The sequence below is a fragment of the Danio aesculapii genome, chromosome 3 (genome assembly GCF_903798145.1).
Source record: "Danio aesculapii chromosome 3, fDanAes4.1, whole genome shotgun sequence".
Taxonomy (NCBI): domain Eukaryota; kingdom Metazoa; phylum Chordata; class Actinopteri; order Cypriniformes; family Danionidae; genus Danio; species Danio aesculapii.
Genome location: NC_079437.1, coordinates 39,737,358 through 39,981,150, shown reverse-complemented (window position 1 = coordinate 39,981,150; position 243,793 = coordinate 39,737,358). Strand labels below are relative to the sequence as shown.

The 243,793-nt window shown below is 36.2% G+C and overlaps 11 protein-coding genes and 1 long non-coding RNA gene across 17 annotated transcripts in view; 4 read left to right on the top strand and 8 right to left on the bottom strand.

Moving 5' to 3' along the window:
- The first annotated feature begins 2,186 nt into the window (after nt 1-2,186).
- Nucleotides 2,187-9,344, top strand: arpc1a (actin related protein 2/3 complex, subunit 1A). The gene is made up of 10 exons (XM_056453967.1): nt 2,187-2,353; nt 4,066-4,155; nt 4,233-4,337; nt 4,969-5,191; nt 5,274-5,381; nt 5,462-5,674; nt 5,786-5,861; nt 6,839-7,032; nt 8,752-8,842; nt 8,939-9,344. Exons 2-10 carry the CDS (start codon nt 4,092-4,094, stop codon nt 8,975-8,977), a joined length of 1,113 nt encoding a protein of 370 aa, XP_056309942.1. The 5' UTR covers nt 2,187-2,353; nt 4,066-4,091; the 3' UTR covers nt 8,978-9,344.
- A 3,435-nt stretch (nt 9,345-12,779) lies between these two features.
- Nucleotides 12,780-24,439, top strand: arpc1b (actin related protein 2/3 complex, subunit 1B). The gene is made up of 10 exons (XM_056453966.1): nt 12,780-12,867; nt 13,380-13,454; nt 16,613-16,717; nt 16,810-17,032; nt 21,229-21,336; nt 21,418-21,624; nt 21,698-21,773; nt 21,853-22,049; nt 23,932-24,022; nt 24,113-24,439. Exons 2-10 carry the CDS (start codon nt 13,391-13,393, stop codon nt 24,149-24,151), a joined length of 1,110 nt encoding a protein of 369 aa, XP_056309941.1. The 5' UTR covers nt 12,780-12,867; nt 13,380-13,390; the 3' UTR covers nt 24,152-24,439.
- Nucleotides 24,440-24,579: 140 nt separating this feature from the next.
- On the bottom strand, nt 24,580-38,276 carry wipi2 (WD repeat domain, phosphoinositide interacting 2). Of its 2 annotated transcripts, none has more exons than XM_056453964.1 (12): nt 38,040-38,276; nt 36,919-37,001; nt 33,944-34,113; nt 33,760-33,856; nt 30,515-30,612; nt 30,325-30,417; nt 29,175-29,245; nt 28,948-29,061; nt 28,659-28,823; nt 28,437-28,544; nt 27,108-27,205; nt 24,580-26,168 (listed from the first exon to the last, which is right to left on the bottom strand). In XM_056453964.1, exons 1-12 carry the CDS (start codon nt 38,111-38,113, stop codon nt 26,056-26,058), a joined length of 1,284 nt encoding a protein of 427 aa, XP_056309939.1. In that variant the 5' UTR covers nt 38,114-38,276; the 3' UTR covers nt 24,580-26,055. The 2 variants fall into 2 exon arrangements, with proteins under 2 accessions (XP_056309939.1, XP_056309940.1); XM_056453965.1 differs by having other exon boundaries at nt 28,954-29,061; nt 38,040-38,274.
- A 5,397-nt stretch (nt 38,277-43,673) lies between these two features.
- mmd2a (monocyte to macrophage differentiation-associated 2a) lies at nt 43,674-73,790 on the top strand. Its single transcript, XM_056453963.1, has 7 exons — nt 43,674-44,027; nt 53,605-53,686; nt 58,406-58,566; nt 65,751-65,825; nt 65,918-66,019; nt 69,027-69,096; nt 71,360-73,790. The coding sequence occupies exons 1-7, from the start codon at nt 43,990-43,992 to the stop codon at nt 71,561-71,563; spliced, it is 732 nt and encodes a 243-aa protein (XP_056309938.1). The 5' UTR covers nt 43,674-43,989; the 3' UTR covers nt 71,564-73,790.
- A 2,979-nt stretch (nt 73,791-76,769) lies between these two features.
- ap5z1 (adaptor related protein complex 5 subunit zeta 1) lies at nt 76,770-95,786 on the bottom strand. Of its 2 annotated transcripts, XM_056453961.1 has the most exons (18): nt 95,673-95,786; nt 95,428-95,565; nt 92,789-92,975; nt 92,574-92,718; nt 90,434-90,546; nt 90,163-90,331; nt 88,118-88,159; nt 86,610-86,750; nt 86,492-86,529; nt 84,677-84,839; nt 84,427-84,605; nt 82,156-82,298; nt 81,923-82,075; nt 81,208-81,319; nt 81,007-81,104; nt 79,456-79,588; nt 79,173-79,387; nt 76,770-77,180 (listed from the first exon to the last, which is right to left on the bottom strand). In XM_056453961.1, exons 1-18 carry the CDS (start codon nt 95,711-95,713, stop codon nt 76,910-76,912), a joined length of 2,481 nt encoding a protein of 826 aa, XP_056309936.1. In that variant the 5' UTR covers nt 95,714-95,786; the 3' UTR covers nt 76,770-76,909. The 2 variants fall into 2 exon arrangements, with proteins under 2 accessions (XP_056309936.1, XP_056309937.1); XM_056453962.1 differs by lacking the exon at nt 88,118-88,159.
- Nucleotides 95,787-97,680: 1,894 nt separating this feature from the next.
- foxk1 (forkhead box K1) lies at nt 97,681-127,235 on the bottom strand. The gene is made up of 9 exons (XM_056453960.1): nt 126,731-127,235; nt 122,097-122,294; nt 112,879-113,035; nt 112,649-112,795; nt 110,237-110,430; nt 108,403-108,569; nt 107,700-107,954; nt 104,228-104,422; nt 97,681-100,621 (listed from the first exon to the last, which is right to left on the bottom strand). Exons 1-9 carry the CDS (start codon nt 127,135-127,137, stop codon nt 100,422-100,424), a joined length of 1,920 nt encoding a protein of 639 aa, XP_056309935.1. The 5' UTR covers nt 127,138-127,235; the 3' UTR covers nt 97,681-100,421.
- Nucleotides 127,236-131,311: 4,076 nt separating this feature from the next.
- Nucleotides 131,312-140,372, bottom strand: LOC130219367 (cytochrome P450 3A40). The gene is made up of 13 exons (XM_056451764.1): nt 140,243-140,372; nt 138,286-138,379; nt 138,161-138,213; nt 135,992-136,091; nt 135,764-135,883; nt 135,593-135,678; nt 135,258-135,406; nt 135,050-135,174; nt 134,881-134,971; nt 134,623-134,783; nt 132,333-132,559; nt 131,796-131,958; nt 131,312-131,715 (listed from the first exon to the last, which is right to left on the bottom strand). The coding sequence occupies exons 1-13, from the start codon at nt 140,308-140,310 to the stop codon at nt 131,629-131,631; spliced, it is 1,524 nt and encodes a 507-aa protein (XP_056307739.1). The 5' UTR covers nt 140,311-140,372; the 3' UTR covers nt 131,312-131,628.
- A 1,977-nt stretch (nt 140,373-142,349) lies between these two features.
- LOC130221455 (cytochrome P450 3A40-like) lies at nt 142,350-148,771 on the bottom strand. Of its 2 annotated transcripts, XM_056453956.1 has the most exons (14): nt 148,636-148,771; nt 148,007-148,111; nt 147,671-147,764; nt 147,492-147,544; nt 147,068-147,167; nt 146,820-146,939; nt 145,851-145,936; nt 145,491-145,639; nt 145,273-145,394; nt 144,924-145,011; nt 144,676-144,836; nt 144,304-144,530; nt 144,019-144,181; nt 142,350-143,928 (listed from the first exon to the last, which is right to left on the bottom strand). In XM_056453956.1, the coding sequence occupies exons 2-14, from the start codon at nt 148,072-148,074 to the stop codon at nt 143,848-143,850; spliced, it is 1,512 nt and encodes a 503-aa protein (XP_056309931.1). In that variant the 5' UTR covers nt 148,075-148,111; nt 148,636-148,771; the 3' UTR covers nt 142,350-143,847. The 2 variants fall into 2 exon arrangements, with proteins under 2 accessions (XP_056309931.1, XP_056309930.1); XM_056453955.1 differs by lacking the exon at nt 148,636-148,771 and having other exon boundaries at nt 148,007-148,559.
- Nucleotides 148,772-150,364: 1,593 nt separating this feature from the next.
- On the bottom strand, nt 150,365-159,761 carry LOC130221456 (cytochrome P450 3A56-like). Of its 2 annotated transcripts, XM_056453958.1 has the most exons (13): nt 159,470-159,761; nt 159,157-159,250; nt 158,994-159,046; nt 158,761-158,860; nt 158,312-158,431; nt 157,078-157,163; nt 156,698-156,846; nt 156,481-156,602; nt 155,849-155,936; nt 155,592-155,752; nt 152,190-152,416; nt 151,852-152,014; nt 150,365-151,768 (listed from the first exon to the last, which is right to left on the bottom strand). In XM_056453958.1, exons 1-13 carry the CDS (start codon nt 159,535-159,537, stop codon nt 151,688-151,690), a joined length of 1,512 nt encoding a protein of 503 aa, XP_056309933.1. In that variant the 5' UTR covers nt 159,538-159,761; the 3' UTR covers nt 150,365-151,687. The 2 variants fall into 2 exon arrangements, with proteins under 2 accessions (XP_056309933.1, XP_056309934.1); XM_056453959.1 differs by lacking the exon at nt 159,470-159,761 and having other exon boundaries at nt 158,994-159,078; nt 159,157-159,214.
- On the top strand, nt 158,061-160,422 carry LOC130221457 (uncharacterized). Its single transcript, XR_008836280.1, has 3 exons — nt 158,061-158,252; nt 159,575-159,644; nt 160,296-160,422. It is a non-coding gene; the product is annotated as an uncharacterized LOC130221457 (long non-coding RNA).
- LOC130221454 (cytochrome P450 3A40) lies at nt 160,215-168,380 on the bottom strand. The gene is made up of 13 exons (XM_056453954.1): nt 168,210-168,380; nt 167,975-168,068; nt 167,822-167,874; nt 167,388-167,487; nt 167,167-167,286; nt 166,758-166,843; nt 166,525-166,673; nt 164,718-164,839; nt 164,521-164,608; nt 164,246-164,406; nt 162,175-162,401; nt 161,933-162,095; nt 160,215-161,824 (listed from the first exon to the last, which is right to left on the bottom strand). The coding sequence occupies exons 1-13, from the start codon at nt 168,275-168,277 to the stop codon at nt 161,738-161,740; spliced, it is 1,518 nt and encodes a 505-aa protein (XP_056309929.1). The 5' UTR covers nt 168,278-168,380; the 3' UTR covers nt 160,215-161,737.
- Nucleotides 168,381-170,862: 2,482 nt separating this feature from the next.
- sdk1a (sidekick cell adhesion molecule 1a) overlaps nt 170,863-243,793 on the bottom strand; it is a 637,737-nt gene continuing 564,806 nt past the window's right edge. Inside the window, exons 28-45 of one of the 2 annotated variants that reach the window (XM_056453953.1) lie at nt 236,530-236,628; nt 225,479-225,673; nt 221,426-221,627; nt 217,177-217,280; nt 215,057-215,127; nt 214,265-214,397; nt 210,550-210,606; nt 209,370-209,471; nt 193,640-193,755; nt 190,726-190,912; nt 188,876-189,013; nt 185,592-185,753; nt 185,277-185,402; nt 182,361-182,525; nt 176,411-176,548; nt 176,132-176,252; nt 174,081-174,210; nt 170,863-172,346 (exon numbers count right to left, since the gene is read on the bottom strand). In XM_056453953.1, the coding sequence (XP_056309928.1) occupies nt 172,074-172,346; nt 174,081-174,210; nt 176,132-176,252; nt 176,411-176,548; nt 182,361-182,525; nt 185,277-185,402; nt 185,592-185,753; nt 188,876-189,013; nt 190,726-190,912; nt 193,640-193,755; nt 209,370-209,471; nt 210,550-210,606; nt 214,265-214,397; nt 215,057-215,127; nt 217,177-217,280; nt 221,426-221,627; nt 225,479-225,673; nt 236,530-236,628 (2,519 nt within the window). In that variant the 3' untranslated portion in view covers nt 170,863-172,073. The remainder of the gene's footprint in view (nt 172,347-174,080; nt 174,211-176,131; nt 176,253-176,410; nt 176,549-182,360; nt 182,526-185,276; nt 185,403-185,591; nt 185,754-188,875; nt 189,014-190,725; nt 190,913-193,639; nt 193,756-209,369; nt 209,472-210,549; nt 210,607-214,264; nt 214,398-215,056; nt 215,128-217,176; nt 217,281-221,425; nt 221,628-225,478; nt 225,674-236,529; nt 236,629-243,793) is intronic. The other variant, XM_056453952.1, reaches the window with a different exon arrangement.

Here is a 243,793-nt window from a genome sequence, read left to right as displayed (position 1 = left end):
CTTACATTTCATAAAATATGCTTGACAACATGAAGTTACTCTGTATCATTTCCCATTATCTAATTTCCTGTTCATATGCTAAAAATATAGCTGTCCATTTACTTGATATATGTCACAATAATAAATAACTATGCTGCTACCTTAAAACAACTCATTTTGTCTTTCACAAACAATAAATAATATTTGACAACATTAGATTTTGGTGACGTGGTGGCACAGTGGGTAGCACGATCACCTCACAGCAAAAAGGGCACTGGTTCGAGCCTCGGCTGGGTCAGTTGGCATTTCTGTGTTCAGTTTGCATGTTCTCCCCCGGTTCGCGTGGGTTTCCTCCAGGTGCTCCGGTTTCCCCCACAAGTCCAAAGACATGCGCTATAGGTGAATCAGGTATGCTAAAAATCTACCGTAGGGTATGTGTGTGAATGAGTGTATATGGATGTTTCCCAGTGATGGGTTGCAGCTGGAAGGGCATCCGCTGTGTAAAACATATGCTGGATAAGTTGGCGGTTCATTCCGCTGTGGCGAATCTAAATTAATAAAGGGACTAAGCCGAAAAGAAAATGAATGAATGAACATTAGATTTTTGTTTGCATTGGCTTGCTTGCATTCTCTTCAAAGAGCATGCAATGTCTGTGAATTGGTGCATTTCTTTAGTGAAATGTGTATTTATGAGTGCTCTGTTTCATGAATACATTTGGTAATCATTTAATTTTATCCAAAGCAACATAAAGGGATACAATTTCAGTCACCAAAACTTTAACGGTTTAAAAGGTTTCTGATGTTCTAATGACTTCTTGAATAAATTAATATGCACGCAATAACGTATAAACACTGAAGTTGCATGAATGCTGCATTCATCCAAAAAAGAAAATAATTAGGAAAAATTAAATTATATATATATATATATATATATATATATATATATATATATATATATATATATATATATATATATATATATATATATATATATATATATATATATTATTGCAGTATAAACATAAATTATTGCTGGTGATTTTTTTTTCACACTGATGTTTTTTGTTTCATAAGCTTTATATATCACCAGGAACCACTGGTATTATTTTAGTTTTACCTGTATATGATTCTACTCCAAAAAAAAATTCTGCATTATTTACTCATCCTCCACTTGATCTAAACCTGTTTTTGTAACTGTTAACCACAAAAGAAAATATAATAAACAATGTTGAGGAAAACACAGACAAGGACCCTTTTCACAACACTGTTAAGACGCATTTAACGGTCATCAGCATCTTAAATCCTTTAAAGTTTTTAATATTTATATTTTTTAATGTATACATATTAATATGTATTTATGTATGCATTAGATCATCTTTGCATCAAATTACAAAAAACAAATTACCGTTTGTACGAGGCATTTCAAATGCAGAGTCATCTATGGCCAGAGTAAATTTGATGTTATTCTCTTGTCTGATTGCCGTTATCAGTCTCACATTATTTTTTCCATATTGTGAAAATCTTGATAACACAATTGTTGAGTGTTTCTTTTGTTATGTCAGCAAGTAGGGTTAAAAAAATATTTGTTGTACTCTGCACTCATAGAAATAAAGGTACAAGAGCTGTCACTGGGGCAGTACCTTTTCAAAAAGTACATATTTGTACCTGAAGGGTCCATAATGGTACCACAAAGGTACTTTTTAGGTACATTTGGGTTACCAATGTGAACTCTTTGGGTACAAATATGTACTTTTTGAAAAGGTACTGCCCCAGTGACAGCTCTTGTACCTTTATTTCTGAGAGTGTGTGTACTAATTGTACCCAACAACGACGACTACTATGTCAATGGCTGCTTTCCATCCACACTCTTCATTTATTGTGTTCAACAGAAGAAAAAAAGAAAATTGGAACCACTTAAGTGAGTAAATAATGAGGAAATTGTCATGTCTGGGTGAACTATCCCTTTAATGAATCACCAAAAGTTACCTTCATTTGCCAGAGAGTGTGTAAATTACCAACAAATGTTCATTTTTCAAGCTGTCCAGAAAAAAGTTCTAAAATTATTTTACATCAAGAGCTGCACTCTCCAGTGTGACCTGTGGAGCCCGTCCTGCTCACACACTCCCATCTCTTACCATTGTCTCCTGAATGACTTCAACACGGACACGCCCACTGCTCTGCCGTGCGTACGCATGCGCGCTGAGCCGTGTGCCATTTCCTGGATTCCTTGACAGGCCGAAATCAGGGAGCAAGAGAGCAGTCGGAGTGAATTCGTGTCGACTGTCCAGAGTCCGCGAATTCAAGTCCGTCCAGCGTACAACCGCTAGCGAACATCTTTACGAAGATTTGACCGAGAAGCGGAGCATCTGTTCAGGTAAACGAGGCCCGTGTCATGCCTTTTTCCGTCAGCAGGGAGCGGACTCAACCGGCATCTTGAGAAAGGCCTTCCTGATCCTCAAATTTAACAGACCACGAACATTTGCGTAACTTCAGTCGCGCTATAATAGCGTTTGCGATTATATAACGTTATACAGACTTTTAACTTTATATCCGGAGTCTTTTTTCCTGCTTTCTGTGTGATCGTTCTGGAATTGATGTGTTTTTCGCGTTAGCTTTCGGCTAATAGCAGGCAGACAGCTCGCGAACAGAAGCCCTCGGCATCAGATATTGATCTTCTGCTTCACCCACGCCCTGAAAATCGGAAACTGACAGCCGTCATCCTGTTTTGCTGGTTGAACAGGCCTCATTTTGGCTTTAGTGTGTAAATACAAACGAAAAACTGTGCAGGTGTAGTTGAGGACATGGACAGACGGACGTGATTTAGCCTCGGGCTGTCAGTTTATCTGTGCTGGTTTGCGTAGTTTTCAACAAATTTAAAGCCATTTACTATTAATTACAGAGCGCATGCTTGGAGAAAGAAGTAATAAGGAGGGAATTAAAGTTGAGAGACGTAAGTTTGATCAAAATGTTAAGTTCTCCTCGTTAATCATTTCTTTTCTGCCAAATTAAAAGCAAAAACATAAATCTTGGCGTGTCACCAAAGTAGGATCGCGTTAAAAACAGGACTGGATCAGCTTGTGTCAGTAGATCTTTCCCGCCTATTGTTCATATTCGAGCCACTCCAACTCCATTCCAGGTTTTGCATTTGCTTATTTAGAAATATTAATAGTCATGGTATTATTATTTTTTTGTGAACAATTGTTTTTATTATTTCACTTTTTGTTTAATATAGAAAGAATACAGCATATGACTATCGTAAAACAACCCCTCATCCCCACCCAGGTAGTCTTGTTCTATAATAACAGAAGTTAAAAGATTGCTGTAAAAAAAATGAAAATAAAAAACAAGAATAATGTTAAAGCAAATAAAGAGTAGAAGTTAAGAACAAATAAAAAACTATTACATAATGAGATACATAAAGTACATACAAACCGAAAAGCTGCACATTAGCAGTACTTAACAATTTTTGACTGAGCTCCATGTATGTGTGCTGTTGAATGTTTCATACAAATAATGTCCAGCAAAGATAGACGCCATTGATATCTACTCACTCTATGAGCAGGGATTCAGCGGCAGACTAATATTTTCTTAGCAGCTGTGAAGGCAGCTAAGATTAAGTTCTTTTGTTGCATTAAGAGTGACATGTTGGAAAAATCATAGTGGAGTCAGTTCTACATCTTTTCCTAACAAAAATGAAGTATCAATCATTTGCCAGCTGAGACCAAATAGAATTTGAAGGCCAAAAAGAAGTGCAGGACATTCCCGATAATAATGAAAATAAGTGCCAACTGCCCTCTGTAAACATCAGTTACAATCTGTAGAAGGTGGTAAATGCATATAAAATCGTTTTAAGGGAGATAAATAGTGTATGCAATAGTTTCCAATGTATCATGTGATGATTTTGTTTTTTGTTTTTTGTGGAGGATGTAATGGTGTCCCAAATTTGGTCAGAAAATAAAGATTGTATATGTCCACTGATATACTTAGACCAAGCAGTAGTAATGAAGTCATGGTATTATTTAATTAATATTATTATTATATGATTACTGGCATAGCGATCAACCATGAGTTTTGCTGCTTTTTCAGGCTGAGGTGCAAATTCTTTGAAGATAATGTCACTTCACCAGTTTTTGTTGGAACCCATCACCTGCCACGCATGGAACCGGGACAGGACCCGTAAGAAAGCCTCTCATTTCTTTTATGCTTTTATAATTTTTTTAACTGTCTAATCTCATGTTGTGCTTTATTGACAGAAATTGCTATCAGCCCAAACAACCACGAAGTCCATATATACAAGAAAAGTGGAAATCAGTGGGTGAAAGTTCATGAATTAAAAGAACACAATGGGCACATCACAGGTACAAATCTCTGCAGATCTGACTGAAGAAGAATATCATGCTTGCTATGTTACTAGCAAATGTTATGTTGAAATGACCAGCTAATAGTGTTGTCACGTTACTGGAATTCAGTACCAATCGATACAGAAATTTTAATAACATCCATTTCCTGCTTACAATGCAGCGCTGTTGAGCACGTTCTTAAACATCAATGATTTGCAATTGTGTTCATGTGCTCAACAGAAATGACTGATTGGCTGTGAAGCTCATCAGTTCACCAAACTCACCTCTGTTTACTGAGTGTAACCACAGATACAGGGACATTGGAGCATTTTAAAGCCACGGTTCATCAGCGGATTGCTCGTATGTGTGCTTGTAGACAAACCAGCTGATCGAGGTGGCCAGTGTCCCTGTATCTGTGGTTACACTCAGTAAACAGCGGTGAGTTTGATGAACTGATGACTTTCACAGCCAATCACAGTCATTTCTGTTGAGCACATGAACACAATGGCAAGTCAGCAGTGTTTCAGAACGAGTTCAACAGTGCTTAAATGTTAGCGGGAAATGGACGTTTTTAAAATTTCTGTATCGATTGGTACCGAATTCCAGTATCGTGACACTACCGGCTAGCAATTTTTGTGTTTATTTCTAGGCATTGACTGGGCTCCTAAAAGCGATCGTATTGTGACCTGTGGAGCTGACCGAAATGCTTATGTATGGAGTCAAAAGGACGGCGTGTGGAAACCCACCCTTGTTATTCTCAGGATCAACCGTGCTGCCACGTTTGTGAAATGGTCTCCTCTGGAGAACAAATTTGCAGTGGGGAGTGGAGCCCGACTCATATCCGTTTGCTACTTTGAGTCTGAAAATGATTGGTTGGTCACAGTTAAAATCTTGGGCCGCTGCACTTTTTAAAAATGTAATCCTTCAGGTCTTAATTATTATTTTTTATTTTAGGTGGGTTAGTAAACACATCAAAAAGCCCATCCGTTCAACTGTCCTCAGTTTAGACTGGCATCCAAATAATGTGCTTCTGGCAGCTGGGTCATGTGACTTCAAATGCAGGTGAACTTTGCATACACTCGATGTCTTTAATTAATGAAATGTTATGATAAGTGCTCTGAATCATATACGTTTGTTTTTAGGGTGTTCTCTGCATACATCAAGGAGGTGGATGAGAAACCAGCTCCAACCCCGTGGGGGTCCAAGATGCCTTTTGGGCAGGTGATGGCAGAGTTTGGTGGGGCGGGAAGTGGAGGTTGGGTTCACAGCGTCTGTTTCTCTGCCAGTGGAAACAGATTGGCTTGGGTCAGCCATGACAGCACTGTCACTGTAGTGGACCTCACAATAAGCTCAACGTGAGTATCCCAGATAGTTGGTGTGTTAAAAAAATGCTAAAACCATTTTGTATTTGCTAGTGGAGATATTTTGTAACAGATCATGATAAATTGCATGCATCTCTTTTGCAGGCCAAGTCAGCTGAAAACCGAATTCCTTGCCCTTCTGAGTGTGACTTTTGTTTCTGAGAACAACATAGTGGCAGCAGTAAGAACCTTTACATTTCTAGTTCAGTTCGCTTCTCTTGGGGAGTTTGATCTGGAGTAAATATAATAATATATACACATTTAGTCTAGGTCATTTCAATCTGAACCCAAGTATACAAAGTAAAAACAAGTGCTCATGGTATGTGCATATTATGTTGTTTTAATTATTGGAGAGTTATGAAGAGTTGTTATGAATGCAATATTTGATACATAAACAGAGAATCACTGCATAGGAACAGATTTCTGGGGTGTATATTGAGGAAAAAAACGGACTGATCAGGCATGCTAGAGCATTTAGTTTTTTTAGGGCTGCATCTTGGGACATCATGTCCCGTTTTTGGTTTGTGTAGATGTCTTTGGTTATTTCAGTTTGGAATCATTTGGAAGCAGGCCAAAACCCACCATTCCAGCAGCCGTCATTTATTTATTCATTCATTTGTTTGGTGCAGTGTTCACACCTATTCGAATGAACTGCATAAACACAGCATTCATGCTTTCTAAGGCTGTTTACACAGAAAAATGCTGTTTTATATGAAAGTGCTCCTCATCCAGACTGGCATTTTTACTTGCGTTAAACAATCTCTGTCCACACTATACAGCCTAAATCGTACGATATCTGACTATTCACCCTCACTGGGCATGCACATATTTTGCTGGCATGCATACTGCTTGTGTAATGGCCATGTGAGACTGACTTGATGAATCGGAGAACGATACATAACAGTCCAGAAGATCAGTCAGAAATGGAACATTTCCAAACTAAAAAGGGTCTTCAGTGTTGTCAAAATGCTCTATTTCTGAAGGTCGAAGACGTTGAAGTAGTGTGGAAACTAAGGCAAAACCGTAACAAAACATTGATCCTAAAGCTAAAACGCACTAGTGAAAATTGCACCTAAATCTAACTGAACCAGCTAAATGTGAATTGAATAACCTAACCTTGCCATGGACTTAATCTTGACTTCTTATTTCCCCCATCAGGGTCACGACTGCTGCCCTATGCTGTTCAGTTTTGATGATGGTGGAACCTTGACCTTTACATCCAAGTTGGACATTCCAAAGCAGAGCATCCAGCGCAACATTTCTGCCATGGAGCGCTTCCGCAACATGGACAAGAGGGCCACCACTGAGGACCGCAATAGCACCCTAGAAACCCTGCATCAGAACAGCATCACGTAGGCCAAAATCCTAGCAACTTTATATACACATATACTAGGCATGGTATAAGATTCTGACATTATGATAACCTTGGATAAAAATATCACGGTTTCACGATATTGTGCTCACTGCTCTAAAATATATTCCTTTTAAATGTCTGGGTAAAAACCTAAAACTTTTCCCCTTTAAACACAATACACATTTTATTTTGAGAAACATTTTGGAGCAGTAAACATGTCAGGCTAATCAATTCAAAAGAATCTCTGACTTCTGCTGTCTTCATTAGTTTTAAAAACAGATTTCTTCACAATTAAAACGGTATCTTTGGATATCTCTTCTGCTGGAGATACTGTTGTCATAAAAAACATTAAAAAATCTTATAGTATACCTTGGGAACGGTATAGCAGAAAATCTTGGCAGTTTTAAAAATCTTTTAAAACCTTTTTCAAATCGCAGTAAACCTTGAAAACGGTCACCGTCCGATGCCTTATGTACACACACATTAGCGTACAAATGTTTGGGCCATGACAGTAATAAACAATTGTTTTTAAATAAATTAATATGGAAACCTTTTATGAAGCTGTTGAAATACTTCACATAATGAAAGTTTTATTCCGTAGGATGACAACGATAGAGTTCTATGAAAAGGCAATAAAATAAAATAACATAACAGAGCTCACAAGGTTAAGTGCGGTTTATTCATAAACTAATTTCGAGAGGATCACGTGCTTATGATCAACACGGCTGGCTCCTCATTACCTCCGTAATCTGACCCATTAGATGATTACGGATGCATTATAAATAACCAGTTTTTCACTCCAGTTATCTTCGTCTTGAAGCTCCCCCCTTCCACCCCTACTTTTTTCCCCTTTTTCCGATAGGGCGACACGGTGGCCCAGTGGCTAGCACTGTTGCCTCACAGCAAGAACACCGCCGGTCCAACCTCCTATCGGGCTGGTTGGTGTTTCTGTGCGGAGTTTACATGTTCTCCCCGTGTTCGCGTGGGTTTCCCCCGGGTCCCCCGGTTTCCTCCCACCGTCCAAAAACATAAAACCATAGTCAATCGACTAAACAAATTATCACCGAAAACAACCCTAGTTTACACTTCTCATGCGGCGACAAGCAGGGTCGCCCTTCTATCAGGAGGGAGCCCCGGGCTCGAGGATATTACGAGCTCAGGGCTCTCTCCCGGGACAGCATGCCAAATACGCCTTATTGATTATCAGCTAAGTGTGAACTCTTGAAAATACAGCCAATTATAAACCATTTTGCTTATAAGAGCACAAAAAGTAGCCTGTGATAAATGTTATGAATGCTAACTTAGCTTATATTACATATAATATATTACAGTTATCATTTGGAGCATGAACAGTTCCTAAAAGTAATTTTTTAAAACCTCAAACTTATGAACTACAAATTACGGTAACACTTTATTTCGATGGTCCATTTGAGTATTAGTAGACTGTCTGCTTAATAACTGTTGATACTGCTGCTAAACAGACAGTTAACTGACTATAAGAAACTTAGCAAGTACATGTCAACTTACACTAACCATAACCCCAACCTAACAGTCTACTTGTAATCTAATAGGAATTAGTTGGCATGTAGATGTAATGTAATTTAAACTCAACAAACGGACCATCAAAATAAAGTGTGACCAAAATGACTTTTAAATAGTTTATTATTATAATATTTTTGTAATGTGCACAGTATTAAAATCCACATTTTTTTTGCAGCCAAGTGTCTATATATGAAGGAGACAAAAGAGATTGTCGCAAATTCTGCACTACAGGAATTGACGGAGCAATGACCATATGGGATTTCAAGGTTTGTATCGGTTATTTTGAAATGACCCCAAACATGCTTCCTTTTTTATTCCTTGAGTCAACTAAATCAATCATATTTACTTTAATCTTCCCACAGACCTTAGAGTCTTCAATCCAGGGCCTGCGGATCATGTAAAACTGACACTAGCATGACAGCACAAGCAATGCAGCTTGAAGACTAACAAGGAGTTTTCCGATAACACTTCTGAAAGTTTTTAAATAAAAAAAAGCACTGAGCTGTGGTGTGAACTGTTGTGTGACACTTTTAAAAAAAAATGGAAAAACACTAATGGAAAAAGGGGGTTAGGATCTTTGTTTTCTTTTTGTTGTTGTTTTTTTTATTTTTTAAGGAAAAAAATAAATCTATGCCAAAGCTGGCACCCCAGCAGTGTGTGATGGTTGATTAAGATGTTTCAGCTCTCCAGGGAAACCGGAGAGAAGTTAAATTAAAAGGAGAATTTTATGTAAATGGTCTGCTAGAAATAAATGACATATACACACCATTTGGAAATGTCGTCTCGTTTTCTTGTCCGATTCAGTGCCTTCATGATTTGTGATAGTTTATTTATAAACTAATTTCGAGAGGATCACGTGCTTATGATTGACCACGGCTGATCCCGCATTAGCCAATATATAATTCACCAATCAGATGATTTCTCAGTCACCGTAAAAAACAAAAGTTCCATACCACAGTCATCTTTGTTTTGAAGAGTCCCCCCTTCCACCCCTACTCCTCCTACTCTCCTAGATGGGTGAGCATGGTGGCCCAGTGGTTAGGACTGTTGCCTCACAGCAAGAATGTCACTGGTCAAGTCCTTACCAAGCAAGTTGACGTTTCTGTGTGGGATTTACATGTTCTCCCTGTGCTCGCATGGGTTTCCTGCCACCAAAGACATGCGACCTAAGTTAATTGACTAATCTAAATTGGCACCATAGATGTGCTCCTAGTCAGCAGTTATCTCTCCATAGCAATTTCTAATTGGTCATTAGCTATAAACAGCAGGGGAGTTTTCGAGATCTACCTGATCTCAAACTCTCCACTCACCCTGCAAACGGGAGGGAGCCCCATGCTTGAGTATCTTATGAGCTCAGAGCTTTCTCCCGGGACAGTATGCCAAACAAACTTTATTATCGATCATCAGCTAAGTGTGAAACTGACTTTAAACCATGCTAACCATGTTTGCACCCTTAGGCCTGGTTTCACAGACAGAGTTTACATTTAGCCTGAATTAGGCTATAGATTATTGAACACATTTAAGTAATCCCATAGAAAAAACAAAACAATGATAGTGTTGAACTAGCCAGGGGGGTTCGGGTGGTTCAAACGACCCACTCTCCACTAATAAAAGGTCCAGTATTTTCCCAAACATGAGCTTTTGTCTTATTTTGACTGCTATGCCATCATAAATTGTGAAAATAAACCATCAAAGAAGGCTTCTGATGAATCCAAACAATCGTTTTTTATGAGTCCAACATCCAGATGTGCAAGAAACCATACAATATGATGAAAGTGAAGTCTCTTATTCTGAATCATGAACCTTATTTTTGAAAGAAAAAAAAAAATCAATAAAAAGATTTGAAGCACCAAAAGCGGCATGTTAAAGTTAATTTTAATAAGAATTAGGCTTCTTTTTTTTGTTATCCATGAACTTTCAAAAATTTAAGCTCTGGATTATTAATATTATTATGTTTTAAGTTTTTATTACTCAGAAGGCCAAATTCTGACTGAGGAAAGTTGAATGTGCTGGCCAGGGGTGCGTGTCCCAAACAACGACATAACTCATGGCTGAACTGTCATAGTACGATGCATCGTTTGGGAAAAGAACAATGCAGTGAAAAGTGTATCCCAAAAACGTTAGTCTGAACCCCGTTAGTTATAATGTAAAACGCCTATAATAATGCTCTAAACGGGGTGGAGTAACAACTTCTCTAGAGAAGAACCCCATCATTTCTTTGTACAAATTATATTGTTTTACATGCAAATGCATTTTTTTTTTATCCTTTATTAGTTTTGTTTAAAAAAAAAACATGCACTCGTTTCCATATTAATTGAAATCTATGTAAATGGCACATATAGGGCCTATGTTTCCTTTTCAGATATTATTGAGAACATTACACATTCTATTTTAAAACATAAAATCACTTACAAAAGCTAACACATATTCTAATCTCATATATAAATCATATAAATAATGAGGCTATTTATTAAGAAATGAAATTTAATATTTATTATTTATTAGGAAAGGAAGAAAATCCTACTTTAATAATAATATTAATAATGATGATGACGATTGTATTATTATGATGATGATCATTATTAAGTAGGATGTTGTTTATTATTTTTTACTTTTACAATTTGACACATGAAAATCATTGCAGAAATGTTCTAACCAACAGGCTCATGTCATATACAGTACGTACTTAATAAATAACCTACTATAAGCATTAACTCAAGGTTTTTTTTCTTCACTTTCGCCATTTAGTGAAGTTTTTTTCCCTCTCCGCTGTCATCACTAGCTTGCATGGTTCGGGATCTATAGAGCTGCGCATCGTTGGATTTGCTCTTCAGTGTTTGGACTCTCAGTAGTGATTATTAAACCACACTGAACTGAGCTAAACTGAACTTAAACACTACAAACTGAACTACACTGTTCCTATTTACTATGTCCTTTTATGTGAAGCTGCTTTGACACAATCTACATTGTATAAGCGCTATACAAATAAAGGTGAATTGAATTGAATTGAATTAACGTATGCTATGTTTTTTGTTTTCAAAAGCTTTGAAGATGTAATATAAATTCCGCTTTTAAATAATAGGTCACCTATAGCTTTCGTCATGAGCCACGGATCAATGTTTTCAAAGTGCACTACGAAGGCACTGCAACTGTAAACATGAAGATCGCTAAAACTGAACTGTAAAAATACTTTGAAAGCAAATTACCCTGAAGAGTGATGACTTTAATGTTGTTTTTAATCATTCCAAGTTTAAATGTTATAATGGGGGGGGGGGGGGGGGGGATAACTGGGAATAGAACACAGCCAGGAACTATGTTTCTAACTACAGCTCTAGAGGTGTAGTTGCAAGTGCACAAGTTTGTGACGCAGTTTGCAAATCTTTGTTGGAATGATGGATTTGGGAAATACCAAATAAACGAACTATGTTTGTAACAACGGAACTTGTGACCTTAGTTGACTACTGATGGTTTTCGGAAACGCACCCCAGTTTGTTATTTGTTATTTATAATAATTGTTGTTTATCAAAAACGTTATTTTTGTTATTTATAATAAATGAAAACAGGCTACAGTTTTTAATTTAATTTTATTTAAAACTAACTCATTTTTTTCTAACAATACTGTATATGATGTAAAAAAAAATTGTATTTAAAAATAAGTATTTTTTTTTCATATTTCTTCATTCTATATATTTAGCAAATGTTTTTGGTACCTCAAAAAGTGTGGTTATATAAGCTAATCAAGCTAAAAATAGTGCTTAGAATGTCACAAAAATACAGTATTTAAATCTCATTATTAAATAGAACCAAGAGAGGAAAAAGAACCAGGCTGGCTACGGGCCTGTCTTTCAGTTGAGACATCTCAAATTTACATTTTAGTCTAGATCTAAGCCTTGCCTGTGAGACTGGGGACTAATGTTTAATTTTTCTTTTACACTGCACTCTTCCTTTTAAAGGGGTTCTGCTTTTGTTAGTGCCCATAAATCATCAGTGCACATACATGGCTTAAAAAGAGAACACGTTATACATGCAAACCCAAAGAGAATGTGAAGGGGAGTTGAGCTGAAAACCCTCCTCGCCTAGCAGACAGCCGCCCACACAAGGAAGTGGTTATATGTTTCTAACAGGGAAGGGGAAGTAGTGCATATTTGGAGAGAAAAACGACTAAGGAAATAGTTGAGTTCATTCAGAGCAAAGCTCTGTGTTGACTGCTCAGAGTCCACGAACCCAGGCTTCTGTCGCAGGCTTTGTCAGCCCCCCCCTCTAACATCTCTGTGTTTTTACGGTTTCCTGGGTAAGTAGAATAACATATGGTTTTGCTTATCTGAATGTAGAAGATCTGGAGCAATCTCTAGTTTTGCAATGCTGGTGACTAACGTGCACTAACATGCAGAATGACACCTAGGAAGAAACGTGTTTCAGTGTTTTTGACATCTGACATTAGTAGCTCATCGCTGCAAACTTCCTGAGCAAAGAGGACCGTTAGTTGTTTTAAATGATGCAAACTGTGATTAGACAGGAGAGGTGTTTTATGTGTTTTTCTTTCTTGACGACTGAGCATCTGGCCTTGTGACATTCCTTTCTGCTCTGGTTTTAATTTAGCTCAAACACTAAGGAACCAAAGAAGCGTTTGCAGTTACTGAGGCAAAAACATCAAGTTTGACCTACAGCATCAACATGAATAACATGAGTTTTTAGGAAGTTCTACAGTTCTCCATTTTAGAGACACGTCTCTACGGAAGTAAATGAGTAGTACTTTGGTATGAATATTTACCGTATAATCTCAAAATGCCTATTCGTTTTCAGGAAAAGCGACCATGGCTTATCACAGTTTTCTTCTCGAACCCATCAGCTGCCATGCCTGGAACAAAGACCGAACCCGTAAGTTCTCATACTCGCAGCATCTCTACTCTCTGAAGCAGTTTCCTGTCTCTACAGCTAAAGATATGCATCAGCATCTGAACTCTGGGAGCATCATTGCTGAAAATATAAATGATTCCAATGTCTCCAAAGCCCATTTCATCATGAGTCGAATACTTTCGAGGATTTTCAGAATGCGAACTATGAGATTTACTCACAAAGAATGTCTGGTTAAGCCAATTTCTTGCTTTTTTTTTTTTTTTTGTAAACTTTGAATGTTTACCTGAACCTCCGTTGGGTCCTTGGGTGCCCAACAGGCTAATAGTTTGTTAAGTCTAAAAAGCTGAACATCCTTCCAGATACGTATTAGTATATACACGGAAATACACACAGCTTGCACATTTTTTGCGTAATTTATGGTGCCGGATTGAACCTAGTCAGCAGTTAAATGTGTTTTCTCTTGGAAAATCCAAAGCAAGAACAAACAATCTGCTGTTAAAAGAGCAAACGTATAAAAGTTGTGTCTTTTCACTGCTGCCGCCCTGCTTTTCTTTCCATGCTGATGATGAGAGAAGCAGTAATGACTAATTCCCCCCAGACTTCCTGTTTTACCATGAATGGTGCTTTGTTGCTGATGTCGTACGTCTTCAGCAGACCGCAGAGCAACAGCAGGGAAATGAGACGGCTGAGAAACACTTGAAGTTTTAACGTACTGTTGCTGTTAAAACATGAGCATTTTTAGCTCACCTATGAGAAAGGTGCAAGCTCAACTGCTGAAGTAGATAATGTTTCAGAATCCAGCCTGTTCAAATACCCACAATTGCAGTCTTTGCACATGACAACTTGTCTACTAGCTTGTTGCATTTCCGGTGTTTGAACCAAGTGTACAAGTTGGCTTTAAAGCTTCACCCAAAAGTGAAAATCTACTATTTTCTCATTCTTTTAAACATATTTGAGTGTCTTTTTAATGCTGAACACAAAAGAAGATATCTTGAAGAATGCTGGTAGCTGGCACTTATTGATTTCCATAGTATACGATTGACGTCGATAGGTGCCAGCAACCAGCATTCTTCAAGATATCTTCTTTTATCTTTAACAAAATAAAGAAACTCATAATGGTTTAAAACCACAAAAGTGAGAATGAATGAGGTCATTTTCCTTTTTGGGTTAACTATCCCTTTAAGACTGTAAAAGTGTCAAAAATTCAACGCTATTTAATTAAGTTGTTACTTAATTAACCTGTGCACCCATCAAGCACCTTACATCAAATTACAGATGCATTATTTATTTTATATAAGTACATGTCATTTTATCCTTGATGTCCTGAGATGGAATACTGCTCTGAAATAAGGATAGGTTGAATTTAGTTTGTCTCGAATCCACTGAGCATTACTTTTTTCTTTTCTCGAGTTTTTTGTTCGGTCTTACCAGCTTAAATGGTTAATCTCCTAAATAAATTCTCAATTTGCAAAGACAATGCGTGATTTTAAGCATTATATTAGTGTGCTGCTGTTTTTGTTCTTTCGTTTTCTGACTAAACGGGGTGAACATACCCTAAATCAGCCATTACACTAAGCAAAGCACACAAAAAATGCTGTCGAATAGAGAATTGAATGTTAGTCAGCGTGCTAATCCTACAAAAAAGAATTTATCCCCTGACATGTAGAGGTTCCTCAGAAAAATCTTTGGGAAAAAAGAGGCTCTCACGCACCTTTCCCAATGATTTTCCAGAAGTGATGTCAGCAATTTAATGCATGATGTCATTTTATTTGCCAATTTTTATTTAATGGACCAGTAGTCACAATACAGGTGGACAATAATTTTAGAGACAAATTAAAAACATTTCAGTGCCTGACAATCAGTTTGTCGTGGTCCTAACCTTCGACCACCACCTATTCCACAATGCACTGACCTAGTCCTTCGGGCTAAGTCCAGCTGGGTTCCGTGGGAAAAAACCCAGTCACCTCGCATACGAGCCACAACCCCAGGCCTGACTCCAGGGTGGGGCATAAGGGGTTTTTGAACCGCACTTAGTCTGACTTGTCACCTAAGACCTTTTTTGCATTGGGAAACCCTACCAGGGGCATTATCCCCTGACAACATAACTCCTAGGATCACTTAGGCACTCAAACCCCTCCACCACGGTGGTGGTTCATGGAGGAGTGAGGAAAGGATGGAACATGAGATTAACAGGCGGATTGGTGCAGTGGCCGCAGTAATGCAGTCGATGTACCGGCCCGTTGTGGCTCTTAATTTACTAGTCAATCTATGTTCCTACTCTCACATGACCAAAAGGACAAGATACAAGCGGCCGAAATGAGTTTCCTTCGCAGGGTGAACCCTTATAGACAGGGTGAGGAGCTCTGTAACCCAGAAGGAGCTTGGAATAGAGCATTAAGAGAAGTCCGCGGAGGTGGGTCAGGCATCTGTTTTGGATGCCTTCTGGACGCCTACCTAGGGAGGTGTTCCAGGCATATCCCATCGGGAGGAGGCCTCGGGGAAGACCCAGGACACACTGGAGAGACTATGTCTCTTGGCTGGCCTGGGAACGCCTCGGGATCTCCCCGGAGGAGCTGGAGGAAGTGTCTGGGACAGGGAAGTCTGGGATTCTCTCCTAAGACTGCTGCCCCGCGACCTGGCCCCGGAAAAGGGGATGAAAATGAATTAATTAAAACATCCTTTATGTTTTTACAATTATATACTTTTAATCACTCGTATTATATCCATCATAAATAGTGCAAACATGGATCTGGAATGTGATATTTGGGATTTTTCAGGATATTTGGGATCTTTATTTCCTTTAAAATAAGTAAAAAAATAAAGAAATATAAAGTTTAAAAGTCAATGATATCATGGATGGATGGATGGATATACAGATAGATGGATGGATGGATGGATGGATGGATGGATGGATGGATGGATGTATGGATAGATATACAGATAGATATACAGATAAATAGATGGATGGATGGAGACAGACAGACAGACAGACACAGACAGACAGATGGATAGATAGACAGACAGACAGACAGACAGACAATAGATTGCATTAATAAAAACTGAATAAACAAGTAGCAGCTAATAAAATATTTAGACTATTATCCAATCCGTCAAGTCAAGGTATTTCTGTCATAGTCTTCTGTTGAATATTTTATCCACTGGATTCCTGTCTCCTTCAGAAATCGCACTGTGTCCTAATAACCATGAAGTGCACATCTACAATAAGGCAGGAAACAACTGGAACAAAATACATGTGCTGAAGGAGCACAATGGCCAGGTTACTGGTAAGTTTAGAAGGTTTATCTGACCTACAGTTTGAGATCTTTATTGTGACCAAATCCAAACTAATTCAAATGGTTTTCTCATCATCACCAAGGCATTGACTGGGCCCCAGATAGCAATCGTATCGTCACCTGCGGCACCGACCGTAACGCATACGTCTGGACCCTAAAGGGAGACGTATGGAAGCCCACACTGGTCATTCTCAGGATCAACCGTGCTGCACGCTGTGTGAAATGGTCTCCGAAGGAAAACAAGTTTGCTGTGGGAAGCGGCTCACGTCTGATCTCTGTGTGCTATTTTGAGCAGGATAATGACTGGTGAGTATCAGGCAGGAGAAATGGATATTGAGCCCCTTCTGACAGAAAAGAATTGACTGATGGTGGTTAATCTACTTATGTCACGAGGCAGATGGCAGATTTCACTCTTTTATTTTTAAATGGTTTTTAAAAGGGTTTAAACCACTGCTTGGTTTAAAGCAGTGCTGGGAATGAAGTGCCTAAAAATGGACAATGGAGGATGCTAGCACTTTCAAAGTTGATTTTTCATTCACTGATGCTTCTATGTATGACAAATCTGGCTGTTAAATATATCACTCTATATATCGACGATATATGACACTATTCAGAATGATAAATTAAAAATGAAAGATATATTACTTGCATGCTTTCAGTATTGCTGAAAGGCAAATTTTGTACAATCCTTAAATTTAAAGTTATTATTAATGTACATTTTATACACCGCATAGCCAGTCAATTTGGAGCTGTTAACATTGTTGAAATAATAGACAAATAAAGACACATTGGGCCTTATGATTAGTGGCATTCTTAGTTGGTTTAATTCATGATTGTTTAACTCACTATTTATTTATTTATTTGTAAGATTTTTGGCCTTTTTTTTTAGATAGGACAGTGATGAGACAGGAAGTGGAGTGGGAGAGAGAGAGGGGCGGACGGTTGGGAAATGTCCTCAAGCAGGCATACGAACTTAGGATGCCCTGACGTGCTCCTGAACCATATGTCAGCACGCTAACCACTAGGCTGTTTCGCTGACAACTCACTATTTTTTAATTACTGAATGAATCAGTGTTCTGGAAAGAATCAGTTGAATAAAACATTTCATGTGTTCTGTAGTGTGACGGACGTTAACAACCGAGTTGAGGATCCAAATGCAGGGTTTATTAGGAGAATGGGCAGGACAAGATGTATAAAGGAAATCCAGAGGTGTGGTCAGTAAACAGGCAGATGGTCAAAAGGCAGGCAGCAGACAGGAATAAACAATACAACAAAGCAAGGATCTAACACGGCAAGGAAAACGTAATGTTCACAAACAGATAAACAAGACTCAGCCCTGATGTGTGTGTGTGTGTGCTGTATAAATAGTCCTTGTGGTCAGCCTGTAACAAGCCTCCAGCTGTGTGTGTGTGTAATCAATGGACACTGGAACAGGTGTGTGTGAGCGGTGCATGACTGGATGTGTAGTCCAAATAATGGCTTTGAATGAACAAATTTATTGTTCTATAGCAATCACTTTACCAGTGATCTGCAAGGATTAGACCACTGGCCACTTGTTTAGTTTCTAAATAATTTTTTTTTTCTCTGAGAATCAGTAATGGCACTCCTAAATAAATCTTTATTTTTGAATTAATGAGTTGAATAATTTATTTGGTAACTTTAAAGTAATGGTCTAATAAATAATGTCCATGTTAGTAATGCATTTACTAAAAGTTTGTACATTATTATCCATAGTTTAACATTTACTAATGCGTTATTAAAATCATGTTGTGTTGTTAACATTAGTTAATGGGCCGTGAGTTAACAAGAAACATTGTTATTTCCATTAATTAATGTTAACAAAGATAATGTGTACTGTAATAAATGGATCACTATTTTAAAGTGTTACCAATGATTCTTTGAATCACCCACTTGTTTTAGTCAAGAACTAATCTGTCTTTAGTCAAGAAATAAAAACTATAGCAGACAAAAAATAATGTAATTCAAAAATAAATACTCCCAAATTCACAGACGGGACCATTGAAAGACTAGGCAAAAGAACCCAGACAAACTGTTATTTCTGACAAAACTCTTAAGCGTGTCAACAAAACTATGACACAAGACCATGGGACAGGATTTGTAAATGCCAGTAAAGCAACATAACTGATGTGTACTGGGAATATTGTATGTTGTCCAGTTTACATTTATTCTACATGCAGTCATACTACAGTATACACTGAAAAAAAGTGTTGCATGCACTGAAAAAAGTGTTGCATGCAAAACTGTTGCAAACAATTTATTTGTGTTGAATTTAAACAAACAAATTAAATTGAGCAATGTTCAACTTAATTTGTTTGTTTAAATTCAGCCCAAATAAATTGTTTGCAAACACTTAACGTAAAAAAAATGAGTAATTCCAAGGAATCATCTTTGAGTAATTTTTTTCAGTGTGCAAAACTGTTGCAAACTATTTTTTTGTGTTCAATTTAAACAAACAAATTAAATTGAGCAATGCTCAACTTAATTTGTTTGTTTAAATTCAGGCCAAATTAATTGTTTGCAACCACTTAACGTAAAAAAAATTAGTAAATTCATGGAATCATCTTTGAATAAATTTTTTCAGTGTAGAACAAGCTTTTTAGAGCTGCCAAAATACCTACTCAAATGCTTTTTCAGACACAGTTAGTCACTGAATAAACCAGCACTTTGAACAAACCAGTTTAGTCAGGCTGCAGCTTAATGCTGCAACATCATAAAGCTCTGCTAAGGCAGATTTTGAATTTACATATAAGTGTGTTTTCTTTGGTTTCCATTAATGTGAAACGTTGTGAAACATTTCATTTCATTTATGAAATGAATTTCATAAACCTTATTTTTTTTGTTGGCCAAATTTCATATTCATAAAAGCAAGTTTTGTAAGTGTAAACCTTTTGTTCTTAGTTTAAAATTGAATTGAAGATGTAATTTGAGTCTATTGAGGGATCAACAAACTTAAAAGCAATATGAACAAGGATTTTGATAAAGGACATGGCACTTGTCTTGGACTAAATGACTGAAAACCCCTGGTTTGTTGTTTGATTGATGACATTTGTTGTTAATATTTTTCAAGCATTCAATAAAAATAAATAAATAAATAAATCATAAAGCTCTGTTGACGTCCATTTCAATTTGAAGGATATATGCTAGGAAGGCAGGCATCGCTTCATATTAGCAGCATACTAGCAGGACATCACAGTGTTAGCGATGAGGGAAATACACAGATATATATTACAGCACATTAAATACAGCTAGTGTTAACACTACTGTTTTATTTGAAGGTTTCTGTGTCTTGTTTCTGTGTCTATATTCAACAGGAATTTTATGTTGTATGTAAATATAAAGTTACTGAGAAATAACAAATGAATCAGTTGTTTTTACTGGATATTTTGGATTAAGTATGGGCCGGTATAAGATTGTTACATCATGATAACCTTGGATAAAGATATCCCAGTTTCACGGTATTGTGATCATTGCTCTAAAGTTCTTTTTAAATGTTTGAGTAAAAAACAAGAACATTTTCTCCTTTGAACTCAATAGATCTTATTTTGAGAAACATTTAAAATATTTTGAAATGGTAGCTTTTGAGGTAGAGGCTCCTTTTCAGCTAGAAATACTGTTGCCCAAAAAATCGAGATTAAATAGTTGTAAAAAAAACACGTAAATTAAAAAAAAATTACATATACCGTAGGAACGGTATAACATAAAGTTTTGCTGGTTTTTCACGAGTTCACACTCACAAATATTTGACAATAGAATATGTGTATTTGGTGTGCTGTCCGGGGAGAGGGCTCTGAGCTCGGAAAGACTCCCTAACTCGTTTTATTCCCCTTATCAGGATAGAGAGAGATAGGGTCAGAGCGCAGTGTGTAGCCCGGCTCCAGAACGCTCCTCCCTCAGATTTAAGTAGGTATCGGGCTTAATAGTGTGGAGTTGGGGTGGTAGAGGGATGCTGAAGTCAAGAGAAGATAGAGGTATGACGTGTTTGACTATTTATAGGTGTTTGGTCTCGAGCTTAGTGGATAATAATATGATTGTCTGTTAAGAAATATGTGACGAAATTTGTTTATAAAACATGGCTAAAACCTTGACTTTTCCAAACCGCGGTAAACCTTGAAAAAGGTTATCGTCCCATGCCTATTCTGGAGTACATTTACACAACAATGTACTGTAAATTATAATTCCAATGTTTAAAAGAATCCCTGTTTACAAGAGTCGGGATTTAAAAATGTTGTGTTGTGCACGCCAGACCAGTATGAGAAGATGTAACTTTGGCAAAGAGAGACTATGCTTCAGTGAACATATTGTCCTGTTGTCCTCCATTGTTGTTTTGCTAGTCACTCACTATAAACTGAACATGTCATGCACTTGCACATTGTTACTATTTTCGCAAAACAAAGACATTTTAACAGCATCAGTCCCACAAAATGGTGTTGTCATGTAAACGAATGGCTAAAATGCATAGTTTTATTTTTTCTTTATCCTAGGTGGGTGTGCAAGCATATTAAGAAGCCCATCCGCTCCACCATCCTTTGTTTGGACTGGCACCCCAATAATGTCCTGTTGGCAGCTGGATCATGCGACTTTAAATGCAGGTTAGGTCGAATCAGATTTTTATGTTTATTTTAGGATTATGGCCATCATATGAACTCCCTATTTGTAAAATCTGCCACCAGGATCTTTTCTGCCTACATAAAGGAAGTGGAGGAGAAGCCTGCTCCAACAGCATGGGGCTCTAAAATGCCCTTCGGGGAGGTCATGTTTGAATCAACAGGTACTTCAGGATGGGTGCACGGGGTCTGTTTCTCGGACAGTGGGAATCGTGTGGCGTGGGCCAGTCATGACAGCACTGTGGCAGTGGCCGAAGGAGGAAAAACTGCAGTGTGAGTATTGCTCAAATCAAATCACTGACCATTAAAAATCATAATTACTCAATTATTCTTTTCATCTCACCAGCTGTGCCAGTCTGACTTCAGAAACCTTGCCTCTGCTGTGCGTGACTTTCATCACTGAGAACAGCCTAGTGGCGGCTGTGAGTATTATAAAAAATGCCAGACCTTGATGCCACGGCGATCTGTAAAGCTTGTCTCCTGATTGTCATATCTTTTCAGGGCCATGACTGCTACCCTGTGTTGTTTGTCTACGATTCCAACAAAGCAGCCTTGTCTTTCGGAGGCAAACTTGACGTGCCCAAACAAAGTGCTCAGAAGGGAATGACAGCCAGAGAGCGCTTCCAGAACCTGGATAAGAAAGCCACCACCGAAAGCAAAGAAGCAGTGCTGGAGTCTCTGCACAAGAACAGCATTAGGTACACAAAGCTGTTCTCACTGTTAATTCATTCACTTTCCTTCGGCTTAGTCCCTTTATTCATCAGGGGTCGCACAATGAATGAATCTCCAACTTGTCAAGCATATGTGTAACACAGTTGATGCCCTTCCAGCTGCAACCCAATACTGGGAAACATCCATACACACTCAATCACACACATACACTACGGCCAATTTAATTTATTCACTTCACTTATTGCACATGGCTTTGGACTGTGGGGGAAACTAGAGCACCCGGAGGAAACCCACGCAAACATGGGGAGAACATGCAAACTACACACAGAAATGCCAACTGATCCAGCGACTTTCTTATTGTGAGGAGACACTGCTAACCACTCAGCCCCTCTGTTGCCTCACTGTTAGTAGTCCAGCCTTAAAGGAACACATGTTTTACAAGTCTCCTACAGTTAAACAGTTGAGTTTTACCATTTTTGCTCCTGGGTCTGGCAGGAGCAATTTTAGCTCAGCTTAGCATAAATCATTGAATCGGATTAGACCATTAGCATCTTGCTCAAAAAAAAAAAAAAGTTTCAATAATTTTAACAGATTCTAATTGTAGGTCTTGGTAGTTGGGACTATTTTAGGTGCTATAATATCATTGTGCTATTGGAATGTCTTTGGAAAAGTTGAGATGAAACGTTATCTCTAAGGAAACTACAAAATCACAAATTTCTCAAAAAAAAAAAGACTAATGTGAATGTTATTGATGTGTAATACAGCATTTTTTGTCATTTTGACAGATCCGTGTGAACAGTGCTGTTTGGACAATATTGTCTTTTGAACGTGAAACCAGAATATTTTTTTCTTTGTGCATTGTTGTCATGTTATCATAACCTTACATTTATTCATCACATTAATCTTAAATGACAGGCGTCAAGGTGGCTCAGTAGTTAGCACTGTCGCCTCACAGCAAGGTCACTGGTTCGAGTCCCGACTGAGTCAGTTGCCATTTCTGTGAGGAGCTTGAATGCTCTCCCAGTGTTGGTTTCTTCCAGGTGCTCCGGTTTCTCCTACAATCCAAAGACATGTGCTATAGGTGAATTGAATTAACTAAATTGGCCATAGTGTGTATGTGGATGTTTTCCAGTACTGGGTTGCAGCTGGAAGGGCATCCACTGTTTAAAATATATGCTGGATAAGTTGGCAGTTCATTCCTCTGTGGCAACCCCTTAAGCTGAAGGAAAATGAATGAATTAATTTTAAATGATCAAAATTAAATCACCACAGTTGTCAAGATATTACACATAGGCTATAAACATACATCAATTTCTTGACTTCAATGCCATCATCTTTATGTAAAAAAAAAATATATATATATATATATATATATATATATATATATATATATATATATATATATATATATATATATATATATATATATATATATATATATATATATTTAAAAATGTAAAAGTCAGTTTGAGTGTAAAATCAGATAGTTTGATTTGAAAGTCAGTGGTGAGTAGAGGATTTTACCTGCTAGATGTCGACTTTAACGTTCCTGGCGATCTCTGTGGTCCCAACCACAACCTGTTAGCAGGCCTACTGTTAACTTTAGCACCTTCTGGTGGACAGATAATAGCTTTTTAAAAAAAATCTGTAGTGGTGTTACTAATGAAAAAAAGATAATATCTTAAGCTTGTGTTAGACATTATTCCAGCAATTAAACTAAAACCAATCAAATACACTGATTAAGGACGATGGAAGTGCTACAATGCTAACTCTTTTCCGAGTCAACAAAAAAAGTCATCAACCTTGAAGGACTCAGTTTGCGCGTAATTCTGGTTGATGCCACTAGTAGCGCTGAAATACTTCGTATTTACTAATAAGATAAAATGCATTCTTCCTTTCTTCACTTAGCCAAATCTCACTTCTTGATGGGGGAAAAGCTAAGTGCTCCAAATTCTGCACCACTGGTATGGATGGAGGCATGACTATTTGGGATGTAAAGGTAATAGCCGTCAAACTCTTGTGCTTTCCATAATAATGAATTTATTGGTGTACAAATATGATTTTATTTCTTCTGCAATGTTTGTTTCAGACCCTTGAATCTGCAATGAAAGACCTCAAGATTGTCTAGACGCTCAACAGACTCCAGAACATGTCTGCTGTCAGATTGCTAGCTTTAAAAATCTTATTTTTGCTGTTGTCTATGTATTTTTTCCAAGATTAAGTTTTGATTAACAGTTTTAGTGGATTAAGGAGTTTATATATTCATACAATTTAGCATATTGGTTCTGGATGAACCAAAAGGGAATTTTGTCTGAATCTAAATGCTGGTCATAGATTGCTTTTCTTTAATTTGGAGATTTTTGCAAGTTGCTCGCATTGAATTCTAATAAAATGCAATAAAATAATTATAATTACATGCTGAATGTTTTCCTACATCATTACTGCAATTCAGATAATTATTACTAATATTTATGTGATGCATATGGACATAAATAGAAGTACGCCGCTATCTGAAATGAATGAAAAGGAGAAATAAAAACTATTAAGACTCTGAAACACTTTCAACAGGGGATTTATTTCATCTTTATATGGAACAATTTACATTTTATACAAAAATCATTAGAAAACAGATTAAAGTGGCCATGGGGGATTTGAGCTCATTGGCTGATGAGGATGTAAGTCAATCGTTGATAGGCAACATCAAAACATGCTAAAGAAAGAAAAAAAATCATGCATAAAAATGTTCTCGAGATCCTTTTGAGCTCCCAGAATTGAGGCAGCGTCTCCAAACGCCTGTAATTGGACACACCGACTAATATTTGGTTATCACATTCATAAACCCTGGTCCTCTTTATTTATTTTTCAAAAGAACCCTGGAAATCACATTATACTTCTGACCTGTTCTGGTTCAACTGCCTGACCATGTGACCTGTTTGTTCAAACTGCAGTCCACAGGGATGTCTGTGAGAACACATCCCCTGTTTGTAAGCTAAATGTTGCGACCGTTTCCTTAAAAACCTGATGGATTCAGTGAGATATATGATGCTTTTCCTCTTAGCAAACAATAAGGAACCTACCGAACGTAAGACACTGTCATGTCATGAGAAATCATCACCTGCTGGTATTTAGAATAAATCTTGACCTTCCCTCCTTCATTATTTACCACATGGCAACAAAATGGCGTCTGACAGCCTCTCGAAGCCACGTTCTTCAAATCAAAACATTAAACACCTTCATCAGTCATGTCTACAATGGTGTTAGGTACTTAAAATAATAAAAGCTCTTCGATGAACAGGCCTGAGAAAGATGTTGGGGGTAATTTAAAGTCAAAAAGAAACCATTGCTGAATTGGTTAACCATAGAATGAATTAAAAGAGAGCATCATAGAGCATGTGCGCTTATAGATGAAGTAATCTGAGAGAAAACAACCCTCTTAGCCTGTTTAAAAACCCCAGGATGTTATTTTAACACGCCATTTACATCATTACAGGACAAACATCACATCTTGCCACAGATGTTGATGATTGGTAAGGGACACTGTGTGGTAAGGTGACATAGCAGGCGGTGCAAGCCAGTTTTGCTTTCAATCATATTTGAAAAAAGACAAAGCTCAAGAGGAGAATTGGCCAGCAAACACATCAGAATAATCCACATGAAAGCAAAGGTTTTCTAGGATTTCTAATCTTGGCACATGTACATGCAAAGCTAAGAGACGTGACACCTGCAGCTCAGATTTCATAGTTTGGTCTGATTAAGGACTGGGAATTTAAAAGAAATTAAACAGAAAAAAAAGAAAGAAAGGGAATTGAAAGAATTCAGCAGGGTTTTAGAAAGCCACAAAGGTTGCAGGGGGGAGAGGAGGAAAACATCTACACGCAACAATTGACAGAATAAGGCTACAGCTAGGCTTGCTTTAAAATGATCTCTCTTTTAATCCCTTTCTCTATCAGGTCAGACATGTCCATAGCAGCACCAGAGGAGGAAAACCCCCTCTGCAATGTCACTCAGTCGGCTCCATCTTCTGGCAGCGGCTCAGTCTGTTTCCAGGATTAATGGAGGCTGCTCGTTCTCTTCATCCAGGTGGAGGGTGTTCATGTCGTCCTCCACTCCAGCTCCCCCTACTGCCCCCTGATCCTCACTGTAACCTGAGATCACAACATTTCAAAATTATTACTCTTTTTTTTTTCACTCCAGTTTAGTTTTAAGAGTTCACAATTAGCTAATGCTTGATACTGATTGCAAGTTTGGCTTGCTGTCCCAGGAGAGCTTGGAGATCCTTGTGCCCGGGGCTCCCTCTTGGTTATTTAGCCTAAGCGCTATTGTCCACCCTCCTTTCTCTCCCTCCGAGCCTGAACATGCTTCGATGATGCGACCATTCAGTTTAACAGGAAGAGAAGTGCTCTCGCTCAGCGCAGTGGACATTGCTTTAGTTGCATTGTTTTGTATTATTTTTAGTCGTCTGTGACGCAGTGACACGCAGTCAAATGTTTTGCTGAACAGACCCAGCACTTTTGACGCTCATAAATGTTCATAAAGCCATCGTGCTGCTGGTTTTAGGAGGTTTGCTGAAGATACAGCTGATGTTTAGCGCAGGCTTTGTGTCTTCAATAAACTATGACAGTTCACGTTCACTGAAAATTAAGAATGATTAATTAATCCATATGAAACAGTCCCTTAAAAGTGATGTTGCGTCTTCAGTTTCGGGTTCAGGAGCTCTTTGCACTCACTACACGCGTACCACGCCAAAGCCCAACCCAACCCAACCACACCTCTTCCAACCGGGCCAGGTTTGACCAACTGAACTGCACCTGGGCCCGATTTGGAGCACTCACACTTGGCCTGGGCACAGTTCAGATAGCATAGTGTGAGTGCACGCTTAGTATAGAAGGGAGTCCGAGATCAGGTTGGTCTTGCAAGCTCCCCTGGTCTAGAATGGAAAGAAGGGGGAGATGGGGGGAATCTTCAAATACAAAGATATGGGAGGTACTGTTGATGTGAGGCCAGCCGTGGTCAATCATAGCTCATTATCCTTTCTAAACTAGTTTGCAAAACTTCACTTAAAAACAAACATTTTTTTCTCTTACCTTTGGCAACAGCAGCACTGTAGGTCTGGGCCACAAGCGGCCGATCGTGAGCTGTCTGTTCAAGAATCTCATTCGCCGGCTCTGCACTTCCATCCAACCTGAAGGAGGATACACGTTAACATGAGTAAATCACCTATGATGTCAATCAGTGCCAATCCAAAGCCAAACTAAGGCTTATTTTCCTATGATTTTAGCCCAATTATTAAATTAAATATACAGGTAATATAATAATCTATATATGCAAATTATATAATAGAATAATTTAATTGAGAGACTGATGGTAGGTAAAATATATTTGTATTTTTAGAAATACATTTGTACACTCACCGGCCACTTTATTAGGTACACCTGTCCAACTGCTTGTTAACGCAAATTTCTAATCAGCCAATCACATGGCAGCATTTCAGAAGTATTTCAGAAACTGCTGATCTATTGGGATTTTCACACACGACCATCTCTAGGGTTTACAGAGAATGGTCCGAAAAAGAGTACATATCTAGTGAGCAGCAGTTCTGTGGGCGCAAACGCCTTGCTGATGCTATAGGTCAGAGGAGAATGGCCAGACAGGTTTGAGCTGATAGAAAGGCAACAGTAGCTCAAATAACCACTCGCTACAACCGAGGTATGCATCAAACCTTGAGGCAGATGGCCTACAGCAGCAGAAGACCATACACTCTGTGCCACTTCTGTCAGCTAAGAACAGGAAACTGAGGCTACGGTTCACACAGGCTCACCAAACCTGGACAACAAAAGATTGTAAAAACGTTGCCTGGTCTGATGAGTGTCGATTCTGCTGCGACATTCGTATGGTGGGGTCAGTATTTGGTGTCAACAACATGAAAGCATGGATCCATCCTGCCTTCTATCAATAGTTCAGGCTGGTGGTGGTGGCGTAATGGTGTGGGGGATATTTTCTTGGCACACTTTGGGCCCATTAGTACCAATTGAGCATCATGTCAATGCCAATGCAATCTCTGAGGAATCTATGCTACGAAGGATTAAGGCACTTTTGAAGGCAAAAGGGGGTCCAACCCGGTACTAGTAAAGTGTCCCTAATAAAGTGGCCGGTGAGTGTAATTTTTTGTTTAATCTGCAATCTATCAATCAATTCAAAATAAACCAACTTAATTATGTAATACAAAAGTGTAAATGTTCATAAAATAAAAACATGTTAAAAATGTTTCCAGGCATAATTGTAAGTACATAATATGTGCATGAGGAACTAGACTGTAAAATAAATTTTTCCTAGTTCCTGTAAAACGAACAAACCAAAAAACAGGTACTTTCGCAAATAGTTATAGGAACTATGAAAACTGCACTGTATCTTACTTATGCTGTTTCATTAGTGTGCATTCTCCTCCCTCCTGAGGGTCCAGATTGTACAGGTACAGATAGCCATCTGCAGCCGCCACCAGCAGCCGTGGAATCTTCTGAATTCTGGATACCGATCACAAGCAAGATAATCAGACACACATCTACCCTGATGGCAACTACAGTCTGAATGTTGATTATATAAACCAGCGGTGTGCTGTTTCAAAAAGGTTCTCTCACATGGCCAGAGCGCAGATGTTCTTGTGTCCTGAAAAGGGAAGTCTGACTGTAGCAAACGCCCGTCCTTGAGTGAACATCTCTGTTACGTGTGCAGGCAGATATGTTGTGGAGGCCATCAACACTTTCCCAAAGTATCCTGTCCAAGTAGTGGGCTCCTCCTGAGGCCTACGGTGGAAAAGGTTGAAAAGGACAGTATTGTAATCAATTAGTAATCAGTTAATAAAAAGGAAAATCCTTAAAAATGTTGTGTTTGTAATTTGAGAAAGAGTTATTCAGTGGGCAACATTACACTGACTTCTCTCTCTGGGTCTCCAGCTTAAAAATATGAACCGTCTCTGTGTTGCTTGAGGCAGACAGATAGAGTCCCTCCATACTAAAGGCCAGGGAACAGATGCTCACACATCTGTTAAAGCAATAATTAAAGAAAGTGCATTGTTTTCATTGGGTATGCTTATAAATCTTGACTATTTAAATCAATTCAAAACAGACAGAATCGACAGAAATGAAGTGATCTACCTCTTTACCCCTCTCCTGAACTCAAAGAGCTTTTGGCCTTCTGGAATCGAGAACACACGGATTACGGTGCCCTGAATAATAGCAAAGAAAAAGGTGAAATTACACGTCAAAGAAGCTTAAAAAAACGTACTAAATCATAGATTAAGAGTTTAATATTTTATTTTAAATGGACTTTATGCAAACAATACTTAATTTGATACTCTTCAAGAATTAAATAACTTTACTCCGGATGCATTAAAAGGATGAAAAGCAACCGTTAAGTGTTTTATGTTACAAAAGTATTTGAGAGCTGTTCTTTTGTACTTCACATTCATAAAGGTATTCAGAAAAATAATTATCATGATTTACAAATATATGAAGTAGCACAGCTGTTGTTAGCATTCAGGAAATATATCTAGACCACCAAATCCTATCATAATGATGTCATGAGGATTTTGTTATAAGTGATTTTGATATAGATTTAAAAAAATGATACATTTTTAATCAAATAAATGCAACCTTAGTGAAAATAAGAGAATTATTTGTGAATACGGCCCTAAAACTTTTGAACACATAACTTATATATTTATGTTGCATTTCGTAACTGTACATTTTAATGCAAAAAGTAAAACTCTAGTCAAAACAGTTTCAGAAAATATACATTACAAAATTTAAAAAAAAAAAAAAAAAAAAAAAAAAAAAAAAATCACCAGTATTCACCTTATTCTCCGCGTACGAGTGGGCGCAGCCATTTGAATCATTTTGGCTCAAGACTTACGGTCTCATTCACTTCCATTCATTTTTAGACGTTAAAAACAGCTCGGTTTGCTGCTTGGTGTTGCAAACTGATATTTTCTTATTATATTATTCTACTTTGTCTGTATTGTCATGCAAACACTTGTTTGTGCAGTAAGTAGTTTGACCGTTTTCTGCTGTTTATTATTTCTAGTCATTTCTCCCATAGGCAGCTGAATCGGAAGTTCTAAAACAATCGCAAAAACGAGCGCAATTTCGCATTGAAGAATAAGGTCAATAAAGTAATACACTGCAATATTTTTATACATTTAACATTTTTTCATCTGAGACTGACTGCAAAACATACAGTTTACAATCTGAAATTGAATCACTAAACTGGTTAGATTAAACCACACACAAAGACAGCTTCTCAAACCTTTTCAGAAGCCGTGGCCAATTTAGTGCCACTTGCATCAAATGCCAGTGCTGCTAGTGGGCTGTCATGGGCAGGTATCATATTAGCTGCCCTCTGCAGAGAGGAAATAATCATTACACATTGACCAACACTGTTTAACAATTTACAAAAACCATAATTACGGCGAAGGTTTCAACTAAACACTACTTACCAGGTTGACTGTGTCAAAAACTTGTACTTCTCCAATCGTTGCACTTCCCGGATAGGCCAGGTAGCAGTTGTCATTACTGATTGAGAGGGCACATAGTCCTGTAAATGTTTAGCGGCATATTAATAAACAAACACACAACATCTGATTACTAGGAGTTATGACATAGGGCTGTGAGTATGTGGTCACATTTTGAAAACTTTTTTCTGACTAAATTTAGTTAGAGGTCAAACTGGTGTGATGACATTCTGTGTGTATAAGATATATCGCTGAAAACACTAAAAGTGTAACAAGACTAGTTGTTTTAACAGACTAGTTCTTCATATCATCACTAAACAGAGTTGTTATTCTCCACAACACTAACATGGGAAACAACTGGCAGAAAAGCCATATATTCGTATTGAATTTTATGCAGGCCTGCTCGATTAATCGTTTTTACATTGAAAATGCTGCAATTATTTCAATGTGCATTAAAATATGGCAACAAGTATATAGAGTCTGACATTTCCTAAGTACATTATCCTGAACAATGTGAAAAATAGAACACAATCTAAATGCAAAGTTTTTTTTATCTTTTTATATAGATATGATTTTAAAAATAAATTAATTTAAAATACTGTAGTTATTTTCTTAATTTGTCAGGACAACTTTATCCGAAAACATAGCAACAATGTTTAGGAGGTTTTAAATAAACCGTATACTAGTGTGGTGTACTTTGTGATTATGCTTGGCCACCACATTAAACCTTTTACCACATTAGCCCTTTTATAAAATGGTAGTAAATCACATTTTAAGCCGCATAATGCAATTTTGATCAGATAAATCTCAATTAGATTTTTTTTCTCCAAACCGTGCAGCCCTAAATGCTTTTATTTTTATTGTAATAAATATGAGTGACTGTAACGGAAATATAATTACCGAACATTTAAAGTAATATTAGTCGTCCATTTTCATTTATATGAAATGTCTTTAGGTTTTTGCTTTTCATAAAAAATGTCTTTTACTATGGTCGTGAGGTTGTTAGAATTGTACATGATGATGAATGTACAATAGTTTTTAGCTGGCACTTGTTTTGTTTATGAAAATACATTTATATTTAAACCCCAACTTACGCTCCTGCTACTCTCTCAGATGTGCACTGCTTAAGAGCTGTTTACACCTGGTCGCATTTTTTATGGCATTTTTTTTCATCAGATAGTGATCCAATTGTGAATAGAGCAGTTGTAAATGTCCTCTGAAATGCAGACAAATACAAATCCAATCGCCTCCAAATTTATGTTTAATGCAACATCAGCAGCAACATTCATGGCAACACTTGTGCTAAATATTCAACATTTAATTTACAATCATAAGTGTTTCTTGATCGTTCAATGTACAAACAAATATACAAATAACAAAACACTGATAAAAAGTCATACAAGCGATTTCAGGAAAGTATTTCCTGATAAAAAAAAACGTTTTTAATACCATATATAATATAAACAGTCTATTAAAATGTTTCATCGTCAAAATATTCCTATACAAGTCACAAAAAGTTTTTCTTCCCTTTTCAATAATATGCGTGTGCAAGTCTTGAGCCCAATCGCTTCAGAAGGTGCTTTAAGAAGCATTCCAGATGAAACTGAACACAGGTCTAACATCTGGATGTTCAAACCAAAGTGTTTAATTTATTAAATGTAAAAAAATAAACCCGTGAGAGCATTTTATGGGCTGTATTGGTCAGATATAACAGCAGCAATGCAATGCCACAGACAGTTTGAGTAATTACATTTTTTAGTTTCATGCTTTTCGGACTGTTTATGAACAGTTAAACAATAACATTTTTTAAAAATACAATTTATATAAAATGGAAGCTTTGACAAATGCAGCACACACCTGTACCTTCTATTACTAATATAATACTTCAAGCATTTTTATTAACTCGATTCATTTAAAAAAAATTGAAAGTGGAATGTATTTTCAGCTTCTTTTTTTAAATGTTACAATGTGATTATTTTAATACATCGATTTTCATACATTAACATTCATTCAGATTCATTTAGTGATTTCAAATTTATTCATGCAAATAATTAGATGGATGAATGATTTAGACTTTTATAAAGATTTTTAATTTATAAACTAGTTTATAAAACTAGATTATTAATAATATATTTATACATAAATTGTTATTCATTCAATTAAACAATATTAAAGTTGCGATTCAGTAACTAATTATTAACCCTCTACTGCAAGGTGTTGCCATATGGCAACATTATAATTATGAAAAAACGAAAACATCAATAAAAACAAAGGATCATCTCATGTCAGATCCACAAAAAAATCTGAGAAATCACCCCCAGTACATTACGATGACATTACACAGTTCTAAATTAGAAACTTCTAAGTTTCTAGTTTCTAAGATACACTATTGGACGTTGTTGCCATATGGCAACATTTCATAAAGTAGCTTGAAATAAAATTTCACCAATAATTTTTACAGCACCTCAAGTTAAACCATTCTAAGAAAATGAAAAAAAAAACAGTCAAATGATTTAGTTCTAGATTTATCACAATAAACCTAGTAGAGGGTTAAATATAAACTAGTGAAAGTGTTTTATGAGCTGTATTAGTCAAACATAAGAGCACCAATGCAGCATGAATGCATTGCCACAGACTGTTTGAGTTGTCCATTTAGTTTTATACACTCAAAAATTTTTTTTTTCACTTGTTCAAACTACTTATTTCAAATGAGCTGAAACAACACAATCCTTGAGATTTCATTGGGACAACTTAATTTTTTATGTTTAATCCACATAAGTTAACTTAATCGATTTGTGTTGGGATAACATGAATCAATTGTGTGGAATCCTGCATTTTTTACACTGTACATTTTTATTTGTTTCATTCTACTTTTATGAGTGTTTATTGACCATTAAATGATAAAAAATATGTATTAAATCAATATCAAATTGCAGCTTTGACAATGCATCACACACCTGTGCCTAATATTACTTTTAATATTACTTGCGCAGCACTTCCAAACCCATTGCTGGTGCCACCATCTGTAGAATTTAGTTGCACCAAAAGCCCTACAACAACAAGGTCAATGCTTACGGGTCCCCACATAATTTCCAAACCTATTTTTTCAGTTCTCCAAATATAAATAGAGCACAGTGTTCTGAAAGAAGAAGCTGATGTACTATACTTCCTCAAGAAAAATCTGGAAGAAAAACAACATTAATGTACTTATTGCAAGCAGCAGTACCCACCGGAAGGATTGGGAGGGGTCTCTCGAATGGTGTGTAGTACTTTCATATCCCTAATGTTGTGGATATAGAGTGACTCCTCTAAACACACGATCAATCGCTGTGGAAATAAAGCACATTCTCAGACAGTTCGATCACACTCGATAAAATAAACTCATACAGTAAATGTTGCCAGACGAAGACTCACCTGTCTGTTTAGTTTCACAGCCAGTATAGTGTTCGAGTAGCTGTAGTTGCATATCTCCGTCCCTTTCTTGAAATGACAGACCTTCAGTTTCCTAGGAGCCTTAAGGCTGACAATAGCGACGAGACTGCTGGAGAACAATCTCTCCACGATGCACACATCTTCTGTGTCAGCTGTCAGTTAAAATAAGTGACAGTACATAAAACATGCCTTGTGTATTAGAAACAATCCACATTTTGTTTTGTGATTTCAAGTATTTTATTAACTGGAATGTGTTTAAGCTTCTTTTTTTTTTAAAGTGTGATATTTTAATATATTGATTTTCATACATTAACATTCATCAGAGATTTCAATATTCTTCATTAAAACAATTGGATGGATGATTTAGACTTTTCAGACTAGATTTTAAAACTAGACTATTAATAATATATTTCCATATTAATTGTTCTGAATTTTCATTTAATTAACCAAGAATAAGTTTGAGATTCGTTATCAATTCAACAACCATTATAAATATCAATAGAGATTCTAATTCATTAAATATACAGGTATGTGTGAAGGGAAAGTCCATTTATTTTAATAATTTGTTTCAAAAAGTGAAACTTGTGTTATATTAGTTCACTACACACAAAGTGAAATATTTCAAACCTTTATTTGTTTCAATTTGAAAGATTATGGATTAACGATTAAAAACCCCCAAATCCAGCATTTCACAAAATTAGAATATTTCATGCGAGCAATAAAAAATGGATCTTAAACGCATGTTGGCCTTCTGAATAGTGTGTTAATGTGCTTTATTATGTCCTCAGTACTTTGTTGGGCCTCCTTTAGCACTAATTACAGCATCAAGGCGGTGTAGCATAGAGGCGATCAGCCTTTGAGACAGTTCAATTGTAATGGTAGCCCAAGTTGTTTTGATATCAACCTTCAGCTTGTCTGTATTTCAGGGTCTCTGTTCCTCAAACTTTCTCTTGGCAATAGCTCATACATTTTCAATGGGGTTTGAGTTTCCAGGCCAATTAAGAACAGGGATACCATGGTCCTTAAACTAGGTAATGATAGATTTGGCACTGTCAAATCCTGCTGAAAATGAAAATCATCATCTCCAAGAAGCTAGTTGGCAGCAGGAAGTGCTCTAAAACGTCCTGGTATAGGAGTTGCGTTGACTGTGGACTTGATAAAAGACAATGGACCCACACCAGCATATGACATGGCTCCCCAAACCATCACTGACTGTGGAAATTTCACACTGCACTTTAAGCAGCTTGACTTTTGTGTCTCTGCTTTTTCTCAAGACTCTGGGATCATTCATTCATTCATTTTCTTTTCAGCTTAGTCCCTCTATTAATCTGGGGTTGCCACATGGAACAAACTGCCAACTTATCCAGCATGTGTTTTACGCAGCGGATGCCCTTTCAGCTGCAACCCATTATTGGAAAACATCCATACACACTCATTCACACACATGCACTACGGACAATTTAGCTTACCCAATTCACCTACAAGTACTTTTTCTCATTAGCCCAGCACATATGCTTCTAGCGTTGTTTTTTGTTCAGGAATGGCTTGACGCATGGAATACAGCTGTAGCCATTTTCATGCAGATGTCTGTATGTGGTGGTTCTTGATGCTCTGACACAAGCCTCAGTTACCCTTGCTTGACAATCCTCTCAAGGCTATTGTCATACTTGTGCACCTTTTCCAGCCACATTTTTCCCTTCTTAACACTCTATTAGTATACTTGGATACTGCACTCTGTGAGCATCCAGTTTCCTTTGCAATTGCCTTTTGAGACTTTTCCTCCTTATGGAGGGTTTCAATGATGGTCTTCTGCACAACCGTCAAGTCAGCAGTCTTCCCTTTGATTCTGAAGCCTACTAAGCCAGACTGAGTCGATTTTAAGGCTTCGCATTAATTTGCGGACAAGATTGAGACACAGGGAGTCTACAATGTTGAACTTTGTCATGATATTCTAATTTTGTGAAATACTGGATTTGGGATTTTTTTAATCTTTAATTCATAATCATTCAAATCAAAACAAGGCTTGAAATATTTAAACTTTGTGTGTTGTGAACTAATATAACACACAAGTTTCACTTTTTAAAACAAATTATTAAAATAAATGGTCTTTGCTTCAATATTCAAATTTTTTGTAACATACCTGTATATATTCATATTAGACTGATTTATTTTAATAATAGTAGTCTATATAACTACTTTTAACTAATTTATGGCCCATTTGAAGGGTGGATGATGCCGCCTGGATGACTACTAGACTACAAAGCAAAAATCTCTATATATATTAGAATTTATTCTGCTTTTGGTGTGTTTAAAAGAAGCACAAAATTTGCATACAGGATATATGACTGAAAGCTTACTGCTTTTATATTACATACTGTAACTATTAAACATGCATCATTGCACTACACAATTAATATGCTCCCTGAGAATAAAAGTTATCAGATGGCTTTTAGGGACACTATTTGCCCCATCAGCACTGAAACCAGAACTGGCTGGGCAATATGGCAAAAATGCATTAATATCTCGATAAATATTTTCCATATTGAATGATAATTATATATATATATATATATATATATATATATATATATATATATATATATATATATATACACATATTGTTGCACATTTCTGCAGTGCGATTGGCACTTAGATCAACGTATGCTAAAAAAAGTCCAGAGCTTATTATTGTTATTGACATAAATTTCAATCCCGAATCGATATAATATAATTTATCGGCCCAGCCCTAACCAGAACTTAAGTTTTAATCATTTTCAAGGCCTTTTCAAGTTGTTTCCACACACCCCTGATTATCTTTGACCTCCAGAAAGACATTATCAACTTTATGAATCAACTTATATCAGGAAAGTAACATATGCTCATCCCATATCTAGTCTAGCTGCTTAACCAAGTCAGACTTAACCAGGCTAACCTTAAATAACACAGAAATAACTTACTACATTCATAGATCTGTTCCAATTTGTCCACCGATGACAAGGAGAAAAACTTGTACCCTGACTTGGTACCAACAGCTAGGGATCTGGAAAGCAAAAAGGTAACAATAAATAACAATAAATAAAACACAGCAGGTGATTAGAAAGACTAATCCACTTTTTTCCGCTCTACTGCCTTGCCTAACGACTAGTTGGTGACTTGAAGGTGAAATGTGGTATTTTGCAATCCTCAAGAGGTGTAATGTGACATGCTTGAACTCGAAAAGACAGAAGACTATAAGCTATTTTAAAGCGGTTTACTCTATTTTGTACAGTGCTGAAATGTTTCAGCAATTATAAAATAGTGGAAGTGTTGTCAATGAGGTGAGGCTGTGGTTACAATGGCACTACTAATAATTAACGGTGGAGTCCAGACAAAAAGCTTCTGCTAACATGACAGCTGGTTCGATGGTTACTTGGTTTAGAAAGTTAACCAAAATGTTTTTAAAAACATAAAATGACATCGAAACTACATTTCAGATAGCTGAATTAAATAAGACAGCGAAAACACACAATGCTGAGTTTGAAGGTGTACTGTACTGTTGCTAATATTTGAGGTATTTCGCTCGCCCTATTTCGTTAACCCCAAAAACACTTGGTAAATTACTTATTTAACCACACATTTCGTCACATGGTGTATTTATTATTGCACACAGTTAGGCTGACAAAACATTTTACAAATACGAAAATGCCATTTTCACGTTAGCATGTGCGCTAGTGCTACAACGTCTCGTGCGTGAATTTGCCTAACGTTAAAGAGGAAGAAAGGGACGGCGGATTTTATTAAAACAAAGCTGCGTGGACACATCATATGAAAATGTTTTAAAAGAGACCAGTTCACTTTAAACACCGGGAAGAAGATCTCAATGGTGGGTGTTTTAGCTGGTTAGCACGCTTTATCGCTCTATTTGCACTGCACTCGAGTGATGATGAGGCACGACACAACTAAAACTCTCCGTTACGCAGAACGAAGCTTCGCGCGACTGCGGTGCAGATTACTCGTTGTTTGCACTGACAGCGTTGTGTTGCTGTCGTGTAGATGGTCTGTTAGGCCAACAGCACCAGGAGTGTGATTGTTTTCTTACGTGTTGTCCTGATTAAAGTTGGCGAAGAGCAGCTGGCTGCAGCCGGCCTCTCCGCTCTGACTGGCCAGGTTCATGGGCTCGACACCATTTACAGATTAAGCCGAAGTGAAAAGGGGCTCAGATGTGGACTAGATCAGTGAAATCTGGGGTCGTCTCGCACTGCCATAAGTTCCACCCTTGTTCCAATGAATGTTGTTGTTTTTCTCCAGCCACTGTTGCACCTTTTCGTGCGCCTGCGCAGTGGCCGCTGCACGCAGCAGAGCCGTTCAAATTAAAGGGAAAGGCGCTCCACTGCTCACTCGAGTGCAGAATATGATCCTCAACTGCACTGCAATGTTACTCGTAATGAATTTACAGAAAAGTGCAGAAGATTTAATAACTGTATACTCGTCAGTACAGACTGCTGAAAGAAACCATGTAAAATGACAGTTTACCTGACTTTAGAATTTTCTTTTCGGCTTAGTCCCTTTATTAATCTGGGGTTGCCACAGTGGAATGAATCGCCAACTTATCCAGAATGTGGTTTACGCAGCAGATGCCCTTCCAGCCGCAACCCAACACTGGGAAACACCCATACATTCTTGCATTCACACACATACACAACAGCCAATTTAGCTTACCCAATTCACCAACAACACATGTCATTGGACTGTGGGGAAAAGCGGAGCACCCGGAGGAAACCCACGCCAACACGGGGAGAACATGCAAACTCCACACAGAAATGCCAACTGACCCAGCCGGGACTCAAACCAGCAATCTTTTTGCTGTGAGGCAATCATGCTACCCACTGCGCCACCGTGACGCCTGTACTTTTTATTGAATAACTCATTTTAATTGAATAGAACTTTTACAAAACGTTTATTTACATGTGCAAATATAGAAAAATATACTTTTAGTCCAGTGTTTCTCAACCACGTTCCCGAAGGCTCACTAACACCGCATGCTTTGGGTGTCTCCTTTCTCTGTCACACCCATTACAGCTCTTTCAGTTTCTGCTAATGAGCTGATGATCTTAATCAGGTGTGTGTTTGGACATGGACATGGTAAATGTGCAGAGATGGTGTTCCTCCAGGAACGTGGTTGAGAAACACTGTTTTAGTCCACCATTTATTTAGTTCTCAAAAGTTGCTTAAAGGGACAGTTCATCAAAGATGAAATTTTGATAAAACGTATTCACCCTCAAGTGGTTTCAAATCTCTAAACGTTTCCTTCTTCTGTTGAACACAAGAGAAGATATTTTAAACAATTTTGGAAACTGGAAGCCATTGACATCCATAGTAGGTGAAAAAACAGCCCATCAGTCATTTATTCATTTTTCTTCGGCTTAGTCCCTTTATTCATCAGGAGTCACCACAGCAAAATGAACCGACAACTTATCCAGCATGTATTTGACACAGTGCCCTTCCAGCTGCAACCAAATACTGGGAAACATCCATACACACTTATTAACACACATACACTATGGCCAATTTAGTTTATCCAATTCACCTATAGCGCATGTCTTTGGACTGACTTGATTTGACCTACTGTATAGTGTTTAAAGTTTAAATTGAAAAATAGCCTATAAAAGCATAATTAAGTAGCCTGACATGAACTGGCAGAAAACCTCTTATTGAATTTTTTAGTGTGCTGTTAAATAACAAAGTAGCCTTTTTTTAGTACTTTTGATCCACTTTTATGGAGTTAAAAGAACTACATAACATTTTAAAGTGCAAGATTTGAGTGTAGAGACTAAACTACAGAGACAATGTGGAGACTAAATCTAAACTAAGGCAGGATGAAACCAAGACTAGAACAGAACTCTTTCAAATAATCTAAATGAGACACATTTACTGACTAAAAATGTCTTGACAAAATATTTTTTTATGTCATTTACACAACAATTGCATAAAAATAGACCTACATATTAATAATAATAATTATTATTATTATTTTAATAATAATAATAATAATATTTAAATATGATGTAAAAAAATAAATATCAATAGTTGGTGAAAATATTTTCTATTCAACAAAACTGTTCAAAGGGCAACACAGTGGCTCAGTGGTTAGCACTGTCATCTCATAGCAAGAAGGTTGCTGGTTCGACTCCTGTGTGGAGTTTGCATGTTCTCCCTGTGTTGCTCTGGTTTCCCCCACAGTCCAAAGACATGCAGTATAGGTAAATTGAATAAGCTAAATTGGCTGTAGCTGGAAGGGCATTCGCTATGTAAAACATATGCTGGACAAGTTGGCGGTTCAATTAGCTGTGGCAATGCCTGATTAATAAAGGGACTAAGCCGAAAAGAAATTGAGTGTAAACAGATAAAGAAATCTACATCAGACTTGCACCCACTATTTAGTGAAATTCAAGACTTCCACTTAGTCTAAGACTATGGCAACAGTAATGTGCTTAATATTAAGACAAGACCAAGACCTTGATATTACAACATGATTAAATAGTAAATTAAATTTCATTATATGTTAAATTAAGGAAAACACAAGTGTGAAGTGTATATCACTGGGTGATTACTTCAGTGTATTTACATAAACAAATACAAAATGTCCCAGATATATTGAACTGGCAGAGTAGTAGTTACTTGTAGGACATGTAAATTTTTAAATTAAACTCGTATTACTGTTACACTGTTTAAACTTATTACTGTTACACTTCAAGAGTCCTTCAAATTATTTATTTATAAAATAAAGCATGGACCCTTAAGTCCCAGATAACTACACTGAACTAAACTGAACTTAATCTCTAAAAACTGGACTGACAGTTTACATTTGTCTAGAACTTTTATGTGAAGCTGCTTTGACACAATCCTCAGTGTAAAAGCACTAGATAAATAAAGATGAATTGAACTGAATACTGAAGTATAATATCCTCCTGAGACCTTCGACCATCGACTTGTGTCCTCTGTAGTGGAACCTTTTGTTTTATGAATTTTCTTAGAATTTTTTGAGCAACTCTGTCAATGCCTGTTGTACTGTGCAGAGGACATCCTAGGCTTTCTAGTGATATGTCATTTGGTTGGCTGGCACGCTAAGAACCACTTATTACACTGCATCCAAAATGGTCAGCATACAAATGAGCACATTTTATGGGAAGGAGAGAGGTATGTAAAGTTTTGCTTTTTAAATGTTTTTTTTTACTATTATTATTACATATATATTTGTTTATTAAAGTGTCAGGAACAATACACTTAGCTTTTAAAGTTGTGTTTCAAAATATTGTCCTTTAAATGTCAACTATGGACACCAGGACCATCTTAATGTAATTAACGACTGCATGTTGAGGCAGAACTTAAGCAAAGAGGATTCTTTATAAGATAATTGAGGGAGACTGACTTAGAGCTGTCAGATGAGGAGAGGGATGAAGATGAATTTGAATGTAACATAAAAGAAGTTGTTGAAGAAGAGGAAGAAATTGCAGGAGACTCAGATGAGCAGACTGAGACAAACACAGAGACAGAAAGGGAAGAAAGACGCTGCACTCTGTGGAGAAGTGGCATGTATGAAAGAATTCTGATTTATTTAGCAGGATAATTAAATTTTAGCATGTAGCCTCTGTTATAATTGAGTCCATGCACACACACACACACACACACACACACACACACACACACACACACACACACACACACACACACACACACACACGCACACACACACACACACACACACACACACACACACACACACATTATTTACTAGATCATATGATAAATCATTGATACAGCTTATTAATGAGACTTAAAGATTAACCACATGGGATCAAATGCAATATGTACATGCAAAATGACAAAAAATGCATACTTGTACTTCAGTTTTCAGTAAGTCTCATAACACAAAGATCTAATATATTTCTTTGGAGTTTTATTATAATTCCTATTCCCTCTTTACAGCCTTATCCTGTACAGTTTTGTTGTCTGAGTTTGGCGGTCCTTTCGAACTAAAATGGTCCTGTGGTCCACTACAGTGGACATGCTGTAAAATTGAAAATAAAAACAAAACGTTAAAACTCAAATTTGTAGATTTTTTTAAACCCCAAAGGATATAGGAAATCACAAAAAAAAAAAAAAAAAAAAAAAAAAAACTTAGTTTTTTCTAGAATATGAATACTACATATTATATACTTGAACTTTTCTTAATACTTTAGTCTGATTTTGTCTAAAAGAATGCTGTTAAATCTTCAATGCTTTATTATTCGCATAAATGTAAAAAAATAGATCATATTATTCAAAAGATATGATTTTTATAAATTTCTATCATAATCATTTTGCATTGCATTACATTGTGTTTTATCCCCCAACAAGAACTGCTGTGCTTTGCTTATAAAACTTAAAATTTCCTCTTACTAAAACAAATATACACTGTGGCCATTTAATTTAAGTACTTACAAACCATAAAACACACATATAAACTTGTTTCTTTGTTAAATTTTCTTTGGTTTCTTTCTAAAAACCGTCCAAAAAAATTGACTTGTAGTTGATTCAGCCTATTATAAAATTCGTTTTATGTTATTATTATTATTATTATTATTATTCAAATTACAAATCATCTAAGGCAGTGGTTCCCAAACTGGGGGTCGGAACAATGACAGTGGTCCCTTGGTGATTTCCAAAAGTCAAATAAATTTTACTAAACTATTAGAATGACCATATTTTACCCATAACCCGCAGGAGATGAAAAAAATAGTAGTTAATATAGCTAAAATATGCAAATGAAAAGCCATCAGCCTTTCAATCATTTTTTTCATAGGATTGGTGTGTATAGGTTATATAAACAACACAGCAATAGTGTCAGATGCAGCAGATTGATTTTATAACACCAGGTTAAACTTTCTGACACCTTTATGGCAATAAAATACATTCAAAATAAATACAGGCCATAACTGAACATTGAGAATGATCTCTGAGCGGTGGGCTCCAAAATTAAAGCAAGAATAGACTTGTGCTGAAAACGTTGTGCCCACCAGTCTCTTTAGCGGAGGTTAATGTTAAATTGAACAAATTAATAAATGACTATAAATATTTTATGTTTGTTACACTGTTGCCGTTTTTTGTGTTATCAATATGCTCGTGTTAATATAGGCCTGTTGTGTGCGCAACGTTTGTATATTTATAACCACCTCCAAGAAATGTCGCGATCGCGAGTCACTGGTTTTGTTATTTTGGGGGTCACGGGATGAAAATTTGGGAACCCCTGATCTAAGGTGGCTTTTGGTATGAAACGCAGGTGTTTTGTTTAACCAGCAGAGGGCTTCGTGCGCTTATGTGAATATTCTAGTCAAATATTCTCTACAAATCACTCGTCGACAGATAATCTCCTCAGGTCACTTCAGAAATGCTTTAACAATCATATACCTGAAAAGTGCCATTTTTAATGCCTGACCACCAGTCTAGTTCTATAATACACAAATTGTTACAGCTGCACAAAATGTAATTTTACGCGTCCGAGATTCCTTTAACGCGACAACCTGAGATTAAAACTGTTTAACAAATGTCTTGTTTTTATTTTGTAACAGTTTTTTTAACAAAACAGCGTGAATCCAGCATCTGGAGTAAACGGTTACGGAGGTCACTTTGTTTACGCGTCTCTGAAGCAAATATCCGCTACACGGCAAGCGATGGAAAAACACGATGTGGTTCATTCGCCGAGAGCCTTTTTGAAGTTTACTTGGAAGGAAGCAAAGGGGCGGGGAGGGGATTCAGCAAACAGCGGCATTCCTGACAGTGAGAGAGAGAAAGGGGTCGCGAGACACTTTTATTTCTCCTAAAAAAACACTGCCACTGTCTTTCAGTTGCTCTCACGTGCGCTTAAAGACCAGCGCAAGTCTTCACGTGCTTTGCTTCCTTCCAAGTTTCGGACACGGTGAAACATCCGGAGTTTTGCTCTCCGCTACAGCCGGGAGAAACTCAGACTGTCTGCTGGGAGTCATTTCCGTTGCGAACATGTAGCTACAAATATGTACAGTATGGATTTCAGGAGGACGAAGCTGGGCAGGTATATTTAATCTCTAAGCATAACGATATACAATTGTATTGTTGTTATGAATGTGAAATTGGTTGAGTTTTACACTTTTTTATTAAACAACATGTTGTTATTTATGCTTTATACCGAGTTAATAATAGACTAATAACACTGAAATGAAAAAAATGAGGGCTGCCAATAAGAAAAATAACTGCTAAACAAACATGATCCAGAGCAAAAAGCAGTAGTGTAAATATGTTTGAAGAAGCCATTGTGTCTATTCATGTGGAAAAAATCTTGAGGTTGTGTCAACTTCAACTTTCCTTTCATTTCTGCAACTGCATCAACTTGCTTTTGGTGAGGATTTCCTGCAAATCGTCTTTTTCTCTTACACGCAAGACAAAAACAGTAGAATTGCAATTAGCTATTAGTTTTAAACAACAGCCTGCATTTAACATTGACTTTATGCTGTGGTAAACCATTAATTTTGCCATGTATGATGCCTTTACGTGCAGTAAAAGTTTTTACAGCAGTTTCACAGAACTATTTTGGGTTCTCAGAAGGACCTTCCAGCAAACTGAGTTTTAAAGACCAAAAGAACATTTTAATTATACAGTTGAAGTCAGAATTATTCGCCACCCTGAAGTATTAGCCCTCTTGTTTATTTTTTCCCCAATTTCTGTTTAACAGAGAATATATTTTCAACACATTTCTAAACATAATAGTTTAATAACTCATTTCTAATAACTGACTTATTTTATCTTTGCCATGATTACAGTAAATATTATTTGACTAGATATTCTTCAAGACACTTCTATACAACTTAAAGTGACATTTAAAGGCTTAACAAGGTTAATAAGTTTAACTAGGCAGGTTAGAGTAATTAGGCAAGTTATTGTATACTGATGGTTTGTTCTGTTGACTATCGAAAAAATATATAGCCTAAAGGGGCTAATAATTTAAAATGACCTTAAAATGTTTTTTTTTTTTTTTAATTAAAAACTGCTTTTATTTTAGCCGAAATAAAACAAATAAGACTTTCTCCAGTGAAAATTTCCTTGGCTTCTTAAACATCATTTGGGAAATATATAAAAAAAAACATCCAAAGGGGGCAAATAATTCTGACTTCAACTTTATATATTTAAAAATTCCACTATAAATAAGATTGTGTGTAAAATAGCTGTTCAGTGGATGTTAGCGTTTCTTTATCAGGTTCATCAATGCCAATTTAGTATGCCTATCTTACTTTTAATCCTTCAGTAGAAAGTCATAGTAAAATGATCAATCTACAGGTCTAAGAAATGATCTTGTGAATGACATTCATCATTTCATTTACCCATAAATAGGGCCAGACAGAATCTGCGGACATTTTTTGCTATTTATGCTGAGAATTTTGTAAAAAATCTGCGGATTAACTAAAAACGTAATATATGAAATAAAAATTATAGCTTTTTAATTTTTGTTTAATGTCTACAATGCAAATTTATTTAGATCCATCTAGAACAAAGCAAGTCTCTCATATAATATATCTACTAAAAATATTACCTACAAGCTGTATCGTAAATACAACAAATGAACACTTTTATATTAGTCAATAACATTCATTCATTCATTTTCTTTTCGGCATAGTCCCTTTGTCAATAATATTACTGAAATTAATTTAAAAACGGAATAAATATAAATGTACACACATTTACACACAAGTAAATAAAAGACTTAATGATGGGCTACAAATCTGCGGACATCTGCAGATTTCTGCATGTGCACATTCCGTGTGGGCCTACCCATAAATTATCAGACCACACAATTTAATCGTAATAGTTTTTCAGATAAACAATACAATTAATATTAAAGTTTGTTACATCGTTTTTCAGTAGGACATTTTAAATGTATTAATAGTTTTGTGAGATGACAGATTTAGTCAGTGTCATGTCACATATCTGGCAAACATAAGCAGGCTTTGTGTTTGCCTTTTGAGATCTTTGCCCCCAGAGGATGTTGACTAGTTGGGATTATGTGGAATTGCTCTTTTTTGCTCCCTGTTTCATCCTTGACCCATATAGGTTGGTTCATTGAAGTAAAATATATATTTTTAATTGAATAAAAAATCTGTTATTATTTTATAATAGGATCATCTAACAGCCTAATTTAAATTCTGCCACCACACGACTCTTACTTTGCATAATGGAACATACAGACATATTAACCAAAGCCTAAAATGACATAATTCAAATTAGACTGGTGCAATTAAAGGAGGGGTGCCCAAACTTTTTCTTATGAAGGGCCAAAATACAAACTTTATTGGGGGCCGTGGGCCGAAGGTAAATATATCAAGCTGTGTTACAAAGTTTCCATGATTAATTTCCTTGTTTATTTAAAAGTAAATAGAAAACAGTACTTTAAGCATATAAACTGATTCATTATATATATTTATTTACATTTTATAATGAACCTATTATAATGAAAACATAAAAATTCCATTTATAACATTATGGAGTTTAATACCGACTAGTCAAGCTGCACCTGACTTCATTTACAACATTTAATTAAAACGTTTAATTCAAGTTTTTTTTTTGTAGCTTAAAAATAAAACTAACAAATGAAAAGTTACATTAGTTAGAAATGACAATGTGTATTAAAACCATTAACCTTAATCCTCTCAAAAGTTTTCCCTCTCTTCTCAGATGGGATGACGAGCCAAATCAAAGGTTACAATAGGCCAAATATGGCCCGCAGGCCCTAGTCTGGGCATCTCTGATTTAAAGGGATAGTTCACCTGTATCAAAAATTAAAATTCCGCCTTTTTTCCAGTGAACATACAATATGATAGTTTGAAGAATGTTGGAAACTGGTGACCATGGATTTCCATAGTTTTTTTCCAGCTATGGATGTCAATACCATTTCCAGCATTCTTCAAAATATCTTCTTTGGTGTCTTTGGTGTATGTGATGTTATTAAGCAATGTTAAGCAAACAGTTTTATTAACAGTATTATTCATGTAATGGTTTTATTAAATGAATTCATTTTGCATTAAATAATAAATGCATTTTGCATCGCTCAACCACTATAAATAAACAGTGATCAAAAGAAAAAAGCAAAATATGAGTTCATGTAAATCTAAATATTTGGGTGAACTATCTCTTTAAATTTAAACTTGGTAAAGGTTTCTACATTCATTTTCTTTTCGTCTTAGTCCCTTTAATAATCTGGGGTCGCCACAGTGGAATAAATCAACTTCTCCAGCATATGTATCGCAGCGGATGCCCTTCCAGCTGCAACCCATCACTGGGAAAAATCCATACACTCTCATTCACACACATACACTAAAGACAATTTAGCTTACTCAATTCACCTATACCACATGTCTTTAGACTGTGGGATAAACCAGAGCAAATTTGATAAATGTAATCACTATAACTGTATCTAAATAGAGGTTTTCTTCTGAACTGTAGAGAACTCTCATGTAAGTCATAAATCACCAATGAGCACCTGATCACTGTCATTTTATCTCCATAATGATCTCACAACGGTCCGGCACAGAGTGCTCTTTCAATCTCCTTTCATAAAGCGAAGTACAATGATTTGCACTGTGTTATCCTCATCCCTTGTGACGATTTGTTTGGGATCCAGACAAGAGACTCGCATTGTGGCCATCTGAGTGCATATTTGGTTTTTGAATGAGATATTTTGGCCTCTGTCATGTGCAATTAGCAGTAAATCACTCAGTTAATTGCATGTGCTCAAAAAAGAAGCTGGAGAAGGGATAATAGACAAGGTCTGGGTGAGCCGAAAGTTCCTGAGACTTTTATTTTAGTTTGTTGATGTACTTCCAGCTTAAACAGAATATCGTTTACTCATAGCAAACTAACGGTAAGAGGTGCATGGTTAAGAATTTTGTGGCTGAGGCCATCAAACCGACGTCAATAGGGAAGTACCACCACTACAAACATGGAAGCAGGTGGTCAGACTTTGATTGAAGACAAAAACCCTTTAAGTAATTTCACTCGGCAGCCGTCTTTGAAATGCTTCTCGAGCAGTATGCTTGGACATTCTGTCTGAATGGGGAAACATCAAATTCTCCAAAACTGTTTGCCAAGCTTATAATTACATTATATATTTGGAATCACCAATAAAATTAAACAACATCTGCCTCATAAGTTTCGTTTCTAATTGTCCGAATCAAACAAAATCAGCATTTTTTTCAGGTTGCCCAAACTAATGCGCATGCGGACTCAAAAGGAACGAAATCATGACACCAACCTCATTTATGGCCTTTCTACATATTATCATCCTCTGGATAAAGATCTTCTGAACGCGCTGCTCTTCTGAAGTAATCAACAACTTGGTCTTGAGGGCAAATCTCCTCCAGTAACGACAGTGACTTTTTGTTTACAAGTTTGTGGGCGTTTGAGTAGTTGCTGTAATGTGATGTACGTTTGACAGGATGAACTGTACCTCGTGTTCGTTTTGTATGGATTACAAAACTAAACAGTGTAGTTGGTTCATTTAAAAGCAGATTTGACCACCAAACTGTCATAAAAGCATACGTCTGGTCCGAGCTTCTTCCCCGGAGAAACGTCAGTTGATATAGCGATCGATGATTGACTCCTGTACTAGTAGGCAGAGCTTCATCCACCAAATTGACCGTTACACTTTTGTATTCTGTAGTTTTTGTTGAAGACTATCAAAGCTAACTTTTTTTCAGTGGATTACTTTGCACTGATTAATTGTTCCCCTAAAGAATAGCAATGTGCGCTAGCAAAATAAACATTATAAATTTTAACTTAAACCTCAAACATAGGAGCATTTTTGAAATTATGACCTTTGGATACAATAAATTCAACATTAAGTAACTTTAAATGATTCAGAAGAGCAATATGGACGAACATTATGCAACAAAATGCACTTACTATGTGGTTAGGAAAAATCAGAACTTGAGGTCAGCCTTTGAAATGTTGGAATGCAATGTTTGATGTCATAACTGGTAGGCCCACATTATGCATGAGTAGACATCTTGGCTAAATGGTTGTTGGCTTAAACCCAAGACTAGCACTGTGTATCATATTGCTGTGCAGGCTTTGTCTCACAGTACTTCATCCTCACAGTGTGACATTATCATATACTGATCCCAACACTGATCTACTTTTTACATTCCTACTAATCAAAATCACAGAAGTCTCAAGGATTTTACATAATGCATATTATTCAAAGCACTATCGCCTCTCTGTATGCACCAGAGACTATCTTAACTTACATTCTTGACATTCTTCATGCAATTCTTAGTGGGCTTCATGCAGGTGAGTGGGTTTGACAAACCACCTGTAGAAGACACACTCTTTTCCTTTTTATATCTACAGTACGTTAACCGGAAGCTGCAACAGCCTTTTTTTTTCGTGTTGTGACGCAGTTCCTAAAGAAACGATATATTAAATGAGACAACAGTGGGCGTGGCTTGTTTTTTTCTACTGCGAGCTGAATGAATGTAGTAAAGTAGGCATTTCATTCAGAAAGATTGGGAAAAAGGGTTTGGGACCTAACAACCTAACAGACACCTCATGCTCGCCATATCTGTTTATTGTCAAAACTGACTGGAGCGGTGTGGTTAAATACGTTAGCCATGCCCAATTCCTAAGATATACATAATCTGACAGTTAAACTGCTAAAAGCAGGAAGTGCATTTTCAGATTTCAATTAAGGAAGGGCAAACCACCTTTTTTCTTAATAACATGCACAGATAAATTGTTCACCAGAAAACTGGCAAAGTGAGCTAACAAAATCAATATGGTTAGTTCTGATTTCATCAGGACTTTAAGCACCCCATACTTTTAGGAAAACAGTGTGCTTTATACACCATATGCTTTAAGAAAAAAAAAACATATGCTTAACACAAAAAAAATATAAATTACCTTAGTCATAGGTTTTATTGCTGCTATCTGATGATTTGAAGTGATTCTTTTATGTCGTTTTGGATAAATAAATGTAAATTGCGAAAGTTAATTGAATGATAAATCAATCTTTTAATTTTCAGCTTTACATCTCAGATTTTTGTCACATTTATTTTTTCATTGAAACCCCCAGGTTATTACATAACGTACCCCAGGGTTAACAATTCATGCTGGGCATTCATGCGCTTTTGTTTCACAATGTCCTCACTGCTCCATCCTCAAATCCATTACAATTGGCACATGTTGAGTTCACATGGATTCAACTCCATTCCGTGTTTTCACTACTCACACTTGTTGCACTTCATCAACTCAGCAAGGTAAACTAAACCAACTGGTATTTAATTGAATGTTCATCATTTGTTCACCCGGTTGCTTCAAAGGCATCATGTAGTCTTTGTTGCAGCATTGAATAACAGTTGCACTGTTTGCACTATATACTTCTATTTAATGCAGTATAGCGCAAATACAAATGACTAGAGTTCAGTTTTCAGCTCAAAGTCTAGTGAAGTTTTTCTGGAGTTGGGACCCAACCACAATTTATTTTCTTTCCAACACCCATCAAAGTCTTACAAATCTAGATTTTTCAAATGTTTTGAATGAAGCGTTTAAATGAATAACTCAGTGAATCACTTTTTTAACAGGAACCAGCCATCAACTACTGTTTTTTTTTTCATATTTATTCATGATAAATTTTTAGGATGAGACGTCAAACCGAGGACCTGATTCTCTGTGGTCATAAACAATCCCATGTCACTTCTCTTAAAGAGTTGGGGTGTAACCCCAGTGTCATGGCCAAAATCTTTCCATTCGCTCTTACCAATCATGGCCTCACAATCCTCCCCATCCACTAAATTGGCTGTATCACTGTCTCTCCAATCCACCAGTAGCTGGTGTGTGGTGAGCACACTAGCGCCATTGTCCAGTGGCTGCCATCGGATCATCCAAGTGGATGCTGCACACTGGTGGTGGTGTGGTGAGACCCCCCCCCCCCCACCACCATGACTGTGAAACGCTTTGGGTGTATGTCCATACATGATAAATGCACATTACATACATTACAAGAGCACCAATAACACACTCAGCAAAACATGAATCATTGTTATTGAAAAGGAAACCCCTAAAATATTGCGATATCATTTTTCCTGTCAACATCGCCCACTACTATTATTTAAGCATTTCTCTCTTATTTAAAAATACGTTTGTGTCCAATAGTGACAAAATGACATTGTAACAGCTTCCAAGTTTAGCTCCAGATGCCATAATATAAAAGCAATTCCTTTAATAAAACCCAAGCAGAGACACACCAGGTGCTGAACCCTGGAGCGATGCCAAACACTCATGTAATGAACTCATCCATGACAATGAACAGGACATCAGAGTAAATATTTTCCTTGAATATACAAAAAACAAACAGCCAGACAGTGATCTGAAAAGTGACACTAAATATACCCAATAACTGTGATGCTTGGAGGCAAATTGTAGTGCATTCATACATTATAAATTAACTATATGACTGTGAATGCAATGTCCAAATTCACACTTGTTTTTTTAATATAAAAGCATGCCAGTTGCTTAATATAACTTCAAATATAAAATCAAAAAATATAAAAAATTAACAAAAGCATGTTTCATAAAAGCCAGTGTTCGCGTGTTTGCTCCAGTTTCCCCCTCAGTCCAAACCCAGGTAGCAAAGAATTCTGCCCAGATTTGGCATAAAGCTGGCACAGCAGGCATTCTTCCGCATACAGCATGTGGAACAAACATGACCTGGGTTTGATAGAAGTGACACCATCTTTAAGGTGGCACACATGATTTGGGCCAGATTTAAGATGTAATATTTGGCCCAGATGCTAAAAATTGATATGTGGGCCACGTAAGTTTGGCCTGTCTTGACCCACATTTAAAATACATAAAAATAATTTTGAGTAAAGAAAAAAACCTACCAATCAACTCGCTTTGAGAAAAAGCATGCTCATTGTGTGCTTAAAGTGCAATGCTTCATGGGTTTATAAATTTCATTGCAATCGTGACACACCAACCTATCTGGCCCAGTTCAGGCCCAGTTATGAGTTATTAACTTGGCAGAGATTTGCTCCATATATGGTCCATGTTTGACCCTCGTCTGGAAGCCAGACTTGGTCTAGTCATGTACCGTAATTCACTGCGGCATGTGGGCCAAGCAAAACCTGATTGTGTGGGCCAGAGATGGGCCAGAGAAATTTTGCAATGTGGGAAGACATGCGGTATAGGTAAATTGAATAAAACTAAATTGGCCGTAGTGTATGTATGTGAATGAGAGTGTATGGGTGTTTCCCAATGATGGGCTGCGGCTGGAAGGGCATCCACTGCGTAAAACATATGCTGGATAAGTTGGCGGTTCATTCCACTGTGGCGACCCCTGATTAATAAAGGGACTAAATCGAAAAGAAAATGAATGAATGTTTCATAAAGGAATGGACATAGCACTTGAGTCCCCAGTGTTTCAATAAAAAAGACTAAAACTAAAGACTATTGATCTGATTTCTGCCTTAATTACGTTATAATAAAGATATATAATCAGAAAGCAAAGTAAGGTGGATTCTGGAGCTTGCTGAGGTCGGCTCATTTATTCTGGTTAGCAGTCTAGCCCACTTCCCTGTGTCCTCATGCACATTAATTAAATCACACAGATAAAGAGTGTTTGGGGGAAAATAAAAAAGAAAATCCCAAGCCTCGGGTTGGCATGGAGACTATGACATCATCACTCAATAAATCGGTGGCTCAATGTAAGTGGCAATAAAAGAGCTCATTCCGAACAGGATTAGCTTTAGTCGTTAGGTTGCTACAGATGCTAGGCAACCGTGCAGTCCTGGACAATTCTAAAAATCTGATCTGAATGCTTATTAAGTTCTCGAGGTGTCACAAAGAAGGTTACCTAACACTCTTGAATCTGAGAATTATATGCTGCTTCTTTGTAATGTGTTTCCTATTGTCTACATTAAGCTCTGAAATGAAAAGAACCTGTAAGTTTGCACTGTGCTACGGATTGTGTCAAGTTAGAGACTATTAGAGTCAGAATTTGAGGTCAGTTTTTCTGTATTCTGAAGGAAAATGAGGCTTCTGGTAAGCATCACCTGCTTCAAATGTTATCACTTGATTGTTATCAGTGGTTATCAGCTGGTAGATATGGGCCAGATTAGGGATGTAGAATAAGAGAAGAGTTTAGATGTATTACTTTATTTAAAAAACAGCCAATGTCTTAATAACAGCTGTCAATAGTGGGAATTAATAATAATTTTTGATTATTTTTGAAAAATGTAAATAAATAAATCTAACCAACCACTGTCCTCTGAATGATGTACATGAGTGTAGACATTTTGTCACCTTGGAATTATAGGTTCTATCTGCGTTCTGAATGATTTTGAGATATTGAGCTTCAAAGTTTTTGCAAACAGTATGTGTGTAACATTTGTTTTTAAATAAAAAGTCTTAATGTAAACAGCTTATAAAAAAACATCCCATAATGTAACATGCTGGATAAGTTGGTGGTTCTTTCGGCTTTGGCAATCTCTGATGAATAAAGGGAATAAGCCGAAAGAAAATGAATGAATGAATGAATGAATGAATGAATGAAGTCTCAAAATTTAACTCTTCATTAATTAATAAATACATTAATCTTTTTTTAGGTTTATGAACAATCGGGTTCCATCTAGCAAGAGATACCAGCCAACTGAGTATGAGCATGCTGCCAACTGTGCCACACATGGAGTAAGTGGAACTTCTCATCTCACACAGAGCCAAAGCAGGACAAAACAATAAGCTGGAGAAACCTAAATGAATACATAGCAGTGCATGAGATCGCAAACTGGTTGGGTCGGTGAAGGTCAACATTTAGCATAAAGACATCAAGAGAGGGTGTTTTCAAGGGAAAGGTTTGATGCCATTGTCTTGTAACACAGAAGAATCACCAAGCTTGCAAAAATACCTACAGTGATTGTGTTATGAAATATTGCTTATATACTGAACAAAAATCACTAAACAAACTATTAGTTAACAGTCATTGTCTGTTTCATACTGTAATTTGCTTGAGTCAGCTCTCTGTTCACCATTGCCTCTGGTCTTTATATGTACATGTGTTTTTATGGGCATGTTGTGTATGGCCTTGGCTACGTGATGTTGTTTGGATAACATCCTACTCTCTAATCCCCTCCTCTCAGAGCTGCACATCTGGCACTGCTAGTTCACGAGTTAAAGCACGAGACATCGACCACACACCAAATCCGCTTTGCATCGGTACATTGTCATTTGGTGCATATTGCTGAAAATGCCCAAGAGTATTGCACTCCTACTTCATTAAAAATTGAATATTGCACTGAAGTGTTTGCTGACTGTGTGATCCTACACTTAAAACATTATTTTGCTCCTTGTTCAAACTACTTATTTAAACTCAACACACTCAACTCAACACAATTCTTGAGTTTTTTGAGGAACAACCTAATTGTTTTATGTTCAATCCACTTAAATTTGTAATGCAAATTAGGGTAACTTATTCGATTTGTGTTGGGACAACATGAAGGAATTGAAGGAAAACCCAGCATTTTTCAGTGTACACTGTTACATAATAGAATTCATTGTCCTCCCAAAAAAACTCAAGAATTGTGTTGATTCAACAGATTTTATATAAGTAGTCTGAACTAGAAGCAAAACAATTTTTTGAATGTAGGATCTCTGGCTTGGTAAAACTTTAGGAATTGTGTTGTTTCAACTCATTTTAAATAAGTAGTTTGAACAAGCAGCAAAGGTCCTTATTTTGAGTGTACAAGGCCTGGAACTGTTGGTTTTATTCATTTTTTAAAGAGGTTTCTGCAGAAAACCAGTAGGGCTCATGTTAATATGATTTGATCAGTCACACATAATGACAGATGGATGGAGGGTTGGCCAGATATTGTCAATTTCCCTTTTCCTTATGTAATTAGAGTAATCTGATTAGCAAAATGGACATACATCATGCAGGGCTGTGGTTGGCCGTGTTGTCTTATGTATTATGACGTAGTGTTTTAGTAGAGAACAGCTTATTATTATTATCTGAGTCAAGAATGAGAGCAGTTGAGCCAATATCCTTCTGTAGCAATGAAAGGACTAAAGGCACATGAAAACATGGTTTTGGGACCTTGAGGTTAAATCCAAGACCAAACGTTAATGTTTTTGGTCTTATGCTTTAGTCCAGGCAATTCTATGACAAGACCAACACTGTGAAAATATGGTCTTGGTCTTCTTTTTACAGAAAAATAACATATTTCAATGGTCTCTGTCTTCAAGTTTGAATCTAGTACCATATTTTCATGGTCTTGGTGTTTTCATGTGAAATATGTGGACTGTGAACAAGACCATAAAAAAAAATACAGTCTTGGTTCTCAAGTCCAAATCCCACATCTTATTTTCAGGGTTTTAGTTTTAGGCATTTGGCACTCGTAAACGAAGTCCATTATAATATGGTGTTGAATTAGTACAATATAGGGTCACACTTTATTTTGATGGTCCGTTTGTTGAATTTAAGTTACATTACATCTACATATCAACTAATTCTCATTAGATTATAAGTAGACTGTTAGGTTGCGGTTAGGGTTGGAGGGTTATGGTTAATGTAAGTTGACATGTACTTGCAAAGTTTCTTATAGTCAGCTAAATGTCGGTTGAAGGAGCAGTATCAGCAGATATAAAGCAGACAGTCTACTAATACTCAAATGGACGATCAAAATAAAGTGTTACCCAATATAAAAGGTAAAGTAGGTAATGTAAAAGTCATGATTTTTCCTGGTAGATTTTCTAAAGGAGCTGTTGACATGAAATTGGCCCAGATTTTGTTGAAAACCCAATCAATCCAAACAGAAATAAAACAAAACAACTTATTTAGAATATATAGTTGTGTTATAACAATGGAATGACATATGGATGAGAGCAGTTGAGCCAATATCCTTCTTTAGCAATGAAAGGACCAAAAGCACATGAAAACATGGCTTTGATACCTTGAGGTTAGGGCTGCGCAATATATCATTTCAGCATCGCTATCGCAATGTGCGCATCTGCAATAGTCACATAGCAAGATCTGCAATGTTGAGGCTGAATTATAGTTGACCAGGAGCCATTGAACACATCTGGTTTATAGAGTCACTGCTAAGTTTAATCATAATAAAGTGAAAGTTTATCATTTGCATGTGCAGTTAAGGCTTTTGATTGGGCATTTTAAGAGTGTTTGGGCACAAAACGTAGGATGTTTGGAGGTGTAATAAAGATTAATTGTATTTAATTATTTATACAGTTAACGTGCAAATAAACGTTTTTTTTTACTTAGAATTTTTGTCATGTTTCTAGACCAAATATCTACATTTCATAGTGAAAATAGGTTTATTTTAATAACCCCATTGGCAGATAATTTAGCATGTTTTAAGGATAAACTCCTAATTTTGACTTAATTCTTCTGAAGGTGAAAACAAAACAATATTTTTACTTGATCTACAAGAAATGTGGTCAAGAAACGAGATAGTATGAAATACATATATATTTTTTGCATTGTGATTATTTAATTTCTGTACATGATTACTGTTAGACCCCCCAGAAAACTCTCAAATAGAGCTATTCAATTATCTTGTGAAACCGTATTCATATCGCAATATTTATGGAGAAAAATAAAATATCGCAATATCAGATTTTTCCTATATCTGCTTGAGGTTAAATCCAGGACCATATTTTAATGTTCTTAGTCGTATGCTTTAGTCCAGACAATTCCATGACAAGACCAAAATTGTGAAAATATGGTCTTGGTCCTCTTTTCCCAGAAAAATAACATATTTCAATGGTCTCTGTCCTCAAGTTTGAATCTAGTACCATATTTCATGGTCTTGGTCTTTTCATGTGAAATATGTGGACTGTGATCTAGACCCTGAAAATAATGTCTTGGTTCTCAAGTCCAAATCCCACATCTTATTTATAGGGTTTTAGTTTTAGGCATTTGGCACTCAGAAGAATGTGGGTTAAGACTAAGTCCATGATAATATGGTGTTGAATTGGTACAATATAGCAGGTAAAGTAGGTATTATACAAGTCATGATTTTTCATGGTAGATTTTCTAAAGGAGCTGTTGACATGAACTTGACCCAGATTTTGTTAAAAACCACCCAATCAATCCAAACATAGAAATAAAACAAAACAATTTATTAAGAAAATTTAAAATAGTTATGTGAAAATTTAAAATAGTTATAACAATGGAATGAAACAAGGAGAAAATACTGAACTACTGAATTGGCTTTTTTTGGTAATGACGTCTTCAAGATGCATTGGTCATGGGAGATTTCAACTGAGTCTACAAATCTTGATGGTTCTGTGGGTCCCTCTGATCTTTAGTTCATATTTTCTCCAGGGGCATGGTTGTGTTCTGACTACTAAGAGATTTCCGCTGCTGTCTTTGCGTTCCATGCATTTTTACACCTTCCTTTCTTCATGTGTTCAATACATATTCCCTGTGTCATTTCATTTTATTACACATTAACTTAATTTCTAAACGTATTAATTTAGTTTTAATTGTATGTTTTACTTGTATTACTGTGGTTGTTGCCGACATCTAGTAAAACTTTCAAGTCAATGGCACCTTTAGAAATATGTTTTATGAGAAAACGAGTGATATGTTCAATATTTTACCCGCTATATTTATATATCCTCAAGTCCAAATTCAATACTATATGATCTCCTGATCTTGGTCCACCAGTACTAAAGTTTACTCAAAGACCAATTCTTTAAAAATAGGGTCTTGCTTCTTATATCCAGTTCCTTTGGTCAAACCAATTGCTCAAAAAGTAATTAATTTAGCAAGTGTTTAACATAACTGTGTGGCAGGCATGAACTGTATTTTTTCTTGTAATTGGGATGCTTGTGCTTTTATTCTGATCTTATGTCACTTATAATGGTTTGTGTTGTTAGAGGCAAAGACAGTTTTCCACTCAGGTGGACAATAAAGTAAAAAAACAACACCCTATTTTCATGGACTTGGTCTAAGTACATGCACTTACAAGCTAAAGGTTCTGACCAGCCCTTTAGGCCTTGTTCTTCACAATATTTTCATGGTCTTGGTTATGGCCCTTTGGGTCCATTTACAGATTTTCATAGTCTCTGTCTTAGTGAGCAAGACCAAGACAATTAAAATAGGGTCTTGGTTCTCATATTGAACTGGAGTACCATATTTTTAGGCCTTGGTCTCAGTCTTAGTCCACATGCCTCCAAGTTCAAAACCATGAAAATGTGGGCAGTCTAGACTAGCTCTCAAGTTTGAGTCTATATTTCCATCATCTCAGTCTTAGTCCACATGCTTTCAAGCCCATGACAAGACTGAGACCTTGGCAATATGATCTTGACTGGCCCTTGAGTTTCTGTTTAACATTGATTAAAACACTATTGGACTCCAAACCATACCTAATGAGTTTCTGTTCAATTTAGCTATGGATCATTCCCAGTATCCTGGGCAGCTCAATGTTGTACTTCCTCTCTGATGACCAGTGGGAGACCATCTCTGCATGGATGTACGGCACAGGTCTGTCTGGCCTGTTCATTATGTCCACCATGTTTCATACGGTCTCCTGGAAGAAAAGTCATCTTAGGTGAGTCATACTAGAGCTGATAGAAACCCTACACGTACATTTTATCCCATAATCTTGATATTTATTTAAAAGCATGTTAGCTGTCTATATAAAGAGGGTGAAAAAAATATGTGTGGTATATTTACCATGTTTCTGCCTTAGGGGATTCAGTAATGAATAAACAAACATACACACTCATTATGAAGTGCCTTCAGATGTGAAACCAACAGATTCCCTCAATTAATTAGTCATGTTTCCTCTGCCTTCCATAACATTAAAAACATTAAACTGCAAAAGCAAGAGTGTTTCATTTAACAATTGCTATGCCCTATCAAGGGCGGACTAAGTGATTTCAGGGCAATAACTAAGCAATTCCAGGTATGAGGCCCAAGCATTGAAACTCTAAACATTCTCTTTCACTATAGATATGTTTTTCTTTGTAGATTTGTTTTTGGGTTTTTTTGTAAATAAACTGCATGTTAAAATATATTTTTAAGTGAAACCTTTATCTTCTTAATGTTAAAATAAATATAATAAATTCACAAATAAAAAACAAATTCACCAACTAAGCCATATTTGTGATTAGAGTTTAATATTTGCATGTGCAGTACAAAAGGAATGTTCCATTATTCATGGGGGTCCCTGGTTTTAAAAAGAAGTTAGAACATTAAAATCTTAATGGTTATAGACAGATTTGACAACATATTATAGAAAATTTATAAAAGAGCTCTATTATTAATATAGACTTCTTGGTATTGGTCAGGGTCCCCTAATATCCCGGGACCCTAAGTGGCTGCTTACCTTGCTTATTGGTTAAGTCCGCCCCAGTGCATTATAAAACAAATGCATTTCAAGAGCACAACAGATGCCATCTGAAATTAAATATCCACACCAAACATGCTGATGACCAATCCTTGAATTTACAGAAAACAAAGACTTATATGTCATCTGCGGGCATACAGACGGCTGATTATTTAATGACTCATGATGACTATTCTCAGTTAAAGATTGGTTTTATTGTACCTTATGAGAGGCTTGATAGACTGCACTACTCTGTACTACTGTACACACTTTTCTTATGCAATAATTAAAGGGAAACACAGTAAAAAAATAGTAAAAAAATGGTCAAAAGACATATAGAGATATTTCGTTAAATTAAAGGATATAACCATTTTACAAAATTAAAAGCAAAAACTGTAAAAATACAGAACATGTTACGGTAAAAATTCATTTATTACTTTTTTTTTTATAACATTTTTTTCGGGGTTTTCACCTTTATTTGATAGGACAGTAGAGAGTATTGACAGTAGAGCATGGGGAGCAGAGAGAGGGGAAGGATCAGCATAGGACCACGAGGCGGAATCAAACTCGGGTCGCCGTGAGCACCGGAGTGCATGTGTCGACGCCCTAATCCACTGGCGCCGACAAATTACAGTTTATTACTGTTGATAATTTTCACTTAAACTGTGAAAAAACGGGAAAAACCTGTCAGAATAAAAAATGTAGATAATCTGTAGATAAAAACAACCTGTAATTTCTTGCTCCATAATTTCAAGTCATTGCTATCGTTTTACAGATCATAACTGTATTGATACAGGTAATTTTACAAATTTTTACTGCAATTATACAGATTATTACTGTCATTTTACAAATTATTATTGCAAATATATAATTTATTATTGTAATTAAACACATTAATTAATGTGATTTTAAAGACTGTAAATATACAGGTTATTAATGTAATTATACAAATTAATGTAATTATAATGATTATCACTGTAATTATAGATTAATTAATGTGATTTTACAGATTAATTCATTTAATTATGCACAAAATCTTTAAATATTCCATACAATTTTCCACTTTTAACAAACTTTTAAAACAGAAAAAAAAAGCTTTTAAAGAAGGATTTAAAAAAAGCTTAAGTACAAATAATTGCTGTTGTCATAAAAAAAACTGTAAATATAACTATAAACTATATAAACAAATATAGGATATGTAGGTTAAACTCCAACACAATTTGCTTGGAGAAAATACAAAACTGTTATAGATGTAATTTTTTATTTCTTACAAATAACACATTTGGTCATCATTTAACAACAAAAATGTGAGGATGCCTGCACAACAAAATTGAGGATCAAATTGCAGTTTAGTTAGAGAATAGTCTTGCAGTTAAAGGTTGAAACAGGAACAAACAGGAGCATACAGATAGTCCCTAGCATAAAGGCGGCAAACAAGTAACAAAGCAAAGCAAATGGTCAAACACGGCAAGGGAATACGCGTTGTAATACTCACTAAACAGTTTAACAAGCCTCAGCAATGATGTGTCTGTTTGTGCTCAGTTTATAGTCTTTGAAATCAGTCCAAAATGATCTTCTGGCTGTGTGTGTAATCAATGAGAATTAGGAACCCTGGTGTGCGAGGTGCATGCTGGGAGTTGTAGTTCGTTAACATAGCATGTGTGTAGTTATAGAACTAAAATAAACATTTTATAGTTTACAGTGCATGCATTATATGCAGCCTACAAACAATAGGCTATTATTTGACATTATTAACCTCACTTTAATCTTCACACGATTACTATCTTCAAAACAATTTGACTGAATTTTTGTTTCTCTATTTTACAGGAGTAATCTGTAAATATTAACGTAAAATGACCTGTTAATCTGTGAAAATACAGAAGATGTCCTTTAAAAAACAGAAAAATAACGTAATACCAAAATACAAGCAATAACTGTTAATTTTATGTTAGAATTTTATATTACAGAAAATATCTGTAAAACAACAGGTATAATGAAAAAACTGGACAATTCTGTAAAAGAATACAGACAATTACCTGTAAAATAATGTTTATTTTTAACGTAAAAATAAAAAAACTCAGTATTTAATGACTCTTTTTTCAAAACTTTATGAGTTTCTTTATTCTTTACATTTTGATAAAAGATGAAATGCTTTAACCATTTTCCTCCATAGAGGGAAAATCAAACACTATGGAGCAGTTTCCTTCAAAGAAATTCCTAAAAGGTTTGAAACAAGTGAAGGGAGAGTAAATGATGACAGTATATTTTCCACCTGGTTTGTCAACTGTTTTGGGCTTTAGCGTATTTGCATATTTTATAGCAGGAGGAAGTGTCCGCTGCAGATTCAGTGGAAACAATATGAATGAACTTTGGATCTTCATCAACCTAAGCCGTCACACATGAATTCACATTGACATGGTAGATATGATCACACGGGCCTGTCAGCTCATGTTCAGCATCAGTCTGTGATTCAGTCGTTACCCTGCCCTTTCCAAATTACACACACAAAAAGATGAGTTTCATTAGGCAACTACAGCATTCAGAAATGTACAAATGGGGTGTGGAACGTGCTTCACTACAGTCACCTACATTTTGATTAAAGGCACAATGTCAGATTTTTTCATCAAAAACTTGTGTTATATATTTTGAAGCTACTGTATGTACAGACAGTATACCAAATGGCTCAAATAGTGTTCAAATATGGAGAGATAAGCCACTTTAATCATAGTGGCAAGGACTGTGTCCTGTGTGGCCATGCTAATGATGAACATCCTCAATTTCTTGAATTCAGTTTGGATTTATAGAAAACAGGGAAACACTGAAGATGCTTTAATATGTTGTGTGTTTTATTAGACTGCACAGAGCAGCATTACAACAGAACACTAAAATGTACAGTTGAAGTCAGAATTATTAGCCCCCCTTTGATTTTTTTTTTCTTCTTTTTAAAATATTTTTAAAAAATTTCATGTCTGATAATATTTTTTCTTCTGGAGAAAATCTTATTTATTTTATTTTGGCTAGAATAAAAGCAGTTTCTAATTTTTTAAAAAGCATTTCAAGGCCAATTATTAGCCCCTTTAAGCTATATTTTTTGATAGTCTAACGCAGTGTTTCCCAACCCTGTTCCTGGAGGCACACCAACAGTACATATTTTGGATATCTCCATTATCTGACCCATTAACTTCAGGTTTTGGAGTCTCCTCTGATGTTATGACAAGATGATTCAGGTGTGTTTGATTAGGGAGAGGTTGAAAATGTGGACTGTTGGTGTGCCTTCAGGAACAGGGTTGGGAAACACTGGTCTAACGAACAAACCACCATTATACAATAACCTGCCTAGTTAACCTAATTAACCTAGTTAAGCCTTTAAATGTCACTTTAAGCTGTATAGAAGTGTCTTGAAAAATATCTAGTCAAATATTATTTACTGTCATCATGGCAAAGATAAAATAAATCAGTTATTAGAAATGAGTTATTAAAACTATTATGTTTAGAAATGTGTTGAAAAAAATTTCTCTCCATTAAACAGAAATTGGGGAAAAAATAAACAGGGGGCTAATAATTCAGGGGGGCTAATAATTCTGACTTCAACTGTATTTAGTATGATAAAGCAGCGCTGCTTCTTCTCCACCTGAAAAAACAGGAAGCAGACACTGTGGCATAATAAAAGCTTCAGTGCTTTTGTGTCATGCATCTCTTTTGAGTTTTGAATACTTTAGCTCATCCATGAATATGATTTCTGCATGTGTCCCCTAAGACATAATGAAGAGGACTCCCATGATTCAGTCACTGTAACATCTAAACAACATTTTTTTGTTGTGAATATGCGCCCTCTGTTGGTGAAAATTACATACTGATTCAAAGGCCCAGTATACTCACCATGCAGTTTTATGGTGATAAGAAACATTTAGATGTCAATATATGCTGCAAACGTTACTCTCAATAACAAAATAAACCAATAAGAAAAATGACAGCAAACTAAGAGTGATTAAGAAAGTGTCATGTCATAGTGATATGAAATGTCTTCCTACAAACTCCGCAATCCACAAGCAGCTTGCTGATGAATAAGTAAACTATTATAATAGTTTTATTATTATTATTTGAGACTACAAACGGTATCTGATAATAGTTGGAATGGATTTATTTTCTCAAACTTTCAAGGAGTATTACTGGTAAACTGGCATAAAGAGATAATCTGTGAAAAATACCAGAAAATTAGTTTCGGTAAATTTCCAGAACGAATGAATTCGGCTGTGTGTGAACAGTGCATTTTTAATTTAGTAATCGAAGTAATTTTTTTACAGCAATTTACCGGTATTATTCCGTAAAGTGGGCTTACTAACATTAAAGTAGAGCAGAGTTCTTTTAACATTATCCTGAACATTGTATAAGCATTAGTTTCATGTGCAACAGATCTGAAAATAGATTCTAGTAAGTGTGCATATAAGCCAAATTCTTCACAAACTGTTATGATTATCAGCAATCTAGCGGTTGCAGATCGCTAACTGACTACAAATCCGCCATTATGGACTACAAGATCCAGTCATGCACCACACACTCACACCGGTTTCTGATCCTGACTGATTGCATACATACAGCCGGAGGATTGTCCAAGATTGATTACATGGACAATTTATACAGCGCACACACACATCAGTGCTGAGTCTTGTTTATCTGTCTAGTTAACATTACAAGGCGGTTTCTGTGCCTTGTCCTGATCTTTCTTTCGTTCTTTGTTCATTTACGTTGCCTGCTGCCTGCCTGTTTTGACCATTCGTCTGTTATTCAACCACGGCTCTGGGTTCTCTGTGTACATCTGTTTGCCCCTGTGTTGACCATTGCTTGCCTGACCACCTCTGCGTAATAAACCTGCGTTTGGATCCGCACTTCCTTTGTCAGCGTCTCCCTGGTGACACACACTTCAGCTGTTAATAGATTTACAATAAAAAAACAACACATGACATTTATTATGTATAGTAGATTTTTCTAAACCAATTTCATAATGATATGCACTAGTGGATACTAGATTTTGAAAAATTGAATGTGACGTTGTGGGTGATTTTGGGGATATTACTATGCAGTTGCTAAAGTGCTCAGCTAAAGTGTTTTTTATGTTAGCATGTTGTTTTGTGGTTACTTGCTGGCCAAGTCAAAATAGCCACCCACCATTTTCCTACACCCTGTATTTGTGCAAATTATGGGAGCGACTTCTATTAACCTGTAAACAATTATTGAGTTTATTTTTATTTTTCAAAGACAGGGTGCAAGGTGGCAGTATTGAGTTCAATTCATCCATGAAATATAAAAAGAAATCTTAACAGAATTAACAGACCATGAATAACCCTAAAACTTGAAAAGACCATTTCTGTAGGAATATGTTAAATATTCAACAGTCTTTGTTCGGCATTGGGATTTGTATCAGCTACGCTGTAAACTCAAGACCATGGGTGGTAGGGCTTTCTCATACAGTGCACCTAAGCTGTGGAATGCACTACCCATCAGCATTAGGAACGCTTCTTTTCTGGACTGTTTAAAGAAACTTCTTAAGACTTTTTAGCATTGCTTTTAACTTATTATGATCATTTTGTACACGTTTTTGTTCTATCTTATGGTTTATATTTTTATTTTGTTGCATCTTTTTTTATTGTTGTGCTGTTTCTGCTTTTGTTGGTATTTTGCTATGTAGCGCTTTGAGTCTAAGAAAAGCGCATTACAAATAAAATGTATTATTATTATTATTATTATTATTATTATTATTATTAGTGCACTGCATTGTATACAAAAAGAAAATAATCTGAAGAAACAGAACAGATGTCCTTGTGATTTTATTGCCATCTTAAAATATTAAGTGCTTGGTGCTTAAATGAAAATAAAAACACAAGAAAAATATACCTCTTGGATATGGATTAACATTTTTATTTTAAATACATTTAATAATTCAGTGAATTTTGAATGGAAAATCCCCAAACCTCAAGTGCAGCCCATAGTTTAAATCGTTGTATGGCAGTCCTGTTTTTTCTGTACATCGGAATGTCAACCTCACCAAAAAACAAAACAAAACAAAGCAAAACAAAGTGCCTCATAGTTTTTTTCCCCTTTCTTATAAAACAGCAAATCCAAACAGTCATGGATTATGATTATTATATTAAGCTTTAGAAATACTACAGTGGCTAAAGAGCTTACACCTTCTGCTGGATTAACCATTACAGAAACATTCAAAAAATGTCAAAGGAAGGGGTGATTTTTCACAAGCCTTACATGTTAGGTGCTATATATACACATGTTAAAATGAATTTAAAAAACATTTCACAATATCATTGTCTTTACTGTCTCTTTATTTTTTTAAATCTTATGAAAATCATTCATGAATTTTTTTGAAGAAACTTTTTTCTGTGTCATAACAGGAAGGTGGAGCAGCGATTCCACATGTGCGACAGGATGGTTATTTATTTCTTTATAGCAGCATCATACGCACCATGGTGAGCGAGAGATCTGTGTGTGTCGCTCAGTAACCTCACTCTCAGCATTGATGAACTCTCAGATCTGAGTGTATTTGTGTGTGTGTGTTCAGGCTGAATCTGAGAGAGCTGGGCCCCTGGGCTGTTCACATGCGCTGGCTGGTGTGGATCATGGCCTGTGCCGGCTCTGCATATGTCTTCTTCTTTCATGAAAAGTAGGAGACCACATGTATATAAATAGATAATAATCACTCATACACTGATCTGATAGCTGACTGCGTAAAACACTGTCTGTGCTTGTCCTTTTATAAATTCTCAACTTTAAAGGTACCATAGAATGAAATCTAGATATAGCTCGGTCAAGCTGAATAATAAAAGTTCAGGACATGGAAATGATATTCCGTGAGCCTCATTGTTTCCTGGTTTTCATGTTAATCCGGTGATTGTAAAAATCACAGTAAAACAGGCCGATCGGAACAAAACCGACTCCTGATGATCCATATAGGATTATTATGCATGCTTGTGTCTGATTGGTCACAATGTTTCCTAATGAGATTACAACAATTTTTTTCTCCCCTTGTTTTTAAGTTTATCTAAGCTTGTATTAAATATACTATGCATGCGGGACTCTTATTTTGAACACTGGAGAGACTTTTTATTGCCCTTCACTTTCTGACTTCCCCCATTTTGCTGCGTCCCAATTCACATTAGATTAGATTCAATGAGATTCAATTCACATACTTATACTACGCCCTAAAAGTATGTACTTTTTTGTGAACGAAAAGTATACTTTTGAGTGTGGAACAGAGCAGCATGCAAGCTTTGGGACATACTACTTCCTCGTTAACAGATCGTTATGTTGCTTAGTTACGAGCCTTGTCAGTTATCCACACATCATCCACATCTCTTTCATATTTAAGTTCCTACCTTATTGGAGAAGCAGCAGCAGGATAATCTGCCATTCACGAGTCTTTCATGCAGAGAATTATCTTTGGATAAGTATGCATTCAGACGTTCATGTCCAAACACGTCTTTCTATAAGTTCACAATGTTGTTGCAGATTAAATATAACACAGAAATGCGATTTAAATATTTTCCAGTGGGGTAGATATTATTTAACAGTCATACAAACATCTTTATCAAAACACTCTCTACTTGACTGTTGGTCTCGCGAGTCCGCCATGTTTGTAGTTTATTTACACCTTTCACCTGCGTTTGTAGTTCTCATAAAATTCACGTCCAACGCACAATGTACTGTGGTGTTTAGAGTATAGAGCGTTTGGAGTATCCGTTTGTTAAGTCGTGACGTATCGGTGACGTATGGAATACTGTTTCCGAGTCCAAGCCACTACTCATTTGAATTGAGAAAATATTTGTTTATGGCCACTTTTTAGTCGTATCACACTTTAAAGTGAATTGTATATACAATCATGGTGTACACTACAATCTCTGGACTTGCTGCATCACAAATACCAAAATTGTAAGAAGTTATAAAAAATTATTCACTTTCTGGCCATCTGATATTAGGCATGGATATATACATTGCAATCGTGATTTTCGAAAGTATTGCATCACTTTGTAAACGTTTATTATTACTATTTGATGAGTTTCCCCATACAGCTTGATATAGCGCTTGGACCCAGAAGCTGATTCGCATGACTTCACACATAACAAGCGGATGGACGCTTCTACACTTCAAATTTTACTGGGAATAGAAAACAATCCGGGAACCTTTGGCATACTCTTTTTAACATACTATGGTTTGGGACATACTAATTCTGTCAAATACTATTTAGGACGGATAGTATGCGAATTGAGACACAGCATAGGATGTAGGATGCATTGATTATGTTACACAGGTGTCCACTACTGGCGGAACATCTTAATGGGTTTAAATGCAATGTCCTAAACCCTTGAGCACTTGGGAGCTACACTGTTGTGAAGTCACAATTGCATTGCATTCTGGGACATATACACTCTCAGAAATAAAGCTACAAAAGCTGTTGCTGGGGTGGTACATTTTCAAGAGGTACACTTTTGTACTTTACAGCTGCACATTAGTACCTTAAGGGTAACCTTTGGTACCTTTAAGTTTTACTTTTGTAGCTTTGAGGTACTATGAGGTACCCATTTGTACTTTTTAGCTAAAAAAAACACACACACAAAAAAAAAAACTAATTAACATATGAAGCCAACTCGCTCCTTCTGTCAAAATCGAGGGATAATGGAGGGCATTTCTATGTAAACTTTCCTCATTCACTTGAAGTGGAAGACACTTTAAAATGGCGGCAGGGATTCCCCCAAGGGAACAAGTTAAGGGAAGTTTGCAAGTACATGTCTAAAAGTGGACTGGAATGCAGCCATGGAGACTTTCGTGAAGTGCATGACCACAGAGTCATATCTGTTCACAGGTCATAAGAACACAAAATGCAGGATATATGGAATATATGTATTTATTCAGCACCACCCTGAAAATGACCATCTCCAAACATGGTCAAAACCAAGCTTTTCATTTCTGTGGTTATGAATGAATACTATGTAGATATCAGAGAACAACTGAACATATATGAATGCATTCTATGGCACCTTTAATGAAACTGCTAATGTTGCATCTTGTCTTATCTAGACTTCACGGTCTTACATTTATATTTTTATATATTTTTATATTCTATTCTGTTATGTTTTTTTTGTGTGTGTAATGTGTTTGACCAACTGGGACTGGTTGTAGTAGCTACATATTGTTGTTTTTCAGTTGATCTTGATTAGTTTTATTGGCTTTAGTCATACTCAAGAATTATCAAAATATGAATCTTTCTTATTAATAACACTAATAATCAAACAATCTTGTTAATTAAATCACTAATAACTTCCTAATCTATTAAAATAAAAATATTTAACTTTTTAATCCGTATAACTTTAAAGGCCTTAACAGCACTTCCTTTTCTATTCTCTATTCTGTTTTCTTTTTATATAATATGAAACAAATACTAAAACAACACTTTTCTATAAAAAATAATAATAATCTGCCCAACTTTAATTTAAATATAGATAAATTAGTTGCATACTGCATTACATTAACTAGGAATTGTTGTATTACTTACATACTGTTGTTATTTTGCTGCTTTGATTACTTCCATTGTGCTCACTTGGATTAAAACCTCTGCCAAAGGATTACAATGTAAATGGAGAGTAAATAAAATCATTATGTGTGTTGTGTTTGAGGAATAAGATCCTGGATCTGCTGTGCTACACTGCCATGGGTTCTGTTCCTGCGCTGGTGCTTCTGTCAATGGTACGTGTGACTGACACCTATAGATAAATCTATAAATACATTAATACAGCCTTTTCACTTGACTTAAGTACATTGTACAGCATTTCTGTTAGCTGGCGTTGCTACCTTTAAGCCTTTGCAAGCCTTAAGTAGGTCTTTATTTTATCAATATCTTTAACAGAGTTAGTGAAATTGAGCCATTCTTTGCTTTCACAGTGATACGACAAAAACACATATTACCCCAAAACATGCTTTCAAAAATGTCAACACTCCTAACATGATGAAACATACCATGTGTAAGCAGCATTAATATATATATATATATGTAAATTTGAAAAATAAACAAAAAACATTTATTTGTCACCACCTGCCTTGGTTTCTCACAGTACTAAAAACTAAAATACATATAAATATAAACAATATAATATAATATAATATAATATAATATAATATAATATAATATAATATAATGAATAGGGTGACTGTATAAAAGAATGCTAATATTTAACCATATATAATTATATCATATACAATTAGGTCCATAAATATTTGGACATCGACACAGTTCTAACATTTTTGGCTCTATACACCAACACAATGGATTTGAAATGACAAACAAGATGTGCTTTAACTGCAGACTTTCAGTTTAATTTGAGGGTATTTACATACAAATCAGGTGAACGCTGTAGGAACTAGAACAGTTTGCGTATGTGCCTCCCACTTGTTAAGGGTCCAAAAGTAATTGGAAAATAGGCTTCTAAGCTGTTCCATGGCCAGGTGTGTGTTATTCCCTCATTATCCCAATTACAATGAGCAGATAAAAGGTTCATAGTTCATTTCAAGTGTGCTATTTGCATTTGGAATCTGTTACTGTCAACTCTTAAGATGAGATCCAAAGAGCTGTCGCTATCAGTCAAGCAAGCCATCTTTAGGCTGAAAAAAACAAAACAAACCCACCAGAGAGATGGCAAAAATATTAGGCGTGGCCAAAACAACAGTTTGGAACATTCTTAAAAATAAAGAACGCACCAGTAAGCTCAGCTCAGCAACACCAAAAGACCCGGAAGACCACGGAAAACAACTGTGGTGGATGACCGAAGAATTCTTTCCTTGTTGGGAAACAGTTGGCCAGATCAAGAACACTCTCTAGGAGGTAGGTGTATGTGTGTCTGAGTCAACAATTAAGAGAAGACTACACCAGAGTGAATACAGAGGGTTCACCACAAGATGTAAACCATTGATGAGCCTCAAAAACAGGAAGGCCAGATTAGAGTTCTAAAAAAAGCGCTCACAGCGCTGGAACAACATCTTATGGATAGATGAGATCAAGATCAACTTGTACCAGAGTGATGGGAAGAGAAGAGCATGGAAAAGGAAAGGTACTGCTCATGATCCTAAGCAGTGAAGCATGGTGGTAGTAGTGACATGGCATGGCCATGTATGGCTGTCAATGGAACTGCTTCTCTTGTATTTATTGATGATATGACTGCTGACATATTCTGCTCATATTCAGCCAAATACTTCAGAACTCATTGGACAGTGCTTCACTGTGCAGATGGAGAATGACCCAAAGCATACTGCAAAAGCAACCAAAAGAGTTTTTGAAGGGAAAGAAGTGGAATGTTATGCAATGGCCAATTCAGTCACCTGATCTGAATCCGATTGAGCTTGCATTTCACTTGCTGAAGACAAAACTGAAGGAAAATGCCCCAAGGACAAGCAGGAACTGAAATCATTTGCTGTAGAGGCCTGGCAGAGCACCACCAGGAGTGATACCCAGCATCTGGTGATGTCTATGCGTTCCAGACTTCAGACTATAATTGACTGCAACGGATTTGCAACCAAGTATTAAAAACTAAAAGTTTGATTTCTTATTATTATTCTGTCCAATTACTTTTGGTCCCTTAACAAGTGGGAGGCACATATGCAAACTGTTCTAACTCCTACAGCGTTCACCTGATTTGGATGTAAATTCCCTCAAATTAAAGCTGACAGTCTGCAGCTAAAGCACATCTTGTTTGTCTCATTTCAAATCCATTATGTTGGTGTATAGAGCCAAAAATGCTAGAACTGTGTTGATGTCCAAATCTTTATGGACCTAACTGTATAAAATTTTCATACTAGCTAATAAAATGAAGTTGCGAATGGATAGTTCTGTATTGACATGTTAAACATCAGTTACTCATTGATAATGTTTTCTTAACTCCAGCATACAGAAAGAACAGAAACACAAATCACCTGTATGTAGTGTAATGTGTGATTTCTCTGTGTGTGATGTGTTCAGCCGAATCGAGAGGGCGTACTGGAGCTGTCGGTGGGTGGACTGTTCTACTGCCTGGGTGTTGTGTTCTTCAAGAGCGACGGCCTCATCCCGTTTGCTCACGCCATCTGGCACGTCTTTGTGGCAGTCGGGGCAGCCATTCACTATTACGCCATTTGGAGGTACCTGTATGCAACCGGGACCGGCCAAATCAAAATATCCAGGTGACAGATGCTGAAGATCTCAAGGAGTTCACATACAGGGTTTGAAGAGCTATCCGCCTTTTTCCTACGTCCCATGTTGCGTTTCATGAAGTATAAGAAGTCAATTAGTCAATAATTGAGAACAATGAGTTGGCATTATTCAATTCAGTTTATTCATCGAATATCAAAAGGCGACTTATTCAAATTAAGAAATTACTTTCAGCAGACAACGAATAACTCAAAAAACTCAATGTTTTCTCAATCCTCAGACTTCAAACTATCAATACAAACAAAAAGTCTTGTCGCCTATCTAAGATTTAGAAACAACAAATAATAAATTGACTTCTAGTTGATCATTTGGTATCAGAAGTGGCTTATATAAAAAGGCAAATGCCTTTTACCAAAATAAAAATAAATAAATAAATAAAATGTGATCATACTTTGGTTTTTAATGATTTAATTAGGACAGTAAAGTTTGACGTTGCTTAGACAAAAGTCTTGTCATTTAACAGAAATAATGTCCAGTATAGAATATAAAGTCATGATGCAGTGGATAAAGAATTAATATTGTGTATGACTCTCATGAACTTGGATGTCGACGTTCATACATCTCTGCAATAACTAAAATAACTTAACAAAGTCATCTGGAATGGCAAACAAAGCGTTCCCACAGGACTCCCAGAGTTCATCAAGATTTTTTGGATTCATCTTCAATGCCTCCTTCTTCATCTTACCCCAGACATGCTCAATAATGTTCATATCTCATGACTGGGCTGGCCAATCTGGAGCACCATGACCTCCTTTGCTTTCAGGAACTGTGATGTGGACGCTGAAGTATGAGAAAGAGTGCAATCCTGCTGAAGAATTTGCCCTCTCCTGTGGTTTATAATATAATGGCCAGCACAAATGTCTTGACACCTCAGGCTGTTTATGTTGCCATCCTCTCAGATCACTCACACGCCGCCATACTGAAATGTAACCCCCAAACCATGATTTTTCCTTCACCAAACCTGACTGATTTCTGTGAGAATCATGGGTCCATGCAGGTTCTAATAGGTCTTCTGCAGTATTTGTGATGATTGGGAAGCAGCTGATTCATTGAAAACAAAATCTACCTTCTGCCACTCTTCCAAATGATCAACTAGAAGTCAAGTTATTATTTGTTGCTCTTACAACTGGGATTGACGACAAGACTTTTGGTAGTGTATACGGATTATATGCAGTGCATATAGCCCATAATTTAAAGCACAGTCATCTCGTGTGGAAAAAGGTGGATGAAAGAGTGTATTTGATAATCACAAGCTGCCTTCACATCCCTCTATATTAACCATAGACGGGCATGTTCTAGTACTGTTGCTCTAAAATATATTTTTATATATAAACAATGTTTTATTGGATAACTCGCCATCTTCAGGCCAGTCTGTAGTCTTAACCTGTTGACATAATGTACTGTTTTATCTATCAGTGTTTACAGTGTGAAATGCAGAAGACACTATCGAAATAACATTCCTATAGCAGAGCTGTCTACTGTCCTTAAAGACTTTCGTTTTGATATTATATGACCAGATTGAGCTCATGATTGAAGATAATTTATTGACGCTTGATGGCACAGAGCAGAAATTCTGCTGAAGTATTTCTGCTGCTGTGATTGTGGTCACCTCTAAACAAAATGTGACTTAAAAGGGGCCATTCACTCAGAATGCATTTTATTTTCATATCACTACCAAACGTTTTCATTGCTTTTTTATGTAAACATGCTTGGTGTGCGTGTTTAACTGCTATGAAATGCCAGGAGGTTCAGTTTTAGCTAGTAAACAACACCTCAATGACTGCACATAAAAGATAAACAAGTGATTGCAGAAGGATCAGAAAGATATGTTAATTTTAACATCATTATCTGTTGTTTTGCATAAATGATGGATTGTTTGTAAAGTCTACATAAAATATCGTTTGTTAAAATTCACATATATTTCAATGTCTGAAATCTTGATGGACAACAATTCGGCAAAATTGACATCTATGTTGTTAGGTCTATATTTAAGTGCTGATTTTTTCGTCACACTTGATGCATTTATTACGTTAAAATTCACATATATTTAAACCTCCTTGCATTAAGCCTCCTTGATTGCCAGATTGTGCGATCATGCATTATTTGCACATTTTCAATGCATTTTCTGCACGTACACAATTACATATTCTAACCTCTTTGCCAGATGGTTGATAAGTATGTGAAATCAGCCGGATCTCAAAAGAAAACGTAAGTATTTTACGGTTTGTCAGATTAGTGGCTAATTCGTACAAGTTCAGTTATACGAAATTGTACGATTTTAAAAAAGGAGGCGTGGCACCTAACCCCACCCCTAAACCCAACCGTCATTAGGGGATGCGCAAATCGTACTATATCGTTCCAATTAGATCGTACGAATTCATACGAATTAGCCACTAGATCAAAAAGTTACGAATTGCCGTGAGATTGTGTTGGTGAAATTGATGTCTGTGATCATGTGTTGTTTTCAGGTTGTTTATACTTGGATTTTATATACATCTTTTATGCACGAATGCACAGCTGACATGTTGTTTGTGTGTATGTGAATTTCTTTGTGCTCAGTAGTCAGATGGATCAGACGTATGTGAAACCGATGTCTGTAATCATATGATGTTTTAAGCATAGTAGACATAAAAATAATGCATTGTTGTTCAATAGCAAGATCAAAAGTAGAGGAAAAAAGAACTGCATGATGAATCAAAATGAAATAGAAAGTGTGATTTAGCAAAAGCTATGATTGTCGAACAAATCTAAGCAGGGAAGCACGGCTCTGTGATTAGTAGTAAGTCTCCTATGAAGGCCAGAGAATGCTTGCAATGTTTTTTTTTTGCTAACAATCTAAAGAGAACATTCCCAGATTGTTCTGGCAACATTCTTCTAACCTAGAAAGGACATTCTATATAGAATAACTGTAGAAAAACAGTCCTGGCTAACCAACAGAGAAAGTCTTGATTACGCAGGGTATATGCAGGTATTCTGAAGGTAACTACAATATATTTTTAAGACTTTTTAATGACCTTCTCAGAATATTTTAAGTGCTCATCTCCACTTCAAGTTCTAATCAGTATCAAACCTTTAACTTAATAAACAGTTGTAGTTAAATAAATCAATGGAGCACAATCATGCAACAGAACTCAGATAAGCTCAGAAGAAGCAAAGCTTGAAAGAATAAAATTGCATGATTGTTTTCAGTGACAAGCTTCAGCCGCTGTTTAAACTCGTCTTTCTCCAACCAGGAGTACGCAAATTTACATTTTCCCATTTCGCCGTCTGTTTCGCTACATATAGACAGCGTCACATCACCTTCCCGCGTTTGTTGCAAATTACGTGCGACACCCGGACAGAGGAGCTTGGCCGGACGCTCCCCAGCCTGAACGAATCGCGTGGATCAAGCATGCCGCAGTTAATATTAGGAAGAAAATAAATATAATTATGCTTTTTTGGAGTCAAGCATTTTGGAAAACACTTAAAATCAACACTTAAAATCAAAATTTAAGACCTCGTAAAAACGCGATTAAGACTATTGTAATACCTTTTAAGTGCCTTAATTTTCTCATTACTGATTTATCGACATTTAATACATTTTAAGACCCCGCAGACACCCTGTTACATATGCAACCCTCATCCCTGAACCAAGCTATGAAGATGTTACAGTAAGTCATACAACTTTATATCACAGTAAATGACTAAACGTGATGTTGGAATTTTGGTTCTGGGAACCAGAAAATTAACATTCCTGTATTGTTATCGGAACTTTACAAAATAGTTAGCTGTGGCGCTGTTTGCATTGTCAACATGTTATGGTGTCAGTTATACATTGATCTTTTACATGCACATAATAAATAGTTGGCATCATTTCCAGAAAGATGGACCAATCAGAAGACCATGAAGGCGAGGCAATTGTTGCAAGCTATTGTTTACAGTAACAAGTTTCAATCTTATGACGTGAAAACACACAATTCTTGTCTGTGTTCTGTGCTACACAATTTTAAATCATCGAAGTGTGCTGGATCTCCCTTTTCTTATATACACAAACATGCATTCTTTTTGAATGGCCCAAAAGGTTCAATTATACTGCACTAATTTTCTGTTGTATGTGAACATATGCACTAGACTGATGTGTTTGACCATTGTGCTTGTGTTTTTTGCATGACCTGGCCTGCATCTGAAATACCATTCGACTCACCGCCATTTACAAATCCTCTCCTGTGGCCACATGGCATAGTAAAAGTGTCCATCAAGTTTAAACATGAAGTTGCAGGTCATCCGAGTAGGTTTGACCAACTCTTTTGTGAGTACTGAGATGAGTACAGCTTGAGTTTTAGATGCAGCCATGTTGTTTTAAAAACACAGCACTAATGTTACAGAAGTTTACCTTTATGCCTCGTTTTTAAACCTAGGCCTGATTGTTGCACAGTGGGGCTTAGGTGAAAAGACAGTTGCGAGAAATTAAAAATCCCAGCCTATTTAGCTTAAACTAAGCCATTTTATTTGTTGTTGGGATTGAGCTTTGCACAAAAGCTCACACCAAAATGAGCAATCACAAATGATATGCAGCGTTTCCGGTAAAAACCAATAAGATTTACCTGAAAGTCTCATTCAGATACAAACATTGATGAGAATCTTGCAAATTATGCTAAAAGCCAATTATAATGCTTTTATTTTAGGATGATGATTATTATTATTTATATTATTATTATTATTTTGTTTGTGTAATTCTTCTATGGTCCCATTTCACTCATTTCAGTAAATAACTGGTGTCCAGCAGTTCTTTACCTGCCTGTTTTACCTCTTGATACATTTAGCATTAAAAAGCCAAGAAATGACAGCGTGTTTTCAATGTGACTCTGAATGTAAACATGTTTCTACTCATTTTGTCATAATGCTGCGTAAACATGACAATAACCACCTGATGCACTTGTAAGGTGTCGAATTTGATGTGTATTTGCTTCACAAACTCAAAGCTGTATTTTAACAGCGTTGGCACTTACCATAAATAGCAGTAATAAAACCAACTTTACAGTAAACACATTTATTTTGAATTATATAAATGCGTCCCTAACAATCATGTGAATAAATCAAACAAATAAATCAAAACCTCTTGTGTCTGAATGTTTATATATATATATATATATATATATATATATATATATATATATATATATATATATATATATATATATATATATATATATATATTAGTGATGGACAGGCAGAAGTGAAGTGCAGTGCTTGCCTGTTTTTCTCCTCTGACTCCATCTTCATGTCCTTCAGAAAGGGCCCCTCTCTGCGCAGTTACTTCGAAATGGTTTTCCTGGTATTGGCTTATGCGGGCAGGAAGCTGGAGTGTCTGTGGAGGAGGCCGCTGACTGCCCTCATGGCCTGTGGAAGCGAGGCATTGGTGTCTCTGTGCCAGCGAGGGCCGTCGGCCCCAGCTGAAGGAGCCAGGACAAACTGAGCCACATTGGGCAACTTAAGCAGGTTAATAAGTTCGTGTGCGCGTGTGATGATCTCCTCAGTGTCCTCCTCGCTGTAGCAGGCCGTTACTGGAGCACTGCGCGCAAACGTTCGCATCTTAGACAGGAAGAGTGACGCTCTAGGAGAGAAACAGATATGGAAAGAGTGAGGGGTTTACAGTAGAAATATTGGTGGATAATGGATTTGGGTTTTACTGTGTGTTACGACTTTTTAGAAAAAAAAAATATAAGTTGAGCTGAAAATAGAAATACAATTGAACTACACCTGAAAAATTTAAACTGATATAATAGTTAATAATAATATAAATAGCACACACTCACTTACTCACTCTCATTCCTTCGGCTTAGTCCCTGATTTATCAGGGGTTGCCACAGCAAAATGAACCACCAATTACTCTGGCACATGTTTTATGCAGCAGATGCCCTTTCAGCCACAAATATCTAATAATATAATATCTTAAGGATCATGTGACACTGAAAATTCAGCTTCACCATCACAGGTATAGACTATTATAAAAAAGAAAAAGAAAAAAATTATTGCAATATTTCCTAATATTGCTGTGTTTTTGTTATACAATCGCAGCCCCCTTTTTAATCCTAAAAAAAATTAACAATTCGAAATACATTTGTAATTAAGATTACTTATTACTTAACTTTTGACTGGTTGTGTATATATTTACAGCTCTACTCAGTCAGTATACACACCTTTTCCAGAATATCCAAGATATTCATATTTAACTTTTAATTAAAAAATATATATATATATTGAGAACACCAAAATGAATTGTTTATTTATTATATTAATACTATTTTATAACTGTTATTTTTTTAATTAAGTACTGCCTTCCTGAATAAGCTGTTTAATGTAACAAATTTTCATTGTTTTTTTTTATTTTATTTTGTATTAAATATATAAATAATAAACTGAACTAATTTTGTCTACAGAGAAAATGTAATCGAATACATTCATATAGAATAATCTAATTATATTCATAATATACATAAACACAATAAATGAACTGATAAATTGTACTTTTATATTTTCCATATGTGTGTATGTATATACTTTATTTGTAAGTATATATATATATATATATATATATATATATATATATATATATATATATATATATATATATAAATAAAATTATTAGTCCCCCTTTTTCCTCAATTTCTGTATAACAGAGAGATTTTTTTCAACACATTTCTAAACATAATAGTTTTAATCACTCATCTCTAATAACTGATTTATTTTATCTTTGCCATGATGACAGTAAATAATATTTGACTAGATATTTTTCAAGACACTTCTATACAGCTTAAAGTGACATTTAAAGGCTTAACTAGGCTAATTAGGTTAACTAGGCAGGTTAGGGTAGTTAGGCAAGTTATTGTATAATGATGGTTTGTTCGTTAGACCAGTGTTTCCCAACCCTGTTCCTGAAGGCAGACCAACAGTACACATTTTCAACCTCTCCCTAATCAACCACACCTGAATCATCTTATCATAACATCAGAAGAGACTCCAACACCTGAAGTTAATGGGTCAGAAAAGGGAGACATCCAAAATATGTACTGTTGGTGTGCCTTCAGGAATAGGGTTGGGAAAAACTGCTGTAGACTATCAAAAAAATATAGCATAAAGGGGCTAATAATTTTGACCTTAAAATGATTTTTAAAAAATTAAAAATGTCCATGCTCTGCATGTATTTATTATTATTATTATGATTTACAGAAAAAATTCATTAAGTGTGACAATAGTTAAAAAATTGTCTTGTTGACATATTAAAACACTAATTATGGATCAAAACGAAGCCCCAAAATATGAATTAACTGTCAACATTTATCTTTATTCTTTGCCACCATCCTGCAAACTCCCATTAGAAATGATGTATTTAAAACATATGAATAAGTGATCATGAAAAAATGAATAAGTGTGTTTCATTTTTACATAAATCTATCTGATGCACTGAATGCCTTATGTACATATTTTCACAGTTGTTATTTGAAACATCAGTCACTTGTATTTAATATGTTTTCTGCTTGGTAAATGCAACTTGAAATGACAAAAGCATATGACACATATATTGAGTGGCCGCAAGTTGTTTTACCTGGGAATAAGATCCTGACTGCGTGTGGCCAGTTTAGCGAGTGTGGTCATGAGCACAGTGATGAGGCGCGGGGAGAAACTGGGTGGACTGGCAGACTGTCGGACCTGCGTGATCTCAAACAGCACAGCCTCCAAACACTCAAAGAAAGAGGTGATCAGTTCCACCCTGCAGCGCGGGTCGTACGACACTGACAGATACTCGCCAATAACCCACACCTGCACAGTCAAGACAGTCAGCACAGCAACAATAATGACACAATCAATGTCTTAACAGTTTAACTCACCACATGTGTGTAGAAGTCTTCTTTACTGTAAATGTTGGTCGGGGAACCTGCGAATTCTAGGATCTCCCTGGATTGATCTACAATCAGTAGTGGGTGAAGTTTGCACAGGGCCTGCAGGTGAGTGCTGAACACCCTACAATCGCAACAAAATGATTATTAAATTCCAGAAGATTGACCTTATTCTGCAATGCAGAAGTGCGCTCGTTTTGGCAATTGTTTTAGAACTTCTGATTCAGCTGCCTTTGGGAGAAATGACTAGGAATAATGAACAGCAGAAAATGGTCAAACTACTTGCTCTACAAACAAGTGTGTTCATGACAATACAGACAAAGCAGAATAATATAAGAAGAAAACATCAGTTTGCAACATCAAACAGCATAACGAGCTGCTCTTAATGTCCAAAAATGAATGGAAGTGAATGAGACCGGAAGTCTCGAGCCAAAAAGATTCAAATGGCTGCGCCCGCTCGTACACGGAGAATAAGGCAAGTATGATGACATTTATATATATATATATATATATATATATTTATTATTATTTTTTTACAAATAATTTTTTCAGGGTTTTCACCTTAATTTGATAGGACAGCAGAGAGTATTGACAGGAAAGCACGGGGAGCAGAGAGAGGGGAACGATCGGCATAGGACCGCTAGGTGGAATCGAACTCGGGTCGCCGCAAGCACCGATGTGCATGTGTCGACGCACTAACTTCACTGACATGATGAAATATTTTTGGTACACTTATATAAGATCAAAATTAGAGAACAAGCCTCAATTTGCTAAATTGTCACTGCTTGGCCCTATAGGACTAATCTTTGTAGTGTGGTCAGAAAACTGGACCAAAGATCACTTTAGTTAATGAAAGCAAGATTCATTTATTTGGGGCCAATGGGACACTTTATGTTTGTTGACTAAAGCAAGTGTCTGTATGCTTTTAACAATTTTCGATTGCTGTACTCTCCAGAAATTTTAGTAGTGATCTATCTTCGTGGTTTTTATTACTGTTATAGTTTCTAATTATTGTACAAGTCATCTTTACTTCTATAGCGCTCAGCAATTTTGAAGAATGTTGGAAACCTGTAGCCACTGACATTCATAGTAAAAAAAAAATACTATTGCAGTCAATTGTATGTTTCCAACATTCTTCAAAATATCTTCTTTTGTTTTTTAACAGAAAAAAAAGCGCAGACAGGTTTGAAACAGTTGAAGGGTGAATAAATGAGGACAGAATTTTCCTTTTTTTGGGTGAACTACCCCTTTAAAGATTGGGTAATCTGCTTAATTAGGCAAGTCATTGGACAACAGAGTTTATGTGTGTGGCCAATTGAAAGAAATATACTTAAGGCTAATAATATTGATCCTAATTTGATGTAATAACTGCTTTTATTCCATCCAGGCAATTTTTTTGTTTCTTTTTAAATATTTAAAAACATTGCCTTGCTCTGTTAAACATCGCCTTTTCAATAATAATAGTTTTGCCTTATAGTTGTATATAATATAATATAAAATAATATCTTTAAAATAATATAGTATCTTTTTAAAATGCCTCACCTTTGCACCTCTACATGAAATGTTTTGATGTTGTAGAGCAGGCTGCATCTCTCCAGTAACACCAGAAGCAGCTGGTTCATCATCTTCTCATCAGCTTTCTATGAAAGACAATAAAAACCCATGGAAACAGATCTCTTGTTGCCAGAGATTCCACAAAATGATTTTGACAACAGTAATTTTTATTTTCATTTTCACTCTCACCTCTGTTACTGTGTTGAAGTAGACATGAAGAAGCACAGGAACAATCTGAGCGCACTGAACCACCCGTGGACAATCCACCATATCAGCCAGAATCTGATGAAGCTCTTTTAGCCTATGAGGTAAATCAGAGATTTATTTTAAGCAGACATTTAAAAACACACTTTAATCCAAATGCAACATTCAGGTGGTGGAAGACTATTTTTTTGCAGTGACTTAACTATATTAATCACATCATATTTAAATTAATATTAAAATCTGAAGAAACAGTATTGTCACTGTTTCAAGACACTATGATATTTTATTCAGCAATGACACTAAAGTAATCAAAGGTGGCAGAAAATGTTCAGAATAGTTCATAATATAAATTTTTCCCCTGTATTTTGGATTAAGTGTATGGCGAGCAGAGCATGTGTGACTTCTTTTAGAAATATATTTATTTCTAAAAATCTGACCCCATTCTTACAGTAGTGTAATTGTTTCTTCTCTTTGAATTTCATATCTATTCTGCACCCTCACACTCTAATAAGAATCCTGCGACTTCATTTAAAATTGTAAACTTTGTAGACACCATTCTTTTGTTTGTTTGTTTTTTGACACAATGGCAGCTTTCTATTGCTCCTTTCATGAGAAGGAAAGTTAATCAGGTTTTTTTATAATCCATTTTTCAGAAAAACTAGATTTGATCAGATTGCTTAAATGATATGTCAGGCATGACCTGTCTATTGTGTCTCCAGTGCCAGCTTCAGGTCTGAGGATGTAGAGAAAGAGCCCTCTATAGGACGGCTGGCGGAAAGCCTCCAGACAAGCTGCCACTTTCGCCCCCTGCTGGTCCCATGTGGTACGGTCTGGAGCCTGATAGCACGACGATCTGTAATAGCACGATGTCTAATTCACATCACAATCAACTCAGAGTTATGAAGCTGATCTGCGCTCAGTGAAGTGATGTACCTCTGCTGGAGGTCCAGAGCCGCTGCTAAACAGGGCAGATCCAGGATGGTGTGCAGTAACTCAATGGCTGTATCTGGAGCTATCAGTGATGGGAGCAGCTCCACAAACTCTGCAATCAGTCCTGAGCTGTTCCACGCTAAGAACTGACAGGGAAAGAGAACGTTTGATGACACACTTTCATTGAATGTTAGCTGAACTTGCAAGTGTTTGCTCCCGAAATATTTTGTACGAAAAAAAGAAGTTAAAAAAATCAAGCATACATGTAAAGCGAACACCTTTCCCTTTAAATATAGTTTATCTGGGTTAGATTTGTTTATAGTGAATGCCATTATTATTTCTGCTTGTTTTATACTACTTGTTTTAAATCCCTTTCAAAAGATATGACAGTAATTTGATTAATCCAGATTTAAAGTTCCAAGTTCCCAAACCACATCCATCTGATACAGCGGGATAAAGGGTGGATGATGTTTGAACTTTAGTATTATGTAGAATAATAATTATAAATATAACTATATTAGCATACACACAGAGGACAATAGAATTCTGTGTATTAGAACTGGGCTGCAGTGAAACGGTTTAAAATTGGTCAGTTCTTTGTAGCATGTTGTGAACGTTGCATTGTTGTTGTTGTTTCAAGTAGAAAGAGTTTTAGTTTTAGTTATCGTACTGGCAGCTTAGTGGCGCAGTGGGTAGCGCTGTTGCCTGACAGCAAGAAGGTCGCTGATTCGAGCCACAGCTCGGCCAGTTGGCATTTCTGTGTGGAGTTTGCATGTTCTCCCCATGTTCTTGTGGGTTTCCTCCGAGTGCTTCAGTTTCCCCCACAGTCCAAAGACATGCGCTATAGGTGAATTGGGTTAGTTAAATTGGCAGTAGTGAATGTGAGTGTATGGGTGTTTTCCAGTACTGGGTTGCAGCTGGAAGGGCATTCGCTGTGTAAAACATATGCTGGATGAGTTAGCGGTTCATTCCGCTATGGCGACCCCAGATTAATAAAGGGACTAAGCCGAAAATAAAATTAACGAGTTATTGTACATTGTGTAAACAGGCAAATTTATAGTCATGTACAACTTATTTTCAAGAAAATGGTGGAGCAGAGATGATTTGAAAGACCAGAAGACTAATCTACCATTGACTACTATCAGATTTTTCCTTTTTTTTTTAAAAATAACTTAGTGACAGATCACTCTAAAATGTACTCATCCACAAGTTGTTCCAAATCTTAATGAGTTTCCTTTATTTTGCTGAACCTAAAAGAAGATATTTTGAAGAAAGATGAACACTGGAAACCCTTGACCATAGTAGGAAAAACAAATACTATGGAAGTCAATGGTTACAAGTTTTCAGCTTTCTTTTATTTTTATATTTTGTGTACAACAGAAGAAAGAAACTCATACAAATTTGCGACAAGTGAAGGATGATTAAATGATGACAGAATTTTCAGATTTGGGTAAATCATACATGATCATTGTGTTGTACACTGTTAACTGCACACACATCACAAACATTATTTACTCGCTTACACCACATTCAGTGCTCAGCATAATTGAGTACACCCCATTTTGAAAATGAATATTTTTCTCCATTTCTCAGTGAATATATAGGCAAAGTATTTTGATGCATTTAAACAAAACAGATTTATTAAAAATCTATATTTATTAAAATAATATTTTAGTCACCAAACATACTTAAAAATGAACAGATAATACAATTAAATTCAAGCAAAGTATTGGGGGAAAAAAATAATTTTTTTTTGCTTCTCTTGATTTTTCCTCTTTTTAAAATTTTTAGTTAATATTTTCCTATACCATATAAATTTGTGTGTACTCGTTTTTAGACTGTTATCTTCAGTTATTTTGTTAGATGAGCTCCATATTTGGCTTCAGTACTGACTAATGTAATGTATATGCACAAATATAATATTGTATAGCTTCCTATTAAAATATTAATTTAAAAGATAGATTTATGAGGGGTCGGGGTGTACTTATATATGCTGAGCACTGTAAATATTATTACCATAGCATACCAATTTTAAAATTCTATATTGGTGTCTGTAATTTACAATGTAGAGCAAAACCTTGTACTGTTGTACTAAATGTACTGTTAAGTAATGTTTCCAAAATGCTTTATTTTACACAAACTGAAAAACCAAGCAAGTTAACCAGGTTGAAAACTGAAAAACCAAGCAAGTTAACCAGGTTTTAATGTAATAATTAGATAATAATAAATTATCCTAACAGCACTTTGTTTGGATTAAACAGATATGTGTCCCACCTTTAGGAGATTTGGGAAGCTCTGTCTGTAGTTGGCCACTCTGTCCTGCAGAACGCTGGCATTGAGAAGGCAAAACTGGACAAACTCGAACGCGAGCATGGGCTCATTGAACTGCTCAGCGGGACAGTGGCCGAAGAGTTGGCAGAAAACAGCTTCCGAATCCACCGCGGCCGTCTCACCTGAGAAAAGAGACACAGATGCTGAGATACATACGTCACACTAATTGAGGTGTAACGGTGAATGTACTCACTGTGGTTGAGGTAGAACTGAGCAATAGGCAGCAGGGTTCGAGCATAGGCAAAGTCTCCATTCAGCCTGCCATACAGGGCTTTGATGCAGGGAAAGGCACGGTACACATATGAAGGATCCTCACCACAGATGATGTCCATTATTGATACAGACTCAACAATACACTGTGCAACAGATAAACATTTAACTTAACTTAATATAAAGGTGTAGCAATGTATTTTGAATTATTTTCACATTTAAAATTCAAATTTTCATTTTAATTTTCACTGTAAGCCTTATTTAGGCCAATTTAAAAGCTGAAATATTCACTTGACATTTAAAGGTGCCGTATGCAAGTTTGACACCCAGTGGTTGAATTAGGTATTACATTCCTGAATAAAATCAAACACAAGCGCAGGTTGCAAGATTGACAGAGCGAGTCTGACAATCATGCCAAAAGGCTGATTTAAATCCTGTTCTAAATAAATCAACGGCATATGATAGAAGGAATATTTTCATATTAAAAGGAATTTTTGTCCAAACCAACACCTGGAACTGATTAAAAACAGCTTCTATTTCTTAGAGCTGAACAACAGAAAACTGACAACGATCACTTCAGGTACACCTCATGTGCTTTATTCAGTGTTAAATGCTAACTATGCGAGTTTGAATGCCATTTTACATGACATTTATTGCTATACTACTGAAAGCAGCAGCAGATAGTTCACCTCAGATCTTTAAAATAAAATAAACCATTTAAAATTTATCTTTAGAATTGTGAACTAGTGTAAGCCAACACATATCAGTGATTCAAGAATCTACATTTAATAATGTTAAAGAGGTTTAATATGTATTAATTAGATTATAAACCTTACCATTTCGTTGGAGTGCAGCAAGTGCACTATTCTGTGCTTCTAAATGGCTGTATTTAAATTTCTGTCATGTTTTGTTTGGTAATGAGCACAATTGCTCATCACTGCATTTCTCTACACGTAGTGTGTTGTTAGGACAATGTAATCTGCTACCCTAATGTTTACGCTCGTAATATTTATATTATTTGCTAATTAATAACCTCATGTGAAACTCTGAATCTGCATCTCATTTCTGAGACTGCTACTGTCCACCAGAGGTCGCATTTCGGTCACAGGTGCATGCTTTGAAGCCTTTCTGAATAAATGAAATACGTGGTTTTCCAACAAAGCAACCCGGGGTGCTGAAATATAATTGGCTAAATTGGCAGTGGATGGATTAAATGAACCAAAACAGAGACAGCATAAAAGAAATTTACAACATAAAAGAAATTTTCAACGCAGAATATATGACTTCAGCATTGTTTTTCAGATAAACAAGTATGTTGGCACTTGGCATGTTTCTTAAATATCTACAAACATATTATGGTATTTTTTTGCTTTACAAGACTCAAAGACTTACATACAGCACCTTTAATTTAAATGCAACTGAAAATGTGAAAACAACAGCATAATTTCAAAATGTGGTTAAGAATTTTTCATTCTCATGGAAAATTTATTAGCTAAAAAAGTCTATCTATAGAGTATTAAAATATATAAATATTTCAAAATTAGTCATTCTTTAAAACTTTTCTTATCCATCCTGAAAAGCAGACAAGTAAATGTTTCTTGAGCACCATATCTTTATACAAGAATGACCTCTGAAGGATTGTCATCACAGGAAATCATAATAAAAATATAGATATAAAAATATATATTCAAATATAAACAGTTGTAATAATACTATTCTATGCCAATACCATCTTACCAGATCTAAACAGGCTCGAAATTGTACCAAACCTTTGCAAGGTAAAACAAGTGGTACTTACAGCTTTCTGTAGCTCTGTATCTGTCCTCTTTAGAGCTTCTATATATATAAAAAAGAGAGAAATAAATCAGTACTTTACTAGCACAAAATAATTATCATTCTACATACATTGTACTCACTGCGGTCACTCTGTTCAATGAGACGCTGGCAGTACTCGAAAGCCTTCTCTCTGAGTCTCTCTTTGGGAGGAAGGAGTCTGCTGGAGGAAGATGTGGCCGACACCATGGACATCACTGAACTGTCCACCTCAGAGCGGTCATCTGCACCAATAGCACAGCAGCACATTACAGAACAGCACAGTACAGTAAATTACGGTACAGCACCTCATTCAGCATATGACAGGACACACAGATTATGTTTGGAATAATCTACTACAACATATTTATTTTTTCTACAGTATTCAGCATGTATAGTGTGCACACTATGCACATTTTCTGAACACCCAAATGACTTAAACATTAAATAATGCAGTATAAAAACCGACCACACATATTTATTACAATATTCTCATTGGCAGAAGTAAAGATTCATATTAAAATTTTGACCGAATGTTAAAATCACAAACAAATAAAAAGTAGGTATGGCAGCATTTTAATATGCATATGCATTCCCTGCTGTACTGCAAAAACAGTATGTGAAAAAGTATGTATGAGTTTCTGAAGTGACACAAGTATGTGACATTCAATGACGATATGACAAATATAATAAATACAGACTGTATCCACACTTTTATTATAAATATTTACACAATTAAATATCATTTTAACAGTTTCTAAGAGCTTCTAACAGTTTTTAATTAATTATCCGATGAGTAAATAGATGCCACACACAAATGTAAATATGGTGGGATCATGTGACAATAACATAATATGAAATGCTTATAGAGTTCATTTATGCCTGCTCAATTATTTCATTAACTTCCCATAAAAATATTTTAAAAACTACCAGATTCAAATGATATGAATTACAACATTACAAACTTTGGTTTAAAGAGAAGCAGCAAACAAAATCAGACAAAAAGAAAATTTTCTACAGCATTATTTGTAATGCAGATTTTTTTTTGCCACAAATTCCATTTTAAACGTGACCGGCTAAGATGAATTCATGAAAACCCACCAAAATGCATTTAACAACAGCCTTGGAGCTCACAAACCATCTGTCTTTAAAATGATCCATTATTCTTCAAATTAATTTTCTTATTGAGAAAATAGACTTTTTACCTCTGAAACACGATTATTATGCTCTATTGTTGTGTATACCACACTTTAAGCTCTATTTTATTGAAATCGTAAGCTGTACGCAGGATATACACTACCTCTGAAACACGATTATTGTGCTCTATTGTTGTGTATACTACACTTTAAGCTCTATTTTATTGAAATTGTAGGCTGTATGCAGGATATACGCTGCAGATAGCATGCTAGCATTTCATTCCAAACATAATCATAGATTTGAAATCAATTTGATACATATTGCAACTTATTATTTATGATGAACCCCCAGAATGTTAGGATCAGAAGAGCCCACTGATTCTGATTGGAAAACGTCGAAAGCATTTGATTGTTTTTAGGAAGGAAAGCACTTTGGATTGAGACTGATCTTATCTGTCGTTTCACTTGTAACTTACCTTGGTGCTGTAACTGAATGATCTGTGCTCTTTTTAGTAGAGCTAGCAAAGATGAAAATAACATGTTACTTGCTTTAGCTAAATTAAATAAGTATATATCTGTCATAAGATGTTAGTGGATAGTTTCAATTCTTTATCGTAAACAAAGCTGGAATTAAATACAATTATTGGACAAATAAAAAAATAAAAAATAAAAAAAAAAGACAAAAAGTGAAAAATGTTTCCTTGGAAATTAACTGAAATACAGTAAAACAAAAAAGAAAAAAGAATGATAAAAGCTAACTAGAAACAGTACCAAACAAAAAATAAATGTAAATTAAAACACTGCAAAAACGCTTTAAGCTTTTGGTCTCGTTTCTACCCAAAATATCTATAATAATAATAATAATAATAATAATAATAATAATAATAATAATAATAATAATAATAATAATAATAAAGCATTTTCTAGACAAGTAGAAGAAATATTGTAGGTCAAAATTGACTGAATTTTTTCAGAAAAAGCAAGCAAACTAGTCTGTCAATAGGGTAAGTAATATAATCTTATTTCAAACCGAAAGCAAGATTATTTTACTCACCTCATTGGCAGATTATTGTCAGATTATTTTAAAAAAAAATTGGCAGATCAGTTCAAACAGAAAACAAGATAGTTTTACTTACCCACTGGCAGATTATTTAGCATGTTTTAGAGAAAACTCACTTAAGACTGACATTAGTTCTAAAAACAAACCAATGTTTTTTTTACTTGTCAAGAAAAAGCTTTCAGATCTAAGAATTTTGAAATATTTTTAAATCTTTCAGAATTTTCTTTCTTGCAGTGAAATTATCATATTATAAATAAATGCATAAACAATACTTTAATTGGAGATTTGGCAAAAAGAAAAAACGTTTTCTAAATCCATTCGGCATCGCTTCTGAGATTTTCAAAATGCATCTCAATGCTCTGCTGAATCGATTCTGAGCTTAGTTTTAAACAGCAGATGGCGCTCTAGGCTAGATTTGTACAGTACACACAAACACTTATGAGGAAGAGCCCTTGAGCATTCAGTAAGATGGCTGTTCCTGTGTCATCAGAGTCCCCCCCCTGACAACTGGGTCCGCCTAGGACCCTGGGTGATCCTATTTTTTCACTGGAGTTGTAATTGGTATAGTTTGTAGCGCCTTATTAAAAAATATATATAAATGCAGCGGAATCTTGTTTAAATTTATGTAATTTAAAAGAGTGTTACAATGACATAAAACTATTTTAAATTATGTATTTCATATACTGATGTACAACTAAAGGCATGTGTTGTGGCATGGAGAATTTCTCTTTCGTGCTTTTATTTTAGATCATGACATGCTACCACTTCTTATGTAAATATAGAATGTTACATATAAATACATTAAAACATCAAAAAGACATCATCAATGTCTATTTACAACCATCTATCCAATTTAGTCCAACTTTCAGCAATTTGATGAGATATATTTAGCGTTTCGCTTAGTAGTTTATATTTAGTGGGCGCTTTTATTTTGTAAAGAGGATTAACAAGGTATCGCGATAATAGCTTTTGATCAGGCATTCAATGCAGACGATCCATTGGGCTCCTAAGTGGACTCGATTGCAGGGGGGACTCGATATCTAACAACACCTGTTCAAAAACCCCCTACTGGATGGATCAAGAACAAAAGAGTTAAAACTAGTGTCCTAGAAATGCGGTCAAGCCTTTCCATTTGTTTATGAATTGTCATTTGACTGACTTACGAGATTAATGTAAACACTGCTTATAATTTGCTTAAACATTTCCTTACTTTATTATGAATTATTTTGGTTCAAGTGGTATTTGTAAGGAATTGGAAGCAAGCAGACTACCCCTATTTGTAGAGCATACAACGCTTTCTGCTGTTAAAAACTTTGCTCAGAATCTATTCAAGAGAGTATAGATTTGAGACTTTTGAAAATCTCAGAATTGATCTACATTTTATTTCTCTAACGACTTTTCGTCATAACTCTAACTGTAATAACACAAATGTACACAAAAACGTCTCTACAAAAACAGTACCTGATTCTGTGTTTGTCGTCCCCTCTGTGTCGTAAGTGAGCAGCCAGCTCTTGATCATGGAGAAAGCGTACATGTTCATCCACTGGTCTTCAGTGTAGCTCTGACCCACACATAGCACAGTGAAGAAATCCCCCGTCACCACCCCGTCCACCTCTGTCAGTGGAGCTGGCTGATCAACAGAAGATGAAAATCAGTTAACTGAGATCACTCCACAGCACACTCATTAACTTCAGCCTGACGGTAGTTGATGAAGAAAAGCAACATGTCCCACCTGACGGGTTCTTGGTGCACTGAAAAATCCCCCAGAAGACATGGAGGCTCCCTGCTGCATACTGGCATAACGCAACCAATCCACCAACTTACGGCTGACCAGATTCACCTGATCTGGTTTAGTGAGTGACCACATAACATACATACAGATCTAAAACTCTAGAGTTAACAGTTGTACAGTATTGGTGTTTAAAAGTTGATTAGAAAAGGATTTAACGCAATAAATAACACATTTTAGGAAATAAAATTAAATTAAATGTATAATATTTGCTCGTTATATTATGTTATGAATAATTGACAACAGGCTGATGAATTATTAGACAATAATGCACACCCAAGATGAACACAAAATAATAATTATACATAAATAATAACTACTGATGTATTGTATACTGTATACGTGTACATGTATATAATATAATATAATATAATATAATATAATATAATATAATATAATATAATATAATATAATATAATATAATATAATATAATATAATATATGTATATACACATATAATATGTATATTATATATATTTTATCATATTATGTTATATTATAAATATCATATAATATACATAGGAGTAACACACATTCAGTTGAAGTCATTATTAGCCGCTTTTTGAAATTTCTATTCTTTTTTTAAATATTTCCTTTTTAAATTATGTTTAACATAGTAAGGACATTTTCACAGTATGTCTGATAATATTTTTTCCTTCTAGAAAAAGTAAAAAGCAGTAAAAGCAGTTTTTAATTTTTAAAAAAACATTTTTTAGGTCAAAATTATTAGCCCTTTTCAGTTATATTTTTTTTTCGAAAGTCTAAAGAACAAACCATCATTAATAACTTGCTTAGTAACTCTAACCTGCCTAGTTAACCTAATTAACCTAATTAAGCCTTTAAAATGTCACTTTAAGTCGTATAGAAGTGTTTTGAAGAATATCTAGTAAAATATTATTTACTGTCATCATGGCAAAACTAAAATAAATCAGTTATTAGAAATGAGTTATTAAAACTATTATGTTTAGACATGTGTTGAAAAAAATCTTCTCTCCGTAAACAGAAATTGGAGAAAAAAATAAACGGGGGGCTAATAATTCAAGGGGGTTAATAATTCTGACTTTAACTGTATACACATTAGATGAATATGGAGGATGAAACCTGCAAAATCAATCAATAAATAAATATGCAAATAAATAAATAAATGAGTAAATTCCTGCATAAATAAATAAATCAATAATAATCAAATTAATACGCAAATATATACATAGCATGTTGAGCTGAGGAAAAGTAAATATGGAACTACGTTCAGGAATGAATAAAGTTTTGATAAGAGGTGGGGGGGGGGGGGGGGGGGGGTGGGCAGAGGGGGCTTTTTCAGATCTTATTCCCCCAACATTTGTGTAATTTAATAAATTATTTACCTGTCCACACTATTAATTATTTATACATTTATTTATGCAGAAATTTGTGGATTTTTATATACATTTATTTATTTGCAAATATATTTATTGTTTTATTTATGCAGGAATTTGTAGATTTTTATATACATTTGTCTATTTGCATATGTATTTATTTATTGTTTTATTTATGCAGGAATTTGTGGATTTTATATACATTTATTTATTTGCATAATTATTTATTTATTGTTTTATTTATGCAGGAATTTGTGGATTTTTAAATACATTTATTTGTTTGCATATGTATTTTTTATTGTTTTATTTATGCAGGAATTTGTGGATTTTTATATAGATTAGTTTATTTACATATACATTAATTTATTGTTTTATTTATGCAAGAGTTTGTGGATTTTTATCTATATTAATTTATTTGCATATTTATTTATTTATCGTTTTATTTATGCAGGAATTTGTGAATTTTTATATGGATTAATTTATTTGCATTTTTTTATTTGTTGTTTTTTTATGCAGGATTTTGTGGATTTTCATATACATTTATTTATACATTTTATATACATTTATGCAGGAAATTATGGATTTATTTACTCGTTTATTTATTAATTTGCATATTTTTGGTTTGTTTTTGCAGGTTTCGTCCTCCATAGATGAATGCATAAATGAATGAATAAACAAACAAACAAGCAGACAAATAAATAAATAAATAAATAAATTTTAAACTTTACCGTCTGTGAGAATCTCTGGATAAGCAGTAATCATACTGGAGAGAATAGGAAGTGCGTGTTTGGGTATCTGGCCGTCAGACAGCCGAGACTCAAAACTTTTCATCAAGTGGTGGCAAAGCGGCATCATGTCCTCTTTACCTCCAGCCTGTAAAAAATGAGAGCTGATCACTTTAGTGTGCATGAAGAAAACACAAGCAGAGCAGCCTGTGCCTCACCTGAGAGAGAACAACAGCGGCCACACAGCTGAAGATCCTGCTGTCCTGACTGAGATCTGAGCAGAGGCTGTGCACGCTGGGAGGAAAACTCTCTCGGATGATGGAGGATGACAGAAACTGAAGCTGCTCTGGGCATGATGAAGAACGAAGAAGCGTCTGCAGCTTCATCAGCAGATCTGAGGGAAGCCTGAGGGAGATGCAATGCAATGCCATCAGGTTTATGCACTTATGACAATAAAACATGAACATTATCAAAGTAACCATGTTTTCTTTTTTTGGCAGATTAATTACTCTTTTTAAAAGCATGGTTTTACTACAAAAATCATGGTTAAACTATGTTGAGTGTTGTAAAATCATGGTTACTATGGTTTATCTATATTAACTATCATGATCTTTTTCGGAGAAGTCAGTCTTTTAAGTTTGAAATGTATAATTTTTTTTGAACAAAAATGCCAAATCAATACTATCAAGAATAGATGCTGTAAAACTTTGACTATCTACAGAAATAACGGTGAGTATTGACATTTGAACTGCGCGCTTGCGGTACTTAAACCTTTTTTGGTGCGTTAATCTTGTCAATAACATTACTCAGAAGGTCATGATTCACACTCAATAAATAATTACTTTGTATAGACTTTATTTGATATTCTTCAATGATACAAAACACAGACGCGGGTGGGGGGGTCAAGTTTTCCGGATATGTTCGGTAATATGCCTCAGTGAACCAAAGTTACACCTTTATTCTGGTGAAATTGTATTCATATTGCAATATACAGAATATCGCAGAATAACAAAATATCGTAATTTTTCCAATATCGTGCAGCCCTAAATTCATCCATTTTCTTTTCGGCTTAATGCCTTTATTAATCCGGGGTCGCCACAGCAGAATGAACCGCCAACTTATCCAGCAGATGTTTTATGCAGCAGATGCAGCCACCAAAGGAAACCCACGCAAACACGGGGGGAGCCTGCAAATTCCACAGAGAAATGCCAACTGACTCAGCCGAGGCTCGAACCATCGGCCTTCTTGCTGTGAGGGGAGAGCGCTACCCACTGCGCCACCGTGCTGCCCCCTCAGCCCTCAACTGAATATAGAAATTCTAATTAACATTACAAATGTACATACACCAGTTAATTGAAAAATAAAATAAAAATAAATTAAATATATATATATATATATATATATATATATATATATACATATATATATATATATATATATATATATATATATACATATATATATATATATATATATACACATATATATATATATATATACATACATATATATATATATATATATATACATATATATATATATATATACATACATATATATATATATATATATATATATATATATATATACATATATATATATATATATATATATATATACATACATATATATATATATATATATATATATATATATATACATATATATATATATATATACATACATATATATATATATATATATATACATATATATATATATATATATATATATACATACATATATATATATAATATATATATATATATATATATATATATATATATATATACATATATATATATATATATATATACATATATATATATATATATATATATATATATATATATACATATATATATATATATATATATATACATATATATATATATATATATATACATATATATATATATATATATATATATATATATATACATATATATATATATATATATATATATACATACATATATATATATATATATATATATATATATATATATATACATATATATATATATATATATATATATATATATATACATATATATACATATATATATATATATATATATATATATATATATATATATATATATATATATATATATATATATATATATACATATATATATATATATATACATATATATACATATATATATATATATACATATATATATACATATATATATATATATACATATATATATATATATATATATATATATATATATATATATATATATATATATATATACATATATATATATATATATACATATATATATATATACATATATATATATATACATATATATATATATATATATACATATATATATATATATATATATATATACATATATATATATATATACATATATATATATATATACATATATATATATATATCATATATACATATATATATATATATACTATATACATATATATACATATATACATATATATATACATATATACATATATATATACATATATACATATATATATATATATACATATATATATATATATATATACATATATACATATATATATATATATATATACATATATACATATATATATATATATATACATATATACATATATATATATATATATATATACATATATACATATATATATATATATATACATATATACATATATATATACATATATACATATATATATATATATATATATATATATATATATATATATATATATATATATATATATATATATATATATATATCGTAAGGGTGGTGCACTTTTAAAGACTCAGAGCGACAAATGGTTTCATATCAGTTCAAATGTATTGAAAATGAATATGACTTACTCTCTGGCATATTTAGTGGCAGAAACAATCAAATGGAGCCTCTGAAGAGAATCCACAGCCTCTCCAATAACATCTTTACTGTGAAGCAGTTTATAAACGCGTCCGCAAAACCTCTGCAGCTCTTCCTCCTTTATTTCTCTGAAAATGTATTAGTGAATTAGATGGGGAACTTATCTGGAACTCATAAATGACCAGCCATGTGGCCAATACAGTTTAGGACAGCAAAAAAATATCTATAGTCTTACCTTGCCTGCTTTATTAAACTCTCCGTCGCAGCTGCATACATTCTGAGAACGATACAATAACATTTCAAAACATTAACGAGAATCAAAACATTCGCTTCGCCCGTCAGCTGAGATGTCCTGACAGCAAATCACGTGACGGCAAATGGTTCCGGTTTTATGTTTCTGTCGGTCACAAAATAGTGTAACAATCGGGAGGCACTTTGGGTATAAAAATGATGTGTTTTTTGTTATATATTTAGGTAAATGAATGTGTGTACGGTTTCCCTTTTTTCTCTTTTATTCTCTATATTTTAACCTACCCTTATACTTTATTAAATAAAGTAGGTTATCAAGTAGGCTAGCAAACATTGTTAAACACTCATTAATAATACCAATATTTTTTTTCATTATATTTTGCACCCAGAGACCACTGCAAAGCTTTCATGTTCAGATACTGTATACTGGCACGTGCTTGATGAAAACGTATTAATATTAGATTATATTTTATTTAGTCAATTCTGCTGATATATTTTAACCCTAACTCTTAAATAAGATTTTATTCAAAACATTTATGTACATAAAATGACAAATGGTCAAAATAACAGAAAATATGCCATGTTCTCTGACATTTTGAAAAGTTAACCCAATAAGTGTTTTGTAAGGCTAACTTAAACCAGGGGTGTCCAAACTCAGTCCTGGGGGGCCGATGTCCTGCAAATTTTTGCTCCAACTTGCCTCAACACACCTGCATGAATGTTTCCTGCATCAACGTTTCTAGAAAGCCTAGTAAGAGTTGATTAGCTAGCCCAGGTGTGTCCGAATTAAAACCAGCCTCCACTGAGGAGTTATGTCAAAATAATTCTTTCATAAAATCTTGTAAATTACTTGTAAATATCTGATATTTCCACCAGGTGCTATTAGATTAATATCTTTAAATTTACTTCATCTTAAAATCAACAGATTCACTCAAAATCCTATGCAGCTTATGTCCATTGATGGATTTGCTCTTCAGTGTTTGGGCTTTTAGCAGTGAAATTTAAACCACACAGAACTGAACTTCAACTCTGAAAACTGGACTGACAGTTTCAATTTACTAGAACTTCTATGTTAAGCTGCTTTCAAACAATCTACATTGTAAAAGCGCTACAGAAATAAACATAAATTGATATGGACTTCATAATTACGTCATAATTAACAGGCTGCAGTTAAACTTTAATAGTTTGCAGTTAACATTCCAGAATATTTAAGAGTTCTGTTCAAAGACACAATAGAGTTGACCAGTTTGGGGTTATATAGACAACAACTACAAAGTAATCCGTTATCATCTGGAAATGGAATCAAGAAAAGTAGCCAACAAACAACAAAAATAGCAAGACTGAAATTACATGAATTACAAAGGAAACAAAACCCAACATACACTGCAGGATCAAATACAGCCATTATCACAGATTCATTTAGGTTAGCCAGTGAAGTATTTTTATTCATTCCAGATATACAATAACATAAACTGCATGGACAGAAGAAAAGCCCTCATACATTTTGTGTACTTGAATACACACACACACACACACACACACATAGACGCACAACAAAAACATACAAACCTGTGGAAAGTCACAGACGCATGAGGCGATCTGAGAAAGCAGGGTGATTCAGGGTGTTTTGTGTACAACGCAAACAGATTTGATCTTTCGAGTTGTTTCAAAAGAAGAAGGAAACACACATCTGTTAAAATTAGAAATGTTTAGTGTAAAACATCTGCACATGCAACAAACAAAAGCACAAAAACAATAATAATAAAAAATCTGAGCGATAAAAATACTCCATGGTTATATATATATATATATATATATATATATATATATATATATATATATATATATATATATATATATGTGTGTATATATATGTGCGTACAGACATTAGCAGATTGTTACAAAAATGTATGAAAAACATTTAGGCAGTGATAGCTAAATCTGTACGTTAAGTGTTCATCATTCCATTGATCTAAAAAGAGAGAGAGAATAAATCAGGTATAAATGCATTTCTTTTTATTTGTCAGGACAATTTGTTTCCGATTCTCCAAACAACAGTGGTTCTTTCAGTTATTTCATTTATCAAAGCCCACATTCTGAAGCCCTGAAACAAACGGCCACGTCTAACCAGACTAATTATGTTCAATCTCTATAGTTTTGGATTATTATCTGTATAGTCTGAATCCAAACGTTCCTCCATTCAGTTCAGATTCCTCTTGATTTATCCATCATTCTGATGTTCTGAATCAATAAAAGCTGCGAATGATCCGCTCAAAGAATTGATTTCCCTTCCTGTTTACTTTTATCATATTGCTTTCAGTCACTACACCGTAGGTCTCGAACTGGATTCCTGGAGGGCCGCAGCTCTGCACAGATTTGCTCCAATCATAATCAAACACAGCTGATCCAAATAATCAAGGTGTTCTAAAGAGTCTTGAACACCTTGATTAGTTGCATCAGCTGTGTTTAATTAGGATTAGAGCAAAACTGTGCAGAGCTGCGGCCCTCCAGGAATCCAGTTTGAGGCCCATACACTACATTAATAGTCGCCCTCGTCTCTTCTAGGCTTCTAAAACCCCTTGCACATGTGCTGTTATTCACTTCCTATGCCAGATTTGTTCAAACATTCACTCAAACCTGCATTATTAGCATGTGTTTAGCATTTGTATTTTTTTAGCCCTGAAGGAAGTGGAGCACTAAGGCACTAAAATGAGGATATGTATTTGGTCTGTTGATGTTTCACTTTCTATTAAAAAAAAGAAACACTGTAAGGGCTGTCACTGTACAACAAGCCTAGTGGTAGCTCACTTAAAGTACTCTAGGGCAGTTTTTCGCGATCACATTCCTGGAGGACCACCAGCACTGCACGTTTTGGGTGTCTCCTTTGTCTGTCACACCCATTACAGGTCTTTCAGTCTCTGCTAATAAGCTGGTGGTCCTCCAGGAACATGGTTGAGAAACACTGACTTAAAATATTCTAGTGCAGTGTTTCTCAACCACGTTCCTGGAGGACCACCAGCACTGCATGTTTTGGATGTCTCCATTGTCACACCTATTACAGGTCTTATTTTAGTCTCTGCTAATGAGATGATGATCTGAATAAGGTGTGTTTGGTTAAAAAGACAAGGAAAATGTGCAGAGCTGGTGGTCCTCCAGAAAAGTGGTTGAGAAACACTGATTTGAAGTACTCTAGGGCAGTTTTTCCCCATCATGTTGCTGGAGGACCACCAACACTGCAAGTGTTGGATGTCTCCTTTCTCTGTCACACCTATTACAGGTATTTCAGTCTCTGCTATTGAGCTGATGATATGAATCAGGTGTGTTTAGTTAAGGAGACATGGAAGATGTGCAGAGCTGGTGGTCCTCCAGGAACGTGGTTGAGAAACACCGCTCTAGGGTCCTTTTTATTACTCCACGTGTGGCATTTATAATTTTTGCAACATATAAAGCGGTTATTGAACTGATTCCTGTTAGTGATTGTCTCGAAAAAACACATTCTAACAATATACGTTTACTCTTCTCTTAATAAAACTAAACAGTCTCATCACAGGCTGATTTACTGTGTGTGTGTGTGTGTATTACTACAAAATAAGTTTCTGAAAATACTGAACATTCATTTTAGTGGCTTCTGTGATTGTTGAGGGATCACAGAAAGTCAGTGAAGAAACAGCCTCAGCGACAATCAAAATGAACGGTTACATTCCTGGGTCTGGAAAAGCATTTGGTTGACATCATGCGCTACATCCGTCGGGATTACATTGCGCAAGCCTTACAAGAAGCAGAATTTTGCCCAAGTGCTAACGGGGATGGACAGATACGATGGAGCTGCGTTTAATACGATGAGCTTCAGACTTACAGTTTTTCCATTTTATAAACACAATTGTATCTACAAACAAAACAAAACAAAACACACATTTTAATTGTTTAGGTCAAAAGTGGGTGCCGTAACAAATAAACAAACGCTACGTACATTCATTGAGTTCTTTTTTTAATTGTTTGCGCTAAACACAGACCAATTAAGAAGTTAGCATTTTTCTAGACATTTCTCTTCATAGGAAATCAAGCAAGCAAGGTAAGAAGCCTCCACAGAAAAATATATTGTATACTAGAACAATGTAGGTTAAAGAACTCCAGCTAGAAAAGGCCTATTCGTTTATGTGCTTTTAGTTGTAACAATCTTATTTCGTTAAAGATGGCCTTTGTTTATTTTAAACAGAGAGATAAATAAATCCTCACAAAGGCGGCACAGTGACGCACAGCTCCATGTGACCCTTATTTTAGTTTTTATTATACTGCTTCAATTCGGAGAGACTTGTGGTCTCGGACTTTAATAGCTGCATAGGTATTGGTCCCACCCCATCCCGAATGAACTCTCTCTGTCTTTCGCTCTCTTAGCTGTAACTTGTGAGGGAAACACAAGTTCACATGCCTAGCTGGTGTCTTTAAGCACATGTACCTCTTCTTTCAAACATTCTTACAAGATTTAAAAACCCCTACAAAATTAAAACAGTGTGAGCACTGAATTTTAATGCTGCCAGATGTAGCTTGATGAATCTATCTCATGAAACAAGCTCTTCTTACAAAGACATTCGATCAGGTGCCCGTGTGGGGCGTTTACAAAACGTTGAAGTTCAGGTTTTTAAAGAAAGCCCAACACATTGCCCTCAATATGTTTGAGGATATTGTGAGATGTGCTGTTAAGATCCGTCATCCGCTCATTGGCTCACTCACGCTTTCATTCGCTGGCTTCCTGGTTCATTGCAACAATAACAGGCTGAGGGACCGGAGCCACACAGTCCTCCTCCTTTTTGGGCCGCTTGGGTTCGGGCTCGTCGATGCTGGACTCGTCAGTTTCCATGTTGGAGGGTCTGTTGACCAGCACGGGTGGGGATGTTGAGGCCTGGGCAGCCAGGATCTGGAGAGGGTTGGTCAGAGCTGAGGGAAAGGAGAACAGGTTACAGGTCAGAGGCAAAGAAGGCTACATTTAGATGCCAACGATCATGTTTTGTACTCTTTTTTTGGATTTTAAAAGTTTGGCAATGTCTCCATCCAGAACCAGAAAACCGAGTTAAATTGGTGCGATATGTATGCCACATTTGTATGTGGCTCTATAGACAAACATGAGACGGAGAGAGAGGATACACTAAAAACACAGAAGAATGCAGTGAGCATGTGCATGAAGTCCTTCTTCAGTACAGAGCTAAACAAAACACCATGGTGGATTTAAAAATATCTGATGTGCTTAACTGTTAATGTGTTTCTGCTGGTCATCTAGTTAATACAGCATTACCAGGTTTGTTGTAATAGTGCTAATGAACTTAGAAGCCTGAAGCACAAACACAGCTCCGTAATCCGATATTGTTGCTGTTTACATGCAGGACTCTTCCTAGTCCTTCAGGCCTGTACTATGGAGCTGGATTAGCTGGCTAGTCAGTTATGTTTTAGTTTAGTTTGCACCAATCTTGGGTTTTAGGTAAAGTGACGGCAGCTCGACTTTAATCATTCTTTGTTGCCATGGTGTTATGGAGCAGCTGAGCTACTTTCATTGTACCTAAACCCATAAATTGTGCAAACTAAACTGAAACTTAACTGGCTAGCCAGCTAATCCAGCTTCATGTTACAGGTTCCTGTTCATGAAACATTGTGACATCATCACTTCCAAAAATCTACATGTCCACGCAACTCATTTTGAGTTTTTCCCCTTTATAACCTGTTCTCCAGAAGGTTTGTTTCAAGGCACCAACACCACCACTGTTGTGTGGACAAATGACCAAAATTATATTAAACTTTTGCGAATTGAGCTAAAATCATTGCTGTGTGTATGAGGCCTATAAGGCTGCATTTACACTGCCCTGTTCAAGTGACTCCAGGGGCGTAGCAACCGGGGGGGACGGGGAGGATCCATCCCCCTCACTTTTAGAGACAGACCATTTAGAAACAGGTGATTAATAATTATATGAACATATGATCTCATACAGCCATCCCCCCCACTTTTAAAATGTCCGCTACGCCCCTGAGTGACTCGATTAAGATTTTTTTCTCCCATGAGGCACAGCTCGGATATGGCCCATGTATGTGTAAGCAGGAACAAATCACATGGATTTCCGATTTACTCAAATCAGATTCAGGCCTTGTTCATATGTGGAAATTTATCCGATATGAATCGGATCTGTGTTCTCATGTCTGCAGTGTAAGCAGGTAGATCGGAGTCGCGCATCATTAAAAACCATAGCGAATGACTTCAAGTCTGACGCTTTTATTACAGAACAGACTTCAGCAGAGTCGCAAACCTTAAATCTCATACATGAGGACTAAAACAGCGTTTATATTGTCATAAAGCACAGCATGTAAACGAGAGCGAGAGAGCGCAATGTCCGCCACGTAACCAATATAAACTAATATAAAACTAGGCAATAGCTACATCACATGCATAAATCATGCCATGGACATTACGTGAAGATGCCTAAAGGTTTAAAAAGCCTATATATCAAAAGAAGATGGACAAATGAGAACCTTTCAGTCATAAACTATAGTAAAACAGCTCATCAAAAGCTGCGAACAGATTACATACAGGAATAGAGAAAAAAAAGCGCTCTTTAAGTATCAGCTGTTAGTCAGCGCCCACTCTTTTTCACCTGGTCATTGCGCCTTTGCCGTGTGCTGTGTAAATGCAGACAATCGGATACTAGTCACTTTTAAAAGATGATGTAAGCTGGTCATCAAAAAAATCGGATACAATCACAAAATCAGAATTGACCAATAAGATCTGCAGTGTAAATGCAGCCTAAGTGACTAAAATCAAGAAAAGGCAATTGTGGCATTTAGTTTTTTTCCCCTTCCAACGATGTCTAGTTTAAAACACACGAGACAGGATTTTAGACTGTAGGTTTCATAAAATGTGTCTATTTTTAACAAATTAACTATCAAATAGGTACTAAAAAACATGTTTGAAGCAACTAAACCAGAGGTGGGCAAACTACGGCCCGCGGGCCATATGCGGCCCACTGAACACTTTCATCCGGCCCGCGAGGGAGTTTTTAAAATGCTGCTTCTGAGTAACAGTTATGTTGTAGAATTAGTAAATTAATGATGCAATACAAGTGAACGCCATGTGTTGGCAGTATTGCACGCGGTACCCTTAGCGCAACCAGTAGAATTAGAACACACTCTCGGATGTTAAAATGCACTCGAGCGCTAAATGACTGAAAATGAGTCAGGCGAACACAATGGACTCTTAATGCCGTGTGTTTAAAAAAGAATGGACAACAAAATACTTAACCAATATCAGACAGAAAGCGCTAGGTGTAATATGCCAAGAAAGTACTGCTGTTTTTAAAGACTACAACCTAAGAGGCCAATCACAGCGAACGCGCATTTACGTTCCAACACCGCCTTTCTGTTGACAAGAAATAAAGGAGCGCCGTGTGCTTATTTTATGTCGTTAGCCAACGACTGAATCAGCTGGGTATTTTGCGAGTGTAACTGTTGAGTGTTACAGACATCCCAAGTCTCGCGGAAGTTCCAGGAGTCTCCCGTAAATGCATAGAGACTCCCGGATACCCGCAAACGAGTGATAATCTCCCGGATATCACGTGTCTCCCTCCCGGTCCTCATGTAAGTTGCGCACGCTTCTCAGCCCTCACCACCGGATCCCTCCTCACACGTCGAGCGCACTCTCCGCACTACTAACTATAAATCAACTATAACTAATCAACTATAAACTTTAATAATAATTTTTAATGTGTTAATATGAGAGGTTTTCTATCAGACAATATATTTTCTATTCTCCACTGTAAAAACATTACATTATTATTATTATTATTATTATTATTAATATTATTATATTTTAAGGGATTATTATTATTTTATTGTTTTATGATGATTGATAAGGAAATATTAATAACAGTGCTAATTCATTTGACTTGTAAATTTGACTCAATAATAACTATTTTTAAAATCTGTTTTGTGTTAATGTGACATGTTTCTGTCTGATATTACATGTTTCATGCCTGCTGTCTCTATAAATAAGTTATTTTTTGAAGGATTTGACATGTGGCCCTTTACTTGGTTTGGAAAACTTGATGTGGCCCTCGGGTTAAAAAGTTTGCCCACCACTGAACTAAACAAATAAATAACTATATAAGACATTCTAAACAATGCATTTCTGTATTATCAGACATTCTAATAGACATATTAATATTGGCACATGTGAGGATATGCACAGATCCTCCTTGTATCATTTAATTTTTATTTCTAGATGTTGGTCATACCACATGACCTTAAATTTAGCATACTGCAAATTGAAATGTGGCAGTGTTGTTTTAGTTGTTTAGCTTTGGATACAAATGTTGTATTCCAAACACTATGCATGAACTGCAATGCACTTTCATTAAACTACAAGATCTGGACTAAAAACATGCCACAATCCTTGATTTAAAAATATGGTAACATAAACTACCATGAGTTGACAATTAGCAATCATATAGGTCAATAATTTGACCGGACTTAAACCAGCGGAATACACACATTATCCACACTTACCGTAAGCACTGGTTGGTATGCTGGTGACAGGAAGAGCATGTTTGCCATTCTGAGCAATGGTCTGCACGGGGAGCTGGTGAATGGCGCTCTGCTGGACAACAGTGTAGCTCTGCTGCCCTCTGTTGGCTGAGGCTATGTGACTCCCTACAGCCTGAATCACTCTACTGCCAACCAATGGCATCTCATCTAATGCACCTGCACAGAAGATAATGACAGTTAATCAAACACATTCAACAAACTTTTTAGAGCCAAAACTACATGAGGAATTATTTAAAAAAAAAAATGCACACTAGTGACCAGAGGTGGCGATGCAGGATCTGAAATATATAAATCATTGGATGTAGTGATATGGAACTAATGCAGGACTTGTGTGGAACACCTTAGCTGTCAAATTACTTATCAGTAGGCTCAAAAGGAATCTGCGTACACAGAAATCCTCAGATTTTCACAGATTTTTAGCCCATCATTGAGTCTATTTATTTACTTGTGTATAAATGTGTAAAAAATTTTTATTAGGTTTTTAAAATACATTTCAGTATTATTATAGACTAATATGAAAATGTTCATATGATTTACTTACAACATATAAATATACATGTATATATATAATATATGTGTATGTATGTATGTATATATATATATATATATATATATATATATATATATATATATATATATATATATATATATATAATATAATATGATAGACTTGCTTTGTTTACCAAATAAGTGGATCTAATTGGATTTGCATTGTAAACATTAAATAAAAGTTAAAAATTAATTATTTTTTATTGTATTAAATTTTTATTTATGATACACCAAAATCATTCTGCATAAATCCGCAGATTTTTCACAACATTCTAGAAATAACAAGAAATGTCTGCAGATTCTGTCTGACCTTACTTATCGGCCAATCAGAATCAAGAATTTGACTTATCAGCCAATCAATTCAACAGCCCCATAGTACACAGTATATAGTCAAAGCAATATAACATACAAACTCCTTTAAGATTTTCACATTATGCACTATAGTTTAGGAAAAAGGTCATAATAAAATGACACGTTAAACAGTGTCCCAATAATAGTCTTCATAATGTCACATAACTTTGAACTAGGGTTGCACCGTTTACTGGTACTATGGTAGTATCGCGATACTATAGCTCCAAAATACTGGCGGTGTCACTGTAGTTTATAAGCGGTAGTATCATCATTAATGGTCTATCTACAATAGATAATGTTGCATGTGGAAAGTCACTAAAATGCTCACACGTTTGTGCAACAATAAACCATTTTATTTGAATAGTGTGTGGAACCCTTTAAAGTTGCAAAACTGTACAGAATTCGCACCTTTTATGGTAGCCTATTGCACCTTTTCTAACGCTTCAGTTCGAACGCACATCTGAATCGGTTCATTTCTGTTCCTGTTAATATGGTTTAGTAGATACAACAACAGTGACTATCTGTTTAAAAGAACGACTCACAAAGTGACATTTTTAATTACTTTGGATTGTTACCTGAGAAGACTGAAAGAAAAAAAATGATGAAAAACCCAAAATAGCAACAGGAAACATTAAAACAATTTTTGACCACTTCATAAAGCCTAATTTTGTGGGGAAAAAATGCTGTTTTGTAACTAATTTTATTCTGTACAATTTGTATCTTTATTTTTATTTATTTTTTTGTTGGTCCATTATCTACAAAATATACAATGACTAAATAAATGGTGAATGACTACATTTTATGTGAAGTGAGGTGCAGATAATACTATTTGGCCTTAAGGGAATTTTGAATTAAATTCAAGTAGGCCTATTTCTGACCATTTTCTTTATAACTTGAGTTATGAATTACAGTATCGCAATACTACTTGGTACCATGATACTTTAGCTATTATAGTATCGTAAGATTAACTAATAGTATCGCAACAACCCTACTTTGAACAGTGCATTATATCATGGATTACAATCATTTAAAAATTTTAAAAAATTCAGTCAGTATGACAATGACAAACTGTCAATATGACAATATTTACAAAACTGTCTGTCAATATCTCCACCCTTATCCTCAACTTTATACGACTGGTGTGCAAGATGTGTCACAGTTTTCTTTATTTTGCTATTATCACTTATAAACATATACATGTATTACAGTGTACGTAAATAAATAAACTATATATATATATATATATATATATATATATATATATATATATATATATATATATATACATATACATATACATATATTTAATATATACATATATAATATATAATATATATATATATATATATATATATATATATATATATATATATATATATAATATATAATATATATAATATATATATATATAATATATATAATATATATATATATATATATATAATATATAATATATAATATATATATATATATATATATATATATATATATATATATATATATATATATATATATATATATATATTCTTAGATCAGATTTTTTTGCATTGCTGTTCACACTGCTCTTTTAAATGTGGCCAATATCAGATTTGCAGTGTGAACAGATCATGGTCCTAAACTGACCAGCATGCGCAAAAGTACAGTTATGGACAGCACAAAATGTCTACTTATGCACACGTGATACTATATGAAGTGAGCACGTTGTCACATCATGCTTATATGATTATTGCCCTTTTCACAGACAACCGTGGTGTACTTCATGAACTGTAAATGATTGTTCTGCTACTACTAATGTGTATTTCGGCATTTGAAATCTAAAATAAGCCACTTGTGACTGAAAACACTGATCATTTGTGATATATGACAACCGAGGTGCGCTTTTGTTTGACCACTCATCAAGGGTTAATGAGCAGCTGCAGACTGAACTGTAAAGGCGGAGTTGTTTAATCTCTGTTTGCATTTAATTTGACATCAATATGAACAGCAGACACGTACAGAAGGGGGTTTGGGTGCTCGAGCACCTGCCCTTTTTTCTCTCGGAGAGAAAGTTTTCTCTCCCTTGCACACGGATCCCCTATCCGCAACACGCACAACGCTCTTCACCTTCACGATTAACCCGTGCCTCAATCATTAACAAGCACCTGTTTTGCCTCCAAAATCGTTTTCAAAATGAACAACCAACTTTCTGTGGTAAAGTAATTGCCATGTGTGCTATTCTACTATGCTGCTGAGGAGTAGAGGATGTTTGCAGCACAGAATGACGACGCATGTCGCTCGAAGATTATGTAAAAGTCACATGAAATCCGACATAACCGTTCACACTGCAGTCGCATTGCAAAACATCAGATCTGTGTCTGAATAAAGACTACATATGAAAGTGGCACAGATCTGACCTAAAAAGATCAGATTCCATGTGGTTTGGGCTGTTCACACTATCATTACCTGAGTCACATGTGGTCAAAAAATCTGATTCGGGCCACATTTGGCTGCAGTGTGAACGTAGCCTAAAATCAGAAGCAGTGGGTTGTTGTACCTCTTGGATCTCCATGTAGTTCTCCAGGGCCTGAGGAGGAGGTGTTGGCCAGAATGTAGCCATTAGGGGAGCTTGTGGAGGTGGTCACTACACGGACCATGGTGACAGCTGGCGCCTGCTGCACCACATGGATGGCCTGACCAGAGGCTTGGGAGGAGCTGATGATGGAGGGCATGTAAGCCACAGGTTTGGGTATCGCGGCTGAGGACTGAGATGGTACAGCCATGATTACGGGCTGAGCGCTCACTGGAGAGCCTGAGGGACGAGACAAATCACAGGAAATAGGTTTAGGAAACGAGAAGTGACAAAGAATTAGCAGCTTTTCAAGAATGTATAGATATTAGAAAAGTAGGCTGGGTGATTAATCACAATAAATTGTCATGCACATCTTGTCTGGAAAGCATGGTTGTGTGATCAGTAGTAAATATCCTCTGAAAGCCAGATTGTGCTCTTGTGCTGGAACTCCAAATACTGATATCCAAATGATTTATGATTTCTTAAAACTCTAACTAATGATTTTACAATTTTCATATATACATATATATATATATACATATATACTCAAACCGCAATTGCTTATAAAATGTGGGTTTTATTTTGTTTCTATTTAGATTAGTTTATATCTAAACCCTGGTAGTCACACACACTGCTGTTCTGCCAGTCAGTACTGCTGTGCTATGAAAAAAAACAAACACACACTCACCTGGTGCACTCTGGGAATATCGGTACTCAGGCACAGAGGCAAGCTTAGAACCAAAGTCATGCTCATGAGACACTGGGGATCCTTCCCGGGAGAGACACTCAGGGGTCTGAAGGCCACTCGAGTGTGGAGAGAGGAGGCCGGAGTGAGTGGGAGATGCTGGAGCGCTCCTGAAAACCGAAATAAATATAAAAGTCACACACGCGGTATGATCCTCTCTTTCAGAAACGTACAGACACACTGAATGCAGAACACACATGTAATCCAATGATACTCTTCAAGCAGGGTCCAAAAGTAACTTGAGCGCCTTTAGTTGAATAAGTTTATTGTGTAGGTACAATTTCAGGAGAACACAATGGGTTTGACAAAGAGTGTAAACATTATGTGCGATCAAAAACACGGCTGTTTCTTTAAACTGCCCAAGTTTAGGGCAGCATTAGCAAATAATGGTATGGCATGTGGAACTAAATATACATATCTTCCCACAGGTTTAGTATGATGTTGTTGGAAACATCAACATAGCAGCTCATTATGAAGTTTCACTTATAGTATATCACTATAACAAAGTATATCACTATAACAAAAAAGTCAATTGACACTTAAATTGGTCACAAAATAACAGTAACTTGGCTGAAAACTTTGAATAGTTAAGGCATATTGTGACCCTGGACCACAAAACCAGTCTTATGGTGCATTCACAGCAGATGCGAATGGTTAGTCAATGCAAAGATGTGAAAAACATCCTATGACGCTACTCCCACAAATGAGGCTGCGCAAATGATGTGATTCAACTTTAGCGGACATTCGTGCCACGTTGACCAATCAGGAGCTTGCACTTGTAGAGGCGTGATTATGATGTAGTGCCTGTTGTTCTATATATATATATATATATATATATATATATATATATATATATATATATATATATATATATATATATATATATATACATATACATATACATACATATACACACACACACATATATATATGTATGTTTATGTATATACGTATATATATATATATATATATATATATATATATATATATATATATATATATACATATACATATATATACACATATACATATATATATATATATATATATACATATACATATACATATATATATATATACATATATATACATATATATATATATATATACATATATATATATATATATATATATATATATATATATATATATATACATATATATATATATATATATATATATATATATATATATATATATATATATATATATATATATATATATATATATATATACATATATACATATATATACACATACATATCTATATAAACAAATAAAGACAATATATTTTAGGTTTTGATATATTTATTGTAGGAAGTAGGACACTTACCAAATATCCATTTACAAACTCTTTCCCCCCAAAATGGAATATTTAATATGACTTATTTTCACTGTCAGCTAACAATCTAAATGATTTTTGTTTTTCTAAATGTTCGCAGAATTTATAAAATTATAAAATAACATATTACTGAAAACACATGCCTAACGATGACAATTCCAGAGAACGGATTTGGTTACTCAAATGGTTAATTTTGGACCCACGTCTATTGCAACATTAAAGAATGTTTTAAAAGCAGAGAGCGCAATGATGGGTCTGACTGATGCTGCTTCACCAAATGAAACAGATCAAATTCAAAGAGGTGACAGACTTACTTTGTTCTGTCCAGTGAAGAAACAGACAGAAGGGGAAGAAAGAGGGAAGAGAAGAGGCTAAGCAGGCTTCTATAACATTAGACATTAGGTGCCGGGTTAAAATGAGGGGTCTCAATCTCACCTGGAGGACAGCGGGCCGAAGGGTGTGCGAAAGCAGGACACTCCTCTCTGACGGCGCTTTCTGAAGGCCTGCTCCACCAACTTGGCCTCTGATGATGGGTCCACGCGCCAAAATGAACCTTTGCCAGGCTCTTCTTGCGAGCGCGGCACTTTAATAAAGTAGCGGTTCAGAGATAGGTTGTGTCTGATTGAGTTCTAAAGAGAAAAGAGAATGGAAATTTACACTATATCATAACAGAACAAACAACAAATAACCACAAAGGTGCTGAAACTAGCCAAGTGGTTCTCACACTTGCTTGTAGCGTAGAGTGCCAATGCTTTTACCAAGATATTTGGTATCTTCACAATATTGGCATAAACTGCCAAAAAGGGCAACTTTAAAAGGCATAATAACAATATTTTCACATGTTTAGAGTAAACTGACTTTCATACAAATGATTATAAATAATAACTAATAACAAGGTCAAAATTTTATAAAGTACAATAGGTAACACTTTACAATTAGGTCCCAGTAGTAGATGGTTAATATGCTACATTAATGTTAAGTAAAGAATTAGCAACATTTGTTACAGAACTTATGCTAATGTGTCAAAAAATAATGTCAATGTTGATTTTATTTATACAGCACTATTAAACATAACCAAAGGTTGACCAATGTGCTGCACAATACAAATCACAAAAAAAAGATATAAAATTATAGCTAAAACGAACAATTATCACTGATAAAATGCCAATGAAAAAAGTTTTCAACCTAGATTTAAAAACAGACAGAGATGATATAGATCTAATACAGAGGGGCAGAGCATTCCAGAATCCAGCTACTGTGAAAGCATGGTAACCCCTGCATTTCAGCCTAGACTCCTCGAGGGATGCATAATAATCTCTGCTTTGATGACCGAAGAGACCCACCAGGCTGATGTTCAGTCAACAGGTCTGACAGATAAGAAGGAGCCAAGCCATTTAGTGATTTAAAAACCAAGAGAAGAATTTTTAAATTGACACGATTTCAACCAGTGTAAAGAGCTTAAGACTGGTGTGATGTGGTCATGTTTTTTGGTACCGGTTAAAAGCCTTGCAGCAGCATTTTGAACTAACTGTAAACGAGATAGAGTTGTCTGACTAATTCCAAAATATAGGGAGTTACATTATTCTAACCCAGAAGTAATAAAAGCATGAATTATTTTTTTACAATTTTTTCTAGATAGAATAGGTTTAACTGTTTTTAAGAGTCGAAGCTATCGGTTTATAAAATCTCAAGTCATCATCAAAGATAACACCCAGATTTTTCACCCAAGGCTTCACAGAAGAGCTTGATTTACCAAGGTTTACTGTTGGTGTCTTAGAAGAATATGATGGGCTGAACACAATTATTTCAGTTTTACTCTGAACAACCAGCCTTTTACATACGCCAAGCAAGACAAAAGAATCTCCAACCCACTAAATAATATAATAAATAAAATAAATAAATAAATGAATAAACAAGGGCAGCACGGTGGCGCAGTGGGTAGCACAATCGCCTCACAGCAAGAAGGTCACTGGTTCGAGCCGGCTGTGTCAGTTGCCATTTCTGTGTGGAGTTTGCATGTTCTCCCCATGTTCGCATGGGTTTCCTCCGGGTGCTCCGGTTTCCCCCACAACTCCAAAGACATGAGTTACAGGTGAATTGGATAGGCTAAATTGTCCATAGTGTATGTGTGTAAATGAGTGTGTATGGATGTTTCCCAGTGATGGGTTGCAGCTGGAAGAGAATTCGTTGCGTAAAACATATGATGGATAAATTGGCGGTTCATTCCGCTGTGGCGAGCTCAGCTTAATAAAGAGACTAAGCCGAAAAGAAAATGAATGAATGAACAAATAAATGAAAAGTAAACTTCATTAGTTATTCACTCTATTACAGTAGATACATTTCAATAGTTTTTATTTCAATGAGTTATTAAAAATTAACTATGAATTATAGATTGAGGTTAATAAAGGCATGGTTTACACTGTCACTTTTAGTTTAACTAATGTTAACAAACAAAGCATTACTGTGAAGTGTTAAGAAACAACAGGTATCCAACGAATCAAAACATTTGAATCACTATCTATGGGATGTTTAACGTGGAATTATTTGATTAAAAAAGCTTGTATGTTCATTATCACAATTTGTTTTCACATCTAACTTGCAATAATAAGAAATGAGACGTATAAATACATTATAACATTTATTTTATTTTCAAAACTACCAAATTTCCAATATCATTACTACCGTCTTCATTGTTAAATGAACCTTCAGAAAACATGCCTTCAGTCTAACATGCTGATTCGGGGCTCATGAAACATTTCTTATTGTTATTCTTTAACTTGAAATGAAATTAAAAGAACACAAATTAGCAGACAAACCACTAAACAACTGTTTTGTATATGAACTGACCTGCCAGCCCTTGTCGGCCGTCCTGTAGTAAGGATAATGCTTTGTGATGTGAGCGTAAATGCCACTTAGTGTTAGCTGTCTGTCCTGAGCAGACGAGATGGCCTGGACTATCAGCTGAGCGTATGAATATGGGGGTTTGGACTCATCCTGAAAAAAAGCAGATGGTGACTCTTGGGATTAAACACAGTGATTCTGAGAGTGAAATGCAACGAGAGGATAAAGACTCTTACTTTAGGACTATCTCCTCCTGTGGCTTCAGTGCGCTGTTCTGACACAGCTTTGGCTGCATACTCCGCTGCCAGCTGGAGATCTGAGGTGATGTTTCGGCCGTAGCGGTAGCCTGAGGAACCTGCTCCTCGTGGACTCGCTGGGCAGGAATTGGGAACACTGAGAAGAGAAGAGATTGGCAGATTATTAATATCATATTCTAGGTTTTTTTTTAGATTGTTTTGGCTTCTTGTTTTGCATTAATTAGAACAGAGCAGTAGCTGACAATCTCTCCATTTTAATTGAGGATCTACACCCAATGGTCAATGTTCACCGCATGCGCAGCCTGATTTTTGTAACCACGATTGCAATTTATGTACAGCCCGCTTTATGCCACTTTGAATTGTTGGCTAGCATTTGCTGGAGGGGACTAAAATATAAAAACAACTGTATTTGAAACAAGTATTAGGAGATTTTTGTTGCTAATATATTTTTGATTAAAAAAAGAAAAGACACCAGTGGAAGATTAATTGAAATATACTTTTGACAGCTGTGTTATACACTATATTCTACACTACTGTATGCATAAAGAAATAAAATATGCAACGAACTGACCTTTCACAAGTCATTACTCCAGTCTTCAGTGTTACAGGACTGCTCAGAATTTGTTTTTGCTAAAGAAGCATTTTTTATTATTATCATTACAGTTGGAAAAAAATGTGCTGCTTAAGATTTTTGTGGAAATAAATCATGATGGATTTTTGAGAGATAATAAATAGAAAGTTAGAACAATTTCTGATTTGAAAAAATAAATCATTGAACGAAAAAATGAAGGTATGTGAAATGGATTCACTAAAACTAAATGCTGGTAAACTATTGCAAATTAAAAAAAAAAATGACTAAGAATAAAATAAAAATAAAAAAACAAAGGAGCGTCAACAACTAAATATTTAACGGTGACCAAAAATTATTCATTACACACATGAAACTGAAATACACACATATTCATACTGAACCATTTGGTATGGGGCTTTTGGGTCGATGCACATTTGAAAACCAAATGATTAACCAAAGTTATTCGTAAAATAAAGAGCTTAAAGTGTGTGAAATATAACGTTCTTGGTGCTAATGCCACTGCACTCAACAAGGCAACCATTTAATTAATTAAGTAACAAAGGGAGAAAGACAGAGGTTTCAGGCACGGCCAGGAATTATTCACCATTTACATTCATTCAGACCCGTTACACTATTACTTCACCAGCCCATTTCAGCCAGACCACTGTATCGCATCACACCAAACCATTAATTTCCCATTACACCACAACTGGCGGATATACTTCCAATATACTGTTACTCTCTGGATGCAGTTACTGATAAAGCACTGTTTAACTACAGTTATACTAGCCATGGGCCGGTATAAGATTTTAACGATATGATAACCTTGGATAAAAATATCATGGTTTCACAGTATTGTGATTACTGCTCTAAAATATATTCTTTTTAAATGTCTGGGTAAAAAAAAAAGAACTTTTTTCTGCTTTAATCACAATAGCTGCGTCCGAAATCGCATACTTCCATACTATATAGTGTGCTAAAAACAGTATGTGAGCCTAGTAGTATGTCCGAATACACAGAAATCGGAAAAAAATAATATGCGAGAAGTACCCGGATGACCTACTTCTTCCAGTGAGATTCTGAAGTGCGCATCTGATGGACGCTTCACTATCTCATGATGCACCACGAGAGAAATCATGAATGAGAGTGAAGCGGGTGTTTCATGTGAGCATGATAAAATGGCAGATGTAGTGCGACCGAGCTTCATTCATACTATTCACATTCATACTGTATAGAACGCACTTTTCTATCAGTCGAGTAGTAAATTCCAATTCAAATGCAGTAACCAACTGAGTAGTAGGTGATTTTGGATGCAGCCAATATATTTTATTTTGCGAAACAATCAAGATAATTTGGTGCAGTCGGCACCAATAGTCTTGTGGTTAGTGCGTCAACACATGGCACCGAGGTGTTCACGGCGACCCGAATTCGATTCCCGGTTCGAGGTCCTTTGCCGACCCATCCCCTATCTCTGCTCCTCATACTTTCCTGTCTCTAAATCTCCACTGTCTTATCACAATAAAGGTGAAAACCCCTAAAAATAATTACAGAAAAATATACATATATTTTAGAGCAGGATAATGACATGTCAGGATAAATAATTTGAATGAATCATTGAATTCTGTTGTCTTTATTTGCTTCAAAAACACAGATTTCTTTACAATTTAAAACCGCATCTTTGGATATATTTTCTGCTGGATATACTGCTGTCCTAAAAACAACAACAAACAAAAAAACCCTAAAATAAAAAATCTTGCATATACCTTTGCAACGGTATAGCAAACAATTTTGGCGGTTTTAAAACTTTGACTTTTCCAAACCGCGATATACCTTGAAAACGGTTATCGATACACAACCAACCCTGTCCTTCTGAACCCCGTTTACACGGTTCTGTGAATCTCTATGTATACTCTATGCCTAACATGTGATCCTTATAGGACGTGCTGTGAAAAAGAACACCAAAACAAAGTCATACTTAGCAGTGTTGTGCCAAAATACATGGATTTACTGTCAAAATCATAGGTGGCGGTCATATCCTTTTCATTCCCTTGCTTGTAAGCAACATGGTCTCATTAACACATTTTGATCCTGCAATAGAAATGTAGAGTAAACCCTCTTCAATCCTTTGGCTCTCATTCTTGCCTTCTTAAATGCATCAAGTCTGTTAAAGAAAACATGTCTCTTGTTTGTCTTTACAAACTAAGGAACAAGCTGAAATCATTGTCAGTGGTAAATGACAGCAGGCTAAAAAAATACACAACATCCTAACACGTGACTTGTTACACACCTGACACAAGTAAAAAACAATATGCCAGTAGGTGGCCCTGTGCCCTCTAAACCAACCCGCTCAGATAAACAAACAACATCATTACACAGCCATTAGCCACAGGGTTTCCGAAATGTCGTGATAATAACTCTATTATTTAGGCTGAAACTGACATGAAGACATCCTGAGAAATGCTATTTTAGGCTGTCGTTTATTGTCAACAGCTCGGTAAGTCTCCCATAACACACACAAACACACCCCTCCATTCCTTCACTGGTGGTGTTATTTTTTCTGCTGGCTCTCTGACAGCAGGGTACAACAGAGCGCTCTGATAAGGCTGTTGTACTGCAGGCTCCATTGTGTTGTGCGGGACAGAAACAAACATGCCTCTTGGAGTGGCGAGGGGAAAGGCAAATGTGTGCATGAGGGCACAGCGGGCAGGAGCTTTGGGTTGAAGTCCAGTCCTGAGGCAGCATTTTCACAACAGCTGGACCGTATTACAAAAACACCTTGAGGACAAGCAAAACGACAACTAACACCTCCGCAGCCTTTGCACTGAAACTTCTGTGATAAAAACGCACAGTTAATATATAACAAAAGAGAATTATTGAAGATGCTAATCGGATAAAACCTGATGAAACGAGAACAGAATCCCTATTTTAATTTATATCATAATGTGAAAGCATTCTAAAAGGGTACTAGTGCGATCAACATCGAATCAAAAGACTGTGCTAAAACGTGCTGACATAGTTTAGTAAATTAGGAGTCATAATAATTGCACAGTTCATTCATGAATTCGTGTAAACAGCACGTCATTTGTGTTTACCTGAGCATGTGTAATTTAATCACAACAGAATTTTGTAGTTAGTGTTTACATGCCTGTTTACTGCGTTTAAATACACCACAAAGTTTAATGCAATTATTTACATTGAGTTTAGTAGAATATTAGTAACATTGTGTTTACATGAAGTAGTTTAAATCGCAATAATGTAAAAAAATATCATTATAATTGAACGATACAAGCACAAGGCATTGTTTATGGCAAACAATTCTAGAAATCCATCTTTAAAATGCAATTACGGAATTATTCTAACAGTAATAAATGACTAATTTTTAGTAAATGAGCATGAAGATTTATCTTAAAGGCATAGTTCAACCAAAAATTAAAAAATGTCCTCATTATCCACTTGTTCCAAACATATTAGTTTTCCTGTTTCTGTAAAAAGGATGATATACTAGCGAATGCTGGAAAAAACAGCCACAGATTTTCATAGTAGTTTTTGACCCTACTATGTATGTTTTTTATATCATTCTTCAGACCATCTTATTTTGTGTTCAACAGAAGCAATTCGATCAAATGTAACACCACTTAAAGGGGACCTATTTTACCTCTTTTTCAAGATCTATTGTGTCTCCAGAATGTGTCGGTAAAGTTTTAGTTCAAAATACCCATCAGATTATTTATTATACCTTTTTAAAGAGCCCATATTATGGGTTTTTGAAAATGCCTTTCCATGTAGTGTGTAACACAGCTTTAAGTGAAGTGAAATATCCAGCTAAGGCTTAAATCTGTAAGTGTACAGTGTTTAAAACTATTGATTCATCTATAAAGGAGTCGACTCCTAGTGCTTCAAACGAGTCGTCTTGATAACGAGTCATTAGGTGTTTCGTGATGACGCGACTACGAAACACAAGTAATTGTGCGTGCAAACTCGTGAGATTTGAAACCTGCGGCCCTGCCCACTAACACAGAAAAAAAAAAGCCACACACAGACACCGGTCGAATGAAGTCACGCTGTGCAGATGGATATTATTGACAGTTCACCCAAAGATAAAACCTCAGCAATATAGCCCAGCCTTGAGCAGTTCGAGTGGATATAACTGCTAACGACGCGGGTGGCGAGGGAGCTGTCGCGGACGCCGCCCTCTCTATTCTGCCGCCCTAGGCGGCCGGCTAGGTCGCCTCTATGGACGGGCCGGCCCTGGTGTTGTGTCTTCTAAGAAGGAGGAGGAGGGTAATGTGTGTGTGTGTGTGTGTGTGTGTGTGTGTGTGCGTGCGTGCGTGTGTAAAAAAAGCAGGTAGACGGTGACGGGCTAGGAGATCTCCTCGCCAGTTCTTGGAGTTTTTGCTCAATAAAATAGTTTGTCGTCTGTTTTTTTAAGTTCATCGTCTGTATTTACATTCACCCACTGGCAGCCAAAATCCACACCTTACACTATAAAGCGTGTATGCACTGTGACTACTTTTATATTGTTGATTAGCTGCTGGGCATTTCACTCTGTCTCGCGCTGAAGGCTGTCACCGGTCCAATCAGCGCAGATTAGCTTCGTGCTGAGGAGGGGTTTGGGAACAAATGAATCGCTGAACGATTCATATGGGAGTCGCTGGGATAATTAGGTAAAAATAAATGCAGATTATAAGACCATGAAAGTGTTTTTTAACCTTGCATGCATATTAGACTGTTGTTGGAGACTCTTACAACCTAAATATGACCATATTTCATGTATAATATGGGCTCTTTAAATCTGGAAATTTGAGATGTTAGTACATTGTAGCAGTTTAATGCAAATGAGCTGGTTCTCCCTGCCCACCATTCCCACGTGTGTGTCACAGTCGTAGCCTTCACGTAGATAAACAGCACAGTGACAGACAAGAATGAGGCAGATCTGCCTTACTACAGTAAGAATTTTCTATTGTTATTTGATATATTTGTTGTGGAGTTAATTCATCCTTTCTGCAATGAAAAGTCACACACAATGTTATAAATCTTGCGCACACACACACACTTAGCTTTGCACTGTTTTTGCACAGTAAATGTGTCAGGATACACGTTAATATCCACTGCTGTATGGATATCCTGTATGTTAATGTACAAAATAAACCTGCTATAGGTCCATAAACCAGGATTGAAGCATCTTCTTTTATAATTGTACCGACATGCAGCTGTGGTGATGAATTACGTATCGATTTTACGGTCTTTATTACAAACATGCACTGTTTTAAAAACGTTTTGTAAAACTCATTCTTGATCTCATTTGATGATGATTGATGATCACAGAGAGCTCAACAGATCTTTTAATCCCAGTTACCTTGCGCTCATCCTGTTCTGTGGATATGATTATATGCGTTACTACGGAGACATGTTATTACGCATCTGTCAATCAACTCAGTGGGCGGGGAAACCGCACTTCTACATCACGTTGTAGTGGGCCTCTAAATGGGAAGGATTTGACTCCTATTTTAACATCAGGAAAAAAAAGAGACTTATTGTGTTTATATCACTCTAAAATGGCTGTGGACAAACTATAGCTACACACAGTTCTGTCCAAACAGCTTACAATAGATGATTTTCATCATAGGTGTGAATAAATGGTGTGGAAATAAAACCAATAATTCATCACACACAACTTTTTTGTTTGTTTACTACTAAAAGTGTTTGTAGTTTATTAAAAATTGTGGTTCATGTGTTTTTAAATCCTAATTCATTTCATATTTGCAGTTATATGACAATATCTATAATTTATGACATTAAAGGCATTAATACAATTATTCTCTGATTAAAGTGATGACCATGTTTATTCTCACTACAAGTAAACATTAATTGGTTATATTTGCTTTTTGATCATGTTTTTGTGAAGTGCTTGTGATGTAGTCTGTTGGCATTTCACTGTTCAGCCTCTTTCAAGAAACCAGTGAATTTGTGCAAAAATATCACACAGTTGATTGCACAACTTTTATTCTAAAAATGTTTTTCCCTATTAAATGTTATATAGCTGTATTTTACTATTTTAACTTAATTATTTTTTGGCATTTAATTTTTTTTACTAGTTCACCAAATTTGATGTGATGATCTAACTGAAACATGTTTTCGGTCAGCAAATATAATGCAGTTCTATTAAAAGCAATAACAAGCTGACACTTTGAGTGGTACTCTAGTTCAAAATATACAGTAGTATAAACAGTAAGGGTGGTGAACCATAGCAAATCCACATGATTCCAAAGGGTCATGTGCAGCAATGATTTACAGAGGACAACTATTTGACCAATTGATCATTAACCCACTGAACTGAACCGAAATCTGTTCTAAATAATAATAATAAAATGATACTCATCCCAAATTCCAAAATTCAGTTTTATTAGTAAAACTTTACAAAGAGGTTGCATTAGTTTATTTAATGCTATGTTCAAAAGGTTTGAGGGCAGTAAATAAGTTTTCAAAAGCAATTAATGTTTTTATTGAGCATTGAATTAAACAGAACTGATAATATTATGATGAATGGATGAGTTTTGAAAGGTAAACTTCCGAGATCTTAGAATTTTTTTTATTAAATTATTTCCAGTGTCGACTTGATCTGAAATCAAATACTACTAAAAAAAACAATGTTTTAAACATATAAAAAAATAGAAAACATCCTAAATTGTAGTAGTATTAAAGTGTTAACGCTTTTAACCGTACTTTAGAAAAATAAACATTTTGAGTAAATATATGTTCTCCTTTTTCTGGCCTCATTTCAGTGACTTAAAATGCATATAAATTAATAACATAAAAATCTGTATTTAAACTATTAACCTAAAATAATAAATAAACGCTGTAATAAATGATTAATTCTTCATTTATGATGCATTAAACTCTTTAGCGAACTGAAGCTTCCAGTAAAGTGTTATTGACTTCTCTAAAGCGCAGCAGGAAAACAGACAGTGAGGTCAAACATGTGCAAAGGAGAGGCTGGTATTGCTGGTTGTACTGTACATGGCAGTTGCTCAAGCAGCTCCATGCGTGTGGAATTCAAAGCTTTACACACATCTGCTGTTTGTGCAGGAGGCCGACAATCTGGGAAACGTCCCTAATCTATCACTCCACACGGCCTGAATCCTACAAGAGCACAATACCACTGGAAAACCAGCTCTAACGCTTGCAGAGCTGAATAGTAGGAAACATTCCCCTCAGTAAAGGAAGAAATCAGGAAGGACAGAAGCATGTGTGTGTGTGTGTGTGTGTGTTTGTGTTGGGTGTAGGAGCAGTCCAAGGAGTGGGATGAAGGGGGGTGTTTGGAGGCCTCGGAAAAAAAGGAAACTATCTGTGGCTCAAAACACCAAACCACAACACTTTGCGACTGACCAATCAGAGCGCTCCAAGCTCAGCACATGCCATATATGGTATGTGCACACAGCATGCGCTCTTTGAGAGCCACACGTGGTGCAGACGAGCAAAGAGGCCGCAAGGGGCAGACTTTTCCCAACACTACTACATACACAATCAACCATGACAGCTTCAAAACCAAGCATTTGCTTTCACATGCAAATCCTGATGCTTCAGAGTAAATGCAGGAATGTAGTTTGGAAGGGTATTGTAGTTATAGAATCTTCTGAGACCTTAAATGATTGCAGAAAACTGTAATATTCTGAGATTCTTTACTATTTTCTTTACATGTATCATTCAAAAACAAGAGGTTTAGAGATATTCTGCTACACAGAAAATATATCCTAAGGTTTCTAAAGAAATTCAGAAGTTTACCTTGCCATTAAATGTGATTTCTATATAGCAAATGCAAAACCTAGTCAAGAAAAAGTCATATATTGCTGAAAACAAAATGTATTGCTTAATTTAAAGTTTATAATTCAGTTTACATGTGTTACAATGTAAAATGTGTTCAGATCACAGATTGAAAACAATCTTCTGAGGCTTGAATCACAGTAGAAAACTATAGTATTCTGAGATTCATCTCTGTATTTTCTCTTTTCTGCACAGCCTTTGTTTGAATGCTTCATACAAAAAGAAAAATGATATTCTGTGACAGAGAAAATATATCCTTGAGTCTGTAGAAGAGCTTTTATGGCCATTGAGACATTTATTTTGCCATTAAAAAATATTTCTATATAGCAAAACAAAGCAGACAAAGTTAATAGCTTAATTTCATTCATTCATTCATTTTCTTTTTGGCTTAGTCTCTTTATTAATCAGGGGTCGCCACAGCAGAATGAACCGCCAACTTATCCAGCATATGTTATTATGCAGCAGATGCCCTTCCAGCTGCAGCCCACTACTTGGAAACACTAAGTGCTTAATTTTAAGGCTATAAATGAATTGGTAGAATTCAATCTGCTTCAGTATAAATGCAGAAATATACTTTGGAAATGCTTTCAAATTTAACTTAAAGAATGACAGTTGAGGATTACGGATACCCTACTCTCCTATTAATGATAGGCTAGAAATGAATCTTTAATAACTTTCTTTAAACTATCCAATCATTAATAAGTGACTATTTCAGTGACAACAGAATTTACCTTCGGCAAGATCTGGAAAAGAAGTGCTTCTCTAATGAAACGGTGTTTTCTCTGTGTAGCGGATGAAGTCATACCTAATAGTTCCTGTCGGTGAAGGCAGGGGACTCATCATAGTTTTGAAGTCGTTGTCGGGAATGGTGATTTTCAGCGGAGAGATTTGTGGGTAAAGAGGTCTCACAGGGGATACAGGAGCCTCCTCCTTTTGTGTCTCTTTATGGTAGAGTGAGGTAAACTGAATCTTGATCACCGTACTGGGAAATCGAAATGTGCACCTGCAAAAAAAAAAAAAAAAAAAGAAATACATTAAATTGCACTTAGCAATTAAAATGAATTCATCTCACATCAATTTAAGGATCAGCACAATATTGTAGGAAGGAACTTTTGTTCATAAAGACCTGCAAAAATACAGCAGTTTTTGACATTTAATTTTGTTCACTCTTATGCCAAAGCTGCATTTACAGGATGATTAATACAATAAATATTGTATATTGTGGAACATTATTATAATCTGAAATAATAGTTTAAGATAAATAATAAATAGCTTATATAGTTAATATTTATTCTAGTGTTGATAAAGCTAGATTTCCTGCAGCTTTTAGGATGTGTGTCCACCGAAGTGTTAATGCTCTCTAGAAACACCAGCCGAACATTTTTTTTTCCTGTTGTTATCAATGCAAGCGCCTTGTTTCAAAATGACGGCTGAGCAGCCAGGCACTGAGTGTGTGTTTTATGCTCACCGCTGAGTACTTGACTGTTTTTAAATGATTTGACTGTTGGAGAAGCTCTCGCAGCGCGTTTTTTTTTGTGTGCCATTTCTGCAGAGGGAAAAAATGTTTCTGTGGCTAATTAAAATCTTTTAACTTGCCTGCTTGGGACTTAAAAGATGCGAGGTTAATGGTCACACATGTCCGACAAGTGCACATTTACATTGAACAGCAATAGAAAAGTAGTTCAATGGAAAGAAAAAATAGATTCAGTGTGAACAGCCCCTTACTACTTAGTGTCACAAGATTCTTCAGTACTCTAAAAATATTATTATGAAGGCTAAAAATCATTTTATAATTTTACTTAATATTTTTGTGGACAGTGTAATGTAAATTTTAGGACTTTGGTGAATATTACGCTCATTTGAAATTATCATCTTTTGTAACATTATAAATATCTTTACTATTATTCTGAACGAATTGCGTCCATGCTGAAAAAAAAAACTACCTACCATAATTTCTTTCAAAATACTTACATAATATCCCACACTTGTTTCTAATCATAGAATGACAATGATCTAAAACCTTGGATAATAGCAGAAAATTTAAATATTCAGACTTTTTACAGCCTTTTCTCCACAGACTTTGCATAAAGTCACAATCCACAGAACAAATATAGATATGGTGATGTAGATATATGGTGCTGCTACATATACATATATATATATATATATATATATATACACATATATACATATATACATATACACATATATATACATACACATATATATACATACATACATATATATATACATATATATATATATATATATATATATATATATATATATATATATATATATATATATATATATATATATATATATATATATATATATATATATATATATATATCCTTAATTCTGAAGAAGGGTTTATGACTATTTAGAGTGATAAAACCTCATCAACTATGATCCATGGAGAGCAAACACACACAGAAAAAGTATTACATAACTGTAATCTGTTTGGGACCAATAAAAAGTAAACTTTCGAGTAAAAATGAACCCTCCCCTTCACTCCTCTTTTGTGTTTTCGAATTGTCGGCAGTGCAGCCAAAGAGAATGATGAACTGCTGCACCGCCTCCACTGGATGTATTTACACAAGTGCTGCACCAGGAAGCCACTTTTAATGCTACAGCATACACACTGCAGTTGTTTTGAATGGCTGGTTTGGCATGCACCCATTACGGGTTCAATGTGTCCGTGTTTTCACAGCAGTCTGCAGGAATAGTCGCTCCGACTTCCATGACAACAAGCTTCACAGGCCTATTCTGCATTGATAAGGCAGATGGCACACACCGAGACGCTGCGAAAACAATTCTGATAAGAACAAGGAAGTCAAATTGTGATTTTAATACAATTTGAGAAGCCTCAACATTGCTGTTCAGCAGCACAAGCATCAGTCTGATCTAGTTAACTAGTTTATCCACTGTTCAAATGTTAGTGTTTACATTTTAGGCTTAAACTGTCAATGGCATGAGAAGTGACTTCATACTGATTATCACCACAGATTAGTGCTATTGAAACCGGTTGTGGTACACTTTATCCAAAACATCTAATGAACTTGGATCCCTGATGACTTTGGAGGTTCTCTAAAGGTGACACTTATAACTCAGTGCAAGAACACCAAATGAAGAGTTTGATTGATAGATTTTTCATACATTTTTAAAGTGAGATTAAACCTTTTAGATCTTTTTTACTGTTTATATTACATAAGTTCACATTTTAAAATATAGATTTTTTTTTAAACTACAAATGATTTGAAATAAAATAATGAAGAAAACTATCTTTCTTGCCATGTTTAAGTTATGTACGATGTCATATTATTACTTTAAAAACTTTAAGTACTTTCATTTTAATAAAAGGTTTCCTAAACTTTGTACTGTTTATGTTTACATAAATTTAAAGTTATGTTACTTAAAATCTTTTTTAAAACAAGTTGAGATGATTTGAACTGAACTTGGAATAAAATGTTTCTGATATTTAATACAAATTGAACTATTTGCAAAAAGAGAGTAATTTAGTAGTTTGAAAGTACATTAAAAACAGCATACAGACCATTTTGAGGGATGTAAACAAAAACAATGTTCCAATGTATTTCCTGTTTTACATGTTTAATCTCTATAGCTTCTGAGAACGCAAAAAGAGCCACACATTGATAAATAATGTTATGATAACTGTTTTAACATTAAGTAATGACTGAATTACCTCTTGTTACAGTTAAGAAACATTTTGATAACAAGCAGGAAATGTTCATGGGCCAATGACATGACCACACTGAAATGGTCCATAACTCAAATAGTTTTAATTTAAATACTGGTGACAGTCCATTAATAACTGTAAAAATATATATGCAAAGTCTTCACGACAACAGTGTATATTTTTGCTTTTGTTTCTTTATAGGAAAAATATTTTTTGTTTACTGTTGTAGAGATTCCTATTTAGAGTCATACTACACATACAGTGCTCAGTATTTATATACGTAAGCCTCTCACAAATCTATTTTTTTAATTGATATTTTTAATAGAAAGCTATACAATATTATATTTGTGCATATACATTAGATTAGTCAGTACTGAAGCCAAATCTGAAGCTAATCTAACAAAATAACTTACGATAACGCTCCAAAAACTAGTACACCCAAATTTATTGGTTATAGAGAAATATTAAAATATGAATTTAAAAAGAGGAAAAATCAAGAGAAGCAAAAAAAAATGAACAATTTAGTTGAAACTTTGTAGGTTGTAACTTACTTTTGCAATATTTTGCTTGAATTTAATTGTCTTATCTTTCAATTTCTAAATATGTTTGGTGACTAAAATATTATTTTAATAAATAAATCTGTTTAGTAAATCTGTTTTGTTTAAATGCATCAAAATACTTTGCCTATATATTCACTGAGAAATGGAGAAAAATATTCATTTTCAAAATGGAGTGTACTCAATTATGCTGAGCAACGTATATTCAAATAATTAATTGAAAGCTTAAATAATTTGAAATCACATTGTTTAAAAGTTTTTCTTTTCAGTTTAAATAATTTGAATTAAAATATTGATGAAATCTGTCTTGAGAACTGTAATAATCAAAACTAAGAGTGCATGCTGATTGTGTACAAACAATGCACACACTACTAAATGTTGTTGCTAGAGGTACTTCATTATAGTATCACCAGGTTTTTCCCTTTGTTCTTTGTCTACTTAACATCATAAAGTGGTTACAACTGATGTGTGTCATAAATGCGGCCTGCATCTCACATCTGCCCACAAAATCAAGCGGCGGATCACGTCTCTGCTGTGCACAGTTCCTGTGGTCACAATGTGAAACATTTAACTTTTCATGTTTGTATTAACACATCTAGAACGCTGTGGCCTCTACAAAACAGACACCCAAGGGTTAAAAAAACACTATGACAACAAGGACTTTTATTTTTAACTTTTAAGTCTCGATCCATTGATAAATCCAGCAATACTTGAAATTCTGTTTTTGTTTACATACCCTCATGTTACTTGCATTTTTCCAGTGGAACTCATTCATAGTTTCAATTTATAGATATGGCACTTTTGTTGAAAAGGTTGTAGAACTAAACTTAAAGAAATAAAGTTGAGAATAACATGACAGAAAAGTCATTTGAGTGAATTTCGTTTCAAACTGGTTGCTTGTCACAATTAACAATAATAAAAACACAATGTTTTCATGCTGGAATACCATTGCAAAGTTACTCTCTCCTTACTAAACAGACATTATGAACTGCAATGGTCTTGAAAGCATTTAGTGACAGCTCTCGTGACTGCACTAGCATGCTTGCAGTTGAGTCGGATTATGTAGGCGCTGCATTAAGCACGTTATTTTAATCTCTTGTATGCGCTCCCTAAGTGAATAGGTACTCGCCATCTGCCCACACAAGCTAATTTGAGGTAAGAGATCTGATTTTAGCAACTTACTCCCTCGGCAGGGCAAGCGGAGGTGCGCCTCTCCTCTGGAAAACGCCGTCGACGAACACACCGTTCTTGCCGAGGCAGCGCAGGTAGAAATGCGGCTCCTCGAAGGCGATTTGCAGATGTCGCCTGGAAATAAAGCTCGAGTGGCCCATGTTGACATCCACGGAGCCGTGCGAGGAATTCCGGCCCACGGTGACCGTCCGCTGGCGCATAACGAACTCGAAGTCCCTGCCTTCCAGGCGGGCGAGGGCCTGCGACGGAGGGGAGAGGGGCATGGATGATGTGATCCCGGGCGAAGTCGAGGAGGAGAGCGTGTACACGGGCGGGATAGACACGGCCACCGGGCTACAAGGCGCAGATTTGAGGGCCAGTAGGGCTCTCGCTCCGGTATCATCCCCTAAATCAGCCATTTTGTTGAAAAACACAGAGGGGATTGCAAGCGCAACGGCTATGTGTTGGCAGGGTTCGCTGTGTTGCTGTTGGTGGTGGTAGTCAAAACATGGAGACGGCGCGCTGAAAACACGTCATGGATTAGTGGACCGGAGCGTCGCGTGTTTTAATCGCTTATAAACCATTTAGTCGTTTTGAAACAGGGAATTGGGAGTGATGGGATGTGCCTGACATTTCTTGTACGTTTAATCTGCGATGTTTCATTTGCGTGGCAATTGCATGATGATTCTTAACTCGTTGCTCTCTGGCAAATTAAAGGTTAATATTGTTGCAGTTCCTGGAACCGGACGACACGTGCGTTACATGTGGCAATAAAAATGAGCTTGATTTGATGTCCTTTGCAAGCGCGGTTGCTCGAATAGTAACTTTATACATGTCGTTTTTCGTGTGTGGTACTTCTCGGTCGATATGAAAAACGTTTTGGAAGGTCAAAATAATGTGACGTGGTTGGAGAACTGACGTCATGACGCATCGACCATTCTGAGCTCTTTCTGTTTATAAACAGAGAAAGAACAAGGCAGAGCCAAAGCCCGGATGACGGAATCCCCGGATGCTGGACTACAGCAAGGACACTTTAATAAATGAAGTTGAAACTACGCGCAGTTTCACTTTTCAAACACAAGGTGTCTGTCTTCACTAGTGCATCGACTAACCTCAAAAATAAAACCATTGTCGGTGTGTGTGTAATGCATTTCATTAAAACGTTTAGGAATTACATACGAACTCTTTTAATACTCCTTCCCACACCCGTCATGTATTCAACCATTTACAATCACATACATTAAAACCTACTTCTTTTGATGATTCAATCTTTTATGGGCATTATAAACTATTTTTTTTTCGGAAAATCAAACTTTAAATTAATAAATTTGACAGGATCCTTTACAATATGATATGAGCAAATCTGTTTTTTTTTTTTGGTTGTACAATAAATCGGTAGCAAAGGCACATTTTTTACTACCCTAATTCAAAGGCAACATTATAGGATAATTCTAACGAAATAATCTAGGATCGTGGTGCAAAATGACTACACCCCAATGTGCTAGGAGAAAACATCAAATTGTCGTTAAAAGTACAAATCAAGCAGGTTGAACAACATATTGGATTTAGTTAAATGTGTAGAATGTAATTGGTTTGCAATACCTAATTTGAATTTAAAAGTGCTTTTCTTATCCTAAAGTTAGCACTCTCATAATGTATATAAAAGTTTAAAAAATGTTTTTCAGCAATATATATTTCACATATTAACAGAAAAATATATGCAAATAGTCTTTTTCAAATGCCGTGTGATCAGTGTATACAGCGGGGAAAATAACCATTGAACGTCACCATTTTTCCTCAGAAAACATATTTCTAAAGGTGCTTTTGACTTGAAATTTGCGCCAGATGTTGGTAACAAGCAAAGAAATCCATTTATGCAAAGGAAACTAATCAGTTACAAAGCTAATTAGTTTACAAATTAAGTTATGCATAATAAAATGAAATGATGCAGGGAAAAAGTATTGAACACATAAAGGGAGGTGTAGAAAGGCAGTAAAAGCCCAGACAGCAGCTGAAATATCTCAGTAGTTATTCAGCAAACCTCTGCCTTTTGTCAGTGTAAATTAATATAAGCTGCTTAAGTCCAACATCTAATTTACCAAGATGATGAAGAGGAAACCAGAGTGGACATTTCAGCAAGACAATGATCTAAAACACAGCCAAGGAAATGCAAATAGTTTTAGAGAAAGAAAAGCAAGCTGCAGAATGGCCCAGCCAATCACCTGATATGAATCCAATAGAAAATACAAATTAAAAGTCAGATTTGATAGACGAGACCCACAGAACCATCAAGATTTTTACACTCTGTTGAAGTCTGTGAAAAACTCATACCTGAACAATGCATGTGACTTCATTCTCCATATGAGAGTCGTCTTTAAGCTGCTATCACCAAAAAAGCCTTTTATATAAAGTATTAAATATGTTTCAGTAGTGCAGCACTTCCTCCTTGTGTCATTTCATTGCTATTACACATAACTTATTTTTCAGATTTTTTTGTTTTGTTTTATTTTTATATTTCTATTGTTTGGGGTTTTGACAAAATCTGGTTCAATTCCATGTCAACATCTCCTTTAGAAATATTATTCCCAGAAAAAAACATGACATGTTCAAAACCTCACTGTATGTAAGTATCAAGCATTCCACATAGCCATGTAATAAACTGATGTAATGTTCTCAAAATCTTACTACCAGCATGACTTTGAGTATCCTGTCTGTCTTCTGGAGTATTTTACAGAAACCTGTACAAAATCCTGGTGTTTTTGCCATTTTAATGAGATTTATTCTGTTTTTGAATCAAATCAGTTGATGGTTTTCCTTGCCATTACAACGAAAGATGTAATGAAAAATAATAAATAATTTCTTGTCCAAAACAAAAAAACAGCCTGCTGAAAGTTGAGTCAGCAGGAAATGGAACTGAATAAATCAGCAGGATTTCCCAAAAATGCAACCAGGGTCTTGCAACAAAGTTCTTGACCCTATAAAACATTTTAAACAAAGGTCTGAAAAACATGGTTTAACTAACAAGTTAAATGTGAGACTTTTTCAGAACAGATTTAAACACAGAAAAATGTAGGCTGGATTTACAGCTGGTTACATCACATTCAATGCTGAGGTCAACTGAAAATATTTAATGGTGCAGCTAAAAAAAAACAGCTAAAACATTCTGTGTGTAGTGGATAACTCCACATATAATAACATTTAACTGTTTTAAATCTGCTTTTAAGCAGTAATTATTCTGAAAAGCTTTATACAAGTTTACAAGCTTTATACTCAATTTATTAATTTTAAAAAGTCAGAATTTTTAGCCCCCATGAATTATTAGCCCCCGTTTGTTTTTCCCCAATTTCTGTTTAACGGAGAGAAGATTTTTTTCAGCACATTTCTAAACATAATAGTTTTAAGGTTTCCCTATCCTGGACCAGGCCGTATCCTGAGCAGCTACTGTGGTGGTCATGGAAGAGTGGAGAACATGAGACTGATTCCTGTAACGCTCCAGAGATCGACGAGTCTTCGCTGAGGCCAGCTTCCAGCCTCCGCCACTGAGACTGCAGCTCTGCACAAGACGTTTGGCCAGCGGAGAAATTAAAATGCTCGTGCCCAACTGAGCCTGGTTTCTCTCAAGGTTTTTTTTCTTCAAATCCGCCATTAGTGAAGTTTTTTTCCCTCTCCGCTGTCGCCACTAGCTTGCATGGTTCAGGATCTGTAGAGCTGCACATCGTTGGATTTGCTCTTCAGTGTTTGGACTCTCAGTAGTGATTATTAAACCACACTGAACTGAGCTAAACTGAACTGAACTTAAACACTACAAACTGAACTACACTGTTCCTATTTACTATGACCTTTTATGCGAAGCTGCTTTGACACAATCTACATTGTATAAGCGCTATACAAATAAAGGTGAATTGAATTGAATTAATAACTCATCTCTAATAACTGATTTATTTTATCTTTGTCATGATGACAGTAAATAATATTTGACTAGATATTTTTCAAGACTCTTCTATACAGCTTAAAGTGACATTTAAAGGCTTAACTAGGTTAACTAGGCAGGTTAGAGTAATTAGGCAAGTTATTGTATAACAATGGTTTGTTCTGTAGACTATCGAAAAAAATATATAGCTTAAAGGGGCTAATAATTTAAAATGACCTTAAAATTGTTTTAAAAAAACTAAAAACTGCTTTTATTCTAGCCGAAATAAAACAAATAAGACTTTCTCCAGAAGAAAGTAAATATTATCAGATACTGTGAAAATTTCCTTGCTCTATTAAACATCATTTGGGACACATTTAAAAAAAAATAATTCAAAGGGGGGCTAAAAATTCTGACTTCAAATGTGTATGCTTTTAGTTGTACAGTAGTGCAAAACGCAAGGGCTATTCTATTAGAAAAACTTCCAACGGTGAAAAAGGATTTTATTTTTAAAGTTGAACTTTATAGGGTATGGAAGCACAAGTACAGCAGTAAGTGGCGAGAAAACAAACAGCCTCATCCTGTTTAGCGTTCATTGCCAAATAAAATACAGGACACTGGATTCTGTTTTACAGGCTTTCTATGTGCAGTGACTAACACACTGCCAATTTACACACAAAGTATTTCACACATTGGTATATTTTATTTGGTGCATTAATCTGATGGCATGCTAACATGTCTTTTGATTCGTTAAAAATGACTCAACATCTGTAATATAATACAATTATAAACTGCATTCATGATGTACCCTGTATCTATAACTGATTTCTTTGATTATAAAACAGTGTAAAGTATAAACAGTACAAAGTATATCATTATGTGTGTAAAATAAGTTTTATAAATAGAATTTTGAAATTAAAACACATTGGAAATGTTACAACGGAATTATAATCATGTAAATAATGCATAATGTTATATTGCATATCTGTTTTGACCAGCATTACTGTTTTTTATTGTAAGATCTTGGTATTAACTTGAGTGTGATGGGAACCTTCGGTTGAAAAGTAACATTCATTTCTAAAGGGATCTAAAGAAACAAAAAGAGAAAAAAAAGAGATAAACACAGTCCATCTCACATATCACAGTAACACCAGTCAGTGTACCAACCTGTGTCTCTTTACATGTTTCCACACTGAAGTTCTGTAGCAGCTTCACAACAAAAAGTTTCATGATCATTACTGCATATCTCATTCCAATGCAGTTTCGAGGGCCGAGTCCAAAAGGTATGAAAGCGTACTGGAGAAACTCAGACTTATTCTCTGGGCTGAACCTGTAGAAATATTCAGTTTAGCCATTCTTGCTTCAGTGAAATTGAATGTTTGAAGACAGCTGACATTCGGTTGGGAACTCTGCTTTGTATAACCTCTTCCCATAATCAAACTGAACAGAAATTAAAAGACTATCTTGTGCTTTATTTCACAGAATACACAATGTATAAGCATGTTTCCTTGCAATTTTAAAGCTTTTATCGTACTTGCAAATTCCAATGAAGTAAGAAAAAAAAACATGCTTAGCCGGCTTAAATTTAGCATTCGGTTATGTAAACTGCATAAATCATCACTAGATTCAAATGTGAGAAAAGCTGAAGTGAGAAAAATTGTGGCTGTGAAAAATAATGAGTGTGTTAAAAATGACAAACATCACCTCTCCGGCCTGAACTCTCCAGGAGACTCCCAGATCTCCGGGTCATGACTTAAAACATATGTAGGAATCCCAACCAGAGTCCCTTCTGGTATGGTCAAGCCATTGATTACCACTGTTTTTTTAGCGGACCTTTCTAAACGTGGGGCCGTAGGAAGCAGACGCATTGATTCATTGATGGCCATTTCCAAGTAATCCATCCTCATTAATGCATCATATGTTATGGGAGCCTGAAGAACACACAAAAACAAGACAATAGACATTCCCAATGGATATTATGGCTTTGTTTAACCTATACTTCCTGTCCTCTAAATGATTAGTTCGCTCAAAAATGAAAATGTATTAATTGCTCACCCTCATGTTGTTCCAACCCCATGATACATTCATTCATTCATACTCAAAACACAATTTAAGATATTTTAGATGAAATCCAAGAGCTCTCTCATCTTATATAGACACAAGGGTCGCAAGATGTTAAGAAAAGGAACCAAAAACATTGTCAAAACATTCAATATGACTTCAGTGGTTCAACTATAATCATACGAAGCTCCAAGAACACTTTTGTGCACCAAAATACACTGTAAAATGGCTTTTCCCAATGTCTTTTCTTCCATGTCAAGGTGCGCATTTACTATGGGCAGTTCATGTCACCGTTATCACACCAACCCGCTTTCACCAAGTGTTCCTGGATTAACATCTATGTTGATCCTGGAACAACATTCCAAACAGCCAATCAGAATTAAGGGATATGTTAGGCTTATAAGTATAGGCTTACAGTTAGGTTTATGCAGCTCTACATGATTGTTATACAACTACTCTCCTCTGATTTTGGGAATAATTTACAGTTATGTTTGGGTTTAGGGTTAGGAAATAGGTATGAATTATTCATCTATTTTCTTTTTGGCTCAGTCCCTTTATTATCAGAGGTCGCCACAGCGGAATGAGCCGCCAACTTATCCAGCATATGTTTTACACAGCGGATGCCCTTCCATCTGCAACCTATCACTGGGAAACACTCATACCCACTCAATCACTACGGCCAATTTAGCTTACCCAATTCACCTACAGCACGTGTCTTTGTACTTGTGGGGGGAAACAGGAGCAGTCGGAGGAAACCCAGGTGAACACAGGGAGAACATGCAAACTCCACACACAAATGCCAACTGACCCAGCCGAGGCTTGAACAAGTGACCTTCTTGCTGTGAGGTGATCATTCTACCCACCTTGCCACCCTGGTATAAATTACATTTTGGAAAAAAAAGGTGTTCCAGGATCATCAACATCATGGCACAATCATGACATGCATCGTCATCAGCATACCATGCAAGCATCATATTGCCGATAAAAAATGCACACCCTGATTTCTCGCAGAAGACATTGACAAAACGTCAGTTTAAAATATTTTTTTTTTGGCACAAAAAAGTGTTCTTGAAGCTTTACATGATTCAAATTGAACCACTATATTCACACTGAACATTTTGACAACACTTCTGGTCTGACAATATCTTAAGTGACTAAAACAGAGATGCCCAAACTAGGGCCCGTATTTGGCCCACCTTCCTATCTGAGAAGAGAGGGAGAATGAGGAGCATGGTTTAAATATTGTCTTTTTAAATTTATTGTAACATTTTATTTGTTTGTTATATTGTTAAGCTACAAAAACAGCCAACTGAAATTAAATATTTCAATTTAACTGCTGTAATTTCGTTAAAAATGTACATACTGTCACCCAACAGATAGAGGCAGACTTTAAACAAATCAAGGAAAAGGCAGATTCTGCTTGACTAGTGTGTTCAGCATTGAACTCCACTGTGTTTTAAATGTGATTGTTTATGTTTTTACTGCAATAAGTTATCATTAAAAAAGTTATACTGCATATTTTAATACGATTCAAAGTGATGGTTTTTCTATTTATTTTTAAATATTATTAAATAAATTTATAATATAATTATATAATTATATAATTTTATTAAAATAAAATTACCCATGGCAGCTTTAATGTAAAATTTATCTTCAGCCCAGAGCTCTCAATGATATTTGGTTTTTGACCCTTCATACGAAAAAACTTTGGGCAACCCTGAGCTAAAATGTTTCTCTCTCAGATTTCTTCAAATATATCTTATCTTGTGTTCCGAAGATAAACGAAGGATATCTGGAAGAGGATTGGAATGACACGAGGGCGAGTATTTAATAAAGACATTACATTTTTAGGTGAACAAACCCTTAAAGTGGAAAACTTCTCTAAACTAAACTCTATAAAAAATGGAAGAGAGCAGATTGAAATTGTTCTCACATCAAGAGGGAAGTTTTTGTCAATCTCTTCCACCAGCTTTTCCAGGCAGTCCGGATTAATAGCGAGATTATAGAGGAGGAAAGTGAGAGTCGTGCTTGTAGTTTCATAACCACCCAGGATAAAAACAAGCGACTGGGAGAGAATCTCATGGTCTGTTAGTCCTATTAAATCCGCAAAATAGCATAGTTGGAAAAAAAGTCACATTCATAATGTTCATTCAAAGTCAAACACTCTGTAATGTGTAAATGTCTCTCAGACCTTTCGCTGGTTGTTCACATGCGTCACGGTCCTGAATTTGATCATCAGGTATTTGATTCTGGAGCATGAGTTTGAGAAAGTCTACCCGACCCTGATTAAAAAAAAAGACACATGATCACCATCAGTGTCGAATCTAAATAGCTGAAAAGTAAAATGGTGACAAACCTACTTCTGATTCCTTGTTGTGATCATCCTTAATCTTTTTCAGGACACTGTAGAAGAAATCCATGGCTGATTTTGAAAAAAGAGTTACCCCCATTTTCTTCAAGAGGATCGCAAGAGAAGGAAACAAAACTAAAACAAGAAAATGAATGTAACTGTTATTTCTCTTAGCTCTTGTAAAATCTGCCAATGTAAAAGAACAAACATAAACATACGTATTAGCAATAGGAGAGGGTTGAACATATTGAACTGTATGAACTTCTTGACATTGATAACGAAAGGATCATCAGGATTGTTTATGGAGTCGATGTCAACACTAAAAGATGAGCTGGTGATGACATCTAAACTGTATGGAGCCACAACTCTGAAATATAAAATATTGTTATTGTCTAAATATTAATACTTGAGAAACCACTATCATCTACAAAAATCATCCAAGAAGTTACAATATGGTTTTCATTTATGCACAAAAACACACTTTACAATTGAATCATTATACATCATCGTCATGTAAAGTTATGCATTTTGTTTAAAGACAAATGTCACATACTCTTTTATTTTAACCGGCTGCTCTGGGTCTTTCTTTTGCATATTTTTAATAAAACGATCGGCATGTGTCAGAGCTATGGGAAATATCTGAAACATAGTTAGAAATGTCATGTTAATAACTGTCATACTCTCCGATGTATGCTAGAGTTCATATTAGAGGCCATCACTGTACCTCCTTCAGTCGCCCACTTGTGAAATATGGAGAAAGCGTACTGCGCATTCGCTTCCATCTTTCATCTTTAACCATAATTATGCCATCGGAAAAGGGGCCAGCCAGTCCTGTCGTCCTCTTCTGTATAAATGACAAAATGATTATCACTACAGGACATTCAGCTGTCTGTGAATTGCCATAATAACACTTTCCTTGTACAAAGCTGTGTTTGAGTTTTGGAGAGCTTACCCTTCTGTTAATGAAGTTAGAGTAACATTCTTTCACCAAAACCACTTTGATCACTTCCAGGTCAGTGACCATAAGTATCGGCAACCTTCCATCATAGATTCTGAGCAATGAAAGAAATATTGAGCAGTTTACAGTAACGGCAAACCAGGCAAATACCTGCTCCACTAATTAAAAGACCTTGTAGGGTTAGATAGAATCTGCAGATTTTTTATTAATAGATGAATGTGGAATTATTTTAAGAGCGTAAAAGCTGAGAACTTAAATAATAAAATACTTTTTAAAAAATAAAATAACTTAGAAACTTCTAAAATGCAAATCCTGTACAATGTAAACAAACCACCAGTAGGTACCTTTTATAAAACATACACTAAAAGACATTACATTTAGGGATGCTCTTAATAACCGATTCACCGTTAACCGACAGGTTGCGTTTTTAAACGAATAATGGTATCGGTTAAATGATTTAAAAATACTATGCAATATTATAACATAAATGTGCAACACATATTTGTTAACTTGTGGGGCGGTAACATGTGCAACCACAGATGCCTGCATATTTTGCCAAAGAAGCAAAATGAAAGAAGAATATTGCTCATAGTTTGACACAGACTAGTTGATGCCAAACTAGTGCTGATGCTGATAGCCTCTGTCCTGGATCCGCATCATAAACACTTTTGTTTATTTGCACAATTGGAGAAAGAAGCTGCAAAACAAGACTTTCTGAAATGTGCGCTGCTTTGGAAACAAGCCAGCCACAAGTCGGAGCGTCTGGATTTACTCTCCATAAGAGCGCGCTCCGCACCGCTCATAAACACAACAAATAGGCTATAGTTGTGATGATTTAGTGTACAACCAACAAACCAAGCTTTTTTCCAGTTGTAAAATTACAGTTTTTAATAGTTCTTATAAAATATCCATTTTTAAATACCTAGCCTAATATACGAATCAAACAAACCTAAATATTTTCTTGAATTCTGCTTGATAACTCCGCACCAAACTGAGGATTTCATTTAACTGCTTATAAAACATGTTGGCAAAATAATGCAATATCATATGTACACAACCAAATTGTTATATGCTATAGTAGCCTATAGCTAATTTGCATAAAAATCAACATATGAGCCTTGTCATTGTCTTTCATCACATGCAGAGTAAGGGTGAGAGAGGAAATAAAAGCATGCAAGCTCTCACGTAATCTTTAAATAATGGCTTCTATTAAAAATGCTGACAGAGGTTTGTAAAATAAGAATAACAGCGGAGCATTAATTAAATGCATATTTGCCGTGGAGCAATCGATTTGAGGTAGCCTGCTAAAAAAACATATGATGGGGAAAAACAGCCTATACTGGTTCTTTAAAAGTATTCAGTCAGTGTTTTTCATTTTGTAATCTAAATTTTTCATTTAAGTGAAAAATATTCCGGGCAGGCCTATTTATTTTATTCTTTTATTAAGTTTATTATTTTTTCTATACTGTTGGAAACTAAGATAACTTCACTGCATGCGTGAAGATGTTCTGTTGTTGTATTTTAAAATGCAATGTTTAATGTGTCAGACACAAAATAGACACGTCAATAATTTTAAATTAGTTAAATTTTAAAATTTACAACAATTTAATATTAATCTGACCAGTTAACAGTTAATATTCGGTAAATGAGCGGAAGTTGTCAGTTGGCTACATTACACGAAATGAACATCCCTAACTACATTACAACTACATTGTATACAAATCATCTAAACCCTTGTATCTTAGTCAATCATATAACTGAAATAAAATGCACACATATTTACATCACAATTAAGTGAATGATGGTTTTGACAATCTGCAAAAAAAAAAAAAAAAAAAAAAAAAAAAAAAAAAAAAAAAAAATATATATATATATATATATATATATATATATATATATATACACTGACAAAAATGATTCAAAGATGATTTCTTGGATTTACTAAATTTTTTTTACGTTAAGTGGTTGTAAACAATTTATTTGGGCTGAATTTAAACAAACAAATTAAGTTGAACATTGTTAAATTTAATTTGTTTGTTTAAATTCAACACAAATAAATTGTTTGCAACAGTTTTGCATGCAACACTTTAATCAGTATATATATATATATTAAATTTGATTGACCTATTCTTTTAAAACAGTAAATACATAACTGAGACTCACCCCCAAACTTTTCCATACTTCTTAGCACACTCCATATCAAAATTGCACAAACCCTAAAATACACAGTCTATTAATCAATGAGGGAAAAAAAGAGTGAATTACCTTTATCATAATGAAATACTCACTTTAGCATATGAGAGAAGTGTGCCAACAAAAGGCCAAGGTCTTGGTCCTGGTATTCCCAGTTTGATGAAAAAACGATGCGGCCAAACTCCATAGCTATGATAAATTATAATACAAGACCAAAATGAAACACAATATTCATCAAATTAAAGTTTATTTTTGACCCCGAAACTGGGATATTTACAGTTTTGGCAATTTGTCTAACATATAGATTTCTGCATTATAATCAAAATCATCAGAATCAATCTAAAATGATAAATTCTTGCCAAATAGTGTTATTCAAGTTTTCTGGTGAATTTTTATTCATATCGCAATACATATTGAAGAAACCAAAATATGAAAATGTTAGATTTTTGTAAAATCAAAAAGCCCTATAATATAAGATATATAATTATTTAGATTATTTATAAGGATCAAAGGGGATTTGGGTTATTGTTCTGTGATATCAAGAGTGGGCAATCTAATTATTTCTGGTATTAATTTTACATGGCAGAGCTGTAATAATAAGACTTTAAGAACGTTAGTAAATACACAGCTTTTCTCTTCTAAAGTTAAGAGACCCCTTGTTTTTAATTTTCCTGAAGACAGTGTGGTTTGAAATCAAACAATATTTCTCTCTTTTCCACTTCTACCAAAGGCTAAAGAAGTTCAGTTTTAAATTATTAACGACATTTATCCTTGTGATGAGTTTCTCAGACATAGATTTAATATGGATTGTAACGTTTGTACCTTTTGTGAAGCAGACATAGAGTCATTGGAACATTTGTTTTATTTATGCAAATTTTCAAAAAAGTTATGGGATGACATTTCTGTTTGGTTAAGATTGAAGTATGTATTACCTGATTTTGTTTTTAAAACTGTAAAATATTTATCTTTTTATCAGAATTCTGATCTGGAATTTTTGGTTAACAATATTGTGAATGTGGCAAATGATTTCATCCACAAATGCAGATTTTTTTGGTATTCTTCAATTCTTTAAACCTTATGCAACATAAAAAAGCCCTTAAACTATGTAGTCTGCTAAAGGTATTTTTGATGATTAACCCCCTTGTATTATATTGCATTGTATTTTTACTATTTATGTTTTTTCTTTCTTTCTTTTGTTTGTGGATGCTGTTATTTGGACTACTTAGTTGATTAAGCAGTTTTATGATTGGTTATTTTATTTTTTCTGTATGTTAAAAGGAATTAATAATAATAACAATAATAATATTAACAATAAGATTATTTATTAATTTTCCAATTAATTGCATTTTATTAACATCTACCCCCACCCCAAACCCAACCATCAAAGTATTGTAAAAGTATTGGTTATTGTTCTACAGTGTTACAAAAATGATGCTAACATATCCGCAGCTGTATCCTATCTGGACTTTACCGAGAGGGCTCGAGCAGTAGCCATGGCAACCAGATTTGGAAAGATGACAAACGGCGATATCGGCGCCAAACCTTATATTTCTTTAATAATAAAGCTTTATCAAACTATTTATAAGAAAAGCAGTTAGTTACTTCAGGTCAAAAACAACGCAAGTATCTCCACTTGAAAGTAAAACCTGCAAAATGCGGTAAGTTAATAAGTTTTCTGTGGCGTTCCTATTCATATTTGCAAATATGGTCTTCCTGACGAACTATATTTTACATAAACTTTTCAAATGTTTTCATTTTTAACACTTCCGACAACCATTTTACAACTTACAAGAAACTATCCTGTATGGGAAAAATGTTTATAAGGTTTTAAATGTAAAATTGCAATTTCTCTGCACACGATTTTAGTTAAAGGAACAATTAACGACATTAAAGAAAAAAGTCAGTGATTTAACAGCAGTTGAAATATTTAGTTGAAATATCTAAATATCTATATTTAGACCTCTAAAATAGGGACATCTGATCATCATATTAGACCTGTAACACAGAATGCTTGATAAGAATAGCTGCTTTGACCTGTTTTTAAATACTCACATAAACAGGAGGGTTATGACCAGAACCACCAGGGTCCAGGTCACAGAGAGAGAAGAAAAATCAAACATTGTAAATCACTGTACTCTTCTGTATATTAAGCGAGCTCCAGTGTAAGTCCTCACGCACACCGCGCTGTTGGATTGTTTTAAATTCATTACCAGGAAGTAGGTGTGGCTTGTAGGTGAGCAAGACAACCATAAGGCTTTAACAACAGCAGGTTGTGGCTTTTGAAGGTTTTGATTTATATATCTCGAGTTATCAGCGTTAACAGCAAATATCAGCTGACGTAAACCTAGTTATTCTGATTAAAAAAAGCTAACATGAAAAAAACACACGCACGAATTAATAACAATCGTGTTTTGAAGAGTGAAGTTAAATATGTCGTTTCACTGGCTATTCATTAGAAGCTTGATTTGAGCGATATTAATATAAACTCAAAATAGCATTATAACACTGTATTCTATCAATTTACAGAGATCTGTTGAGCAGCTTGGGATAAATCTGGAGGTTATTTTCTGTTTTCAGTTTGGGTTTGAGTATCTGTAAAAACATGGTATATTGACCTATGGAATTATGCCTATCCCATTTCAGGGGCAAAGCTAGTGGAGTTTGAATATGACGTTTATTTTTAGTCAACAAGTCAAATCTTTCGTATCTAGAAGAAAACTCTTTATCTTTCACACTGTAAAGTTCATACATGATGCAATTCTCTTGTGAATTGTGACTGAGTATAGAGGGCACTACATGTGTAAGTATATTACTGGTTGTTTCAGCTGTCTGTGGGAAACCTACCTATCACATTCACTGTTATTTATTGTCAGTGTTGAGGGTGGTACATATTATCAGCCCTTTGTGACAGTTATCAGTGCCACAGAATCTTACTGTTGACAGAATAACACTATTTTCCACATCACACCTACATCTGGTAGGTATTTGGTTGCTACTTTTTCAAATGAAGGAATGTGTCTGAAAGTCCATCTGTATTATTTACTTGTAAGATAACTCATGTGCAAGACTGATATATATGTAAAATAAAGGAAATTCTGTATAAGGGTCAGTGACAAATAAGGTGTGGCAAGATGAGAAATGTAAAAATCCTTTAAAAAGATTATTTAAAAGCATCCGTCAGGTATTTTAAAATATATAGATTGTATTTATGTTGATTTTATGCAATTAAAATTTATGCATTTGCACCACTTTTTTTTACAAGCATTAGCACTGAATGTACCTGAAAATGTCAAATGGTGTAACTGCCAAAAAATGTGAAATATTAAATAATTTACTCCTCTCAGATGTAATGTGAATACACACAGAATTAAATACTTCATTTTAAAGTAAAAACACCAACATTTATTAAAATTTTACAGAAATAGGTCCAATTAGTAGATGAATTTATATTGCATTTTTAACAGCATCATGAACTAATGATATTTGACTAAATTAACCCCCAACAGAAAGACTCCTGTAATAGGAGTCAAATGGTGTAACCAGTTACACCGCTTGACATTTCAGCTTAAAATCAATTTTGACAGGCATTATCATCAACATCTATGTTAGCACATGGGCTTGGTGGGAATATTTCAAATGTAATTTTTAAAGATAATACTTATTTTTATAATAATGATCAATTATCAGTGCATTCCAGGGGTCTTACCATTTGACATGCATATCAAAGAATGCCTGACCATACCCTAAAGTATCTCACATTTTAAAGAGAGTTACTAACCATAGCATGCAGCAAGAGTCCTTCTCTGTGATACAATTTCTTGGCTTACGGTCTTGTGCACAATATTAACAAAATGACTCAGTAAATGGTGGTTACACCATCTTGAGATTTCAGGAATTTGAGTTGATGGACATAATTCCCCAAATTAGTTATATTATTTAGAACAATTATCCTATATTTACCTTTATTTACTATTAAATATGTCTAATGTAAAATTATGCCAAACTAGCTTGTACAATGTTTCATTGAAAATTTCACATTTTTTAAACAAGATAAACTATTTGGTACCAATTTTTTTGGTTACACCACATTGACATTCTTACAACAATCCCTTAAAAATTATCTTAAAATGGATTAAAAAAATAAACTTGGTCCTCAAAATAGAGAATGTATGCAAGTAATTTGCTTATTTATTTTGAAACTGTAACCTTTTTGAATTGATTTAAATGACATGGACATGTAAAAATGAGCATCACATCATTGACCCATAAACAAATGTTGTACACCCATAAACAAAAGTTGTACAAACTCTAGTTTTTGGAGTAAACTTCAGGCTGACAAATCTAAAGAAATTCTAACTGGTTAAGATCAGGTTAAGGCATGACTGATATGAGCTTTCTTTGTTAACTCAGGGTTTAGTGATTAACTCTGGATCACGTGCAGCAGACAGCCAATCACATGACAAAAGAAAGACAATTGTCCAATTCTTTGTTGAAGATTAACAGACATATAATGAATTAAAACACATCCACAAGGCCAAAATAAACTGCTGATGCAGTGAAAGTTTGAGAAGACTTAAAGCAAATATTATCATATGAATGCAAATCAGTCAACTGATTTTAATAATGTAGGCTCACCAACAGCTCAAAAGAAAGTGTAAGTTATCAAAGTAACAAAACCACCTTCTTGAGCTCAAAACCTGTGTTTGCTCAATCAAAACAAAAAGTCACCAAGGTAAAAACCGAAAGTGACTGTTCTATATACCTCTGGTTTCAAAAGATCTTTTCTAAAGACCTCTTAACATATTGTTTTGTGTGTGTTTGTAAATTTGTTACTAAAGGCAAAGTTTCTTCATCATATCTTTTGCTAAATCAAGGTTTCAAATCCACAAAGGCACACTATACATTAAGGAATTATTCAGCTCTAAAATTATGGTAAATACTGGATAAACAGACACATTAAGAATTTATTATTTACACATAATTATACAGCATTCAGTGTTTGATTTATACTGTTATATAACTAGACATGCGTACAACTGAATTGTCATTTTGACATGTAGTGTTTTTCTTATATTTTAAACTACACAAAATGAATGAATCGGGAATCATCAGCATCATGAATTGAAAAAGTATGCTGTAAAGGTTGAAAAGAAAAAAAGACTGAGCATACGGTAAACTATGGCTACTTAAAATGAAGCTATGCTCCATGTAATTGTTTAAAATTCTGTCTATCTATTATAAAATAATCTGCACAATCACATTAACATGTTCTGTATTTTGGCGCAGTAGGTAGTTCTGTCGCCTCACAGCAAGAAGGTCGCTAGTTCGAGCCTCGGCTGGTTCAGTTGGCGTTTCTGTGTGGAGTTTGCATGTTCTCCCTTCTTTCGCATGGGTTTCCTCCGGGTGCTCCGGTTTCCCCCACAGTCTAAAGACATGCGGTATAGGTGATTTTGGTAGGCTAAATTGTCCATAGTGTATGAGTGTGAATGAGTGTGTATGGATGTTTCCCAGAGATGTGTTGCTGCTGGAAGGGCATCCGTTGCGTAAAACATATGCTGGATAAGTTGGCAGTTCATTCCGCTGTGGCGACACCGGATTAATAAAAGGACTAAGCCGAAAAGAAAATGAATGAAATCAATGAATGAATGTTCTGTATTTTAATTATTCCTTTTCCTTGGTGTGAACTTCAGTGTGATGGGAACCTTTGGCTGGAAAACAGGATTCAGTTCTAGAGGAATCTGAAAAGAAAAGAAAATATTCATTCTTCATTAAAAAACAAAACACAGCCTCATTGTCTCTCAGTGATGACTGTACATCAGTGTACCAACCTGTGTCTCTTTACATGTTTCCACACTGAAGTTCTGTAGCAGCTTCACAACAAGAAGCTTCACGATCATTAAAGCAAACCTCATTCCAATGCAGTTTCGAGGGCCGAGTCCAAAAGGCATGAAAGCGTACTGGAGAAACTCAGACTTATTCTCTGGGCTGAACCTGCAGAGATGAATCAGAAACATCTTCAGTTTTGCAATTCTTGCCTCGATGAAAATGTTTCAGTACTGTAAAATTCATATGTGAGAAAATCTGTGGCAAGGAAAAAAATTGACACACATCACCTCTCAGGTCTGAACTCCTGAGGAGAATCCCAAAGCTGCGGGTCACGATTTAAAACATATGTAGGAATTGAAATCAGTGTGTCTTTTGGTATGCTGATGCCATTCATCTCTACAGCCTTCTTACAGACCCTTTCCAGGCGTGGGGCAGTGGGAAGGAGACGCATTGACTCATTTATGGCCATTTCCAAGTAATCCATTTTCATCAATGCATCATATGAGATAGGAGTCTGAAGAATACAAGAAAATAAGACATTCCCAATTATTATAATGGTTTAGTTTAACTTTCTTCTTGTTCCTAAATCAGCTGAAGCTCTAAACCAACCTTGAACTAAACACTATACAAAAAGTAAAGGCAAAATGAAATGTTCTCACATCAAGAGGGAAGTTTTTGTCAATCTCTTCCACCAGCTTTTCCAGGCAGTCCGGATTAGTAGCAAGATTAAAGAGGAGGAAAGAGAGAGTCGTGCTTGTAGTCTCATAACCACCCATGATAAAAATGAAGGATTGGGAGAGAATCTCATGGTCTGTTAATCCTTGTAAATTACCACAAAAAAGCATATTTTAAAATATATGGATATTATAAAAAGATACAGTCTGTAATGTCAACATGTCTCTCAGACCTTTTACTGGTTGTTCACTTGTGGTGTCCTTCACTTGATCATCAGGTATTTGATTCTGGATCATGAGTCTGAGAAAGTCTACCCGACCCTGATTAAAAAAACACAACATATGTTACTTCTCACTGCTTCCTGATTCCTCTTCTACCCTAGCTTTTATTTTTCTAACAATGTCAGAATCTTTGTATTAGTGACACTTTAGTATTGACTCTTTACGATTGCCTCATTTCTAAGTTGCTTTGGATCTGTGTCTGGTAAATGAGTAAATGTAATATTAATCACAACATACTTCTGCATCAGCATCTCGGCAAAATCTAAAACTGGATCTGAAGTGAAAAAGTGACTAACATACATTTGAATCCTTGTGCTCGTCCTTTATCTTTCTCAGGGCCTTGTAGAAAAAATTCATAGTTGACCTTGAAAACATGCTTATTCCCATCTTCCCCAAAAGAATTGCAATAGAGGGGAATAAAGCTGAAAAAAGTTTCAGACTTCATGTTAAAATTATTAGCTGTAAAACATATAAAACAACAATAAAAAAGCTAGATTTAATGACAAAAAAATACATACTCAAAAAAAGAATTAAAGGGCTGAACAGACTGAACTTTAAAAAGTTCTTTATGTTGGTAACAAAAGGATCATCAGGGTTGTTTATGGAGTCGATGTCAACGCTAAAAGATGAGCTGGTGACCACATCTAAACTGTAAGGAGCCATAACCCTGAAATAAAAAAAATATAATATAATGGTCATTTATGTTTGCTTGTAACAGAACTACAGTCATCTGCAATAAACAATCACATTTATTGATGAACAATATTAATTTGATCAGTTTTACACACAAGTTTTGTGTGAAACCTCTGCATTAAATGCGAAAGTAAAGTTCATGTTTAAAGTAATGAACAAAGTTATTAAAGAAGTTTTTTACATACTCTTTAATTTTAACCGGCTGCTCGTGGTCTCCCTTTTGCATATTTTTAATAAACCGATCAGCATGTGTCAAAGCAATAGGAAATATCTGAAACACATTTAGTCACAGTCAAAGAAGTGCATATCAACAAAAATTTCAGTTTCAATTCAACAATTTCAAAGACAATTTTCATGTTTGCGTTAACTATGCCTTAAAGAGTTAGTTCACCCCTAAATGAATATTCTGTTATAATTACTCACCTTCCTGTCATTTCAATTCGCTGAGAGATCTTTGCTCATCTTAACACAAATTAAGATATTTTGGATGAAATGCCATAGCTCCAATACAATGGCAACACGCAAGCTTAGTAAATGTGCACCCTGATCTGATTTTTTGTGTGCACAAAAATGTTCTTTATATGATTAGTTGAGGAGTCACCGTGGCGCAGAGGGTAGCACAATCTCCTCACAGCAAGAAGGTTGCTGGTTCGTTAGCATTTCTGTGTGGAGTTTGCATGTTCTCCCTGTGTTCTCCGGTTTCCTCTGGGTTCTCCGGTTTCCCCCACAAGTCCAAAGACATGCGCTATAGATGAATTGGGTAAGCTAAATTGTCCGTAGTGTATGAGTGTGTATAAATGTTTCCCAGTGAGGGGTTGCAGCTGGAAGGGCATCTTGCTGGATAAATTGGCGGTTCATTCCGCTGTGGCGACCTCAGATTAATAAAGGGACTAAGCCGAATAGAAAATGAATGAATGAATGATTAGTTGAACCCTTGAAGTCACATGGAATGTTTTGGTTCCTTTTCTGGATTTTGAGCATATCAGGATCCTCATTGTCTATGGAGGACTAGAGAGCTCTCTGATTTCATCTTAAACATATTAATTTGTGTTCAGAAGCTGAAGGAAGGTCTCAGGGGATTGGAAAAACATGAGGGTGAGTACTTAATAACAGCGCTTTCATTTTTGGGTGAACTTTAAAGACCTATACTGTACCTCCTTCAGCCGGCCACTAGTGAAATATGGAGAGAGTGTACCACGGATTCGCTTCCACCTCTCATCTTTAACTAAAGTTATTCCATCAGCAAGGGGGCCAGCAAGATCCACATTTACTTCCTGGAATAAATATAAAATGAATTTAACATTTTTTACATTGTTGCATTTTTTATTTGGTCATATAGCAATAATGCGCTTTATGTTGTTATGACCATTTGAACCTTCTAGTACAGCTGTGGTGTCCTCACCCTTCGGTTAGTGAAGGTAGAATAACATTCTTTCACCATAATCGTTTTGATCATTTCCAGGTCTGTGACCATTAGTATCGGCAACCTTCCATCATAGATCCTGATTAATTAAAATAATAATAACTACCATGCCATTGAAACATTTGGAATCAGGTCAGTAATATATATATATATATATATATATATATATATATATATATATATATATATATATATATATATATATATATATGAATTTGCAATAAATCTGATGTAAACATTATGTAATATTTAATGACAGACCAATGAAAGCTGTTATAAGGCATTTTCATTATTAATTTATTATACTACAAAAATATAAGTATTTTTTAATGATCATTATTCAGTATTTTGACAACCTCTGTAACTAATCATACATACAATAAATTGTAAAATTGAGACTTACCCCCATACTTTTCCATACTTCTTAGCACACTCCATATCGAAATTAAAAAAGCCCTAAATTAAATTTGCATTTACATAGACATTTAATTACTGAGAGATAAAAACAAATATTATTGTTCTATGATAATTAAATACAAATTATTATAATTTTTTACAGTAATTAAATAATAAAATACTCACTTTAGTGTAGGAGAGAAATGTGCCAACAAAAGGCCAAGGTCTTGGTCCTGGAATTCCCAGTTTTTTGAAAAACCCATGTGGCCAAACACCATACCTAGCATGAGGTCAATAACAAAGATATCATAAGTTTACAAACAGAAAATAGATTAGTTATATAGACAAAGATCCTAAAATGTATAAACTGTAATGTGATACAACACACAAAAAGAACACACAGCTAGTAATTTAATGGGATATATTAAACAGAAAAAAATGCATCACAACATTGCAGCAGAATATTGCATCACAATTAGCTGTTATTTGTTATGTTACCTGTTATTGTAATTGAATACTCACATATACAGGAGGGTTATGACCAGAACCACCAGGGTCCAGGTCACAGACAGAGATGAAAGATCAAACATTGTAAATCACTGTATTCTTCAGTGTAGGGGTTTGCATCTGTATTTATTCCCGTTCCGACGGAGGATGATCCAGAAGCGGGCGTGGATTAAGGTGTGAATGAAAACCAAATAAGGAATGAATCAACAGGTTAGGAATGGTTTGACATACATTTTCCCTTTTTGAGCACTGATAAACTGTCATAAACCTTCAGTAATGCATTTATGAATAATGACGTAAGGCACACACCCAGAAAACCAAACAAAGTTCGTCTTGAGTGTAAAACAAAGTATCAGGTCGATTTTACTCAGTTCAGAGCAGAGTAAAGCCTGAGACAACACAAGCCTATATTTTGTGTTGTTACTCAAAACGTTAGCGTGTCCCTTTAATGTATCTTCACGGGTTAAAACACCCTTTGTCAAAACTGAAACTGAATCAAACATCAAATGTGGTATCAATATTTGACCAAAACCGCGCTTTTTAATACACTGATCAGCTAACATAAACCTTCAGATTTAACGTTAAGTATGCACACACACTTAAAACACACATGAACGTTAAGAATGTCAAATTGAGCATATCACCGTTTCTCTCACACAGGTTTTCACTAATGAACTGATGCCTCTCTTACTCATGAATATGTTACAGGATGTTTTTGTATTAAATCTTACTGAGAGGAAAACTAGCCTATTTTATGCTTTACACGCATAACTGATGTAACTTCTCTAGTGAATTGTAAATATGTACTTACAGAGGGCGCTACGTGATCGTGTTTGTTACTGGCTGTTTCAGATGTCTGTTGGAAACCTACCAATCAAGTTTAACTAATAGGAAAAAGTAGTGTAGTGGGCGTTGCATAGCATATGGAACTAATATCGGTGAGGCAGAAAATCATATATTGTTGACAGTATAACTATATTCACACCTTACACATGTATTAAATCTCTAAGCTTTTTTGTTTGTTTACATCTAAAAGTCCAGTACATGTTCACAGTTAGTCTGATGAAGTAATCATATTATTTGAGATAATTTATACACAGTGACTGGGAATGTTGTAAGGTTTTTGTCATTTATTAATAGTTGAAGATTATTAGAAGATTTTTTCAACACATTTCTAAACATAATAGTTTTAATAACTCATTTCTAATAACTGATTTCTTTTATCTTTGTCATGATGACAGTAACCAATATTTTACTAGATATTTATAAGACACTTCTATACAGCCTAAAGTGGCATTTAAAGGCTTAACTAGATTAACTAGGTTAACTAGGCAGGTTAGAGTAATTAGGCAAGTTATTGTGTAACGATGGATTGTTCTGTAGACTATTGAAAAAAAATTGCTTAAAGGGGCTAATAATATTGACCTTAAAATGGTTTAAAAAATTAAAAACTGCTTTAAAACTAGCCGAAATAAAACAAATAAGACTTTCTCCAGAAGAAAAAATATTATCAGACATACTGTGAAAATTTCCTTGCTCTGTTAAACATAATTTGGGAAATAATTAAAAAAGAAAAAAAAAATCAATGGGAGGCTAATAATTCTGAATTCAACTGTATATGTATAGCGAGTAAAATAAGTATAATCAAACAATAAAAAAATACAAAATCTGAAAAACCAGTAATGTGTAATAATGACACAAGGAAGTACTGAAATGTATTTTGTATAAAAGACTTCTTCAAGTTGCCTCTTGTATGGAGAATGAGTCACATGCATTGCTCAGGTCACGAGTGATTTTTTACCAGAATAAAGGGATACATAAATCTTGACTTTTCTTTCTTGTTCTGTAAGTCTCTTTTTTCCATCTCTGATCTTTAGTTTTTATTTTCTATTGGATTCGGGTCAGGTGATTGATTGTGCCATTTTAACAGATTTATTTTATTGTTCTGAACCCCATTGAGTTTCCTTGGCTGTGTTTGGGATCATTGCCGTGCTGAAATATCCACCCTGGTTTCTTCTTCATTACTTGGTAATGTAGATGTAAGACTGAAGCAGTTAGTATTCATTTACACTTTTGAGAGGCCGGGCTGCTTTCTAAAATCTGAAAGATTTCAGCTACTGTCTGGACTTACCAAGCCTACTTATACATCCCTTTCTTTATGTGTTTACTCATTTTCCCCTGTCATACTGAATACTTTGGTTGTCACTGACATCTGGTGAAAATTTCAAGTTAACAGCACATTTAGAAACGTTTTTTAGAAAAACATGTTTGATACTTATTTTACCTGCTGTATATGAAATCCATACACAAGTTGTTTGAACAAATGCTGGTTTCATTACTAATTTACTGTTTCATATTTACAATACAAGTTACTTTTCATTCATAAAACAGGACACACAAATGTATTGTAAGGTGTTTATCAATGGACCAGTAGGCTCAGAAGTTTAGTTTCCTCCAACGAGAAAATCAACTTTTTGCAAAGTGCCTCTTAAGTTATTAATTTGTGTGTGTTTGTAAATTTGTCCTTAAAAGCTAAATTGCTTCATCATATCTTTTGCTATATCAAGGTTTTAAATGCATAAAGACACACCATTCTATACATTTAGGCATTAATCAGCTCTAAATTTAAAAGTACATTGACCTTTTATCATTTAAAACAGGGCGGCTCAGTGGTGGTTCCAGTCCCAGCTGGTCCAGTTGGCATTTCTGTGTGGAGTTTGCATGCTCTCCCCGTGTTGATGTAAGTTTTCCCCCAGGTGCTCCAGTGTCCCCCACAGTCCAAAGACGTGCAGTATAGGTGAATTGGATTAACTAAATTGGCCATGTGTGTGTGAATGCAAGAGTGTATAGATGTTTTCAGTCCTAGGTTGCAGCTGAAAAAACATATGCCATATAGTTAGCGGTTCATTCTGCTGTGGCTAGCCCTGATACATAAGAAATAAGTTGAAGGAAAATGAATGAATAAATGAATAATTTAAAATAGACTTTTATTTTTTGTGAAATATTTATACATTTCATTTATGTTTTGATATTGATTTACTGTTTTATAATTTGAAACTAAGACGTTTTTAATTTCAGGGCAGATGTAAAAGAAAAAAAAAAGATTGGAAAAAGGTCACATTTGTCCCCTAATTTAATTAAAAGTAGAGGTATTTTGTTCAGCTACTTAAGAAAAATAAATGAATTATGTTATCAAACACCTGATTATACAGCATTCAGTGCTTGCTTTATACTGTTATAAAATTAGACATGCGTACAACTGAATGGTCAATTTGACATGTAGTGCTTTACTTACATTTTTTTTTCATGGTTTTTCACCTTTATTTGGATAGGACATTAGAGGTTGCAGACAGGAAAGTATTGGGAGCAAAGAGAGGGGAAGGCTCAGCAAAGGACCTCAAGCCGGGAATCGAACTTGGGTCACCACGAGCACTATGGGGCTATATGTCGGCGCACTTTACCACTAGGCTATTGGCGCCGACTTTTACTTACATTTTAAATAGTATAAAACAAACTACACAAAACGAATTAATCAGGAATCATCAGCAGCATGAATTGAAATAGTATGCTGTAATTGTTGAATATAAAAAAGTCGGAGCTTACGGTAAAATATGGATACTTAAAATGAAGCTGCATGTAAATGTTTAAAATTCTACATAAATTAATCTGCACAATTACAAAAACGTGATCTGTATTTTAATTATTCCTTTTCCTTGGTGTTAACTTCAGTGTGATGGGAACCTTTGGCTGAAAAACAGGATTCAGTTCTAGAGGAATCTGAAAAGAAAAATATACATTTTTATCCATATACAAAAAACAAAACACAGCCTCATGTGACGACTGACTATCAGAGTACCAACCTGCGTCTCTTTACATGTTTCCACACTGAAGTTCTGTAGCAGCTTCACAACAAGAAGCTTAACGATCATTAAAGCAAATCTCATCCCAATGCAATTTCGAGGGCCGAGTCCAAAAGGCATGAAAGCGTACTGGAGAAACTCAGACTTATTCTCTGGGCTGAACCTGTAATGGTGAATCAGAAAGTTTAGTAATTCTTCAGTTTAGTAATTCTTTCTTCAGTGAAAATGTTTCAAGCTTTCTTTTTTATTTATTAATACTGTAAAATGTATATGTGAAGAAAACTGAATTGAGAAAAACTGTGGCAAGAAAAGAAATGTTCAGAGTTTACATGCATCACCTCTCAGGCCTGAACTCATGAGGAGAATCCCAGAGTTGCGGGTCTTGATTTAAAACATATGTAGGAATTGTAATCATTGTGTCCTTTGGTATGCTGATGCCATTCATCTCTATAGCCTTCTTACAGACCCTTTCCAGGCGTGGGGCAGTGGGAAGGAGACGCATTGACTCATTTATGGCCATTTCCAAGTAATCCATTTTCATCAATGCATCGTATGAGATAGGAGTCTGAAGAATACAAGAAAATAAGACATTCCCAATTGATATTAAGGTTTTATTGTACTTTTTTAATGTTCCTAACACAGATGCATCTGATGCTCTAAAGCTGCCTTGAACTAGACTCTTTACCAGTGATTCTCAAACTGTGGTACACATATCACTCATGGATACCTACTCAGGCTTCCTTCTCAGAAATCCCTGAATAATGAAATAAAAGAGTGAACAGAGCCTGACGAGGCACATGGTGCTTGAGAAAAAAAATTATGTAAGCAGGGGTGCACATAACTGGTCCACTGCAGGTCCGTAAGCATGATTAAAATAAAAATTGCGCAGCAGATACGCTTTAGAGAAACACTTTTTCAAGACGATGTCCCAACTGTGCATTTCTGGATGCGGTGGTTCTTATCTCCTGATAATGGGCACTGGTACTGCATCACATGTTGGCGGGTTCAGCATTTGCATGTGGTGCTCACGGACAGCTCATGCCCTCACTGCGATGGCATGTCTTTTGCACAACTGAGATTGCGGCTTGCACTTGCAAAAGTGCGAGCATCCCTGATGTTCCCTGTGAAAGTGGTGAGCACTTGAGCAGATATGAGGATTTCAATGGGGGCTTATCCATTGCCCGCGGACTGCCCACTCCTCCACAACGCACCCTGTATAAGCTCCAAGCAGATGTGACGGTTCATCCTCGTTATGCCTTCACTTCCACTTGAGATCAGATGCCCATCATGGCATCTAGGGGGCGAGCTGTCATGTTTAGATGTCATGTTCTACCACCCTCCGGGGTGCACAGCACAGTTTACGGATATGGAGTCGGGCATGATGGCTGTGATTTTCCGGGCTGCTTCGGCAGTAGGGCTGGAGAAGGCTAGTCCCTCAGACCCGCTGCCGGACTGACAAGAGGGTGGGACGCGGGGGCTGATAAGAGTTAAACCCTCCCAGCCCCCTATCCCCTTATTGCAGGGGGCACAAAGTAAGCGCACAGCTATTAAGGGCATTTTTCAATCCTTGTGCGCATGCATCCTCACGTCCCTCAATGGCGGGGCGGCCAGTGGGTAAGAGGCTATTTCCAGGTGGGTAAGCCAAGGGGTAAGCCAAGACCGCCATCCAAGGCATGTGGGTTATCTGTGTCTTTTACTGTCAGAGCCCACACTGCCATGGGCCTTGTTGCTTCTGCGGTATCAGCACTGGCCGGGCTGCACATGGAAAGTTGTTCCCCAGGCGGACTCGGAAGATTGCTTCTCCACTTGGCCCATCCACGCTGGCTGCTCCTCATCAAGAGTATCTTTCCCGTGACCTGTGATCCGATCTGACGTCACAACTCTCTACCCCCCCGCCCACACAGGAAGTCAGTTAAGTCTAGTTAACGGACCGCGAAATGACCCTGAGGCAGGCCACTTGAAAAGAAGAAAAGGACCCTTCTTTTTCTGGTGGAGGGCTGGGAATTCCCCCTGCAGATGAATGCAGTGTGCTGGACTTGGCCGATGATACCCAAGAAAGAGTGGTTTCTCCTCTCTCTCTCTCAGGTGTGAAGCCAGAGCATTACCAGCATGGGGTGCACTGCCTTGCACCTTGCGGCTTTGGTGCACCAAGGGTGTCAGGAAACGGGCTACTTTCTCTCGCACCTCCAGCCTCTTTGCAGGATCCTGGGTAAGAGCTAATCTCTTATTTACATCTTTTCTTCGGGAAGTGTGTTTCCCGGGGTGAGCACTCTCCATTCCGAAGCTGCCCCACCGTGTGTGTGTCAGCCATCGATCCAATGGTGCCGATCTGTATGGCTCTGCAAGTCTTGTTTGTGCTGCCCAGCCCATTGTAATGGCTCTTCCAGGCTACACGATTTAAATCACTATACGGCCTCCCCAGCTTACTGGCGTGTATTTCATGTCAGTCAACACCGCCCCTGTCTCATGCGAGGAGATTGCAGTCCTCCTGGCAAAGGATGCAATCTAGACAATCCCTTCAGCCAAGATGGAGAGCGGCATTTATAGCCCACACTTTATCTAACCCAAAAGTTTGGTAGGTTATAACTAATCCTATGTGCCCATTTTTAACAGTTATCTCCATAGGATGCTGGTCAGAATTTCATGCAGAAACGCATCCTGAGTAGGTCTTAGTTGTTGCACCTCCTTGGCCCAACCGGACCTGAGTTCCCAAACTTACACATGAGACAGCCCCTCCTTGACGAATTCCCCTAAGGAAGCATGTCCTTTTGTTAGGGACGGGACACCTTATGGCACCTGCACTGGTCTCTAGAACCTCTATGGGTGGTCTCTAGATGCAGACGTGGTGACCTCCCAGTGCGCTGGTTAACACCATCACTCAGGCTAGAGCACCCTCTACGAGGCACGTCTGCACACTGAAGTGGAGCCTATTCATTGTGTGGTGCGCTTCTCACCAAGAAGAACCCCAGACATGCAAGGTCAGCATGATGCTATCCTACTTCAGGTTTTCTGTTGGCATGCTTTCCCATCGTATAACAAAAAAATTCTAACTCAGCTAGGTGAGATGTTTTTCAACCCCCCTAAAATTTTTTATAAAGGATTCATTTTCAGTTAAGTAAGGGTCTGGGGACGTTGGAGGGCTGTGTGATGACTGTGCACTCACGCGGTGCTTGGCAAACTTCTCACCAAGGCCATGGCGAGGTCCAGCTGCTGTGGCGCTTACCATACACTCGCTCTCTGCAGCTGGTGGATTTATACTCAGCTGATTGTAGATTGCCATTAACTGCGATTGATCTTATTCTTCAGAGTGATGGGTTATTTAGTGATATCCTCTAAAAGTGTCGTGTCGACACAGCATTGGAGCATCCTCCCTCAGGGAAAATGAGTTACATTCGTAACCATTTCATTTTCTTTTTACTTATTAAGAACAGTGCCATTTTAATTAACTTTTAAAAGCACACTTTAATTTAAACATTGAAGGTTTTTAATTATACCTGTAAGCAAAGTAGAATCTTAATGTTCAAACTATTTATGTTTAAAGTGGCTGACAATAATAAATATTTTTATTAGAAATTAATCAGTCTTGTTTTTGAACTGTGTAGATGTAGCTGCTTAATTAGGCCTACTACACTACTGTATTACTGTACTGGTCATTATGGTAGTACTTGGAGAGAAAGTTTTTGGTACTTGGTGAAAAACTCTATACAAAAAGTGAAGAAGGCAGAATGAGTTATTCTCACATCAAGAGGGAAGTTTTTGTCAATCTCCTCGACCAGCATTTCCAGGCAGTCTGGATTAGTAGCAAGATTATAGAGGAGGAAAGTGAGAGTCGTGCTTGTAGTCTCATAACCGCCCATGATAAAAATGAAAGATTGGGAGAGAATCTCATGGTCTGTTAATCCTAGTAAATCAACAAAAAACATATTTAAAACAAGTCATACCTGATGATGCATATTATGAAATAACACAGTCTGTAATGTCAAAATGTCTCTCAGACCTTTTTCTGGTTGTTCACTTGTGGTGTCCTTCACTTGATCATCAGGTATTTGATTCTGGATCATGAGTCTGAAAAAGTCTACCCGACCCTATAATTAAAAAAACATTATATTACTTCTCCTGTGTTCGTGTGGGTTTCTTCCGGGTGCTCCGGTTTCCCCCACAGTCCAAAGACATGCGCTATATGTGAATTGTTTTATTTAAATTGCCCGTAGTGTGTGAGTGGGTGTGTGAATGCAAGACTGTATGGGTGTTTCTTAGTACTGGGTTGCATCTGGAAGGGCAACCGCTGCGTAAAATATATGCTGGAATAGTTGGTGGTTCATTCTGCATGGTGACCCCTGATAAATAAGGGACTAAGCCAAAGGTAAATGAATGAATGAATGAATAATTATCACTTCTCACTGCTTCCCGATTTCCCTTCTACCCTAGCTTTTGTTTTTTTCAAGCAATGTCATGAACTGTATTAGTGACACTTTAGTATTGACTCTTTACGATTGCCTCATTTCTAAGTTGCTTTGGATCTGTGTCTGGTAAAGGAGTAAATGTAATATTAATCATAATATACTTCTGCATCAGCATCTCGGCAAAATCTAAAACTGGATCTGAAGAGTGCAAAAGTGACTAACATACATTTGAATCCTTGTGCTCGTCCTTTATCTTTCTCAGGGCCTTGTAGAAAAAAGCCACAGTCGGCTTTGAAAACATGCTTAATCCCATCTTCCCCAAAAGATTTGCAATAGAGGGGAATAAAGCTGAAAAAAGTTTCAGACTTCATGTTAAAATTATTAGCTGTAAAACATATAAAACAACAATAAAAAGCTCATTTTAAATACAAAAAAAAACATACTCAAAAGAAGAACGAAAGGGCCAAATAGATTGAACTTTAAAAAGTTCTTTATGTTGGTAACAAAAGGATCATCAGGGTTGTTTATGGAGTCGATGTCAACGCTAAAAGCTGAGCTGGTGACCACATCTAAACTGTATGAAGCCATAACTCTGAAATAAAAAATATATAATGGTCATTTATGTTTGCTTGTAACAGAACTAGTCATCTTATTAATATAAGGTTATACAAGGTTATAATATTATAATATAATGGTATAACACATTTAATTGATGAAGGACATTCATTTAATTAGTTTTACACATCAAAAATAAGTTTGGAGTGAAACTTATGCATAAAATGTGAAAGTAAAGTTCATGTTATAAAGAAAATGTGTCACATACTCTTTAATTTTAACCGGCTGCTCGTGGTCTCTCTTTTGCATATTTTTAATAAACCGATCTGCATGTGTCAAAGCAATAGGAAATATCTGAAACACATTTAAAACAAGTGTTATTTCATGTAAACAAGTACATCATATAAAATATAGCAGTAGTCAAAGAAATACCAAGCTATGCAAATGTTATTACCCAGCAAATGTTATTGTTGATACCAATATCAACAATAACATTTCTGCTTGAATCTATAAATATATGCAGGAGAGTACTGGTATCCTAAACCCCAGTGTCTGAAACAGCCCATTTCAAAGAGACAATTTTCATGTTTGCGTGAACTATCCCTTAAAGTCCACATGACCCGGAAGCTGTTTTTATGTATTGTGACACAGTTCCTAGAGGAACGGAGTATTAAATGAGACAACAGTAGGCGTGGCTTGTTTTTTCTGCTGCGAGTTGAATAGGCATTTCATTCAGAAAGATCGGGAAATGGGTTTTAGAAGAGTTATTACAACCTAGTAGACTCCTCCTGCTCACCATATGTAATCTGACAATTTAACTGAAAACAAACAGGAAGTGCATTTTCAGATTTCAATTAAAGATTACAAGGGCATACAATATTTTTAATGACATGCAGATATAAGCTAACAAAGTCTTATGGGTTATGGTTAGTTTTGATTTCATTTGCATCTTAAAAGTTAGTCCCCCCCAAAATGAATATTCTGTTATTAATTACTTGCCTTTATGTTATTTCAATTCGCTGAGATCTTTGTTCATTTTAACACAAATTAAAATATTTTGGATGAAAAGCATAAGCTCCAATATTCTCATCAACCATTCGAAGCTCCAAAGAGACTTTTGTTTGCCTTTGTCTATCTGCCACGTCGAGTCAAAAGTGTGCATGTTTACTGAGGGCAGTGTGATATACTGCCATTACAGTCAACAGCGCAACATGCAAGCTTAGTAAATGTACACCCAGATCAGATGTCTTTCTAACAGCTTTTAAAAGCTTTGTATGATTAGTTGAACCAGTGAAGTCACATGGAATTTTTTGGTTCCTTTTCTGGATTTTGAGCATGTCAGGACCCTCATTGTCTATGGAGGATGACAGAGCTTCTCATTTCATCTATAAAATTTTAATTTGTGTTCAGAAGCTGAAGGAAGGTCTCAGGAAAATCACAAGGGTGAGTACTTAATGACAGCGCTTTCATTTTTGGGTGAACTTTAAAGACCTTCACTGTACCTCCTTCAGCCGGCCACTAGTAAAATATGGAGAGAGTGTACCACGGATTCGCTTCCACCTCTCATCTTTAACTGCAGTTATTCCATCAGCAAGGGGGCCAGCAAGATCCACATTTATTTCCTGAAAAAAAATAAATAAATAAAATAATAATAATAATATATATATATATATATATATATATATATATATATATATATATATATATATATATATATATATATATATATATATAGAGCTGTACTAAATATGCAGCTGTACTGTACTGTATAGCTGTACTAGAAGTGGCATAATAACATTAAGCACATTATTGCTATATGACTGTATATATGTGTGTGTGTGTGTATATATATTTATATACACACACACACACACACATATATACATAGTCATATAGCAATAATGTGCTTAATGTTATTATGCCACTTCTAGTACAGCTGTGGTGTCCTCACCCTTCGGTTAGTGAAGGTAGAATAACATTCTTTCACCATAATCGTTTTGATCATTTCCAGGTCTGTGACCATTAGTATCGGCAACCTTCCATCATAGATCCTGATCAATGAAAGAAATAAAAAAATAACAGTGCAAGGAGTTTTTCCAAATGATTTCAATTTCTCTTTGAATTTCCATTAAATGTTTATTATTACTTTAGTCTAGTCTAGTAAATTGTATAACTGAGACTTACCCCCATACTTTTCCATACTTCTTAGCACACTCCATATCGAAATTATAAAAGCCCTAAAATTCATTTGCATAGAGACATTAAATTACTGAGATAAAAAAAATAGTATTATTGTTCTATGATAATTTAAATACAAATTACAGTAGTTAAATAATGAAATACTCACTTTAGTGTAGGAGAGAAATGTGCCAAAATAAGGCCAAGGTCTTGGTCCTGGAATTCCCAGTTTTTTGAAAAATCCATGTGGCCAAACACCATACCTAGCATGTGGTCAATAACAAAGATATCATAAGTTTACAAACAGAAAATAGATAAGTTATATAGACAAAGACCCTAGCATTTATTAGTGTGATACACAATAAGAACACACAACTATTAATTTAGTGGGATATATTAATCAGAGAAACAAGGCAACTGAATATTGCATCACAATTAGCTGTTATTTGTTGTTATCTGTTATATTGTAAATGAATACTCACAAATACAGGAGGGTTATGACCAGAACCACCAGGGTCCAGGTCACAGACAGAGATGAAAGATCAAACATTGTAAATCACTGTATTCTTCCGTGTATTGGCCCACAGCGATGCTGTCGGTTCGCATTTGGATCTATTCCCGTTCCCGACGGATGATCCGGAAGTGGGCGTTCGAAAGGTTTGACATACATTTTCCCATTTTCAGCACTGATAAGCTGTCGTAAACCTTCAGTAATGCCTTTATTATGAAGAATGACGAAAGACACCCACCCACAATACCAAACAAAGTTCGTCTCAGTGTGTGAAGTATCAGGTGGATTTACTCACCTTACAAGAACAGAGTAAAGCGAGTTTTACATCGCGTCTTCACAAATCAAACCTATATATCCTGTTCTGCCACTCAAAAACGTTAGCGTGTCCCTTTATTGTATTTTCATGCCATAAAGTGACGGGAATCAATATTTTAGACACAAAAACGCGCTTTTCACTACATTAACCAGCTAACATAAACCTTCAGATTTTACGTTAAGTAGCCCTTACGAAAGACACACTTAAATAAGAAGTGTAGCGTAGCGTTGCACATAGAAGTAATATTTATCAGTGACAGAAAATCGTAGTGTTGACAAAATAACTATATTTTCTCATTGCACATGCATTAAGTCGTAGTTAATTGTTTGCATCTAGATTAGAACATGCTCAGTTATGGAGCATGTGATGGGAGTGATAATTTATACACAGTGACCCAATATTATTATAAAAGACTTTATTAAAGATTTGATTAAAATCGGTGTGATTTTTGTCCTCAAAACAAAAATTTTTTTTTCTACAGCCAAAAAAGGTGGCATGGTGACACGGTGGTGCAGTGGGTAGAGCTGTCGTATCACAGCAAGAAGGTCGCAGGTTCAAGCCCCTGCTGGGTCAGTTGCCATTTCTGTGTGGAGTTTGCATGCTCTCCCCGTGTTCACGTGGGTTTCCTCCAGGTGCAGTTTGCCCCAAGCTAAATTGTCCGTTGTTTATGCGTGTGTGTTCTGGTCCTCAAGGTTAGGAGTTGAGCGTTGGGCCAACAACCCACCTCATAAAAACTAGATGTTATGAAACACTAATACGGTGCGGCTAAATATCAACTTCGATATAAATGGCCCTGGGAGTAAGTGAGTATAAGATTTTTACAGCACGTAAAATAAGTATACCCAAACAATAAAAAAAAAACATTTCCAGATAAACTAGTTATGTGTTATAACAATTGAATGACACAAAGAGGAAGTACTGCAATGTATTTAACACTTTGTATAAAAAGATTTTATTTCTTAATGGCAGTTTCAAGTTTCCTCTTGTATGGAAAACGAGTCACATTGCTCAGGTCACGTGGGATTTTTCTGCAGACTTAAACAGTCAAAAAATCTTGATGGTTCTGTGGGTCTCTTCTATCATCTCTTTAGTTCTTATTTTCTATTGAATTCGGATCAGGTGATTAACTGGGTCATTCTAGCAGCTATATTTTATTTTTCTGAAACTATTTGTGAGTTCCTTGGCAGTGTTTTGGATCATTGTCTTGCTGAAATGTCCACCCTGGTTTTATCTTCATCATTTGGTAATGTAGATGTTGGACTGAAGCAGCTAATATTAATTTACACTTGTGAGGGACAGGGCTGATTTCTGAAAACTACCTGGGCTTTCCATGCCTATCTACACCTACCTTTCTTCATGTGTTCAATATTTTTTTCCCCAGAGTAATTTCATTTTATTACACGACAATTTCTAAACAAACTAGTTGTTTTTTAAAAAAAGGTTCAATACTTATTTTACTCGCTGTATATGATAACCATACACTAAGCTGCTTAAATAAATTGTGGTTTCATTACTTATTTACCGTTTCATATTTGTAATCAATAGTCTTTACTTTCAGTGCAGATGTAAAAAAAAAAACATTATACTGTAATCAAATGAAAATTTAAGACATCAGATGTCTTTTATTAAGATTAGAGAAAAATAAATTCTGTTATCTAACTACATATTTTACAATTATGCTTTTTAGTAATGTAGTATTTTTAAACATCAAACATCCTCAAACAGTATAAAATAAACAAAACATCAATGAACCAGGAAACAACGAGTACTATAATTTCAACAAGTAATTTGTATAAGTGAATATAAAGACTAAAAGCATACAGTGTATAGACACCTAAAATTAAACTGTACTTCAGGTTATTTTGTTAATTCTACATCACTAAAATTAAATTGTGTATACTATTATGATGCTCCACATTTCCATTATTGTTCTTCCTTGTGAGACCTTGGAATTAACTTCAGTATGATAGGAACCTTTGGCTGAAAAAAAAAGTTCAGCTCTACAGGGATCTGAAAATAGACAGCAGAAAATAAATGTAATTAATGATTTATTTACATGTTTCCTAATTAAGGTAAAGCCTCATGTCTCTCATGTCTTATGACAGTCAGTGTACCAACCTGCGTCTCTTTACATGTTTCCACAGTGAATTTCTGTAGCAGCTTCACAACAAGAAGTTTCATCATCATTAGAGCAAATCTCATTCCAATGCAGTTACGAGGGCCGAGTCCAAAAGGCATGAAGGCACACTGGTTGATCTCTGACTTGCTCTCTGGACTGAACCTGAAAAGATGTATCAGAAAGTGCTGCAATTTTTGCTTCCCTGATAATGTCTTAACAAACAATTTGGTAAATGTATCACCTTTCAGGCCTGAACTCATGAGGAGACTCCCAGAGCTCTGGATCACGGCTTAAAACGTACAAAGGAATTCCAACCAGAGTGTTATTTGGTATGGTGATGCCATTGAGCTCTACTGTCTTTTTACAGACCCTTTCTAATCGAGGACCAGCAGGAAAGATGCGCATTGATTCATGTATGGCCATTTCCAAATAATCCATTCTCATCAATGCGTCATATGTGATGGGTGTCTGAAGAAAAACAAACAAAAAAAAATCATCACATGAATATTACAGTTTGTTACAACTTGTTCCTTTACCATTTTACAACTCCCCTACAGTTAAACAGTCAAGTTTGACCATTTTTTAAACCATTCAGCTGATCTCAAGGTCTGGTGGGAGCACTTTTAGCTTAGCTTGTAATTGACCATTGAATCAGATTAGACCATTAGCGTTAAAAGTTTAGATAATTTTCCTATTTATTAATGATAATAATAATAATTCTGTACATTTATATAGCTCTTTTCTGGACACTCAAAGCCCTTCACACAATTTTTGGGGGGAATCTCCATCTACCATCAGTGTGCAGCATCTACCTGGAATCCTCAATCCAAAATAAATATAGTAATCCAACATCAGTGCCTGAAAGCTCTGCCCCTTCTGCTACGTGAGCAAAGTTGCAATCAAGTTGAGTGCATAAAGTGTCTGTCATTCTTTTTACCAGTTGAAGAAGTGCAGCATCCAGGTATCTAAAGTGCATTTATTCTTTTAACATTAAAACGAATATTTCAGTGTGAATACACTACATACACTATTTACACTACAGAATAACATAGAATAGTGCATAAGTGCGATTTAGGATGCTCCTAGAGTGATGAAGCCAATTATGATTTGGGAATGGTTAGAAGGCCATGATGCCAGTGGGCAAATCTGGCCAGGATGCCAGGGTTAAACCCCTACTCTTTTTTTTGAAGAACATCCTGGGATTTTTAACAACCACATAGAGTCAGGACCTCAGTTTAACGTCTCATCCAAAAGACGGCACTCACTGAGCAGTATAAAGTCCCCTTCACTATACTGGGGCGTTAGGACCCACACAGACTGCAGGTTAAGCAGAAAAAATCATCACATGAATATTACAGAATATTATTCATAAATATTACTTTGTTACAATATGTTCCTTTACCATTTTACAATTCCCCTACAGTTAAACAGTCAAGTTTTACCATTTTTTTAATCCATTCAGCCGATCTCAAGGTCTGGTGGGAGCACATTTAGCTTAGCTTATCTAGACCATTGAATCAGATTGGACCATTAGCATTAAAAGTTTAGATAAATTTCCTATTCAATAATAATAATAATAATAATGCTGGTCTCACTACCACTTCTGGCAGCAACGTAGCTTTCCCATGTGGTCTCCCATCCAGGTACTGACCAGGCACAGCCCTGCTTAGCTTCAGTGGGAGACCAGTTGCAGAGAGCTAGCTGCCAGCTATTAAAAGCTTGACTCTTTTGTAGTTATATTGTGTACTAAAACTGAAAAATGGCAATTTTCTAGGCCGATTTGTCTAGGAACTATACTCTGGCATAATAGTAAAGGAACTTTGCTGCTGTACCATGACTGCATCAAGCACAATATTACACAGTGCCTGAAAATTGACTAACTTACATCAATATAACTAACCTGCTTGCACATGGAGCATGTGCCAGTCACGTTGGAAGTTACCTAAAAGGGGGATAATTTTCAGGCACTGTGTAATATCATTGTGCCTGCTGCAACCACTGTGATTATTACTCTGGAATGAGAGTATAGTTCTGATAATGTAGTTCCTTATATATACTTTAACTTTTCCACAGTCTTTAGTATACAATGTAACTACAGAAAAGTTAAGCTTTAAATAAGAAAATCAACCAAACTCGTAATTTTTGAGCAAGATAATTTAATTTATGCTAAGATAAGCTAAGCTAAAAGTGCCTCTGCCAGACAGAGATTGACTGAATGATTAAAAAATGGTACAAACTCAACTGTTTAACCCTAGGAGAGTTGTAAAATGAGCCTTTTTTCATTCAAAGAAGGCAGAATGAGTTATTCTCACATCAAGAGGGAAGTTTTTGTCAATCTCTTCCACCAGTTTTTCCAGGCAGTCTGGATTAGTCGCAAGATTATAGATGAGGTAAGTGAGAGTCGTGCTTGTAGTCTCATAACCACCCAGGATGAAAATGAAGGATTGGGAGAGAATCTCATGGTCTGTTAATCCTAGCAAATGGTCAAAAACAACAACCACAACAAAAGTTTAAAAACAAGTCACATCTCAGAAAGTATATGAAATTAAACTTAATGTCAAATGTAATGTCAACATGTCTCTCAGACCTTTTACTGGTTGTTCACTTGTGGTGTCCTTCGCTTGATCATCAGGTATTTGATTCTGGATCATGAGTCTGAGAAAGTCTACCCGACCCTGATTAAAAAAACACAATCTAAAATTAATCATAATCTACTGCTGCTTCAATCTTTCTGACAAATCTGATATGAAAGAAATCTGAAGAGTGAAAAAGTGGCAAACAAACATCTGATTCATTGTGCTCATCCTTAATCTTTCTCAGGGCCTTGTAGTAAAAATCCATAGTTGATTTTGAAAACAGAGTTATTCCCAATTTTCCCAAAAGACTTGCAGCAGAAGGAAAAAAAGCTGCAATTAAAAACATAATAATAATCATTTTCTATCTTACTCTATACTGTTCATGTACGGTGCATCCAGAAAGTATTCATAGTGCTTCACTTTTTTCACTTTTTTTATGTTACAGCCTTATTCCAAAATGGATTAAACGCATTTATTTTCTCACCATTCTACAAACAATACCTCAATGACAATGTGAAAAAAGATTTTTATAAATTGTTGCAAATTTGTAACAAATAAAAAACCTGAAAAATCACATGTACATAAGTATTCACAGCATTTGATCAATACTTTGTTGATGCACCTTTGGCAGCAATTAAAGCCTCAAGTCTTTTTGAATATGATCACACAAGCTTGGCACACCTGTCTTTGGGATTTTTTTTGCCCATTTCTGTTTGCAGTACCTCTCAAGCTCTATCAGGTTGGATGGGAAGGGACGGTGTACAGCCAATTTCAGATCTCTCCAGAGATGTTCAAGAGGATTTAGGTCTGGGTTCTGGCTGGGCCAATCAAGGACATTCACAGAGTTGTTGTGAAGCCACTCCATTGATATTTTGGCAGTGTGCTTTGGGTCATTGTCCTGCTGGAAGATGAACCGTCGCCCCAGTCTGAGGTCAAGAGCACTCTGAAGCAGGTTTTCATTCAAATGTCTCTGTACATTGCTGCATTCATCTTTCCCTCTACCGCGACTAGTCTTCCAGTTCCTGCTGCTGAAAAACATCCCCACAGCATAATGCCACCACCATGCTTCACTGTAGGGATGGTATTTGCCTGGTGATGAGCAGTGCCTGATTTTAACCAAACATAACACCTGGCATTCAATCCAAAGAGTTCAATTTTAGTCTCACCAGACCAGAGAATTTGATTTCTTGTGGTCTGAGAGTCCTTCAGATGCCTTTTGGCAAATTCCAGGTGGGGAGTGGCTTCTGTCTGGCCACTCTACCATACAGGCCTGATTGGTGGATTGCTGCACAGATGCTTGTCCTTCTGTAAGTTTCTCCTCACGCCACAGAAGAACGCTGGAGCTCAGACAGAGTGACCATCGAGTTATTGATCACCTCCCTGTCTAAGGCCTTTCTCCCCCCGATCACTCAGCTTAGATGGCCGGCCAGCTCTAGGAAGAGTCCTGGTGGTTCCAAACATCTTCCACTTACGAATGATGGAGGCCACTGTGCTCATTAGAACTTTCAGAGCAGCAGAAATTTTTCTGTAACCTTCCCCATCCTTGTTCCTCGAGACAATTCTGTCTCAGAGGTCTACAGACAATTCCTTTGTCTTCATGCTTGGTTTGTGCTTTGACATGCACTGTCAACCCTGGGACCTTATCTAGACAGGTGAATGCCTTTTCAAATCTTGTCCAATCAACTGAATTTACCACAGTTGAACTCCAATTAAGCTGCTGAAGCATCTCAAGAATGATCAGTGGAAACAGAATGTACCTGAGCGCAATTTAGAGGAAAGGCTGTGAATACTTATGTACATGTGATTTTTCAGGTTTTTTATTTGTAATAAATTTGCAACAATTAAAAAAAATCTTTGTTCACATTGTCATTATGGGGTATTGTGTGTAAAATTTTGATGAAATAAATTAATTTAATTCATTTTGGAATAAGGCTGTAACATAAAAAATGTGGAAAAAGTAAAGCGCTATGAATACTTTCCAGATTCACTGTAAAAATCAAATCAAAATGACATACCTAAAAGCAGAATGAGAGGACTGAGTGGACTGATGTTGAAAAAGCTTTTGATGCTGGTAACAAAAGGATCATCAGGGTTGTTTATGGAGTCGAAGTCAACGCTGAATGAGGAGCTGGCGACAACATCTAAACTGTATGGAGCCACAACACTGAAACACAAATAGGGGCTTCTTGTTAAATACATAATATAGTGATTATTTTGTCTTATTTTATGAAGGAAAAATGGCACATACTCTTTTATTTTAACTGGCAGATTGTGGTCTTTCTTTTCCATATTTTGAATAAAACGATCAGCATGTGTCAGAGCTATGGGAAATATCTGAAATATTTAAAAAAAACTATCTAAAATCAGCAACAAAAGTGTTAAAGTATAAGATAATATAAATGTTATATAAAAGAAAAAAGTAGAACGTTTTAACATCAACAATGACATAACATGCTCAATTCCTTTTCCATCCTGTTAAACAATATTGCACTCCATTGAACAAACAAAGCACACAAATTTTGCTTTAATAAAAACTTATTTTGTTATACACATACAAAAGAAAGTCACTCAGGTTCGGATCAACATTAGAGTGAGTACATTTTATATTTGAGTGAGTACATTTTATATTTTGGTCTCTTTAAAGACGGATACTGTACCTCCTTCAGTCGTCCACTAGTGAAATATGGAGAGAGTGAACTACGGATTCGCTTCCATCTTTCATCTTTAACCAAAGTTATTCCATCAGCAAAAGGTCCAACCAAATCTGGATTCATATTCTGTAAAAATTATTAATCCAAATGATGACTGACAGCTACTGGGTCTTAAAGAAATAATTCACTTTATTATGACCCTTCTAGTTCAACTGTGATGTCCTCACCCGTCTGTTAGTGAAGGTAGAATAACAGTCTTTCACCAAAATCGTTTTGATCATTTCCAGATCAGTAACAAGTAGCACTGGAAGCCTTCCATCATAGATCCTGATTAATGTAAGAAATATCTATCAGTTAGCAATCCTGTGATCTGTGCAAATAATTATATCATTTAAAAGTGTGGAGTCAGCAAGTTTTTAAAATTATTATTATTTTTAATTTAGCAAGCATTCATTTTATCACACTTGACAATGGAGAAGTTGATAATGTAATAAGATTTCAACTACACTTATTTGCGGTTGTTTTGAACTTTCTACTCAGCTAGACTATTGAGCAGAACAACTGTTTCTTAAGCAGCAAGTCCACTTATTAGAATGATTTTTAGTTACTTAACTTTTTGAACGAATTCTTGAACACAATAAATCATATAACTGATACTCACCCCCATACTTTTCCATACTTCTTAGAACATTCTATGTCAAAATTACAGATGCCCTACAATACATTTGCATAGAGACAATTAATTACAGAGAATCTTATTCCTCTAGGATCATTTAAGTACACATTCTTATACCTTATATAATCAAATACTAACTTTGGAGTATGAGAAAGATGTGCCAACAAATGGCAAAGGTCTTGGTCCTGGAATTCCCAGTTTTTTGAAAAATCCAAGCGGCCAAACACCGTAACTACAGTGTGGTCAATAACAAAGATATCAGATTACATATTAGCTTTACAATATAATAAAATAATGCACAAATATAAGACAACACACAACTACCAATTTAAATAGTTTCTTCTTTGATCTGTGATTGTTAATGAATACTTACATTAACAGGAGGGTTATGACCAGAACCACCAGAGTCCAGGTCACAGACAGAGATGAGAGATCAATCATAGTAAATCACTGTATTCTTCAGTGTACAACAAATGCTCAGGTACACCAATGCTGTGGTTCATTCGCGTTGACACCGAGAGTGATCCGGAAGTACGGTCACATGAGAGGAAAAAACAAAAAAAAATACAACGTTTAACGGCTTTTATACTTTTGACGCGTAATTTTAATTAACGGGTTTTGCTTGTTAAGAAGCACACATAAAGCGAAACAGTTAGTTTTACAGTATAAAGTACGACGGTTTCACTCACCTCACCAGCTCAACACAGAGTTCTACTTCTGTCTTCACAAAACAAACCTGCTGTTTTGTTGCTTAAAAACAAGTCCTTCATTGTAATTTCAGAGTATATAGTGACACCCTTTGGACAAAAACCGAAACTGACTTCAAACTGAGTTCGATGTTTATGACTTTATGACAGACGTTTATTATTTTACTGGCGCTGCCAGTTTCACAAATAATATTGTCACGCCAAATGTTAATGGATTATAATCCATGTTTTGTTCCACTTCCCTTCCCCCCCAAATTTATTTATAGATTTGTAATTGATGACAGTATAGGTCTATCTCTATTTAATATCTTTTGTGCAAACTACATAAAATCACATTTGGTTCTTACACTTCAAACAAGAAGGTATATTAAAACTTAACGCCTAAAAGGTGATTTTAAAATAAGGATGTTGTTCATAAATTTAGTTTACGTTATCATTAGTTACATGTTAATTACAGTGTTTACACCAGAGATGCCCAAACTAGGACTTGCGGGCCAAAGTTGGCCCATGTTACCTTTGATTTGGCCCACCATGCCATGGGAGAATGATGGTTTAGAGATCGTTTGTAATCTTTTTAAATTAAATTAAATCTTTAAATTGAAATTAAATCTTTCAATTTAAATGGTATAAATGAATTAGATTAATCAGACAGACAATGCAGAGACTTTGGTGAGTGAATCAAGGCAAAGGCAAACTTTTATAAATGTGATTGTTATAAATTATAATAAAAAATAATAAAAAAGTAAGTAGTATGTAATGTGGATTTATATATAACACATTTATTGTGTATGACCATACACCCAAAGCGCTTCACAATCATGAGAGGGGGTCTCTCCACACCACCACCAGTGTGCAGCATCCACTTGGATGATGCGACGGCAGCCACAGGACAACAGTGCCAGTGCGCTCACCACACACCAGCTATTGGTGGACTGGACAGACAGTGATAGAGCCAATTCGGTGGATGGGGATGATTGAGAGGCCATGATCATAAGGGCTGATGAAGGGAATTTGGCCAGGACACGAGAAGTGCCATAAGATTTTTAATGACCACAGAGAGTCAAGGACGATAAAGTCTAGATCGGATATGCGGTCGGCCGGAAGTGCGATATGAACATCTATATAGCAGAATTTTTGACACTTTATAACAATAATTAATATTTTTACAGTGCTGTAATGGTTGGGTCTAAGGGGGTAGGCGTTAAAAATACAATTAATTAGGTAATTTAATAGATAGCATAAATAATACTTGGTACAACTACTGTTTTTACATTACTGTAACGGTTGGGGTAGACATTAATAAAATGCAATAAATGGGATATTTAATAAATAATATAAATAATTCTTTCTGGGAGAGGCAGTGGCGCAGTAGGTAGTGCACTTGCCTCACAGCAAGAAGGTCGCTGGTTCGAGCCTCGGCTGGGTCAGTTGGCGTTTCTGTGTGGAGTTTGCATGTTATCCCTGCCTTCGCGTGGGTTTCCTCTGGGTGCTCCGGTTTCCCCCACAGTCCAAAGGCACAGGTAAATTGGGAAGACTAAATTGTCCCTAGTGTGTGAGTGTGTATGGATGTTTCCCAGAGATGGGTTGCGGCTGGAAGGGCATCCGCTGCGTAAAACATGCGCTGGATAAGTTGGTGGTTCATTCTGCTGTGGCGACCCCAGATTAATAAAGGGACAAAGCCGAAAAGAAAATAATTGAAAGAATGAATAATTCTTGTTAACATCCGGCTGTAACCATATCTGATCTAGCAACATCCAGTCAGGACCTTTTCTTTATTGTCTCATCCAAAAGACGGCATTAGTTAATATGATTCAAAGTAATGTTTGCTATTTAGAAATATTATTAAATGAATTAGGAAAATAATGTAAAATAGTTAGAGAGGTATAATTGTTTTCGCCCCATGGCTCTCAGTGATATTTGGTTTTTGGCCCTTCATATGAAAAACTTTGGCCACCCCTGGTTTACACATGGTTACACACATTAAAATAGTTCCTTTACCATTATTTGCTACAATAATTAGTGTGTGTTGTTATTGCTTTTAACTTAGCTGAATGAAAGAAGGTAATATTTTTATTTACATGACTCTATTCTCCTTTGTGCAGATTATTATAAAAAATAAAATAATAACTGTCCATGAACTCCACAACATGCAGTTTTCAGTCAGCACAGTAATAAAAACAACACAACTATATGGTATTTTCACTTGAAATGAGATTTTCCACAATCTGCGTAAATTGTATATGCTAGATACATGTGGTTGTGATATCAAGAAAACATGTCTGTATCTTAGAGGCATTGAAGTCAACAACAAGCATGTAATTTATCATAAAAAATCTTTACTTCATGAACGTCCATGACATACACTTGTGCTAAAACACTTGGTGAGACTGAAACAAACATTTCCATAACAGTACACTCTTGTTTGATTACTGTATTTGTTGTGTTGGCATTTTCAAGAACTGCAAAAATTCATACTTCTCATGAAAGTACAACAGAACTACTGTACGTCACTTCTGAAGAACACTATAGCGAACGACAAAACAAATTAACTCTAAAATCGCACTGTGAAATTACACTTTTTACAAGCCTGTTAAAAAATAAAATAAAAGCAAAGATCCGATCATACTGAAGTAAAGGAGGAAACTCAAATATTTATGGCTCAAGAGTGCAGAACGTATGTGCAAAGCAACTGCATACTGATCTCCTCACACACAAGTCATACATTCGATCATTAAATAATTTCAAGTGAGTGTTTGCAGTTCCTAAGCGAGGCCGAACAGACAGGAACAAAAGTAAAAGCCATTAGAAAAAAAACTGAATGTTGATATGTGTGTGAGAATGAGCAATGGCACAAATCACAACACATCTGGCACTGTCTCACCGTCCAGGCAGAAAACCAGACCATTTCTAATAACCTCTGTAGGTTTTTTTTTTTTTTTTGCTGGTGAGTCTATAAAAGAATATACTGGAAACATCCGTGCTTCATTATCCAGGTTGCATGAATCAAATCCAGTAGAGAAGATTTATATTTCATGACCTTTGCGACCTCGAGTGCAACATGTATATATAGGGACACTGACGGTGAGATGAAATCATTCAGACAAGAGTATACAGTAATTACAGTGTGTTTTTCCACTTCGCCTTTTCCTCATGTTCATCTCAATGTGATGGGGCAGGAATGTTACGCTTGTATATGTGTCTCATCACATCGACCGGTGAGTCCTGCTTATTAAAAACCACAGACATTTATGCATCTTTCACAACCAAGGCTGCAGACATGAGGAGGGACACAGTACAGTGACAGTAACTCTTCGGTATTGGTGTATAAAAATCTTTTTTCTTGTTGTTTTTCTCCTCTGAATAATGATCGCTAATCGAGGACATTCAGAATCCAGCAACTCGATGAGCGTTCGTTCACACGTGATGTCTCTCTTGTAGTGCTCGTGATGATAGTGCTGTGCCAAATCAGAGGAGATCCTCTGCAACTATGTTGTCCGAGCCACAAAGAGGGGTGCGGGTGGTTCTGTGCGTCACACGAATGAGGAGAAGCCTGTGACGGGAGTTCGTGAGCCTGGCGCAGGCTGGCCGGCAGGGGTGTAGACCCCACCGACACTGTGCTGCGTCACCACTGTCTGATAGTAGGACTCGTTGTCCCCGCTGGCACACTCCTCGTAGGAGCAGGCCAGCGTCTGCTTCAGCCCCTTCTGCTGCCGCTTCCACGAGTTGAAGTACGACGGGTCGCTCATGTAGTGATTCACGAACGAGTGTTTGATGGGCTCCTCTTCACACTCGCTGTCTGTGGCCTGATCAGTGGAGATGTGACAAGAGAAATCATGTTATGCTGCAGTACGCTGTAGGATTATTCTATAAATGCAGAAACATTTGAGAATCAAAAGTCTTGATTTCTTTCAGCTTTTTTTCAAATGGTTGCATTTGAAAATTTTCCCAGTCATAGGTTGTGGCTGGAAAGGCATCCGCTGCGTAAAACATATGCCAGAGTAGTTGGCGGTTCATTCTGCTGTGGCGACCCCTGATAAATCAGGGACTAAGCTGAAGGTAGATGAATGAATGTATTTGAGAATATTTCAATATTCTGTTACTCAAAGTCATGAATCAGGATGATACAGGAAGTCACAAGTTGAAAATCACGAAATCTTGTTGTCAAAATTAGTCAGTGTGTGTTTCCCTCTTGTGTTATTTTTGGATAATATTTAACTTCTTTAATTTATAACAGCCCTAAAGGGGTCATTCACCCAAAAATAAATATACTCACTGTTTACTTCCCCTCATGTGGTTTTAAGCCTTTATGAGTTTCTTTTTTCTGCTGAACACTATCTGAGGATATTTTAAAGACACCTGAAAACTGAAAACCATTGACTTCCAAAACAAAAACAATGAAAGTCAATGGTCACAGATTTCCAGCTTTCTTTGTTTGTTTAGCAGACGAAAGAACATTTAACAGGGTTGGAACAAGTGAAGGGTGAGTGAATGATGACATAATTTCATTTTTGGGTGAAATATCCCTTAAGCCAGGGGTGCCCAAACTCGGTCCTGGAGGGCCGGTGTCCTGCAAAGTTTAGTTTCAACCCCAGCTAATCAAGCTCTAACGAGGCTTTCTAGAAACATCTTGCAGTTGTGTTGAGGCAAGTTGGAGCTAAATTCTGCAGGACAACAAGTCTCTAGAACTGAGTTTGGACAGCCCTGCCCTGTACAACATTACATTGTTTAAAAATTACTGTTGTCTCATATAAATATCTGGTCATAAATCTTGCATTAATTCTGTTACCACAGCATACTTCACCTTTATACTTATAGACTTATCTTCCACGGTTATGTAAGACACAGGAAATTATGTCACATGCCCTCACTGAAAGCTGTGCATGCTCTCAATACATTTTGATCTAAGAGGTTTCTACACCAACTTTTACTATATTATACACAGAAGAATGAATTACTAATCACACAGTTGGTTGTTCAATAGTCATTTCATTATGATTTCATTATTGCTATGTACTGTTAGCATTAATGTTAGCAACTAGAATTTTTGGTTGGAAAGTTTATAATCATCAACTGTTAATGTGGAACAGAATTGAAAAAAATTACTTATACTAATACATTAAAACTGTTTGCTAGTTACTGAATTATTAAAACAATATATTCTTTTAATAAGATACTGGAAAGAATTTAGTGAAAAGTTTTTATTTTTGTAATGCAAATGTTGAACCCAATGTAAAACCCAACAGTCAACTATCAAATGAAATGAGTGTAGTTAACTCAAACTTAACTGAAAGTTAATTCTACTCATTTGAAAAGAAAACTCAGTGTTGAAGGTAATGAGTTAATTAAATACCTCATTACTTCAACTTAAATGGAGTAAGTTCACAGTACTCATATAGATTTGTTTTTAACTCAAATGGTTTGTAGCAATCGGTTTCCTCAAATGGTTAGAGTTGCATTAACTTATTGGGTTTTACAGTGCTGTTATATAATCACTCTGTAGGCAAGAGTTGATGTACACCCAAAATCAGAAAAAGTACCTCAGACTCAGACATTTCTGCAGGCCTCTCCGTCAGCGCAGTGCTCTCAGTGGAAACCACGCCATTGTAATTGCTACAGATGTCTTCGTCTGAATAGCGCAGGCCGGCTGGATTTGGTCGTGGAGGAGATCTGAAGGAAAAGATTAGGAAATATTATGCTTGCTTTGTTCACTGTTGGTTACTAGCTTCCCAATACTACAATCAGCCACTCTAACAACGTGCTAGAAATGCACCTGAGAGTTCTGAGAGAGTTTTTGTCATGCAAATTCTCTTCACAAGAAACACATTTTTTTTTTACAAAAATTATATACAAGACAAATAATATAGTCTTATGGTGAGCATTTTATATTTGTTATACTGTCTCTCTGTTTTTGTCTGGGAGCAATTTAAAAGTGAGATTGATTAAACATGATTAAATGTAGTTAGATCAGAAAGAAAATCATTGTAAGTAAACAGCAAGTAGATATAGTGAATTTAAAGCAGGAGTGGGTGAGGATTATAAAACCTGTGGAAGTGAGATGAAAACAACTCCTGCCTTGGAGACAAAATATTCTGTCATTATTTACTCATTCTCATGGTGTCCCGAACCTGTATTACTTTCTTTCTTCTGCAGGAAACAACATATTGAAGAATGCTGCTGTCCAGCAGTTTTGGTGACCATTGATTTCAATTGTATGAAGAAAGAGAGGAGAAAATACAACTGAAAATCTTTAAATATTTTATATGTTAAGGAAGAAAAAAGTAATACAAGTTTGAAGAACATTGGGGAAGGGGTGGCTATGAGTGTTGGACAGAATGTTATTTTTTGTCTGAACTATGCCTTTAAGGTTAGGGATTGCATATCAAATATGAACAATAAAAGAACTCTTTAAATATCAACTAGTCATTTACACAACCAAACAACTAGTCCATTTGCACAGTTTGTGTATCTAATCAGTTGTAATATAACAGAGTGATAAAGCTTGTTTCAATTGCTTTCTCAAATCATATTAATAAGGGGTCATTTACATTTGCCACAATCTTGTGTTTATAAGCAGCTCAATTGACTTGAAGAAAATTACATTTTTTTCGGTTGGTTATAAATAGTTATAATGCTAAATTACCAGGGCATAGTAATCAGACATGGACAAAGTACAAATAGTATAAAAAAATAACGAGAAGAAGTCAAGACAACAAATATTTTTAAGCTGCGTATTTTATTAAGTTAATCAGGTTTCAACTAAAATGTTTTATACAAAGTTTAACTTAAGATTTTTAGTCAGTTTGATTAGTTAAGATGATTAAAAAAGTTAATTTGATTGAACTAAAAAAGTGAAGGCAGCAAGAATCTTTTTACAATGTAAAGACAGACTTTTTAAAACTGTTTTATTATTTTCATGTAAACTTTAAAGGAACACTCCTGTAATGAGTCGGGTTAACAATTGAGCTGAGGATCCAAATGTAGCTTTATTAAAGACAATCGTCAGACAGGCAAAGGACATAACTGGTGCAAACAGGAGCATAAAGGTAATCTATGAGCATGGTCAAGACAAGACAAGATAAGATAAGATAAGGATAACGCTTCGAAATGCTCACTTACAGTTGACAAGACTCAGCAAAGAGTGTGTGTGAATGAGGTGTCTTTATAGTCCTAGTAATCAGTCCTCACTAGCTTCAGCTGTGTGTTTACAATCAAGGGGGATCTGGTTCAGGTGTGTGAGTGCAGGGAATGATGGGATTTGTAGTTCATTTCAGTGGCAGAAATGTAGTCCGGGTGATAGTGCATGTTTCCGGCGATCTGCAAGGGCTAGATCGCTGATGATCGTGACAGCTCTATTTATTTTTGAAAAAGGTTAATTTTATGAGTGTCCTAGAGTTTACAAGAACCATTGTTAATATGCTCAGTTGATTTCTTGTTCTAGTGGGGTCACTTTTAGCTTAGCTTAGCATAATAATTTTAATCGGATCTAATTAGCATTTGACATACAATTTAACTGGATTTAACAAGTAATTTACAATATTAACAAATCCCGAGTGGGCTGACACAAACATAAGCTGTTTTTTTACAGTACCTGGTGCCATTCTTCCTCAAGAAGACGCCCTTCACATGAACAGGCCTACTGTTGAGCTCCAGAGCCGTGAATCCTCCGTTGTCCAGCGTGACCGTCTCCTCCACCGTGGACACAGCTTTACCTACAGCAGTCAGCATATCATCATCACAGCAAAAACATCACCTGGGTCAAACTTTAATCACGGTTTGCTGGACGGAGAGGGAGTCTGAGTGGGTGGACGTGTTTATCAAGATGAATATGCATGCGGATTTATAAAACAAGAGGTTAGCTTTAGGTCACCTGTTCCACAGCTCTTGTACTTTCTGTTCTGTCCATGCAGGACAAGGCCAAAAACCACCAGCAGCAGCAGAATCAGGCCACACAGTGCTAGCACAATGAGAAACCACCACTCCTCATAAAACGGGGTGTCCACTTGAGCTGTTTATGATAGAAAAAACAAAATATAAAGATTCAGGGAAATATAGGAAAGTCGACTGTTCACATTTTTTGCTTGCACATCACTATAGGATATCTAATATTTTCCATTAATTTGAGTAAATTCACTTCGACAATTTCAGATTCAAAAATTCTGCTGACATGAACTGTAGAGTATGTTATGTAAAAAGGAAAAGTTTTCCTTGGTAACGTTTAGTGTACTGAAGACTTCTTCAAAATCATCTCTAATAATTGTTAGTGATGCCACGTTGTAAAGAAACACAAGTTGCCAGCACTCAAGTTTACACAGAGACATAACATGTTTGATTTCAAAGTATTGCATTTAGAAACAATTTTTCAAATGCTGCCAAATTTCTTAGGTTTTCTTTTTATTTGTCTAAGCATATACTTAAACTGTAAACCAATTTACATTTGTTTACTATGTATTATATATACATTGAATACCACAGTGATAATATCCCTATTATGAACATACTCATGTATGCCTTCCTGACAATAAAGCTAACACACATGCCAGTGGATTTTAGTAAATATTAGTATTTTTAACCCAGGCTCTATGCGGATACATACCCAGGTCTACATTTCTGGGGACAGTGAAATACGTAAGCAGAGGTACATCTGCTCGCTGTTTTTGTTTTTGCAAATCCACCAGAGACTGTAGCTGTGTCTCATTTCCGAGGCTGCCTCCTCTGAAGACTGCAGACTTCAAAGGTGAGCCCTTGGAAGTCCACACAGGCCGAACCGAGCATTTTGATATGAGATGATCCGTAACAGGTGTCGTTAATAAACGGTAAAAAAATTAATTCGTAAAAGTGATTTTAAAACTTATTTTAAGCGATCTAAAGGCAAAACAAGGTTTACAGAAGCTGGAAATATATTCCCTATGATCTGTACATGTACACATAAAAATGTAAGTTGTCTATAAAATCACTCTTTAGTAAGACATGTCATACTCTTTTTGTTTTTTAACACGTGTTCAGATATCCAAGTGAAATAAACCTAATTCATACATTTAATCCAGAATTTTCTTTTAAAAGCGTCCTGCTGTTATCAGCACGTAATGAATCTTGGGATGTTCGTGGTCGCGAAAGATCCACCGGTTGTGTCCTTTATTACCTGGTAAACGAAGGACGCAATTTGAGGCTGCATTTGAAGGAGCTTCAAATTTTTTTGAAATGAGACCGCCTTCATTGCGCTGTGATGACGCAGTGCACTTCGAATGCATCCTTCGGAGGATGCAGTCTCTGAAATGAGACACAGCTTGTCTATGTTTTTTGATGATCACAAATTCCTCTCGTGTGTCTTCTTCACGCGTAAATTCACCAGAGTGCGCAATATACACTTCAGCCGACCAGGCCAGCTTGCTGTCGACTGACTGACCCACCCACTCAATTCCTTAAACCCAACCGATAGTGTTTTCAAAAACAATCTAGAAAAAATTTATGCCGTCGTGACCATGTGATTTCACCACGTTTTTAGCCTGTTGTTTATTTATTTAGTTTTTGCTTTTATTTAAAATGGTTTCTGGAACTGCTCTTCGCCAGACTCAAACCCCATCGTCAACTCTATTCCGTATCCCAAGTTTGCTGACATACACGGCGAGCTACAAGGCAACCGGTAACACCGGAAAAGCAGTCAGTTCATTGAATACCATAGTGATAGTGTCCCTATTATGAACATACTCATTTATGCCTTCCTGACAATAAAGCTAATACACATGCCAGTGGATTTTAGTAAATATTAGTATTTTTAACTCCATACTGCCTGTGGTGTTCATTTTAGATGTACCTCTGGCTACATAATTTGCGTTCTCCAGAAATGTAGACAGGGATATGTATCCACAATTAGCAAAAAATGTAATTATTTGAATAAAAACTAGGAAATTGGCAAGAAAAATCACATGCATCTTCTAAACAGCGTAAAAGTTTCATTTAGATAGACCTCAAATGGATCACAGTGCTTACATGTAGGGTACTATGAAGGCTATTTGTGTACTGGGTGATTCTTTTATAGCTTTAAAAAATCCTGGAATACACAACACAAACTTTGCACAAAATTCATTTTTTCAAAGGGGCCAATTATGCACTGAAACATAATATTTATTGCATATCCAAACCAATTATCTTGAGTTTCCATTATAGTAATGCTGATAGTCATCAATTTAGAAGGTATTTTCTGATTTGAGAGAAGCAGCAGTGATCATCTACCATATTTAGAGCAGCAGTGACACGTGTTTACTGGCCATCATCCTATCTGCTCATCTCTAGTGCTCTAGAGCAAAGGAGAGTGTGGCCCAAATGTGCCAGAACTCTCCAGTCATTCCTGACAGCCGATGATGGACCGCTCTGACAGCAATACTGAGCTGCAGTGACATCAACTCACAGACAGATTGCTGCATGCCTGTGGTATGAATATTTCATCCCTGTAACATGCAAGATGCTGATAACATACTTTGCTTTTCATTTACAAACAGACCTCTAGGACTTGCACCGCACTGCATTAATTACTTGCTGAGGCAACATGGTAGATTTCTTACACTAGCAACCCGTCCATGGCCATGAAACATCTTTAACAGCATCATACTTTTCTGAAAGCTGCAATATTTTAGAGTGTAACACTGAAATCTTGATATAAGCACTGTTAGCAAGGTCAAAACTGCAATCACAAAACATGCATCGTGACTAAGTTTATAATCTCACATGCTATATTAAAAGCGTTTTTGTTATCATCGGCAAACTAATAACGGTAAGACTGTGTTAACAACTTGAAACATTTTCAACAGCATGATGATTAGATCTCAGCTGTAATATTCAGCCAAAGGTCATGACTATATATGTTTAACACCTGAATCTTGCTTTAAGTTCCTTTTAAGGCACTGAAGCCTTCGTTGATGAACTTCCTCCATGCAGTAATAGGACAGAAACTTGTATTATCTGTGATAAGGCTGGTAGTTGAGAGTCCACGAGCAACAAATTTGAATGTAATTGCTCAACCACAGGAAAACATATGATAACAAGACAATCTTAATGAGAATACATTTATAATAATTAAAAAGTATAAAGAATAGCAAACCTATAATTCCCAAATGCACTTAAAATAATTCAGACTGTTTTGTAAAAGCTACATTCTTATGTCAAGATACTTGCCTAAAACGTTAGAACAATTTGATAATGCAGCACAATGCATGCTTTGTGGATTGTTTATTCTATTGCTAGACATTTTCTTTCATCTGTTTTAAGGATACACTATTTTATATAACTTCTTTTTCACTCGAAAGGCAGAGCAAACAGTCTTTTCAGCATTGAAACAGTACTTTTAGTATTGACTAAACATGCGCAGATTAGAATCACAATGAAAATGTGTGGATACAGGTATTTTGTACCTAAACTTACTGAATGTGTATTTGTAGGAATTTCCTGGTCAGACAAAAAAGGAAACTAGTTAAATTATTTATGATTTACTAACGAGGGGCAACATAGTGGCGCAGTAGGTAGTGCTGTCGCCTAACAGCAAGAAGGTCGCTGGTTTGAGCCTCGGCTGGGTCAGTTGGCGTTTCTGTGTGGAGTTTGCATTGTCGTTCGCGTGGGTTTCCTCCGGGTGCTCCAGTTTCCCCCACAGTCCAAAGACATGCCGTACAGGTGAATTGGGAAGGCTAAATTGTCCGTAGTGTATGAGTGTGAGTTAGAGTATGGATGTTTCCCAGTGATGGGTTGCGGCTGGAAGGGCATCTGCTGCGTAAACATGTGCAGGATAAGTTGGTGGTTTATTCCGCTGTGGCGACTCCGAATTAATAAAGGGACTAAGCCAAAAAAGAAAACGAATGGATGATTTACTAACCTTTACGCTCCATAAATAATGAATTTTTGTGTGATTATGTTATGCCTAAAAAAACATGTCTTAAATGTTGTGATTGAAATAGCTGCAGTTTTTGCCAAGATTAGGCACAACAGAGAACAGAATGTGTGTGGTATAAGAATGAAGCTAGTTTCCACATGTATTTATTTGGAATGCCAGAGGAACACGTTATATTGTTTTCCAAATATGCTTTTTTTATTTGCTTCAGGAATTAAAAGACAACTTGGAACAAACAACTAGGGTGAGTCATGTAATACCAGCATGATCTTAGTTCCCTCAAATGTCTGATCTGTTATCCTCGTGCCTGGATAACAGGACTTTCAAAACCACAGATGTCAAAACATACATCTTGTGGACAATGTAAAAACAGTCGGATATGGCCTACTTTAAGTAAATGTAAAAAACGTTCGAGCTGAGTGCAGGGGTTCTGTCCAGTCTTTCACCTTTATTTTAAAAATGTTTTTCTTATTATCTTGGAAGCTTGTCTGTTTTGTTTATAAGCCTATTATTTGTCGAAAAATAAATACATATAATATTTAAATAGACCTAAAGAAAAGAAAATGATATTTTTATACTAATTATACTCAATATGTGTAACTTAGCTGATTTTATTAACTGAATAAATTTTTTTTTTTATGAAGTTGGCTAACTTTGACATCATGAATATTGATTATTTTCTTAGAACCCCTATATTTGTTTCTGGCTCTGCTTATTTGCCACTATGCTAATTTGCGCTGAGCTTATAGAGTTGGTTGATATGTAAATGAGATGTTACGTCTTTGTACTTTAATGTGTGCATTGTCTGTAAATCATCTCCAGAAATGTCTTTGCCCATTAGCATTGGTTTAGAACAGGGGTGCCCAAACTTTTTCGTATGAATGAACAAAAACCAAGTATCATTGATAGCTGTGGGCCAAAGATAAATATACCAAACTATTTTACTTCAAGGTTGCCATGGGTAATTTCCTAATTCATCTCATAATATTAAAAAATAAATAGAAATAATTACTTTGAATTGTATTACCTAATGCAGTATCTTTTCATTTTAATGCAAAGTCTCTTCATTGTCTTCTGTCATTTGTACATTTTAAACTAAATCTGATTAACTTACATCATTTAAATTGAAACATTTGATTTCAGATAGCTTTTTTGTAGCTTAACAATAAAACAAACAAATAAAAGGTTACCACTGGCCCTAGTTTGGGCATCTCTGCTTTAGAATCACGCTAATTTGCCCTGTTTGGTAAATCTGACCCTTAATATCTTATGTAATTTTACTATTCAAGAAAATGTATCTTTCAAATTTGAACTGGTAAACAAGAGTGGTACTATGAACACAAATGAAGACATAAATAGGTGTTCACTAGGGTTTAAGTCAAAACCTCAAAGACATTGATGGCAGAAACAAAAAATTTTGAATGATTCACTGTTTGAAAGTGTTTAAACTGCCACATGCTGGTCACAACAGTGTTAATGCAACAAAAACTGATTGAATGTGTAATCTATCAAATACAATAAACAAATAATTTAATACAATTAAACCATATATGCACAGACATTTAGTGTTTACAACCTGGCATCCATATTACAGTGTTTTCAGTCAATCAATGTTTAATGAGTAAAAAAAATATATATATATAAATATAATAATAAAGTAATATATTTATTACATTATATTTAGCTATATTACACTAATTTTATATGATTCATATTTGTTTTTTCTCCAAAATAATTTTAACAATCTTCTGCGACAGTTCTGTGAAGCATATTAGTTCAATTAAGCCTTGCTAAGCAGTGTGAGGGCACGGTGCATAAAGGTCACGTGGGTGTAAAAAGTCACATTACAGCTAAATAATATCAATAGTAACCGACGACATGTGGTAATGTCTTTGATGACTCATCACCACTGTGCAGAAGTGTGTGGAGAGAGTGTAATTACCTGACATGGCAGCAGAGGGCGCACTCGGCTCACCGTAGCCAAACTCATTGACGGCCAGCACCCTGAACTGGTAACTGATTCCCTGCCGCAGACGGTCGAGACTCACAGAGTGAGAGGTGCTGGTGGGAGGCAGGTGTCGCACAAACGTATCCCACAACCCCTCATCTGTGGAGAGCAAGGTCACTTTCTATGAAAATGTCACTTTACACTTGGAAGCATTAAGTTCATTACACTTAGCAGACGCTGATATCAAGAGCAGCTAGCAGCTGTTTCCCTGCCTGACGAACAATGCTGTTGAATGTGAATCAAAGTATGACATGGAAAGGGCAGTTATATAAATGAAACCCACAAACAATGGCAAGTAGATGTTCAGTGGATGATTTCAGACCAACAATCAGACCCCTAAACAAACACTCGACAAGCACCAAATGGGAGTAGAAATTAGTTTAGGTTATGAGCAGCAATAAATGGTTTGAACTAGAAAAGTGAAGAAAAACCTGTAAAACACGCACATATTCTGGTGACTTTTACCTCAGCGGAGAAAAAACACATGTGCTTTCTGTCTGTAACTCATTGTGGGGACATAAACCACCAAAATATGGACACTTTAGACAAATTAGGTTAAAAACAACAGGTTATTGGCTCTACTTTGAATTGATGATGCAGTGAGTGATGAAAATGACCCACATTGTTCAAATATGTGCAGAAAGAATAAACCTTATGGAAAAAAACTCAGATAGCTGACAGGACGTGGTTAATAGATTATATACTGTGTATAGTGTATAGATTATATAGGTGTGGCAGATATTGGACACTGACAGCAATAAAACAGCATTAATGAGATTCCTAGTCAAATCTAAGATCTGATATTACATGAAAACAGTAACTATACAGTTTAATATACAAATAATTTGTGAGGTAAAATCAATATGCAATATATGGGACATTCTACCAGACAAATACATTTTCACCTATAAAAAATGCGACAGGGCCTGACTTAAGCTTGTCGTCCTAAAAAAAATCATACAAAAACAAGCATAAAATCATACAGTTCAATGATAGAACGCATCCTCGATCAATGTCAGCTTCTCCTCCATCAAATGATGTCACTACCTCTGAGTCATAGCCTTAAAGGTGTATTGCACGCATTTTATGTTACATTTCATGCAAATGTGACAGGACTGACAGAAACATGGGGACAATTGTACATTTATTTGTATTTTATATTTGTAATATTTATTTGTAGAATTGATTTAATATTTTATGTTTTTAAATCTACTGATGTGGATGATAACAACTTAAACTTGCTATTTCTGAAGTTTTTTTTCTAAATAACAGTTTTTAGCATAACAAAACTATTAAAGCTGTAAGTTCGATTGGGCTGAGGACAAGGACAATGACAGGGTTTGAATATTTGTAAAATGCTTTTAATAATGAACAAAAATCTGAAAACCAAATGAACGACATACTCCTTTACAGGACGATTCACAGAAATCAACCATCAGTCCATTTTAGAGATTTTTGGGATGAAAAACTTTTTATTCACTGTGTTTATGTTTTTATTTTAGGGACAGAAAATGTACATTTCTGGTAGAATGTCCCATATAATCAATTTATCAATAACATCATTATCCATTTCAGTGATATTCTTGTACTATTAATAGAACAATACATATTCTTGTACTATTAAATGTTTTATCAGGCTTTTTATTAATATTTTACAATATTTATTCTACCTTCGTTTTAATTTTAAAAAATATTTTGCTATGTGTTTATTATTATTATTATTATTATTATTATTATTATTATTATTATTATTATTATTATTGTTATTATTAATAATATTTTCCCCAACATTGATAGTTTTAGTAACTAGTAGTTAGCTGCATGGATCCTTCAGTTGAGATTTTAAGGTTATTCATCTAATATTTCATCTTACATTGATTTTTATTTCAGCCTAATGTCAGAATGCAATTATTAACCTTTTCTGTGTTTAATATTTTTTGCTCATGTAGCTAATAATAACATCAGTATTTGCAGAGTTCTTTCCCATTAATAATAAAAGCAGCTAATAAAGTGTAGAGAACTTTGGAGACACTTTGATCTCCCTTAAAGTTCACTTGCAACTTTAAACTGAAGTTTTCAATTTTAGAAGACTTGTGAAACCTTAATGTATCAATAATCCCCTCACCAAGATAAATATAATTTAAAGGGCACCTATTTTACCCCTTTTCAAGATAAAAAAAACACTTTTGTGTATCAAGAATGTGTCTGTAAAGTTTCAGCTTAAAACACCCATCAGATTATTTATTATACCTTTCAGAATATTGGGATTTTCTGTTCTAAACACAATGCAGCTGTTTTTGCTGCCTGTGCCTTTAATGCTCCCAGCAGGCACACAACATCCTAAGACGTTAATATTAGGTTAGATTTAGGTCATGACGTCAGGTGACCAAAATTCAAAGTCAAGCCAGCGTCTAAGGACAACGTTATTTTGACATCCAATAACAACGTCAAATTACGTTGATATTTGGTTGATTTTAGGTTGTGTTGGAAAGTGATCAAAATCCAACGTCTGATAGATGTCATGGTTGTAACGTCCACACAACGTCAAGGTGTAACATGATTCGATGTTGATTTTAGGTTGGACGTTGACGTCAGCCTGACGTTGGGTTTTGACATCAACCCGATTTTCATTCAGGAAATAAAAAAAAGATATATTGCATTTATATCACTCAAATATGACTGTGGACAGACTATAACTACACACAGTTCTGTCCAAACAGCTTTCAAAAGATGATTTTCATCATAGGTGCCCTTTAAAGTTACTATGCAAGCTACTTAGTTTATTAACTTGACAGCACTGATATATGGTCACTTTTTATTTTGCATTAAAAAAATACACACAATATGTACCTGAGGGACGTGCTTCAATCACATAACCCGTCACATGTCCTGCTCCTGCTTCCCCTGCTGTCCACTGGATGTTAAGCATAGATCCTGTCTTCGTGATTGACATTTCTACAGGTGATCCGGGAGATCCTGCACACAGAGGAGAGCATGCAGTCAGGCCTGCCAGATATTGATCCACACAGGTGGGTTTTTTTCACAGCCTGGATTTCAGACACCTCTTGCCGAGGAGCAGGTAATGGAAGCTGTGCTCAGCGACCCTCAGACTTTCTGCTGATCTGTTTGTTGGTGTGCTTGTTTGGTTGTGGTTGTGTAGCTCACCTTTGACAGGACCCGCTGTGATATTGGCCTCTGCCTCAGGCCCGTAGGCAATAGTCTTGGCCTGCACGCGGAAGCAATAGGTCATGCCTTTGGTCAGGTCACGCACCTTCAGCCAACGCTGCCAGCTGCCACGAATATCCACCGTTACCACTTTAGTCACACCTGATAGATACACAAACACACACACGATTACGCACTACCACACAACAACAGCAAACATTGCAATACAGAATCTGCCTCCCCGCAGTGAGTTTGTCTTGAAATCAATTACTCTATTTATGTGTTATAAACTATAAACACTGACATTATTAAAACCAGACAATTTCTGCTCCGGGGCCATGGAAACAAGAAAATGAGTTTTATATAAACAACTCATCATTAAACATCAAAATAGAGTTAAATCACTACTGGCGATGGTAAAAACATAAGCTACTGTTAGAGTAACAACATTATGAAAACAGATTCTGATACAGTAGAAAAATGCACTACTGTAGATTTCTGCAGTGACTGGAGGTTTTTGTTTTTGAGGGGGGGGCTGGTTCTGGAAGTATTTTTCACTTTTATATCTTAAGCATTTTATAGACGTTTTAAAAAGTCTTTGTTAAAGCATTGTCAGCCATGAATAAAGCCATGATTTGAAGCTAAGAAGAAAAAAAAAGTCAAACAATAAGGCTCATATAGTGCCAAAAAGCCTGTACTTCTAATGAAAGAAAGAACTATAATCCCTCAAAGCGTTGTAAATGATGCAAACAAATGAAAACAAAAAGTACAAAACTATTAATTTAAAGTAGTTGATTTTATCTATGGACAGTATACATTTACATTTTTAATGCATTTTGACATCATCGGGAGACTGACGTTGGGCCCTATCATACTCCCAGTGCAATAAGGCACAATATGCGTTTGGCGCGATTTGTTGTTATTTTCAGACCAACACAACCCTAATTTTCACGCTTTACACCTCGTTGTTTAAACAGTAAATCCATTTGCACTGCTTTGTGGACTCATGGGTGTTCCGATTTAGAAAGGAGGTGTGTTAAGGTGAATTGTTGGCGCGTTGCTATTTTGAGGAACTGAAATAGACTGTGCAATAGACCAGCTGAAAGCAAGTCTAAAGTTCAGCGCAGAGCACGTTAGTTGTGCGCCTTAAACGCGTACACATTGCTTAATACACACAGGATGTACAGCAATATGCAAATATTTTTATCAATAAAAAAATTAAAGGATCAAAATATTACAAAAATTATTTATTTTTAACATAAATATAAAAACCTCTGCCTTTCTGCATTCTTCATCTCTGGGGGCTTTTTTCAGTTTATTCATGACAATTTGCAGTTGTAAAATGTTATTATTATTAGCAGTATTATTTATTATATGCATATTTTTATTTGTTTTAATAAAAACAAGTTTAGATTTGTCCACCTGTCAGGTTTTGGACCATATGGAGCAGAATAGGACGTGTGTTTGGATATAAAATTTTTAAATATTTTTTGACCGCCCTTCATTATTATTGTTCATTTATTTGTTTGCTGGAAATTAAAACTGAATTTAGAAATAGTTTTGTAAAAGATCTTTGCGCTTAACAAACGAAATTAAACATGTAGGCTAATTATGAAGCATTTGTGGGATGTCTTCAGTGAAGTGCGTACAACACCTTTCCATTTCCACGAAAGTAAAGGAGTAAAGAGTAAAAGTAAAGTAAAGAGAAAGGAAAGAGGCCGAATAGAGGAGGCTCGTTCTTTATCCTCGCAGCAGATGGTCTGTTTAATTGTTTTCTTACTAGTAAAGTGTTCAGTTTTTCTAGTTACAAAGTCCGCCATGAGTAAATGCAACATGGCGTGATGTAACTGACACTTAAAGGGAATGGGAGATGAGACTCTGATTGGTTTAATACACGTTATGCTCAAAACACACCCATAACTCATTAAGAGAATAAGCTCAACCCTGTTAGACCATGCGCCGCAGCACAGAGCGTATTCCATCCTTAAAATAGCAAAAGTGGATTCAGACACACCCTTAATGCTTTTGCGTCATGCGCTTTAGACTGCTTGGTTAAAATAGCGATAATAAAAAAATTAAAAATAGTGATATTTTCTGTTGTAGTCCAGCTTGTGTGTGATTTTTATTTCACATGGAAATCATCCATGCTCATATGGTTGTGGCTTGTATCATTAATATCATTATTATTAAGATTAAGATGTATTTGGGTGGATATCAAACAGACAATGCATTCCCACCTGGCATTTACGTCTCTTTTGTCTACTTCAGAACTCTTTTATGTATGTGTAAAGACCCTTCTGATGTTTTACTCTAATATTGTACAATTTACTTACAGTAAAGTCAATCATTAAAAACAATTAGATGTACTTGTGTACTTTGTGAACTGAGTAATGCAAGTAAAAATACTTTATTTTGTTTCATTTTCTTGACTTAATGAGGTCCTTATGCAACATTTATACAGTTTTAACATCTTGTATATGCATTATTGTATACACTTAAATATATCTAATGAACACTTTAGAACATTAGAGGCAATTACACAGTGCCTTTTATTATTATTATTTTTTTAATCTCATTTTTTAAACAAACTTTTATTGGGGTAGTATAACAGGCGGTGCGGTGGTGCAGTGGGTAGCGCTCTCTGGGTGTGCTCCGGTCCAAAGACATGCGCCATAGGTGAATTGGGTAAGCTAAATTGCCCGTAAATTGTCACACTCAACATTTTGTGTGATTGAGTGTGTATGGGTGTTTCCCTAGTGATAGGTTGCAGCTGGAAGAGCATCCGCTGTGTAAAACATATGCTGAATAAGTTGTCGGTTCATTCCGCTGTGGCGACTCCAGATTGATGAGATTGAGATTTCAAAATGTCACAAGGGATCAACCGTCTTGATTAGCTTGTTCAGGTGTGTTTGACTATAGGGTTGGAAATAAAATCTGGAGGACATCAGCCCACCAGGACAGTGTCGTGACCCCTGTTTTAGAGCATATGAACATGAAAGGAAAGCTGCAGTCTTTATTTTTCAGTTCTAATAACTACACCAGAACTGGTAAGAAAACATTTAGTTTTTTCAGAATAAATACCACTGTTAAATAGGATTATTTAAAGAACTTTTTGTAATGCAGGGTGATGGATTTAACAGAAGTTTATACCATCGAATAACAACCTCAGAGCACACAGTAGGTCTTTCTGTAATGGTTTATAGCTCTTTGTTAAAAATCAATTTCCTGTGGAGAAAATGAATGCAGGTTTTGGCTTAGGAATAGCGTATTCAGCTATGACTGACCTTGAATAGGGGCGGTGGGTTCATACACCACCCTGTACCCTTCCACCACACCGTTGGGAGACAGAGGGAAACCCCAGGACACGTTCAGAGTGCTGCTGGTCACCTCAGAGAAACTGATGAAGCTGGGGGCGCTGGGTGCTGAGAGAACCGCACAGTTCAATCAATGTGACAAATACACACTCATTTCATAAATGACATGAAATACAATTGAAGCAATCAGCAGCTTGAGACTGTGTTTGTGTTACTCTGATTCCACCTTGATTAATCAATGCTCTTGTGCATAATGGAACCACATGAAGATCTTGACCACGTTTCAACTTCACTTCAATTTTAAATCAAATGTATTCCAAAAAGCCATACAGTCTAGACAAGAGCCAGAAATAATAAGGAAACTGGCAAGTTTTAAAAAAAATACATTTATCATTTAAACAACCAAGTCATTTTGACCATTTTAATAATTTACCTTGATGATTCTAAATGTGGGTAATGGACAAATTGACCACATGTATTTCAGTATTCTAACTTTCTGTTAGCAAAATCACAACTTTCTGTTAGCGAAAACATAATTTTACTATGTCTTTGGTAGCGATCTAATAACTCGTACACAATTATAGGCACCATTACAAACAAGATCTTATTTTTAGGTTAATGACTCAAAATACATTCAAAGCATACCTGTCAACATTCGGATGTGAAAATAAGAGATACCCCCCCCCCCCCATAAAACCCCCCATCGGTTCTTAACTTTTGTCAGCGAAAAAGTTAAGAACCGATTTTAACTGTTTATTTCAGTTATTGCCTTTTGTTTTACCTGCTTTCTGGAACAGTTTTTCGCCGGAATCTAACCCTGTTGTTGCGGTCAACTCCTCTCTGCAAGTCTGCCAGCATACACATCGAGCTACTGGGCAAACTGGTAACAGCGGAAAAGCCGTCCACACAGAGGTATGCAGTAAACTGGTAGTTTGAAGCCATCGGCGGCATCATGTCGCCCCCGTGGCATTTGTTTTAAAGATGAAATGTAGCCATACGTAGCTCTGGCTACATAATTCACGCTCTTCAGATATATATATATATATATATATATATATATATATATATATATATATGGGTGTACATTTTCACAATGAGCCTGTATTGAACATTTTTTTGGATAGATTTTCAATAAACCTTCAATAAATATTTTAACATATTTGAGTTTAATAAATAATTGTAATTTGTAGTATTAATAAATGCATGTTTACAATTACATTTAAAGCAACATAGCTACTCACTAATGTAAATGTGGTTTGTCCAATCAGATTTTTGATTAATACATTACAAACACAGCGCTTCAGTCTCTCAGTGACTTTACAGCTATGCAAATCTGTCTTCTTACCCAAACGTAGCTTTTCGCTTTAGGAAATGCTAAAGAGAGGTAGAGCTGCAGAGCTTCCTCTGTTTGAACAAATGAGGTCACATCCAGACCATTTGAATAATTCTCAAATGTGGGCAACGAGCCCCTCCCTGAAGCCTGGGGTTAAATCATTCCCCCGCTTGTGTGTAATTCAGTCCGACAACATTTACAGACTGAATGATTTAATGCAGAACACATGAATTGCTAATGTGAATGATGCAATGGCGATATAACGCCACACGCTCCAAAATATGATCAGGTGTCGACCTGGTTTTCATGCATGGGGAAGAACACAATATAGAAGTGGACGTGCTGCCCTTGGTGTTCTGTCTGCGGTCAGATTTATTGGTTAGCTGGTAAAGGTGTAACAGTTTGCTCTAAGTTCAGAAGGGGGGCTCTGTCATTACCTCTGAATGGGAGTATAATGGCCATTTGGATGATTTGTGCATCTGCTCACCTGCCTGAAGAGTGCGTCCCCTCCTGGGCTCGCTGAATGGCCCGTCTCCTGCAGCATTGAAGGCCAACAGTTTGACCATGTAGTACGTGTAGCTGGTCAAGTTTTTTAACCTCATGTTGGTTTCTGGTCGGAAGAGGATCTTCACTCTCTCCGTTTCATTCTGACTGTCCATCTCCCAGTAGAGAATCTACAGCCAAACAAAGACATGTAAATGAAAGCTTCATCTGCTATAGCAAAACCCTTTCTGCCCTGACTGGATACACAGTAGAAATTATTGAATATTATAAATTTAATTAATTAATGGTTACACTTTATTTTATGGTGACATTGTTACAGTGTAATACTTTTCATTTTACTATTCATTACATACAGTTGAAGTCAGAATTATTAGCCCCCCTTTGATTTTTTTTTTCTCTTTTAAATGTTTCCCAAATTATATTTAACAGAGCAAGGAAATTTTCACAGTATGTCTGATAATATTTTTTCTTCTGAAGAAAGTCTTATTTGTTTTATTTCGGCTAGAATAAAAGCAGTTTTTAATTTTTAAAAACCTTTTTAATGTCAAGATTATTAGCCCCTTTAAGCTATATTATTTTTTGATAGTCTACAGAACAGACCATCGTTACAGAATATTTTGCCTAATTACAAAAAAAAATCTTCTCTCTGTTAAACAGAAATTAGGGAAAAAATAAACAGGGGGGCGAATAATTATGACTTCAACCCTATATTTACTATATTGCCGGGGTTAGAATGCATAATACATTGTAATTACTATAGTAAGTACATGGAACATATGTAACTATGTTACCTTAAATTAAAGTGTTACCAAATTATTTAATGAGAGATGAATAATAAAAAATAACCCAGTGAACTCTTTAACTTACACCCCATTTACACGAGGCATCAGTGTCAATGCTTGCTATTCACTTTGAATGGGTGACGTCAGGCGTTGCCAAACTGCATTGTGAATCTGTCTGCGCAGCTTCAGTGTCGTTGCTCGCTGCAGAAGTTGGGAATTTCTCAACTTTTCTTGCGCCAATGGAAGCGTCAACCAATCAGATCGTCAGCCTTTATGCAAATACCCCAGCTCATACAGTAGCCGAACTAATTTCATTGTCTGACGCTGCTATGACGATCATGTCAGCCCTAACTGTAGACATGCCCTCGGTCAAGCGTTGATGCTGAAGCCCTGTATAAATGCAGTGTTATAAGTCCCACACGGAACCTGCGGGCGCAAATTTTTGAACCTAAAATTCCATCTATTTATTTACCTATGCAAGTGCGTGAAAATATAGAATTATTTAGTTTTGATTTCAGTATTATTATTGAACATCTGCAAATATATTTATGATTCATGTACAATACAGTTTGTTAAGTAATATTTTCTATTTTTAGTGGATATATTAGACGAGAGATTGGCTTTGTTTTCCAAACAAGTGTTTCTAAAGTGAAATAAAAGGTAAAAGGTTATTATTATTTTATTAAATTTGTTAAGTTTTTATTGACTATACCCTAAAAATCCTTCCACATAAATCAGATTTTGTACAAAATTATCAAAAAATGTCAGCAGACTCTTTTTGACTGTGCTTATAGTTTTAAAACACTAACAGACTTGACAATATCAGAGTTGACATTTTCTACCAGTCTGTGCTTTAGCTGAAGATGCTAACCTCAAACCAGACACCACATAGCATGTCTCAAACAGAGTTTAATGTATTTTCCCACCAGACGAAGTGACCACTTGGAGTATCACAAGCTTTTTCTATGAGTGCTTTAAATATTTTTATACCTTTTTAAAACAAATATAACGAAGCTTACCAGAACGTAGGGACATACACTGAAATTACAAACAAATCAGAAAATACATGTTTCATGCAATTGTTTATAATACTTAGTAGAATATATGGATTACAGTTGGAGAATTATTAGCTTCCCTGAATTATTAGCCCCCTCTTTATTTTCCCCCAAATTCTGTTTAACGGAGAGAAGATTTTTTCAACACATTTCTAAACATAATATTTTTAATAACTCATTTCAAATAACTGATTTCTTTTATCTTTGCCATGATGACAGTAAATAATATTTGACTAGATATTTTTCAAGACACTTCTATACAGCTTAAAGTGACATTTTAAGGCTTAACTAGGTTATTTAGGTTAACTAGGCAGGTTAGGGTAATTAGGCAAGTTATTGTATCAAAAATAAAAAAATATATAGCTTAAAGGGGCTAATAATTTTGACCTTAAAATGGGTTTAAAAATTTTTTAAACTGATTTTATTCTAGCCGAAATAAAACAAATAAGACTTTCTTCAGAAGAAAAAATATTATCAGACATACTGTGAATATTTCCTTGCTCTGTTAAACATAATTTGGGAAACTTAAAAAAGAAGGGGGGCTAATAATTCTGACTTCAACTGTATATAGGCTGACTGACTAAATGAATGGATGAGCAACATTCAACACACGTATCTTCTTCATATGATCCATATTTGTTTATATGTGGCCATTTAAACTCTTTAAAAACATGAAATTTGCAAGGGATTTTAGCATGGAAAATGCACTGAAAACAACAGGGGTCTCTGGACTAACATGAATCCACCATATTACTGCCAGGACATTTTTATATATCAATTCCATATATATTTCAGCAGACACTCACTTAACCCTCACCCGTGATGATTAATTCATGTCCCCCAATGGGCAGTTCTATAAAACATACCATCTAACACCATAATCTAATACAATAAATCCATGGGAAAGAAAGAAAAGGAAGCAGAAGGCACCAGACTGTAGTTATTCTTCCACCCCGGAGAGAGCTTGAAATGACAGAAGAGGTAAAGGGGAGGAGAGAAAGAGGACAGATAATAGGAGTATGAGGGAGACTGGACGAAGTGGGTGGTTCAGGGGTGTCACCTTATATCCCTGAATGATGCCATTTTGGGTCTCAGCGGGTGGAGGCTCCCACTGCACCTCCAGCTGAGTGGATGACAAAGTGTTGATCTGGATGTTCTGCGGGGCCACTGAGGGGGCTGAGAAAGAGCAGAGGAGATACTGTAAATACATCACACGAAATCCCTCCGGTGATTTCGCTACAAAAGACATCAAATGCACCCTGCAGACACCAAAAAAAAAAAAAAAAAAGCACTCTTACTGCTTCCGTCTGAAGTGCTCCACGTTTCAAGTCATTCTAAAACTCCATGACTTTCTGACTTTTGAAGAGCACAAAAGAAAGCTTTCTGAGCAACGTTCATACAACCAAAATCAGTGGTAACCAAACCAGCTCCTAAAAAAACTTGAGTATACTTTTAGATTTTAGAATTGATATTTTAGCCCCCAAATATTAGTATGATCCAAAACATTTACAATTAAAGCCTATGTGAATTCAAATTTACAATGTTTATTTTGCCAGTGCACATTGTTATTCTGTAGGTGAACAATTAACCTGTGCAAGTTAACCCACTGAAAAACAACCTGAAGATCTGACCACTTCCTTCAACATTGGTAGTGGTACTACTCTGTTAACGTCAGTTTGACAGCTTCAGCCACAATATTCTTAACCACGGCCCTTTAATTAATTTGCTATGAGGCAATGATGCGCAAAAAGAAAGCCCCCTACATCAACATACTGAAAAAAAGGTCTTGACAACTTTCGTACTCCTCCCCTTATGTAATAATCTACATGGTAAATGACACTTAGTGAACAACATTCACTACCTGACAAAAGTCGATTCCAGTTGTAAGAGCAACAAATAATAACTTGCCTTCTAGTTGATCATTTGGTAAAAAGTGGCAGATGGTAGATTTATCAGATGAATCATCTGTTGAACTGCATCCCAATCATTACAAATACTGCAGAAGACCTATTGGACCCGTGTGGACCCAAGATTCTCATAGAAATCAGTCAAGTTTGGTGAAGGAAAAATCATGGTCTGGGTTATATTCAGTATGGGGGCGTGCGAGAGATCTGCAGAGTGGATGACAACATCAATAGTCTGAGGTATCAAGACATTTGTGCTGCCCATTACATTACAAACCACTGGAGAGGGCAAATTCTTGCCTTCAAGGTCTAGGTGCTTCAGGATTGGCCAGCCCAGTTACTAGACATGAACATTATTGAACACTTCTGGGGTAAGATGAAGGAGGCATTGAAAATGAATCCAAAAAATCTTGATGAACTCTGGGAGTCCTGCAAAAATGCTTTCTTTGCCATTCCAGATGACTTTATTAATAAGTTATTTGAGTTATTGCAGAGATGTGTAGATGCAGTCCTCCAAGCTTATTTGGAGTCATATACAATATTTATTCTTTTTCCACTGCATCATGACTTTATAATCTTTACTGTACATTATTTAAGTGACAAAACTTTTGACTAAGCAAAGTCAGACCTTACTGTACAAATTAAATAATTAAAAATAAAGGCATGATCATATTTTATTTTTGTAAAATAAGTTTAATCTAGAGGCCTTCGCCTTTCATATAAGCCACTTCTGATACCAAATGATCAACTAGAAGTCAAGTTATTATTTGTTGGCGACAAGACTGTTAGGTAGTGTAAGTGATGAACAATTCAAACAGTGTAAATATGCTTTCCATTGGGTTGAATGAAGTCTAGTTTTACATTAGTGTCACGTGAACCAACACAGAACATGCAATCTGATCTAGTTCAGAGACATTCACATGATAGGATCATATATGCAAGCCATCACAGACCACAAAATGTATCAGACCTGTTTAAATTCTACACTGCATTCTGTATTTTAGAGCAATACGGAGGTGATTAGGTGGAGAAACAGCTAGACAAATGCAGTATTACTATTAGACTGGCTGTTGTAAGCTCTGATATAAACAAAATGCTATTGGGCATTTAAAAAAGGGGAGGAGCTGCTCAATAAAACTGCCTACCCTTTTAGAGAAAATCATGTCAACCACTGAATATTGCTGTGTGCATCAAGGCCCTTTTAACTTCCTGTTCTAAAGCCAAAATTCATATCACATGCACTTTTTGCAGGCTCTTTCTTGTGTACTTGTCAAAACTGAAGTGTACTTTAGGCTTTACTATCAGAAAAAACAGACATGGATCATGAACATTAAAAGAAGACTTAAAGATATCTGCCAGTCTAGTTTAAACTCTTACAAAGATCGTTTTATCACCCATAACGTTTGGAGAGATAAATAAACACTGGACAAGGATGAATCTTTCAGTGCCAAGCATCAGAATTGTGAGGTACAGTTGAATTATTCTTAATTGTTTAAGTTAACTGTTTTCATTTATTCATTCATTCATTCATTCATTCATTTTCTTTTGGCTTAGTTCCTTTATTCATCAGGAGTTGCCTCAGCGGAAAGAACCGACAACTTATTTAGTATATGTTTTACACAGCGTTTTCCCTTCCATAACAACTCATAACTGGGAAACATCCAAACACATTCATTCACACTCATACACTACGGCCAATTTAGGTTATTCGATTCACCTATGCCGCATGTCTTTGGACTGTAGGGAAAACCGGAGCACCCAGAGGAAACCCACGCAAACATGAGGGGGACCAGCAAACTCTACACAGATATGCCAACTGAACCAGCTAGGACTCGAACCAGCAACCTTCTTGCTGTGAGGTGGCAGTGCTAACCATTGAGCCACCGTGTCACCTTGTTTTCAATTATTAATTACATTATTACAAAGTCATAGCAAGGATCAAACAAGAAACTTAAACGCGAAGTACTGACAAAAAAAATTGCCTAAAACTGACCTAAAACTGCCACTGTATTTGTTTACACCTACTTTAATAACCTTAGGAAATAAATCAACAAAACCCATATAAGTAATTAGAACATGCATAATATTAACAACAATAATGTTTTGCAACACAGAGTGGGAGAATATCTCATCTGCTAAATAGAAATTTCACATTTAGGCACCCTATCATACACCCTGCGCAATAAGGTGCAAGACGTGTTTGGCGCGATTTGTTGCTAGTTTCAGACCAGCGCAACTCTAATTTTCACGTTTTGCACCACAATGTTTAAATAGCAGACCCATTTGCACTACTTTGTGGACTCATGAGTATGTTATATTATGTATATTACTCATGGAGGACTCATGACGTGTGTTTGGATATAACACTTTTTTGACATTTTATTATTGTTCATTTATTCATTTACTGGAATTTAGAACTGAATTTAAAAATAGTTATGAAACAAATATTTGCGCTTAATTTTGAGCCACTTTGTGGACTCATGGGTGTTCTGGTCTAGAAAGGAGGTGTGCATTGTTGGAGCATTGCTATTTTGAGGAACTAAAATAGACTGTGCTGAAAGCAGGTGTAAAGTCCAGCTCAGAGCGCATTAGTTGTGCTCCTTAAACGCTTACACATTGCTTAACACACACAGGATGTACAGCAATACACAAATATCTTTACAAATGAAAAAGTATTAAAGGAATAAAATATTACAAAAAATATTACTTTCTACATAAATATAAAAACCACTGCCTCCATGCCTTCTTAACCTCAGGGGGCTTTTTAGTTTATTCATGACAACTTGCTTTTGTATAATGTTAATATTATTATTATTATTATTTATTATATGCATATTTATATTTGTTTTAATAAAAACAAGTTTAGATTTGTCCACCTGTCGAGTTTTGGAGACGTCTGCATCACCATATGGAGCATAAGAATACGTGTGTTTGGATTTAACTTTTTTGACCACACTTCGTTATTATTGTTCATGTATTCATTTGCTGTAAATTAGAACTGAATTTAGAAATCGTTTTAAAAACGAATCTTTGCGCTTAACAAACTAAATGAATTATGTAGGCTAATGGATGTCTTTAGTGGAGCGTATACAACACCGTTTCCTTATCCACGAAAGTAAAGGAGTAAAGTAAAGAGTAAAAGTAAAGCAAAGAGAAAGTATAGAGGTTGAATGGAGGAGACTCATTCGTTATCCTCAAGCTGGTCTGTTCAACTCTTTTCTTACTAGTGAAGCGTTCAGTTTTTCCACTAACAAATTCCACCATGTAAATAGCAAATGCACCATGGCATGATGCAACTGACTTTTAAAGGGAATGGGAGACGAGACTCTGATTGGTTTAATGCTCAAAACACACCCATAACTCATTAAGAGAATAAGCACAACCCTGTCAGACCATGCGCCAGGGCACAAACCATATTTTTTCATCCTTAAAAAAGTAAATGCCCTTAATGCTTTTGCGCCATTATTGATTTTGAATGTTTGTCATAACTGCATAAAGATGATAAAATAGGCAGAAAAATAGGCCATCATCATCATTTGGCGATTAAAGCTGCAGTATGTAACATTTGTTCAAAATTAGCTCAGTGTAATGAGCAAGTACATCATGAACCTATCTTCCAAACTACGCAAGTCCTTGTCCTGGATGACTACAGTGAGCCTATAATAACAAGTGTTAAAACTGGGACTATTTTATATGCGTCAAGTCGATCCCTGCTTCTACTTGTGTGACTCATCATTTCCACAAAAAGACAGAAGCAATTCTGCGAAAAAAAAGAGAAAAAGTAACTGCTCGGGTGTCAAAAGTTACACACTGTAGCTTTAAGTCTGCAAAAGCAGCTATAGCATTAATTCCTGAATGAGAACTAGTACCAGTGGAAAAGTGATAAGAGATGAACACTGACTCCAATGTGACGGCTGCCCTCTGTTGTGTCTCCGTTAAATGTCATTCATTAAAGGGTCGAGAAATACATAAACCTCTCCGTCATAAATCACGGCACCAGATGCAGCTGCGCCAGACAGCAATCATCAAAAAAAAAAAGAGAGCGAATTTAATAAGACCAAACCTGAAAGCAGAGCTAACTCCAGGAGCATGACAGCTCGTCTATTTTAGGGGCTTGAAAGTTGAGTTTACGCGTACTAAAGCGGGGCTGAATCATTTATAAGCGGGAATGAATTACAGCTGTGGACAGTGGGGTTCAAGAGGGGCCGACGCAACAGACTCTACTCAATGAGCTGTTACAATAAAGTACACACATCTCACTGAGCTGTCCTGCTGTCTACACTGACAGCTGCACTTGCAAAAAAGATAGCTTTTTAATCAACATTGAGGGTTTCGTGGGGAACCTTTAACATTCACAGAAACTTTTCATTCTACAAGCTTCTTTAAAGTGGAAAAAGGTTCTTTAGTTTATTTTAAAACATTCTTCACAAAGAGACAGAAAGGGCTATTTTAAAGGGATAGTTCACCCAAACATGACATTTCTGTCACCATTTACTCACCCTTTATTTGTTACAAACTTTCCTTTGAGTTTCTTTCTTCTGCTGAAAACAAAAAATATGTTTTTTAAAAACTCTCTTTTTGGAACAATTATTTTTCAGATCAAGCAGGGGTAGGGAACCTATGGCTCGGGAGCCACATGTGGCTCTTTGACCAAAAATATATGGCTCTCCAGCTGTCTCTCTTTAATAATATTATAAAGTTTAAAAAATGATAACTGTCAGAAATCAGTTTTCTATTGAAAATACAATTACAATTCCCTTTATATTGTATTTTTTCCAGCAAAATGAATAAGACCTCAGTTTACAATAAAAGGACGTCTCAACCAATGCACATGTGTAGTGCTGTGGTTTAACTTGAATCGTGACACCAATAAAGGGCAAGCAACTTACATTTCTATGGTAACCTCACTCATGTAAATTCAAGATAAAGCATTCAAGGGACAGCATCCTATAACAACATCGTATTTTCATCTTTGGGTGAACTTTCCCTTTAAACCAGTGATTCTTTTAGATCAGTGATCTTTCAGATTCCATATACCACTAAATATGACCATCCTTGACCAATATGACCAAGTGGTGTAAAGTAACGCATTACAAATACTCTACTGAGTACTTTGAAAAATCTGTACATTTCAAATGGTGCGTTGATACTTTTACCGCACAGCTTTTCTTTAGCTTTATATGTTTTGTTTTGTTGTCTTCTGTGATTGGCTCAGTAGAATAATCAGTCCTGTGATTCCTGTCTAAACAAATCATGTTAAAAAAAATAATAATAAAAAAATCACCAGAAAAACTGATCTCAAGACAGTGGACTTACAATCGTTGGCTTTACTGTAAATAGTTTTACATTTAAAATGTTCAATAAATATAGAATGATAAAAAATAATTTAGTTAATGTACACTGTAAAACCCAGTAAGTTAAGGTAACTCAAACCATTTGAGAAAACCGATTGCAACAAATCATTTAAGTTCAAAAACTAATGCAAATGAGTACTGTGAACTTAATCCATCTGAGTAAATGAAGCAATTTGAGCACCCAATAAATAAAGAGAACTCAAACCAACAGAGTACTATGAATCCCAATAAGTTAAGGCAACTCAAACTGTTTGAGGAAACCGATTGCTACAAACCATTTGAAGTCAAAACTAATCTATTTAAAGAGCCCATATTATACATGAAATAGGGTCATATTTAGGTTGTAAGGGTCTCCAACAACAGTCTAATATGCATGCAAGGTCATAAAACACTTTGATGGTCTTATAATCTGCATTTATTTTTACCTAATTATCCCAACGACTCCCATATGAATCGTTCAGCGATTCATTTGTTCCCAACCCCCTCCTCAGCGCGAAGCTAATCTGCGCTGATTGGACCGATGACAGCCTGCTGCGATTGGTCGACAGTGACAGGCTTCAGCACGAGACAGAGTGAAATGCCCAGCTGGTAATCAACTATATAAAAGTAGTCACAGTGCACACGCGCTTCATAGTGTAAGGCTTTTTTCACACACACACACAACCCTCCTCAGAAGAACTGGGGAGATCGACGCGAGTCTCTCTCTCTCCCTCCCTCACACACACACACACACAACGCTCCTCAGAAGAACTAGGGAAAGCGACGCGAGTCTCTCTCTCTCTCTCTCTCTCTCACACACACACACAACGCTCCTCAGAAAAACTAGGGAAAGCGACGCGAGTCTCTCTCTCTCTCTCTCTCTCTCTCTCTCTCACACACACACACACAACGCTCCTCAGAAGAACTAGGGAAAGCGACGCGAGTCTCTCTCTCTCTCTCTCTCTCTCACACACACACACAACGCTCCTCAGAAGAACTAGGGAAAGTGACACGAGTCTCCTGTCTCCTAGCTTACGATCGATCGCCATAGCAACGACAAACGGCAGTGGAACGCAAGCTCACAAAAGCCTTTAATGTTAAATCCGTAAACAAAGCGGCACGCGTCGCGCTTTTAACGTGGCTTACATGTGATAAGAGAATATAAAGAGTAACCGCGTGTACTGTACCAGGTTAACAACTCATCTTTGGGTAGAGACTGTCAATATTATCCATCTGAGCACAGCGTGACTTCATTCGACCGGCGGCGTCTGTGTGTGTGTGTGTCTAGTGTTTTTTCTGTGTTAGTGGGCGGGGCCGCAGGTTTCAAATCTCCCTGGTTTGCGCGCGTAACTACTGGCGAGGCTTGTGTTTCGTGGCTGCGTCATCGCGAAACACCTAATGACTTGTTATCAAGACGACTCGTTTGAAGCACTATGAGTCGACTCTTTTATAGATGAATCAATAGTTTTAAACACTGTACACTTACAGATTTAAGCCTTAGCTGGATATTTCACTTCACTTAGAGCTGTGTTACACTCTACATGGAAGGGCATTTTCAAAAACCCATAATATGGGCTCTTTAAGTACTGTGAACTTACTCCATTTAAGTTAAAGTAATGAGGTATTTAATTAACTCATTACCTTCAACACTGAGTTCAAAACCCTTTTCACATGAGTAGAATTAATTTTCAGTAAAGTTTGAGTTAACTACACTCATTTCATTTGATAAAGTTGACTGTTTTTACAGTGTACAAATGTGTTAACGTACAACGCTTTATAACCTCTTTTTAATCTTAGCCTGCAAGAAAATCTCTGTATAATGGTTGTCCTGAATAATAACTGGTTATTGATTATATTATTCAAACATACCATGCTTGGATATTCAATGCTCGCAGTAAGAAACAAAACTTTTGGAAGAAAAACTTCAACTTAGAAATACTTTTAAAAGAAAATAACCTTGATGTAAGCTACATTTTATTTGTAAGCTACTTACATAATTTCAGAGTATACGTTGGATTATTGTCGCTGTGTAAAACTCACTACTTTTAAAAGGCTTACTTTTACTTGTACTTTACCTCATTTTTAGATCAGTAACTTTTACTCCATGTGAACCAGATGTTTTTAGCAAGCAATGGTACTTTTACTTGAGTATGATTTTTCAGTGGTCTTTCCACCTATGGGGGGGACACGTCCTAAAATGTAATTATGTCATGTAAATAATTTAAAATGTGAATTAAATTTAATTAAAACAATATTAATATTAATGAATTTTTAAAATAATTCCAAAACAGACAAGAGCCAAGCCACAGGCACAGTTTAAAATATTTTGGCAGGCTTGGCAACACTGAGCATGGCTGTTGTGGTGGCAGAAGTTTTTTTTTTTTAATTATTTACATTTACATTTAGTCATTTAGCAGATGCTTTTATCCAAAGCGACTTACAAATGAGGACAAGGAAGCAATTTACACAACTATAAGAGCAGCAGTGAACAAGTGCTATATACAAGTTTCAGGTGTGTAAAGTCTAAGTAGCAAAGCATTAGAAAATTTCTAATTTCTAAAATTTATTTATTTATTTTTTGAGAGAGAGTACAGTTAGTGGTATAGCCAGAGAGGCAGTTAAGATTAGGAAGGAAAGTGGAGACTAAACAGTTGAGTTTTTAGTCGTTTCTTGAAGACAGCAAGTGACTCTGCTGTTCTGATGTAGTTAGGGAGTTCATTCCACCAACTGGGCAGATTGAATATGAGAGTTCGGGAAAGTGATTTCTTCCCTCTTTGGGATGGAACAACGAGGCGACGTTCATTCACAGAACGCAAGTTTCTGGAGGGCACATAAATCTGCAGAAGTGAGAGCAGATACGAAGGAGCAAAGCCAGAGGTCGCTTTGTAAGCAAACATCAGAGCTTTGAATTTGATGCGAGCAGCAACTGGCAGCCAGTGCAAACGGGTGAGTAGCGGAGTGACATGTGCTCTTTTGGGTTCATCAAAGACCACTCGTGCTGCTGCGTTCTGAAGCAGCTGAAGAGGTTTGATAGAGTTAGCTGGAAGCCCGGCTAGCAGAGAGTTGCAATAATCCAGTTTGGAGAGAACAAGAGCTTGAACAATGAGTTGAGCTGCATGTTCAGATATGAAGGGTCGGACCTTTCTGATGTTATAGAGTGCGAATCTGCAAGATCGAGCAGTTCTAGAAATGTGGTCAGAGAAGTTTAGTTTAGTATTTAAAAAAGCAAATTTATTTTTGGTGTTTTTGCCTTTATTATAAGACAGTATAAAGTTGAAGACAGAATTATTAGCCTTGCTTTATATTATATTGTGAAAAATTTCTTGCTCTGTTAAACATCATTAAAAAAAAAAAAAAAGGAGGGCTAATAATCTTATATATACAGGAAGCAAAGTAGGAGAGAGAGATAAAGGGGTGACAGATTTTCAAGCTCGGACTCGAGTCCCCTCTCCCGTCTTTCCAGACGGCCCGCACTCACATTGTATTCGGGCCTGAGCATGTTGACGTCATCGATGATGCGCTGTTCAGTTTAACAGCTCTCGCTCAGCACAGTGGACATTTTTTTATATTGTTTTAGTTGTTTAATATGCAGTGACACGCAGTCAAATATTTCGCAGAACAGATCAGCCACTTTTGACGCTCATAAACAGTGATAAAGTCCTCATGCTGCAAGAATTAGGAGGTTTGCTAAAGGTGCAGCTGTGGTGCAGTGAGGGTTTTGCGTCTTTAATAATTTACAACAGTTTGCGTTCATTAAACAGTAAGAATGATTAATAAATTCATATGAAACAGTCCCTTAAAAGTCACGTCTTGTCTTCAGTTTGGGGCTCAGGTCCAAGTGAACCGTGCTCTTCCAATCTGGCCTGGGCCGGCCAACTGAACCATGCCTGAGCCCGATTCAGAGCACTCACACTTCTCAAATGATCTGGGAAACGGGCCTGGGCACGGTTCGGATAGCATAGTGTGAGTAGGTCCTAGCATACTGTCAGCATACTGCCCATAAGACTATCAGATCCAACAGAACTTTCTAAGGTGAAAGCACCCATCACCCCTGCAATCTTGTTTCTCTCCCACTGTCTTCAGTTGTAGCCAAGCTGACGTTAATCAGAGTGAAATACATTTGTTTGTTTGGCTGTCCCCCCTCCTGCTGCTGGGAGTAATGGAAACGCCTGGCCCCTTCTAATGATGCTGTTAATAACCTGATGCTGATAACCCTGCCAGCTGCTGGAGCTCTTTATGACACATTCATATTTACTGCTTCATTAAACCCCTTATGAGAAGAGGCCAAAAATGCTGCGAAGAGGTGAAAGCTGTAAAAAACACACGTGCATGCACACCTTGTCCTGCCAAAACTCGGCTTGTATTAATACTGGGGTGCTACTTACAGCAGTGCTGCATTACAATTCCATAAATAATCTTGGCAATTATTAGGCGGAATGCAAAATCGAGAGAGGCTTGACAACATCCTGTCTGTGAGGTGTCAGGCTGTTCACGCGGCTGGAGTGGAATTAAACAGCACAAACGACAGTTCACATTTGTAGCAATTTGTCTGCGTTCGATACTTTTAAGCATATGGCTGAAATGTGGACATAATGCATCTGTTTGCTGGAGGTGCAAGGATTGTTTTTATCCGCTAAAGGCCCTTTTCATTGATCATATGAGATTCCCTGCATGAATATAGATTATTTCGGAATGTGGTGAAGACAAACGCTCCTAGCACATTTATACTATATAATTTCCACTTATATTATATTATATTATATTATATTATATTATATTATATTATATTATATTATCCTTTACAGAGAATATTTGATTTTACATTAGAATAGTTAAAGTTGGACTGTATACTAGTTTCCATATAATATTAATCAAATAAAATAAAACCACATGATCATAATTAAAAGTTAATATAATTACATAATTAGCAACAACAACAACAACAACAACAACAACAATACTGCATTATTTCTATACTCTCAAAACTGAGTACTGCTGCTTGTTCAAAACTGTTACCTGTTTAAAATTAGCTGAAACATTAACATTTTTTGGGCAATTTATTTGTTTTATGTTCAATCCACGTGTATTTGTAAAACATTAAGTTAACGTAATCGAATTGTGTTGGCACAACATGAAGGAAATGTGTTGGTGCAACTACCTGGTTATCAGATATGTACGTAGTTCCCAGCAAGCTTTGAGTGAGACTGAATTAGTAGGAAATGTTGACAATAAAAGTAATCTTAGCTGTTAAAATGTTAATAGACTTTGGGCCCTATCATACACCCAACGCAATAAGGCGCAAGACGTGTATTTGTTGCTATTTTCAGACCAGGGCAACTGAATTCATGAGTGTGCATGGGGCATAAGAACAGGACACGTGTTTGGATATAACACTTTTTTGACATTTTGTTATTATTGTTCATTTATTCATTTGCTGGAAATTAAAACTGAATTTAGAAATAGTTATGAAACAAATACTTGTGCTTAAAATTAAATATGTAGGATGTCTTCAGTGGAGTGAGTTTCAACCGTTACCTTACTTCACGAAAGTAAAGAGAAAGTAAAGAGGCCGAATTGAGGAGGCTCAGGCTTTATCCTCGTGTTGCAGATGGTCTGTTTAACTGTTTTCTCGCTAGTGAAGCGTTCAGTTCTTCAAATTCCGCCATGTAAATTGCACCATGGCACGATGCACTGAGGGAATGTGAGATGAGACTCTGATTGGTTTAATGGACGTTATACACAAAACACACCCATAACTCATTAAGAGAATAAGCACAACCCTATTAGACCATGCGCCATGGCACAAAGTGCATTTTTACGTCCTTAAAATAGCAAAAATGGATTCAGACACGCCCTTAATGCTTTTGCGCCATGCACTTTAGACTTTGTGCCTAGATCATTAACAATTTTCAACGCTTTGAGTGTTGGCAGCTTAATTGGCAAAAAAATTTCCTAAAATTAGTTCTGAGATGAGTCTCAATCAGCTGTATTATTGAAGCAGTTGCAGTTTGAACTGAAATAAATAACAGAAAGGTCTGATTGTCCAAATTAAACAATTGAAATTAATTGATTTCACACGACTAAGCTGTGTTCATGGGGTAATTCAAATAAAAGTAAATAGACACAAATGGTTGAAACTAATTTTGCTCATGAACTTTATTTGCCTAAAATATCAATTACATAATTCAAATAAGTTGAAATGAATCAATTCAAGTTAAATTAAATCAATTCAAGTAAAAAAAATCTATTCAAATTAAAACTAAAAAGAATTTGTTACACAAATTATTCACTTTTTGTGTATAATATAGATTTTTTAAAAATAAATAAGCTACTGTAGAACTGTACAGCGTATTTTCCACATTGTTAAATAAAATCTAATTAAAAAGGTTTAAAATGCATTAGGGATAATAATAATAATAATAATAATAATAATAATAATAATAATAATAATAATAATAATATTCAGTAGTATGTATTAATACTGTATAATTATTTTGTTGAATAGCAATGAGATTATATTGGAAAAATTTGTAAAAATAGTAAATTACAGCACAATAGATGTAATTTTAAGGTACATTTTAAATCAAATAAAACAAACAATGCAATATGAAATGTGCCATTATGGATATTTATATTAACAATAGCAAAAATACTCTGCATTTCATCCAAAGGCCCTTTCATTGATCCTATGAGATGCCCCATGAGCATATAGATTTATTTCAATGTTTGTAGAAGAACAACATCCTTTCTTTTGTAGCTCAGCCAATAAAACAGCACAACAATTACCAGTTTTCTGTGGAGAAGCTGGAATGTCATATCCGGCTTTCCTCTTTTGGCAGCTCATTAGTCGGAGTGCTCGGCTCCTCAGCCAGGCAGCTGGATATTATTCAAATCAATAAATGTACTGAACAAAATAAAAATGACTGTTTTTAGTAACAGAACAACTTGAACTCAACTTGAAAAGCACTTGGAAATTGAGCAGAACAAATGAGCTTGCAGGAGCCTGATTATATGGTATAGAGCTGAATCGGACTTCAGGACAGCTCGTAACAACAAAACTCACAGCTTACTCAGGCTTCGTTTCATGTCTACAAGCACTACACTTCAATGCAAGCATCTCAGTCTGTTTTACTCAAGCACCTCTTAATAGAAAGCCACTCACATTGGACAGGAAAGTCAACAGAGTTAAAAAAAAAGAAAGAAAAACAACAGCTTTTTCAAAACCATTTTCTTGCACTCATTCACTATTCAAAATTAACAATTATATACTGTTAATATAAGGGCACAGATAGCACATCACATACACAGGCTTGTGCTGAGACACCTTGCTCTGGTCACCACTGTTGTGGCTGCTGGTGATTTGTTGCTCTGTGGCCCTGCAGTCGCTGTGAACAATGCTCAACAGTCTCCACTTCCCCTTTAGTATCATTGAGCAGTAGACAACACACTACTGGATGATGCTCATCGTTTGGCCATCTGTGTATCACATTTGATACATAACCACTATAAAGAGACTATTTGTTCTATTTCCCAGAAGTTCTGAGGCACATAACATCACAATATGCCCTTTATCAAACCCATCAAAGTGCTTTGTGTTCACATTTTAGCTAATTAGCTAAGGTTGGTTTGCTTAACAGTGCTTTAAACAAAGCTAACTGATCCAAAACACATGAACTGTCACAAGCCCAGATCTTCAGTTGGGTTTGTGTTTGCGTCATGTTAAGCAGAACATTGGCACATTTCTGGCCTCTGTTCTCTCTTTATGCCACTCCACTAAGAGAACACCTTTCATATCTGTCAGCTCATGTCACGCCTGATTCCCTGTGGGATTGGAGACACAGCCTCCATCTTAAACCAAAAAATCATCCACATTGCTCATCACCACATCTGTCAGGGTGGAGTGCCAACAATGTTTTACTGTGGATTTGCACTCTCATTAAACTGGTCTGGTGGGATGATGCCAGCAAAGCATGCTGGTTTGGGTTGACAAAATTCTACTCAGAACAGGAAACAACATGCTGCTGTACACAACCATTGAGTTACAGTCTTCAATTGTGCAAGTTGAAAAAAAAAAACAGTTAATGGGAGATTTTAAACACAGCACAATAATAAAACAACATGCAACAAATGCATACTATATGTACTGATTCTTCAGTTCCAGGTAATACTGAAAAATAACCTTGCATATTTAATACAATACAATACAATAAATAGGCATATATTATTATTATTATCATTATTAAATTATATATATACAGTATATATACAACAGTTCTATCTGGTTCTTGAATCTGATTGGCTGATAGCCATGAAATGTTCTGCAAATAACAGCACTCGTACAGCCTCTTCACCCTTGTGTATTACTCCACTCACATACAGCGACAAGCAGATGACGCTCTACAGTTTGACAAATACTGCTGCTGTTAGACAACATAATGTAATTTTTAGTCGAGAATGTAGTTGTTTAGATTGCAATTATCTAGTTTATTTATAAGGATGGTGCCTATTTCAAAATATTTATAGTTTTACAGCATCGGATTAAGTGCATCGGCCGCCATCAGCCTGTCTGAGCAGACAAATAAAGTGACGATTGATGTTCCGCCACAAGATGGCGACAGAGACCGCATAATAAGTCCTTAGAGAGAAAAACAGCATTTCTCAGTGCAAGTTTCGAACTACAGCTGAAAAAAATCATTATAAATCAGGTAAGTTACATTCTGAGTGGATCTCTCTCTTTTTTATTTTGAAGTGCTGTATTTATACCACAGAAACTGACAGTGTTTGCTTTGCTTTGGCTGTTTTGGGGTTAGTTATTGTGATATCCTGATTGCTACAGATAACAAATTGCTACAAATTTTGTCATCACTTTAGATATTAAGCTAGAGAATGATTCAAACACTAGCTCTAAAGTGACGTTGGTGAAGTAGCAACAGTTTCTGCTGTTCTGACATCAGCTGCAGATGTGAATGAGTGTCGGAAGAAAGTAGTTCCTCATACAAAAGCGTTTTTAGACTCTTCGTGTTTGATTTTCTTTTTTATACACACAATTATGCCGTCAAATTGTTTTAAAACGCAATATCACAGTAGCAGTGCGATATGGCTGTATATCAGCACTGATGTGGGGCACTAAGGCTACAGCCTCAAGTCAACGCACGCCTCCCACCAGTGCCAACATGCAGACATATCACACTGCTACTTGTGTGATTTTGCTCATATATATAGCTAAAAATACATTGTTTACACACACATATACAGTATATATATATATATATATATATATATATATATATATATATATATATATATATATATATGTTATTATTATTTTTTTTTTATTATATTAATTGGTACTGATAGTATGTGCACCAACATATAGCACCGTCCCAAGTCTTGACATGTGGACCTTTCCTGATCCCATCCTCCCCTCTCTCTCCAACTTAGATTCCTGTCTACTATACTGTCCTATTCTAATAAAGGCATAGCCCCTCTTCATAAAAAATATAGATTCTGGCATGATTTCTGTAAAATGTTTTGTTTTCACACAGTCTCTTACCTGCTTCTCCAACAAACACCTCCACCGGAGCACTTGGAGGGCTTTCACCAATGACATTGTAGGCGGTCATCACAATTTCATAGCGCCTGTATTTCTGCAGCTCTGAGGATAATCAAAATATCAAAGATCTTTAAGGTGCACAATGGCTTTGAGACAGAAGATAAGAAGGCTCATTCTGAAAAGGTACCGCTGTATACATTTCTGGAGAGCACCAAAAACGTCCCAGGAGCTACGTTTTTTTTTTCCAGTTTTTGTTTTTGCATATTCGCCAGAGGCCGTTTGTACGCTTTTTGAGATCTCAAGTTTTTCTCGCTAGTGCTATTCGCCCTTGCTGTTCTCACATAAATCCACCAGAGGCTGCTGCCGCCTACCTGAATGACTGACTGATTGACTGACCCACCATCCCCCTTCCCTAAACTCAACCAACAGTGTTTTTAAAAGCACCGATTGACCCACCCACTTCCTTAAACCCAACCGCAGTGTATTGAAAAGAAATCCAGAAAAAGAAAAGCCCTCTGCGGATTTTTACCACGTTTTCAGATTTTACCACATTCTCACCTTGTTATTTACTTGTTTATTTTTTGGCTTTTGTTTTTGTCTTACTCATTTTCTGGATCTGTTCTTCGCCGGAATCGAACCCCTTTGTGATCAACTCATCTCTGCTTCTCAAGTCCGCCGATGTACGTGGCAAGCTACTGGACAAACTGGTAACAGTGGGAAAAAGGAAACAGTGTCATACTGCCCCGTAGCATTCAAAGCTGCCCCGAAATGCTGCCATACATACTTCGGGCTTCATAATTTGCAATTTCCAGAAATGTATATAGGTCTACGCTTTCAGAATGAGCCAATGTTGCAATTCATATAGGCTCAACCAAAAAGCATCTCACAGAAAGCCTCATGAAAGATGTTGGAAAGCAACAGCATCAAGCTCTTTGATTAGCATTGATGAGACACAGGAGAAGCGAGAGCAATGTGCTGCTCAGGTCTCAGACAGTAAGCACTGGGATTCACTTTGAGAAAAAGCTCGGTTTCTGGTCAGAGAAGATGGATTAGAGGAAGAAGCTTGTTCTCTGAACAGGAAGGGTGTCTGGGATTACACACTTTGCCAAAGGGAGTGTGAATATTTTGGACTTCAAAGGCAGCCTGACATAAATGAGAAAGATGGTTAAATGAAACTTACGTGTTAGCTCGAATTCGGTTAATGAAGGATTGCTGACAGTCTTCACAGTGCTTTTGGCTGTGGAGGGAGAAAGAGCAAACGATGAGGAATACATTACCGCAGATGGAAAAGCACAAATCAAAGGGATATTTCATCATGGCAGTAAATCTTTGCTTTTCAAAGTTGCTCATCACACACTACTCGGCGAGATTGATGAAATTTCACAATGCTCATCTCGCTCCAATCAGACCCCGCAAGAAACCAAAGCAAGTCAGTGATTAATGATTTAACAGTCAATATACAGCACTATATCACAGGCTGGAGTGCATTAGGGACCTAATAAGATTTTTAAAACACATACTGATCCGACATCACTTGGGGAAAATTAAAGGAAAATCTGAGAGCGTGGACGACTGGTCATTCCCTTTACACAGTTCCTTTTGAGCTCTGCAACTTAAATGAGTCTGCCTGCTTAGTTATTTTTTCCCCCCAGACTTTCAGAAGTGGCTACTGGTCAGGCTCAGATATTTAAAGCAATAGCTCTCTTCAAAATGAATGAATTCTGTCATCCTTCATTTATGCTCATATTGTTTCAAACATAAAAGGTGCTATAGAGTTCATTGATTCAATAAGTTAAATAGTTCTCTGATATCTACATAGTAGGTATGTAGGAAATAAGGGAAATTATTGTCATTGTTGTAATCTCAGTAGAAAACATTGTGGCCAATCAAATGCAGGCTGGGACATGCATATTAATGATCCTATGTGCAACATAAAAGTGTGTTTTTGCTTTGATTTGCCTGTTTATCACCTATATATTCAGCCTAATCTCTCGAGGAAATGTAACTATTTCACATTTTGTCAGTGGCATATAAACTGTCATAAGGGGATGAGCAAATCGTCCGAAATTCTACAAATACGAAAGTATGAATTAATAAAAAATTAGACACTAAATCAAAATGTTAGAAATTGCTGTGATATCGTGTTGGAATATTACGATCACAAGATTTACATGGGAATGAGGAAACAATACTGTTGATTGAGTCTCGTTGTATGCTAATTATATGTACTGTACTCTTATTTTTCAGCTATGCCGGGGTATATCCAGATTATTATTATATCTCACCTTTAAATAAATCTTTGGAATAATTCTAAAATAGGTATTTATCATCCATTTTGAATGCATTGTTCCTCATACCGGAAGATTCCTCAGTAACTTGTAATAAAAATGGCTTCAGGCTATCTCAACTTTGGAGGAAATGTCTGATGTTTGGGAACAAAATCATCTGAGTTCTGGGAGGTAAAAATCTTTAGGATTATACACTTATTTTATTTTATTTTAGAATTGTAAAGACATCATTCATGAAGATGTGTTGGAAATCAGTCCACCGGTTAGTCTAGTCATCAAATCATATATTTAAAACAAAATCAACTACATTATCATGCATATGAAGTTATTTTTTCCACTTTATTTATGTTTCCGTCTTAGGTTTTGCGCATAACTGTGGTCTTTTTTTTTTTTTTTTAATTATCTGACCCAACTGAGTACATTTATTATGCTAATGACTCAGAATTTATGTGCATCTTGGCCTTTCCATTCAGTGATTTAAAAAATATATGTTATATCCTAAATCTGTTTAGCAATAGGTGGACAGAAACGTAGTTAAAACTGGTTGTGAAAGTTCAAACATGACATGAAATAATGAACCTCAAAAGTTCCTATGCATCATGCAAGTATGCTTCAGCTTCTTGTGACCAAATCTGAATGCTGAAAACATTGTTCACTTATCAGTGTTCATATGTGAAAACCTGAAGTAAAAAAGCCTGAAGTAATCTGTTCATGTTATCAAATAATCATGTCTCTTCAGATGATTAAAATAAAACCATTCCATTTATAGGAGTATTTTTGGATCTCTTTAAATTTTTCTGAAGCAGAAATAAGTTTTCATTGGAAGAACAGAAGCAATATAACTTATTTTTTATCATAAAAATCTTATTTTTTCTTTTAAAAACAAAAATAATCAATAATATAAAACATAATCCTCTCGACAATAGCGCTCTTTGTTTAAAATAAATACAAAGTGGACAGAAATGGTCAGAAATAATTTTTGTCTTAAGAATTCAATTGACAGTACAGTACATTTGAAGGATAAATAAGAGGCTGGAATGATTTGAATAGTTCATCCAGAATCTTGAGATGAAGCTTTCAGTGTGGTACATTTTGTGACCCACTTTAATATGTGGAGAGAATTTAAATGGAAGATGATCACAAAATGTTATTAGCAAAACAGAACTCTTCCTGCACTGATAATTGCTAGAGAAACTGTCAACAAAATGTTGACAACCACACCCATATTTAGTGGTCATGTCCTACTGGAAACTACTGGAAGATGTAGGCTATTTGATGGAAATTATTTTCTTGAAGGATGTAGGCACATGAAGCTGTTCTTGTGCTTTTTTTGTACGTTTTAATGTTAAATTCTTACATATTGTACCTTTAAAGGGGCAGTCTACCCCAAATTGAAAATTCTGTCATCACCTTCACTCACCCTATTTGTTTTTCCCACTATGTAACTTAGTGATTACAGGTTTTCAGCTTTCTTCAAAATATCTTCTTTAATGTTGAACCGAATAAAGAAACTCCTAAAGGTATTGAAACCACGTGTAGATGAATAAATAGTACATTTAAAATTTTGGGTGAACAGTCCCTTTAATAGTGACAGGGAAATAAAACAGTATGAAATTGGCCTTTAAAATGGTCATGATTTTTTTTTTCACTTAATATATTAATACTTATAAAGGAGAAATGCACAAGCCGAATGAGAAATAACATGATCCTAAGAAATTTATGCTGATATCTCCGACAACACACTGAGAACGCCATTCATAGTCATATACAAAACACATCCGGCGCTGCAAAAGAAACACAAATTGACTGGACCTGAGCAGAGACTGCCCCAGAAACTGACAGAGACCTTGTTAGCTTCTGAAGCACCTGCTAACTTTTCAATGTAAGCTGTTAAGCCTGAACAAATAGAGCATAGCTCTGGTAATTTCCTCTTGGCATTTAGGTTGATTTCAGCAGGGAGGCGCATTGGCCACTTAACGGGCCTCAGATTTTAACATGTCGGACGGCTGGAGAGCGGAGGAGAGATATTGCACTCATGCCCTGACCGGTGCAGAACACAGGGAGAGGAATTAAATATGCCTCCGTGCTCGGCTGCTCCGGGCTTGTGCATTTAAATGCTGTCAACACTGCTGAGTCCAATTTGTCAAAGGAGATTTAGCAGCCCGATCCAGGCTGCGGAAAAAGAGGCCGTCGGCGCGAACACTTGAGCTCGAACTCATGATTCCGCACCTCACACAGGCTGAGCGCGTAATGAGTTCACCTACGCTCAGCCATCCGGCGGAAATTTATTCTCTAACTGCAGGGAGGACGAGCGTCCTGACGCTTCGATAACGCTCAAACATACACAATATTCACCTTATTAATGTGGATTTCATTACTTGCCACTGCTGATTGTGTCCCAGTTTCATACCTCCACTTTCTTTTCCACAGTGAAGCTGGCAAATACAATATTCATCTCTGCACAAAGGCGCACGTCAGAAATGTTAAGAATGTGTTTTTTTTCAATAACTGGATGGGTTAAAGTGTTGAAAGAAGCACTGGAGCTATAAATCACGCCTGCATGCAGACGTTTCTGGTTCAAGAGGAGAGCCTCCTCCCGCTAGTTACCTGTCAGTTCGGTGCGCAGCAGGGAGCTGTTGACGGGCCGCTTTGAGTCCTGCGGAGTGCTGTCATACTGCAGCTCACGGTAGTAGAGCCGATAGCCCACCAGAACCCCATTCACACTCTCCTCCTTGGGCGTCTGCAGAGGCACAGATTAAATTAAAGGTCACATTCCGCTGGCTGTTCTCACGGTCCTTATTAAAGCACGGCCTGATAAAAAAAGCCGTCCCGGTTGTAACTGACAGACATTGCTGACTGATCTCCCATTGCTCTGCGGTGTGCGATGCTCGCCGCCAAACGGATAAGATAAATAAAAGATGAGGATTTAATTTCTGAGCCATTCAGTCAGTGGGTAATTAACAAAGCTCGAAGCTGAGTGTAATCAACTCGGCCTACGGCTCTGCTGATAAAACAGACAGTAGTGAGAAGATCCAGAACTCATAGGTCAGTGAATAAAGGTTTCAGCTACTAATTAATATCCCTTCAGATTGCAGGATCGCTGTCGCACATGGGTATTAATTATCCAGGGCTCGCGGAAGGCCTCTGCCAGCTCGGTAAATGTGCGAGTATCAATACAGCATGTCATTAATTTATGCAAACCTGCATGAGGAATACTAAGAGACGCAGAGCGTGGTAAGGCTCGCTATTGACAGAAGTCAGATCATTAAACAGAACAGGGCTGTAATTTCACCGGTGATAGCCTGCAACATGTTGGAGCCGGTTTGTTATTTGGTCATCAGATAAATGTAATGGGGGTCAGGAGTTCACTCGACCTCGGGTGGGCCAGTATTAGCGTACCTGCCACTGCACCAGCACAGATGTCGTCGTGGAGGGCTTCACGGATTGAATCATGGGTGCTTCATCAGGAACTGCAGACGAACAGAAAACATGAGAGAAACAACTTTTTAGACTTTATTTGTTTGTCATTGTGTGACTTCATGTGACTGTTTCTTCTGTGGAACATAAAAGCAAGATTTCTGAAGAACATCTTGGATGTTCTTTTCAACTTAATGGAAAATAATGATAAATAAGGATTTGGAAAGACAAAAATCACAACAAACATTATATAAGATGTTCATATCCCTTGTAGGATTCAGTATTCTGAAATCGTACAGGAGATTTCTATGAGACAAAATGTATTTACAGATATTTGAGATCTGGGTTATGTGGACCAGTTGTTTCAGATGAACTGGCATCAGTTATAAAACCAAAACACATACTCAAACTTTCTTAACTCATTATCTAAACATTGAAGATTCAATCCAAGATTGCTGATCAGTCTTTAATTGATTGCTTAAATCTTAAGTCTTGCTCTTTTCTTATTCATCAGAAAATAATTTGGAATGTTTTTATTTGCTACTGATCAAATTTTGCAAAACGTATCATCAAAGAGAAGAGATTAAGTTATTTTCATTAAAGATTACAAGGGCTCACGATGAAGGTGATGTGCATTACAGCTGAAGATCTTTGGCTTAATTTCTATCATTTTAGACGTGGTCGGGCCGGGCTCGAGCTTGCGCTCACGCTCTGTCCTGCGCAGTAAATGAACGGTCATGTGATGCAGTTCGATTAGCACGAGAAAGTGATCAAATCGTTTGTTACAACATCAAAACCAATCCCTGCAGAGGTGAAACAAACAATGAGGGCGAAGTCAAAAAGAGCGAATTTTGCAGAGTGGAAAAATGTACAGCAAGCTGCAGGGAATATGACGAGGTCACTCGCTACATTGAAACCGCTGTCATGTAAATGAAATGGATGTTCTTGGCTGGTGGAAGATGAACAAACAATCCCACCCAAAACTTGTAAAATTAGCCAGATCAGAGTATATACGCTAATGTTGGCATTATTGTGAAGATTATTGTGTGATTGTACGCCGGATTGTGAAGAGAAGTAGTGAAACAAATACCGCAGAGCTTTTATCTTAGTTTCGTTATTGCCAAATACCCGTCATAATTTTGAATTTATTTTAATTTATTTTGTTAGGAAAGACTTATTTTTATTGGCGTGTTGACCAATTTAAAGGCTAAGCGTAGTATGTACCAAGACCTATTTAGAGTGCGGAGATGTTACATTGTTACACAGAGTACTTATTTTATTTCTTTGTTCCAACTTCTAAGTGACCTATATGTTTGTTATGAATAAGTTATGTTAAATAAGGGTTAATTAATGCATTATAAAATGATACTGCATAATTATGAATTGAAAGGTTACACCGTTTAATATTCCTTGATTAGTTTGATTGACTTTGGTCAACTTTGGTTGTTTTTAAATGTGCTTTATAAATACATATTGTAGTGTATAGCAAGCTATCTTTGACAGTGTAACTATTGATTTAAATACTGAGAAATATTAATTACATGTACTTATGGTTAGGGTTAGAATACATTTAGTAAACTGTGTTCTTGACTCCACTCTATGCATATTAAAATAATGTTTTAACGATAACCTAAGCTTAAAAGGTCAACCAGATGGTTACAATGCCAGTTAAAGGGTTAAAACACGTATAAACGACTCATTCTTGAAAAAAAAGGCAAATGAGCTGTGTGCATGTGCACATTTGAATAATTTTGCTGTAAACGGGTTCAAAAGCTGTCAATCAAAATGTACTTGTTGGGACCGGGCTGTATTCTGTCTGGCTTAACTTTTGCGGCCTGATTACAGCTTCATAACTCGAGTTCCTATTCACTGCTTCCTGCAACAACAATAATAAAAAAAGAATCTTCTTTTGTGTTCCACCGAAAAACGAAAGTTCAAAATAACACAGAGAGTAAGTAAATAATGACAGAATTAAATGAGTTCCCAGACTCCAGCTTCCCAGTAAATGGTGCAGATAAGACTGTAGCTCCTCTATGACTTTTATTTGAATCAATAGCGCATCAAGCAAAGCCAGTGGATACAACACGCTCATTATTACTCACCATCTTGTAAAGTGGTAATTGCATCCGTCTCTTGGCTGTACTTGCTGTCTCCGACGTCATTAGTCGCCATCATTCTCAGCTTGTATGAAGTGAAGGGTTTCAGCCTGAGGGATTGCACAGCTCGTCAGCTCTCTCATATTGGACAAAGACCTTTCCCATCACAAATGATGTGGCTCAGCAGTGCATGTATGAGCTAGTATCTATAAATGTCAGGGACACAATCCATTGAAGCCCAAGGGCACGCGCTGGCAATTACAGAGTTTTATCTTAAAGCACTTGAGGCAGAGAGGTGAGGACGGAAAGAAGATACAAAACACTTCTTATCAGAGAGCTCATATAAAGACATGAGCTCAGCATATGCGATTTCATAAAACCAGAAATATGACATGAACAACTTGGGATGCAGGTAAAATGGGACAGTAAATACTGCACATTATATTGAATTTTCAATTTATTAATTAGGATTTATATGAATGATTTGAATCATTATAATATAATAGATAGTAAATAATCTCAAAGGTAACCCTCAGTGTTAATTTTTATGATTGCCAGCAGTGTTGCCATTGTAGATCACTGGAGAACACTCACTGTCATTCACCTGAACTACATATCCCATCATGTCCTGCAGTCACACACCAGTTTCAGTTCACATTCTGATTACACACAGCTGTTGACTATCAAGACTGATTACACACACACACACACACACAATATATGAATCATCCAGTCACTTTAGCACATTGCTAAGTCTTGTTATACTGCAAGTGTACTTTACAAAGTATTTTCCTGGTCTTGCTTTACCATGTTTTTGACCCTTTGTTTAATGTATTTGATTGTTTGCTGCCTGCCTCGACCCATTTACCTACTTCATGTTGTCTGAGATGTCTTTGTAATGACAACTTGACATAACCAAGACAACATAACTTGTCATAAATCTGTCATAGACATGAATTTCATGAGGCCGTTATAATTATGCCATGAGTATTTTTCTTTTCAGTTTTCAATGGAACAAATTAAATGTTTCATTAAAATGTCTCAGTGAAACTGTCAGTACTCTGTCAACTAATTTTGTAACAGCTTCATTAATATTTAATGACATTTTAATGACAAAATCATTTATTACAACTGTAGTTGAGGTCAAGAAAAGTATACATGATGCTGTTACAAAATTCATGACACAAGTATAATGGTTTCATGACAATCATGTTTATGACAGATTTATGACAAGTTCTTCTGTTTTGTTAATGTTCAGTTGTCATAATAAAAAAATAATATGCTGTATTTGTTTATGATATGTTGTCATAAAGATATTTCAAACAATGTCAAACTTTCATTTAAAATGACAACTGAGCTAACAACAGGTAATGACAGTTGTCATAAGCAACCTTAAAATCTCTTTTATATTTATAAGATGTGCCATGTCATGATCATAAAGGTTTCATGATGAACACTTATGAACACCCCCTTGAAGTACAGTATTACCCAATAAGCAAATGCAAATTCTGTCATAACTGCATGGCCTACGCTTTCTTACTTAGTTTGGAAAAACACAAACATATAACTACCAGTAAAGGGAATGCGTGTAAAAATCTAATCTGTTCATTTCCCATTTACCCAAAACACACTCCACAAGCCAATTGGGCTCATTAACGAACTAAACATGTCGTTTAGGTCTCATAACTGATTTCTGACGATTTAGATGAGTTGCATGGTGCTTTCCAAGTGAGGGGGCTTCCGCTATCCACATTGGTTGGTTAAAGGGAATATTTCTCCCATGATGCCCCACTCCTAAAAGCCTCCAGCTGGTAAAGACACAAATCAGTCCTGAATAATCCATTTAGCAACAATCTGGCTGTTTAAAAAAGCACTCAAACGCTGATGGCTGAGAGAGTTTTCAACTGAGAGAGGGGACTCATCATAATCAAAACGAGATGGCCCTCTGAATGCATATAAAATACTATTCGACTGCCCATATAATCATAGCTGCGGATCCAACATAACTCATATGCAAAAAGCGCAAGCGCCCGTAGCCCAAGGTACTGATTGTTTCTCACTCTCTCAAATTGGATTGAGTATCATAAATTGCCGCAGTGGAAAAAAGGCTCCTACGCATTTAATAACACTCCCTCCATACTGTCCTTACTGCACAGCCCTCATGAGCCCAGCAGGAACCACACCTGGACCTAAAGCAGCGCAGAGTGAAATAAAAGCTCAGTCTAAAAGGTTTCGCTCTTTGGGGGTTGAGAAATGGCAAAAGAGTAGAAATATTAGATATTAGATTTTTGCAGATATCCGATAAGCAGATTTTTAAACTCAATTTGGTTGATAGCCAATGCTGATACCAATATATATATTTTTATTTGCATGCATTTTTGGAAAGTGTAAATTTAGTGTCAAGTTTGGGATTTTAATCAGCAGCAGCCACTACTGCATTGTTGGTTCAACCATTTTTATACCACCAAAAGAAAAAATCAAATGGCAGCATCATGGTCAGTAGAAAAGGTCCAGACGTTCCTGTCACTGGTAGCTGAGGAGCAGATTGGACAACCCAGAATGCTAATGTTTTTTAGCAAGACAACTGTAGATGCAGCACAACTATAGTAATACTTGCACCCTATCCCAAGCAGAAGTAAACTGCAGTAGAAATACACACCAAGCCAAGCAAGACTGAACCAAATCAAGTTGAATCATGCTGCACAGTAGAAGAGCAGCTTTGGTATTTTTGTCTTTTAATTACATTATTATTAGTAAAACAGAAGTTCCTTGACGTATCAAATTTCTTATGGGGTATGCACAAGATCTGAGAGTGGTCTGCCTGCAGACTCGGTGCAGATGCAATCTGAGCTGCATTCAATGCTTTCTAATGCGCTCACCTAACCCCACCCCTAACCCTACCCCTCACAGTGACGTCACTAGCTCCATTGAGTGCACTGTGTCTGACATTGCATCTCTGAGTGATGCATTCTCAGGTGCATCCAGATACTATTGCAAGATCCTGGGGATGGCTGCATAGGAATGATATTGTATAGATCAGAGATGTCCAAACTGAAGCCCGCAGGCCAAAGTTGGCCCATTGTAACCTTTGATTTGGCCCGCCATTCCATCTGAGAAGAGAGGGAGAATAATGGGGGTGGTTTTGAGATTGTCAATTCAAATTGAATGAAACTCTTTGTTTGTTTGTTGTTTCATTGTTAAAAGCTGAATTTAAATGTTTTAATTAAATGGTGTAAATTCATCAGATTCTGTTTAAATGTACAAACTGTCACCCTACAATGCAGAGACTTTGGTGAGCAAATCAAGACAAAGGCAGATTCTGCTTGACTAGTGCGTTCAGCATTGAACTTCACGGTGTTATACATGTGATTGTTTATGTTTTATTGTAATAAGTTGTCATTTAAATACATATACTGCATTAGTTAATATGATTCAAAGTAATGTTTTCTATTTATTTTGAAATATTAGAAAAAAAATTTGGAAATTACCCATGGCAACTTTAATGTAATATAGTTTGGTATATTTACCTTTGGCCATCGGCTCTCAATAATATTTAGTTGTGGCTGTTCATACGAAAAAGTCTGCGCACCCCATGTATAGATAAATGGTTAACAGAGTAGTTACTGAATTAAACAATGTATGACTTTTGACTGTCACAGAATCCATTAGTCTCCTTTCTGAAAAATCAAATAAAATCAGACCCATGATTTCCAAACATAAATTATTTAAGTATTTTACATTCATTTGACAAGTCTGAGGTTTACAGTGCCTCAAAATTCAGTTGTCTTACTGTGGAGGCATTAAGATCCAGAGAGGCATCTGGGTATGCTGCGTGAGCTATGCAAGTGACTTAACAAATATTATACACTGAGCCACTTCTGCAATTTGAAGGTGGCAATTGAAAAACAGTGAATCTAAATCTGAGATTGTCTAAATGATCAGAGAAGTTATTACTTACCAATTATCAACACGTCAGCTTTTTTAAAGATTTACTTTTGGCGTTTTGCCTTTAGTATGTTAGGATAGTATGTAAACAAGAAGCAAAGTTGAGTGAGGAGGGATGGTATTGTTAAAGTTTGTCTGGCCTTGAAGCACAATGATGCTATATGTAATACTGACCATTATCTGACACATCATCTTATCTGCAATTCATATCGACATCATTTTCCATATTGAGCCATTGCCAATATTTACATTTCATCTGCTGATTTATCGGCTAATTTAAATACTGTGCATTCCTACAAAAGCAGCTCACCTGTCCACCTCCCAGGAGCTGTAATTGTGGCTTATGGCGGAGGAATGGGTGATCCAGTCTCCACTGGGCAGCTCTTGGGTCTGTAGTGTAAAGTAGCGGACAGGGGACGAGCCGTCGCCTCCTGGGACCCAGTTGAGCAGCAGTTTGCGGGACTGTACATGGTCCTGTGGCACTCTGAGCTGGCGCGGAGGCTGTGGGCGCTCTGGTGGAGAAGAGATAGAGAGAGATGTCTGAGTTCAGAGGTCAGGCTTCTCTTGCTGACTGTTCACAATCATAGGACAGGACTCTTCTACTCATGTGTGCATCTTGCCCTGGCCTCTCCACCCTTCACACACAACTGCATAACCTCATCGATTTTAATGGGAGGAATCGATACAGAGAGCCATAATTGTTTATTTAGAGGTGCACGGTATCGACCGCCATTAAAGATGCAGATCATGCACAACGAAAGCCATGATTGCGACGGCCTTGTCCGCGCAGCTTTTAAAAAGACCAATCGAGCCATTTCAGGAGGTCAAAGGATGATATGCAATCGCTTTCCATCTTTAACCCAAACCATCTGTCTGTCTTCAAATTGATTTGTTTGTGAGCAGTGTAGCTGTTGATGCACATCGTAACTCTTTAGCAGTTTAATAATGGCAAGAAACAATATGAATCATGTAGGAGTGGTGAGGGTTTAAACTTAGATTTGTGCTTAAAATTATTAGAAAGGTTCATTGGTAAACATGATTGTAGAGTGTTTTGGATAATTGCTGTCCTTCTGAAACACCACTCATCTGTTACTTTCACCAGTCAGAACAATCCACTGTACCCAAAATGTAATATGATATTGTTGACACAAATAAAGTAAAGGTTCAAGACTTCAAATAAAGTTTGAAACTTTAACAGATTTGTAATTGTTGAGCATCAGTTAAGACAACATTAGCACCTGTCAGTTTTATTGTGGGGAAAACTGAATAATTTTGAGCTTTTGTCAGCTGATTTCATCTTCCAGGTTTAAAATCATTTTTGGGGTGGGATCAAAATCGGTGACGTAGCGCCAATCTGCTAGTGGAGTGATGACGCGTCGTTGATTTCTCATTATTATTCAAGCAGAGTTTTCTTATCCTATTAGAAGAGCCTACTTTGTAATTATTCATGAGAGCACATGCTTTCTGAAGCTGTGAGACCCAATGACTGGGTGAGACCGCGTCCATGATCCACAGGGTTTGTTGCATGTTTTCCCCTGTGATTCTGTCAGAGTTGAAAAAAGCAAAGCTGTTGGTTTGCAGCAAGCATTTTTGTCGAGAGAACTGTATGAGAATTGGAGAATGGCGGACTTTGTCTTTTATCAGTTGAGCTTGTTACCATTCAGACACGTCGCCTATATCCGTGCTGCTGTGTTCGCCTATGTTTAAAATCCTCCAGATTACCGGCAGGGCTAATGGTTGAAATTGAAAGGGCAAGAGACCTGCTGCACTGCTATCTACTTTGTTTGCAATCAGACCGGGGGAATGAGGAGAGAAGTCCTCCTCATTTATAATGTTTATCTAAAAACTTTTAACTTTATAATGATACAAATTGTGGTTATGTGTATATGAAATGATGAATAACATATGTAGCGGGACATTAAATTACTGTTTATTTCTTTGCATTTTAACTTTGTAAACTATAAAATCATGTCTCCTCATCTATCTCCACATCGTTTGTATCTGATTTCGTGAGCCAAGTTGTTGTTCACTCCCCTCTTTTTCCCTGCTCTGCCGTCCACTGCTCGCAGCGCTCCACACCCATCTCGGAGACCTTTTTGAAAAAGATTCTGAGGTAGACTTGAACCAAAAAAGAGGGGTTTCATGGCCCTTTTAACAATAAATGACAGTAAATTGTTGTTAGTGTATTTTTACTGTTAAATCTTTCAGTTTAGTATGTTAGAAACAGTATCGATTATTATTAATTCTATTAATAATGTGTATTAATTATTATTATCATTATAAGTATTTTCTGGACCAGGTCATGTGTTGAAGATGTTTTAAAAGAGGAAAACATAGGATCATTTAATATAATATTACACTTTGCATTATGGATGTCTTGATTCCAATATTTGTCTTTTCTTAGTACATAATATATATATATTTATTTGTTGCAAAAGTAATATATAATATATGACTGGTCTCAGCAGAGGCAATGCTGACCAGTTATATCAGTCATACACTTTACATATTTCAGTTACATAAATGACATTCATTTGGAATCAATACTTTCATCAGTATTCTATATCAGTACTAACTTAAATTAGCACATTTGAAATGCTGTATTTTCCCCACTTTTTTAGAAAATATATATTTTTTCCAACTTATCAAGCATATGTTTTACACAGCGGATACCCTTCCAGTTGCAACCCAGTACTGGGAAACACCCATACTACGGCCAATTTAGTTTATTCAATTCACCTGTACCGCATGTCTTTGGACTGTGGGGGAAACTGGAGCACCCGGAGGAAACCCACGCGAACAAGGGGAGAACATTCAAGCTCCACACAGTAATGCCAACTGACCCAGCTGGGACTCGAACCAGCGACCTTCTTGCTGTGAGGCAACAGTGCTAACCACTGAGCCACCGTGTCAGGATATATCAAATTCTTAAAATTTATTTAAAAATGTCTGTTATCATTAAAAATAGAGTAGGTATCAATAAAAACTGTTTTCACTGCAGAAGACACCAAAAGAGCTGAAGTGAAATTCAGTTGTTTTTAGATACTTTAATGAAGTTCAGAAATAGCATAAATACATTTATATGGCAAAATTGAACTGCATGAATAACAAGTTTGTTATGACACTTTAATATTGTAAAGTAAACTCAAGTTTTCCTGGCACAAAATGAAGTGGAGGCTACAGTTCTTGAAACAAACACATTTGGCATTAATCTAGTAATCTTATCAAGTAAACTATTCCTATTTAAAAAGGCTAACATTAAATGTAATTAAAGACACGATCAGTACTTGAGCATCACTTGGGGTCTGTCGGTAACCATGGCTGCTTGCCTGATTTTTGTCAGAAGGAGGAGGAGGTAAAAAATATGATGCCTCATAATTTTCTATTCAGAAAAAACTCTGTAAACTGCCCTTTTGTGGCAGCAAATCTTAATGAGCGAGCCACTGTGACATTGATTAAGCATTAATTTAACTGATTGGCTCAGATGCTGGATTTATTCAAGACTGAAGCAAGTGCCTGTCTTTACCAATGGATCATTGAATCACAGACTCATTTACTTAAAAAAAGGAATCATTATTGAAGAATCATTTAGTAACAAAACACCACTATATTGCTAAAGGGTGCACTTTGTTGCAAGTTTTTGCTTACAAAAACACTGTTAAGTCTCTGGCGCCTAGACTGCTGCTCTGCACAAAAAGTTTGGCCAGAGGAGAAATGGTCATGCCCAACTGAACCTGTTTTTTCTCTAGGTTTTTTTCCTACACTTTTGTCAATTGGTGAAGTTTGTTCCTTGCCACGGGCTTGCTCAAATTTTGGACTTGTGGATGGATTTGCTCTTCAGTGTTTGGACTTTCAGCACTAAAATTTAAACCACACTGAACTAAACTGAACTCAGAAAACTGGACTGAGACAGTTTCAATTTACTAGAACTTCTATGTTAAGCTGCTTTGACACAATCTACAATGTAAAAGCGCTATAGAAATAAAGATGAATTCAACTGAATTAATATTGCATCTATATATTGTATTTAAATATATTGTGACTTATTAAGTTCTCATTTATTGAATTCTTGCAAATGATCAATCTCAAATCTGCAACCGTGCTTATACTTGTGAAAACAGCACTGTTTTGGTTGTGATATGTTGCTTTATAGGCTATATAAGCTTTTCAATGTGTGTGTGTGTGTGTGCAGTTATACTCATTTGTATTGACTTCTTTGCTAGATTCTCTTTCATAGAGTTGTTTAATGATTTACTGTGGTTAAAGTAAAACTCTTTTCAGCATCTTTCAAAAACGCAACTTTTCCCAGACAAGTGGATAAACATTAATATCAAGCGTGGAGTTATGTATGTGTTTGCTTCACCTCTGATCTCAGTAGTTATGACCACAGCCTGTGCAGGCGTTCCCCAGCCCTGCTCCGTCTTGGCGGAGATGCGGAAGATGTAGGCCGACTCTGGGGTCAAGCTGGAGGCGGTGAACTGGCGGGTATCAGGGCCCACCTCTATTGTGATAAACTGGTTGGGATCTCCAGAATCCAGACGGTAAGCCACCTGGTATCCTGCAAAACAGTGATTAGATCATCTGAGGTGAGTGCTGATCCCCTCTCCCTTCTCATGTCTAGCGCGAGACAGCTTCACCCACATCAAAAGTCTGAATAACAATTCCACAAACTTTAAGAGACAGGCATGGTTTTAAGAATTCAAAGTACAGGTGAGAAAAAAAATATCCTCAAAACGGCATTTGTAGTAGAGAAACAATCTTTGGAAAAACAACAGCAGGTTTATGAGATGAACAGCTTTCAAAAAGGCTTCAGTGCTCTGGAAAATTTGGTCTATCAGCATCTACTTTAAATTCAGTTCTGGTTAACGTCTGCAGTCATTGCTTTCCTTTACTGCAAAGAGGCTTTATCTGAATATGTTTTTTCATCGATGAAGTCTACTGCCTTCACTATCAAATTCAATTCAAATGTCAAAACTCAATACAGAGAAGAAAAAAAAGAAGCACAAATGAAATGGTGAAGCACAACAAACCTGAATCAGATAAAACGGGTTCGTTTTTTTTACACGGTACCATTGGTATGCCTCAAGACTAAACAATTTTGTTCTTTTAACTCAGTTATACTGGATGTCCATTTATCATTATTGCTAATTACTCCTCTGATACATCTACTGAAAAACAACCAAATATTTTGGTGAAAAACAGATTCACCAGTTGATTCCACTCACATTGAATGAGTTTGAATAGTATAAACTAAAGCTGTACAAAAGAGGACAAATCTGATATTTATAAATATATTTTATTTTTCTATATTGCAATATGAATACAATTTGGCAGCATGGTGGCGCAGTGGGCAGCACAATCACCTCACAGCAAGAAAGTCGCTGGTTTGAGCCCCGCCTGGGTCAGTTGGCATTTCTGTGTGGAGTTTACATGTTCTCCCCGTGTTGCCGTGGGTTTCCTCCGGGTGCTCCGGTTTTCCCCACAAGTCGAAAAACATGTGGTAGTGTATGAGTGTTATGGATGTTTCCCAGTAATGAGTTGCAGCTGGGAGGGCATCCGCCGAGTAAAACATGTGCTGGATAAGTTGGCGGTTCATTCCGATGTGGTGACCCCAGATTAATAAAGGGACTGTGCCAAAAAGAAAATTAATGACTGAAAACAATTTGACAAGATAGTTTGAATATCTCTATTTGACAGTTTTCTGCAAGCCAGGCTCATTCTGAAAACGTACCCCTGTACACATTTTTGGAGAGCGCCAAATATGTCCCAGGAGCTACATTTTTTTTGCAGATTTTGTTTTTAGCGAATCCACCAAAGGCCGCTGTGTACGCTTTTTGAGATCTCAAATTTCTCTCACGAGTGCCATTCGCACCTGCTGTTCTTGCGGAAATCCACCAGAGGCCACTGTTGACTGACTGATTGACTAACCGATCGACTGACCCTCATCCTTCCCTAAACCTAACCAAAAGTATTTTGAAAATCACAGATTGACCCATTTGCTTTAAAAATTAAATGCAGCCATATGTACTTCTGGCTACATTATTCACAATCTCCAGAAATGTTTATAAGGCTATGTTTTTCAGAATGAGCCTATGTTGGTTTTCTAGTAGCCTAACATTATTCATGTACAGAAATAATCATAATGCAATAAATGCTTTTCTTACTTTGCGTTGTCTCGTTTGTAATCCAAATATCAAAACAGTTTTGGATCAAGTAAAAATATTATTTTGTTTTCAACTTGAGAATAAGTCAAAATTATACAGTTTTTCCTTAAAATTGGCAAAACTATCTGCCAGTGGGTTAAGTAAAATAATGTTGTTATCACTTTGAAATTAAGATATTTGGACTAAAATCAACACATAAATTGTAAGTAAGATTTATTTTGCATAAATCATTTATATTTCAAATAAATACAGTAATTAAATACAATTCTGTAGCTCCCGGTTAACTATAAATTAGACTCAAGATTGCATATCTTGCATATCTTTTGACAGTTGCACACATGCGCAGCTCCAATACAAACTATTTTCCCCCCAAGAATTTTCTTTCTTTCCTTATTTTTAAATTATTTAGAAATGAATACACCCCCAACATTTTTAGTGGAGTTTTTTCAAGTTCCCCTGAAACCAACAAACATATTTCATTCATTCATTCATTCATTCATTCATTCATTCATTCATTCATTCATTCATTCATTCATTCATTCATTTTCATTCAGCTTAGTCCCTTTATTTGTCAGTGGTCACCACAGCAGAATGAACCATTAACTTATCCAGCATATGTTTTACAAAGCGGATGCCCTTCCAGCTGCAACCAAGTACTGGGAAACACCCATACACACTCATTCACACATATACGTCCAATTTAGTTTATTCAATCCACCTACAGTGCATGTCTTTGGACTGTGGGGGAAACCGGAGCACCTGGAGGAAACTCACAAGAACCAACATGCAAACTCCACATTGAAATGCCAGCTGGCCCAGCCTGGACTCGAACCAGCAACCTTCTTGATGTGTAATAAGTGTCATGCGGATGTGCTGGATAAGTTGGTAGTTCATTCCACTGTGGCGACCACAGTTTAATAAAGGGATTAAGCTGAAAAGAAAAAGAAATAAATGAATGAATATTTGAATATATTTATTCAAATGTTAAAAAAAATATTCAAATGTAAAATAAAATTAATAAATAAATCAATAAATAAATCAAACTAAAACATACAAAGCATTATAAATTAATTTGAAACTACATTATTAATATAATATTGTAGTAAACTACACAATATTTTTGGCAGACGATTTCCAATAGACACCGAAAGAAAATCATATTTCCAACTCAGACGCTGAACAAGCACGGTTTGACCCAGAAGGTCTGCAGCGCACAAGGCACAACAAGCCGGGTCTGCCGAGCGTCCAACTGAATCATGTCCGAGGGAATGACATGTGTTGCAAACCTCGAGCAAAACAAATGATAACATTATCGCAAAGCATGTAGGAAATGGAATGTGTGGGCAGAGCTTGGCCGTGGGAGAGACGGAACATTATTCAAGCGTCTATTTATCTTTCGGGATGCTTGCGCTGCACGTCGGCCCCCTCGGCTGCTGTGCAAAACGAAATTAGGCCATCCCACATTGTGAGTCTGCAGCACTCGGGGGCTGCCATTTCATCCTAATGTCCACTTCAGCCATGAGGGCCACTGGAAAAATCACAAGCATTCATCCACGAACACACATGCACATTAAAGCACTACCTTTCTGCTTACTTCCATGTCAGAATCTATATTTCCAGACATACTGAGAGAACCGTTCCCTCAACATTCATGTGGCTCTGACCTGTGCTTTGTTTATTAGGGCTTTGCTTTAGGGAGAGGGTTTCCACTGCGAGGGCATCGGCCCATGTGATTGGCTGGGTCACCACCCCACAAACTCCTGCAGCTCTATTTTCCTCATTCATTGCCCACTGATTACCTGTCCTGCAGCGGCCAGCAGAAGCACTCACAAGGGCAGAGAGGGCAGGAAAGCCCAGCGCTACTAAATCTCAATGAGCGCACTTTCATCAACACCAGCTTTCCATGCATTTGCCTTTCTACAGATGCAGCGAATTAGTGGCATGCTGGGAAATCTCCTTCCTCTTCTTTCAAAGAGCTCTCTCTCTCTGACTTCAATCTGCATAACCAGCATCTCTTGATCTGACATGGAAACAGTGTGCAAAATAATGCAAAATTTCGTCTGGCAGCACCGCTGTGTTGATGTAATTAACAGCCAGGTTCTGCTGGCATTTCTACCGTTACATCTATTTAGCTTCAGAACACAAGGTTTGATTTAGCATGGCACTTTCAGCACTGCTTCCACTGTCAAAGCCTCCAGAACTGTGTGCTTGAGCGAGGCGGCTGGAGTCAGATTAAACGCATCTACAAGATCTGCTGCGAAATCCAAAGCAAACTCCCATTCCCAGCTACGGACTTCAACGGTTTGCTGAAGCTTCTGGGAACGCGCAGCACATTTTTCAGCAGCTCTGAAAACAGGATTACATTCAGGCTTTGCTGTAAACAAAAGTCTCTGATGGAAAACCCAGACTAAGCTGCTATCTGTTTTATTCTGAACATGGTAGCTAGTTTCTAAATGGTCTACACTTAAAATTAGCTGGTACAAGATCGTAGAAGAGTTTTGGTCAATGCGAGTGCATTTTAGTAGGGCTGGGCAATATTTCAAAAAATATATGTCACAATTTTTATGTTTTTTATCATTCAATGTCGATAATTATTGAACATTTTTTAACAAAACATTTAGGAATATTAGGATTTTTTTTAACCATTTTATTTTAATTTACCAACATTACTAAGGCAAATAGTTTTATTAGTCAAAAAACAAAAATAATTAAACAAAATATCTGATCACTTTATAATAAAATAAACATAACTGTTAAAGAGACTCTTAAACTTGATAAATAAAATGTTACAGAGTGTGTGAAATGGTAAAGGTAGATCAACATCTGTGAATAATAATGATACAGTAAACCTCAAACAAATTGTGATGATCAAATCTGAGCTTTCATGTTAAAGAACTAACCATCATTATTCAAATTGCAACATTACAGATTGTGAAGTTGACTACAAAAATCTAAAAAATCTTTCAGATGGGGTGCTAGTGGCTGGGATGCACAAGAAAAGAAACCAAAAAAGCCACTCTGGCGAAATCTTTTCATCCTTTATTTACAATCTCTGCTCACTGCCGCTATACGGCACTCATTTTCGCATGAGTTGTTGTTCTGACCTGAAGTGACAAGCGCAAGCCCGTAGTTTCCTTTACCATTTTCTATGGCGCCTCTTGTAACTAGGCAACTATTAACTGTTTTCTCAGAGGATGACAAACCATTGCTGCAGCTCCGATGCAAGTTTACTGAGAAAAGTAAAAAGCGCAGCAGTGTTTGGGTGCGCTGTGTTTGTCTGAGGTAATTAATCTGTCGTTATTACTGAAATGTGTATGTTCCATACAAAGTGTAGCTGATTGACTAGTTCTACATACATGAATTGCGGTGCACTTGCGGCATTCTGAAAAGAATTATTTTGAATTACCTAAAAATGCTAAACAAACTTACACCTTAAGCTTATTGGCATTGCTTCCAATGCATGCACTCAGCAGCCACATTTTAATAAAACTATAGCCTTCATATCGAAACTTCATAACAAACTTTTTGTTTAGTGTTAATGACAATGGTATTCGGTCAATATCGATACCGATTTTATCGCCCAGCCCAACATTTTAGTGCACATTTTGCTTACTTCACCTACTTGAGATATTGACAGTCATCCTTATTAAAAAAATCTATTTCAGTACTCAACATTATATCACAAGTTATAAAACTGCAAATATTGATGTGTGTTACAGTAGCTGGACGCGGGAACTGAGTTGAGGATCTAATAGCAGTTTATTAAGACAATAGTCTTGCAAGCAAAGCTTGAAACAAGAACAAACAGGTGCATACAGACAAACCATAGTGTGGTAAATAAACAGGCCATAGGCACAGGCGGCAAAAAATTTGTTTGTTTACCTCGACACCAATAATCCAATTTTAATACGATTAAAACAGTACTCTGATTAGGAGTCTACCATGTAAAGAGTGATTTTTTATTAATTTAATTTGATTAAGGTCATAATCGAACTAAACAGAAATCAGATAAAGACGTGGAGTAAGCCGATTTTAGTTGCGCTATTGAAGTGCAGTACAGATATGTAAACACCTTAATCAAATTATTACTGTAGTGTAGGATAGTCCATACACACACTGCTGTTTGACACTATTCTCTGCACCTACCGAGTCAGTGAAGGACCACAGTCACCTGCAAAATGCGGAGGTATTTTTAAAATGAAACACCTGAAATTACATGAAACTCTGGAGGAAATGTGGATAGCATAGTGATGCAGTGACATTAATCGAATTATTTGCTATAACAAAATGAGATCATGAAAGGAACATTCAAAAAGCAACTCATGTAAACACCTTAATCATATTATTGTATTCAGATTAAGACAAATAATTCAATTACTGATGTCCATGTAAACAGTCAACGTAAACAAAGAAACAAAGCAAAGGGTCAAATATGGCAAGGCAAGGGAAAAAGTGTCGTAATGCTCATTAAACTGTTTAACAAGGCGATGTGTCTGTTTGGGCTCAGTTTATAGTCCTAAAAATCAGTCCATAATGATCTTTCGGCTATGTGTGTGTAATCAGTGGGAATCAAGAACCGGTGTGTACGATGTGCATGCTGGGAGTTGTAGTTCGTTAACTTGGTGCCTGTGTAGTTCTCCAGGGATCAGCCACTAGATCGCTGGTGATCATACTAGTATGACCAACACAATCTCATGGCAATTTGTAACTTTTTGATTTAGTGGCTAATTCGTATGAATTCGTACGATCTAATTCGTACGATTTAGTACGATTTGCTCATCCCCCAATGACGGTTGGGTTTAGGGGTGGGGTTAGGTGCCACGCCTCCTTTTAAAATCGTACAATTTCGTATGACTGAACTCGTACGAATTCGTACGAATTAGCCACTAAATTGACAAAACGTAAAATACTTAAGTTTTCTCGTGAGATCAGGCTGGTATGACAGGTTGTAGAATGTGTTGTGATAGCATGGCTAAACCCTGCCTCCACAAAACAAGATCAATTGCCTTTTTTCTATTAATTTATTTGTTAATATTTGTTGTTTATAGATAAATATTGTTCTTACATTTACATTTACATTTAGTCATTTAGCAGACGCTTTTATCCAAAGCGACTTACAAATGAGGACAAGGAAGCAATTTACACAACTATAAGAGCAGCAGTGAACAAGTGCTATAGACAAGTTTCAGGTGTGTAAAGTCTAAGAAGCAAAGCATTAGTAAAAATGTTTTTTTTTTTTTTTTTTTTTTGAGAGAGAGAGAGAGAGAGAGTGGTATAGCCAGAGAGGCAGTTGCAGATTAGGAAGGAAAGTGGAGACTAAACTTCTTAGTTGCTTGTAATATTAAATTAGTAATATTAAATAAAAAAAATCAACTCTATAAGGATAATTTACTTAATTTCTTAATATTCTGCCATCTGTTTTAAACTTTATGAGTATCTTTCTTCTGTTAAACACAATAGAAGATATTTTGAAGAAAGCTGAAATCCTGTAACCATTGATTTTTCTATAGTAATTACTTTTCCTAATATAGCAGTCAATGGTTACAGGTTTTCAAAATATCTTTTCGTGTGTTCAACCCCCTTTTGTCTTCAGAGCTGCTTTAATCCTTCGTGGCACAGATTCAATAATTTTGCAGATTTGTCGGCTGCACATCCATGATGCGAATCACCCATTTTACCACATCCCAAAGGTGCTCTATTGATTGATATCTGGTGACTGTGGAGGCCATTTGACTACAGTGAACTCATTAGGTTAAAAAAAACAGTCTGAGATGATTCACGCTTTATGACATGATAGCAAATGGTTATTTGAGTTACTGTTGTCTTTCTATCACCTCGCACTAGTCTAGCCATTCTTCTCTGACCTCTGGCATCAACAAGGCATTTGCACCCATAGAACTGCTGCTCACTGGATATTTCCTCTTTTTCAGACCATTCTCTGTAAAACCTAAAGATGGTTGTGCGTGAAAATCCCAGTAGATCAGCAGTTTATTAAACACTCAGACCAGCCCGTCTGGCACCGACAACCATGCCACTTTCAAAGTCACTTAAATCAGCTTTCTTCCCCATTCTTTGAACTGCAGCAGATTATCTTGACCATGTCTACATGCCTAAATGCATTGTGTTGCTGCCATGTGATTGGCTAATTAGAAATTTGCATTAACGAGCATTTAGACAGGTTTACCTAATAAAGTGGCCGGTGAGTAAATTTTTGGGGTGAGTTATCCCTTTAAGACATTTGTCATAGCATTGAAAATATTTGTATACTTTTAATGAAACAGATTTTGTATGTGCTTCTAAATAAAAGTTTTCATATCTATATTTTTAGCCACAAATGTGAACGCAGCCACAAAAAATTGCACAAATAATGATCTTTTGTCGGCCAGACATGGCGGTCTGTTTTCCAACAAACAGAGCAATGTTTTGATAGCTCCACCGAGACAGCACTTGTGCTTTTGGGGGGAGACAACAGCTAATGACCAGCTAATGACCGGTTTAGAGCAGCTACAAACCAGCCACCATGTTCCAAAAACACAGCTATTGCATCTCAAGCTGCATTTTCCAACAGGGATTTACAAGAGTCCTGGTTAAACAGTCATGCTGTGCCACATTCCCGAGTAAAATGAACCATGCATATGCTTTCAATCTCATTTTTCTGCAGCATACACAGCATAACAAAGTCCCAATTTTCCCCAAATGCCATCAAAATGCTCATTTTTATTCAGAAATTAATGCTTCGTGAATAGGATCCGATCAACAAAAAAGTCAAGCGGTGTGTTTGGATCTCATCTTTGCATCGCTGAGATTGTGTGTATTCTTCTCCGGTGTGATTTGCACAGGCAGCATGATTTTGGCAGGCGGCTATTCTGAGCTTCATTCACTCGAGGTGTTAGTCAGACTAATCTCATTAAAACGCAGGGATTTTCTCCTCTCCGGCGCCTTCTTGCCGTATGTGGAATTAGTCTCAGGTGCACGGTGACATGGCTTCATTCACAGCGCGCGGAGAAGAAACAGACTCTGCTCTGAGCAGATACTGCCAGCCCAATGCATTTTCACGCTCTCATGTAGGCCAGATCAAGTACTGAGGAGAGACTGCTTAAAATGTGAGGTGAAGCACATGAAAGCTGCTTTGCACTTGAATTCAGGCTACAAGGGTCAGGTGAGACCATTCACATGAGACAAATGCTAATAGTATATTGACAGAAAGAAAGTACAGAAAACAGACGAATGAATCAGTCAAACTGACTGATGAATCATTTCGAATATATAAATACATAGCATCATCAGTCTGAATCATGGATTGAATTAGTCAGCTGAATCACTTCATAGACAATAATCTTGGATTATTTGCTCACAGAATTGTAGGTCGTTATGCCTGACTGGAAATAAGTGTTGGATATTTTTGCCACACTTTATTTTAGGGTAGGTTTATTTCTCGCTATCAACAAACAATTAACCATGGATTCTGCCTCATTAACCTCTTTCATCCCAGCTTTTTATTGCTTGTTAAGGTAGTAGCTAGGATTAGCGATGTAGAATATGATCATGCCAACCCAGGCTCATTCTGAAAACGTACCCCTATTAACATTTTTGGAGAGCGCCAAACATGTCCCAAATATGTTGCAGTTTTTGTTTTCGCAAATTCACCAGAAGCCACTGTGTACTCTTTTTGAGATCTCCAAATTCTCGCACAAGTGCCATTCGCCTCTGTTGTTCTCATGTAAATCAACCAGAGTGTGCTGTCGACTGACTGACAGAATGATCGACTGACCCACCCCCCTCCTTCTCTAACCCAACCAATAGTGCTTTCAAAAGCACAGATTTATCCGCCCAACTACTTTTCTAAACCCAACCGCAGTTTTTATAAAAAGCAACTCATAGCTGCCTATTTTTTTACCACGTTTTCAGGTTTTACCACATTCTCACCCTGTTATTTACTTGTTTATTTTATTTTTTGGCTTTTGTTTTTGTCTTACCTGCTTTCTGAAACCATTCTTCGACAGACTTGAACTCCGTTGTTGCGGTCAGCTTTGCTTCATGTCACATGTCTGCTGACGTACATGGCGAGCCACTGGACAAACTGGTAACAGTGGAAAAGCCTTCTATACAGAGGTAAGCGGTCAGCTGGTAAGCGCGAAAATGAATGGCATCAAATTGCCCTAGTGTTCGTTTTAAAGACAAAATGCAGCCATTTGTACAGTACCTCAGGCTACATAATTCGCGATCTTCAGAAATGTATATAGGGATACGTTTTCTAGCATCATGCTGAATATGTACTTTATAGGTACTAATAAACAGCGAATATGTTAATAATGGGTAATAAGCAGCATTTAAATAATGAGATTTGGTCATGGTTTATATTTGGTTATTTGTTTAAATTTAAACTTAAATCTAGATACTGAAGTCTTCTCAGTGTTTATTGTGGCAATGTACAGTATATTTAAAACATTTGGGGCCAGTTTTTGAAAAAGACGTGCTTACAAAGACTTCATAGTTTGACCAATAACATAGAAAAACTGCAATACTGTACTGTACAGTATCATTTTCTGTTTTATAGCACATTCTAATGTACATTTCAATGTATATTTGAACAAACATCCCTGTGATATATTTCAGTCTCCAGTGTCACATGACCCTTCAGAAATCATTCATTCATTCATTTTCCTTTAGCTTAGTCCCTTTTTTAAATCAGGGGTCACCACAGCGGAATGAACCGGCAACTTTTTCAGCATATTCAATTCAATTGAATTCACCATTATTTGTATAGCGCTTTTACAATGTAGATTGATGTTTTACACAGCGAATGCCCTTCCAGTTGCAACCCAGTACTGGGAAACACCCATACACTCTCATTCACACTCATACACAATGGCCAATTTAGTTTATTCAATTCACCTATACCGCATGTCTTTGGACTGTGGGGGAAACTGGAGCACCCGGAGGAAACCCACGCCAACACGAGGAGAACATGGAAACTCCACACAGAAATGCCAACAAGTCCAGCCAGGACTCGAATCAGCGACCTTCTTGCTGTGAGGCGACAGTGCTAACCACTGAGCCACCATGTTGTCCCCCATCAGAAATCATTCTAAAACAATATAATAACAATAATAATGCTTTTTAGCAATCTCAGTCCCCTTGATTGCCAACCAAAGTTCGCTTTCACACATATTTAAATGAACAGCACAAACAGAGTTATAATCAAGCCAACAAGTATGAACTGACCCTCAGAGAAGGAAATTGCTTTTACCCATTATGATGCCGTTGGGGTCCACAGGCGGCTGCCAGACCACCCTCACCTCTGTCAGGCGCACCTCTGGGAACACAAGTCTCATGGGTGGTCCAGGAACTACGGAAGGGAAGAGGAGAGAGCAAAGTTAACACACCTATAAACCTGGTAGAAATCTGAAGCTTTCTCTTGAATTACAACTGAACCACAAGCCCAAATCACAGAGCTTTAATAGAGGTTATTAAGCTTTCAAAGCAGCAGCGGCCCTCTGAGACAAGCCTCTGAGATGGTATTTACGTCAGGATAAGGTCACTGTGAAAAAAAAAACTGGTTTGAAAAGGACAACAAAAAAATGTTACATTAATAAAAAGACAAAAACACAAGAGATGAGGGAAAAAGAGACAGCGATGACAGAACTTAAATTGTGGCAGTTTAATGAACATATTCCGGATACGATATGTATAGTGGATAACAAAGTCCATCTGTAAAAGAGCGAATGCTTGTGGTCCTTTATCTGTGCGCACAAATACTTCTCTCTGATCCACTTCAAAATGAAAACAAATAATGTGAAGTCTGAAAAATAATTAGGGCTGTGATGTTTTAAGTGGTCATTAACACGCTGCTGTGGCATTCTCAATGGTTGCTAGGTTTGCAAGTGTTGTCAGGGTGTTACTATTCAGCTGCTGTTTAGTTCTGAGCGGTGTTTGAATTTTGCTATGCTAGTTACTGGAGTGTTTGTTAAGCATTAGCTCTACATTAATAAATATTAGTAAGCAGTTTATCAATACAGCTACAAATGCTGTATTCTATGCTGCATTGTCTTATTCAGTCCCACTTTATATTAAGCCTTAAAGTCCCTAAGAACCAGAAGCTGCGATCATTATTTTTTCCGTGTTGTGACGCAGTTCTTATAGAAATGGAATATTAAATGAGACAACAGTGGGCGTGGCTTGTTTTTTCTACTGTGAGGTGAATTATCGCTTATTAATCGCTTAAAGTCTACAGGTGTCCAGGGACAGGCCCTACAATGGTTTAAGTCATACTTATCTGACCGTTACCAGTTTGTGAATATTAATGGACAGCCTTCACAAATCAGCCCAGTAAAATATGGGGTGCCTCAAGGATCAGTTTTAGGCCCTTTGCTGTTTACAATATACATGCTACCCCTGGGAGACATTATTAGAAGACATGGGATCAGCTTTCACTGCTATGCAGATGATACTCAATTATATATTTCAACTAAACCTGACGAGACGTCTAATCTGTCCAAGCTAACTGAGTGTATTAAAGATGTTAAAGACTGGATGACCAACAATTATCTTCTCTGAAACTCAGACAAAACAGAATTATTACTTATTGGGCCTAAATCCTGTACACAGCAGATCTCACAACTCGACCTACAATTAGAGGGATACAAAGTTAGCGTTAGCTCTACTATAAAAGATCTGGGTGTCATATTAGACAGCAATTTAACTTTTAAAAATCATATATCCCATGTCACAAAAACTGCTTTCTTTCATCTGAGAAATATCGCTAAGTTACGAAGTGTGCTATCCATCTCAGATGCAGAAAAGCTAGTCCATGCTTTTATGACTTCTAGGCTGGATTACTGTAATGCTCTGTTTGCTGGCTGCCCAGCATCCTCTATTAACAAACTTCAATTAGTACAAAATGCAGCTGCCAGAGTTCTTACCAGGTCTAGAAAATTTGATCACATCACCCCAATTTTATCCTCCTTACACTGGCTGCCTGTTAAGTTTCGTATTGAATTTAAAATATTGCTTCTTACATATAAAGCTTTAAATAATCTAGCTCCTGTTTATCTAACCAATCTTCTGTCTCGCTACAATCCAACTCGCTCTTTAAGGTCTCAAAACACAGGGCTTCTGGTAGTACCTAGAATAGCAAAGTCGAGTAAAGGAGGTCGAGCCTTCTCATTTATAGCTCCTAAACTCTGGAATAGCCTTCCTGATAACGTCCGAGGCTCAGACACACTCTCCCAATTCAAAACTAGATTAAAGACCTATCTGTTCAGTAAAGCATACACTTAGTGCACCACTTAGGGGGCTTCCACACAGGTTATGCATCTTGTTGATATACACTGTGAACATCAGCTACGCTAATTATTTTCTTTATTCTCCATTTCCACCTGGGGATACTCTTCCCGAGGCCCTCAGACTATGCAGAGTCACTGATTCGATCCAAGACCAACGACGAGATGATCCCAAGGTTTTTTATATCCTGGACCTGGCCGAATCCTCAGCAGCTACTGTGATGGTCATGGAAAAGTAGAGAACATGAGACTGATTCCTGTGACGCTCCAGAGACAGACGAGTCTTCGCTGAGGCCAGCTTCCAGCCCCCGCCACTGAGACTGCAGCTCTGCACAAGACGTTTGGCCAGCGGAGAAATTAAAATGATCGTGCCCAACTGAGCCTGGTTTCTCTCAAGGTTTTTTTTCTTCACTTCCGCCTTTAGTGACGTTTTTTTTTTTTCCTCTCCGCTGTCGCCACTGGCTTGCTTAGTTCGGGATCTGTAGAGCTGCGCATCGTTGGATTTGCTCTTCAGTGTTTGGACTCTCAGTAGTGATTATTAAACCACACTGAACTGAGCTCAACTGAACTGAACTTAAACACTACAAACTGAACTACACTGTTCCTATTTACTGTTACCTTTTATGTGAAGCTGCTTTGACACAATCTACATTGTATAAGCGCTATACAAATAAAGGTGAATTGAATTGAATGAATGTAGTAAAGTAGGCATTTCAATCAGAAAGACTGGGAAATGGGTTTTAGAAGAGTTATTACAACCGAACAGACTCCTCCCGCTCACCATTCCTGTTTGCTGTCAAAACTGACTGTTGAACCAGCGTGATAAAGTGTTAGCCACAACCATTACCTCAAAATCATGTAACAATCTAATAATTTAACTGAAAACAAACAGGGAGTGCATTTTCAGATTTCAATTAAAGAAGGGCAAACATTTTTTTTTCTCTTAATGACATGCACAGATTAATTAATCACCACAAAACTGGCAATGCGAGCTAACAAAATTATATGGTATTTTGTTTTCATGGGGACTTTAACTATGTATTTGATACTGGTATTGTTAGGGACAGGTTTGGTGGTATGGGTAGGTTTAAGAGTGGGTTATAATGTAAAGCCTCATTCAAGCAAAGCAACAAGCGACCGTTCATTTCAACAAAGAGTGATCGACTTCCGGCGACCCCAGTCTACAAGAGCAACAGCGACCGTTGGCGACCAGGTGGGTGTGTCGAGTGGTGCAACAGAGTTGAGAATCCTTCAACTTTATGCAAATGAAGAGCAACTTTCTTGAGCGACAGCCAATCCTCTCTCAGCTCGCTCAGAAGCCGGTTGTATTCTTCGTGCTGAAGACCTACACAGACCTGCGATTGCAGCAGGTAGCTACCCAGAGTGACATGCAGCTACAAAGTCCCTGCTAGTGTGAATGTGGCATTAGGGATGGTCAAGAGTGTAATTACAAATGTATATACAGAAATAAATTACAGATGTAAATACATGCAGATATAATCAAGCATAAGTACAATGTAAAAACATGCACTTGCACATTAAGTACATTGCAATGAACTATTAATTTCAGTGTAAGTAAATATCAGTTAAGGCCTCTTAATATAAAGTGTGACCTGTTATTCACTAATAAAATACGTATTGCATTATTTGTTAAGCCATTATTTAAGAGTAGTTGGTGGTTTTTATGATCATTCAGAATAAGCAAGTAAACGATTAATAAATAGACAAATGAATCGTAAATTCTATTAAATATCTGTAGTTAATAAATGCTACAATAACAGAAATTCCAAAGTTTTAACATTGCTGAATAACACTGAAATGTTTTATAATATTGTATATTGTTAAATTATGTTGTTGTTATATGAAATTTTATGTTGACGCTCCTGTTATTCAGTGATGATTCAACTGTACAATAATTAGATTTTTAAATAGGATTTCTAAGATTTATTTTGAATAAATCTGGTCATTAGTCATTATTATTTATTATTAAAGTGTTCTCTCTGGCTGTCAATGCTATAGCATGAAGCATTATAGTTGGTTGTCAAAGTATTGCTCTATAGTTCTTGAGATGTCATATGTGGTAGTTTGTATATTGCTATATAGTTGCTAAAGCATGTTAGGTGGTTGTCAGGGTGTTATAAAGCTGCTGAAAGTTCAAAGAGGTTGTTAGAATCTTTTTATGATATTATAAATGATTACTTATATTATCAATAGGTGGTTGTGAAAGTGTTACTGTACTTTGTGGTTGCTAGGGTGTTGTGAGTGGTTGGCAAGGTTTAGAGTTGAAGCGATCAGACTTGTGACAGTGTTCTAGTCTCTAGACAAGACTCTATATACCATATGATTTGAGGTATACAGGGCCAGACCGAATCTGCCAACATTTAAAATTTTTTTCTGATTTTGTAAAAGATCTGCAGATTTATGCGAAATGATTTTGGGAGCATCGCAACTGAAAACTTACAAAAAAACCCCAAACTTTTAAACTTTTATTTAATGTTGCAATGCAAATCCAGTTAGATCCACTTATTTGGTAAATAAAGCAAGTCTCTCATATAATATATCTACTAAAAGACAGAAAATATTACTTCACTAACTATATTGGAAAAAATATATAGGAACAAGTTTACACACAATAACACAGGTAAATAAATCAACCCAGGCTCATTCCACCAGAGGCCGCTGTCGTCTGACAGGCTGACTGACAAATCGACTGACTCACCCTCCTCCTTCTCTAAACCCAACCAATAGTGTTTTCAAAAGCACAGATTTACCCGTCCGCCCCTTACCTAAACCCAACCGAAAGTTTTAAAAAGCAATTCAAAAAAAGAAAAGCTCTCGTCTGATTTTCCTACGTTTTTAGATGTTACCACATTCTCACCCTGTTTATTTTATTTTTTGGGTTCTGTTTTTGTCTTACGCGTTTTCTGGAACCGTTCTTTGCCGGACTCGAACCTCATCATTGTGGTAAAGTCCTCTCTGTATCCGCCGATGTACATGGCGAGCTAAGGGACAAACTGGTAACAGCGGGAAAGCCCTCCACATGGAGGTAAGCGGTCAGCTGGTAAGTGCGAAAATGAACAGCATTATACCGCCCCATAGTGTTCATTTTAAAGACGAAATGCAGCCATACGCACTTCTGGCTACATAATTCCTGATCTCCAGAAATGTATATAGGGCTACGCTTTCAGAATAGGCCTATGTTGAAATAAACAGACTCAATGATTGCTTAAAAATCTGTGTAAATCTGCGGATTTCTGCAGACACAGATTCTGTGTGGGCCTGGGTATAATCCCTGTGGATGAGTTACATGCTTAAGTCTACTTTATGTATGTGGTTTGTTCAATCAAATAAGCCTAATAAAACACTGCTTATTTTCTGTTCTCGGCCAGCGAACTGCAAAATCAGGTTGTGTTCCCTTTAGACTGTCATCTTGCCCTTGACCAGAGTATTTAGAGGCATGCTGCTCCATGAGTGCTGCCACATGGCACACAAACACTCCATTCCACCTTAAGAGGGCCATCACCGAGTCACATGCTCCACTACACGGCCAAGACTCTATCATTGTACTTTACAACTGAATCCAAGCATTGCGGAGGGCCGACAGGAGGAGATCAATGATGACTAGAGGATGTAATGACTATTGCGCCCTACTCTGAAGGACACAGTGTGCCACCGGTGCTAAAAGAGGCCTCCGCTAAAGGCCTTGATTAAGGGGAATGTTTCCTTCTCCTGCTGGTGCATCTCACCTCTAAACATACACACTTTCCCCTCTCTCCAAGGCATCTGTGACAGGCCTATACATCCACTAACAGGACACCTGTGGAGCGACAGATAACATGGAGGGAATCCAATAACGGTGGTGGGCCGGTGCTGTGCCTGAGGTACACACACACACACAACAAACAAACTGTGCTGTACGAGGATCGGCGCTCAGTACAAATGTGGAACAAACACAATCAACGTGGCGCCGTCTCTCGACCGCTTTCTTATTTCTCCCTGGATTCCCTCAGTCGATGCGGTTTGTTAGGCGGATCCTATGTTTCATTTCCTGGACATTAAGGAACTTATAAATCTAACACATCTGACAGCGATTTGATTTGTATTGCTTTTTGCAGTCATAGTGTGTGAGACCACAGGGACACATGTCCACAAGAAGAAGCTCTTACAGTAGAGAGCGCTTCTCCCCAGACGCCTCTTTCTCTTGCCAATGTATTGCTAGCATTCATCATCCTGCTATCATCCCTCCGTGTGCCACGAGACTTATATGGAGATTACACACACACATATGCGCACACGAGGAGTCTTTTAGCTACTTATGATGCGCGACTCATGACTCTGGAGCATTTACTCAGCGTGAACCTAGAATTAGAATCCGTTTATTAATTACTTCTTTTAGTGAGTCACTAATAAACGCACTTTCCTGCCAATCTTTTCTGCGACGTGCGAACATTAACGACTTCTAAGCTAATCTAATCGCACTGCAAAAAAAAGAAGAAGAGAGAAACGTCCAATTTGCAGCCTGCTTTGGTTTGGCTCTGATTAAATCCAATTACAGGATGTTTAGACAAAAAGTCAGGACAATCCCTCAAATCCAGTCCAAAGAGGATGGACGTCCTGTAGCATCTCTGAAAACCCTGTGTAGGGCATTCAGGGCCTGGCTGAAATGGTGCTGGACCATCAGTCCTTAATGAGGTCTGTTCTGGAGGGGAATTTAAAAGGCAAACACATAGATAATTGCTGCCAAGGTCGAGTGAGCACAGACGGGGTGAACATGCTGCCCGGGCCCTGCGCCTCCATCATAAAAGCGCGGTGGTGAAATGGCCCGAGCTCTCCGCGTCTGTCAAGGGGGAGCTCCATTTACAGTCCCGTTTAAAGGAGACCTGTTATCTCTTATTCAGAGAGCAGCACAGTGCTGACCGCAGGCATGCAGACTCCATTAATGTGACTCTCTAGTCGGCTGGATTAAGGGCTGACCCCTGTATATCACACAGTGGGCTTTTTTTTGAATGGCTCTGACATGCCAGGGGAAAAGGCTTCTATCGCTGTCCCCCATGACGTCTATCCTCTCTCCTGAAAAGCTTGTGAGGCTCAGAGCTCCACAGTGTGACACAACCATGGTTTAATAACCATACTGTAACTCCATGTTTAAAGGGTTCTTTTTGGTTTTGAAAAATCCTACTCAAGTAAAAGTAGCATTACTTGCCCAAAAACATAGTGCAAGTGAAGTAAAGG

Excerpts from the sequence above, each read along its gene's own strand:
- arpc1a (XM_056453967.1), top strand. The coding sequence starts at position 4,092 with ATGTCACTTCACCAGTTTTTGTTGGAACCCATCACCTGCCACGCATGG. Across the intron at positions 4,156-4,232 it reads ATGGAACCGGGACAGGACCC|AAATTGCTATCAGCCCAAAC; the intron begins GTAAGAAAGCCT and ends CTTTATTGACAG. Across the intron at positions 5,675-5,785 it reads GACCTCACAATAAGCTCAAC|GCCAAGTCAGCTGAAAACCG; the intron begins GTGAGTATCCCA and ends TCTCTTTTGCAG.
- arpc1b (XM_056453966.1), top strand. The coding sequence starts at position 13,391 with ATGGCTTATCACAGTTTTCTTCTCGAACCCATCAGCTGCCATGCCTGG. Across the intron at positions 13,455-16,612 it reads CTGGAACAAAGACCGAACCC|AAATCGCACTGTGTCCTAAT; the intron begins GTAAGTTCTCAT and ends TGTCTCCTTCAG. Across the intron at positions 21,337-21,417 it reads TCATGCGACTTTAAATGCAG|GATCTTTTCTGCCTACATAA; the intron begins GTTAGGTCGAAT and ends ATCTGCCACCAG.
- wipi2 (XM_056453964.1), bottom strand. The coding sequence starts at position 38,113 with ATGAACCTGGCCAGTCAGAGCGGAGAGGCCGGCTGCAGCCAGCTGCTC. Across the intron at positions 29,246-30,324 it reads TGGCCACGGCTTCTGAAAAG|GGCACCGTAATCCGTGTGTT; the intron begins GTTTGAGAAGCT and ends GCTATTATTCAG. Across the intron at positions 27,206-28,436 it reads ACACTAATGAAACAGCATAA|GTTGGATGGAAGTGCAGAGC; the intron begins GTAAGATACAGT and ends ATCCTCCTTCAG.
- mmd2a (XM_056453963.1), top strand. The coding sequence starts at position 43,990 with ATGTACAGTATGGATTTCAGGAGGACGAAGCTGGGCAG. Across the intron at positions 58,567-65,750 it reads TGGAAGAAAAGTCATCTTAG|GAAGGTGGAGCAGCGATTCC; the intron begins GTGAGTCATACT and ends GTGTCATAACAG. Across the intron at positions 65,826-65,917 it reads GCAGCATCATACGCACCATG|GCTGAATCTGAGAGAGCTGG; the intron begins GTGAGCGAGAGA and ends GTGTGTGTTCAG.
- ap5z1 (XM_056453961.1), bottom strand. The coding sequence starts at position 95,713 with ATGTATGCAGCTGCGACGGAGAGTTTAATAAAGCAGGCAAG. Across the intron at positions 92,976-95,427 it reads GCCACTAAATATGCCAGAGA|GCTTCCCTCAGATCTGCTGA; the intron begins GTAAGTCATATT and ends CATCTCCCTCAG. Across the intron at positions 81,105-81,207 it reads ACTTCAACACAGTAACAGAG|AAAGCTGATGAGAAGATGAT; the intron begins GTGAGAGTGAAA and ends TGTCTTTCATAG.
- foxk1 (XM_056453960.1), bottom strand. The coding sequence starts at position 127,137 with ATGGCTGATTTAGGGGATGATACCGGAGCGAGAGCCCTACTGGCCCTC. Across the intron at positions 113,036-122,096 it reads TCACCGACAGGAACTATTAG|TGTTCCCAATTCCTGCCCAG; the intron begins GTATGACTTCAT and ends TTCTCTTCTCAG. Across the intron at positions 104,423-107,699 it reads ACTACATGGAGATCCAAGAG|GTGCATTAGATGAGATGCCA; the intron begins GTACAACAACCC and ends TCTTCTGTGCAG.
- LOC130219367 (XM_056451764.1), bottom strand. The coding sequence starts at position 140,310 with ATGTTTGATTTTTCTTCTCTCTCTGTGACCTGGACCCTGGTGGTTCTG. Across the intron at positions 136,092-138,160 it reads AAGTATGGAAAAGTTTGGGG|AATCTATGATGGAAGGTTGC; the intron begins GTGAGTCTCAGT and ends TTCATTGCTCAG. Across the intron at positions 131,959-132,332 it reads GGAGAGTTCAGGCCGGAGAG|GTTCAGCCCAGAGAATAAGT; the intron begins GTGATGTTTGTC and ends ATATTTCTACAG.
- LOC130221455 (XM_056453956.1), bottom strand. The coding sequence starts at position 148,074 with ATGTTTGATCTTTCATCTCTGTCTGTGACCTGGACCCTGGTGGTTCTG. Across the intron at positions 147,168-147,491 it reads AAGTATGGAAAAGTATGGGG|GATCTATGATGGAAGGTTGC; the intron begins GTAAGTCTCAAT and ends TTAATTAATCAG. Across the intron at positions 145,395-145,490 it reads CCCTTTAATTCTTTTTTTGA|CTTTATTCCCCTCTATTGCA; the intron begins GTATGTATTTTT and ends AACTTTTTTCAG.
- LOC130221456 (XM_056453958.1), bottom strand. The coding sequence starts at position 159,537 with ATGTTTGATCTTTCATCTCTGTCTGTGACCTGGACCCTGGTGGTTCTG. Across the intron at positions 159,251-159,469 it reads GTCATAACCCTCCTGTATTT|GTATGGTGTTTGGCCACATG; the intron begins GTGAGTATTCAT and ends ACCACATGCTAG. Across the intron at positions 159,047-159,156 it reads CATTTCTCTCCTACACTAAA|GGCTTTTATAATTTCGATAT; the intron begins GTGAGTATTTCA and ends AATGAATTTTAG.
- LOC130221454 (XM_056453954.1), bottom strand. The coding sequence starts at position 168,277 with ATGATTGATCTCTCATCTCTGTCTGTGACCTGGACTCTGGTGGTTCTG. Across the intron at positions 167,287-167,387 it reads CTACCTTCACTAACAGACGG|AATATGAATCCAGATTTGGT; the intron begins GTGAGGACATCA and ends TAATTTTTACAG. Across the intron at positions 166,844-167,166 it reads CTAGTGGACGACTGAAGGAG|ATATTTCCCATAGCTCTGAC; the intron begins GTACAGTATCCG and ends TAAATATTTCAG.